Source organism: Podarcis bocagei, assembly GCF_964188305.1.
Source record: "Podarcis bocagei genome assembly, chromosome: 17".
Taxonomy (NCBI): Eukaryota; Metazoa; Chordata; class Lepidosauria; order Squamata; family Lacertidae; genus Podarcis; species Podarcis bocagei.
In genome coordinates, this window is record NC_138143.1 from 41,377,532 (window position 1) to 41,665,889 (window position 288,358).

The window sequence follows — 288,358 nt, forward strand, 5'->3', positions numbered from 1 at the left end:
AGGGGTGAAACATCCTCACCTGGCCCAAAAGATTATGCTGGCACCAAGGGAGCCTTCCTGGTCCACCGCTTAAAAGGCACCCTCTTGTCACATTCATCCCGACTGCTGCAAAAGCACGACACTAAATTAAAGCCGTTCCAAATAAGCTGAGTGAGAGAACATAGTCACAGCTTGCATCCAATTAAATATACAAGGTAATTGTGTGGAATGTGAGGTGGTATTTCTGTATGACAACTGAGCATTCTGATTAAATGAGCATGTTCCCTTTTAATGAAAAAAGGGGGATTCCGCTTCATCAGAAATTGTTGCAGACGGCTGAATAGTTTGCATTTTGTGATGTATGGGTATCGCTGAGACTTCAGGAGTCAGAAAAGGGTTGTGCACAGGACACACAGTGGGCTTGGAGAACGTTCCACCATCAAACACATACATGAGTTCATGCCGCATTGACAGAATTAATTTTATCCTGTTTATGGGTCCCCCCCCAGTTTTATATTTACAGATCATATTTTCATCCTTATACAATAATTAACATAAAAAAGAATTTCCTCCTGTTTTGATGTTTTATAGTGTGCGTTGCTGTTTTTAACGTACTTGCTTGTGAGCCACCCTGGGGTCTATGGATAACTGGTGGTATCGAAAACTGGCTTCATTTGTGAAATACAGTAATATAAAAAACGATTGTTTAGGAGATTTGTAGCCTCCATCCTAATATGGCAAGGGTTGTAGCCAAGAGAGAGAGAGTGTGTTACTAACCAGACAATTTAACCGCTCCTGGATGGTCCTCACAGCTGCCACCAAGTGGAAATCTCTTTTTCCTAGCTGTCTCTTCCAAGCAGCCCTCTGTATAGAACCATAAAAATGTAGAGTTGGAAGGGACCCCAAGGGTCATATACTCCAACCCCCTGCGATGCAGGAAAGTCAACATGCTGTCCCGATTTGAAATCATACTGGACCCTGCTTAGCTCTGCAAACATGCTAGCAGTTTTATCGGTGCACCACTAAGAGCGGTTATGACCTTTTGGGGTTTGTGGACCCATTTGCAATCCAGATGCAGTTGTGGACATCACACAAGCACTGTAATAATAGAATACTATTTATAAGACTAATTTCAGCAGGAGGGAGGGACTCTGTGGGCTCCAGGGTCTGTAACTGTGTCTGTGAATAAATTAACTGTGTTATAGTTAACACTTTGCAACTTAGTTCCAAGTAAGTGTTTGTAGGATTACCAGTACTTCCTCACCCATTCAATTCCCTGCCCTGAGTAGTGTACTAAGGCAGCTAAATCTGAGGTAGCAAATTTACATTTTCTTCAGGTTCTGGTAACTAAGAACTAGGTTTCAGTTTCCCAGGCTGACCTTTTCAACCTCCCGGCTTCTAAACAGGAAGCAGTCATTTTATAACCAAGCTGAAAAAAATACAAAGTGGCTGAATAGTTCCATTCCTTAATGCTTAATGTGGAATACAGTGGTACCTCGGGTTAAGAACTTGATTCGTTCCGGGGGTCCGTTCTTAACCTGAAACTGTTCTTAGCCTGAAGCACCACTTTAGCTAATGGGGCCTCCTGCTGCCACCACGAGATTTCTGTTCTCATCCTGAAGCAAAGTTCTTAACCCAAGGTACTATTTCTGGGTTAGCGGAGTCTGTAACCTGAAGCGTATGTAACGTGAGGTACCACTGTACCGTAGTTAGTACTGTACTCTCAAAATCTGCAGTTGGGAGTATTTCTCTTAAGTAGAGATGGTGGCGATTTTTGCAATAATTGAGCTTGCACTCAAATTGAGTCCTCTTTGCTCACTTGCAGACGGTCATTTGTGAGCCAGTCAGGTTTCGTGTAAGTGTTAGCTATATTTATCGGTGCAAATTTCTTTAACTGTAAAATAATAATAACCAAACCAGGTCATTATGACTGCACAACTCATTTCAGTGTCAGACCTGTTTTAATACTGAAATGTGTGTTCTCTTGAATTATGTGTAACTGAGCTGATGACAACAGCCATTAACATTCCTTGTTGCTTTTCTAATCCTGTTTCCTACCATGATTGGGGGAAGGGGGCTAGTAAAGCTGAATTTTGTAGCTCAGGATTGTTGTTTTTTCTAAAAGCCATAAACACAGAAATACATGGACACACGGTTTGCCATGCAGTAGAAGATGTCATTGCCACATCTGTGCCATTTCTTTCACTAACAGCTGATAATAAAAACAATACAACCTATATACATTATCAGGCTAACCAGAAATCCATTCCTAACCATGCCTAAAGGTAAAGGGACCCCTGACCGTTAGGTCCAGTCATGGACGACTCTGGGGTTGCGGCACTCATCTCGCTTTATTGGCCGAGGGAGCCGGCGTACAGCTTCCAGGTCATGTGACCAGCATGACTAAGCCGCTTCTGGCGAACCAGAGCAGCACACGGAAACGCCGTTTACCTTCCCGCCAGAGCGGTACCTATTTATCTACTTGCACTTTGACGTGCTTTCAAACAGCTAGGTTGGCAGGAGCTGGGACTGAACAACGGGAGCTCACCCCATCGCAGGGATTTGAACCGCTGACCTTCTGATCGGCAAGCCCTAGGCTCTGTGGTTTAGACCACAGCTACTCATCAATAAATCCAATTTAAAACAAAAGCACATCAAACTGCAAGTAGATAAATAGGTACCGCTCTGGCGGGAAGGTAAACAGCATTTCGGTGTGCTGCTCTGGTTTGCCAGAAGCGGATTAGTCCTGCTGGCCACATGACCCAGAAGCTGTCTGTGGACAAACGTCGGCTCCCTTGGCCAGTAAAGCGAGATGAGCACCACAACCCCAGAGTTGTCTGCGACTAGACTTAATGGTCAGGGGTCCCTTTACCTTTACTTTTACCTTTACCAGGTAAGATTCCATCCATACTCCTGAAGATGTTTTACACCCAACGCCTGAATGAGTGTAGCCACAAGGCAAAGAAGGTTTAGCATCAGAATTTACTTTCTCCTAGATGAGCTACCTTCCCAGGTTCCCATCTGCCGCTCACTTCCCTCTACAGCACGTCCAGAAACTGCCTTCTTGACCATTGGACCCACTATTGGCTTCATCGTCTCAATCTGCCAGTGCCTGTCTTCACATGCAGAAGTACGCTGTTGCTTTTGCGGCTAGGACCACAGGGTTGCTCCCTGCAAATCTGCTTCATATGGCTACAGAAAAGACCGTCCTTCAGAAAACCACTTCACTGTCAGAATTCAAAGTAAGCGTCCACATTTCCCTCCTTAAACGAATCTGCCTTTCTGCTTCATGGCTCCAGGGTTTCTAACTAAAAGCACTTCATGTCAGTGTCGCTGTACCAGTGAATCCTTATTCTGTCCTCATGGGGGTAACACGATAGTAAAGGATAAGAAACGACATAGGGTGCCGTTCTATAGATCATGCTTCAATGCAAAACTTATGAGTCAACATCTCCAACAGAACTAAACAAAGAAATGCCTTTCGGTTTTCTCAATTCTTCTCCCAGCTTACTCTCTGGTTTCCACAGTGACGAGGATATCCAGGAAATGTTTGTCAGAACAATCTCCTGGAAGAGTTAAGATCAGCCAGCAGGGCAGTGTTATTGTTCCATAGCCTGCTGCAAACAAGTGACAGAGACTTGTCCATATTTGCTTGGTTCATATAAGGGAAGAGAAAAAAAGCACCGACCCTCTCCTCTGCTGTACAACATTAAAAAGTGTCTGGCTGTACCTGATGATAGACAGCTGAATACGGTGGGTTAGTTTTTCCAAGAGAGTAGCTGGTCACTTTTGTTGATACAGGCAACCCTCATTTTGCATGGGGGTTACATTCCAGACCCCCGTGAGCATCAGTGAGGATTGCCTAAATCGTTCCTCCCGCCTGTGTTCTGCCCCACCCCTATTCCACCCTTTTTATGACATTTTAGTGACCAGTTTGTGGGACCAATTTCAATGGTCTGCCCCCATCCCTTGATGGATCCAAATGCCTTCCAGAGAGTGGTAGGGGATGTCTTATCCCATGCTGATGGCCTCTCAGCTGATTTCCTGGAGGTGTATTTGTAGGATTTGTTGTCAGCTGCCAAACTGACTTGCTATCCAATTTAGGTCCTTGTGCACCTTAATGCTATGGTTTTCCCAGTAGTGATGTATGGAAGTGAGAGCTGGACCATCAAGAAGGCTGATCGCCAAAGAATGGATGCTTTTGAATTCTGGTGCTGGAGGAGACTCTTGAGAGTCCCATGGACTGCAAGAAGATCAAACCTCTCCATTCTGGAGGAAATCAGCCCTGAGTGCTCACTGGAAGGACAGATCCTGAAGCTGAAACTCCAATACTCTGGCCATCTCACGAGAAGAGAAGACTCCTTGGGAAAGACCATGATGTTGGGAAAGATGGAGGGCACAAGGAGAAGGGGACGACAGAGGACGAGATGGTGGGACAGTGTTCTTGAAGCTTCCAGCATGAGTCTGACCAAACTGCGGGAGGCAGTGGAAGACAGGAGTGCCTGGCGTGTTCTGGTCCAGGGGGTCACGAAGAGGCGGACACGACTAAACGACTAAACAACAACAACAACAGCACCGTAATGCCAGGAGGGGCTGCATTTGCTCTTCTGCTTCAGGCAGCAAAATGCCTGGGTCCAGCCAGGGGTCCTCTTCTTAGGTGAAGGGCATCTTCTCTAAGCCCCAGTAACTCCCTCCTTCAAAACCCTTGAGAAGGATTTCTAGGTGTCAGGAGGCAATTCCTAACCATTAGCTCTCATCCTAGGCTTTTAGCATAACCGGGAGCTGTGACTTGAAGAAGTATTACGCTCATTCTGAAAAAGGAAACATTGCTTCATTTTACCTCAGTTTTTCTCCATTGGAAGGACATCTGGGGAAAGGGGGTTTCTTCCCCCAGGTTTTCTGGTCCATCCCCCTGGCCTGGGCCTTTTTTTTCTGAAATTGCTAAGCAGCAACAGTTAACAAACCTGGATGTCAGACTAAGCAAGCACATGAGTCCATTATGGTTAGAGGAATTATATTTCAATTGCAGCAATTGTTTCTAAGTTTGCACCTTTACATGTATGTTACCGTATGCAAACTGGTGTTCTCTATTCAGTTATGCATAACTGACATTTAGAGAAAATCTCTCTGAGCTGCCTATCTAGGTGCAGAGACGTTTACTTTGAATTTTACACACCATGATGGAGTGGGCAAGCTCTGTTTTTATCCAGGGCAATAAAACATGCACGCTTTCCAATATATGTTCTCGGAAAACACACGTGACAAGCCAGAAGTAAAACTACTTCTGTACCAAAATAAAAAAATTCCTTCCAGTAGCACCTTAAAGACCAACTAAGTTAGTTCCTGGAATGAGCTTTCGTGTGCATGCACACTTCTTCAGATACACTGAAACAGAAGTTGCCAGACCCTTCTATATAGTGAGAAGGTGGGGAGGGGTGTTACTCAGAAGCTATCTGCCAATCTCCCATTCCCACCACCCTTCTGAGTAATACCCCTCCCCACCTTCTCACTATATAGAAGGGTCTGGCAACTTCTGTTTCAGTGTATCTGAAGAAGTGTGCATGCACACGAAAGCTCATACCAAGAACTAACTTAGTTGGTCTTTAAGGTGCTACTGGAAGGAATTTTTTTATTTTGACTATGGCAGACCAACACGGCTACCTATCTGTAACTACTTCTGTACCAGTTTGAATTCAGAACTACATTTGTGCCTAACATTCTAAACACTAATGTAATTATATTCAGGGTGTGCTGGGCTGAAACCAACAGCTGTTTGAAACCAGAATGAGGGGGGAGGGGGGTTTGCTTCTGAGCTTTTCAGAACAAACTGTTCTGAAAGCTGTAAGGTTATTCTTGCCTCAGCTATCAAACAGAAACATGGACAACCTACCAAAAAATAATAATGCAACAACCTACCGTATTTTTTGCTCTATAAGACTCACTTTTTCCCTCCTAAAAAGGAAGGGGAAATGTGTGTGCGTCTTATGGGGCGAATGCAGGCTGCACAGCTATCCCAGAAGCCAGAACAGCAAGAGGGATCGCTGCGCAGCGCTCCCTCTTGTTCTACCTTCTGGCTTAGCTGCACGAAGCCTCATCAGGGCAAGGGGAGCCTTCAACCCATTGCCCTGAAGAGGCTTCTTGTGGCTATCGCAGAAGCCAGAACAGCGAGAGGGATCACTGTGCAGCGATCCCTCTTGCTGTTCTGGCTTCTGGGATTCAGAATATATATTTTTTCTTGTTTTCCTCCTCCAAAAACTAGGTGGGTCTTATGGTCTGGTGCACCTTATAGAACAAAAAATACGGTAATCTTACCAGAATCTAGTTATCAGTGGACCTGAGAATCCCTATGTGGGCTATACCATTTAAAATACAGGTTGGAGATTGTCCAGCAATGCCCCGAACACAACTGCCCAGCAGACACAACATCCCTTCCCCATACAAAACTGGATTTCAGAGAGAGTGGTTCTAGCCTAGTTGTCATCCTAGTTTTCTAGCAGCAAGGAGATTTGGGGGGTGGCTTTTTGGGTACGGAGAAACATTGTATGTGGGGAAGAAATAAGATCCCCATCATACTGAGAACTAAGACCAAAACTCTGTTTTTTACAATCAGAAAATGTGATGTTTCTCTTGAAGGGAAAATTAACACAAAACATACAGAAGTCAGATATTTCTGCGTTATAATCTATAATACACATTTGGGTTTGCCTACACTGGATACTAGAGTTGTATCCTTACTGAATGCACAGCTGCACAACTGACTCCCACTGACTGTATCCTTTGATTTGCAGTCCATTTGGGCTGCCAGATTTTATGCATCGCTACAGCATATGGATTTGTGTAGGGTTTACTCCTTAGCTTTTTCTTCTCCCAAATATATCCCACAAGGCAGTGGAGCTTTAGGATCAGGTTGATGAGCCCCACCTGCCCCTCACTTCCAGCATGTGCAGAAACTGACTTCTTGACCATTGGATCCACTCTTGGTCTCTCCTGTCCCATCCACCAGAGCCTGTCTTCGCATGCAGGGGAGGTCCCTAACTCACTGAGGGTTTGAGACCCATCAGCTACCCTCACCTGGTTTAGCCAGCCAGTCAAATCTGTTTCTGGGGCATGGTCCCTGAGGAATGCTAACAGCTTCAAGAAGCCACAGGTGAGAGTTGAGTGCAGGATGGGGACCAAAGGTGGACAACCAAGCCCAGAAGGAGCATGATGTGTCTCCCACCAGAGGTACTACCCCGCCAGCACCCCATACACCCCAGGGTGTGATATGAACACAATAAAGTAAATGAATAATGACTTAGCAGGGACCAATATTAACTTAGAGCACTATTGATTGTTTTTATTCAGGCTGCTCTGGAATTAATGTCTCATTGGCCTGGATGGGAGAGACAGTTTTTTGTGAAATCTAGGGCACTGTGGACACCTTGCCAACAAAGGTCCGTATTATTAAAGCTATGCTTTTCCCAGTAGTGATGTATGGAAGTGAGAGCTGGACCATCAAGAAGGCTGATAGCCGAAGAATTGGTGCTTTTGAATTCTGGTGCTGGAGGAGACTCTTGAGAGTCCCATGGACTGCAAGAAGATCAAACCTCTCCATTCTTAAGGAAATCAGACCTGAGTGCTCACTGGAAGGACAGATCCTGAAGCTGAGGCTCCAAGACTTTGGCCACCTCATGAGAAGAGAAGACTCCCTGGAAAAGACCCTGATGTTGGGAAAGATGGAGGGCACAAGGAGAAGGGGACAGCAGAGGACGAGATGGTGGGACAGTGTTCTCGAAGCTACCAGCATGAGTTTGACCAAACTGCGGGAGGCAGTGGAAGACAGAAGTGCCTGGTGTGCTCTGGTCCAGGAGGTCACGAAGGGTCGGACACAACTAAACGACTAAGCAACAACAACAACAACAACAACAACAACAACAACAACAACAACAACAGGGCACTGTGGTGGTCATGTTAGTATCTTAATCAGGGCTGGATTTAGGTTTGATGAGGCCCTAAGCTACTGAAGGTAATGGGGCCCTTTTATATGTCCAGCTGTGCTTTGTCGTCAACAACAAATTGTCGCTGTTTTTTGTGTTGGATATATGCTATATGGTAATTTATGGACCTAATAGGTATCTAAAGCCATTTGCACATGCAGAATGTAGGCAGCCTATGTATAGAAATGAGCAAACCAGTGATATTTTAGGGAGCAGGCTAGCGGGGGGGGGGGGCATTATTTACATCATAGGAGGCTACATAACACAAACACTGTTGCTATATGTAGGTTTTATTTTATTTGTTTTTTATCTTATATTTGGGAAATGTACATCCAGGCTTTTTTTCTTTAATTTTTTTTTGGGGGGGGGGCAAGACAGTGGGGCCCTAAGCTATAGCTTGTTTAGCTTATACGTACTGTGTAAGGAGTTAACAGCCTGGCTGGTAGGAAAAAAAGTCACTACCCTTGAGAAGTCAATAGGCAAGCTGGTTCCACATCTTTCTCCAACCTAAGGTACTAAAGAACAAAAAGGATATTAAATAGTTGATATTTGACCTGGGCAAGGGATGTGTGGAGGAATTATAAATTAAGCTGCCATTGGAAAACCCCTTAATGAGGGGGAGGGGGGGAAGAACAACAAGAGTCATGTTTAAGTTGACAGACTTTATTTTTCACCTTAAGGAACCCAAAATAAGATACGCATCGGTAGCGCTCCGAAAAGCTGCTCATCTGGCAACTGACATTAGGTTTACAATTTAAAGAAATACATATTTACCAGACGTGCGTGGAAAAGGTTTCTTCCAGTGTAAAGAAATGCTACTCTTAAGATTATAGTCCATTTCAACTTTGAGTTCAGTGCTGGGGGGGGGGGAATCTAAATTTTGCTTCTTTTTTACGATCCTTCTTTCTGTTCCTCCCCCTCCCCCAAGACACAGCCATGTGAAAGGAAGGAATCCTGCAGTTTGTAGGTCTTTACATTAAGAGTAAGTATGTGCCTTGATGTACAGGCAGATCAATGTATAGACAGAAGAGCACAGTCAAGAAACATTCAGGCAGTCTGAAATTACTCAGCAAAAAATGTGCAGAATGGCCAAGAGCAATTGAAACCGACAAGTCCTTGGCACTCAAATCACAAGCCCTATACTTCCCTGCTTATCAGTTTTGTTCAACTACTACTTCACTCAAGGTGCTGCTGCTTTCGAACAGCCAGCGACATCTGCATGGCTACAGATAGTGTTTATCTCTGTGTTGCAGAAGTAGCAGTACTAAGAGTAAGTAAACCCTCTGCCCGCTTGTTTTGAACAGTTAAATGAGAAGGGGGCCAAGTACTATTCCTCATTAACTCAATGCCATCCCAACACAGTGTGTTTCCCATAAGTATTTCCATCACGATCCCACGCCTAACCTTAGCTTAGTTTCCTTTGGGGGGAAATGTACAGAAAGTTCGCCTATTAAGTAGGTGGCTGGCCTTTCGACTATAGGAACACCGTGGACAGCCCAAGAGATTCTTGTTGTTTTTCTTTTACTGCCTTTTGAATTTGATAGACAGATTTCAAGACTTCTGCTGGGACCCACTGTTTGCATTTCCCATACCTGTGACAGTTCATCAAAACATGGATTCCTTTAACTGAAGTGCAAATTAACATTGCCAACCATAACACTGATCTTTTGCACTAGCAATGTGAAGGTCCCCAATTTTTCCAATTTTTTTCTGGGTCTTCCATATCTCTAGTCTACACCATGTTACCTATTAACAGGACATCTTTGCAGGATCCTTTCTTAAAGGCAGGCTCTTTAAACACCACATGTGAGAACGGACCCACTTATATACTTTGAGGCTTGCGGGCGGGGGGGGGGGCACACAACTGACCTTTGGCCAAAAATATCATTTTTAAATAAATGATACTTAAAAAAATAATTATTAATGAACCCAGTTTTCAAGGGGAATCCCCCTGAAAACAAGAAAATCCATGTTATAGAAACCCTCTTCCAGCCCAGGCCATCCGCAAGCTTGGAACAATTATTTCAAGTGAGGTTTTTTACCAATTTGTCTTCAACAATACTGCTGTACTCTAGAAATCCCTAACTATGCACACTTACAAGCCAATGGTACAGTACATAAACATAACAAAGTAAAGCCATCCCAGTTTCCTACTGATCAGACTTGTGACATCAGAGACTTAGGAAGATCCTGCAGTTTCAGCTGAACTCTGGGGGGGGGGCAGAAGTATTCCATATTTCCCTGGCAGGTCAGTCCAAACACCAGTGGAAAATAATATATTAAACTTAAGTTTCATAATCACCATATATTTTCTAGTATTTTGCTTTTTTAAAAAAAACAGCTTGACTTGGGTTCTTAGAATTCCTGCATCATGTAATTTAGGATAGCCTTATTTTCTTTAAACTAAAAGGGACAGTTTTGACAGACGTCATTATCCTCTCCAAACTGAAATCCATTCTTTAGTCCTGCTACAGCAGCAATGAGTCAACTGCTAATTTAAGACTTTCTGAGGGAAAAGAAAATGGCTTCAGTCCTGTATACAGTTCAGAAGCTGCTTCAGTCCTATTGACTTTGAACAGCCTAATGTCATACAGGACTGTAGCTATGATCTTCCATAGTCATATCAGCCTAATCCTCATTATTTGCAAAGATAACTTAATTCAAACTTCAGAAGACAACATGGCATGGAAGCAATCGAGCAGTTACTACTGCTCTGGCTTTGTCCCAACAGCATCTTTCTATCTTCAGTTTTAAGAAGTTTTGGGGAACAGAATTGGGACAGTTCTCCCGGGGAGAGGAGAGGAGAGGCAAGGAAACTAGGAAAGATGAGGCCCACTCTATGGGTTGACCAAGGCTATTTAAGGAACGAGGAAAGAGAACCAGGAGCCATTCGATTGGTGTGAGTTGGTTGGGGGGCTTTGAAAAATAGGAAGCTCAAAATCAGTTACAAGGCAGCCAGGTAGGATGAGACTGGCCATATGTATCTGCAAGGTAGTAGCTGCTGAAGTTTGCATCACTGGTATACGGAGCTGGCTGGTAGTAGCAGGTGACATTGGTGGCATTGGGGATGAGGTTTTGCTCTACCAGCACTCTGAGCGCCAGAAGGGAGATGAGGTTCAGTATCTGCCTTCGCTCATGTCCCATGAGGCACACCGTACTCTCGTTGACTACTTCGCGCAAGGTCATTAGGTAGTCATATTTGCTTCTGTCCTCTTCGGCAAAGTGGTTCAGGAGGTATGTCTCCAACTTGCGTTTCTGCTCTAGAATGTCTGGGAAGTCTATGAAGAACCTAGAACACATGTAACGCTCGAGGGTTTTTATCTCCTCTTTGTCCATGGGCTTGAAGTCCCTCACAAGCAGATTGCTGTACTTCAAGAGACCTCCTCCTCGGATCTCCTCGGGGTTCTTGGTGGCTATCAGCCTGTTCTTCAGGTGATCCAAGGCTGCCTCAAAGTCACCATACATGCTTTCCCCAATCACAGTTGGGTGGAAATGCTCACACATTGGGTTCTCTGAGCAATCATAGAAGAAGAGCAGAGAGTCTAGTATTATCTGAAAAGAGTCCACGCTAAATTCAAACTGCCGCCTTATACGATCCACAAACTTGAGCTCTACATTCCTGCCATGCTTGTTGAAGAGAGAGATTAGACTCCATCGGTCAATATCGGTGCACACTTTCACCAGCTTCTCAATATAGGCTTCCTTAAGGGTCATGGGGCTAATTTTTACGGTGTTGACACCTTCAGGCAAGAATTTTAAGAGGGACTGCAAAACCACATCTCTGACCAACTGGAACTCGGTCTCACTTGGGAGACATACTTGAAAGATAAGGTCTAGATCCTTACAACCCAGTCCATTGTCTTTGACCAAGACATGACCTGCCACGGAACCATTCAGACGGACGTCGTGCACCTTAATGTTTGCTTCACTTAGCCTGCGGCGAACAGTTTGGACAATATCCTTCAGAGTTATTTTCAGAGTCGGAAAGTTGCCTCTTCCGTGAATTGGCACCACCTCGGACAGGACCTCATGAAGACGACTGACCTGATCCCAGCTGAGCACACTGCGGGACAAGGAATCAGCATTTGGTCTGTTGTCTGCCATTGTAGATTGATCTTTTAAGTAACTAAAAAAAAAGAAAGGGGGGGGGGAGGAAAAGAACATGTTAATCAGACCATCCAGTTACAGCAACAGGGTACAGCAAATATGAGAGACTGCAGTTGGTTTGGGAAGCCCTTCATGGAAAGAGCTGGGAGCCTGGCAACTTATTCTGTGCACCACCAGACTTGCTGTGGTTCACGGGTTCAGTCCAAGTCACCCAGGTTAGCTCCATTAATACCAATGGAAGGATGGACTGTGTTGACCTTCCTTTGAAGCCAGTTTATCTGCAGTATATTCTAAGCTTTTACATTTTATCTCCCAAGCTTTCTAAATGTTCAAAGCAGCAAATGCTCATTTGTTGTGAGCAATACAAACACCTTCCCTTAAAATACTCTGAATATAGAATAGGGTTGTACCTTAGATTTATGGTCTCATTACCTTTTCTGTCTACCCCCCCCCCAATTATCCCACACCACCACCACCCCTCCCTCCCTCACCACACAAATCCCTATATTCCGGGTTTAGTTACTATGGCTGAGTTCTTTGAAGAAGAAGAGTTTGGATTTGATGTCCCGCCTTTCACTCCCCTTCAGGAGTCTCAAAGCGGCTCACATTCTCCTTTCCCTTCCTCCCCCACAACAAACACTCTGTGAGGTGAGTGGGGCTGAGAGACTTCAAAGAAGTGTGACTGGCCCAAGGTCACCCAGCAGCTGCATGTGGAGGAGCGGAGACGCGAACCCGGTTACCCAGATTACATGACTACCGCTCTTAACCATTACACCACACTGGCTCTCTTTGGAGTTTGAGCATTCTCTACCACACAACTACTGCACGAGGGCAGTTTCTAGAGAGTCCCAGTCAACAATCCAGAGCTCATTCATTTACTAAGATGCAGAAGTTCACATACCACAACATCTTGACAGGAAGAATACCTGACAACACAGAACCTCTCCTCTTTTCTCCCACACCCTATTTTATTATAATTTCTTCCATGTCCAATTACAGTATGGTGGTGGTGTTGTTTTGCTCCAAATGTTGCTTTTAAAACCTTTGAAATATTTTAAAGAGGGAAACTGGTGTTGGGTGCCCTCTCCAAAGGACCTGCTACTTGGGAAAAATATATTTTAGTATCCTTGTTGCCAGTCAGACGATTAGACTCTGACTTGGGCTTGGGCACTGACTGAGGACAAAAATCAATATACATGCTAAACCCTCTCCCCCTTCACAGGTGCAGGCACATGAACACTGGGTGTGCAATGAACATGGACTGCCATTTTACATGCTACTGCTAGTTTGAACAAACCAACACAGCATGTCACAGAGACGAGGCTTCACCAATGTGTACTGTAATGGCAGTGCCAGAGAGATGTTCAGGCAGTGATCCTTTGCGCAAGGTTAGAAGTACTTGGCTAGAAGCACAGGAAAATGCAGTTTTCCAGTACTTGGCAGCTGAACACAGGGGAGGTAGAACAACTGTAACACCCACCTGTGGCTTGCAAGTCTTATTTAAAGGTAAAGGGACCCCTGACCATTAGGTCCAGTCGTGGCTGACTCTGGGGTTGCGGCGCTCATCTCGCTTTACTGGCCGAGGGAGCTGGCATACAGCTTCCGGGTCATGTGGCCAGCATGACTAAGCCGCTTCTGGCGAACCAGAGCAGCGCACGGAAACGCCGTTTACCTTCCCGCTGGAGTGGTACCTATTTATCTACTTGCACTTTTTGGCGTCCTTCAAACTGCTAGGTTGGCAGGAGCAGAGACTGAGCAACGGGAGCTCACCCCGTCGCGGGGATTCGAACCGCCGACCTTCTGATCGGCAAGTCCTGGGCTCTGTGGTTTAACCCACATGGCTAATTGAGGCAGGGGGAAATAAGAGCAAGGAAGAAACCCTAATGTTTTTATGGGTGCTAGGTACACAAATGGGATGCCTTTCCCTGCCTCTTAACCACTCCCCGTCACACCTAGGAATGGCAACAGTTCTCTATATAGCCAGACCCTCAAAAGAGGGCTGGTTAGTGGCAGACGCAAAAGGCTAGCGAGACCCAGAAACAAGATGCAGGGGAAACAGGAGGCAGCCTTCTTAGGAACAAAAGGGGGAAAGCCAAGAGCCTTACGGCCCTGAGATATCAACATATTAGTGTGCAAGCTTGGCCCAATCCGTCATAATTTCTGTTCACAACCAGGCAAGTTTCAGAACTCTTTTCAGGGCATTTTCGAAATTAGAAAAACGAACAGGAATGGAGTGGCAGGTGCTTCCTTAACTGCCGTGGTAAAACAAAACAACAACCCCCCCCCCACACACCTACAAGCTTTCTATCACATGTGGCCTGTGCCCCAGTGGGAAAAGGAATCAAAGTTGGAATGGGCACCCAGAGTCATCTAGTCCACCCCCATATGCAGGAATTTTAACAGACTGGCCCTCATCCAAATTGAAACCATACCAGACCCGGCTTAGTCTTGAATGTGTGCTAACAGTGTTACTGCTGTGGCAACCAAAGGTTAAGTTACATATTTCAACCAGACCTAGTGATAGGACACCCAAGAACAACATGGAAACTTTTTCTGGTGTTTTCAAGGCAGTTTTGCAATGTCTTTGTGATTAAGTTTGTACCTCCAGTAACATTTGGAGCGTCCCAAGTTCCCCACTCTGAACTAAAGACCCATCACGAACTTTTCTTGGTCTCTTCTCCACACCCCTTTTCTATTTAACTTGGTGTGAAGAAGAGAGATATGCAAGGGGGCTGTGCAACAAAAGAACTTGCTTGCGGTTTTTAGCTGACTAAGACACTGTCACTACTGGGGCTTCCTCCCCTTTAAAAAACAGGAAAAAAAACTCCTAACATTATTGCGTGCGTTTACTCAGAAGCATGCCACAGCAATTTCGGTGGCCCTTACTCCCAAGTAGATTGCATTTAGGAAAACAAGCCGCATCTTGAAGAATGTGTGTCACAGCAGAGCAAGGCGTTGGAATAAGAACAGACCGCATACGAGTGCAGGGACGGTCGTGCGGATGGGAAGACCCGCAATTTCCCATGCTTCCTCTATTAAAAACTCCATGCAAGCAGGAAAGCGGAGCGAACCAGATAGCAAAAACCCACGCAACCCCTTCTTTCCCTGATGCGCTAGCTTTCTGTTTGCAGGGAGCGCGCATTAAGAGGGCGCAGCAGTTAGGGGGGGGCGGCGGCGGCTGGCACCCAGTAGTAGCGCTCGCGTCCCTTCAGCCATCCAGGCTTCCTGCCATTTACTTGGCATATAGAGGCTCAAAGGGGGGTCGCACCCCACAAAAAAACACACCCTCTGTTCCCTATGCCAAATGGGCAAAGCTCCTCCGGAGAAGGAGAAGAAGGAGAAGGCGAAAGCGCAGCCTCCCTTCGCCTCCGCGCTCCACTCACCAAAGCGCCGCAGGCTCCTCTCCAAAACGCGCAGCAACAGCAGCGGCGGCGGCCAGAGTTTTCTTGCGGGGGGCGCCCTGCGTGTCTATCTTTATAGAGACCCGCCTTCCATCCGGACCCCGCCCCGCCAGCCGGAGGCGAAGGGAGAAGCTCCCTCCTCGGGTTCCTCCAGCCCAGATCAATTGACTGGGCGTTCCTCTTTCGCTCCGCTGCCAAGCTGGTTTGAAGCCGGAGTAGAGGCTGAGTGAGATCGGAGTAAGCCAAAGCCACCTGCAGGTGTCGTTGGGTTTGGGTTTGTTTTAAGGGAAGGCACACCTCTGAAATGCAGTTCTTTACATAAGCATCCCCATAGGCAGTCCAGTGGCCTGAGGTCTTCCCAGCATCCACGCTTTCCCCCAGGTATAGGATGAGACCGCTTCTGTTTCCTGGAGTCTAAGCAGTGATTGGGTTGCCATGAGAAGCAGAAAACATCGGTGGCTGCCTTTGGGATGGGTCGAGGGGAGTGCATGCTGCAGGAATTTTTGATAATTCATGATTCTGTAAATAAAGAGATACTTTTTAGCTCCAATTTGGGGCTGCCCTAAGGCCAGTCATCCTATGAAATTAACCAGCATCACTTTGTATGACTTAAGACTTACTCAGACACCAGATGGTTTGTACAGGATACTAAGTGCTTTATTAAAGCCGGGAAAAACTCGCAGCTTCTATTTTTAAAGGCATAAATGGCTGATAACGAGAAATGGAGCGGAGGTTTCTGGTCGCACACTCGTGAACATAACTTGTGATTGGTGGTGAATGCACATTAATTGAAAGAGGAGGGGAGCTGACTCCCCAGGAAGAATTAAAGCATGTTAAAATGTGTGTTACTTCAATTGGGAAACCTATCAAGCTTCCACGTTTTACAGCTTTTCCGCTGCTGCAAAATGCTAGACTCTAGAGCAAAAAACAAACCAAACTTATCTGAAAGACGAAAGAAAGAAATACTCTGAACACGTGCAGTTTAGCATTTTAAACTCACTTAAGCCACAGCACATTACAGGTATAAAATGGAGCATGCTTCTGCTACCCTGATGTTAAACACATTTTCATGGGATGAGCACAATTCTGTAGGAAAAGATATGTGTTTAAAATAAAATAAAAGTTCGTTTTTTTAAGCTGGAAATGCTGGCAGGTTCAAAGGTGGTGTTATGTAGTACTGAATTGCTTTGATGTATGTATGAATGAATGACAGTCTGCACATACTCATATTAAAAAGGAGTTCTTTATTTCAAACATGCCAATAAACAAGGTGGTGAGCTTATACAGAAACAGCAGAAATTCAAACAACGAGCGGTTTTGTCATTAATATTTTTATTTTAACCATAACAAGAGAGTTAAAGAATTAAAATGCAAGTCCTTTAAAATTGTTGCTTCAGTTCCTATGTATAGATTGCTCCTCAGTGAAGAAAACGGATAACACCTAAATAAGCAGCAAAGGGGGGAAATTAATCGCTGTTCCTTAACCTGATTTCCAGGTACTCAGCTGTCAAGTTATGTCCTTTTTGTAATTTGGGGAAATGATGAGAGATTTAACATTCTTGACTTCAAGAATGTCAGCTATACATGTGGCCAAATAAAACAATGTGATACTTGAGTTTCGGTGTGATAAGAAATCAAGAACATCTCTTTAAATGTATTTATAGTCCAATCCTATACATGTATGCTTACTCATAAAGGTAAAGGTAAAGGGACCCCTGACCATTAGGTCCAGTCGTGACCGACTCTGGGGTTGCAGCACTCATCTCGCTTTATTGGCCGAGGCAGCCGGCGTACAGCTTCCGGGTCATGTGGACAGCATGACTAAGCCACTTCTGGCGAACCAGAGCAGCGCACGGAAATGCTGTTTACCTTCCCGCTGGAGCGGCACCTATTTATCTACTTGCACTTTGACGTGCTTTCGAACTGCTAGGTGGGCAGGAGCAAGGACCGAGCAACGGGAGCTCACCCTGTCACGGGGATTCAAACCACCAACCTTCTGATTGGCAAGTCCTAGGCTCTGTGGTTTAACCCACAGCGCCACCTGTGTCCCATGCTTACTCATAAGAAAGAGCTATTGTGCTCAAAGGGGCTTAAGTTTGCAACTCTCAGTCTCCATAGGACCTACAGGAGTGCAAGCCTTTACATATCTTCGCAGATGTAAGCCCCACACCTTTCCTTGGTACTTACTCCTAGGTAAATGATATATACAGGATTGTCTTACTCCCTAGAAAGTGTTTTTGGGTTGCGGCATAAAGGAAATAAGACTCTCCACTTTGCAAAAGCTCCCTAGTCCATTAGGAAGAGAAGGGGTGTGGTGGATCTCAACTTCTATAACTAACACACATACAGAAGCAAAGAAAGCTAATGTTGGTCCTAAAACATTGCCTTATAAGTTCTGACTTTAAATTCTCTCCTCTCTTCCCCGGTGATAGCCAGAAGCCCCCCAACCCTCTTGCGCTTTCTTCCCTAGTAGCTCACTCCCCTCTCCTCCCTTCCTGGCTTAACAGGCAGCAAAGGAAGCATACAGTTTATTTATTTCTTTATAATTATAGTTTGCAGTTGCTGGCATCTGTCTGCCTTGAGAGGCAATGGAAGAGTGCGCCATGGCAGGGTGGGTAAAGTCAAACCACTGGAGAATCACAGCGCCTGCTGTGGCTGTAGATGAGAGAGACATGTTTAATTGCAGGTGAGGCAGATGAAGGCAGCCAGTTTCGCTGATATAGATGCGTTTCTTTTTTTCTGCACTCCTCCCAGCGGTCATTTCCAGCGGGTTTAAAGTAAGAGTGTAATTTTATTGTCTCATCTTCATTTTGTAAACCACTTTGAGGGGTTTTGTTTTTAAACAATCAAGCGTGGTATAAAGCTCATGAAATAAGTGAATGAATGAATAAATGCATAAATAAATGCATAAATAAATAAATAAATAAATAAATAGTTAGTTTTAAAGGTACCATGAGACTTGTCTCTACAAACCCATTGCTACCACTGTGCAATTCAGCCTAACATACCTTACAGAGTTGTTGTGCAGACTAAATGAGGAGGGGGAAAACTATGTGCACCACTTTAAGTTCCTTGGAGAGAAAAAAAGGTGGGATAGAAATGCAAATATTAATAACCATAATCAGATTTATTTTTTTATATTTAAAAAAAAATGCTTCCAGGAATTCTGGGGAAATAAAGAGGGCAGTTGGCTGGGTTGCTGCATTGGTTTGTGGCTAACTTCATAACAAAATTGGTGGAGGAGGAAGGATGTGATCCTCTGATGCTGTATCAGGCTAGATCACCTGTTCCAAGGTTGTTGTATGGGGGCACATGGGCTGAGAGCCATTGTTCTAACTGCAGAAGAAGCAATTGCCTGGCAACAGCTTGTCATAAACTTCTGGAGGACAGCTGCCACCTGAACCTTCTTGGTCTGCAGGTAATAGAAGAGTCCTATAGGTGGTAGATGAGCCTTTAAATTTTGAAGGATACTGCTTCCTTGCAGCTTAAAGGACATGGGGCGGGGCAGGGACAGGACCTGACTCCCAAAGCAAGCATCCTTAGGCACATGTTAAAGGTAAAGGTAAAGGGACCCCTGACCATTAGGTCCAGTCGTGGCCGACTCTGAGGTTGCAGCGCTCATCTCGCTTTATTGGCCGAGGGAGCCGGCGTACAGCTTCCGGGTCATGTGGCCAGCATGACTAAGCCGCTTCTGGCAAACCAGAGCAGCGCACGGAAACGCCGTTTACCTTCCCGCCGGAGTGGTACCTATTTATCTACTTGCACTTTGATGTGCTTTCGAACTGCTAGGTTGGCAGGAGCTGGGACCGAGCAACGGGAGCTCACCCCGTCGCGGGGATTTGAACCACCGACCTTCTGATTGGCAAGTCCTAGGCTCTGTGGTTTAACCCACAGCGCCACCCGCGTCCCTTTAGAAACGGTGTAAAAAAGAAGTGGGAAGGGATTAGCTAAACTAGCCCCACAAGCACTACAGTGGGGATGGGGGGTGAGTAGAATTTAGACCAAAAAGTGCTGATCTCTGAGTTATCAGTGTTTCCAAACCTAATTTCTTTTAACAATAGCATCAAGAAAACACTTATTTTCCCCTTTTCTAAATCAGGTTATTGGAACAAAGGATGTGGTTTAGGATTGGATTTTTGTATGGAAGGACTGTGAACTTGTCTGCTGCTGCTGACAAACTCCTGGCCCAAACATATGCCCATTGGCATCCTGTTCCTTAATTCAATGCCCAGCCCTATTCTGGCACTTACCAGCTTACCTCCTTTCGCTACCCCTAATTGCTGTGTAAGTCATCTAACCCAATGAAGTGTTACGGAATATTCAAAAGCTTGCATGTTGTTTTATGATATTTTCGTTTGTTTGATAAGTACAGTGGTACCTTGGGTTAAGAACTTAATTCGTTCTGGAGGTCTGTTCTTAACCTGAAACTGTTCTTAACCTGAGGTACCACTTTAGCTAATGGGGCCTCCCGCTGCTGCCACGCGATTTCTGTTCTCATCCTGAAGCAAAGTTCTTAACCCGAGGTACTATTTCTGGGTTAGCGGAGTCTGTAACCTGAAGCGTCTGTAACCTGAGGTACCACTGTATATCACCGTAATATGGATTTTGGATTCTTTTTCTGATTTACAGGATTCCCCCCCCCCCAATTTGCTACATCATTCTAAGGATGAATTATAAAAGACGACTTCCACGATTTATTTGATTCTTAGATTATAAATTTTTTCACATTAAACAGAAAAGGTAAAACAAACAGGATTCATTTGTTTTATTGGAGTGTGTTTTCCCCACCGCAACTATATCTGCATGCAACCAAGGGCAGGACAAAGCAGTAAAAATGTAAATTCTGTTACAGAAATGACAGCGGTGGGAGAGTGTGGATGAAACCGAGAAAGAGCTCGTTTATTTGGGGAAGGGTTGAGAGCAAACTCAGTAAACCAGACAGCTGGTTACGGATGCAGGTGTTGAGTAAAACGAAAAGGGAGATCAGAGAAAGAAAGAAACAAACACAAAGTAACTGAAAAGCTTTGGGTCTGCAGAAGGAACGCTGCTTTTGAACATAAGACCATGTTGCAATGGTGGAAGCACATGCTGCAGCCACCTACGGTATGTTTTGGAGATGTCTGGAGGCTTCTTTAGCAAGGAAATTGGGTTCCAAAAGTGGCCACAGAAGGAGATCTAAAGGAAGCCCTGCTATTGCTGGGGTAGGGAGTGAGAGAGGAGGCAGATTGTCAGGGTTTTTTAAAGGGCTGGTCATGGAAGGCATACCTGAGAAGAAAAAGCCCATTCCCATTTATAAGGCAAGATGTGTCCTGGAAGACCATGAGCATCACATGAGGCAAGGGGTGAAGACACATGACACCCCTACCCCACCCAACAAGACCTTTCAACAGAATATGATGATTAGATCAACTCCTCCATCTATCCCTTGAATGAAGTCTGTTCTGGGAGTGATGGGGTTGGTGGTGAGACCATTTTCTGTCCCACTGGTGCTCTCTAGAATGGAAGGGATAATGGCCAGACTGCTCATAGAAAGAGACCTTGGTAGTGCCAGATTTAGGGCAGGATGGGTCATTCCCCGGCACAGGGCACTGAACCAAAGGGGTGCAAAACTGAGAAAGTCCATGATTGAGAAGATCCGTTTGGGGGTGCCAAATTTTGGGCTTGCTCATACTACCAAAGAGGGCCAAAGTCCACCCCTCTCCTAGGGTTCGGAGGACAAACTGTAAGGCTTCAAGATGCAATAGTCCAATGTATCTTTGATCCATTTGAGGAATTCAGAGATTATGGTTTCCCCTTCAAAGGTAGGAGGAGGAGCATGCTGGTCACCTCACGGTGGCTTTCTACAGCATCCCCCACCTTTTGAGGCCAGTGGGCACATCTGGAATTTTGAGAGAGTTCTGTGGGCTCTAGTATTCCTGGTTTATATCATAGAAATGCCTGAAGAACTTTGTTAATAGAGATGCTACCTTTCCTTTCCTTTTTTTAAAAAATTGTTCCACTTATTTATACAAAGAGCAACAATCAACAGTCAACAAGCTTACTACCTGAATCCCCAGCAGAAGCACAAAGTGTCCATTAAATTACCCTAGATCAAACTTTTTAGTCCTTTCTTTCAGTTTTTAAATGAAGATTTCATTCCACAAGGTGCCATGTGGCACTGGACGCCTGTAACCATGTTCTATCAATATTGCATATGTAAGAAAGCTATGCCAAATTGATTGAAAGGTAGCGGTTTCATTGTCTCTTCGACTCTCTTGGACAGGGGCTGTCAATTTATCCATTAGTTTTAAGCCCTAAAGTTGTAAGATCCAGATCTCAAACAGGTCTACATTTAGCGTCTTCCAATACCTTGCAATAGTAAGCTTTGCTGCAGTCGGGTGAGTAATGAGATCCTTGTGGGAAAGTTGTTGGACAGTTTCTGAATGGTATGATAGGAGTGTTATTTAGGATCCAAAGGGGTATCTTGTTTTGTGATAAGGGCTGCTTCATGAAAAACTTTTTTTCCCCAAACACAAAGACTTTGGGGCATTGCAACCACATGTGAATAAACGAACCACACATAGCTGATACGTTTTTAGTCATTTTAGTTTTCAAAAAGGGTATATATACAATTGGCGCATGATTTTGAGTGTGTTTTCCTGGATTCTTATGGCGACAGATTTGAAGGGGCCTTTAGCCATATTCTGCTTCATAAAGTATAATCTAATGGCTCACCCAGATCTTATCCCTATTGTGCTTTTAAAGTTGTGAGAGGTGACAGCATTTGAGAGTTCAGTGCTCCATAAATTTGGGAAACAAGACCTTTACCTAGTGAATTATAAATGAGCACAATATTTTCAAAAGGAGTCAATTTATGTTATAATGCCCATTTTGGACTCTTTGTTGACTTAGGAAATGCCGGACCTGGTATATTGCAAACCAATTACAGTGGTACCTTGGTTTGCGAACTCGCCTCGGAAGTCGAACATGCCACATGGCTTCTGTATTGAGTTTTCCATCTTGAGGCTTCCGCACTGAGTTTTCGGTTTTCAAACGTTTCGGAACTCAAATGGTCTTCCGGAATGGATTACGTTTGAAAACCGAGGTACCACTGTACTTGATACTGCAGTTGATTTTAACACAGGTTCTGTAAGACATTGTTGATCTGTATAAAAATATTTAGCCAGAAAATCCCCACTCTGTCCCATTATCCAAATATTTTAATCCTATCTTCATTATTATGGGAAGTTATGGGGTGTTAGGGCAGACCCTCCAAATGTCCCTATCTTCCAGTGACACCCCTGATTTAGAGAAGCCGTCCTGGTTTCTGATTTGATCCCAGAATGCCCCACCTTTCCTTAGGAAATCCCTAAAGAACATCATTGGATAAATGTTGTAGGGTATGGAGTTATCCAACCCCTAAGCCTTCTGAAGGCAATCCTGTATAGGGAAAGTTTTTTTTAATGTTTTACTGTGTTTTTATATATGTTGGAAGCTGCCCAGAGTGACTGGGGCAACCGAGTAAGGTGTGTGGGATATAAATAGTAAAATTATCATTATGGAATGGGACGAAGCTATTTTCATCGGAGAAATGTTGGAGGGTATGTTAGGGGAGGGAGAGTACCTCTTGTGAGGGACATGTCGTGCTTCTTCTGGGGTAATCTGTCCACCTTTGGTACCGACCCCGCACTCAGATCTCACTTGACTGTGGCTCATAGAAACTACAGTGGTACCTCAGGTTAAGAACTTAATTTGTTCCGGAGGTCCTGAAACTGTTCTTAACCTGAAGCACCACTTTAGCTAATGGGACCTCCTGCTGCTGCCTCGCTGCCGGAGCACAATTCCTGTTCTCATCCTGAAGCAAAGTTCTTAACCTGAGGTAATATTTCTGGGTTAGCGGAGTCTGTAACCTGAAGTGTATGTAACCTGAAACATCTGTAACCTGAGGTACCACTGTATTGGCATGCGACAGTAGCCACACCCTGGGAATGGCTTCAAGTAGCTGGCTAAACCATGTACAGTGGTGCCTCGCAAGACGAAAATAATCCGTTCCGCGAGTCTTTTCGTCTTGCGGTTTTTTCGTCTTGCGAAGCAAGCCCATTAGCGGCTTAGCGCTATTAGTGGCTTAGCGGATCAGCTGATAAGCGGCTTAGCGGATTAGCTGATAAGCGGCTTAGCGGATCAGCTGATAAGCGGCTTAGCGGATCAGCGGATCAGCTGATAGGCGGCTTAGTGGATAAGCTGTTAAGCGGCTTAGCGGATCAGCTGATAAGCGGCTTAGCGGATCAGTTGATAAGCGGCTTAGGATCAGCTGATAAGCGGCTTAGCGGCTTGGGAAAAAGGGGGGGAGGAAACCCCCCTGCGCAGGAACTCGCAATACATTGTCGTCTTGCGAAGCAAGCCCATAGGAAATTCGTTTTGCGAAGCACCTCCAAAACGGAAAACCCTTTCGTCTAGCGGGTTTTCCATCTTGCGAGGCATTCATCTTGCGGGGCACCACTGTAATGGTAGCCAATGGGTCTCAAACCCTCAGTGACTTAGGGATTTCCCCTGAATGGGGCGACAGACTCTGGCGCATTGAGCAGATGAGACCAAGAGTGGGTCCAATGGTCAGAAAATGCTGAGAACTACACAACTCTGGAGTCTCTAAGAAGTGAGCAGCCACGACTGCCGTGAGGATCCTTGTGGCCCAAAAGGGGAAATCTCAAGAGTTACCAACCCTAATGCAGTGGCAGACGAAATTATTTGAGTATGTAGAATTGGCAAAAATGGGTTATAAAATTCGAGACCAAAAAGTGACAAAGTTTGAGGAGGAGTGGAGTAAATTTGTTGTGTATATACGAAATAACTGTTGAAGTTTAAAAACTGTAGCAGGGCTAACATAAATCTGGTGATGTGTATAGAATGTAATTAAGAATCTGCATGAAAGGATGTAAATTGGGAAAACTGAAGCAGGGAAGGAGGGAAGTTCGGGCGCAAAACTGCGCAGGGTAAATAAGAAGACAAAAAATGTTGAATGTAAAAGTTTTATTTAATCTTGTTTTGTTTGTGAAAATCAATAAAAAGTATTTTTAAAAAAAGAAAAGAAGAAGTGAGTGGCAGATGGGGCTCATTAACCTGGGAAGGGAGCCCATCTAGGAGAAGGAAAACTCTGATGGTAAACCTCCGCTGCCTTGTGGGGTAACTTCAGGAGAAGAAAGGTCTAAGGAGTAAACCCTACACAAATCCAGAGTGGAGTCCCTAAGACGGTTGGATGGCACCTCTTTCCGGCAACTCCTGCATCCAAGCTGGTGCCAGACCTATTGCTCTGCTTTCCTTTGGACCCCATCAGCAAGGGGTCTGAGCAGCCCAGGACCTCCATACTCACTGCCCAGGCTTGCACCCCGGGGAGGTCACTTTGGTGCGGCTATGCAGCGGCTTGACTTCACCCCCCGAAGCACACTCCATTGACTCTCAAGACAGATGCCAACAATATTGGTTAGAAAATGATCAGTGATAAATGAATAACATCATAGGCAAGATCAGAGGGGCCGATTTTGAAAGCCACTCTTTCCAGACCCTGTGGTTAGAAGTACAGTGGACGCTCAGGTTGCGAACGTGATCCGCGGGGGAGGCATGTTCACAACCCGCAGTGTTCGCAACCCGCAGCGCTGTTTCTGCGCACGCACGGGTTGTGATTCAGCGCTTTGGCGCTTCTGCACATGCGCAAAGCACGATTTAGTGTTTCTGCACATTCGCAAAGCACGATTTAGTGTTTCTGCACATGCGCGAGCACCGAAACCTGGATGTAACCTGTTCCGGTACTTCCAGGTTCAGTGCGGTGCACAACCCGAAAACATGCAACCTGAAGTGTCTGTAACCCAAGGTATGACTGCAAAGGATTAAGTAAATCATCTAAGAACAATTTATTGTTGTGGTTTAGTCGTTTAGTCATGTCCGACTCTTTGTGACCCTATGGAGCAGAGCACGCCAGGCACTCCTGTCTTCCACTGCCTCCCGCAGTTTGGTCAGACTCATGTTTGTAGCTTCCAGAGCACTGTCCCACCATCTCGTCCTCCGTCGTCCCCTTCTCCTTGTGCCCTCCATCTTTCCCAGCATCAGGGTCTTTTCCAGGGAGTCTTCTCTTCTCATGAGGTGGCCAAAGTCTTGGAGCCTCAGTTACAGATAGGTAGCTGTGTTGGTCTGCCATAGTCAAAATAAAAAAAATCCTTCCAGTAGCACCTTAAAGACCAACTAAGTTAGTTCTTGGTATGAGCTTTCGTGTGTATCTGAAGAAGTGTGCATGCACACGAAAGCTCATACCAAGAACTAACTTAGTTGGTCTTTAAGGTGCTACTGGAAGGAATTTTTTTTATTTTGGAGCATCAGCTTCAGGATCTGTCCTTCCAGTGAGCACTCAGGGCTGATTTCCTTCAGGATGGAGAGGTTGGATCTTCTTGCAGTCCATGGGACTCTCAAGAGTCTCCTCCAGCACCAGAATTCAAAAGCATCCATTCTTCGGCCATCAGCCTTCTTTATGGTCCAGCTCTCACTTCCATACATCACTACTGGGAAAACCAGAGCTTTTACTATACGGACCTTTTAGAAGAATTTAGTTTATGAGAAATATCTTTGGTTGCCAGGTGAAAATGCTCCTCTTCAGGCAGACCTTGGGCCGATTAACACCCTGTATCCTTTTAAATGTGTCTGTGGGCAGGAGGGGAGCTTTTGTTTTGTTTTGACTCTTTTTATTATGTGTGTCAGGGGTTTAGGAGCAGAGGCACGGGCAAGGGAGGAAACAGAGAGCGAAGGGGAGGAGGCAGAAGAAAGGATGAGTGATGACGACGACCCGAGATCTCCTAGTCTTTCCAGTGAATCAGAGGATTCACAGAAAGGAGCACCAGTGGCCAGGGCAAGGGGGGAGTCAAGGGGGGCACCCCAGGAAGATAGAGCCAGAAGGGACTCAGGGGGGAGCAGCTGGAAATCGGGACCAGCGTCACCGCCAGGAAGCAGGGAAGAGGAAGGGAGCCAGGGGGCAAGCGCTGGCAGCTCACCACAGGAGGGAGGGCATGAGTCAGGAGTGGCCACACCTCCATCGGGGAGCGAAGAAACGGTTAAGAGGAAGGTGGAAGGTTGGGCGCGCGCGCCAAGTTCAAATGCAGAGGAAGGCGGCGCAGTAAGCAGCCCCAAAAGGGAACCAGGTCCTAAAGCCCGGCGCAAGGAGGCAGGAGGGTCCGGGTCAGCGTCAGAAGAATCCCGGAAGGAAGAAGCCCCGGGGGGTAGAGGGACCCAGAGGAGGACAGTCAGGCGGAAAAGGTGGAGCAAGGCTAGGATATTAAGTTGGTGCACAAGGGGCGGAGATTCAGACGGAGCTTCGCCGATCTAGCTACTAGACGTAGAGTTTGCGCGCAGCAGCGTGAGAATGGAAACTGTAATTCAATAAAGACTTTTACTTAATGATCGCTGGCTAGCGTGATCCTCTGTGAGCTAGGATCTTCAAGCAGCTCTGACAGTAAGCTCCGTCTCTCCATTGTGGGCATCTACAGCCTCGAGGAGGGGAGAGAAACAGGTGCCTACTAGCGAGCTCACGAACGGCAGACGACATGACGGCTGAGCAGCAGATAGAGGACCTCAGAAAAGCAGTGGCACAACTGAACGCCGAGGTTCTCGCATCCAGGAAGAGAGAGGAGGAGGCAGCTGCCGCCTGCAGGGATCTCCAGGTCAGGTTAGACGTGCTGACAAAGCAGACACCCCGGCAGGAGGGAATTGGGTTGGCGAGACGGACAGGCGGGCTGGTCTCTCACTTCGATGGGAACCTGCAACAGTATCCCAACTTTAGAGCCGACGTACTGTGCGCACTGCAACTGCTGCATAAAGACTTTAGAGATGAACAAGAGAGAGTGGGGTTCATCATGTCCCATCTGCATGGGGATGCGAAAGCATGGCTACGTAATTTATGGAGAGATAAGGATCCGGCGCTCCAGAATGCGGATGCCTTTATTAAAGCGATGGATGGGTGCTTTTTATCAAGTATTGACGTGGATCTTGCACGGAAGGAGGTGCATGGGCTGAGACAAGGGAGGGCCAGCGTCAGGCAGTATCATGCCCGCTTTTTCGCCTTGGTCAGTGCCCTGGAATGGGACAGAGATTCGGCTCCTGTAAGAGACCTCTTTTGGGAGGGGCTGCACAACTCGATTAAAGATGAGATCGCGAGGGGGGAGAGACCCCGAACCACCCAGGAGGTCGTTCAGAGGGCACTGGCAGTGGGGGTGCGGCTGGAAGGACGTCCGTGGAGCAAGGACGAAGGGCGTGGAGGGCGCGAACCAGCCGGGGGCCCCTCCTTCCTTCCCAGAGAAGCAGCGCGGGCGCAATCCACGCCTCCGCCAGGAGGAGGAGCCGAACCTATGGAGGTTGGAGGTGCAAGGGCTCAGTCAGCAACCAGAGCCCTAGCACCGGCAGCAGTGAAAGCGAAGCCTCCTAGAGGGAACAGGAAGTGTTACGTCTGTGAGGAACCAGGGCATATGGCAAAAGAGTGTCCCCAGAGGCCCCACAAGCTCACTGCAGCCTCAGCAATGGTGACTGCAGCAACGCAGCAAGGAGGACCACAGCAGGGAAACGACGCAGTCTGGCTGGAGGAAGAGGCACTGGGGCCCAGCCAGACGTGTTAGTGACGCAGTCCCCAGAGATTTTACAGCCCGTGAACCCCCTCCCGCCCAAACCAGTAGTGAGGCTCACAGCATCTCTCCAGCTGCCCACTGGAATCACCATAGACGTGCCAATCACCATTGACTCAGGCAGCAATGCGGACTTTATAGGGCAGGACTTTGTCGACAGGCACGCTGTGCAGTTGCTGCCGGCCACACTGCCCCTGCAGGTTGTCACGGTGGATGGCAGGGAGCTGCTCGGGGGGCAAGTGGTGAAGCAGACGCCACCAATGGTGATGCGACTTGGGAATCACAGGGAAATCATCAGCTTCAACGTCACTCAACTATCTGACACGCCCGTTGTATTGGGCATGAGTTGGCTGGACAAGCACAGCCCAACGATGGCTTGGTACCAGAGGCAGCTGACCTTCGGCTCTTCCTTTTGTGCTGAACACTGCATCGTGCCCAGGCAGGAAGGAGAGGAAGAGGAGTCACAGCTGCTGCTAGGCACGCTGCAAGCGATTCCCCACAAGTACGCTGACTTTTTGGAAGTTTTCTGCGAGAAGGAGGCAGACAGGCTACCCCCTCACAGACCATATGACTGCAAAATTGACCTGCTGCCGGGGGCGGCGCTGCCTAAAGGGAGACTGTATTCCATGTCAGAGGACGAACTGCAAGAACTCAAGGAGTTCATTGATCATAATTTGCAGCGCGGCTTCATCCGGGAGTCCAGAGCAGTGGGGGGCAGTCCCGTATTCTTTGTTAAGAAGCGGGACACGCCCCAAAAGAGACTCGTAGTGGATTACAGGATTTTGAACAGTGTGACTAGGCCATCGGACTTCCCCATGCCCCGAATTGACGACCTCCTCGCAAAGGTACGGAAGGGCAGAGTATTCACCAAGTTGGACCTGCGGGGGGCGTACAACCTCATTCGCATGCGGGAGGGTGATGAGTGGAAGACAGCCATGTTCACGCCACTGGGGACCTACGAATATAGAGTTATGCCTTTTGGATTGCAAAATGGCTCCCACGTTTTTCAAGCATTTATGCATCACGTGTTGGCGGGACTTCTCTACAAGACGTGCGTCTGTTTCTTAGATGACATCCTGATCTTTTCGGAGTCGCAGCAGGAGCATGACAAACACGTCAAGGAAGTGCTGAGCAGGCTAAAGCAACATAGGCTCTACGCCAAGCTGGAGAAGTGCCAATTTGACGTGCCGGAGGTGGATTTTCTGGGCTACAAGCTGTCTGACAAGGGGCTCGCCATGGACAGCGCCAAGGTTCGAGCGGTGTTGGATTGGAAGAGCCCGCGCAACCGGAAGGAGGTCCAACGGTTTGTCGGCTTTGCGAACTTCTATCGCAAGTTTATCAAGGGCTTCGCGATGCAGACGGCGGCCATCACTGACACGCTTAGCTCCAAGAAAAAGAAGTTCATTTGGACAGAGCAGGCGGAGCAGTCCTTCCAGGCACTCAAGCGTCTCTTCGCGTCGGAAGAGCAGCTGCTTCATGTCAACCCCAGCAAGCCGATGAGGGTGGAGACAGACGCTTCGGACAGAGCCGTGGGGGCGGTCCTGCTGCAAAAAGACCCGCAGGGGGTGTGGCGCCCGGGAGCGTTTTACTCCAGGAAGCTCAGCAAGTCCGAGCAGAACTACACCATATGGGACAGGGAGTTGCTGGCCATTCACGCAGCGTTCAAGGCGTGGAGGCACTTTCTGATCGGCGCCAAGCACACGGTGCAGGTTTGCACGGACCACAAGAATCTAGAGCACTGGCGCACGGCACAGTTCCTGAACCAGAGGCAGATACGTTGGGCTGAGTTCTTTGCGAACTTCGACTTCCGAATAGAGTATGTCCCGGGGGACACCAACATCATGGCAGACGCTCTCTCCCGTAAGCCACAGTATCTGGAGGACGCAACACCAGCGGCCGCCATGCACATCTTCGCACCGACAGTGTGGGCGTGCGCCGCGGCGACCGTGGACCTAGAGGCGGTGCGACGAGCGTTGCAGGGGGACTCCTTCGCACAAGCAAAGATGGCAGAGGTGCAAAGGGGCAAGGCAGCGGCCGACGGTTTCCAGCTAAGAGATGGATTGCTCATCCGTAAAGGGGCCATCTACGTGCCGGGAGACGAACTTCGAGCCAAGGTGCTGCAGCAGCTGCACGACGCGCCCACGGCCGGGCACTTTGGCAAGGAGAAGACGGTGGAATTAGTAGCCAGGGATTTCTGGTGGCCTGGAATGAGAGGGGAGGTCGCAGACTACGTGGCGAGGTGTGACACCTGCCAGAGGGCCAAGCCAGTGCACAAACCGCCGGCCGGACTGTTGGAACCGCTGCAAACTCCGGTCAAACCTTGGGAAAGGGTGGCCCTGGACTTTGTCACGGATCTGCCCAGCTCAAGGGGCAAGACGGCAGTGCTGGTGGTGGTGGACCTGTTTTCCAAGATGGCCCATTTCATTCCGTGTGCTAAGGTGGCCACGGCGGAGCAAACCGCCAAACTGTTCATAGACCACGTGTTCAAGGTTCACGGTCTGCCACGGTCTATTCTGTCCGACCGGGGGCGGCAGTTCATCTCGAATTTCTGGCAGAAGCTGATGGGCTTCCTGAACGTCAAGATCAACCTGGCGTCGGCGAGACACCCGCAGACCAACGGGCAAGCGGAGCGGGTCAATGCCATCATGCAGCAGTACCTGAGATGTTATGCAAATCAACAGCCTGCGACGTGGGTGGATTACCTGCCGCTTGCCGAGTTCGCCTACAACAACACGAAGCACGTGTCCACGGGGGTCACGCCGTTCTTCGCCAACAACGGGAGGCACCCCAGAACCTTCCCGGGACTGGAAAGAATGGGGGAGGGGGAGCCGCAGACAGCAGATGCGTTCGCGTCGGAGCTGCAGGAAGTCCACGATCAGCTGAGGCGCCACCTGGAGCTGGCCAAGCACGCATACAAGGTACAAGCAGACAAGCACAGAAGGGTTGGAGAAGAGCTCCACGTGGGAGACTGGGTTTGGTTAGCAGCCCACGCAGTGCCGGCCAGGTCGTTGGCCAAGAAGAAACTAGGGCACAAGCAACTGGGGCCCTACCAAGTCGAAGAGCAGGTCAACCCGGTAGCTTTCAGACTGGCACTTCCGGAGGGTTCCAGAATGCATCCGGTATTCCACAGATCGGTGCTCACTCCCTACAAGGCACCGCACAGGTTCCAGGAACCCGGAACGGCGCCGAGTCCGGCCAGAGACAGAACAGGGCACGCGGGAGTGGCACAGAAGGAGCGCATCAACGAAGTCACGGAGATTTTGGACTCCAGATGGGGGGAAGAGGGGGTAGAATACTTTCTCGCCAAGGAGGGCACCCCGGCCAGTGCGAACAGCTGGGTGCCGGGCTACGCCTTAGACGAACCTCTGCTCAAAGACGAGTTTCATGCCCTCTTCCCACATAGACCTATGCCAGCAGACTTTTTCGACGACTGGCTTTTCACGCCCACGCTTTCGGCCAGCACGTTCCGGGGGTTCGACTCGGACGAGGAACCGACACGAGACGTCCGTTCCCCGGAGGGGTCACCCTCGGGATCCGCCTCAGAACCCTCGTATTGGTGGGACGATAGGCCAGAGGAGCAGTTCCGCAGAAAGTGGCTGGAATGCTCAGGACGAGCAACGCCGCCAGGAGGAAGTGAGGGAGAGACGGACATGGACATTTTCGGGGACGACCCTGGTTTCGAGCACGGCGGCACAGAGATGGAAGCGGAGGTGACCGTCGTCGACGAGAGCAGGGAGGAAGAACCGGAAGACTTCAGATGGAGGCCCGCCACGGGAAGCGACCGATATCCGACGTTCGTCCCTTTGCAACAGCAGCCCCCAGCTCCAGCACCGGAAGGAGGGGAGGGGGGAATGGGGGGCTTCGAGGGGGGGATGGATGTCAGGGGTTTAGGAGCAGAGGCACGGGCAAGGGAGGAAACAGAGAGCGAAGGGGAGGAGGCAGAAGAAAGGATGAGTGATGACGACGACCCGAGATCTCCTAGTCTTTCCAGTGAATCAGAGGATTCACAGAAAGGAGCACCAGTGGCCAGGGCAAGGGGGGAGTCAAGGGGGGCACCCCAGGAAGATAGAGCCAGAAGGGACTCAGGGGGGAGCAGCTGGAAATCGGGACCAGCGTCACCGCCAGGAAGCAGGGAAGAGGAAGGGAGCCAGGGGGGAAGCGCTGGCAGCTCACCACAGGAGGGAGGGCATGAGTCAGGAGTGGCCACACCTCCATCGGGGAGCGAAGAAACGGTTAAGAGGAAGGTGGAAGGTTGGGCGCGCGCGCCAAGTTCAAATGCAGAGGAAGGCGGCGCAGTAAGCAGCCCCGAAAGGGAACCAGGTCCTAAAGCCCGGCGCAAGGAGGCAGGAGGGTCCGGGTCAGCGTCAGAAGAATCCCGGAAGGAAGAAGCCCCGGGGGGTAGAGGGACCCAGAGGAGGACAGTCAGGCGGAAAAGGTGGAGCAAGGCTAGGATATTAAGTTGGTGCACAAGGGGCGGAGACTCAGACGGAGCTTCGCCGATCTAGCTACTAGACGTAGAGTTGCGTGTAGCAGCGTGAGAATGGAAACTGCAATTCAATAAAGACTTTTACTTAATGATCGCTGGCTAGCGTGATCCTCTGTGAGCTAGGATCTTCAAGCAGCTCTGACAATGTGTTTTGTGTTTTTTATTTTGCACTTTTGTGCCCAGAGATCTTCGCATGAAGGGTGTGGCATTACTGAATAAATGCTGCTGCTGCTATTTATCTATTAACTTTGTGTACATAATAACATAACCCAGCTCTGCAGTTTTAGGGTAATTTTTTTTGAGTTTAAAACAGAAGAAAAGGGCGGGAATGAAAGGGAACCCGCAAGCGCTACTTCCTTCCAGATCTATGTACTAATTCCACACAGCCACAAAATGGCGGAAGCGCGCGGGTCTACTATTTCGTAAGTTTAGGGTTGCTGGAGACCGGGCGCCTCATTGGCTGGGAAGTCGCGGGGAGGCGGGGCCGCGGCAGTTTTCCCCGCTGAGGCGGCGCGGCCTAGTCATGGTGCCCGTGCTCCCCGGCCTCTATCTGGGCGGCGGGGGCCTCGGCGGCCTCCCGGATGGCGCGTCGCCGGCCTGGGCGCTGCTGGTGGTGGACTCGGAGCCGCCCGAGGCCGGGGCGGTGTCGGGGGCGGAGGCGGTGCTGCACGTGCCCGCCCTGGACCAGCCCGACAGCGACCTCCTCAGCCACCTCGACGCCTGCGCGGGATTCCTCGGCCGCGCGCGGGAAAGGGGGGCGCGCGCCCTGGTCAGATGGTGAGCGGGGGGGGGGGGCAGGGAGAATTAGGATTGCGGTTGTCGTTATTATTAGAGCGCTGCAGGCCCGCAGGGGAACAAGCAGAATTTATTACTGTTGTTATTATTATTATTATTATTATTATTATTATTATTATTATTATTATTATTATTATTAATATTGTTATTATTGTTATTATTAGAGCGCTGCAGACCTGCAGGGGAACAATCAGAATTTATTATTATTATTGTTATTATTAGAGCATTGCAGACCCGCAGGGGAACAATCAGAATTTATTATTAATATTGTTATTATTGTTATTATTAGAGCGCTGCAGACCCGCAGGGGAACAATCAGAATTTATTATTAATATTGTTATTATTGTTATTATTAGAGCGCTGCAGACCTGCAGGGGAACAATCAGAATTTATTATTAATATTGTCATTATTAGAGCGCTGCAGACCCGCAGGGGAACAATCAGAATTTATTATTATTATTGTTATTATTAGAGCATTGCAGACCCGCAGGGGAACAATCAAAATTTATTATTATTATTGTTATTATTAGAGCATTGCAGACCTGCAGGGGAACAATCAGAATTTATTATTAATATTGTTATTATTGTTATTATTAGAGCGCTGCAGACCCGCAGGGGAACAATCAGAATTTATTATTAATATTGTTATTATTGTTATTATTAGAGCGCTGCAGACCTGCAGGGGAACAATCAGAATTTATTATTAATATTGTCATTATTAGAGCGCTGCAGACCCGCAGGGGAACAATCAGAATTTATTATTATTATTGTTATTATTAGAGCATTGCAGACCCGCAGGGGAACAATCAAAATTTATTATTATTATTGTTATTATTAGAGCATTGCAGACCTGCAGGGGAACAATCAGAATTTATTATTAATATTGTTATTATTAGAGCGCTGCACACGGGCAGGAGAACAACAACAACAATTATTATTATTATTATTATTATTATTATTATTATTATTAGAGCACCACAGACTGGCAGGGGAACAATAAGAATTAATAGAGCATTGCAGACAGGCAGTGGAACAATAAGAATTTATTATCATTTATTAGAGCGCTGCAGACGGGCTGGGGAACAAGCAGAATTATTATTATTATTATTATCACAGCGCTGCAGACTGGCAGCGGAACAATAAGAATTATTGTTGTTATTGTTGTTGCTGTTATAATTATTAGAGCGCACACTGTCAGGAGAACAACAATAACAATTATTATTATTAAGAGTGCTGCAAACTGGCAGTGGAACAATAAGAGTTTATTATCATTTAATAGAGCGCTGCAGACTGGCAGTGGAACAATAAGAATTATTATTATTATTATTAGAGCATTGCAGACTGGCAGTGGAACAATAAGAATTATTGTTGTTGTCATTATTAGAGCGCTGCAGACTGGCAGTGGAACGATGATAATAATAATTCTATTTATTTATTTCAAACAGCATATAATAATTATTATATAAGAAAATGATATAATATAGCAATTATTATAACAAGCAGCGCTAGGGCCCGGTTTCTGCTCCTAATTTGTGTGTGTGTGTGAACCCAGAGACATTTTTGACATTGTTCTGCCACATTTTGTTGTGAAAGGCAACTGCCCATCTTTCCTGTTCAGCCGAGAAATACTTTTACTTCTCTCCCTGATGCTGAGAAATGCTTTTTACTTTTTCTGTGTCTCACGTTCCAACTGAAAAAAATACAGTGGTGCCTTGCAAGACGAAATTAATTCGTTCCGCAAGTTTTGTCGTCTAGCGAATTTTTCGTCTTGCGAATCACGAAATCCCATAGGAATGCATTGAAAATCAATTAATGCGTTCCTATGGTCAAAAAAAGTCCAAACAAAGCCAAATTTGGTACAACAACAGTTTATTAACTGCTCTTTAAAGTCACACATACTGTAAAGAGCAGTTCAAAAATTGAAGGGAAAATAAATTAACTTTATAAACAAAACATGTCTTTGTTTTTAGACAAAGGAAACAAAGTCGCGAGACGTTTTCGTCTTGCGAAGCAAGCCCATAGGGAAATTCGTCTTGCGAGGCAAATCGAAAACGGAAAAACCTTTCGTCTAGCGAGTTTTTTGTCTTGCGAGGCATTCGTCTTGCGAGGTACCACTGTACATAGAAATTATGTGGCCATCCTCACTTGACATCAAGGGCGCTGCCACACAAACAGGTTGGATATTGGCCAGATAGATAGATAGAAAGATATATGTATGTATGTATCTATAAATTAGGGTGGTAATGACAACTGTCCAACAGATATTGAGAGAAATCAAGGGGTGCTTTTTTAGTTTTTATTTTTAGCACAGCCCGCGATCGGATACCTCCATGTCCAGCCAGAAGCCAAAGTACTGGAAAAGACGGGGTTTCTCTGGCCTTTTTTCTAACTCAGGTCTTATTACATGTGACCTAGACATGCTGGTGCTCAAAACACAGATAACATTGAATCTTCAGTTTCTTCTGTCTCTCAGGGCATTAAAAAGAAAAAAAAACACCACCTCCAGGAGAATCCGGAAATCGCCTATACAGGCAATGAGACACGACTGCAATGTGCTTTCTCTTTTCTCTCTTTCTACCCCCACAAATCCTTCCCTAGCATTAACTTTTGGCTGAACTTTCACTGTCTAATTTACCTTGTGCCCCGATGTGCTCCCAAATCTCAGCGTGTCCAACTCTTAGCCTGCACAGAAGACGGAGCAGTCAAATAAATTTTTGTTGCTTCGCTTATTACCTGTGTATATAATTTGCTTTCTGTGTTCTTTTTGATGAAGCTTGCAAAAGCCGCAGCAGGCTCCATCTGGGACAGTCGATTTGCTCTTCTGTGTGAGAGACGCAGGATGCCCGTTTGAAGATGGCCACTACCACCTGCCATTTTTGGCTGTTCTTGTACACTTCTTTTTTAAAAAGTGGCACCCTGCTTTTGATCAGTCTAGCCAACAATCAACAAAACATCATAGCCCTACCCTAAGATGTAGAATGTGTTCCCCACTTTCTCCATCAAGTCCTTCCTTCCTTCCTTCCTTCCTTCCTTCCTTCCTTTCTTTCTTTCTTTCTTTCTTTCTTTCTTTCTGGTTTTGTGTACTGATTATACCGGATGCTGGTGACAAATGACAGGAGATGGCCACTGTTAGAAATGTTTGGCTGTATGGGTGTTGGAGCAGTACCCTTAAGCTCTTTCTTTTGTGTAGGAAGTACGGGGGTGGGGGTGGGGAATCATTGTTCCTCGGTTCAGTATATCTGAAGGAGCGTCTCCACTCCCATTGTTCTGCCCGGACACTGAGGTCCAGCGCTGAGGGCCTTCTGGCGGTTCCCTCACTGCAAGAAGCCAAGTTACAGGGAACCAGGCAGAGGGCCTCCTTGGTGGTGGCACCCACCCTGTGGAACACCCTCCCACCATATGTCAAAGAGAAAAACAACTACCAGACTTTTAGAAGTCATCTGAAGGCAGCCCTCTTTAGGGAAGCTTTTAATGTTTGATGCATTACTGTATTTTAATATTTTGTTGGAAGCTGCCCAGAGTGGCTGGGGAAGCCCAACCAGATAGGCGGGGTATAAAATAATAATAATAATAATAATAATAATAATAATAATAATAATAACAACAACAACAACAACAACAACAATAACAACAATAACAATAATAATAATAATAATAATATTGTTCATACATAATTTCAACCACACTCTTGCTCTCTTGTTAGGACAGGAGCAGGATAATTTTCAGGGAGGTCATGTCTTTCAGGTGGGTGGGGTGGCAGCAGCAGGTAATGAGGGATATTGTGAAACTAGAGTACAAAATACATTGTGCATCAAAGTACACAAAGAGCACCTGGGGAAGGCTTCAGCCTCTGACTCTTGAGTATAGTATTTCCAAGGGAAAAGCTGTTGATACACAAGTATATCTTCCAAAGTTGTCATGAGAAATGTGTGTGCAGTGCTCTATTCCCCTCTGAGTACAAGTGAATTGTAAGAAAGATGTTCTCTAGGGGGAAATGCAGTTTGAAGGGAATGAAGGATCTGGTTATTTTTTTTGGGGGGGGGGTTTCCATTTTTTTGTTGTGTGTGACCATATTTTATTGGGTGTCTCCTTGTTTTGTTTTGTTTTCAGTCAAGCTGGAGTCAGCCGGAGTGTTGCTGTTGTGACTGCCTATTTAATGAAAGCCAATAAACTCCCTTTTGAAGAGGCCTATGCCTTTGTCCAGGCCATCAAACCAGATGCCAAGTGCGTTTTTATTTGATAAAATTTGTTGTCCTTCCTTGTGAAGATTGGAATGTAATCAGAAGGCTTCCCCCCCCCCCTTGTTCCAGAATGAATGAAGGCTTCGAGTGGCAACTGAAACTCTATGAAAAAATGGGCTGTGAAGTCGATGTGACCAGTACTATTTACAAACAGTATCGTTTGCAAAAGGTTACAGAGAAATATCCTGGTAAGGAAATAGAAGTGCTTTTCTAATCTCTTAACATTGGGCTAGAAATGGCTACGTACAAATTCAGCTACTGTATTCACATTGGAACTGAACTTGCGTTATTGAACTCTACTTGAATTGCCCCCCCCCCCTGGTTCTTCCACCTGGAATGGGTAATAACAAAACTCTGTAATAAATAGCACTCTTTTTCAAACATGAGTGGTATTATAGATAAACTAGTAAGCTTGAATTCTTAAAGCATGGATACATGTTACTAACTGCTGTTGGAAATTGCCCCCACCCCTGGTTATGAGCCTTGGTACATTGAATACTTGCCATGTAAGACCAGCTCCACCTCTCATTTTCCCTGCTCATTTCCCAACCTCTAGTTAAAATTCACTTCTGAGAAGAATTAAACGAAGACAAATAGCACAGTGAGAAAGTCAGACAGCACCTTCTTCGCTGTATACTTAGCTTTCCATATTTCTTTAGCTTTTTCTACCTGCTGGTGTTGAATTCTTCAGAGTCTTCAGTAGCTGGAGCTGTTGCTTGACAGGGGAGTGTAATTTGGAGCCACATTCCCAGTGAAGGGGAAATAATTCCCCCAGTTCAGCTTTCTGTCCCATGGATGCAGGAGTCCGCAATCTTAAGTTTGAGTTTGGTAGCTGGGAATTATTTCTAGTAGCCAGTGGGAATATATTTAAAGTATCCCTGAACACATGCAGAGTGTTTTTCTGTTTCCACTATATGAGTGCAATCTGTCCTCCAATTAAAATTGCTGAGCTGTCCCTGCATGTCTCTAAATGAAACACTTCCCCCACCTCTATAGTACAGTGGACTCTCGGGTTGTGAACGTGATCTGTGCAGGATGCACGTTCGCAACCTGCAGCGTTCGCAACCTGCGCCTGCGCATGCGCGGGTTGCGATTCGGCGCTTATGCGCAAAGCGCGATTTAGCGCTTATGCGCATGCGAGACTGCCAAAACCAGGAAGTAACCCATTCCGATACTTCCGGGTTTCAGCAGTCCATAACCCGAAAAAACACAACCTGAAGCGGCTGTAACCCGAGGTATGACTGTACAGCATATACTTAAATAAGGAACACAGACATCCCCTTCCCAAAGTCAAATCTAGGTATTTCAAAATTCCCATCCAGTATCATCTCTATTCTGGGATCTTCACTCCCCCAGTTGGTTCTGAGGAAGTTGGTGCAACAAATCTTTTTCCTCTTGTCTGATGTGGGTCATGGGTTGAGAGAGGCCGGCTAGACCTGCACTCAGCTGCAAAAGGCAGTTGTTGGGAGGAGCCCAGCGGTTTGATATCTTCTTCCGAGGAAACTTGCAGAAGCAGGATCTGTCAGTAGGTAGGCTGCAAAAAGCCTCCAACCTAGCTATACTATGAATAATCGAGCACACCTAAACTTGATCTCATTGGTGCAAGAGCAGAAATCAGTTTTCAGCAATCTTTCCTCCAGAAGAATCCACTCCTGGTTTTCTTTTGGCGCATGCCAGCTTCCTTTCTCTGTAACAGCCCTGTTTTGGCTCCTCTCCCCAACCTTTCTATCACTCAGTCATTTAGAAATTAGGTAAAGTGACTGGAGTTTTTGTAAAAACGTTCTAATTTCAGACTTTACTGATTACTGGTCTGTCTTAAGGTGCTTGTGTGTAAAGGTCTTAAGCTTTAGTGTGACAGTTTTGGGCTACAGTCTCATGTATTCCTTCTCCCTTTTCAAGGCAAGTTGTACAAATGCCTCCTTTTCAGTTTTTTATTTTGTAATCAGACCTTGTGTGTGTACCAAACCTCAAGATGTGCGGAAGCACATTCACATTTTTATGTTCCTATGAATGAGGCCGATATGTGTAATTCTTCCTTTTCTTTTCTTTTCACATTATCAAGCTGCATAAGGGAACAGTTGAGGCAAGTCTCAATGGCATCCTCGGTTTAGAATTTTGTTATTGTTTTCAGGTTGGACTAAATCAAATATGAAGACCCAAAGAATGGGCTTTGCTTGCATTAAGAATAATAAAGTCGTCGCCTCTTCTTCTTCTTCTTCTTCTCCTCCTCCTCCTCCTCCTCCTCCTCCTCCTCCTTCTCCTTCTCCTCTTCCTCTCTCTCTCTCTCTCTCTGTGTGTGTGTGTGTGTGCGTTTGTGTTTGTGTGTAAAGGAATCTTTCTTGGTCTCCTATCTTGCTGTCAGGACGGTGCTTTGTGCTACAGAAGAACTTAGGCACATGCACAGAGTGTTTGTGAAGCATTTTTCACAATGTAAAGGCTAAAAATCAAGCAGTCCATGTTCTGTAAGACATAAAGCTGGTTGGAATTGCAGAAATATGGATCCTCCACTTTCTAGTGCCTCTGCTCAGTGAAGAAAGTGAGGATCCTGTAAGCATATTTTATAAAACACAGTGTTTCAACCGGAATAGTATAATCTGTTAAAACCAATGAAAAGTCAAAAGTCGTGAGCTAGCTTTCGAGTTTCACAAAACTCTCATTCAAGCTGGATGCTAAAAATGCTGATAACATCAAACAAAGTTAAAGGTTTGTGTGAGGGGAAACACTGTTGCAGGTAGGAAGTTTGGTGGAAGGCCCATTTGCAAGATGTGACAGTCTTCAGTGGCGCTCCAGAAGTTCTTCACAAATTTACCTAGATATTTGCTAATAAAAAGATTGCAACATTTCCCCTTCTGCTTGGCAGAGGCTTGTGAGCTGTAATTAATAATAATATTTATTAGTTATTTATATAGTATAATGTATAAATATGACACTTTACAAGGAGGTATCTGCCCCAAGTGGCTTGCTTACAGCCTAGGAATATATTACAGTGGTACCTCGGGTTAAGTACTTAATTCGTTCCGGAGGTCCGTACTTAACCTGAAACTGTTCTTAACCTGAAGCACCACTTTAGCTAATGGGGCCTCCCACTTCTGTCGTGCCGCCGGAGCACAATTTCTGTTCTCATGCTGAAGCAAAGTTCTTAACCTGAAGCACTATTTCTGGGTTAGCGGAGTCTGTAACCTGAAGCGTATGTAACCTGAGGTACCACTGTACTATGTGCTCAGTCTTTTTTTCATCATTAGCATGTCTCTTGGCTCCTGGTGCTTCACATGAGGAGTGGCAGTACAAAGCATGGCACTTTCTCAGGCACAGAAAAAGAGGCACACAGTGGCATGAACCAATAACCCTCCCTATTTGGATGTAGACATGTTCTCATTATAATGAGCAACAAAGACGTAGTTGCAAATGTCTTGCTTTGTATCTGATTCTTTTTTGTGCACGGCCAGCATAAGAACACACCTCAGTTTGGTCTTTCCAACAAGCATTTCTTAAAGTTAGGATCTGCCACCCCAGTTTTGTACATGGACTTAGATACTTGTGCTCAAGGTTAATCTGAGCTTCGGCTCCCTCTTCTGTTTTCCACATGGAACTCAGCTTTGCCTGTAAGTCAGGCATGGCCAAACCTGGCCCTCCAGCTGTTTTGGGACTACAATTCCCATCATCCCTGACCACTGGTCCTGTTAGCTAGGGATGATGGGAGTTGTAGTCCCCAAACAGCTGGAGGGCCAAGCTTGGCCATGCCTGCTGTAAGTCATCTCATTACTGCTCCATGGCAAGAAACTTAAAAGTATCCTACTGTCAATCAAAAGCGATGCTACCTTTTGTTACGGGAAAGCTCTTCCTCTTCTAGCCACATTTGCAACCTTGATCAGTCTCTGTGGGATCCTCCAGGATGGATTGTTCTTGCCCTAGCTAGTAGCTCCCCCTTCCCGTCTCCTCTGCTTGACTCCTTTCTTTTTGTCTGTCTGTGTTCGTTATTTTTCTCAGATCTAGTCAGGAAGTTAAAGGGAGCACACAGGCTTATTCTCCCCTTTTAAGGCACACTTTCTGCTTTTCCCCATTTGGGGTATGGGGTTCGAGGAAAACCTAGGTTGCTTGCTTGGGTATTGCACCCTGTGGGTCTTGAAGGATCTTCGGAATCCTTGCGTACATTGCAGCCTTTTCCCCTGGTTGTCCTCAGATAAAAAGTGGTATCCTGTTATCTGAGAGTCAGGTTGTCTGACCACCCAAAAATTTGTACTTGGCTGCTCCAAAAACCCCAGACTCTTGAATAACACTGAATCTTGGGAGATTCACTCTTCCTTTGGAACAGGTGAATGGCACTTCAACTCTTGCATTTCTCTCTTTCACTTCAGTTTTCCTGATCATGCTCTTCTTTCTGCCCTCGGATGGCCCAAACTTGCGCCATTCACACTTCAAGCTTTCATTTCCCCCCTCCTAGGCCTCCGTTGCAGCCTGCAAGATCCCTAGTGCCCCTTCCCTTCTCCTAAAATGCAAGAGTAATACTTTCCGCTTTCATCTCTCTCCATAGAAACCAGTGTGTTCAGATGTAATGTGTGATCAGGGACACATGTAGGCAGCAGAGGAAAAGGATGGAAACTGAGGTGCAGTAATAGGGGGAAGAACATGCAACATCTGCAACATGTGCTTTTGGGCCCAGGTGGTTGTGCCAAAGGTTTCACAGAAAATGTGGCTTTTTAGGGTGGATTTGAAGAAAGCAAGAGAGTGGGAGTATCACAGGCATTTTGACAGCTCTAGGCCAGGCATAGGCAAACCCAGCCCTCCAGATGTTTTGGGACTACAAGTCCCATCATCCCTAGCTAACAGGACCAGTGATCAGGGATGATGGGAGTTGTAGTCCCAAAACATCTGGAGGGCCGAGTTTGCCTATTCTTGCTCTAGGAATTGGGCAGCAATGGAGAAGGAGTGATCCAAAGGAGCAGAAGACTTGCCCCCCCGGCTCCTTTGGGAGGAAGGGAGGGATATAGATTCAATAAATTAAAACGAGACCTTTGGGCGACTGGGGGTGAAGTGAACAAGCTGTCATGGGTTTGAACGCGTCTGGATAGAAGAGTGGAGATGTAAGGGGCAAGGCTATTGATGGTTTTGAAGGCAGGGATGCAGGATCCAGGTGTGGCTAGGAAGCGGGTGTAGGACTTTCTTAGATTACTGCCAGAGAGAGACAGAACTATATAAATGCCGGCTTTTATAGTTTCAAAAAGAGGGATGGTTCCTGCTTTCCCCCCTAGTATGCTGTGGGGCAAACAGATGATTTGCACCAAGTACTAACTTAATTCATTTGCAAAATAAAAAAATTCCTTCCAGTAGCACCTTAAAGACCAACTAAGTTAGTTCTTGGTATGAGCTTTCGTGTGCATGCACACTTCTTCAGATACACATGTATCTTCAGTGTATCTGAAGAAGTGTGCATGCACACGAAAGCTCATACCAAGAACTAACTTAGTTGGTCTTTAAGGTGCTACTGGAAGGAATTTTTTTATTTTGACTATGGCAGACCAACACGGCTACCTATCTACTACTTAATTCATTTGCAAAGAGCTTCCTGGATAATCTACTTAAGATACATAAGTTCTTAACCCGAGGTACCACTGTATTGCAAATAGGCTTCCACGATGCCCTTTATCATCAGCAGATTTCTCCTACTCCTTTTGTTTAACATCCAGCCTGCTCAAGAGTTCCATGAAATGCAAAAGTTAGTGTACTGCTTTGGGACTTTGACGTGAATATAATAAAGGTATCATGGCACCTTGAACTTCTTGAAGGAAAAGTGGGCTATAAATGAATTACCATATTTTTTGCTCTATAAGACTCACTTTTTCCCTCCTAAAAAGTAAGGAGAAATGTGTGTGGGTCTTATGGAGCGAATGCAGGCTGCGCAGCTATCACAGAAGCCAGAATAGCAAGAGGGATTGTTGCTTTCACTGCGCAGCGATCCCTCTTGCTGTTCTGGCTTCTGAGATTCAGAATCCCCCCCCCCTTGTTTTCCTCCTGCAAAAACTAGGTGCGTCTTGTGGTCTGGTGTGTCTTATAGAGCGAAAAATACGGTAAATAAGTGAAGCAGGTACTGCTGCTTTTGTTTTAAATTTTTTTTAATGGATCAACATAGCTGATAGCATGTTTATGTGAAATTGGTTTTTGCAATGATCTCCTAAAGTGAGAATAAATGCACATCTGAGTATAGGCTTTTTTTAATGAAGGAAGGAGTCCTCTGTAGGCAGTTACAACCACAATAGCTCCTTTATGGTATTTATTGGGACAAAAGCTTTCTTTTTTAAAAAGCAGATTTTATTGTAAAGTCCCCTGAACATTTTGCTTCAGGATAATATATAAATGCAGTAAACCAATACAAGCTTTTAATGTTTAATGATGACTGTCTGCAAGTTTATAAATGCACCGTTGCTTCTTCTTTTCAGAGCTACGAAATCTGCCGCGAGATGTATTTGCAGTTGATCCAAACACTGTACAGCAAACTCCAAACACTGAGGTTCTGTACAGGTGTAGAAAGTGCAGGTATGGGGCTCCACAAATATATTTATTAGATTTATATCCTGCTCTGTCCTGTGACTTACAGCAGTTATTTTCAAATAGTAACACTTCTGTCCCCATGGATCTGGTCTGGGGAGCCGAAAAGGTGTCCCGTCTTGATTTACTTGGTTCACACAAATAAATGTAGTATTTGTGCTGGCTAATAAACGTTGTGATGCAAGGGTCCTCGCCAAGGCTGTGTTTTGGCAAGCTTTTAGTAAAACCATATTTCTGTGGAAGTTTTGAGTAATTTATTGTGTGAAAAAATATATCTCTTCTGACTTGTAGGGCACCTTATTCTGATAGGTAAAACTGACCATGTTCTTGCAAATTGCACAAGGTGTGGTAAACTTGTTTTTGCGAGTGGGTGTCAAATTGAAGAAGATGGGAAGGTGATTTACTATTCTGCTGTACCAAAAAATGGGTGCAGATTAAAAAGTAGAATCAGGCAGAAAGGTCCCCACCTAATCATCTCTGCAATAAGCTAGGTTTCTATGCATTTCCCCCATGAGGAAAGCATCCATCATTCACTTTCTACGTGCAGTTTGAAGTGACCCTGTCCCAATGCAGATTTACCCCTTTGTCTGCTTTTATGACAACTGGCTCAGTGTCCCAGATATACAGCAGCGAATAGATTATATATAAATAATACTTGAAAAATGGAGATGTTGGTCAGAATGTGTAAGGAAAGGGAAAGATTGCCCAGGGCTAAGGCTCTGTAGCAGAGCAAGAAAACAATTTGGTTTTAATTAACCCTCGTGGGCAATATATAATATAAAATAGAAGGAAACAGTGCTATAAACATTTTGGAACTTAATGCGGCAGCAGAGCGAGCTTTCTGAAGGAGCCATGGTGATTTGGTGTCTCATTAGACTGCACAGCCATGAGATCTGCCTTGCTGGAGGTGAGAGTGGAAGTGTCAACTGAGATAACCTGCGGCTCTTAGCAGCTCATGTCCTTTGGCAGTGCTCCCTGGTTACTGCTGAGAGGCAGTGGCATGCCTGCCAATTGCTTGATTTGGGGAGAATTCTGCAGATGGTGGCAGGAGAGACCCAATCCTTCATCCCCCCCCCCCCTTGTAGCAGCCCTTGTTATCTTGCAGGCAAACTGATAGCAGCTACATGAGATTTGGGTGTTGGATGCGTATTACTTAAGTGACCCATTGAACAAAGATCTGGAGCCGATCTGAACGCATTTGATTGCACATGCCAACTTTAGCGTTCTTTGTGTCTGACCCGATTACAAGTTTGCTTGCTGGCCGACTAAGATGTCATCTTGGCCTGTTGTCCTGATCCCCTGGCCTACTTGGCAGTAAGTCAGTGTGCCAAGTCCAAGTTCAAAATCCAAGGGTCAATCAGCACAAGCCACACCCAGAGTCAGAAATCCAAAGTCCAAAGGTCAGGAAAGGAGGTTCAGGGTCAATCCAAGTAGCCAAGCCTGAAGTTCTGCAGTTAGAATACAGTCCAGCATCAAACCCAAACTGCAGTCCTGTGAGGTCCAGGAGCACCCAAGTCAAGGTCCCTCAACATGGGCAATTCAACAGACACAGCACCTCAGCTTTGCTGCCCTATTATACTATACCTGCTGACTGCAGCATCTGGGCTTGATGAGGCATGTGACGCTCACCTGCTCCCAGCCTACTCCATCTGAGGAATCACACACTGCCTCCCAGAACTAGCGAGCCCCACCTGGCCAGCTACGGAGCTGGGCTGTGGGCCCTTGCCTGCCTTAGCCTTTTGCTGCTTCCGACACCTCAGAGCCTGCTGTGTACATGGAGACATCTGGTGATGGGTCCTGTTACTCTGGTTTCTGTTCACTGACCCCCATCCCTTTGCCCTCCTCTGCCCCCCTGTGAGTACTTCCTACACCAACATCTCCTTCCCCATCCCCAGCTTGCCTAGGTGTGTCTCAAGTCCTGGCCACACCTTTCGCTGGAATCATCCTCCTCCTCCCTGTAGTCCTGATAATTCAGAGAACCTCTTGGGACTGGCCTAGCAACATTCCCACACCTGTATAGGCAACGACTATTTCAGGTGTATCCAATTGACGTGTGATCGCTGATGTGCAGTGGAAGAAGGCAGAACAGGGCAGGGCGCTCAGCCGATGTGTGTAGAGGCCGGGAATGGAACCCCTGCGCAAAATGGTTGCTGCCTGAATATGTAATAGGGTTGTGGTATAGGATGTGGTTGCCTTCTGGTGTTGCTGTGCAAAGTGTGTATTCGTTTAAAAATGCAAGCAAAATGAAGATCCAATTCTAAACGATTGTTGTGGGCCTACCCAGTAGTCTTGGCCAGAAATGACCGCCTGGGTTAATTTATTGCAGGTTGCTTGCAAATGCCTTATCCTTTGACCATATTGGAGATACATGGGAATTCCAATTAGGCTTCAGCAGTCAGATCAGGAGAGCTGCCTACGTAACCAAAATAACATCTTTAGAAGAATGGAAGAAGGATTTCATCCTAAATTAATGCATGGATTAAAGAACTTATGAAAGTGGCAATATGAAAACCTGTTAACGTGCGAAAGAATGTGTTTGCTTTATGATTAGGAACTCCCACAATGAATTTTTCTGTTGACTCCATATTATTTACTCACAGTTTCTTCCTCATATCTTATTGATGTGAAAGATAGTTTAGATACAGTATATTTTTGCTTTTGATTATATGTTTCTTTCATTTCATATGCTTTAATGAACAAAGATGACATTGCTTTCAGATACCTTTCCAAGTCATTCTGTTACCTTTGTTTCAGGCGCCTCCTCTTTCGAAGTTCAAGCATCTTGTCTCATGATGAAGGCAAGGGACCTGCTGCTTTTGCTCATAAGAGGCTTTCAAGACCTGCCCCTTTTCACTATGATGACCAGTCTAGGTGTACTTCTTACTTCATTGAGCCTGTGCAGTGGATGGAACCTGCACTCTTAGGAGTGATGGATGGACAGGTGAGGGGAAACAATCCCAGTTTGAATCTTTGGAAATCTTCAGCTGGTTAGCTAAGAAAACGGCAGCAAAGCAAGCAGTGAGCTGAAGGGGAACCTGAGCAAATACCGTGGAACCTCGGTTGTCGAACATTTCGGAAGCTGAACATTTCAGCTTTCAAACGCCGACAACCCGGAAGTGAATGCTTCCGTTTTGGAACACGCCTCGGAAGTTGAAGGGCTTCTGAGGCGCATTTCTCTATTTTCTCAATGGATTTTGCCAACCGGCAATTGCGCCTCAGTTGTCGAATGTTTCAGAAGTCGAACAGTCTTCCGGGACGGATTACATTTGACAGCCACGGTTCCACTGTATTGAAAAGTGCAATGGAGCTGAGAAAATGATGGGCTTGTGGGGGATTTTATAGGACCCAGGGATACTTGTCTGCATGTGTGAGTGTGCATTGTTTGCAATAATTAATAAATAACAACAACAACAACAATTTATTATTTGTACCCCGCCCATCTGACTGGGTTTCCCCAGTCACTCTGGGCAGCTTCCACAAAGACCAAAAATACACTAAGATGTCACACATTAAAAACTTCCCTGAACAGGGCTGCCTTAAGATGTCTTCTGAATGTCAGGTAATTATTTATCTCTTTGACATCTGATGGGAGGGTGTTCCACAGGGCGGGCGCCACTACCGAGAAGGCCCTCTGCCTGGTTCCCTGTAGCTTTGCTTCTCGCAATGAGAGAACTGCCAGAAGGCCCTTGGCGCTGGACCTCAGCGTCAGGGCAGAACGATGGGGGTGGAGAAGCTCCTTCAGGTATATTGGACCGAGGCCGTTTAGGGCTTTCAAGGTCAACACCAACACTTTGAATTGTGCTCGGAAACGTACTGGGAGCCAATGTAGGTCTTTCAAGACCAGTGTTATGTGGTCTCGGCGGCCACTCCCAGTCACCAGTCTATCTGCCGCATTCTGGATTAATTGCAGTTTCCGGATCACCTTCAAAGGTAGCCCCACGTAGAGCGTGTTGCAGTAGTCCAAGCGGGAGATAACTAGAGCATGCACCACTCTGGCAGGACAGTCCACGGGCAGGGAGGGTCTCAGCCTGTGTACCAGATGGAGCAGAGAGAGTTTGGGTAACAGAACTTCAGATGCTGAGTAATGTGGCCAGAGGAGGCCAGATTTTATGTTGATTTGAACAAACCAGTCAAATCTTTAGAAGTTGGAGATCCATAGCGATAGTTAGTTTTGAAGTTTATCTTTTCCTGTAATTGGAGAGAAGATGGAGCATTAAGCGAGTTGTTTGTCTTGTTCTCTTGCAGCTTCTGTGCCCAAAATGTACATCAAAGCTGGGCTCCTTCCATTGGCAAGGTGAGCAATGTTCATGCGGCCATTGGGTGACCCCTGCCTTCCAAATTCACAAGAGTCGTGTGGATGAAGTAAAAGGACTGCTGCCCATGGGTACTGTAAAAAGGTGAACTTTGTTTGTACTTCCGCAGTCCAGTCAGTGGCCTCGTTCCTGTTTAAAGGATTGTGTTTCCAATAGGTTTACAGCAAGTGATACGTACGACAGAACCAGTTGAACTACACGTTGAGTGTTTCCAGGAAAGCCGTTTTGTACTAGAATACCTAGACTTCATGTGTCGTTTAAAAAAAGGAAAAAAGAAAGAGGAGCAGGCCCTAGGGGTAAGCCAGAGCTGGGGGCAAGATTAGGACTGTGGCATGTGGTAATGAGGGCATTAACTATTCTCTCTGCATCACGGTTCTGATGAAAATCTCACCTCCCTACTCTTCCTGTATGCTATGGTCCTGACTTTTATCAGCCTCCCCTGTCCCCATGCCTACGGTTTCTTCAAAACGAAACAAAGATGTGTGCAATGCAATTTGTTGCTTGTCCCTAGCTTGTTCACTTGTTTTGTCAAGAAATTTTCCAAAATGTTCTGCATCCAGTGGGTTTACATAAACAAACCTGCTTGGTTTTAGCGTCCAAAAGACTATTAAGGAAAAGTAATTAGGGAGACACTGCAGCTGTTAGATTGTTATAAAATAGCGTTCTGAAATTTGATAGTTTTGGTCCAAAATATGATTGGATGTTTGGGAATACAGAACAGGAAGAGAACTTGCCATGATGATACAGAAGTGCCAGCCACTGGATGCCGGATGTCTAATTATCACTTTCAACTGGATTGTAACTTGGAAAAGGACTATCAGAAAAACCGCTTTGCAAGTGTCTCTGGTGACTGTTGATTTATCAGCAATAAGTTATATGTTATGATTTCCTACATCATGAGGGTTTCTAACAATCTGTTGTGAAATGGATCCAAATTACAGGTAGCCAGCATTTGCTGAATCACTTGACTGACAAAAATTAGTATTGGTTTCTAGGTCATTTACTGAAAGGGTTTATAATCTTTTCCCAACAAGGTATTACGTGCTGTATGCAAATTGCATTTCGAAATTTAAAAAAATTACTGAAAACTTGGTGTGTGAGTTAATGGTAGGGGAGGGGAATTGGTAGGCTGTTACATTACAGAGATGCTCAGTTGTCGAGGGTAATTAAGAAAACAGCACTTTCTGCATCTCTAAAGCAAGATGACAGATACTAAATATGCTTTTGAAGTATATTTTCAATATCAGGGAGTTTTTAAGGGCTGGGCTGCTCACCTCAACTGATAGGGGACTTGCAACTTGCACATCTTGGAAGTACAAGTATTTGTTGATGTTTAAATAAATGCACATTGCCTAATTTATGTATTTTTCATGCTTTTCCATGGCACATCCCCTTGAGTAAGTTTCAGGTTAATACACTTAAAAGGTTCCAGACATATTTCCATGATTCCTTATTTTGCATATTCTGGTTTTTTTTTTTTAAGCAAAAGCTGAGATTTTAAAACAAAAGCTGAGATTATTGTGAAATAGATTTTAGAATGAAATGTGACACGAATTAGGCCAAGGCATTGGACAGCCATAAAATTGGAAGGGTTGGTAAAACTCTGGGATAGAAGAAGTTAACGCCAACACATGAGGGGGGGAGGAGAGATTTAGTGGATGGGTATGGGGTTTTTGTTTTAGTGTATGGAGGGGGGCAAGAAGATGTTTAGTGAGGCAGATACTAGTTCAGGTAATATATTGGTCCAAAGGTTAGAAGAGGCAAATTCGTAATATTATAGCGGATCTTTCTTGGCTCAGAAATGTACAGTATTTGGGTTAACACAGAACACTTAAGCAAGCTAGAAATGTCTGTGTAGAGTCTGATCTTTGTTTTGCAGTTCCACAGTTAAACCCATTGAGGGTTTTTCCCTGGATAAAATGGGGGCCCCTCCCTCCATCACTAGAAGAGTTGTGTGTAAAATTCTGTAGCTGATGATAAGGGATTAAGATCAGGAGTGAATGTAATTGGATTAATTAAGACTTCGGAAGCAGGAAGAAGTAAAAACTTTGCACCCTGAAACCCAGCACGTGGGAAGTCACACAAAATGTACAGTCGGCTTTATATTTGATATATATTTGAATATGAATTGTAATTTGACACTGAAAAAATGTGGCCGTTATTGGATTTTAGTAATTGGAAATTAATAAAAATTATTTACACAAAAAATAAAGAAGAGTTGTTTGTAACATGAAAGCCCGTTTACAAATTAAGAAACAGAAAAGGAAACATTGAGGTTCGACCTGCGTTGGCAAAGTAGAACTTTGCAAAATGCTGAAGCACACCTCACCCTGGTGTAAGAAACTGCGCTGTCAAAACCAAACTCTGCTACAATCGGTTTTTGCTTTCACTGCTCTTGAGAAGTTCACTGAAGGAAAAGTTCAGGCCCGTGACTTGCGCTGTGGTTATAACACACCTGTGTTGCTCAGGAGAGCTAAAAGGCTTCCAGCTCTTGAACTTTGACCACGGCTATGAAATGACCATAGCCTCTCGGGCTTGCGTGGGATTTTTCAAGGTACTGTTCCCCATGCGTGTCCTCTTGCACAGTGATGTGTATAATAGTGCAAGAATAAATCCACGGTTTGCGCCAGTGGACTGCTATATTCTTCAGACAACGCACAGAGAACTAGAATTTCTTACATTGTTAGAGTAGCGACAAATTGCTGGTCCAATAAAACATTCACTGATTAGTAATCAAATAACATTCAGTATTCACAATAAAGTGCCCTGTAATTGTGCTAGACATCTGGGAATTCTTTTATTCTCTCACCAGGAAATTACTGTGTCCTATATAAATGCACGTTTTATTGCATTTGCTGTATGCTTTCTTGATGTGAGTTTGCTGGCTCATTCTTGAAAGAAGCTTCTTCATTTATGCTGCTCTTATCTCAACCCAGTGCATGCCCTACATTGCCGATTGCAGCTCTGGGCTCCTTTGGGAGAAAGGATGGGATATAAGTTTAATTAATAATACTGTTTATTCAGAAGTAAAGTCTCACCAGGTTCAGTGGGATTTACTCCAAGTAATCATCTTTCTTGAGAGATTTTTGAAAACCAGCTAGCTTCAAGATTTCTCGACTGCAGCTTTTTCAAGGTTTCGTTTAATTTGTTTTTACGAGTTGATGGAAGCAACCGTTTAAAAGCATGTTGGCTTAAATGAAGTCAAATAATAATAGAAAGCTGAATCAGTTGTCAGCAACGATTAGCTTTACGTTTCAAATGCTAATTTATTGTTTTGAGCTGTGTTGAAATGGACTTATGCATTGTTGAATAGAAAGTGACATCTAGAGGTGGTTCGTAGTACTGCACTTTTTGGTTGGGTTGCTAATGGTTCTTAGTAAACGCTACTGTTTACTTTCGTCAAATAGAGCTGCACAAAACATAGCTGCCTATTATGTTCACTTTGTGGTTTTCCCACCCATTCATTATAAATTACTGGACAAATTTCTTAACCTAGGATGATTAATTTACGGTCAGTAGAATAGCCAGGCTGAATCAGGAAAGTATAGCTGTTTAGCCTGCAATTACAACCCTTTGTTGTTTCCTCTTTTTTTTGAAAATGCAGGAAATGTTTCTGCCAACCATGTTGTCCTGTGTTTTCCCCATTCTTTTTCTTGTTATATGTTGGAAGTTCATTTGCTGCAATTTACTCGCTAAAACCGAATATGGCTGCATTGGAATGCATGGAGGCTTTTCTCACACAAGTGGTGTTTTGCCTTCTGCACTTTGACACCTGTGTGACGTTTCCAGAGGTTAAACCTGGGACCATGCCTGTACACTTACTCCGTCATGCAACTTTCCTGCTGCTGCAGCATGCATGCCACTGCTGTGACATGACCCACAATAACTGTTTTGAAAAACTGAAAAATTGCTTTTGACAGTAAAAGACAAAAACGGTGGGTCTTTTATTAAAAGAATAGTAATTGTGCCTACAAAGGTCCGTATAGTTAAAGCCATGGTTTCCCCAGTAGTGATGTATGGAAGCTGGACCATAAAGAAGGCTGATCGCCAAAGAATGGATGCTTTTGAATTATGGTGCTGGAGGAGACTCTGGAGAGTCCCATGGACTGCAAGAAGATCCAACCTCTCCATTCTGAAGGAAATCAGCCCTGAGTGCTCACTGTAAGGACATATCCTGAAGCTGAGGCTCCAAGACTTTGGCCACCTCATGAGAAGAGAAGACTCCCTGGAAAAGACCCTGATGTTGGGAAAGATGGAGGGCACAAACAGAAGGGGATGACAGAGGATGAGATGGTTGGACAGTGTTCTCGAAGCTACCAGCATGAGTTTGACTAAACTGTGGGAGGCAGTGGAAGACAGGAGTGCTTGTCACAAAGAGTCAGACACGACTAAACGACTAAACAACAACAAAACCACAATTGTGCCTACACAGACCTCTGGCCCATAGGCTTAGGTGATTCCCCAGGCCATGCCCTCCCTTCTTAGGTACCTTAGCAAGCTGGGATTGTGTCTTTTTGCCCCGTCACTGGGAACTGAGCTCCCCATCCAACATGCCACTGATTAGAGTGGAGTTCTTGTTATTAAATATACCAAGAAGAAAAGCACAGCAAGAACTCAGGCCAATGTAAGTTTCAGTAGTGGGAATAGTCCCTACTCACAAATAAATAATCAATTTTATCTAAAACTGATCCATTCAAAAGTATGTATTCTGACAAGGATTACAAACTCAAATAGAGATTACAAACTCAAACTCATAAAGATATGCATAACACGATAATTCGTTGCAGAATTAGAAATAAGAATTTATGAGTAGAGACAAGTTCATGTTGGTCCATAGTCAGATTCAATATGAAGATCTTCGTTTCAATCATTGAGCAGAAGTCAGAAGTCAATTATGGATCAGAAACCAGGAAAGGCCCTGTTTCGATGTATTCACCTTCATCAGCTGCAAGTATCAAATATTACATGATAGATTATCACGTCGAATCTGATTATGGACTAACATGAACTTGTCTGTAACGAATTATTGTGTTATCCATAATTGACTTCTGACTTCTGCTCAATGATTGAAACTAAGATCTTCATATTGAATCTGACTATGGACCAACATGAACTTGTCTCTACTCATAGATTCTTATTTCTAATTCTGCAACGAATTATCGTGTTATGCATATCTTTATGAGTTTGAGTTTGTAATCTCTATTTGAATTTGTAATCCGAGTCAGAATACATACATTTTAATGGATCAGTTTTTGTTAAAATTGATTATTTGTGAGTAGGGACTACTCCCACTATTGAAACTCGCATTGGCCTGAGTTCATGGTGTGCTTTTTTCTTGGTATATATACTGATTAGAATGGATCAGCTGTCATGGAGTGATGGCTGGATGATGATGAGTGATTAGAAGGAGAAGACTTGGGAAGAGGAAGTGCCGAAAGCTGAAGAGGTAACAGGACTTAGTGAGCAGGAAGAGTCTGTGGCTTAGAGAAGTCCAAAATCAGAGGCAGAAGCAGAGGTGGGGACAAGAGGCAGAGATGAGTCTGGCTGGGGAAGACGTACAAGTGTCTGCCCCTCCTGCTGCGACAAGCTCCACTCCTCTGGTCTCCCAGGACCAGAAAAGCATGTATGAAGAGGCAGAAGCAGAGGTAGGTGGGTTAGCGGAGGCTCAGATTGCTTAGGAAGAAACCAGAGAAGGAGGAGATGATTAGGCAGCTGTGGGAAAGCAGGGATCTTCAGCCTCCACAATTTCCCCATAGGGGCAAGACCTACTGGGAAGAGCTGCTGTGCTCATTAGGCCTGGCTCCCCTGGTTTCTGCTAATAAAGAGTTAACTTCACATACTCCGTGTGATTTATTGCTGGTTGGCTCCCTGACATCAGCTGAGGAGTGGTGGTGATTTTGTTCCCAATTGCAGCATATGGGTTCAAATCTCCCCGTCCATTGAACCGCAGTGGGGATGAAAAACAGGCCCTTCTCCAGTTTTCAGCTGAACTGCACTGACTGAGGGTTTAGATTAGAAGGACCCGATTTTTATCCTGATATTAGCACATTGTGTTAGAAAATAACCTCCTATTCCCCAGTGGATCTGCACGGGTCACCTGAGGAGGGGTCTTGGCTGAGAAAGTGGCAGTACATGTGTGTAGTTGGGCAGGTGGTTGCACAGGGAAATCAACCACAACATTTCTAGTGCTTTAGCACATTGTGTGTGCAGATGCATAACCCTATCCATTCACTCCTGTCTCTGACCTTCCAGCTGGCAATTCCAGAAACTCATTCCCTCCGTTTTCCAGTAGGATTGATGTGTGAAGATAAACTAATTCCACTAATTTTCTCTACTTACACCTATTTACTGGGGATCAGCTAACAGGCCTCTCATCACCAGCTTCCCCTCCGGTGTCCTGTTGGCTCCCTTCCAATTTTCCGATAGTGACAAATTGCATGTTGGAAGATCAGCAATTTCACATTTAAACTGTTTAGGAGCTCCTACGTGGATGTAATCCAGATCTACTGACTTGTTAATTTTTAGTTTGTCAGTTGACCCTACAGCTTACTCTCTTGTTATATCCATATGTCTCAGATCACCTACCTGTAGGAGGTTCTTCAGTAAAAAGTAGGTTCTTCTGTCGTGGTTTGCTACTTGTCCAAACGTTCCTCTGTGAAGACCAGTGGCAGAAAATTCATTTAGTTCTTTTGTAGTTTTACCTGTCCTCTCTTAACAACGCGGGTGGTGCTGTGCCTCTTGGGCTTGCCGATCAGAAGGTTGGTGGTTTGAATCCCCGCGACGGAGTGAGCACCCGTTGCTCTGTCCCAGCTCTTGCCAACCTAGCAGTTCGAAAGCATGCCAGTGCAAGTAGATAAATAGGTACTGCTGTGGTGGGAAGGCAAATGGCATTTTCATGCACTCTGGTTTCCATCACGGTCCTCCATTGCACCAGAAGCAGTTTAGTCATGCTGGCCACATGACCCGGAAAGCTGTCTGTGGACAAACGCCAGCTCCCTGAAAGCGAGATGAGCGCCGCAACCCCATAGTTGCTTTTGATGGACTTAACTGTCCAGGGGTCCTTTTCCTTTTACCTTACCTCTTAACAACCCTTCCTCACCTTTGTTCTGTAACAGTCTAGAAACAATCCTTGCGACTGATTTCCTGTTTAAGGTGTATTTAAGGAGGGTTGTGTTTTTTGACTTGTCCCACCCCTTCAGCAAAATTCTTGATTTGCATCCCTTATCTTCAGCTTGCATTGTTTTGCCAGGATTTGTGCTCTCCTCATTTGGGCAAGAAGACTTTTTAAGTTCAAGGAAGCTTTCTTGCCTTTTATAGCTTCTTTGACTCTGCATGTGAACCTGAACCACACCGACATCCTCTTGGATGTCATGGTTCCCTTTCTAATCCGTGGAATGCATTCTGTCTGGGCTTATATTATTGAGGTTTTAGAAACTGCCTGAGCACACTGGAGAGATTTAACCTCGACGCTCTCTTTTAACAAATCCTCTTTGTCCTTTAGAAGTTCCCTCTTGAAATCAAATGTGAGAGTGCTGGACTTCCTGGGCAACATTCCACTTGAGACTCATAGGACTGTGGCTGCTTTTTGCGGTCAGTGTAACAACACTTAACATCTTGCACCAGGTTCTAGGTACCACTCAGGATTAAGCTCTTTGTTGGACCAAGGCACAGTCATTTATTGTATCAACAAATTTGGTCTGGACAGAAGCTTGCCCAGTTGATGGGAGGGTAGCTGAAATTGCCCATTATTGCTACAACACACTTTTTTTGGCCACCTCCCTGCTGTCTTCCTACATGTCGGTAATATATGGGCTGTAGTATGCCGCAAAGACAGGCTCTGGCGGATTGAGTGGATTGCACCAATACTGACCAACCAACAATCAAGAAGGTGATCTCTGCATGTGCTGTAGAGGGAAGTGAGGGGCAGATGGGGCTCATCAACCCGGGAAGGCAGCCCTTCTAGGAGAAGGAAAACACTGATTCTGAATCTCCACTGCCTTGTAGGACATCACTGGGAGAAGAAAAAGCTAAGGAGTGAACTCTGCACAAATCTGGAGTCCCTAAGATGGTTGGATGGCATCTTGTATGTCTCCTTCTGGCAACTCCTGCAGCCCAGCTGATGCCATCGTTCTGTTTTCCTTTGGACCACATCAGTGAGGCCAAGAAGGGGGTCTTGTCATTCGGGCAGCCCAGGACTTCCATAAACACTGCCCAGGCTTGTACCCTGGGGAGGTCGCTTTGGTGCTGCTAACACAGCGGTTTGACTTCACCCCCGGAGGCGCACTCCATTGTCTCTTGAGACAGATGGATGTCACTAACAGCATAGTATATCTCCCACACTAAATTACTTTTTGCGTTCAGGTTCTCAGCCACAGTACTTCATTGGAAGAATTGATTTCTCCTAGGTTTTCTGTCTTACTGGATCCTAACTCCTCCTTGACATAAAGAGCATCTCCATTCCCACATTTGTTCTTCCTTTCCCTTTCTGTATAGCCTTTCTATCCAGCGTTAATCTTCTACTGTTTCGCCTTGTTGCACCAGGTTTCCAGTACGTTTGCTATCCCTGTGTTCTCATTCCCCATCAAGGACTCCGATTCTCCCCATTTGTCTTGGAGGCTTCTGGCACTAGCATTTATATAGTGCTTCAATGATCTGCATAGATCCGCTGTTTTACAGGAGGACCGGAAAGTCCCCCCCCCCCAGTCATTCACCCCCACAAGACCTCTTTATCTCCCAAGATCTAGCAGCTAAGCACTGCCTCTAGCCTTGGTAGGGTTTCTGTTGAGATATTGGCATGTTCCATGGGAAGCTTTGGTGTTGATACACCAGCTACTGAATCTCCCCATTTTAATGAAGGATGGATCAGCCTAAATCAGAGGTCACCACCTTTTTGGGGTCCACTGGGGGATGGTGAATGTCACCCCACTGTCCTAGTCAGGTCACTTCCTGGTGAAGTTTGGATTTGCACATCCAATCCTCTCCTGCAGGGATGGCAGATGGATTAAGATGGTCTGTTCCTGGAGACTAAAGGAATCAAATAGATTCCTAAATGCCCTAGGTAAGGGGTGGGGGTGCCAGTAGATGCAACAGGTGACCCTGTTGAAGCCCTTCTTGTATTGTGGAACTGTACGGTACGTCAGGCTATTTCCACTAAATATTGGACCACCGCCATCTCTGTTGTCTTTTCAACACCTACTGAAGACTTTCCTCTTCCATCAAACCTTGTAAGTATGTTTAGATTTTTCCAAGGCTGTCTCTGTATTGGAAATGATTTGATTTATTGCTTCATCGCTTGCTGTTTGCTGCCCCGGGCTGCTTTGGGGAGGAAAGGTGAAATATACATTTAATAAACAAACAAATATAATTTTTTAAAAATAGTCTTGCTCACCTCCCCACACTCCCCCAAAAGACCTTGATGCAATTTGGACTACTTTTGCCCTCTAATCTCCTGGATGTCAATTAAACAGCTTCTGCTCCGCTATGGAAATGAATTTAATTCTGTCCTTATCTTTTGAGAAACATCTAGGTTCTGTGACTAACGTTTCCCTTTTGCAAGGTACATGTTGCCGCTTGGTTGTGGCCATTTTTGAGCCCCTGTCAGGCCTTCAAAGTGCTTTTCCATGCTGCTGTTGCTTCAAGATTAGATTAGTCCAATTCCCTCAGCTGCCTCGCCTGATAAGGCCCTGTGCAAGAGACCTAAGGAGCAGGTGCCAGGTTCTTTGTAAAATCAAAGGTGATTTAACACACTTTCACCAGCTCTGAAATCTTTGCATTGGCTGCCAGTTAACAGGCTTTTAAAATAGCTATGTTAATTGTGCATACCTTTCTGAAGTTTCTCCCTCCAAATAATTTTGAAGTAGATCAACACATCTTGGTAAGAATGAGCCCAGTTCTTCTCTCTTTTTAAAGAGCAGAATTGTTAACATCATCTGCAAATGGACAGTTCCTTTATTTTTTTTGATAAATCGCCCAGTCTCTGAAATTGTGCCAAACATAGCTTGATCATCGTTATGTCAGTTTCATCTAGGATTGCAAACATGCTGACAAGGACATTAAGAGTTGGAGCACATTGTTTTAAGAATCGATAGAGGAGTGCTCAGATGAATTAAGAAATATAAATATAGTATATGTCTGAAATCTCCCCAGAATATTGCCTGCTTGACTTCATCTTGCCTACAATTAGCTGATGGGGTTTTGACTTCTTCCATCTGCACTTAATAATAGGAGCTCCCGTTCTGTTCAATCACTTGTCTCTCTCTTGTCAGTGCAGAGAAGGAGTCGTGAGCTTGTATTATTCTTCCCTGTAGGGTTTTGTGGTCAGGTGAAAGTTATGTATTTTTGTGTATTTATATTGTAAACCACCCTGTGATTCTCAGATGAAGGGTGATATAGACATTTAAAGAATAAAAATTATAAGAACAGGTCAAGAACCTAAGTGAGTAATTTGCTCCAAGGAAGTGAGAGAGTGATCATATAACCTCCCTTGGCAAGCCTTCTTGAAAACACAGATGTGTTGGATTTAGAAGGTTTTAATAATGCATTTGGCTGGCATGCATATATGTGGTATGATAAGGTAAAAGCACATAAAGCGTTTAAAAACCATATTGTAAGAAAAGCACCGTTTAATGTTTGGATAAGATATAAGGATTTGTTAGAAAAGAGAACTCCAAGATGGCTGCCATCAATGGAAGCGAAGGCACAGAAAAAACTCAATATGGAGGCCAAATGGCCGAAATATTGGGAAATTTTGGAGCAAGATGGAGACAGAATAAAATTGCAGAGCTTTGAAAAATTGAAAAACAAAGTGCGAGATTGGCTCCATTATTACCAAATAATGGAGGCTTACAATTTGGACAAAAAAGTTGGTTTCCAGGTGGAAAAATCAAAATTGGAAACAGAATTGTTGGATCCAAAAATTAAGAATTTGTCAAGAATGTATAACCTGCTGTTGAAATGGAATACTCAGGATGAAACGGTGAAATCAGCTATGATTAAATGGGCACAAGATGTTGGACATAACATAATGATGGCTGACTGGGAACAGTTATGGACCACAGGTATGAAATTCAGGGCATGTAATGCATTAAGAGAAAATTTAATGAAAATGATTTATAGGTGGTACATGACACCAGTCAAGCTTGCAAAAATTTACCATTTGCCCGACAATAAATGTTGGAAATGTAAAGAAATCGAAGGTACATTCTTTCACCTTTGGTGGACATGCCCAAGGATTAAGACATTCTGGGAGATGATTTATAACGAAATGAAAAAGATATTTAAATATACTTTTCTGAAGAAACCAGAGGCCTTTCTCCTGGGCATGGTCGGCCAATTGGTGCCAAAGAAGGATAGAACTTTTTTTATGTATGCAACAACAGCAGCAAGAATACTCATCGCAAAGTATTGGAAGACACAAGATTTACCCACCCAGGAAGAATGGCAGATGAAGTTGATGGACTATATGGAACTGGTGGAAATGACTGGCAGAATCCGAGACCAGGGAGAAGAATCGGTGGAAGAAGACTGGAAAAAGTTTAAAGACTATCTACAGAAATACTGTAAAATTAATGAATGTTAGAAAAATGTTGGAATGAAGTTATATGGCTTTAGGGGAAATGTTATAAGGAATTAAGTATAGATAGATTAATAGAGTATTAAAGGGAAAAATAAGGTTAGAATGTGTTAAGATAATTATAGGATAGAAAACAGAGGAAGATGGAAAGGAATTGCTGAAACAATTAATAGAAGTGGAATACAAAAAGGGAGGTGTGAGGAGGTCTTGGAAATAAGTGAATGAAAGATAATATATTGAAATTGGATTGTGCTTTAAATGGTTTTTGTTTTGTTTTGTTAGTTTGTGTGTTAGTGTTTTGTAGTGTTTTTTGTATTGTATTGTTGTATTGTTTTTTTGGTTTTCTGTAGTGTTGTGTTTAAACTGTTGAAAAATTAATACTGTGTCCCCTGCACGCTGCTTCTCTTCTATCCAGATGAGCAGCAACTTCTCAACCTCCTCCAGAACAGCTGGGCGGTTCTTCACGATCCTGGTGACTCCCTTGGCTGCATCAGTCGAAAGGATCTTTTCCCTCATCTTCAGGATGGTCCCGATGGTCGATGGGTTCCTGCCGTACTCCCTGGCGAGGTCTGTCACACGCATTCCACCGTCGTGCTTCCGGATGATCTCCTTCTTCATTTCCAGCGTAACCTTCTCCTTCTTCCCCTTGCCGGCCTCTGCAGCAGCAGTCTTCTTGGGTCCCATGGCAGCACAGCTCCTACCTTCGCAACCCTCCCCCCCCCAAAAAATCAGTGCTTCACATCCAAAAAATTCAAAAGCACCCAGCCACCCACCACACAGAAATTCAAACTCAGAACCAAGTCCTTGAATTCCAAACACCCCAACCCAAAATCCACCCCCCCCAAAAAAAGTTTTAACTTACCGAATGGCTGCAAAAGAAGTTTTGGAAAAGCTTCAAAAATCACCAAAGTATTCAAAAACCTCAACTATTCCCCCAGCCACCCACCACACAGAAATTGCAAACCCCTCCCCAACTGTTCCCCCAGCCCCTCCCCAACTGTTGCAAACCCCTCCCCAACTGTTCCCCCAGCCACCCACCACACAGAAATTCAAATCCAGATTTTTTTAAAAACAGCAGAGTGGCCCAATGGTCACAAAAAATCATAAAAATGCAGAAAAAAACCACACAAGCTTCCAGATTCTTGCAAACCCCTCCTCAACTGTTCCCCCAGCCACCCACCACACAGAAATTCAAACCCAGAATTTTTTTTTAAAAAAACAGAGTGGCCCAATGGTCACAAAAAATCATAAAAATGCAGAAAAAAACACACACAAGCTTCCAGATTCTTGCAAACCCCTCCCCAACACCAAGTCCTTGAATTCCAAACACCCCAACCCAAAATCCAAAACCCCCCAAAAAAGTTTTAAAAGTTTAACTTACAAATGGCTGCAAAAGAAGATTTGGAAAAGCTTCAAAAATCACCAAAGTCTTCAAAAACCTCAAAAAAGGCTACCACACCGCGTGCTATGAGTTGCTCCTCGAAGTCAAGTTGCAACTGCACCTCTTCAAGCAATGCACCCTGGGTATTAACGGTTTTACGAAAAAGGAAACAAACTTGCAAGACGTTTTCGTCTTGCGAAGCAAGCCCATAGGGAAATTCGTCTTGCGAAGCAGCTCAAAAAACGCAAAACCCTTTCGTCTAGCGAGTTTTTCGTCTTGCGAGGCATTCTTCTTGCGGGGCACCACTGTACCCAGAACAAACTTAGTTGGTCTCTAAGGTGCTACTGGACAATTTTTTTATTTATACCTGAAGGAGCATCTCCACCCCCATCTTTCAGCCCAGACACAGGTCCAGCGTTGAGGGCCTTCTGGTGGTTCCCTCACTGTGCGAAGTGAAGCTACAGGGAACCAGGCAGAGGGCCTTCTCGGTGGTGGCGCCCACCCTGTGGAACGCCCTCCCATCAGATGTCAAGGAAATAAACAACTATCTGACTTTTAGAAGACATCTGAAGGCAGCCCTGTTTTTAATGTTTGATCGTGTTTTTAATATTCTGTTGGGAGCCACCCAGAGTGTCTGAAGAAACCCAGTCAGATGGGCGGGGTATAAATAAATATATAAGCAAATTATTATTATTATTATTATTATTATTATTATTATTATTATTATTATTAATCGACAACTGCAAGTACACTAAGTTATTTGTTCTATAAACTTTAAAAGAGTATGACTTGCATAGTTTTTATAGGAGTGTCAAGCTGACTTCTGCAAAATTCTGCAAAATTCTGCTAAATGGGAACTAGTTTCCCACACTCTGTGCATCTTGGGTTGTTGATGCAATCTTCTCACCAGCTCCTTCCAGTGGCTCACAATAGGAATAAAGAAAATACAATGCCTGCAGTAAGACAGATTGCCCACACAACATCCCAGGCATGTTTAAAGCTGGAACAGATTAAAAGGCCTGCGAAATTTAAAAGGCTTCCAAAGGACGTCACAGGAGAGCTCGGGAGGACAGTATTCCATAGAAACCTCTAGAAGAAAAAGCCCTTCCCCTCTCAACTCCCCTTACTCGGCAGGGCTACTCAGAGAAAGATCTGCCTAACTGAATCATTCAAGAAAATTAATTTTCCAACAGCGGTTAAATGAATAATTCTGCACATTGCTTCCTCCCTAGAATGCTGGCACAGACACATTGCATGCTGATGCTGCTTTTAATGGCAGACATCACTTCACAAATGCTATTTGAAGGGTCGTACACTAGACCTGTAGGGACGCGGGTGGCGCTGTGGGTTAAACCACAGAGCCTAGGACTTGCTGATCAGAAGGTTGGCAGTTTTTTTGCACTTGGGCCAAAAGAATGAGAGGCACAAATACAAGATGGGGGACACCTGGCTTGAGAGCAGTACATGTGAAAAGGATCTAGGAGTCTTGGTTGACCACAAACTTGTCATGAGCCAACAGTGTGACGCGGCAGCTAAAAAAGCCAATGCAATTCTGGGCTGCATCAATAGGAGTATAGCATCTAGATCAAGGGAAGTAATAGTGCCACTGTATTCTGCTCTGGTCAGACCTCACCTAGAGTACTGTGTCCAGTTCTGGGCACCACAATTCAAGAAGGACACTGACAAACTGGAACGTGTCCAGAGGAGGGCAACCAAAATGGTCAAAGGCCTGGAAACGATGCCTTATGAGGAACGGCTAAGGGAGCTGGGCATGTTTAGCCTGGAGAAGAGGAGGTTAAGGGGTGATATGATAGCCATGTTCAAATATATAAAAGGATGTCACATAGAGGAGGGAGAAAGGTTGTTTTCTGCTGCTCCAGAGAAGCGGACACGGAGCAATGGATCCAAACTACAAGAAAGAAGATTCCACCTAAACATTAGGAAGAACTTCCTGCCAGTAAGAGCTGTTTGACAGTGGAATTTGCTGCCAAGGAGTGTGGTGGAGTCTCCTCCTTTGGAGGTCTTTAAGCAGAGGCTTGACAACCATATGTCAGGAGTGCTCTGATGGTGTTTCCTGCTTGGCAGGGGGTTGGACTCGATGGCCCTTGTGGTCTCTTCCAACTCTATGATTCTATGAATCCCCGCGACGGGGTGAGCTCCCGTTGCTCAGTCCCAGCTCCTGCCAACCTAGCAGTTCGAAAGCACGTCAAAGTGCAAGTAGATGAATAGGTACCGCTCTGGCGGGAAGGTAAACGGTGTTTCCGTGCGCTGCTCTGGTTCGCCAGAAGTGGCTTCATCATGCTGGCCACATGACCCAGAAGCTGTACGCCGGCTCCCTTGGCCAGTAAAGCGAGATGAGCGCCGCAACCCCAGAGTCGGTCACGACTGGACCTAATGGTCAGGGGTCCCTTTACCTTTATATACTGCCACGGGGACCGGATTGAATCAACCTGAGGGCTGGATTAGGCCCCTGAAATGGACTTTGGACATACCTGGCATAAGAGAACTGAAGGCAAGAGAAAAATCCCCACAGCTAAAGGGTGGAAGGGGCACAAGCAGGATCTCTGCTTTTTCTCGTCAGTTGTTTTCCCAGCGTGAAGAGGAATCAGTATTCCAGATCCAGGGCTGGTGTGCCACTCTCCTCAGCCCCTGGCCTGGTGTTTGTGCCCAGATGAGCAAAAACGTTTTGTATCCAGTTCCCCCATAATGCCTCCTTTTTGCATTTTCCACCTTCAGAGCACCAACTGCACAGGAGGGCCTGCTGTGGGTCTTTCTGTGGTTGCAACAAGGATCCCTCTGTAGGTGGACTTCTGGCCAGGGGTGTAGCTTGTTGGGGCAGGGGCTGCTGGGGCAATGGCAGTGGGCACAATCCTCTGGGGGGCACTGGCAGGGCGGTGTGAAGAGAAATAAACAGCCATGCGCCCTTAGATCCAAGGCTCAAAGTGGATCAGGACTGGCGTCGCATTGGCAGTGAGGGCTGGGTTGGCATGCTCTGCCCAGCCAGCAGGCCTATCCTGGGTGCCATGAAGACGCACTCCGTCGCTGCTTCTGGCTCCACCATGGATCACCCTTTCCATCCATGGAGAAGGAAATTCACAGAAGCCTATTGCCCATCTCAAGGACTATAGGATTGGAAACAGACAGGCTTGCATGAAAAAAACAATCATATGAATGCAAATAAAAATGACAAACTATACTTAGGTGAGTCCCAATGTTTTTTGTTTCCAGCTGCAACTGGGTCTTGTGTAGCTTTTGCCCATATGCAATATACCAGAAGTCGCAGTATAGTATTTGCCTAGCCACAAGATGATTTCTAGCAGCTTCTTGACATTTGTTACTAAATTTTATTGTTGATAATTATTGCTGCGCTTGAAATAAATAATGGAAGCGTACCTCATAAAAGTTACATTTGAAGTTATTGCTGCTAAGTTGGCTAGATGTGCATTTTTAATTATTCAGCATTCTTACAAATGTAAACACCATTTTAAGTATTAATGGGACCATGTATTTTGGAAAGCAGAATACTTCGCTATCACTGTACAAAAGAAATGTAGCTAGCAAAATATAGGTGCTGAGGTAAAGTATTTGCACAGAGGCTGGAAAAGAAACACGGATGAGCAATAAGAGGGCATCTTAACACATCCTTTTGATGTAATTGGCTGTAATAATGCCTAAATAGAATTATATTTTGGAAGTTGTTTTTTGCCTATGCTGCAGAAATGAGGGTGTGGTGTGGTTGAGAGGGTAGGAGGGAGTTAAAGGAAATGGGTGCTTATCTGTCTGGGTAGGTTAATTACTCCTTTTCTGGGACAGTGTATAGGGTGGCCAGTTATTCGTTCCCCAAAAAACAGACAAACATTTACATAAAATTAACAAAAATTTTGCATAAAATTATTTGTTCCCAAAAGAGGCGAAAAACAGACAAACATCTACCTTATTTTTCACTTTATAGGATGCACCGGACCATAGGAGGGGGAGAACAGGAAAATAAAAATCTCCTCCTCTCTGCTCAGCGCCCCTTCAGCGAAGCGGCAGGAGAAACGGAGCCCCTTCCATTTCTCCTCCCACTTTGCTGAAGGGGCGCTGCGCAGAGAGGGAAAACTGTGCAGCGCCTCTCCAGCGAGGTGAAGCCTGGAGAGCAAGAGGGATCGGTGTGCACCCACCCCTCTCGCTCTCCAGGCTTCAGGCGGCTATCTGCAAGCCTTTGGAGCGCAGCGGGAACTCCTGCTGCGCTCTGAAGGCTTGCGGATAGCTGCCTGAAGCCTCCGGAGCGGAGCGGGAGTTCCCGCTGCTCTCCAGGGGCTTCAGACGGCTTCAGCGAAAGCAACGCGAAGCCTCCGGAGCGCGGGGGGAGCTCTCACTCTGTGCTTCGGAGGCTTCATGTTGCTATCGCTGAAGCCAAGGAACCTGCATTTGCTCCATAAGACACACACCCATTTCCCCTTAATTTTTGAAGGGGAAAAAGTGTCTTGTAGAGCGAAAAATATGGTACATAAAAGTCACATAAATTTTGCATAAAATTATTTGTTCCCAAAAAGGCCAAAAACAGACAGACATTTGCATATAATTTGCATAAACTTAACAATATTTGCATAAAATTACATAAATTTTGCATAAAGTGTATGAGTATAAATGCAAATTTAGAAATAGACAGTACAAGGCACTTTAGTGGAAAGTCAATATATGGGAACAAAGGAAGCAGCGAGAAAGGCGGGAAGAAGCTAAGAAAGCTCAAGCAAGAGAAAGCGAGTGAGCGAGAGTGGATGAATGCCAAATCGGACCTAAGGCTTGAGCTGACAGATACTGCACCAAACATCGAAGAACTTGTTCAACACAACAGGCACACCCATCTCACTTCAATATTCATATTATTTTTTGAATGACATTTTAAATTGCTTCTTTTGTGGTGTTTTTTTACTGCGTTAGAATTTGAATCCCATATAATTTCTTCAAAATACTTCAGTGTCTAGCGAGCGCAGCACATTACAATTGCCCACCACGAAGCAGAAAAGCAATGAAGTGGTCTGCGAAGACCCTCGGCAATTTCCAAGTGGTCCTTGGGCAGAGAGGGAGTTTGGGAACCTCTCATAGAAGCAAGGCCTTGATAATGAGCAAGATGCTTCTCAGCCAGATAACCAGACAGCCTCTGAGCCTCCTTGTCCTCTCATCTTCTGCCAGGAGGACAGACATCTTGGCTGGGCCTGAAAAAGCCCTACTTTCACCACCAGGCTGTTCTCCTCCCTTCTGCCTTTCTGCTCACAGAGTTTGTCTCTGCGAAAAGCTGTTGCAGCAGCTCATTACCTGAACAAATAACACGAGAAAGCCATCACTTTTTTATGCCCTGCTTGGGAGGCTTTGACTGGACCTTGTTAGCAACTAATGGGCCTTTGCTCTGATCCACAAAAGACCACAGCACCAAGTCTCAGCACCTTGGCAGACTATTCTCCTTCGCAACAATGCCTGGAAAGCACAAATCAGCCAGGAGCAGCGTAATGGATGCACGTGAGGGTTGTCCCCTTTCACCTGGGCTTTCGTCTCTTCATCCCCTGATAGCCGTGGAAGCTTTCCAGGCAGAAGTTTCGCACGTCTCCTCAAAGGGAGAATGCAAGCGCTTCTCCTGGCTTGCAAAGAGGGGCTTCCAACTTCAGCATCCATGCCCTCTTAGCAAGCACAACAAGCAGTGGTCATCTCTGTGATGGAAATGAATATTGTGTTACGATATAGAAGCAATGCGGCCGCGAGCAGCTGCTAGCATGAAAGCAAAACATAATGGGAATGTTGGGACTGTTCCGTGGGAACCAGAGGGACAGCCTATTCACAGTGCTGAGCTCCGGATTTAGCTCAGAGTGTAATTTGAGCTGTACAGGAAGTACAGGAGGTGGAGTTTGACTCTGCTGTTGGAGTTTGAAGAGAGCAGACGTGTTTCTCTGTAACGCTGCAAAGACAGAAATAAAGGCATGTAAATACATTTCTGTCTATCTCTTTCCCCTGCCTGGGGGCTGGGAAGAGTGGTGTGTTCTTCTCACGCTTGAGGAGGATCGCCGATCGTGACCTAGCCTGGATCCTACTCGGGAATGCAGACAGGGAGGTCAACAGGAGATCAAGCCAGGTGCCTGGAGAGTGGCCAGTTTCTCCTGAGAGGCAAGATTTCCTGACATATTGTACAGTGCAGTGTTCAGGCGGATATATGTAAAATGGCAGACCGTCCAAGTGTCCCCATTTTCCAAGGACAGTCCTGGATTTACAGAAGTCACCCCGGTTCCTGATTTCATCCCAGAAGGTCCTGCTTTTCTTTAGGATGTCTCTATTTTCATTACAGAAATGTTGGAGGGTATGGAGTTATGTGACCCCTGACCCAAGGAGATAAGTAACTAGACAACCTTAAGAAGACATCTGAAGGCAGCTCTGTATAGGGAAGGTTTTTTTAAAATGTTTAATGTTTTATTAGGTTTTTAAATATGTTGGAAGCTGTCCAGAGTGGCTAGGGCAGCCCAGTCAGGTGGGCAGGGTATGATGATGATGGTGATGATGATGATGATGGTGATTGAAGGACAGATCCTGAAGCTGAGGCTCCAGTACTTTGGCCCCCTCATGAGAAGAGAAGACTCCCTGGAAAAGACCCTGATGTTGGGAAAGATGGAGGGCACAAGGAGAAGGGGGTGACAGAGGACGAGATGGTTGGATAGTGTTCTCGAAGCTACCAGCTTGAGTCTGACCAAACTGTGGGAGGCAGTGGAAGACAGGAGTGCCTGGCATGCTCTGTTCCAGGGGGTCACAAAGAGTCGGACACGACTAAACGACTAAACAACAAACAACATTTTCATCAGAGAAATTTTGGAAGATATTAAAGGAAAGAGCACTGAGGTAAGCAATACTCTTGCCTAAGACAGCAGCTTACTGCAAAATGGAGCCAGGATGCGAATTTGATTTCTGCTTCTGGGATTTGGTAACACCCACCATTGTTGTTTATTAAATTTACATACTGCCCTTCACCCAAAGGTCACAGATTGGTTTACAGTCCCAGCCAACCATTGATCTGCCCCATAAAAGGTAATACTGATATTGCTTGTTGGAGGCAATATTTTTGTATTGAAAAGAGGGAAATGTGTTAGAAAAAAATGACCCAACCACTCTTTAACGAGGTTTTTAATCTTATTAAATTTGTATACTGCCCTTCATCCGAAGCTCTCAGGGCGGTTCGCAGCCTAAATATACAAGATAAAAATACAAAACACATAATAAAAAGAACAAAAACAAAACACCACTGACATGCTTTGGTCCCTCTGTGGGAAGACTGTGGCCCTGTCGGTTCTCCATACCTTCTCTCCTGTATATTTCTATTGTGAAAACTTTGAGCCTATATGTCAGGGAACTGCCATCAGCTCAGAGGCGAGAGGCGGAAGGGCAGTTGGGTTACAGGGAGCCCCCGAAGATCGTGAGAAGCAGCTCTTCTTCCGGGGAGGGAGGAAGCCACGCCTCCAGTGGGGAAGGCATGCAGGGCTCAGAGGATGCAAGGGAGACCCATAACACCGAGCCTGAGCAAAGCGGGGGGGGGCAGGTCCCCCTTTGCCCACGCCCTCTCTGTGCAGTCGGTTCACGCACAGAGAGGGGAGTGTTAGGATATTTCCGTTCCACCTTAAAAGGGAGCAGGCTTTGTGAGTCACAGAGTCTGCGTATTTCCTGTTCACAGGAAGTTTATGTTTTCTATTGCTTTCATTTCTCTGTGTCTGAGACACTGAAGCAGGCAGTCATGTTTTTCTTTGTTCTGACCAACGCTGAATAAACTTGTAAATAATACTCTCCTGCGTGCATCTTTCGCTGTGCATTATCTGCTGATAGAAAGTGCATCAGCTCTGGAATGTGGCAAGCTATTTCTGAAGCTCGTGTCGCTAATTGCTGATACTGCGTGTCTACGGGAGATCGATGGACGTCCGGAGACGACGTGGAGTCATGATGGACTTTGTCTCCCTGGCAGTATCCCAACAGGAAGGCGTAGGATGGGGATCAAAAGACTGCTCTGCTGGGGAAAGTTTAAGGACTGCCCACTCCCAGATTCTGCTAGTGACTGAGCAAGACATGGAATTGAGTCGTTCTGCACTGTGAATGTTTTTGCACTGATAATAAAGCCTTGAAAAGACCAGTGGGGGGTCTTGCCTGTTTGCTCTCGAGCAACCACGCCGGCACACACCTAACACTACAGAAGAATAAAAAATTGCAAACAAAGAATTGTGATGCATCGAAATAGCAAATAAGAGGCACTACTAACACTTCCAAGGAAGGGTCAAGCACAAACAGGCAACATTCTCCACCCCAAGCAAAAGCATGAGGTCCTTTATTCTAGGATGGGTTCAGGGATTGTCCCATAGTTGAAGAAATGTCTAAGATACAGTTTCTGTACATGTGTTTTAACATGCTCTATGAAAGGTATGACAACCAGATCTGAAGTCTTCAGCCACTAAAGGTAATAATTAATAAGGCATTCAGCTTAGAACAGATATTTAATGAGAAATGGACTTTCTTTTCTCTTCCATTAATAGGAAATTTTGCACAAGGATCTCACCACTGGTTTTTTCCATATAGTTATAATTATAGTTTGCGACATCCCAGCTGGTTGCTGTGGGAACAGATATAATTTCACCAACAAAATTAATCACCACCATAATTTTCTAGCAGAGAAGAAAAGCTGAGGAAATATCTATTCAGATGTCTTATCAAAAAAGAGGTAAAAGAGAAAAAAATACTCTTTTACTTCAAAAGCTTGCATTAGTTTTCCGTAAAATGTAACAGCCTACAAGACAGTTTCCTACTCCTTGACAGTTTGATAATGAAAAACTGAATGCTGCTGAGATGGAAACACCCTGATATCAGAACATTAGGGTTAAGGATAAATGTTGCAATTTAATGTGATAATTGTCGTTTCTTAATTCCCTACTAACTCCCCGATGAACTGAATAGTTATACGTCTGATTCATTGTCGCTGCGGCTGCTTCCATGCCCAATCATTTCCATGCAATTGGCAGCATTCACTCACTCTAGAGGCTCCTGTGCCCAAATGTTTACATCCCACGATGCACCTCAACAACATGTTGGAGAGTGCAAGTTCGGAGTGTGTGTTCAGAGTAAGAGAGCCCCAGCCAATGCAAGGATAAAGTACATACCCTGACTTGATGCAAACCATCCATTTAAAGCACTTGATCCTCCTCCCAAAGAATCATGGGAACGGTAGTTTGCTAAGGGTCCTGGGAAATCCCAGAATTCTTTGGGGGAAACCATGTGCTTTAAATACCCTTTTAAATGATGGTGTGGATCTGCTGCCAGCATGGGTAGTTTTTTCATGGGGTGTTCAGGTAGGGCTATTGCTTAAGCACCAGAAGAGACCTTTCGTGGTGCAGTGGTTTTCTGTAAGGGCTATGCTGGCAAACAATGATATACCGTATTTTTCGCCCTATAGGTCGCACTTCCCCCCCTCCAAAAATGAAGGGGAAATGTGTGTGCGTCCTATGGGGCGAATGCAGGCTTTCGCTGAAGCCTGGAGAGCGAGAGGGGTCGGTGCGCACCGACCCCTCTCGCTCTCCAGGCTTCAGGAGAGCCCCAGCTCCAGCCCCACAAGCTCGGGGCACAGCGGGGAGGCGGAACGCTATTCTGGACAACAATCATACAAGAAATATGCAAAATACAGTGGTGCCCCGCAAGACGAATGCCTCGCAAGACGAAAAACCCGCTAGACGAAAGGGTTTTCCGTTTTTCGATGCGCTTCACAAGACGAATTCCCCTATGGGCTTGCTTTGCAAGACGAAAACGTCTTGTGAGTCTTGCGATTTTTTTCGCTCCCCCCTTTTTCTAAGCCGCTAATAGCCTTTTAGCCGCTAAGCCGCTAAGCCTTTAATAGCCGCTAAACCGCTAATCCGCTAAGCCGCTAATAGGGTTGCTTCGCAAGACGAAAAAACCGCTAGATGAAGAGACTCGCGAAACGGATTTTTTTCGTCTTGCGAGGCACCACTGTAAATAGGAAGTATTAGAAGTCACCCCAGAACTGGCCCTACTAAACACCATGCAAGATAATAATGCCCACTCACATCATAAAGAGCTCATAACCCACCTACTCTCAGCAGCCAGAAACATCATAGCCAGGCACTGGAGAGACCTGTCAGGAGTAAGCATGTATCAATGCTATCAAATAATGTGGGAAATAGTGTTATTAGAAAAACTAACCAACAAACTGAAACTGACATGGGGACAAATAGAAGAAGACGCCTTCACCCCGGTATGGTTACCCTTTATCACATATGCAGCCCAACAAGACAAAGACAAGAATCCACCAATAGTATATGAATCAATATGGCCAGCATGACTCAAAAACACACACACCTCACTCACACATGAAAACAAAGTTCACCACAGCCAATCACAAATGAACAACCACACCCTAGGCCAATCCCAACCTCTCTCATTACCAAAGGAACACAAGCGAATAGTAAAGAGAACCTGCACAAGCGATGCTGACACAAAACCCCACACATACCGTATTTTTCGCCCCATAGGACGCACCGGCCCATAGGACGCATCAAGTTTTTTTGGGGGGGAAATAAAGGAATTTTTTTTTATTTTCCCCCCAGGCGCTTGCGGGGCAGGCAGCGGGGAGAAGCGCTCTTCTCCCCGCCGCCCGCCTTCAGATCAGGTCCGGGGACAGTGGGGAGACGCGCTCCGCCTCCCAGCTGCTCTGGGGACAGCGTTTGGACAGCGTTCCGCCTCCCTCTGTCCCCCGACCTTGTGGGGCTGGCGCTGGGGCTCTCCTGAAGCCTGGAGAGCGAGAGGGGTCTGTGCGCACTGACCCCCCTCGCTCTCCAGGCTTCAGCGAAAGCCTGCATTCGCCCCATAGGATGCACACACATTTCCCCTTCATTTTTGGAGGGGAAAAAGTGCGTCCTATAGGGCGAAAAATACGGTACATTAAGTAAAATAGGAACATTGCCACCCATCCCCACTCACTATTCCCCCCTCCACCTCTTTCCCCCCTTTCTTCCTAATGTAACACCAATGTCTCAACAAACGAAACTGATCTGTAGAAAATGTAACTTGAAAAAAGAGACGCTGCACATACTTTTGTAAACCAAGAAATCTTTAATAAAAAATACATTTTTAAAAAAAGAGATTTTAAAGACTTACCTCTATTTTGAAAAGTCCAAAGGTCAATTGAAATGGTTTCTGCCTAAAATACATCATATAGCTTCGCAGTGGCTGTGCCGTAAAATTAAGCCATAGTTCAACTCCCAGAGAGAGAATCTGATTAATAGTCAGAGACAACATAACCCATATCCATTATTTATTTTTGTATCAGAAATGGGTTTGGGTTTTGTTTTTTTGTAGCACTCCAAATAATGTACCAATTGAATTGAGTGTCCTAACATCTGAAAAAAGAAAGCTCTTCAGAGTTTGATCGTTCAAAATGGATAGTTAGTTGTTGTTTTTCACGAGTTGCTCTGGACCGGAAACAGTTTCACCTTGGCTAGACAAGCTGTAAATCAAAAATTGCACCTATCAAGTATTTACATGTTTTCATTTTGTATCTCCCATTTAAATGCAAATTCTGCCATTTAAACAGGGTCCGGATGTGCTTTATTACGCTACAATTACAGTTTCCCTCCTCACCAGACCTCACTGTAATAAGGTCGTAGGTCATTTCTCCCTCAAGCCCTCAGCAAATGCAACTGAAATTAAGAAGTCATCATCTGCTGAGTTTGTGAGTGATACACATTTGCAGTAACCACCATGAAGAATGAGGAGACAGGGGGAAAGCCATTGAAATAGTTGACCTCCAGTTCTCACACAACCAAAATAATTATCATAGATACTTTGTATCTCCTTAAATGAAAGTTGCACTCTATTGAGAACTGTGGGAAAATGGAAGGGGCTCATTGTTGCTGGTAGGAGAAATGGCAGTGTGGTGCAATGGGCCCGAAGTTGCAATCTCACACAACCATACGAGGGAGTAAGTTGTGTTGAAGCCAGTGGGACTTCTGAGTGGACTGCATAGGATTGTGTCATGAGTAAGGGGGGGGGGAGAGATTTATACGATCTGAAGAGAAATCAGAGTTGCTTATATTATTGAAGACAAAGTTGATATTGTCAGGAGCTCGTCCTATACTCGAGTAGGACCCTGGCAGAGACACATGCCTGACTGGCATGTTCCCTCCCTCCTGGTTGATCGTTCGGGAGCTTCAAAAGCTTTCTTCTGCCCAAACATCACAGCGACCGATGCCAACAGACACCGGCACACTTAGGGATCCGCAGAGTCTTTGCAGCTTGTGTAACAGACCTCAGCAACTCAGCATTTGGGATAATCTACTTTATTTACATATAAACACACACGGAGCACTGCAACATGGCTCCCTCTCTCTCTAGCATCAGAGAGCAAAGAGAGAAAGAAAAAAGGACAATAGTCCCACTTCATGGAACACAGTAGCACAAACATCCTGTCTCCGTCACTTCCCACTTTGTGGAGTCAAAACATGCGTCATCATGTGACAAACAAAAATCCCATGACTGCAATCACGGAGCAGGAATTCTAACAGATATGTCTCATTAGAAAAACAGCAACGTCACTGACATTTATTAATAACAATAATTACAGAATACCCCCTGGACTTTCTGTGTGAAAAGGAATTGATTCAAGACATTTGGGTTGGAAGATTGGGAAAAGTGCCTAACAGAAAGTAGATCAGTTGGATGTCATTCTAGAGTGAATATTAAAAACAAAACATTTTATGTAGCTGACAGATGGAAAATCAGAAGTCCTTCCTTCCTTCCTTCCTTCCTTCCTTCCTTCCTTCCTTCCTTCCTTCCTTCCTTCCTTCCTTCCCTCCTCTTCTCTCTTCTCTCTTCTCTCTTTTTCTTCTGCTCTGGGCTGCTTTTGGAGTCCAAGGATTACACATACATGAAGGTAGTGGATGGTTGATGAAAGGAACCTAAAAAGGAAGACCTCCCAGCATGAGAGAAGAAAGGAAAGCTGCCAAGTGAGAGCTGGGAGGACCCTATACTTTCTGTGTGAGACAAGGGGACTCTGCATTTCCTTTTTTATTATTTAGATTAGTTTCTTTTATCTTACTGCATCATGAAAGTGCTTCAATAATCTCTTCTTAGTATTTCTGTGCGTGTAAAGGATTGTTCTGTGAGCTACAAATCAAGAAATTATATTTCACTGCCGCCACAAGATCACTAGGTGATCTTGCACATGCCCTATCTACAATGTGGGCAGAATAACTGACCTACCATACAGATTATTATAAAACAATATATGCAAAGCAGCTGGAGTGGCTAAAAGCACTAAACAAATACAAAGTTTCTTTCTTATCCAAAGCTAAGGATGACTTTTATAATTCGACAGGCATGTTGCACAGATGATGACAGCAACTGCTTACAGGAAAAGATACACACCACACAATATATAATGGGTGATGAAATATATTTTGGTCCGAGGGCCACATTCCTTCTGAACAACGTTCTGGGGGCCATTTGCCAGAATGGAGCCAGAGCCAGGGGGGAAAGTGGGCAGTGCAATGAATGTGCATTTTGACATTGCACAGTGGTCTACTTTTTGAATGCACACCCACCCGTCTCTGTCCTCCATGCAGGGAAGCAAGGTGCACTCTTAAGAGTTCAAGAACATATTCCAGACAGGAAAAAAATATTCAAGGGTTGTGGGGCAAACCAGGAAGGCAGGGCAGGAAAGTCTTGAAGGCCAGTTGGAGAGGCATGGAGAGCTCCTTTTGCCACTTAGGCCTGAGATTCCCCACCTCTGGTACATAATATTGTCAGTTTTCATTTCTTAGTGCAGAAAGTATTGATCTGACGTCTAGATATCTTTCCTATTGTACTTAATTCAAGAGGGTTCTGGAAGCTTCTCTGTGTGAAAGAAGCAAGCAGAAGGTTCATAATGTTATTCCTTCAGAGAAGCTAGGTACAGCTGACTTAAACTGGTTCTGCTACCTCTTCAGTCAAGGTCATGCTGACTGTAAGGCCAGAAAGAGCCTGGGTTTCATTTTCTCTTTCTATCTCTCTTCCTTCTGGTGTGGTGTTATGTATATAGTACGCTTAGTGTTAAGGTTTTAGACTTACTATAAGTTATTGTAAATATTGTGAGAGCTGGACCATAAAGAAGGCTGATCGCCGAAGAATTGATGCTTTTGAATTATGGTGTTGGAGGAGACTCTTGAGAGTCCCATGGACTGCAAGAAGATCAAACCTCTCCATTCTGAAGGAAATCAGCCCTGAGTGCTCACTGGAAGGACAGATCGTGAAGCTGAGGCTCCAAGACTTTGGCCACCTCATGAGAAGAGAAGACTCCCTGGAAAAGACCCTGATGTTGGGAAAGATGGAGGGCACAAGGAGAAGGGGACGACAGAGGACAAGATGGTGGGACAGTGTTCTCGAAGCTACCAGCATGAGTTTGACCAAACTGCGGGAGGCAGTGGAAGACAGGAGGGCCTGGCGTGCTCTGGTCCATGGGGTCACAAAGAGTTGGACACAACTAAACGACTAAACAATTGTAAGTTTAAGTCTGCTGCAACTAGATTTCTTATGGATGGTTCCAATCCTGAATATATTGCATTTGTGACCATAATGCTCACTTGCCTTCAGTAGCCGTAAAAGCTCTGCTGGATTAAATATGATTGCCTCTGGTCTATTTATTGGGGATCCTGCAATGTATTTAAGTTTTTGCTCTGCTAACTATACATTGGAAACTGCTCTGGATCAATACTGAGTGGAATTCCATGACAAATATGAACAGTAAGAGTCTCTGAGAGGGAAGAGTCTCTGCATGTTGTCGGTCACCAGAGAGTAGCTTCAGGCCAGCTCCCTTGCTTTAGGAGTCACTAGGGCAGATATGCTGCGTTCTGTGGATTTCATTTGGGGACGATTGCTTTCATAATACTCAACATCCAATTATACATATTTTCAAAGTCAGCAACATCTACATGATACGGGCTTCCAAAATATTGTGAATAAAACGAATATTTCAATAAACGTGTTTGTCTGCTGTCTACCAAGCATTATTTTATAGCAAGTTAATCTGGATAAAATGGCCATGTTCCATATTCTCCTGTCCCATTCAGATACCAAGAGGGAAGCTCTTCACATACAGTTTGCTGTTATACGTACCGTACTTTTCCGTGTACAAGACTTATGTTTTTTAATGGAAAATTAAATTTAAAATCGTGGGTCGTCTTATACATGGGTAGGGCCTAGGGATGACATGGGATTGGTTGATACTGCAAGCCCGAGATGGTCTGCAGCGTGTTATTGGTGTATGTGGCCAGGGGTGGTGTTGATTTGGTGTTGCTGCGGCAATTGGGCGGGCAATAGGCTGCTTTTGCCGGCGAGGGGACAGATGTTGTTTCCTGCTTGGCAGGGGGTTGGACTCGATGGCCCTTGTGGTCTATTCCAACTCTATGATTCTATGTTAGGAGTGCATGAGTGTCAGCGTTGGCCACGCAGCTGAGTGAATTTTGGCAATCCCCCTTAAAAAAGCTCAACAACTCTGTGCAATCTTCCGCTTTCTTAATTTTTAGTCCCCCAAAATATACATGGGGGCGTGTTATACACAGAAAGGTACGGTATTTTAGCAGTCAGAAGTAGGCTCACAACAATTTCAAGATCAGTTGTATTAGTCAAGTCCTTTACATAACGTAACACTATTCTGGGATCATTGTTGGCATACGTCTGTCTTGAGAGTCAGTTTTCCTTCTGCTAAGCTTTTTGAATCCCTGTATGGAACTATTTCCTTCTGTGTCCACCAACTTAGGAGAGAAACAATTCAGCGAATGCTACCAATTTCATTGCCTAATAATGCGATAGAACATTAGGAAACCCCTCGTCTCCTTTTGTTACAGTATCTTTTTATATATTGATGTCCCCTCTTAACTACTGCACTTCCAGCAGTGAATGAGATCGTTACGACACAAAATAAGCACGAACTTCTTGCTAGCCTGTCAAGCACTTTGTTTAATTCTGCATATTTGGAAAAATAACCGGTGGTTAATCAAAAGGAAAATGCAGCGGAGGCTGTTGAACGGTACTCTGACCCCGCAGTCCAATGGTCCCTGATGTATTCATGTCCAGAGACCTGACAAAACATCTGTGGGAAGGCTAAGAATGAAAGCAAGCTGTGGCTTTTTCACGGGGCTCTATTGTCCTTCTGGAGCTGAATGGCTGTTACTGCTGCAAGTGTACTTCCGCTTTCTATGTCCCTGTTCACAATGGGTCCCCAGCATCAACAATGTCTACTCTCAGTTCCATAGGCATGGGAGCAGATGTTGTAGCCTTCCTTTATGTCACTTGACATTAGAGAGCTATGTTGCTCTCCTGCAGCTTGTACAGGGAAGCAGCCCTTCCACTCCAACGGGGATGTATTTGTCAAAAGTTATCAAAGGAATAATCAAACAGAGCGCATCTGAGTCCAAAATAACAGATTCAACTATTGGAAGCCGATAATTAGACCAAGCTTAAGTTTAATGAGTTAATTAAAGCTGCTTGTCTCTGTCACCAGCGTGAATCGGCGGAGGGCTCAGAAATACCAGATAAAGAAGACGTATAAAAGCCCAGTCACACTGCTGGTTGTTTTAATCTCCTGAAATTGGTTCCTCGCTTGATGCGTTCACCGCCAGTTTTGAGAACAATGCAAATCATCACTTTTTCCCAATATAAAATCAGAGCACCGTTGTTCATTGCTGATTAGCTCCATGTTACTAAGGGTGTATGGGGCGTTAGGGGAGGGGTAGTAGCTCTGGTGGGGGACACGTCAAGGGTCTGTCCACCCTTGGTCCCCATCCTGAACTCAGCTCTCTCCCAGAAGCTGTCAGCATGCAACAGTGGCCACACACTGGGGAACAGCTTCAACTGGCCAGCTAAACCAGGTGAGGATAGCCGATGGGTCTCAAACTCTCAGTGAGTTAGGGACTTCCCCTGCATACAAAGACAGGCTCCAGAGGATTGAGTGGACAAGACCAATAGTGGGTCCAGGGGTCAAGAAGGCAACTGCCTGTGTTGCAGAGGGAAGTGAGCGGCAGATGGGGCTCATCAACCTGGGAAGGGAGCCCATCTAGGAGAAGGAAAACTCTGATGGTAAACCTCCACTGCCTTGTGGGGTAACTTCAGGAGAAGAAAAGTCTAAGGAGCAAACCCTACACAAATCCAGAGTGGAGTCCCTAAGACGGTTGGGTGGCACCTTGTATGCCTCCTTCTGGCAACTCCTGCAGCCAAGCTGGTGCCCAAAGTGCTTGTTCTGCTTTCCTTTGGACCTCATACACAAGACCAAGAGTGGGGTCTTGTTTTCTGTGCAGCCCAGGACCTCCATACACACTGCCCGGACTTGCACCCTGGGGAGGTCACTTTGGTGCTGCTAACACAGTGGTTTGACCTCACCCCTGGAGGCACACTCCATTGTCTCTCGAGACAGACGGATGCCAACAGCAACTAAGGCAGTTCCAAGCACAAATAGGAGCAAGCTCTGCCTATAGTCTCACTACACCAGTAGATGCTACGTTGTGCCAATATGGGAACCTTTCTGGTTCAAATAATCCCTCAGCCTGCGACCGGCCTTACAGGCCTTTTCCTCCCGGCTGCTGTACAGACACTTAGACTGGGGTATTGTTTTGGGGGGGGGTTGTGGTGGTGGTGGAATTTGTTGCTGTTATTGATATTATTTTTTATATTTTTAATATTATTTTTTATATTTTTTATATTTTATATTATATTTTGTATTATTTTTTTATATTATTTTTTGTATCTTTATTTTAGACCTTATGACCTTACACGGAGCAATGGATCCAAACTACAAGAAAGAAGATTCCACCTAAACATTAGGAAGAACTTCCTGACAGTAAGAGCTGTTCGACAGTGGAATTTGCTGCCAAGGAGTGTGGTGGAGTCTCCTACTTTGGAGGTCTTTAAGCAGAGGCTTGACAACCATATGTCAGGAGTGCTCTGATGGTGTTTCCTGCTTGGCAGGGGGTTGGACTCGATGGCCCTTGTGGTCTCTTCCAACTCTATGATTCTATGATTCTATTCTATGATTCTATGATTCTATGATTTATTTGGAAATGGTGCAATTTCATTGTGTACTTTTTGATTTATGTTTATTGTTTGTGACTACTTCTGTTGTGTGGGTTTTTTTTTTCATGTTGTAAGCTGCCTTGTGCATGGTTTGAACTATGGAAAGGCAGCATACAAACAAGTGTTGAAATGTAGAATTTAAGGTCTGCAGGGCAAAAGGCTGCCTGTGTTTTTCTTATGAATCAGTAAGTACTAGATCAAACAAAGGTCCGTATAGTAAAAGCTATGGTTTTCCCAGTAGTGATGTATGGAAGTGAAATCTGGACCATAAAGAAAGCTGATCGCCGAAGAATTGATGCTTTTGAATTATGGTCTGGAGGAGACTCTGGAGAGTCCCATGGACTGCAAGAAGATCAAAGCTATCCATTCTGAAGGAAATCAGCCCTGAGTGCTCACTGGAAGGACGGATCCTGAAGCTGAGGCTCCAAGACTTTGGCCACCTCATGAGAAGACAAGACTCCCTGGAAAAGACCCTGATGTTGGGAAAGATGGAGGGCACAAGGAGAAGAGGATGACAGAGGACGAGATGGTTGGATAGTGTTTTCGAAGCTACCAGCATGAGTTTGACTAAACTGTGGGAGGCAGTGGAAGACAGAAGTGCCTGGCGTGTTCTGGTCCAGGGGGTCACGAAGAGTCGGACATGACTAAACGACTAAACAACAACAACAAGAAGTACTGGATGAGGCTTCCTCAACCTCGGCCCTCCAGATGTTTTGAGACTATATTTCCCAGCATCCCTGACCACTGGTCCTGCTAGCTAGGGATCATGGGAGTTGTAGGCCAAAAACATCTGGAGGGCCAAGGTTGAGGAAGCCTGTACTAGATGCATGGATGATGCTGTATAAAACCACAATGTCAAGCTCATGTTGACTATTGCATGGCATCTCTCCATTCTTGCTCTATCCTTCCCCCATTCAAAGTCTCTCTCACCACACCATTCTTCTCACTTTCGACATGGATCCTTTTCGGAGAATGGGGTGGCATCACAACTAAAGCAGAACCTTGTAATGTTCATTAACATGCACAATTCATTCTTCTGCTTTTGAACTCGAGTCCTGCTAGTTATGGAATGTTCATTTTTTGGTTTATTCCCCTTGTTGTTTTTATTCAATATAAGCTTAAAAAATTCCTTAAGAGGTAAAGAAATCTAGCCCTTGCTTGTCTTTGTTACCTGTGGTTGAAATGTTCATCCTCATCTAATATATCTCCTAAGTGTGCCCTTGCATATAAATTACATATTTTGGCAGAGATGCTGATGTAAAAAGGATTACTACAATAGATTGAAAAATAAAACAGATTTATCTCAATTCATCAGCGGTAGGAGTTTAGTCCTCAGTATGGATGGCATGCCAGGCTGTCAGATACTAGAGGTGAAAGACGGTTTAAATAAGAGAAAGTGTAGCTCATGCAATGTAATAATGGCCAATGTATCTCGTGTTGCTAGCAATACAGGCAAATAATTGGCTGGTTAGTTCAGATCAATATGAGAAATTCATCTCTGCCCAAATACAATACCTCTTTTTGGCCCCTCTTCCTCTCTTCGAATTGCTAAGTAAGAATGCTGCAAGGAGAGAAAAGCTACAACTCCACTGTCAAGATCTAATCTCTCCCAGAAACCCTGAGTCCCTGTGGCTCCTTTCATAGCCCACAATCAGCAGTTCCACTGACCTCTGTCTTGCCTTGATTAATTTATCTGCTGTCATCCAGTCCATTACCACTGCCATGCACTGATTTAGTACTCTTCTAGTCTTTTTGGAAATGGATGGGAAAAAGAGTTGGAAGCTGTCCACATATTGGTGGCACTGCACTTCGTACCTCAAGATGAGCTCCTCTAGTGGTGTCATGAAGATATTAAACAGTGTGGGGAACAAGATAGACCCCTGTGGGACATCACAGGTCAATGGCCTAGGTGTAGAACAGTAGACTCCCAGCACCGCTTTCTTGGAGTCCCCTTGCAGAAATGACCAGAACCAGTGTAAAATAGTGCCCCTCATCCTACCCAGGTTTCCCCAAAGAATACCATGGTTGGTGGCATGAACAGCTGCAGAGAGACCCAGCAGAACCAACAGGGACACACTACCAGACTCTAGTTTCTGGTGTCAGTCACCCTCCAAGGCTGATTCTGTACCATAATCAGGCTTGAAGTTGGAAGTGGATCCAGATACCTTATACAGAAGGACTCTCTGGAGGCAAGTCACAAAACTGTGCACTTGAGCACCTTGATCAAGAGTGGAATGTTGGAGAGGGCTTGGACATTGTCTAATATGGTAGGAATCAGAGGTGGCTTTTCTCAATAAAGGTCTTAAACAGCTTCCTTAAGGCTCACTGTGGTATCTAAGGAGGTTCTTTCCTTAACCACCATCATAGACCTTTTCTGGCTGTTTCAAGCACTCAAGAATGGCAAGTGCTAAACACTCATGATTTGCTTCACTTGTTCAAGAATCCTTGGGATGCACCAACTGAAAGATGCCCAAAACAACAAAGTGGGCAATCACCCAACTTACATAACTGATTCTATTCTAACTGTAGCATCAAAGAGAACAGATCTGAGTAATTTTATCCACAGTGCCCAGCAAACTGGTCACAGCAGGCAACTCAACGACCTTTCTTCCTGTCCCAAAGTAAAATGCAGTATTGTACAGTGGTTCCCAACCTCACCTTATGGATGATAGTGGCTGAGGGACTTTGTGGATAACTTGATGATTTTTATACTTAGATGAGCAACTGTAATGCACTGTACTAGATGATACATGATTTTAACTGTATTTTTACAGACCTGTTATGAACCACCTGAATCATCACCATTGTTTTATCTGCATGCCATCATTCCAGAGTTAAAACCATGCTCAGGGCAGCTTACAACATGAAAAGATTTACATAATTACAAATGAAAGTGGTCATAAACTATAAATAAACCATATCAAAAAGTACACAACCAAACTGAACAATTTCCACATAAATAATAATATCTAAAAAGAAAGATATAAAACATTAAAATCAATAACAGCAGCAAAGACCCCTAAACAAGTGGTTCTCAACCTGTGGGTCCCCAGATGTTGTTGGACTGCAACTCCCATCATCCCTGACCACTGGTCATGCTGGCTAGGAATGATGGGAGTTGTAGTCCAACAACATCTGGGGACCCACAGGTTGAGAAGCACTGCCCTAAACAAAACCCCAATCCAAAAGTCTGTTAGGCAACCTCAGTTTTCCTTGCTGGAGTCAGTCAGGGCCCTGCCCGCCTATCCCAGGCAGAAAAAAGGCCAGCAATGAAAGGAGGAGGTCTTACAACCAAGATGGTTTCTGGCTTCTTCAGCAGCCTCAGCTTTTGTAGCTGGAGTCAGTCATGGCCCTGTTCTCTCAGGCCAGGTGGAAAGAGGCTAGCAAGGTAGGGAGCATGTCCCCCAGGACTGACAGCCAAGATGAATGAAGCTCATGAACCACTGGTGATCCATGGACCACAGTTTGGGAACCCCTGATGTAGTAGATCACTTAGTTCCTTCAGCTCTGCTGCACATCTCCATGAGGCTACAATGGTGGTAGACAAGTAAGTTTTCTTTGTCCCAGTTACTACTACAGCATAGGTCCTACCAAGAACTTTAGCCTGTGCTCCATCAGATCTGTCATGAGTCATTAGAATATAAATCTGTCATGTGAATTATATTCTTATTTGCTATGGGCTGTGAATTTTCATTTCAGCCTTCGTGTTCTCTGCTCTGAGATACTCAGATGAAGGGCAGGCCATAAACATTTAAAATAAATAAATACTGACATTGCTCAAGATGTTGATGCTACAGAAGACAGTAGCAGTGTATATTAAAAAATATTATTATTACTCACATGTAAGGTATTCTCTCCATATATTTATAGCAGTATCAAGCTTTATCATTGCCATCCCTTTCAAAGTTCTCTTGGTGCCTTGAGATAGCATTCTCTCTTCAAAATAACTAGCTGCATTTAGGACCGTTATCACCCTCGTAAACGTCTGAACTAAACATTTTCTCGGCAGCAGATATTAACATAGAACACAAGTTCATTAGCAGTCAATAAAACACTTGTTAGTACATATAGATGGGAAATCTTCCCAGAAATAATGGCTGTGTTGACATATCTTCCCTCAGTCTCTAAAGTAATGTTAGTATTTATAAATAAAACATTCTCCAAGTCTGACTTTTAACAGACTCACAGAAGTCCTGTTGAAATCAGTAAGGCCCAGGTAACTGCAGTCTCAGTTATTAATGCTAATAAGCTGAAAGCGTTTGCCAAAGCAAACAATAATATTAATAGAGGTTCTTCTAGGCTATAAAGCTCTGTTAAGGCCTAAGGTCTTCTCAGTCATACATAGCAGCATCAGCACCCTTTCTCTTCCTCTTTAAAATGATGTTTAATGAAGAATAAAGCTATCAGTGGCTATTAGCCGTGATGGCTCTGCTTCCACTGTGGGATGCAGTAGGTCTCTGAATATTGGTTGCTAGGACCCAAAGTGAGAGAGGAGTGAGAGTGGAGGCAGTGAGAGATTTTACTTTCTTGGGCTCCATGATCACTGCAGATGGTGACAGCAGCTACGAAATTAAAAGACGCCTGCTTCTTGGGAGAAAAGCAATGACAAACCTAGATAGCATCTTAAAAAGCAGAGACATCACCTTGCCAACAAAGGTCCGTATAGTTCAAGCTCTGGTTTTCCCAGTCGTGATGTATGGAAGTGAGAGCTGGACCATAAAGAAGGCTGATCGCTGAAGAATGGATGCTTTTGAATTCTGGTGCTGGAGGAGACTCTTGAGAGTCCCATGGACTGCAAGAAGAGCAAACCTCTCCATTCTGAAGGAAATCAGCCCTGAGTGCTCACTGGAAGGACAGATCCTGAAGCTGAGGCTACAAGACTTTGGCCACCTCACGAGAAGAGAAGACTCCCTGGAAAAGACCCTGATGTTGGGAGAGATGGAGGGCACAAGGAGAAGGGACGACAGAGGACGAGATGGTGGGACAGTGTTCTCGAAGCTACCAGCATGAGTTTGACCAAACTGCGGGATGCAGTGGAAGACAGGAGTGCCTGGCGTGCTCTGGTCCAGGGGGTCACGAAGAGGCGGACATGACTAAGAGACTAAGCAACAACAACAACAACAAAGGACCCAAAGGGGAAGGTCCTGTTGTACTCAGATTCCGCTTGCAGGTTTCTCATGGGCTTCTGGTCAGCCACTGCAAGAAAAGGATGCCATACTAGATGGGCTTTGGGACTGATCCAGCAGAGCTGTTCTTCTCTTCTTACGACATTAATATTTTGCAAGTGAGAAGCTCTCTGAAAAGATCATGTTAATAATGCTAATAACTGTTATTAGTAGATGCAGTCAATAAAGTGCTGTTTGTGCTTAGAATTATTATTAATGTTCAGGTTTACAAAGAAGATCTTCCCAAAGGCTGAACAGTATTCATATCCTTTTTTAAAAAAGCTTTTGAGACTTACAGCACAAAAAGTATTCTGAGAGAGTAGTTAGTGTCAGCAGACAACAGACATTTTTATGCAGTATGCAGTTTTGACTAATGTACCCATTTGTGCCAGCAGCTTTCCTTAAAACGATGCAGCTTTGCGTAGTAATTTCACCAGTATATTAATTTTTATGCACGTTTTCCCCTAATACAGTGGTACCTCAGGTTACATACTCTTCAGGTTACAGATGCTTCAGGTTACAGACACTTCAGGTTACAGATTCTGCTAACCCAGAAATAGTGCTTCAGGTTAAGAACTTTGCTTCAGGATGAGAACAGAAATCGTGTTGCAGCGGTGCGAGGCCCCATTAGCTAAAGTGGTGCTTCAGGTTAAGAACAGTTTCAGGTTGAGTACGGACCTCTGGAACGAATTAAGTACTTAATCTGAGGTACCACCGTACTTGCATTTTTGTAAACATAGCTTGTTGGTGAACTGCATCACAAAATTCACGTAAGTGCAAATTTGGAGGGGTGAGTGTGTTCCAGTTCTCATATTGTTTTCAAAAGTGCCAGCTGGATAGTCCTGGTTTCAAATGAGACCTAGATCAAATTTCTTCCCCATCCCTACTTGCAATAAAGGGTAGGTTTTTTGTTTTTGTTTTGCATTGATGTGTTGGTTTTGGCATAGCTCCATGGCATGGCTGGTGTGTGAGTGCAGGGGGTATTGGTGACGTGTTCCAGTCACTGTGTGGTTGTGGTGTCCTGGACTGGTTGGACGCAGAGAAATGGTGGGAGGAACCAGCTGGGGAAGCCGCAGGGGAAGAAGGCTCGGAGCCACAATGAATGGTCAGAGGGAGAAGAGGGAGAAGAATGGGAGGAGTCAGAAGCTGGTGATGTAACAGGGCTTAGTGAGCTGGGAGAGCCTGTGGCAGAGAGAGGGCCAGAATCAGAGGCAGAAGCTGAAGCAAGAGAGGAGGGAGGCCAAGAGGCAGAGATAAGCCCAGCTGTTGAAGAGGCACAGGTGTGTCTCCATCCTGCTGCAACAAGCTCCCCTCCCTCCTTGTCTCCCAGAACCAAGAGAGGCGTGAAAAGTGTGAAGGAGAAGTCAGTTTCGCATAGGCACAGTTTCACATTGCTTGGGAAAACCCCGGAGAGGAGGAGAATTGGGCAGCTGTGGAGAAGTGTGGACTTTCAGGCTCAGTAACTGTTTCATGAGGACAAGACCTACCAGAGATTAGCTGCTGCGTGCATTCTGCTCATGTGCAGATCCTGTTTTTGCTAATAAAGAGTTAACTTCACTTGCTTGGTGTGATTTACTGCTGGCTCACTCCTGTCAGAGGCGATGCTCTTGACACACACCTTTTTTTAATGATGTTGCCCAGGGGTGTGGGTGCCTGATCATTGGAGGATAAGGCTATCGATGGTTACTAGCCATGATGGCTCTGCTCTGACTCCACAGTTACGGGCAGTATGCTTCTGTATAGAAACTGCAGGAGGGGCGAGCACTCTTGCGCCCAGGTCCTGCTTAATGAAGTAGATGCGCCATTGGCCTGATTGAGCAGCTTCTTCTTATTTTTCACAAACTTTTGGTTCCACTTAAAAGTCTCTTTAAGTTTCGTCCCTGAAGAGAAACAATTATTTGAGGATCCAAGACACTTTATTGAGAGTGCCCAACAGGGCCAGCCCTAGATGTCTTGCTGCTGTAGACAGAATGCCACGATGCCCCTTCCCACCCCATCATTGCAACTGTAACCACGATGCAACAGCAATGGTGAGGGCAATGGGGCTGTGTTGGCAGTGCGGGTGAAGCCCTGGAGGGTCTGGCAGCTACATGGTGGGCAAGGAGGCAAGGAGCAGGGGGTGGATTTACCACCTGAAGTAAATGGCTTCACCTCACCTAATACATGGGCTTCCCTAGTGCCCAAACAGGTAGGAGGTCATCTGTCAAACTGATAGTGTTGTAAAATACAGCTACTGACTCACACTTGTGTGCATGAAAGGGTTAACCTGAGCCCTGAACTCAAGTTGCCAGAGTGGGTGTGGCTTGGAAGGCTCTCAGCTGCCCCTGCTTCCCTGCCTTCTCTCTCTGCTTCTTTTCCTGCTTCCTGGAACAAGAAAGGAGCCATGTGGCTTGGGCTCTCAACTCGGCAAATGCTGCAAGTGAACCAAATCTCTCCAAATTGGGAGGTTTTATAGCCTGCACTTTTGCTACTCAAAATATTGTATAATCCTTTTGCAAGGAAACGAAGTTCTTTTCTTTTTAACTCATCTTGAACCTTTTTATCTTAACTTTACTGCCAGCAGATGGAGACTTCTTTGCTGTAACTTCTGGAAATTCTCTGAGTAAAATATTCACTTTTATTTTGGCAAAGCTGTGTCTGTGATTTATTCTAGCCTAAGTATTTTTGTGGGGAACTTTTGTTTAAAGGTGGATGAGGGCAGATGTAAAACTAGCAAAGTTTTAATGTGCTTGGAGGAATCACCATTGTGCTTAACTCTGCTATGAGAAAGTAAGAGATCTGTCTTCCAGACCTCTGTCTCCAACAGATAGACCAGCCTACCCAAAGTTATATGCTGGAATGTTACTTTTCTAAACGTTTCTGAATTTGCTGAGCACTCTTTGAGGTTTACATTTATTCATCTGCCTTGCACATCAGAACATAACACACTGGGTACTTCAGAAAGGCAATATTGAAAGAAATAGCACCTCAGACTGTTAAAAGGTGAAAGGAAAATAGCATTCGAAACCTTGTGGTGGTGCTGCTGTTTTGCTTATTTTAAGGATGTTAAATGAATTTCTTTTAAAAAGGGCTCCCACTGGCTGTTTTTAAAGGGAGATCCAGGTTACCCACAGACATTTAAGAAAGGTTTCTTGGGGATCGGGGAACAGGGTATGTGTGTGTGAATCAGCATGGCTCCTTCTAGGTCTCACCGGTGCTGTTCCTTCTATCATTTTAAAACATGTTACCTCTTAAAAAGGAGAGAGGGATGCTCATATTGAAAAGAGATATTCATACTGACAAGGTCTGAGCGTAGTTACTTCCAGTGAAGCAATGAAACCTGGGCAAAGATTTGTAGTGATGAAATATCATCCATGTGAATAAAATTGTCTGCAATACTTTTCTTCTGTCAAATACTAAATGATATTAGGCACTCTGTGAGGGCAACAGTCATGTTTATTTCTAGCTGATGTATTCACTTACAAAGGAATTACATGTTATGTCGCAAAACTCTCATTTCTTCATGTAAACAGTGTTTGGGGGGGAAAAGTGGTTTGGAAGTTGGGACCCAATTAAACAAAACCAAAGAGGAATAGATTCTTTCAGTAAAAAAAAAATTCCAGAAGGGTAGCTCTGCGTGAGTCTTTTTGCAACAAAGAGTCTTGCTGTGGCACCTTTAAGATTAAAAAGACTAAAATTTATTGAGGCATAAGCTTTTGTGGAAGTGGGCTGTAGATTATGAAAGCTTATGCCACAATAAATTTGTTTTTCTTTTAGGTGTCACAGACTCTGTTGCTTTTCTTTAGCTTTTTAAAAAAGAGTTCTGTATTATGATAATAATCCATAACTTAAAAAAAAACCCAAACAAAAACTTACACAGAAAGCAGATTTAAATTGACTTCAAAAAACGTTGCACTTTCCCCATTCGAGGCAAAGGACAGCTCAGCATGGAAGTTAAGTGGAGGGATGTCCACCATTTGGAGTGAGCCCTGCATAAAATGGCCAGGCTGACTATTTTATGATATAGAAAAGTGATCTCTACAAAATGGCATCAGTTCAGCCATCTTCCTTACAATGTAAATATTGGTTCCTGTTATCCCTAATCAGAGGGTTTAGGAAGAGGTTAAGGCTGAACGGTTGAGAATTGCACAAACTTTTCATCAGCACATAACAGTTGTTTCAAAATTGGTCCTTACGAGGTAGATATTGGCTCCCAGAGAAGATGTACTGGGTGTGCCATTCCCTAAACCTCCCAATAGTTTAGAACAGGGGACAGCAAACTTTTTCAGCAGGGGGCCAGTCCACTGTCCTTCAGCCCTTGTGGGGGGCCGGACTATATATATATATATATATTTGGGGGGGGGGATGATGGAAGAGCGCCACGAGCCCCAATGGCTGCTTACCTGTGTCTTGCGAGTGGCAGGGGCTGGAGGCGGCGGAACGATGAGCGGTGCGCAAAAGGGCTTCAGAGAGGGGCTGCTTAAAATGGTGGCTGCCGCTGGCACCAACAAAGCCCAGTCCCCTTCCTCCTCTAGGCAGGGCAGGGAGAAACCAGGAGGAGGGAGGGAGGAGGCGCTGCCGCCACCGCCGTGTGAAGGAGAGGGAAAGAACACACATGCTGGCGACCCACGCAGCGATTCCCAGACCATCTGCAGGCATAGCTGTCAACCTTCCCTTTTTTTGCGGGAAATTCCCTTATTCCAGCGCCGTTTCCCGCTGCTTCCTGCTTCTATCCCAGATTGTTAGATATCCTGTAGACTGTCCCTGGGACAGGTGAGGCTGCAGATTCCTTATTTTCAAATCTGAACGTTGACAGCTATGTCTGAAGGCCAAACCCAGAAGGCACTTGGGTCTGATCCGGCCCGCAGCCCTTAGTTTGCTGACCCATGGTTTAAAATGAGGTTTCTGAAGAAGCTGCAACTCCTGTAAGACATTTTATTCACCATATCTTTTATTTTTCTGATTTACATAGTGTGACATGGGTTCCTGGACTAAATTAACTAAAAGATCCTCAGTTTCAGTGGTCTTTAAAATGCAGCACCTTTATGGAATGACTCATTAGTGTGTGTGCCATTTGCATCGTTTATAGTTTCTGCTTTGAGTTGCTATGGTAATGAAATGGCAGCTCTCTTCCGAAATAAATACTAATGAAAAACTATCAAAGGCAAATGGCAAGGTTTAAAATGTATCTGCCCTGAGGCAACATAATTTGGATTTTATTTTTTATTTTTTAAAAAATGTATCCCATTTGCAGGTTTCACTAGAATAAAAAGCAACTGGTGAAGTGTTATCACATTTCAAACTATCAGTCTCCTTGGGAATTGTAGGAATGATTCCCCCAACCTGATTCAAAAACCATCCATCACTTTTTGGATGAGAGTGAGAGCAGTAGTGGCAGCTGACAACTTCAGTCTTTTGAACGAGGAATCAGCTGTGAGCAGTTGCAAGGCTGCCATGCGAAATGAAATAAATAACGTGAGACTTTTGGAGACTGGGTTGAAATGTGACCACTATTACATGGAAGCAATGCCTCCTTTGCCATGAAGTCAAATGCACACTTTTTGGGGAAAGTGCAGTGTAACTTTTAAACGCAGCCAGATGGTATTGCAGAAAATATTTCACTTTTTTTGGATTTACTAGCCAAATAGATACAGTAACCAAAACATTCTTATACCAAATATTAGAGGGCAGTGCTGAGGATGTGCGTGGTGCTGTGGTCTAAACCACTGAGCCTCTTGGGCTTGCAGATTGGAAGGTCGGCAGTTCGAATCCCCATGACAGGGTGAGTTCCTGTTGCTCTGTCCCAGCTCCTGCCAACCTAGCAGTTCAAAAGCACACCAGTGCAAGCAGATAAATAGGTACCTCTGCAGCAGGAAGGTAAATGGAGTTTCCATGCGCTCTGTTTTCCATTACAGTGTTCTGTTGCGGTTTAGTCATGCTGGCCACATGACCTGCAAAGCTTTTCTGCGGACAAACGCTGGATCCCTCGGCCTGAAAGCGAGATGAGCGCCACAACCCCATAGTCACCTTTGACTGGACCTAACCATCCAGGGGTCCTTTGCCTTTTTACCTTACCTATACCAAATATTATAGGGCAGTGCTGAGGCTGCCTCAGCCACGGAGGAAAACTGCTTTCCCCCATGGATCTGGTTTATAATTTGATTGACAAGCTGTTGTAGCCCTTGTCTTAGTCTCCAGCAGCATTGGTTCAGCAAGCGTTTTACAAGCTACAACTGTAAAAAAACAAACCCCACTTTGTATTCTCAGTGACTTATAGAAGGCGCCCTGTTATTTTGTATGTATAAGGAACTACTATTTTTTTCAAAATGGAAAAATTGGGGGACAAGGTAATATGGGTAAGTTTAGATGACGGGTCTTGCAAATGTCAGGTCTGCTGAATCAACAGCTAACTTGATGCTCCCGAACAATGTGCTGCTCAGCTCAACACCAAGTCCAGGATAATTTGCCTCTTTTCACCCATGCCCATTTCCTGCTACAGCTGATAAGTGGTTAGTTCCTGTAGTATTAGAAAATCAAAGGCCTGAGATTACTATGTTTATCCTTAATAGATACACAGCTTTTTAGGATGTGCTTGCTTCGTGCCGAACTTTTTAACAGCCCACCAAATCTCTCGGAGTTTACGGTATTATTTTGTAGCTCTGGAAGCTGTGGCTGAAGAGAGGCTAATAAATGTTTTACAAAAAATTGTTCTACATAAATAAATCTTTGAGGAACAAGCAGGTAGGGATGGATGAACCAGCCGCTTTTGCTTTCCCTCTGTTCTTCCAATCTTCTGTTCGCCTCCTTTCTGATTCAGTTTGTAATTCTATTTTTATTTTTAATTTTTATTTCCTCATTAACATTCATAAGGGGTTTAGTGCTTGTTTCTCCTAATGTACAATTTTTGAAGCTGTTTCCCCCTAATTAATGTTTTTCTGTATGTTGCTTTCATTTTCAAGCACACATTCCCTGAATATACATGTTTTCATGCACATCCTTTTGTTTGAGAACTGCTTTGTAAATATCAGAGTAAGTGTGAATTTCAAAGGGTAGCTGCATTCCAGTTTGCATTCTCTTTCTGGAAGTACAAATGAGAGCTGCATTTCTCTCCCATCTCTACTAAGGCAGGCTTTGGATCTGGCAAGACTTGGGCTCTGGTCCAGGGGGTCACGAAGAGTCGGACACGACTAAACGACTAAACAACAGCATCACTTTTTGATTTTTGCCTTTCCTTTTCTCCCCCATGTCTGCGTTCTGTGCTCTTGCATAAAATAATCTGGAATGGGTGGAGCAGTCCAGATGTCAGGGGAGAGAGGTGAACAAACACCTTTCCCAAGAACTTGCTGGGCTCATGTCATCAGGGCAGAAAGGAGGGAAGGATTTCCTCTCTCTCTTTGTAATCCACTTTGATTTTGTTTTAAAATTATTTCATCCCCACTCAGATCAATTACTCTGGCCCAGTCAAACCTCTCCATTCATAGGAGCCAACTCCTAGGGGCCGAGGTCCCTTTGCCCCCCATAGAATATTTTAGGGGGCCGCCCCCCCAAAATTGATGGGCATTGCCATCAGCCACAGATGGGTGTAGTTGTTACTGTCTAGTCGTTTAGTCGTGTCCGCCTCTTCGTGACCCCCTGGACCAGAGCACGCCAGGCCCTCCTGTCTTCCACTGCCTCCAGCAGTTTGGTCCGACTCATGTTTGTAGCTTCGAGAACACTGTCCCACCATCTCGTCCTCTGTCACCCCTTTCTCCTTGTGCCCTCCATCTTTCCCAACATCAGGGTCTTTTCCAGGGAGTCTTCTCTTCTCATGAGGCGGCCAAAGTCTTGGTGCCTCAGCTTCAGGATCTGTCCTTCCAGTGAGCACTCAGGGCTGATTTCCTTAAGAATGGAGAGGTTTGATCTTCTTGCACTCTCAAGAGTCTCCTCCAGCACCAGAATTCAAAAGCATCCATTCTTCGGCGACCAGCCTTCTTTATGGTCCAGCTCTCACTTCCATACATCACTCCTGGGAAAACCATGGCTTTAACTATACGGACCTTTGTTGGCAAGGTGATGTCTCTGCTTTTTAAGACGCTGTCTAGGTTTGTCATTGCTTTTCTCCCAAGGAGCAGGCATCTACAGTGATCATGGAGCCCAAGAAAGTAGGAAGCCAGAAGAGGCTGGCAACCAAGCATCTGAAGTTGATACGCTTGCTTAATTTGTTTGTAAGGTAAGTCCTCCTTTTACTTTTAGAATGTCTTCCTGTGCTGACTTCTTTTTTTAAAAAAGGAATGTTCTCAGTTAAATAAAATAATGATGAACATCTAACAGGCCTGCAGTAGGCAGCCTTCCCGCCTTCCTCCGTTTACAGAAAAGTTCAAGGTTTGGGGAAGCACGAGGCTCCCAGAAAGGCTGCAGAGCACCAGAGAGATTATTTGCAGAATGAAGAAAAAGATACAAATGCACCACGACTCTTAAATGCCGCCTGAAAACTTTTCTACTCCGCAGGCAAGTCATAAGACGTATTTCCATAATAATTTAGCCGATTTCTGATTTTATCTTTTTTAATGCTTTTTATTGCATGGTTTTATATAGTTGTTGTAAACCACTCTGGTTTTCCTTTTTTTATGGATACCATAGAGGTATATAAACGTTTTTCTTTAAAATAAATAAATAAGTGCAACAGAAACCTCACACAACACTGATGAGAATTTCCCTGAAATCTCACCCCCCCCTGGTGATTTTCCATCACAGTTTTTTTTCTCGGTTGATGGGGAATGGTAAAAAAAATAAAATTTAAGCAAGAGAAATGTTTGGCCCTCTGCTATTGATAAGGTCGCACCATTTATCAAATGATAGTGTTGCCTGCACACATTTGCTAGATGCCTCTGAGGCACAGAGAAACGGGTCTCTGTTTATTTCAGTTGCCCCTCCCACCTTGAAGTCACCCCATCCTTTGTGGCAGAGATGCTGTGCACAGGTAGCTTCCCTCTCCATGTTGGAAGGTGGCTGTCAAACCTTCCCCCCCCCCCAAGTTGCTTTCAACAACCCAGAGAGGCTTAGTGTCCTTCATTTTGAAGGTCACATTACTCCACGCTCTGCAGCGCACATGCCCTGCTTCAGTTGCCTGGCAACTGTTGTATTTTCTTGGTCACACTGACAAGAGGTATTTGATATAATAAATAATGTCTAGCATAGCATCACCTTCTTTTTCTGGTTCTTGTCTCTTCCCCTACTGTCATAATTTGTAATTTCCAAAGTGGCTTTTGTGACTGCAAAGGACGGGGCTGAAAACTGAGCCCGGAGAATGCAGGTGTCCCTCATTTCCTGGCTTCATAATAAACCATTTCTCTTTGCATGGCTTGTCAGCACTCTAAATACAGAGCCCTTCTCTCTCTCTCTCTCTCTCTCTCTCTCTCTCTCTCTCTCTCTCTCTCTCTCTCTCTCTCTCTCTCTCATTCTTTCTCTCTCTCTCCAGCCTAGTTGCCATCTGGGATTGAATTCCTGTAACAGCCCCCCCAGAAGAAAGGAGCCATGAATAAGTGTGAGTCATCTCTGTTGTCAAAAAACACAGCTTTGAAAATTCCTGCTATAAATTCCGAGGGCTTTCCCTCTCTTCCGAATTAGCAATCTGCCAAATTATTTACCGTGAGATAGAGTCAGCAAACAGCATCGAATTCCACAGTGAGATGAATAACAATCGTCAAGCCACGGCTGTCGACAATGACTTGCTGTTTCTTGTCACTTCTCCCCACCCCCTTTTAATATAAGAGTCAGGAGAAAAGAGGACAAACTGACGTGATGCAGGTAAACTGTGATTTCTGCCTCTGGAACAGCCATAAAATACAGGGGCATAATTTCCACAAGAGCAGCACAAGCAAATGTTTATTGCAACTCTTGTGTGACTCATTTGCATTTTTCTTCTTCTTGCATTTATGCCTCACCTTTCTTCCAACATGGAGCCCAAAGCTACATACCTGGAGTTCCCAGGTGGGTCACCCATCCAGGCACTGACAAGATCCCACCTGCTTGCCTTAGCAAAGTGATGGCCCCATATGTCTTCAAACCCAGACCCAGAGACACTCTGGCATATTTTGAACATACAGGCAATTGCCAGCGCTGAATCTTGCAGTAGCAGAGACAGGGATGCTAAATAGAATAAAATATTGGGGGGGGGCAAGGTAAGCCCCACACCCCATAATCGATCACATGATGACATCATGGTGGGACAGTGTTCTCAAAGCTACCACCATGAGGGAGGCAGTGGAAGACAGGAGTGCCTGATGTGCTCTGGTCCAGGGGGTCACGAAGATGAGGACACAACTAAACGACTAAACAACAAACTGTTCAGTGCAGGTGGTAGTGCAAGGCTGCAGAGTGCTGGAATCATAGAATTTTAGAGCTAGAAGGGACCTCAAGGATCATCTAGTCCACCCCCTGGAATACAGGAATCTTTTACCCAGCGTGGAGCTCGAAGCCATGATCTTGAGATGAAGAGTCTCATGCCCTACCAACTGAGTTATGTTCCCCAGCAAGAAATGTTGAATGGAAATAAAGACACAGCACCCACGACTTTCTCGCAACCAGATGCTCTCTGCATGCACAGAAATTCTGAAGGGCCCTGTGAATGAGGCAGACAATTGGAATTATTATTATTATTATTATTATTTAAATTTGTATACTGCCCTTCATCTGAAAATCTCAGGGCAGTTCGCAACATAAAAAATGTAAAATGAAAACACACAATACATAGTAAAACAATCAATGTCTAAAACTCCTGGTAGAGGACAAGGATCTAGAGATCACGCTCAGGGTGGCCACATTCTGTGCGTCTGCCATAAAACTTAGGGAACAAGTTGTCCTACCAAAAGGATTAAGGTTTTAAATGACAATTTTAGGTTATATTTTAGTGATCAAGATTTAATATATATTTTTAACTGCCGCTATATCTGAATTGTCTCTGTTATACCCAATTGCAATCCAATGTATTCCTGTTGTGTTTTATGATTTTTCTGATATTGTAAGTGAGCCGGAACCGGTCTGTGACCATAACAATAAAATTCAATAATAAAACAACAACAAAAGCAAAACAAACCAATAGTCTCCGCCCCAAGGAGACATTTTAAAGGCCAGGCTGAAGAGAAACATACCTAAAGATATGTAATGAGGGCACCAGGTTAGCCTCCTTGGGGAGAGCATTCCACAAATGGGGAGCCACCCCAAAAAGGCCCTGTTCTCATGTTGATGCCCTCTTGGCCTCTCATGGAGAACACACACCAGGAAGGGTCTGGGTAGGTTTATATGGACAGAGATGGTCCTTGAGGTATTGTGCTCCTGAGGTATTTAAGGCTTTATGGGTCAAAACCAGCACTTAGAAACTAATTGGTAGCCAGTGCTGTTGGGCCAGGATCTTAAAGCATAGGTGCCAGCGCCAAGGGACTGAGACAGTTGCAGAGTCCTGAATATTTTTCTTTAAGGGGCTGGAACCCCCCTCAATATTCAGAGGATGTCATGCCAACCCCACCCCACCCCTGATCATCTGGAGAAGCTGACACATCTGGATGAAACCATCTTGATTTATACATTGTGCTTCTGACTCTGCCAAGACGCTATTCTTTGAATTCTGGGATGCCTCTTCATATTACATATGGTGTGTGTGTGTGTGTGTGTGTGTGTGTGTGTGTGTGTGTGTGTGCAGAAGGACTGTGAACTCCATGCAGTTCTGGTTCTGGGCAAGGAACAAACTCCTTGGCTAGAAACTCATTTATTCCATGTATTTGTCTTTTGCACTTGGCTCTGGTTGGTGGATCTCAGGGTTCTAGGAAATACCAAACAGATGCTACAAGCTTTAAGTTCAGATAAGAGTGAGGCACTGTTAGTGGGTGGTTCCCTAGACCAGACAGGTGGGAGTCTGCCTGCTCTGGATGGGGTTACACTTCCTCTGAAGGAGGTAGGTTTGCAGCTTGTGGGTCCTCCTGGATGGTTTGCTGTCACTCGAGGCTCAGGTGGCCTCAGTGGCCTGGAGTGCCTTCCATCAGTTTTGGCAGGTGGCCCAGTTACGCCCCTATCTAGACAGTGATAGCCTACCTATTGTTGTCTATGCTCTGGTCAGCTCAAGGTTAGATTACTGCAATGCGTTATACGTAGGGCTGCCTTTGAAGATGGTTCAGAAACTTTAGCTAGTGCAAAATTCAACGGCCAGGTTGCTCACCAGAGCAAGATGGTATATAAAGTAACATAATAATAATAATAATAATAATAATAATAATAATAATAATAATAAATTAATAAATAACTATCGATCCCTGGTCAAGTGTGTGTGTGTGTGTGTGTGTGTGTGTGTGTGTGTGTGTGCATGAGAGAGAGAGAGAGAGAGAGAGAGAGAGAGAGAGAGAGAAAGAGAAAGGACACTTCTTCATATAGTCATACCTTGGATCCAGAACGCCTTGGTACTCGGACATTTTGGCTCCCAAACACCTGGAAGTGAGGTTTGCGAACGTTCTTTGGAACCCGGACATCTGACGGGGCTTCCGCGGCTTCCAATTGGCTGCAGAGGCTTCCTACAGCCAATCAGAAGCCACACTTTGGTTTCTGAATGTTTTGGAAGTTGAGCGGACTTCTGGGACGGATTCCGTTCAGCTTCCAAGATACGACTGCACTGTGAAATGGACTTCATACCATCCAGTGATAATGTAAATATGTGAACACGCCAGATGAAATGGAAGTAAGATGGTGGCAGGATAGCAGAGTGATTGTACTATTAGCTGCTTTGTTAGTTTGTTTTTTAAGCCTTGTCTGTTTATGGAAATGTACGGCATCCCTCTGTATCAGGCTACATTTGTCAGTTTACAGATTTAGAGAAAATAACAGATGGCAGGAACAGTCGCCGCAGCCAGCAGCTCAGAGATATTAGCTGAGAGTCTAAACCTAGCACTGAGCAATCTGCTGCGGTAGCTCAGGCTTAGTTTGGCACTGTTTACGTGCTTTTAACGGTAGTTGTCAAGATCTCTGCCAGTACATCACTGGTAACTAGTTCATTCTGCTACTTCAAAAAACAATGGGTGAGATCCAGTGCAGGGTGAGTGGGCATCTGGTCATGCAACACAGCTTTTGTTCCCTCTACTCCTCCCTGCACTCCGCACCACTCCAAAATCTGCGCCAGAGGAGGTGCGTGTGGTAGCAGGCGCAAATCTGAAGTTGCAGGAGACTTTCTGTTGTGCTGCTGAGCAGACATCATTGGATGCCACCCAATGATTAGTTTTAATAATGGTGCTCTGCCATTTCATAGCCGTCAGGATTTTAAAGCTGGTGGATGTGGACCAGATTCCAAGCAACTGTGTACCAAAGCTGGATGGAAGATGGGGAGATACACTAGGTGGGATAACTTCTGGAACCATATGGGACAGGAATAAGCAGCCTGACAAGAGCTTGTTGGTCTGTGCTCTGATGTGTCTGCTGGGAGAAAAACCATATTGAGAGAAGAGGAAGAAGAGGCAAGATGGTCTTCCTAGGTCCCAGAATGAGAAATTGGTTATGCCTTTTATTGCAGGTTAATGGGACGCGGGTGGCACTGTGGGTTAAACCACAGAGCCTAGGACTTGCCGATCAGAAGGTCGGCGGTTCGAATCCCCATGACAGGGTGAGCTCCCGTTGCTCGGTCCCTGCTCCTGCCCACCTAGCAGATTCCCTCCCCCCCTTTTCAAGATATAAGATGTTGTATCTCAATGACATGGGATGCAGGTGGCGCTGTGGTCTAAATCGCAGAGAATAGGGCTTGCCGATCAGAAGGTCAGCAGTTCAAATCCCTGTGACGGGGTGAGCTCCCGTTGCTCGGTCCCTGCTCCTGCAAGTGCAAGTAGATAAATACATACCGCTCCGGCGGGAAGGTAAATGGCGTTTCCGTGCGCTGCTCTGGTTTGCCAGAAGCGGCTTAGTCATGCTGGCCACATGACCCGGAAGCTGTACACCGGCTCCCTCGGCCAATAAAGCGAGATGAGCGCCACAACCCCAGAATCGGTCACGACTGGACCTAATGATCCCTTTACCTTTACTTTATCTTTTTGACAGGCATGTGGGCGCTGCTACGGTCTTTGATGGTTGCTGTTGAAGGACCGGGAAGGAATTTCCCTGCGTTGGCAGGTTTCGCCTTCCCCGTAGCAAAACATCACAACTTTGGCGAAATCCTTTAATCTATCTTCCCTAAATGGGGTGGGGCATGAAGCGGTGACACTCCCCCCGCTGCCGCGATGGCGATCCCAGGGTTCCCTCTTAAAGGGGTTGTGTTGAGGGGAGTCACTGGCCATAGGCTGAAAGGTTGCCAGTGCTCTCCCCTGTGTTGCGGCAAAATGGGGGGCAGGCTCTCTGCTTAAACATACGTCTTCCAGAGCCAGCCCAATCCCCAGGCAGATTGATTAGCCCTGATGTGCCCCGGACTGGGGCTGGGGACTGGGAGGGATAAACGCCCAATGCCTGAGCCAAGGTCTTCCTACATCTGAAAGTTTAATAAAGTTGTGGCCAATTTTAACCCCATAGCACAAGTCATTATTCCACCTGGGGTCAGGGGGTTTCCGCCTGGGCACCAAGTTCTCCCGGGTCAGGCCTAGGTCTTCTGAATCAGTGAACAGGAAAGTTTATAATGAATCCCTGGCTGTATGTTGGGACTAGGCTATTTAGGGGTCTGGTCAGCAAATAATTTTAATATTTTCAACAGAGCAAGGATTGAACTGACACAATCCACAATCTGAGAAGATGACACTGAATTTTCTTGCCTTAAAAATAATTCAACAGTACTTAGGTAGTTAATATATATGTATTTTTTAAAAAAATCCATTGGTCTGTCAAAGCAACTTTGCAGCTGCAAACCTGAACAACACACGTAGCTGGGAGTAAGTCCTGCTGAATTCAGTATGGTGTGATTCTGAAGTGATGCTCAATTTCAAAACAATGCAAAACGTTTTTTTCACTTTCTAGTATTACAAGCAATGTCTTAGTATTTTTTTTTTTGTAAAATAAACATTAGGAAAATGACCTCTAAGGAAAAAATCCTACTGTCAGGAGAAAGGAAGCAGTAAACCACACTGAACAAGTTGGGCTTAACTCTTTATTAGCAAGAATACGATCTGCACAGACCTGGCGGACTGTCATGCCTAATGAGCACAGCAGCTCATCCACAGTAGATAGTTGCCAAGACCAGAAGTCCACGCCTGCCCACAGCCATCTAAATTCCCTCCTCTCCAAGTTTCCCCCAGTCAATCAGAGATTGTGCCTGCATGAAGCTGATTTATCAGCCTTCTTCATACCTCTCCTGGTTCTGAGAGACAAGGAGGGAGGGGAGCTTGTCACGGCAGGATGAGAAGACACCCGTGCCTCTTCACCAGATGAATTATCTCTGCCTCTTGGCTTCCCTCCTCTCCTGCTTCAGCTTCTGCCTCTGATTAGCCTTTGTATCAATCAAAGACCCAGTTCAGCTTATTAGCTATAACTATACCTCTCCATTCTGAAGGAAATCAGCCCTGAGTGCTCACTGGAAGGACAGATCCTGAAGCTGAGGCTCAAATATTTTGGCCCCCTCATGAGAAGAGAAGACTCCCTGGAAAAGACCCTGATGCTGGGAAAGATGGAGGGCACAAGGAGAAGGGGACGACAGAGAACGAGATGGTGGGACAGTGTTCTAGAAGCTACCAGCATGAGTCTGACCCAACTGCGGGAGGCGGTGGAAGACAGGAGTGCCTGGCGTGCTCTGGTCCAGGGGGTCACGAAGAGGCGGACACGACTAAACGACTAAACAACAAAACCACAATTGTGCCTACACAGACCTCTGGCCCATAGGCTTAGGTGATTCCCCAGGCCATGCCCTCCCTTCTTAGGTACCTTAGCAAGCTGGGATTGTGTCTTTTTGCCCCGTCACTGGGAACTGAGCTCCCCATCCAACATGCCACTGATTAGAATGGAGTTCTTGTTATTAAATATACCAAGAAAAAAAGCACACCAAGAACTCAGGCCAATGTGAGTTTCAATAGTGGGAGTAGTCCCTACTCACAAATAAATAATCAATTTTATCAAAAACTGATCCATTCAAAAGTATGTATTCTGACAAGGATTACAAACTCAAATAGAGATTATAAACTCAAACTCATAAAGATATGTATATGACTAAAGATATGACTAAACAACAACAAGAAGTAGCGTTTGAATCTTGTGGCACTCTTCGGAATCTATGCAGCATTCTTTCACTCCAGGGTTAGAGAGTGTTTTTCCCCTCTTATTCCAGTGACGTGTCAGAGAAGTGGATCCTAAGTCTCCCCTAGCTCACTCCCTGGGCACACAAACATCTTGCCTTCTTCACTATCAGAGTTCCAATGGCTGGTATGCACCACTGATACTTCTTTCCACACTGAGAGTGGACCTCCTTCCCTGCAGAGAAGGAGGTTCCTAATGGCCTATGACTCCTGGGACTCCCTTGTAGGTGTCATGGACTGGCTGGATGTAAAGGAATGGTGGGAGGAACCAGCTAGGGATCGCCCAAGGGAAGAAGGCTGAGAGCCAGGGGATTGGCAGTGGGGTGACAATGAGTGGTCAGAGGGATAAGAATGGGAGGAGGAGGAGGTGTCAGAAGCTGGAGATGCAACAGGGCTTAGTGAGCTGGGGCGGGACGTGGGTGGCGCTGTGGGTAAAACCACAGTGCCTAGGACTTGCCGATCGTATGGTCGGCGGTTCGAATCCCCGCGACGGGGTGAGGTCCCATCTTTCGGTCCCAGCTCCTGCCCACCTAGCAGTTCGAAAGCACCCTTAAGTGCAAGTAGATAAATAGGTACCGCTTTATAGCGGGAAGGTAAACGGCGTTCCGTGTGCTGCGCTGGTGCCGGTTCGCCAGAGCAGCGATGTCACACTGGCCACGTGACCCAGAAGTGTCTGCAGATGGCGCCGGCTCCCGGCCTCTTAAGCGAGATGAGCACGCAACCCTAGAGTCTGACAAGACTGGCCCGTACGGGCAGGGGTACCTTTACCTTTAGTGAGCTGGGAGAGCTTGTGGCAGAGAGTAGTCCAGATTATCAGAAGTTAAGGTCATATCTGAGAAACACAGATAGAGAACAATATGAACACTAAGGGCAAAAGTGCACATTATGCTGTTATATGCATGTTTATTTCATAGCAGCCATAGGAGTGGAGCACCAGGAATGGGACTTTGCCTTTGCACCATGTTCCCAATGAAAAGCGCCCCCAAAGGAAATATTTGCTGCAGCAGCTGGAGTGTGTGGGTGAAATGGCAGACACTTCCAAAAGGTTGTTTTTTTAATGTTAATGTAATCACACATTTTATGTAATGTGTTATTTAGCTCTAAGAGGCAGTTTTAAAAATAACTCTGTGTGTGTGGATTCAATAGTGGCTGAAAATAGGCTTTTGGCTGCAATGTAGCCAATAGTAAACAAAAATGTTTCATGGTGAATACCTAGCCTAGCATCCCACCTTTGTCACCAGTGAAGTGTAGGTGGGTTCCCACAAGGCAAGACACAGCGTTGACAGCAATAACCTTTATTGAACTGGGAAACAGGGGCAAAGCAACAGCTTATATACATTCCCAAAAGCCTGGGCCACTCCCACTCCCAACGTGATTGGCTGTCTAAACTTGCAAGCTGCGAATCATGACTAAGAGCTCAAGGGCCAATGGCAGAGACCCAAATCCTGAAATGTTCCGTGATTGGACATCAAGTATCGAATCAATGAAGGAATGGGTTTCCCAAACCCCAAACTGACTGTGCAGGCAGTTTGAAACTGCACCAAAATCCCCATTTTTCCTTAGCTAAAATGCTTTAACTTGAGCTCTTGAGCCGAAACCCAGCTGTATAAACAAGTGCTCAGAGCCCTCTCCTTTATCAGTTTGTGACGGCAAGGATGGCCTTCACTGTACCAGTACAACAGGGAAGACACGTCTGTGCCTTATCGTATATCCTGACCACTAAAGATGCACAGACCTAGTCTAGGAACAGTGCCAGAGGGTGTTCTTGGAGATGGTGACCTCTTGCTCCAAGATAAGAGTAGGAACAGGAAGATCCTTTTATAGTCAGAAGTACAGGAAGGAATATCCTTTTATGGTCAGCAGTATAGGAAGGAATACCCTTTTATGGTTAAGAGTGCTGGAGCAGAAACATCTGTGATGTCAACCTGTGTGTACAAGCTGACGTGGCTGGATTCCTGGGGAAGGGGGAGAGGGTGCCTGGAGGATATATATACTGCATGTAATCTCTCATTTCTTTGGACTTGCTGTGGACTGACCACGCAAGTGCCCTTCTGCTGTTCCGGAGAGCAGAAATAAAGAACTCTTTCTCTGAACCAACCTCGGTGTCATTTGACTTCCTCCTGTTCGCGAGCAACGCAGACCCAATCGGTGAACTCCAATAAGGCTACATCAGGAGCTCAGAATCCTTAGTCCAGACTCAAGCTCAGGGAAACACAGACCACTGAATACATAACACGTGGAAGCTATAGATTCCCTTGTTTATGTGGAAGATGCCTTCTGCCCATGGTAGAGTTGCTTTACCCCTCATGGTAGAGCAGGATGGGGAAAAAGTGAATCTAAATCCAAATGCATTCTGCTTGCATACACTCTTTTGCACCATGGAGGCCGACACATAACATGGTGTAAAGGGCAAGCAGTTGTGGATATTTCCCTTCCGCTCACCATTCTGTGGATGCAGCCCAGCGTCTTCTAATTGAGAGACAGTATATAATCCTCTTGACATTGGAACTATAAGCATATTCCTAAGAGATGCTGTTTGTTGCAGAAGATGCTCTCTTTGTTGCTCCCATGGTGCAGGAGTGAAGCCAGGATGTCAAAGGTGACTGTAGACAGAGAGTTTTAACAAGGAGCTTGGAGGCTCCAGTCTGAAAGTCTTGAGCTTATTGATTGTCAGAGCTAAACCTTTATTGAAAACAAGTCAAATTTTGATCTATGCAGTCACCCACTGACCTTTATAAATCAAAGAACAAGCTGTATTTGCAGGCTCCAAATGTATTTGTAGTTAAAAGGGGAAAGACAGACTCAGCACTTAATGCAGTCGTCCCAGGGTGATGCTTCACGAAGCAATGAAATAAGAGGCAACATGAAGCCAGAACCGTTAAAAGAGAGGGAAAGGGGAAGTAAAGGGGAAATGGCATAGCCATTTGTAATAATAATAATAATAATAATTTTGTTGTTGTTGTTTAGTCGTTTAGTTGTGTCCGACTCTTCGTGACCCCCTGGACCAGAGCACGCCAGGCACTCCTGTCTTCCACTGCCTCCCGCAGTTTGGTCAAACTCATGCTGGTAGCTGCGAGAACACTGTCCCACCATCTCGCCCTCTGTCGTCCCCTTCTCCTTGTGCCCTCCATCTTTCCCAACATCAGGGTCTTTTCCAGGGAGTCTTCTCTTCTCATGAGGTGGCCAAAGTCTTGGAGCCTCAGCTTCAGGATCTGTCCTTCCAGTGAGCACTCGGGGCTGATTTCCTTAAGAATGGAGAGGTCTGATCTCGCAGTCCATGGGACTCTCAAGAGTCTCCTCCAGCACCAGAATTCAAAAGCATCAATTCTTCGGCGATCAGCCTTCTTGATGGTCCAGCTCTCACTTCCATACATCACTACTGGGAAAACCAGAGCTTGAACTATATGGACCTTTAACTATACTCTAAATAATTTTATTATTTATGGTATACCCCACCTATCTGCCTGGGTTTCCCCAGCCACATTGGGCGGCTTCCAGCACATATAAAAAAACAACAACACACAAAAGTAAATCATTAAAAACTACCTGATACAGGAAGTTGTGACAGTTGCACAGCCCTTGGAACCACTCAGAGATTTTACCAACATCCAGCGGTATATAAAATTTGTTAAAACAAATAACAAAATATATTATATTGGCTTGCGAATTGGTTCATTGCATGGATCATCTACAGCAGATATCCTCAACCTTTACTGGTGAAGGAATTGCATGTTTCAAGGAAGTAAAACATGACTTTCATTTCCCGTGCCAACCATCCTGGTTAGAGTGATTCCAAAGTGCATTCAAACCATAAGCAAAGCAACCGTTGCAGTTACAGATGTCTCCAAAGGGTTTCCGTAACCCATTCTGATCTAGGAATCGCACAAAACCAGCTAGTAGGCCCACCACATTGAAAGAGCATTGGAATTGAGGGACCATTTATATAAAGGAATCAAATGGTGAATAGACCTTTGTCAAAGTATAGGGCTTTTGCCATGTCTTCCACAAGAGAAAGCCCTCTCAGCAGAGTTTAAATCCCATCTTAAGCAGCTTAATTGAAATTCCTATGCTTAATTGAAAGCACAGGAATTAGCCGTTAGGCTGATCACCCACTTTTGTTGGCCCATTTACCTAAGAAACAGGCTACAGACTGAAAAGTAAGTTTAAAACCTATAGCCTGCTCACAGTCAAACATTAATTCTTAGTAGCAACAGCAGTAAAAATAAATGCAGGTAAAATACTTGTGTTTACAGCAAAACAGCCTCAGGCATATGCCTGCTGCTGGAACATGCAGACAGACATCTGCTCCCATGACTGCTTGGAGAGAGAGAAGGAACAGGAAATGCTTATTTGCTCCTTCTGTCCCAGGAGAGGAGAGGAAATGACATCACACAAAGCCTTCTCTACCAATTATGTTTCTATGGTTTGAGTCAGCCTCTCAGTAATACAGCTCTATGGTCTTAACCCCTTCACATGCTAACTAGCAAGAATATGCATTGTTAGATTTGGCAACATATTTTCTACAGTCTATAATGGGGTGCGGTGGGGTGGGGAAGGAAATCCAGCAGGACTTGATTTGCTTGAACAGTTACCTCAAAATGACACATAGTTGTGGTGTTTGGAGAATGTGGCAGCTGGAGGTGGTGGGGATTACTACCCCTTTTGCTCTTGCCAGCTTAGTTAACATTTCCCACATGAAGCTGCGGCAAAAGAGTCCTGCCTCCGGCAGGAAGACTGGAGGGCACCTGTGGGGAAAGCAGTTTCTGTTTCTCCACTTCATAACCATCCAGAGGGGTCATGGGCTGCAGCAAGACCAAGGACCATGACCCTGATCTAACTCAATTGACGAAAATAGTCTGTAAAGTAAACCAAACACTTGTGAGATTCCCTCCCCCCCTTTTCAAGATATAAGATGTTGTATCTCAATGACGCGGGATGCGGGTGGTGCTGTGGTCTAAATCGCAGAGAATAGGGCTTGCCGATCAGAAGGTCAGCGGTTCAAATCCCTGCGAAGGGGTGAGCTCCCGTTGCTCGGTCCCTGCTCCTGCCAACCTAGCAGTTCAAAAGCACGTCAAAGTGCAAGTAGATAAATAGGTACCACTCCGGCGGGAAGGTAAACGGCGTTTCCGTGCGCTGCAATAGTTCTCCAGAAGCGGCTTAGTCCTGCTGGCCACATGTGAGATGAGTGCCGCAACCCCAGAGTCGGCCACGACTGGACCTAATGGTCAGGGGTCCCTTTAACTTTACCTTTATCTCAATGACACTCATTGTCAGAGCTGCTTCCAGATCCTAACTCACAGAGGATCACGCTAGCCAGCGGTCACTTTATAAAAGTCTTTATTGAGTTACAGTTTCCATTCTCAAGCTGCTGCGCGCAACTCTACGTCTTAAGGGTTAGACCGGCGAAGCTCCGTCTGAGTCTCCGCCCCCTGTGCACCAGCTTACTAACCTAGCTTTACTCCACCTTTTCCGCCTGACCGTTCTTCTCTGGGTCCCTCTGCCCCCCGTGGTCTCTTCCTTCCGGGACTCTTCTGACGCGGACCCCCCGGACCCTCCTGTCTCCTTGCGTCGGGCTTTAGGACCTGGCTCCCTTTCCGGGCTGCTTACTGCGCCACCTTCCTGTGCATTTGAACTTGGCGCGCGCGCCCAACCTTCCACTTTCCTCCTGACCGTTTCTTCACTCTCCGATGGAGGTGTGGCCACTCCTGACTCGTGCCCTCCCTCCTGTTGCGAGCTGCCAGCGCTTGATACCTGGCGCCCTTCTTCTCCCCTGCTCTCTGTTGGTGACGCTGGTCCCGATTTCCAACTGCTCCCCTCTGAGCCCTCTCTGGACCTTTCTTCCTGGGGTGTCCCCCTAGGCTCCCCCCTTGCTCTGGCCACTGGCGCTCCTTTCTGTGAATCTTCTGATTCACTGGAAAGACTCGGAGATCTCGGGTCGTCGTCATCACTCATCTTTTCTTCTGCCTCCTCCCCCTCGCTCTCTGTTTCCTCCCTTGCCCTCGCCTCTGCTCCTGAACCCCTGACACTCATGTTGTGAGGAAACTTTAAAGGCATCAGTACAAAATTACAAGAGATTTCTGTTTCTGTCTTCTAACTAATTTGCTGACACTATCCCCACCAGTTAAGATATACAGTGGTACTTTGGGTTACAAACACCTCGGCTTACAAACACTTCAGGTTACAGACTCCGCTAACCCAGAAGTAGTACATCGGGTTCAGAACTTTACCTCAGGATGAGAACAGAAATCGTGCTCTGGCAGCGTGGCGGCAGCAGGAGGCCCCATTAGCTAAAGTGGTACCTCAGGTTAAGAATGGTTTTAGGTTGAGAACGGACCTCCGGAACGAATTAAGTTAGTAACCAGAGGTACCACTGTACCTTAATATCCACTCTTCCCCCCACCCTGCCATGCCCTTAATGTGGTGAGGGAGGTGTTCCTGATTCATGTTTCCTCCAAGCCACTTAATTCAAAGTGAGTGACACAGGTTGACCTCAAAAGTGATTCCTACCTTGCCCATGGGTCACTAAGCCTCGTGTGCCGCCCAGAGTGGCTGGGGAAACCCAGCCAGATGGGCGGGGTACAAATAATAAATTATTATTATTATTATTATTATTATTATTATTATTATTATTATTACGTGTAAGGTCTCTGGAATCACCAGTTGAAAAGTGCTTCATTTGTGCCCCCTCTTCCCTAATTCAAGTGTATCCTTCCAGCGTAAGTCAATTGCTTTATTAATTAATTGAGTTGCAGATTTATGATAATTTTTTTAATTAACTAATTTAGAGTCAAAGTATCAAATCTATGTATTTTTAATGGGTCATGGTGGGGTTCTGCGCCATCTTCTTGTGCTCTTTTACTCTGACACTTACAAGGTCTCAAAGGAGACCGTATTTTTCACTCTATAACACTCACCTGACCATAACACGCACGTAGTTTATAGAGGAGGAAAACAAGAAAAAAAATATTCTAAATGAAACAGGGGATGTATGATTTTTGTGGTTCATGCTGTGGCCACAGACATGTGATCTGACGGTGAGTTTGGGGTAGCCCAATGCAAAAATCCTGAGGATCCATGTGGATCCGTGCTTTGTAACCACGTTTTAAGTGGGGAGGGAAGGAAAAGCACTCAAGGGACAAGGAGCACGCGTGGCGTGGGTGGAGAAGGATGCTGCTAATAATGCAGAAGAGGGGTATAAGGGGAGAAGGAGCACGCGTGGCGTGGGTGGAGAAGGATGCTGCTAATAATGCAGAAGAGGGGTATAAGGGGAGAAGGAGCACGCGTGGGGTGGGTGGAGAAGGATGCTGCTAATAATGCAGAAGAGGGGTATAAGGGGAGAAGGAGCACGCGTGGGGTGGGTGGAGAAGGATGCTGCTAATAATGCAGAAGAGGGGTATAAGGGGAGAAGGAGCACGCGTGGGGTGGGTGGAGAAGGATGCTGCTAATAATGCAGAAGAGGGGTATAAGGGGAGAAGGAGCACGCGTGGGGTGGGTGGAGAAGGATGCTGCTAATAATGCAGAAGAGGGGTATAAGGGGAGAAGGAGCACGCGTGGGGTGGGTGGAGAAGGATGCTGCTAATAATGCAGAAGAGGGGTATAAGGGGAGAAGGCTCCTCTCCTCTCCCACTTTGCTCCTTTAAAACAAGCAGGCTCTGCTTCTCTCCCTCCTCCCCGGCTTAGAGAGCTGAAAAGCTTTGCTGCTGTTTAGCGAGCTGAGTGGGGAGGAGAGAGGGACACAGAGCACAGTTGCTTTAAAGCAGCCAACCAGACAGGAGCCGCTTACACCTGTGTAAGCGGCTCCTCTCCCGCTTTGCTGTTTCAAAGCGAGCCACGGAGGAGGGAAGGAAGGGGAACCATGGATCCTCTGCTCACGACTGCAGGAGATCCCCCCCCCCGCCACCCATAGGTGTGCTCCATAACACGCACAGACATTTCCCCTTACTTTCTAGGAGGAAAAAAGTGAGTGTTATGGTGCAAAAAAACCACAACGGTATATTGAGATACTTCCTTTTACGGTTTCTCTGTTTTTATTTTCACTTTCATTAAGTCACCATCAGATCAACATAAGATTACAAGTTTTATGAGTAATATGCTGTGTACAACTCCCTTCCCCTCACCCCCCAAATGAAAAGAGTGAGAGAGCTATGATTTGGATTAAATGGATGTTTTTGTTCTTAACACCAGCGTTTTCCAAGATGGTTCTTAGGAACAGAAGTCTCAGTGGACTTCAGCAAAAACCCTCTACACTCATCAGGATCCAGGCTTTGCTCCTGAGCGTCTTTCTGTTAATTGCTTAAAGTCTATTCTTAATACATCAAGAGAAGCAGTTGTTTCCTTGGCAAGTTTCGCTAGGCTGTAGTGTTTGATTAATATTTCTGCTTTGATATTAGTAAGCTAGCGAAGAATCTGATCCCTCTTAATCAATGGTCCTCTGGCAGTTACAAGGGTGAGCAGCTGCAGAGCCAAAGAGGGAGTCCGCACCATCGTTTATCTGCTGTCTGTGTCGGAAAATTCCATTTATCAATTGTAAGGACAAAGCATTAATGCAATTACGTTCATCAACTGCAAGCATGGCGTGCGCAAGCAAGAGCGTGCAAGCATTTTCATCAGATGAACAGACCTCTGGCTCAGTGTCTTCAGTGTTGAAGGACTCAACGCCTTCATTGCTGAAAGACCACTAGGCATAAGACAACAATGCTAGTGGCTACAGCAATCATGGAATGGCTCTGGAGGATGGGGAATTCCTGCTTCTGCACATACACTGCATTTGCCATTTTAGTATTATTGTTGTTTAGTCGTGTCCGCCTCTTCACAACCCCCTGGACCAGAGCAGCCAGGCCCTCCTGTCTTCCACTGCCTCCCGCAGTTTGGTCAAACTCACGCTGGTAGCTTCGAGAACACTGTCCCACCATCTCGTCCTCTGTCGTCCCCTTCTCCTTGTGCCCTCCATCTTTCCCAACATCAGGGTCTTTTCCAGGGAGTCTTCTCTTCTCATGAGGTAGCCAAAGTATTGGAGCCTCAGCTTCAGGATCTGTCCTTCCCGTGAGCACTCAGGGCTGATTTCCTTAAGAATGGATGCGTTTGATCTTCCTGCAGTCCATGGGACCCTCAAGAGTCTCCTCCAGCACCAGAATTCAAAAGCATCAATTCTTCAGTGATCAGCCTTCTTTATGGTCCAGCTCTCACTTCCATACATCACTACTGGGAAAACCATAGCTTTAACTATATGGACCTTTGTTGGCAAAGTGATGTCTCTGCTTTTTAAGATGCTGTCTAGGTTTGTCATTGCTTTTCTCCCAAGAAGCAGGCGTCTTTTAATTTCATGACTGCTGTCACCATCTGCAGTGATCATGGAGCCCAAGAAAGTAAAATCTCTCACTGCCTCCATTTCTTCCCCTTCTGTTTGCCAGGAGGTGATGGGCCCAGTGGACATGATCTTTGTTTTTTTGTGTTTTCTTTTTTGATGTTGAGCTTCAGACCATAGTATTATTAGTAGTAGAAATAATAATAATAATAATAATAATAATAATAATAATAATAATAATAATAATAATAATAATAATACATTATTTATACCCTGCACATCTGGGTGGCTCCCAACAGAGTTAAAAGCACAATAAAACGTCTCTATGACATTTAGAAGACATCTGAAGGCAGCCCTGTTTAGGGAAGTTTTTAATGACTGATGTTTTAATATATTAAAAAATTGTCCAGTAGCACCTTAGAGACCAACTAAGTTTGTTCTTGGTATAAGCTTTCATGTGCATGCACACTTCTTCAGATACCCTGCCTTTAATGTATTTTTAATCTTTTGTTGGAAGCCGCCCAGAATGGCTTGGGAAACCCAGTCAGATGGGCGGGGTAGAAATAATAAAATATTATTATTATATTATTATTATCAAACATTAAAAACCTCCCTAAGGGCTGCCTTCAGATGTCTTCTAAAAGTCAGATAGTTGTTTATTTCCTTGACATCTGATGGGAGGGCTTTCCACAGGGTGGATGCCACTACTGAAACGGCCCTCTGCCTGGCTCCCTTTAACCTCCCTTTTACCACCCGTTCATTCAATTTGAAGAGGTCCTTTTGGAGTTCTTTACAAAATCTTTTTGTTCTAATGGCCCTGAACAATTTAATATCATCAGGAAACGTGGCCATAACACTGCTCACTCCTAATTCTAGATCATTTGTGAACGAGTTAAAAAGCTCAGGTCTCAATACTGATCTTTAGGGGACTTCACTTTGTGCATCTCTCCGTTGAAGATCTAGCCATTTATTCCTACAAATTGCTTCCTCCAACTTAACCAATTCTGGATCCATAAGAGGACCTCTCCCCATATTCCTTGACTGCTAAGCTTACACAGGAGTCTTTCTTGAGGTAATTTGTTGAATGCTTTTTGAAAGTCCAAGAACACTATCTCAACCGGATTACCTATATCTTCTAGTTGACACTCCCAAAGAACTCTAATAGGTCCATGAGACTGGGCTTGCTCTGGCAGCAACCATGCTGGCTGTTCTTCAGTAAGACTTGTTCTTCTATATGTTTGGTTATTTTATCTCTTAACAGTTTCCCTGGGACAGATGTTAACCTAACCAGCCTGTAATTTCCAGGATCCCCGAGACCCTTTAAAAAATAAATAAATCGGTGTTACATTGACTACTTTCCAGTCTTCAGGTATGGAAGCTGATCTGAGGAACAAGTTACGTATTGTTCTTAGAAGATCAGCAATTTCAAATTTGACTTATTTGAGAACTCTCGCGTTGATATCACCCAGACAATTTGTCGGTTTTGATTTTTGTCTGTTGGGCCTTCTTCGTTTCTTGACACCACTCTCTGCCTCAGTTCCTCAGGCTCCCGTCCTGCAAAAGTTAGCTCAGGTGCTGAGATCTGTGAAGACAGATGCAAAGAATTCATCCAGCTTCTCTGCAATCTCCTTATCCTCCTGTCTGAGGGTCAGCTGCATCCTGAAGAAGCAGAGTAGTCTAATGTGAGCGATGGCTGAGAGACTGTCTTCTACCTTGCATCCTTTCAGTGAGACCCTTATCAGAGAGACCAGAAAAACTATGTAGGTAGATAAAGGGAAATTTTCTTTTAACTTTCTGTGAGGGTGAGAACCAGGTCAAGCATATATAGCCACCTCTTTTGAAGCAACAGCCTTGGTTTTCAAGCAAAAATAAGATCTCTTCAAGTTACAGTGACCCAATTAAGCAATTATCAAACCAAGTGTTGTTTAATAACATTGCTGCAAGTTGATATAATATTATATCCTATTATGTTATATTAAAATGTAAGGCAAACCCACTCAGTCACCCAAACCAGCCATGCAATTGGACAGGTAAGGGCAATAGAGGGGAAAACGTACAAGCACCCTGGCCAGAAATTAAATAAAAACGCACTGCCACCAAGGCAGAGGCAGGGTAAGGAAAGCGAGGATACGAGGAAGAAAGAAAGACGGAGCCACACTCACACTCAGACCTCGCTGGGGGCACGTGCTGGGCAGGGGAACCAGCTGCAGCTTAAGAAAGGTTAATTCGCACTCAGGCTGCACAAACAAATCAAGCACCAGGAGTGGTGGGGGGGAAATAGAAGGCTAAATGTAGGTTTATACCCGGAAGGCATACCTGGCTGCCTGGGTTTTTAAAGTTAAAAGGCAAGCCAGGAACCAGGCAGCCTCCACACACACAGACCCCGCCCCCGACACCAAACCTCGTGGCTCTTCCCTGTGATAACTGAGATGACTCCTAGCTGATGACTTGCAGAGGGACGACGACGAATGAGGAGGAGGTGGAGCTAGCACCACAGCATTAAGCTGCTACACACGCCCCCCGGAGGCACCTGGTTGGCCACCTCCAGTGGGCGTGGGCGCCAGCCAGGTAGGAGAGGAGGGGGCTAATGCCCCCTACCAGGGGCGGGGCTTGGTCTCCCGCCCACAACCACTCCCCTCTCTTCCAGGGAGGAGAGTCTTTACAGTGACCCAATTAAGCAATTATCAAACCAAGTGTTGTTTAATAACATTGCTGCAAGTTGATATAATATTATATCCTATTATGTTATATTATAAAACTATATTAAATGATATCATATTAGTTTGATACAGATCTCTGAATCTGCTCATTCTTGTGTGTAGTTAAAGGAACACGTTGGATTTAAATGGCACTAACTGCAAGTTAAGAGGGTTAGATAAAGCTGGTACGTTTTATTTGAACTGTATGAAATATGGATCCTACAGGGGTACAGTGGTACCTTGGTTCTCAAACATAATCTGTTCCGGAAGTCCGTTCCAAAACCAAACTGTTCCAACAGCAAGGCGCACTTTCCCAAAGAAAGTAATGCAAAATGGATTAATCCATTCCAAACAGCAATTTAACATGAATTTTACTATCTAGCAAGACTATTGATTCATAAAATGAAAGCAATAATCAATGCACTGTACTATAAAATAGGTAAGACTGTATTGTAGAAGACAAAAATTAAAATTATTTTTTTTCTTACTTGCACTGATGATAGTCATTGTTTGGACGGGGGGCTTTTATCCATTTCCGCAGTCACACAATCAGTCAGTCAGTAGCTGAACTGGATTCCACACAGTCACAAAAACAAATTACAGTGGTACCTCAGGTTACATACGCTTCAGGTTACAGACTCCGCTAACCCAGGAATATTACCTCGGGTTAAGAACTTTGCTTCAGGATGGGAACAGAAATCGTGTAGCGGCAGTGGGAGGCCCCATTGGCTAAAGTGGTGCTTCAGGTTAAGAACAGTTTCAGGTTAAGAACGGACCTCCAGAACGAATTAAGTTCTTAACCCGAGGTACCACTGTAACCAAAAAAGCCTCAAAAATAAAAAAAATGCAAAATAAAGAGCAAAAACAAAAACACGAAACATAAGCGCCAAATATCTCCTCAGAACACTGCAATCGGAAACGGAAGACTTGAATTATAATGGAGAGATGCAAATTAGCAGTGCAACAGTAAAAATGGAAGCTCGGGACTCAAAATGGAGCACGTTCAGCTTTCGAAGCAAAGTTTGCAAACCAGAACACTGACTTTGCAGCGTTCGAGTTCCAAGTTCTTCGGGAATTAAGCTTTTCGGAAACTGAGGTACCACTGTATATACTGAGAAGGTGGAATCAGTAAGTTATACTCCACACATTGGTGGCAGTGGGCGAGATGGTGAAATGTGGTAGGCCAAGTGTTGGGTAGGGGTTCTTGACCAACACCACCTTCTGCCATTTTTCTGGGCATCCTCAAAACTGCCCAAGATTGTGTAGGAGAAGCATGGCATTGCTAAGTCTCCTGGAAAACTCAACAGCTTTTGATACCATTTATAATGGCATTTTTCTTGGTTGTTGTTAGAGGTATCGGTTGGTTACTCAAGAGCAATCAAGCAATATGCTTCAATAGTCTGTTTTAAAGCTTTCTTATTGGTGATAAAAACCTTTAGAATGCAGAGTGCCTCTATTCCGTGTCTTGCTCATTCACTGGCAGAATCTGAGAGTGGGCGGTCCTTAAACCTTCCCCAGCAGAGTAGTCTCTTGACCCCCAGCCGACGCCTCCCCTCTCTGCGCGGAAGCCTACTGCACAAGGAAGGTGTGGGTAACAGGGGACCTCTCTCCTCCCCGCTTTGCTCAGGCAAGGTGTCCTGGCACCGCCTCGCCTCCTCCGAGTCCTGCATCTCCTCCCCACTAGAGGCGTGGCTTCCTTCCTCCGCTGAGGAAGTGCTGCTTCCCACAATCTTTGGGGGCTCTCTGTAATCCATCCGGCTTTTCCCCTCTTGCCCCTGAGCCAATGGCAGTTCCTTGACAGTCGTCTTGGTAAGGTGGGACAGAAAAACAATATTACAGTGTTGCTGGGGAACTACTAATCCACTCTAAGTACTTTGCCTTATGGTGTTCCCCATACCACGAACGTTACATGAAATTGCTGTGATAGGTTAGCCAAAGGTTTGAGCTGACCTATCATCGATATGCAGATGACACATAGCTCTACCTATTATTTCCATCATCATGCAAGCCTAGGGACGTAGTCTAGGTGAGGGGGGAATGAGGCAGAACTTGATCCGGAGCCAGACAAAGTGCAAGGGTTGTTGACCGGGAGTTATGCTTGTCTGAGTGGCAGCATGCAACCTGTTTTGAATGAGGCGATGTTCTTATTTTTTTTCAGGAGGAGTGCAGTTTGGAGGCAGGGCACCCCCTGTACCCAACATTGTCCTTGAATGCCCAGGTGACATTGGTGATTAAAGGTAAAGGTAAAGGGACCCCTGACTAGTAGGTCCAGTCGTGGCTGACTCTGGGGTTGCGGCGCTCATCTCGCTTTGTTGGCCGAGGGAGCCGGCGTACAGCTTCCGGGTCACGTGGCCAGCATGACTAAGCCGCTTCTGGTGAACCAGAGCAGCACACGGAAATGGTGTTTACCTTCCCATCTACTTGCATTTTGACGTGCTTTTGAACTGCTAGGTTGGCAGGAGCAGGAACCGAGCAACGGGAGCTCACCCAGTTGCAGGGATTCGAACCGCCGACCTTCTGATCGGCAAGTCCTAGGCTCTGTGGTTTAACCCACAGCGCCACCCGCGTCCCAGACATTGGTGATTAGGAATACATTTACCAGTTTTGGGTAGTTCACCAACCAGAGAAGGTGAATCTGATCTCAATCACTCATACACTAGCTGCATTCATGTCTTTTGCCATGTTTTCTATCTGGAGCCGCCTTGAAAGGTGGTTAGGAAACTGTAATTAGCAAAAAATGCAGCCACCAAAATGCTGGAGGAGTGAGATGATCAGAGCAGATTACATTAATCCAACACTGATAGCAATTTGGCTGACTATCTGGCCTCCGTGGCATTAACCTTTGAAGGCCCAGGAGGACATTTAAGGTTATCTTAAGGACCATAAATAGGCATCACAGGCCCTGTTCTCTGCTTCATAATTAGAAAATATTGGACTGGCAGACACCAGGGACAGAGCTTTATTGTACATGAGTGGTCGCCCCCTTCTGAGAGCATGAATCCTGCCAAATTTCAGAAGGCTAGCTGCTGTTCACCAGCCACTACAGTTTTAGGGCAGCCAATGCAGTTTTAGAATGGGACTCCCCTTGTGTTTTGTGGCCAGTTGGTGTGAAGCTGGAAGATCAGGGGCTTTTGTGCGAGGCACCAGATGGATCAAGCCTACTGATCATTATCCCTTCTTACTAATTCACAGGAAAATGAATCACTCTGCCAGGCATTGCTATGATCATATCACATATGGCTACAAAGCTGTGGGAAGGAAGCTGATGGGCCTTGGGCTCAGCTGACACTCTCATCAATTATTTCGTACAAGGTAGAGGATGACAAAGAGAAAGGAGAACATTTGAGCTGAATCACCTGTCATGCAGATAATGTCAGCGAGAGAGTTCTGGCTTCTGGGACCACAGTCTAGACTTCCTTAATAAAGTAGGATGCACAATCCCCCGACCTTTGCTCTACTCGTTCAGCTAATGAGTGAACATGGTACCAGTTCCTCTTTCATTGAGACTTTTCCCTATTTCCACATAAATTAAACAGGATTTGTTTAAACTGGTACCATGTTCATTGCTAGAGGCCTCTCGCCTCCTTCCCAAAGCTGGGAACACGCACTTCTCGGACCCTGTCAGAACCCTCATACCTTCTTCCCAAAGCCTAGTGTCTCACCTGGCTTTGGGAAGGCAGTGGAAGGGCTGGAGGGGCTGTCAAATGTTGCTGAGGGCCACCAAAAAAAGGCCTTGAGGCCTTAGGCTGCACGTTGGACCATCCTGATCCATGTGATCTTGCCTACCTAGACAAATACAGTGGTACCTCGGTTTACTTTCTGTTCCGGAAGTCTGTTCTTAAACTGAAACTGTTCTTAAACCAAGGTTCGCTTTCCCTAATGAGGCCTTCCACTGTTCGGGTTCCATTCTTAGACCGAGGTAAAGTTCGCAAACTGGGACACTGCTTCCGGTTTTGTGGCGTTCGTAAACCAAATAGTTCGTAAACAGGGCTGTTCTTAAACCGAGGTACCACTATACAGTGATGCATCGGGGGAGTGTTTTTACAACTAGAGACATGCTGAGGAGGAGGAGGCGGAAGAGAAGGAGGAGGAGGAGGAGGAGGAGGAGGAGGGTTGTCTTGCCAGCAGGTTTAATTTGTTCAGTGACGCAGGAAAGGAACTCCTCTGTAGTAGTGTCCCGACTATAGAAGTACCTGGAAGCACGGATGGGGACCACATTAAGCTTTCAAGTTCTGAGTTCTTCTGAAAAAGCAATTGAATGACCAAAATGGCTCGAAACAACCTCCTTGGGAATTGTAGGTTTTATATTTTCAGTATTATTATATCGATATCCCACTTTTCCTCTAATGTGCTCATGGTAGTGTAATGGTCTCCTCTCCTCATTTCATCCTCACAACAAGCCTATGAGGTCGTTTGGGCTGAGAGATAGTGGCTGGCCCAAGGTCACCTAGTGAGCTTCATGGCAGATTGTGGATTTGAACCCTTGGTCTCCCAAGTCCTGGTCCAGCACTCTACATTCCATTGGCTCTCAGAAACCTTCCTAAGAGGAAGCATACAATTTCATGCAGTATCCTGGACCTGCAATAGCTGGCAAGGACGGGCTACTTCTTTCTTATCATTGCCACCTTCAGGGTTCAGCCGCAAAATGTCTTCTTTACTTTTTTCACATTGCAATCAACCAAGTCATCTTCAGTTTGCTTGCGATCTTTTTACCTCTTCCTAAGGTGTTAGAATGTTTGGAACCTTCTGGATTTACACACACCTGAAGGGGAGAAACACAAGAAGATTTCGGTACCCATCATCTGCAAAGGAAGCAACTCGCCCTGCCCAACTATAAATTAGGGATTGTTACACACACTTTTTCATTTATGAAATGGCTTCCCTGACTGTCATTTTAAACAGAATCATTCCATTTTCTCTACTTATTTTCCACTCTGCTGGAAGCAGACTTGATATCCACCTATCCTTTCATGTACTCCTTTTTACATCCAAAAGCTAGTTAGTTTGAAATGTCAACAAAACTTGATTTTCTCTCTCCCTCATATTGCTTCATTTATCTTCATTTTCTCCTGGCTTTTCAAATGGGCAAGTATTTTTATTTTTCTTGATTCTCTTTAAAATCTCCACCTTTATATTTTTCAATTTAAATTTTGCTTGATGCTAGGCTCTCTATTGGGGACTTTCTCATAGTTCATCATCTGCCCACAACTTGTTGTCCTTGTTTTATTAGGACAAATTCTTCTTTGGTTTTCTGTTTTCTTTCAGGTTCCTTTTCATTTAAAACTTATAGTTTCTACTAACTCAACTTGGTGGGGGGACGACACCTAATTAAGAGTTTTCTATATACACGAAACATTTGAAATCAACAGCAGTGGAGATCACAGGTGAAAATTACTTGTATCGCTTTCTAAAGTTGTAAACTGTAATTAATATTTCAGGAGAGTAAAATCCTTTCATTTTCTTAAAAAAATATATTTCCCAAACCCACTAACATAACACCAAGTTTCTAGATCTAATACTGAGTAATGGAAGGGTGGAAGTTGTTCAAAAAGAATAGATGCAACAGAAAGGGAGGGGAATGTCGCATTCTATGTCAAATGATTGCCAGAAGAAATATGAACAATCTCAGATATGCAGATGACACCACCTTGATGGCAGAAAGTGAGGAGGAATTAAAGAAGCTTTTAATGAGGGTGTAAGAGGAGAGCGCAAAATATGGTCTGAAGCTCAACATCAAAAAAACGAAGATCATGGCCACTGGGCCCATCACCTCCTGGCAAATAGAAGGGGAAGAAATGGAGGCAGTGAGAGATTTTACTTTCTTGGGCTCCATGATCACTGCAGATGGTGACAGCAGCCACGGAATTAAAAGACGCCAGTTTCTTGGGAGAAAAGCAATGACAAACCTAGACAGCATCTCAAAAAGCAGAGACATCACCTTGCCAACAAAGGTCCGTATAGTAAAAGCTATAGTTTTCCCAGTAGTGATGTACGGAAGTGAGAGCTGGACCATAAAGAAGGCTGATTGCCGAAGAATTGATGCTTTTGAATTCTGGTGCTGGAGGAGACTCTTGAGAGTCCCATGGACTGCAAGAAGATCCAACCTCTCCATTCTGAAGGAAATCAGCCCTGAGCGCTCACTGGAAGGACAGATCCTGAAGCTGAGGCTCCAAGACTTTGGCCACCTCATGAGAAGAGAAGACTCCCCGGAAAAGACCCTGATGTTGGGAAAGATGGAGGGCACAAGGAGAAGGGGATGACAGAGGACGAGATGGCGGGACAGTGTTCTCGAAGTTACCAGCATGAGTTTGACCAAACTGGGGGAGGCAGTGGAAGACAGGAGTGCCTGGCGTGCTCTGGTCCAGGGGGTCACGAAGAGGCGGACACAACTAAACGAATAAACAACAACAACACAGAAATTCAGGAGTGTAAAAAAGGCTTCTGGGCAAAAATAAATGGAGAAATAAAATAGCAACATTGCGGTCAGTCTGCTTCAGACTGCTGAGCCAAAGAGACAATGTGGAATGTGTTTTTCTGAATCAAATTGCAGATGCCTGAGGGAACCAAGAGTTAGTCAGTAATTCCCCAGTAAATTTCTGGTATGCCTTGCTGCTTTCTCTTTCAGATGGTGATAGAATGAATAAGGGGTCTGGCTATCTCCAGCTTGATTCTAATAGGGAAGAATTGGCCAATGAGCTGAAAGTACCAGGAAATTGGGAGAAATTACCATGTAATGCTGGAATTTACCCTCTTATGTAAAGCCAAAGGGGAGCACAGTGAAATATGTACCTTGGTTTTCAGGAACACAGATATTTTAAGTTCAAATGATAAGTAGGATTCCATGGCTAGATAGTTTCATGTGGAAAAAGGAGCCCAAGATGAGGGGAAGATTTTCAGGAGAGGATGCAACGAAGTGTCTGTGAGATCTTAAAGAGTAACGAATTTATTATGGCATAAGTTAAAGAGTAACAAATTTATTGTGGTATAACCTTTCAGGGACTGCAGTACAGTCCACTTCACCAAAAGCTTGAATGTTCTATCTATCTATCTATCTATCTATCTATCTATCTATCTATCTATCTATCATCTATCATTTATCATTTATCTATCTCTCTTTGGCCACCTCATGAGAAGAGAAGACTCCCTGGAAAAGACCCTGATGTTGGGAAAGATGGAGGGCACAAGGAGAAGGGGACGACAGAGGACGAGATGGTGGGACAGTGTTCTCGAAGCGACCAGCATGAGTTTGACCAACTGCGGGAGGCAGTGGAAGACAGGAGTGCCTGGCGTGCTCTGGTCCAGGGGGTCACGAAGAGTCGGACACGACTAAACGACTAAACAACAACATCTATCTCTCTAGTATTTTGGGATAGGGGTAGAATTGCAAACAGCAAGATTGGAAGGTGATTAAATGCTGGAAAGTACAGATGGAAATATTAACAGTGGCCATTCAGAAGAAGAAAAAACAGATATCCTGGTACCGTGGTAAGATCACAATCTGTTGTGCTAATATAATCTTATGTCTGCCTCTTTCATTGTAGTTGCACTTAACAATGCTCAAAATACTTAGAGCACTATCCACTGGGTCAAGCACATGCAAGTCGCATTGCTACCGAAGAGAATATTAAGCACACGTTTTACTCTCCCACTGAAAACCCATTGAAAAGGATTTAACTTCATCTGAATTGTGTCTTGTAGTATTCAATATATCTGTTTTAGATAGGCAGCTTAAAGAAAGGACTTCAGTAGAGGAAAGTGTGCCGAGGAAGAAGAATGGGATCTCAAGGACGTCTGCTTTGGTTGAAGGTGCTGTGGAAATACTAAGTTGCAGCCATATTGGAAGGTGTGGGAGTCTGAGACTGGAAAATTCAGTCTCTCTCTCTCTCTCTCTCTCTCTCTCTCTCTCTAAGGTAAAGGGACCCCTGACCATTAGGTCCAGTTGTGGCCGACTCTGGGGTTGCGGCGCTCATCTCGCTTTACTGGCTGAGGGAGCCGGTGTACAGCTTCCAGGTCATGTGACCAGCATGAGTAAGCCGCTTCTGGCGAACCAGAGCAGCGCACGGAAACGCCGTTTACCTTCCCGCCGGAGTGGTACCTATTTATCTACTTGCACTTTGACGTGCTTTCGAACTGCTAGGTTGGCAGGAGCAGGGACCGAGCAACGGGAGCTCACCCCGTCGCCGGGATTCGAACCGCCAACCTTCTGATCGGTAAGCCCTAGGCTCTGTGGCTTAACCCACAGCACCACCCGTGTCCCTCTCTCTCTCTTACCACCAAGTAATATGAAAACATATCTAGTGAACTGTAAAAAGATAAAGGCATCTCAAAGCTGTTTGTTTCCTAGGGTAATCAGTCAATAATAATACTAATATGACACAAAAGGGCATGTGGGTGGAATTTGATCAAAATCCAGCCCAGGCCCTAAGAAACACTGAAGACTTTGCAAACCATGAGGCACACGCATGAAGCTGCTGTACATTTGCAAACGCATGAAGACTTTGCAAACGCATGAAGCTGCTGTACATTTTCAGAGCAACATTAATCATTATAAAGGAAATGAAAAGAAAATAAACCCTCAACTTTCGCTTAGAAATTAAGCATAAAGTAGTCCTTAAGAAAGCTTAAGACCAAGAATTGTTTCCGGGCCCTTTGAATCTGCCCCATTCATCCCTGGTGATTCCCCCCCCCCAAAAAAAACAGTCTGGGCTAATTTCAAATATATAATCTTTGACTTCCCACTTTTTTACCTCACAACTCACAGGATATTGCACTCTTAAGAGAAGACCTGCTTTAATTCTCACTATGCTGTTCTACAGCTTTTGCTATATATAATTAAAATACCTTCAAAACATGTTAATGTAAATTATATAAAGTTCCTGCTTTAATGTTTATGCTTTTGCCTAATAGATACCAAACCCCATATGGAATATTAATATTTCTTCTAATTGATTCCCAGTTACACATTTCTGGCCTACTTAGGAGACCAGTTCCTCACACTTTCAGAATCCCAAAGCCTCCCTAAAGAACATAACCCATGGAGACTTCACCAAATTAAGCAGTTTTCTGAAACCAGCCTCATAAAAATGTGAACTGATATCAGAACAATGATTCTAATTAATTCAAACTTATTGATTTATTATATTCTAAATAATTCAGCAAAAACATGACCGGATGTAATGGGATTTCTCATCTGAATTTCCCTCCCTTTGACGAGTCATTATTTCCCCCCAATATTTATTTGCTATTTTACATTTCCACCACATATGGAAAAAATCCCCCCTTTTTCCCTGACACTTCCAGCATGGTGGTAGTAGTAATTTTTATTCATATATATATATATATATATATGAATAAAATTACTACCATATAACTGGCATACCATCTGCTCACTATTTTATCAGTTTTCTCTCATCCCTGCATTCAAAGAAAATTTATGGTCAGATAACCATAACTTCTCCCCCACATCCATTGGCATATCTTCTCCAGTGTGAACCAGCCTCCTGAATGAAGATTAGATTGGTTGCCCGGCTATTGACTAGGCCCCTGAGCACAGCAATATGGTTTCCCTGACTCCTTTAGGCCACAGAGCGTCCCCCTGCTCCATTGCCATCCACGCTCTTTTTGGAAACGATCTGTATGTAAATGAGTTCCAATTTCTCACCTTGGAACTGCTTTGGAGAGCATTTCAAATCTATTGCTTTTAAACGCAATGATTACATTATTCATTAGCTCCAATTTTCCTTCCTGATGGCAGGCCAGCTCATTAGATGCTTCCCAAAGATTAGAAGCCATAAAGGAACTCGTTGTGAAATAAATTAGAAGCACATAATGCTCACTATTTTATCAGTTTTCTCTCATCCCTGCATTATGTGCCCTATAGGGTTAAGAGCAGTTGACAAAGCTGCCATTCGAAGGTCTTTTGCATCAAGGGGCAAAACAGGAGCCTAGTTTGGGCAAACTGAAGATGAAGACCATGCCCAGTTTGTGCCTTGTGTACTGGGGATATGGGGAAAGCAAACAGGCCACTGAGGTGACCAGTGGTTGACAGATCAGCAACCTCCAGGGGTGCCAACTTGCCCCCCACATTGGGGGGAACATCACATGAAGCTTTGTGCTCTGCCTCTTCCCCACGGCATGTGGGGGACAATGATGAAACTGTCGGGATCTCCGTTCGACCGAGCTGATAAAGCTCATCTTCCGGAATCACCCTTGACGATAATTAATGACCTGAGCCTCTGATAAGGCTCCAGGCACATTCCCCATTCAGCAGAGAATCCAAAGCAGCATGCGGAAGTGATGAGATTTATGGCTAAATGCTATGCTTTATTTCTTACTACGCAGACAGCAAAGTACACCCTCTCTTTGTGAGAGCAGAGAGCAGCTGAAACACCAAAGGAACAGGAAACCACTAACGTCACATCCGTCTCCTGTCTCCCGTGAGACTTCCAAGAGTCTGGAAGGTTTCTGAAATGTAAACAGAGTCCTGTGACTCCAAAAGCACTGCACAGTGGCAAACAGAATCTAACAGACACGCCCAGAGCAATCTCAAATTGGGAGGGCTGGGCCCCCTGATTAAAAATATTGAGGGGGTTGGAGCCCCTAACACTCCCTATAACTGGTGGCACCCACTGAAAGTGATCCAGCGTTATCTGCAGAGTGAGAATCAGGAACATTAACAGCCTTCTGTGCCTTTGGATTCCTGCAATGAGGTGGTGTGATAAATTTTCGAGATGGTGATCTTTGCAATCTGCAGACTGCAGCAAAATGGTCCGACTTGCCACATTTATGACAGATACTCCCTTTGGCAGGACAAGTCTGCTTGTGAGGTTTGAAGCTGGACACTCCCTATCACAGGCTTAATCATCATTGCTGCCATGTCTCTGCCAGCAGCAGTGAAGGCATCTATTTGTTGAGCATGCATCTCTGCCATCTTGTAAGTGCAAGCGGTGCCCAGGTGTTGAGGGAGAAGCAAATATGAACCGCCAACATCACCCTCCTGAGGCATGGGCAAAAAGCATCCTTGGAATTGCTGAGTTTGCACCTCCCTGTTTATATCGCTGAATTCACGGGAAGCAGCTAGGTGTCTCAAACGTGCATGAAACTAATCCATGCACTCTCCCTGCTTCTGCCTGGCCTGATGGAACTTCAAAAATCAATGTCTTTCTTTGGAGAAAAGTACTTTGTCAGTGCCTCCTTTGCTTTCATATAATCATCACCTCCTGCCTCTGGGAGGGTGGTAGAGATGTCATACACTTGTTCTCCAGCACAGTGAAGGAAGAGAGCAGACTTTGCAGACTATTTCCTCAGCAGAGAACAAAACCTCAAGTCTCTGAATCGATTTATCCCAGCGGAGCTGTATGGTTATATAGGAATCATGAGAAGAAAAAAAAAGGGAGATGGCAGAGAGAGCAGCCATAGCAGGTCTAGTTTTCTATTATCAGTCTTATACAAAGCAGGACAAGGAAGCCATAACTCTCTCACACTCCTTTTCCTATCAGCAGGGATGTAGAGGCTTTTGTCTGTGAAGTAGGCCTCAGTCAATGTCCAGAAATCCATGCATCACTCAGCATGAATTCCTAAGTCTTTCTTTGCTATTGTAAGCTATACCCTTGGTGACCAAAACACTTTAGAAGAAACTCAAACATTAGTCATGAGAAAAACCCACCAGAGATCTATGTCCTCAGTTGCCTCAGGTCCTGGTCTCTAGATCTTTGTGTAAGATCGGTACTGAAACTGCTTCAGGCCTTGGTACCTTGGAACACAGACAAAACACAGGTGGTATCCTCTTTCCATCCCCACATGCCTGGGCTGGTACTCTTGGTTCCCCACTGAAGGGATGACTTCCTTTGGCAATTATCCCCTCAGCTGAGACCAAGCCCTGTACTGGGCTCAGATAAGAAACCTCTGACTGGAAATACCCAGTGGCCCACGCCAAGACATGATTGCTTTGGGTGGGGATGCTGATGATATGTAGCTGGGCTGGATTTGCCATCACTGCACAGGAAGGCTGGGTGGGTGATGCAGATAAAACTACAATTCTTCTTGTCTCCAGATGGCTCAGGCCCCCACAGCACCCAGTGGTCTCTCCCCCAGGTTTGATCTTCTTGCAGTCCATGGGACTCTCCAGAGTCTCCTCCAGCACCAGAATTCAAAAGCATCCATTCTTCGGCGATCAGCCTTCTTTATAGTCCAGCTCTCTGGACTAATGGTCCTAAATAATAAAGATAAGTCCTCTCCCTTCCTCATGCTTCTGGCCATGGTAGCTGATGTTATAGGATTCCAGGAGAGTCAGTAAACATGCAGTCCAGTCACCTCTGATGGTAATCATGACTTACTCCCATTCTTTCCCTTTTAATCTAATGTATTAACCTAATGTGTTTAATTCTGCCATAGCTGATATCCAGCTGAGGATGGTTGCAATCCCCTGGAGCATCCATCGCCATGGAGATGTCTGCGAAATGCACTTTCCAGTCCTTTTTTGGTTCGATATAATATATTGAGGAAGCATTTAAAACTACCTGTCCTAGGGCAATGAGTGCTGAGAGAGGGTCTGCTCAATGTCGAACGCACACAAGTCATTTCGAATCAGAGGAGAGTTTTGCACATGTTGTATGCTAATTACTATAAATTGTTCTCTGTAAAATAAAGATCACATGGAAAGTGAGAGTTCTGGTGTAACAGGCCACTCATGCAATGAATACCAAACAGGTTGGAATGGACTGGTGTTCAAAGTAAAGTAAATCATAACTTGTTGACCTACAGGCCCAATGTAATTCTCATTTTAGGGGGGGGAAATATGATGTAGTAGAGCAACCACAGGAAAGCTCTTCCCATGTGTAGAATTGTTTACATGACTTTATCTCTCAGGGATGGAATAATTTGCTCAGAGGCTTAAAGGGTAAATTTCCTAGTTTTATCATTTTGTCTTTTACGAATTCTAGTGTGGAACCTGGATATATTTATGTTGTATTTGGACATTTGTCTCCACATGACGAATGATGTTCAGGTGACTTACAGAACTGGGAATGATAAAGCAATCAACTGAAAATCTACAGTAGTTAACATTTACCTGTGCTCACCTCTTGCCAAAGTTATACTCACATCAGGATTCAACCCTTGTCGCTCAACCCACCAATCTATTTTATTTTCAACCCCTTTCTCAGTGAACTCTGGCATGGAATTTGCTTTGTCTAGGAAAACACACTGTTCCATAGGATATCCACTGAGCCCAGTAACTACTGCACATACGGGGACGCCCCATTTTCTTGTTGTTGAGAGAGCTGGATTTTTTGCAGATCATTGTTTAGTGAGGGATAGAGCACAACGTTCAATGGATTCCACTGTGTTTGAGGATATTTAAATGTAGGTATCTTAGGAAAGAGAAGGGAACGCGGGTGGCACTGTGGTCTAAACCACGGAGCCTCTTGGGCTTGCCGATCAGAAGGTCGGCAGTTCGAATCCTCGCTACAGGGTGAGTTCCTGTTGCTCAGTCCCAGCTCCTGCCAACCTAGCAGTTCGAAAGCACACAGTGCAAGTAGATAAATAGGTACCACTCCGGCAGGAAGGTAAACGGCATTTTTGTGCACTGCTCTGTTGTTGGTGTTCCGTTGCGCCAGAAGCAGCATAGTCATGCTGGTCACATGACCCGGAAAAACTGTTTGCGGACAAACGCCGACTCCCTCGGCCTTTTAGCATTAAAAGTGTTAGATTTACACTGTCACAACTCACCACAAACACCTCCCTTGTTTTCTTACAATGGCAATGGCGCCCACCTGAGAGGTGCTGGAATTGAGTTCTGTCAAGTTCTGGAAGAAAAAAAAAAGCCCTGTTTTTAACCACTTGGCTCTAAATCTAAAATTTACAGTATTATTATTATTTTATTTTATTTTATTTTATTTTATTTTATTTTATTTTATTTTATTTTATTTTATTTTATTTTATTTTATTTTATTTTATTTTTTGAATTTATATACCACCCTATACCTGGAGGTCTCGGGGCGATTCACATAAAAAGATCCCAGTATATAAAATAAAAATAAAAGCAATGACCCAATAATACCCCCCATCCCCGCAAAGGAGCCACATTTTAAAAGGGTATGGGATATGATTCTCTTGAATGTCAGCTGTCTGTCTGTCTTCTGTGTAGTTATATTCCTCACCTACAACCAGGGTGGGGTTCATAAAATACAATTTCACCTAAGTTTGGCAAAGATTATGGAGGAGAGATGATGAATGTCACAGGCATTCTTTGTGGTTCCCACAGCACATCAGAAGGCTCTTTGCATGCAGTGGCTTCTATTGACACAGAAATATATCTATGTGGTTGTTTGGCTAAGCTTGACTTTTTGCTCCCTTTTAGTGAGATCCAGACACCCCCCTGCAAGCCTGAGGTCTAATCAATACTGTGCTAACTGCTCCATTAATTCTCTCTCGCTGCTTTTCTCTCTCATCTTCCCAGGAGTCTATTGACTGTTGTAACTTTAGAGCAGGTAATTGATTTTTTTTGTAGGTAATAACTGCAGAAGATTATCAGTGGTATCTTTCCCTCCGTTTTGCAGGCTCCTGTCAAATTGTGACAGTTCAGTGGTGCTTTCTGATTACCCCGAGCATCACCACCAATGTTTGTCTATTGTTCATTCTATAATGTGGGAAGCTATAAGCAGCACAATTTCTGAACAAAATTAATTGGCAGATTCCCCCCACTTTTCCCAAGACATTGCAGGGTTGGTAGTGCAGTTCCCTAGAGGTGAGATTTTTTTCCATGATCATCCTATAGAGGAGCAGACTCATGAACTGATCATGTTTTGTAGGGCATGGAAAACACTGCTATAAGTTTTTAACTTACCCAGCCAAAGGCATGGGTCAAAGGACTCTGTTGTCTCTAGTGAGTGAGTGAGACTTTGAACATCCTCTTTTATCAACCGGAAACTGGATTTTCCATTTTTGCCATCGGTTTTATCACTTACTGTCAGGGACTGGGCAGAGGAGGAATGTTGGAGACCTGACACTTGCATAGGTGTATCTATGTAAAGAAGTGCATCCCAAGTGTCCATAATCTAACTAAAGGAAAGTGCAACTGGGCTTCCTGTCTTTACTCAGGCCACTGAAACATTTCAGCATTTTCTTCAAAACAATCCACCAAAGTTATGACCTACTGTGATGCTCATCTTTGACATCTTATTAGCTACTTGTTGTTGTTGTTGATTAGTCGTTTAGTTGTGTCCAACTCTTCGTGACCCCATGGACCAGAGCAAGCCAGGCCCTCCTGTCTTCCACTGCCTCCCTCATGCTGGTAGCTTCGAGAACACTGTCCCACCATCTCGTCCTCTGTCATCCCCTTCTCCTTGTGCCCTCCATCTTTCCCAACATCAGGGTCTTTTCCAGGGAGTCTTCTCTTCTCATCAGGTGGCCAAAGTCTTGGAGCCTCAGCTTCAGGATCTGTCCTTCCAGTGAGCACTCAGGGCTGATTTCCTTCAGAATGGAGAGGTTTGATCTTCTTGCAGTCCATGGGACTCTCAAGAGTCTCCTCCAGCACCAGAATTCAAAAGCATCAATTCTTCGGCGATCAGCCTTCTTGATGGTCCAGCTCTCACTTCCATACATCACTAGGAAAACTAGCAAACAGTAACTTCAAGTAACTTTGAACTTTTGCCCAGGAGCTTTAAGCAAAGGAGGATATTGTTAGTTACATTTCTATCCCGGTTCCAGATTTACGGAAGGTGTCCCAGTTCCTGATTTGATCCCAGAATCTTCTGTTTTGGCCACCTTCCAAGAGACTGCAATCTCCTCACAGTTAAAAACTGGCAGGGATCTACCCCTTTTGGGGGGGTTCAGGTCAAAGTTGTTAAGCTTTTTTGAGGAAGGAAAGCCCTGTTTGTGGTGGTTCAGGGCATTTTAGGGGTGCAGTGCAAAGGTGTTGAGGTTTTTTTAGGGGAGCCAAAGTTTTTTAGCTTCTTTGGGGGGAGCCACTCATCTACCAGTGATCTACCACAGACGTCCAGCGATCTACCAGTAGATCACGATCTATTTGTTGAACATGCCTGCCTTAGGACACCCCTATTTTCAATGGGGAAATGTTGGCGGGTATGGTAGGACGTCCCTATTTTCATCAGGGTAATGTTGGCGGGTATAGAGTTGTGCAACCCCCAAGCCAAAGAGATAAGTAACTATACAACCTTTAGAATACATCTGAAGGCAGCCCTGTATTAAGGAAATTTATTATGTTTAATGTTTTATTATATTATATATATTGGAAACTTTCCAGAGTGGCTGGGGCAACCTAGTCAAATAGGTGGGATATAATAATAATAATAATAATAATAATAATAATAATAATAATAATAATAATAATGGAATAGGACACCCCTATTTTCATTGGAGAAATGTTGGAGGGTATGTAGAAGTTCTAAGTACAGGGCAACAACCACTACTAGTACTTCTACTACTACTATGATGACTACGGAATAGGGCCAAATTTCTCTTCCACTTGTCAAAAAAGTCCTACTTCTGCAGAACTTAATTTTCATGAAGCATAAGCTTCCTTCCTGCTTTTTGTCCTGCAGGATCCTGATTAAAGAGATCAATTTGTGTGTGTTTTTGTACAATCGTGTTCTAGAGGCAATCAATCAGACCTTCCCCCTATGTGTGGTAGCTTCTCATGCGCACTGGTGGGATTCAGCTGCAGAAGGCCTTAGAGCAATGTATCAGCCTGTCCCTTTCATACTGTGTGTTGTTTTATTTAAGTGAAGAGCAGCCACAGTCGCTCATAAATAACTGATGTACTGTATCCTCCACTCCATCTGTTCCTGCAGGGTTGATGGAAGGTATGCCCTGGCACATATGCTTTAAAGTTTACCAAAACACACCTTGCATTTTTGTTTGTGCTCTTATATAGAACACCAGCTGTTGCTGGGAAGGAGGCTACCGTGGCTGAAAAGCCAAAATGAACTATTAGGTATCTGTTGCGTTCTAGGGTAGACAACATGGAATACAAACAAAAAGAATTAAGACTAATAAACAGAAGAGCAGGAAAAACAGCAACAACTCTCTGTCCCTTTCCATTTTGCTCTGAGTAATATACATTGACCTTCTACACATTTTCACCTTTTGTTTGTGGGTTCAAGTCCTACATCGTAATTGGTTTCCACATTTGGAGAAATAGCTGGTGGCAGTTGGCCCAGTGGGTAATATCAACAATCATTGGAATGGAGTGTTGCAAGTATTTGAGACCATCTGCTCTTGGTGCTTTTATATGATAAGGCTTGACTCTCCATCCTTTGTAGGCTGATGGCTGGTGTAACACACATTTTAATGCACCTTTCCCCCCTGCAAAGGAGTGTATGGGATAACCAGCAACTTTGGGTGTGATTTTTTAAAATAAAAAATCCTCAAAACATTTCTTTTAATACGTTCATCAGAAGATTACAGGGTGTTGTAAAAAAGTGTGAAAGCAATTCAGCCAGCATATATATATATATATATATATATATATATATATATATATATGCTTTCGTAGATTTTCACGGGTACAGGAATGTAGGTTTTGGTGTCTTCGGGTGTCTTCCCTCTTACACGGGAAGACACCCGAAGACACCAAAACCTACATATATATATATATATATATATATATATATATATATATATATGATATTTATTAAGATTTTCAGAAAAGTTACAGAATAAAAAGAAAAAAGAAAAATACAAAATACAAAATAAAAATAGTTAAAAAAACAGTTCAATCTTTCTATCACATATTTTTCATTTGCTTATTTCCTGGACCTCCTCACGCCTTCCTTTTCTGTATTCCAGTTCCAATTGTTAATTCAGCAAATCCCTCCCCTCTTCATTCATCTTAATCTTCAATTTTTAAATATTATAACATTTTTTTTACCTATTAATAACCAGTTCCTCATATTCCCTTATAGCATTTCAGCAAAAGACCACTTAGTTTCTATCCAACATCATTCTAACATTCATTAATTTTACAATATTTCTGTAAATAGTCTTTGAACTTTTTCCAATCTTCTTCCACCGACTCTTCTTCCTGGTCTCGGATTCTGCCAGTCATTTCTGCCAGTTCCATATAGTCCATCACCTTCATCTGCCATTCTTACAGGGTGGGTAGATCTTGTGTCTTCCCAATTCAGCCAGCATATAAATACATTTTTAACACCCCCCCCCAAAAAACTAAGCAAGCCAATCCCTGAAAACTAAGAAATAGAAAAAGCAGGTCTGACCAAAATCCCTGCTTAAATTTCTGGGCAAAAAGGCAGGATTTGTCTTGGCAGCAAAAAGATTGCCTTGTCAGCACTAGATGCCTTTCTTGAGGAGTGCGTTCCAAAGTTGGGGTGCCACCACACAAAAGGTCATCTCCCTTATGACTATATAACATGCCTTTGGTGAATAAGATGTATGGAGATGGGCATCTACAGAACATCTTAAGACACAGAAATACTGTTGTGGGAAGAGGTGCTTTCTCAGGTATCTGTGTCCCAACCCATTTAGGACTTTATCACCTGCGAAGCAAATGTTGGCCAATGGCATTCTTTCAGTGTTTTACCACATGGGGCAGAGGTACACACATCCCAGAATCTCCTGGAAGGTTCCTGCATGGAGTTGGCTCCAGCAGCAACTCAGCAGGGTGTATTTGCATTTGTGCAGAATGACCTACAATTTGAAATGCTTTCTCCAACAATATATGTATTTCCTACTTGTACAGAGGCCAACTGCACCCTTCATCACAGCATGGAAGCTTCTGGTCATTCATTGAATGGCAGAGGAGTCTTTGATCCACTGAAAGGGGAACAACAACCCCCCCCCCCACGGTGACATTGCTAATACAAATCAAAAAGTCTATCGGAAAACACTCTACACTTCAACAGCTCCATCCCAGATAAAATATACGGGTGCACCGCGACTTTACAAATCGCTCAAAAGCTCTGATTAATTCCATAAAATTAAAATCGAACGTTAACGTTCCCTTTTAAAATATATTTTTAATGACATCATACTAAAAAGGCAAATTAATCACGGTCTCCTTCTGTCCCAGCTAAATTGAATATTTCCAAGATAAAGAATTGCAGCGCCACTTGAATTTTGTAATCAAAACAGCAGGTGCTAAACGGTTATTGATTTTGTGCTCCATTGTTTAACAATTTAATAGTGTAATAGAACAATTTTGCTAGTTATCTAACAGTACATAATGTGTTGCTTTTGGGGGGAGGGGGGTCACTTTCAGATGTTTGAAGAAAGCAAACAACAGCAACAACCCCCCATGAAGAGAGTCAGCTGTCTCCATTCCCTCCTCCTGGTTCCCCACCTCCAAACAATCTCACACGAAATGCAGGTTTAAGGGAAAGCCATTCATTTTTCAGCAGCGAAACCACACGCTGAGGCCACCTGCTCTGTACAAGCTGTTGCTTCTCAATTCAGTCTTCTAGAGTGTCCTCTTTATGTTTAATATTCAGCCACCAAGCACCCTGGTGCTTTACACCTCTTTTTTCTGAATCATGCACATTGCAGAATATGCATTATCCCAAGTGCTGGAAATTCCAGGGATGGGAAATGAATAGCTAGAGACTCATGGCAGGTTTTTTGGTTTTCGTTTTGCAATATTGACTTTCTTGACATAGATAGCGCATAAGTGGACGTAAAGAGAAGGCAGCAAATTTCCTGCCCATCATACTGTTGGGCAAACCCAAGCTGCAATTTTCAGCATCTGAAGAACATCGAAGAAAAGTGAACTCAGGGAAGATACAGCGTATGAAAAATAGTGCTGGGCTGAAGTATTTGGCCGGGGGATTGTCACAAATTTCAGGGGGTGGGTGCATATGAAAACGTTCCGCCAAGACTGGGTTAATATTCAGGGAGAGGCAACTTTCCCAGGGACATCTCTTCTAGGCAGTGTTTTTTTTCCTGGGGGGACGCAGGGGTACGCATACCCCTAAACATTTTGTGAATCTTTGTACTTTTGTCCATTTGCTGTATTTATTTTTCCTGATTTGAACTATAATATGGTGATTTTCTTGGGTTGAAATGTGAGGACCCCTAAATATTTTTTTTTTGGGGGGGGGAAGCACTGCTTCTAGGAGCAGAGGAAGTGATGGGAAGACTTTTTGTGAAGGAAAGGGAAGGCGAAGAAGGAAGAAACAAAAAGAGCTGCCTCCCTCAGCTGTCTTGTATATATCAGGCATGTCCAACCCGTCAATCACAATCTACTGTTTGATTGCTGGTGCCCAGCAGGTCGATCGCAGTATGAAACAAAGACCCCCCCAAAAAGCTCAACAACTCTGGAAGTAGATCGCAGTCTCTTGGGAGTTGGACGTGCCTTTTATATATCATATGTTTTAGTAAGCCTATCAGGACAGCCATATATTCCTTTCATTTGTATGATTCTATGATCATTGTTTTATATTATTTTTATGTACGGTATTTAGAGATTTTATTATTTTATTCTTTTTTAAATAAACCACTCTTTTAACAATCAGGCAGTACATACGCTTTAAGAAACGATAAATAAATAAATAAATATTCATTTATCTCTGTTTGAGTTGCAATTGACGTCCAGGAACTGAACAAACTTATATACATGAATTTAAGTCAACATAATAAAATCCAACAAACACTGCAAGTCACTTTAGAAATCTGCGGGGAAAGTGATTTTTCTTTATTTAAAAAGTATTCCAAATATACTTGTAATTGCTGGCTGGATTCCAAACTGAAATGAAGGGAGTTGACTCATCAACAAAATTTAATATTTTAAATATTTGATTTATAAATAAAATCATGTAATAGACGTCAGACGCGCTTTATCTAATTGCTGGTTCCAGGTGTCTTTACATTACTTTTTTATAATCTATAATGCAAATATGAAAACTGCAGTGGTTGGCCTGTGTTTCTAAAACATTAGTCTTTCTGGTCACAGAGTGATTTTAATTTTTCTCTTCTGCATATGATTGCTGGGTTCATCTGGCTCTATCTTACTAAATTCTGCAAGCAATCATAGCTTTGCTGCTGCTTTTGGATTTTCCTGTTTTATAGTTTGCAATTACACTTGGACTTGATGATGTATTCCAATCTGATATTTGAGTTGCACCCCCTACAATTTTCTCGTAGGCCAATGTTATTACGATGCCCATAGTAATTGTAATGGCGAAATTGAAATTATTATTTTCTTTCCTGAAAACACACTTTCCCACGAGAAAGATAAGGTAAATGCAGAAAGTAAAGTAAACAGCAAAGGTTTTGTAAATGCTGGGGTGTGTTTTTTTTCCCTTATTAAAAAAGTCTTGCCTTAAAGCGTCCTTAAAGGCAATGCAATAATGTCAACAAAGGGACTTTCATCAATCAAACGGGTTGCGCCACATTCTCTGTACAGCAAATGAAAAATATGTATACTGAAGGGTGGAGATACTGTTACTCCTGGATGCATTCATAAATCAGTGGATAATAGTAACCAATTCTGGCTGAAGGTTAGGAGACCAGTGCATTAAAAAGATGTAGATTTAAAATGCAATAAAAATAAAAAAATCAATAATAATACATTTTAATTCTAAGTCATCACGCCACTGCAATAACAATCAGTCATATTTATGAAGGCTCTGTGTGTAATAATCTCCCTGATCCCTATGTAATTGCCAGCTTTGCTGTCTGTACTATCAACAGCTCTCATGGCTTATTGCTTCATACTTTCTTAATAAGTGCTTGCAATCAATAATCTTGCCACTGAGCAAGCAGCAAGCGGCCGGCCAAACACAGGATGTAAATGCTTCAGAAATGATCATTACAGGGGTATGAACAACAAGGTGGATGCGTTAATGGGATAGGCATGTAGCAAAGAGATGTAATTTGGAAAATCTTCTTGTTGGTATAGGTAGATTCTTCACCATACTCAGGGCTGTTTCAGCTAAGGCAAAGTGTTTATCCTTGCAAAGCATACCTTAAATCCTTCTGAGAAGGGCTTCTGATGAGATGGCAATCACCATCTGTTTACAGTCTCAGCCCAAGACTTGCCACTTGCCAAAAGTGGATTTATTTCCGAAGTAAACGCAACTGCTCATTTCTTCACAAGCGCTCTCTAATAATGGATAACCTGCGCCGCTCATGTAAATGGCCGTATTAGTGTCGTTTGGAAATACCGATAGCTAATATTTTTTAAAAGCTCATAGAAGTGGTACTTTTCCCCAGTTTTGTAAAATTTAATGCTACATTCCAGCCCTTTTTTGGGGGCATGGGAATTGCTATTACTCACACGCTCCTTCTCTGATTAAATTTTATACCTTCAGATTGTCACAAGCGAAACATGTCAAGGCAGGTATTTTAAATTGCTTAGCACTTAGGTTTGAGAGCAGTTTCCCTCCCCTGCTCCAGCATGAAGTTCTAAATGAAACGCATTCATGTTTTACAGATATGAGTAACGGAAATCACATACTTGGGACAACTTTAAAAACCATTTTTAACTCCACAGAGAATATGGCTACTTAAATCTAAGTGTACATTTGGACTCTGTGGTAGCATGAGCTATTTTCTACAATCACGACAGGTAGTCTGTGCATCCAGTGGGTTACGAGAAATGTATACACATATATACATTGGTGTGGCGATAACACACAGGGCCCCTGGATGTTTGACGGTCTATTGACCCTGTGCCGCCACTGCGATTGCTTTTTCCGCTGCCACCACCCCGTATCTCACGGGGACACACGGAGTCCAGTCAGTTGTTACCACAAACAAATAATCAAGTTTATTTTTAAATGCAGGAACAAGTTTATGGTTACAGTTAATTTTTCTCTTGTCACTTTCTTAATCTTAGTTCCTAACAACTCCAAACTGATTATTCCAACTATCTATCTGACTCCACCTAACAATTCCTCTCACTCTCTCACAATAAAACTCTACCAACCCACACCTAAACCTCCCTCTTCCTTCTTCAACTCCCAAACCTCAACTCTCAACTCAACTGACTTTCAAAATCTCCCACTCTAACTTTTATTCCCCCCTTGCATTCTCACTGGCCAATCACATCACACCCATTTTAATCCTTTCCTTATGACCCATCCTAGGAGGCAAACACCACAATTGGCTTTAGAGTGAATTTCACAAATGGTGTAATTGTCAGCATGCAGAGGGCCTTCCCGCTGCGAAAACCATCACTTCTGCTCCAACGTAAATCAGGGACCCGGGCTTAGTCAGCCAGGGCACACTATCAGCAGATCGAACTGCGCACACAGAATAGGCGTGAGGCTTGTGGAAGCATACTGCAACTACAGATTTATTAATCATAAATCAGGGCAAAGAAACATGTGGTCTCTCTCTCACTCACTTCGTCTCAGAGAGAACAGCTAAAAGCAAAAGCAATACACAATGGAAGTTCCCAGCATGCTGTGCTGGAATGTAAACAGACATGTGACATGTAACAATCCCATGTCTGTTCCTTAAGGTGGAATGGAAATGTCAACAGTAATATGGTAACTAAGAGGATGTGCTGTCAATCAGAAAGTCCCTGGATCAAACCTCCCCTGTATCATCAACTCCTTAGGTAATAATAATAATAATAATAATAATAATAATAATAATAATAATAAATTTTATTTATATCCCGCCCTCCCCAGCCAAGCCGGGCTCAGGGCGGCTAACAACAATCAAATAAACAATCAAATAATAACACATTCTAAAAATATTTCATTATAAAAATTAGTTAAAATCAAATTGATGGCAACCGATTAAACAAAATTCTGTGCAGGTTGCCAGAGGAGGGAGTCAGGCTGCGCCCTGACCAAAGGCCTGGCGGAACAACTCTGTCTTGCAGGCCCTGCGGAAAGATGTCAGGTCCCGCAGGGCCCTAGTCTCTTGTGACAGAGCATTCCACCAGGTTGGAGCCGCAGCCGAGAAGGCCCTGGCTCTAGTTGAGGCCAGCCTAACCTCTCTGAGGCCTGGGACCTTCAGGGTGTTTTTATTTGCAGACCGTAGGTTTCTCTGTGGGGCATACCAGGAGAGGCGGTCCCGTAGGTACGAGGGTCCTAGGCCGTATCCTAGGTATCCTAAGGAAAACCTTTTCTGGTGGCTACAACACAGTAGGGTTGCCATATTCCACTTGCACAAAGCTGGGTGGCCTAATCTACAAATTATGTGAATTATTTGCTAATTCGTGGAATCACAAAATTGTAGAGTTGGAAGGGACCCTGAGCATCATCTAGTTCAGGTCGATCATGATCTACCGGTCGATCGCGGGGTGTCTGTGGTCAATCATGGTCGATCATGGGATCCTAATCGTTCATCCCCCCCCCTGCAAAGCTCAACAACTCAACAACTCTGGTCAATCCAATGGGTAGATCACTGCCAGTTTATTTATAGTGGGAGGAGGCTTGTGGGTCCAAAACATAAACATTTATTATGCTGCTAATTATATTACTTGGCTTACAAAATGGATGATAGAGTCAGACTCTGAGATACTGTATCTTTTTGAGAGAGATTTGATGAATACTCCATCACATCAAATATTATGGGCAGGGAAAAAAGAGACGAGAGTTAACAAAGTGAAAAATAATGATTTGATATCTAGCTGGCAAAGAATATGAGACCAGTATAAAATGTTAAGACCAAATTTGTCACCTGTGAGATCAATATGAAAAGACACTGACATTGGGAAGAGATTTAAAAATTGGAAGGGATACAAGATGCTTAGATACAAAGGTTTGATAAAACATGATGGGGCATTTAGAAATCAAATAGTTTCAACCAGGAAAGGATTTTGTAGTATGAATATATTCAAATAAGGTGAGCTATAAATAACTGTCTCAGAAGCAACCATAGGTCAATAATCCAACCCTCTGCTCTTATGCTGAACTGGTGTGTGTGTGGGCTGGTGTTGGAATGAGTGGAGAATAGATGTTCTTCTTGCCAGCTGCTGCCAACAAAATGTTGTATGGGGTACAATCCAGGCATGATTGCTGCACCAGCTTCAGGCTGGTAAAGTGATATTGGTTCGTCTCCCCACCTTCTGCCCTGCCTTCTATGACTGGTGTGGGAAATTGCATTCAAATATAACTAGCGAGAGACACGGGACACAGGTGGCGCTGAGGGTTAAACCACAAAGCCTAAGACTTGCCGATCAGAAGGTCAGTGGTTTGAATCCCCGCAACGGGGTGAGCTCCCATTACTCGGTCCCAGCTCCTGCCAACCTAGCAGTTCAAAAGCACGCCAGTGCAAGTAGATAAATAGGTACTGCTCCAGCGGGAAGGTAAACGACGTTTCCGTGCGCTGCTCTGGTTCGCCAGAAGCGGCTTAGTCCTGCTGGCCACATGACCCGGAAGCTGTACGCTGGCTCCCTCGGCCAATAAAGCGAGATGAGTGCCGCAACCCCAGAGTCGGTCACGACGGGACCTAATGGTCAGGGGTCCCTTTACCTTATAGCTAGGGCAGTTAGGGTTAGTTAATGCACGAAGGGCTTAAGAACATAGAACTTTATTCCTAGACTCATCTAGGTCATGCCCCTCACCTGGAAGGAAGTTAAGTTTCCTCTTTTGTTCTCTTTCACCACGTGAACTCACAGAGATAGGACATGCCGGAGCTTGTTCACCACATAGAGCTGTTTCATTATATTTTGTATCCCAAGATTTCTGCGCTTTCTGGATGAGCAGGTGAGCAGATAGCTCAGTTGGCTGTTTCTTGTTCTGATCTAAGGATGCAGTTTCTGCAAGTGTTACAAGAGTTGCAAACCCTAGAAATAATATAAACAAAGGAGTTGTGGTTTCTGTTTGTGACTGGGTGAGGAGCTGGAGGGTATTGGTAGACCTGTCCCTGCTTTGTGATGGGGGTGGGGAAGAGATGGGGGCAGTGGCCAAGAATGGAAACCAAAAGTGCTGGCAAGGTTTTCAGGAAATGGGTAGCGAAAATCACTTTCTCGGAAAATAAACTTAATGCTAGTGCACTGATTGGCAGAAGTTTGTTCCTCTTTAATCAAACTTATTTGATTCTTGGGAATGTGTGGTTTTGATGTTTGCATTGGGCTTTTGCAAAAGGATATCCGTGTCTTGGGGGGGGGGGTGTCGCACTCTGAACCAATTCCCTTGGGTCTCAGGGTTAGCTTTGATGAAAGCATGACCTGAACTGCGTTAGCCGGAGTGTTCAAGCTGTAGGAACACAATGGAGGAATTAGATGGAAATAAGGTATTCAGATAAGGTACATAATTAATTTAATGTGGCATCTGAGCAGGCAAGGGTAAAAATAGTCAGAAAAACATTTTATTATGCACCATGTTTTAGTTAAGCATTCTAGTCTTGGAGGAGGAAAGAGAGCAAATTAATTTTTCTGCAGTATTTGTATCCTATCCTTCTTCCTCCCAAAAATGTGCATTGAATTTTAGATTTCAAACCTCTTGGGGCAGGACCTGAGCCATTGTACACTGTGGAGCTCTGTGGGGGAGCTGATGATGCCGATAACTACAAATTTACAAGTATAATATTGAAAAAAGGTGAGATGTGAATTAGTTATTTATTTAGGTCTTGGCTGTTTTGAAGATTAGCGTAGTTTGTATGTGTTTTTGAACAACATATGACGGATGTAGTCTTGTGGTTAGGAATTTGGAAAAATGTGAATACCATGCACTTGGAGTAAATAACATTACATAGTCTGTTAATTTTTACTTGGCATGTTGATTCACGCTCCTCCCCCAACTGCACTTATATGATATTATTGTTGAGGCATTAAAGCACAGTGGCGAGAGGCTTGAGTTTGCCACCACTTCCTACCCAGATAATCACCCAGCTGACCCGAAGGAAACCCTTTCAGTTGTCACAATAGCACTAGAGATTGTAGCCAACTAATTTTTCATCTTGTTGTTGTTTAGTCGTTTAGTCGTGTCTGACTCTTCGTGACCCCCTGGACCAGAGCACGCCAGGCACTCCTGTCTTCCACTGCCTCCTGCAGTTTGGTCAAACTCATGCTGGTAGCTTTGAGAACACTGTCCCACCATCTTTTTCATCTTACCTTGTACCAAAGTCCCAACGAAGGGTGAGAGAACCAGGATACTCTATGGCAGGGCCGTCTTTAGCAGATGCGGCACCGGGGTGCAAATATCCACCCAGAGCCCCCAAATCACCATAGATAGTGTTGGGGTGGCCGTAGCTGCGCATTGCCAGCCACCGGGGGGGACACAACTCTACCCCATGCCGCTGAGGAAGAGTCATCCCCACAGAGGCTTGGGAGGGAAGCTGCACGTCCACCAGCCATATGCTTGGTGGGGCACAGCTGGTGGGCGTGCAGGGAAAGGGGAGGCCACTGGCAAAGCAGCACAGCTCCCCCACTTGCTGGGGTGCTCCTGAGAGGCTGGTGTCCTGGCGCGACGCACCACTAAGCCCTATGTGAAAGACGGCTCTGCTCCATGGCCTACTAAGATGGTGGTAGATCAGAGCTGGCCCATCCATGAGGCAGTGGCGTAGCGTGGGTTGTCAGCACCCGGGGCAAGGCAAGTAATTTGCGCCCCCTAACCCGTGGATTTGTGCCCCCTGACCCGTGGATTTGCGCCCCCTAACCCTAACCCCCAGATGTTGCGCCCGGTGCGGCCAGCCCCCCCTGCACCCCCCACGCTACGTCACTGCCATGAGGCAAGATGAGGCAACCACCTCAGGTGGCAGAATCCACAGGGGCAGAAGATCCTGAGGTTGATCTTTATCCCCCTTGTTCCTGGTGTACATCTTCACTCAATCCTTCTTCCCTGGTGGTGAGAGAGGTGTCGTTTTGTGGTTTGCATCAAGCGCTCAAATGTCTTGGGGTAGATGATCTCTCTCAGGGCCACTTTGCCACCAACTTGACCCTTAAACACTGTGAGGCGACTGGCAGTGCCCCAAAGCTCAGTGATGTGGATAGTGCTTATGGAAAGATGTTCCAGTCCGTCATTTTCAAAAGGTTCCCCCTTGCTGCAGATACCAGCAGAGAGAGCTGAAGGATGTAGGTTTGAAAGGGAGATCCCACCTGCAAAACAAAGCCAAATGAGGTGGGGTGGGTCTGGCCACACGAAGGCTGCCCATGGGCAGCTAGACCTCTCTCATTCTCCTCAGGCCTTTCTCCATGGTGGCTCTGAGCAACAACAGCTCCAACACCAGAATTCCCAAAACACAATAAAGGAAGACACAATCTGAGAAAAAACTGGTTCAGGTCTTTTTATTCCTGTTTGCATTTTGGTTTCTTCCTCCTCCTCCTCCTCCTCCTCCTCCTCTTCTTTTAAATAAATGAGGCAGAGAATCCTCTGCACAGTAACCGCAAGAATTCCCTTTTGCTTCCTCTGGCTGTGAGCTGAGCGAATCAGAGGTCCTAACACATGTGCCAGTTAACAGGGAATATCTTTCATTCTGTGGTGTTTTCTGTTTCCCTCTCAGGTACTCATGAAAAGCTCATGGAATGTCTCTTCGACAACTTCTGAACATCTGAACTTCTGAATTCTCGTTCACCTCACCTCTGAATAAGCAGAACCAGTAGGTCAGTACATGCTTATGGGGCTGAATAACTGTACAGGTTGACAACGGTACTTTTGTATGTTGTAGTTATTCCACACACACACACCCATGTTGCAAGTCACCTGAGCATGGTTTGAACTGCAGAAAGGCGACATACAAATAAAATTAAGTATGTATGTAGAATAAACCTAGGTACAATAATCCCTAAATAGGGACACACTGAGAAAATTGCACCTCTCTTATAAGATTGTTGTAAGGATTGCAACAGGAAAATATATGCGAAGTGTCCACAGTGTTTCTTCTTACTGTCTCCACACAATCCATAGGCTTTCCCCTTTCATTAACCATACTCAATTAAAACACACAACCAAATTCTTTTGGAACTCAAGAAAGTTTCCACATCAGTTTGTTAACGTAGCTTGATAAGCTGTTGTTCAAAGGGGGAAAGCTAGAGGTCTCAGTGCGTGTGTGGAATCGCTTGAATGTTTTCCAACACATTGGGACACCCTTTTTGTATTCAAGGTCATTCCTTATTTTTTATTTTTTTTGTAGAAGAGGGTCTCATCATGTTGCAGCCAAGAAATCTGACACCGGGCATCAAGGAAATTAATCTATTCATAAGTGAAAGCCTGAATAATATGAAGACAAATAAATTAATTGTAAGGGGAGCAAAAATACAATTCAGTTAATAACAGGAAAGACAACCAATTTATAATTTAATGTGAGTTAAAATAATTACTGGCTTGATATTGACCACAGCTTTTTTTTTATTTAAAAAATGACAACTTTACATCTAAAATTGTGTGACAAGCTGATTAGTTATGGAAAACAAATTGGAGTGTGCATATCCACAGCCCTTTAAATTATTGCCTCTATTCTTATGTCTGCTGGACAACCTTCAGACCTGCATTAGCTAATTAATCCATAGAGTAAAGAACATCTTTTTACAGAATCATCAGTATAACTAACATTATTTATATCAAACTGTAAACAACTATAAATAACAGAGGGGTAACTCTTTGAGGACTCAAGAGCAAGAGCGAAATAATCTCATCTACGTAACTCAAGTAGGGGAGACCGGGGCGCTTTCACATCATGACCAACAAAATGAGAAGCTCGGTGAAATTAAGTGCATCAAAATAAACCAATTAAAAACCACTCTCCGGCATCTTCTTGCCTATCATTTATTAAAAATACACACAACCCAAAGAGAATGTCAAACATTGTGCCCGTGAACACCCATAATGACTGAATTGCAATATTCTGCTGTGGATCTCAAATGTCACATTGGTTAGCGCACATCTTCAGTTGCAACGCAGAAAATAGAAAGGTCAAAGATTCAGCAATGCCCGAAGTGCTTACAGCAAATCTAGTAAGATACATCATTTGATTTCATTTTTTATATCCGGGTGAACACATTAGAAAGGTACTGCAGAACACATCAGTCAGATGCTGCAGAACAAAGTGAAAACCTTGAATTACCAGCCCGAATCTCTGCAATACTCTCTCCTGTGTGACCCTGTAAGTGCCTTTGGCTCCTGTTTCAGACGGTGGGGCAAGCTGGTTATATCCCTCTCTCTGCTTATCTCCTGCACAGAATATTCTCTTGTTTCCATTGTTAGATCAAAACTAATACTTTGGGCTGGGGGGTTGGAAAAGGAATGATTTCCTCTGAGTTGGTTTTTGTTTTTGTTTTTAATCAAAACAAATCCCATTTGCTATATCTGTCTGATAAGGCTTCTGGTTAATGTTTCTTCTTTCGAGATTAATCCTTTGTGTCATGTCACGATGCTGCAAAAGACCGCTGCTGCAGCCCGGGCAGGGAATCTTTTTCAACCTGAGAATACACTCTCCTCAGCAAACTTTGAGGGCCACATGCTTGGGGTGTGGGGGGCCAGGTGCAAAAGTGAGCAGAGCATGTTAAGTATAATTGCTTTAATTGACACTGAGATGAAATTCAGGTAAGGGTAGGTTGCTGATGATAGGTCACCGACTGAATCTGGAGATGGAAAATATGCCTGTTATGTAAGGGGAAAAGCAGAGACGTCACCTTGCCAACAAAGGTCCGTATAGAAAAAGCTCTGGTTTTTCCAGTAGTGATGTATGGAAGTGAGAGCTGGACCATAAAGAAGGCTGATCACTGAAGAATTGATGCTTTTGAATTCTGGTGCTGGAGGAGACTCTGGAGAGTCCCATGGACTGCAAGAAGATCAAACCGATCCATTCTGAAGGAAATCAGCCCAGAGTGCTCACTGGAAGGACAGATCCTGAAGCTGAGGCTCCAAGACTTTGGCCACCTCATGAGAAGAGAAGACTCTCTGGAAAAGACCCTGACATTCGGAAAGATGGAGGGCACAAGGAGAAGGGGACGGCAGAGGACGAGATGGTTGGATAATGTTCTCGAAGCTACCAGCTTGAGTTTGACCAAACTGCGGGAGGCAGTGGAAGACAGGAGTGCCTGGCGTGCTCTGGTCCAGGGGGTCATGAAGAGGTGGACGTGACTAAACAACTAAATAACAACAACAACAACAAAACCCCCACCCATTGCCGAAAGGATCAGTTTGGGTTTTGGGAACACTACTGGACATGGCTAGATATATGCTATGTAGCTAGCTAACTAGTTGTCTACGATTAGATTGGTATCTCTCTTTTCCTATTCTGCTTTCCCCACCAGAGTCCCCAAAGCAGTTCTCATAAAATACAAAACTCTTAAAGACTTACAATTAGAAAACTCTCTCCATGAGGAGAGATTGGGGTTTTCAGAGTCAAGAAGAGAACAGATTGCAAAACAGAACTTTGAAATACGGGACTAAAAATAAACACACTCTACGGCAATGCTCTCTTTGCGGAGCTGTTTGGAACCTGCCCTTGATTCAGATTATAGCAGATTGGCTGCAGAGACTTCACCAGGGATGGGGAACTTGTGGCCTATAATAGTGCTGGAGAGTGGGGGCACCAGGAAATAAACCAAACATTTGTAGCGGGGGCAGAGTATATTTCTAGGTGGCCAAGTTGTGTCCAACATGTTAAGATCTCTGAAAGAATAATACAGTGGTGCCTTGGGTTACAGACACTTCAGGTTACAGACTCCACTAACCCAGAAATAGTACCTCGGCTTAAGAATTTTGCTTCGGCATGAGATCACAAATTGGGTGGCGGCAGCGGGAGGCCCCATTAGCTAAAGTGGTACCTCAGGTTAAGAACAGTTTCAGGTTAAGAACGGACCTCTGGAATGAATTAAGTTCTTAAAAAGTAGAGACATCACCTTGCCAACAAAGGTCCATATAGTTAAAGCTATGTTTTTCCCAGTAGTGATGTATGGAAGTGAGAGCTGGACCATAAAGAAGGCTGATCGCCAAAGAATGGATGCTTTTGAACTCTGGTGCTGGAGGAGACTCTGGAGAGTCCCATGGACTGCAAGAAGATCAAACCGATCCATTCTGAAGGAAATCAGCCCAGAGTGCTCACTGGAAGGACAGATCCTGAAGCTGAGGCTCCAAGACTTTGGCCACCTGATGAGAAGAGAAGACTCTCTGGAAAAGACCCTGATGTTGGGAAAAATGGAGGGCACAAGGAGAAGGGGACGACAGAGGCCGAGATGGTGGGACAGTGTTCTCGAAGCTACCAGCATGAGTTTGACCAAACTGCGGGAGGCAGTGGAAGACAGGAGTGCCTGGCGTGCTCTGGTCCAGGGGGTCACGAAGAGGCAGACACCACTAAACGACTAAACAACAACAACAACCACTGTAGTTGGTTTTCCTACACTGCAGTCCCAGCCTTCCTTCAGCCAGATTGCTGAAATGCTTCTCTCTCTGAATAGCTCGGTTGGTAGAGCATGAGACTCAATCTCAGGCTTGTGGGTTTGAGCCTCATGACGACCTCAACAGCCTAGGTCCAGCAGATCTTTGAGGAAGCACCTAGTTCAGTTTTACTGCTGTAAAGCACAGGAATTGTCTAATCAGACCAAACTATGTTTATTTCTACCTATTGGGATGAATGTGAAACTGTACAACATCATATAGTCTCTAAAAATTGAGATGTATTGTTGGTCCTGAAGGGGATTGTGCTCTCCCTAAAAAGGACAGAATTTGCAGCTTGGAGGGGTCCAAGCTTAAGATGTATGCCAACTGCAACACTACTTAGATTAGTTGGATCAGGCTAGGGTTACCCACATACTAAAGGTAAAGGGACCCCTGACCATTAGGTCCAGTCATGACCAACTCTGGGGTTGTAGCGCTCATCTCGCTTTATTGGCCGAGGGAGCCGGCATACAATTTCCTGGTCATGTGGCCAGCAGGACTAAGCCGCTTCTGGCGAACCAGAGCAGCGCACGGAAATGCCGTTTACCTTCCCGCCGGAGCGGTACCTATTTATCTACTTGCACTTTGACATGCTTTCGAACTGCTAGGTTGGCAGGAGCTGGGACCGAGCAATGAGAGCTCATCCTGTCGTGGGGATTCGAACCGCCGACCTTCTGATCGGCAAGCCCTAGGCTCAGTGGTTTAACCCACAGCGCCACCTGTGTCCCACATACTAGTTACATCCATACTTGACTACTGTTATGTGCCTTATGTGGGGCTGCCTTTGAAGACGGTTCAGAAACTTCAGTTGCTACAAATGCAGCTATGCAACTGCTGGTACAGACCAGCAAATCCTCAGCCACTTGGCTGATAAACTAATAGTCCATATTTTGTAATGAATCCCACTGAATTTACTGCAGCTTATTTCTGAGTGAGCATGCATAGGATCAGGCTGTTCGTAGATTCTGCCTCCGTTCAAGGGGAAAAAATCCCCGACGCTAGCCTGATCAGGCTGCAAATGTGGGGAAGGAAGGACAAACAGGAAGGAGTTAATTAATCCTGCCCCCTTCTGTCTCTTTCAACTCAAAATCACATTTCTCATGCTGTGTTTTCAGCTATTATTTGGGGGATATATACTGAGGATATGGGAATTCACTGACTTTTCTCCCATGGGTGAAAAAGCACACTGTGGAGGGTGATGGAGCTGGAAAATGGCCGAAGGGGAAACAATTAATTACTCTGACTTTGCAACCTGGTCTGGCAGATGCTGGTCAAAAACAGCCACCATAGAAGAAAGAAAATAGAAACTCTGTGTAACAGTAGCTTGAGCCTCAGCCATGGGTCAGAGCTACTTGTGATGTCTGGATGCATAGTTTGGCTGGTTTTGCATCCACCATCTTGCAGGAAAACAGTAAAGAAAAGGAGCCTATGTCTTTATCTGAACGCTGGCAAGAAAGAATGTGGCTCTGGAACCATTAATCTAGCCCTGCCAAAGCATAATCAATATTTTATTGCCCTGTTGTCTTTGTGCAGTCCCAAACTGTGAGTCATGGAAGGCTTTTTCTTTTGGGCCCAAAATAACAAAGAAAGGTCAGAATTGAGATGTTAGCAAAATCTTCATCTGCAGTCTGCTTCACTGCATAATTCTAATAGAGGTTGTGACACAGTTTATATCACCAAGATTACATTTTGCTTTCACGTCCCAGCTGTTTCCTATAGTAAATCCTTGACTGCAGTCAAATCATGCTTATAATACTCTTCCTAGTCAGACTGTAATGCCAGCTATAATTCGAAAAAGGCTTCGCTGACTCACAGTTTGGGTCTGCCTACAGACAACAGTGGCAATAAACCACCAGTTATGCTTTGGCAGGGCCAGATTAACTTGCGACCGTTTGCCCAGGGGACAGTGCCCAGGTGGACAGACACCCAATGAGCCATACACTGAGATGACCTGCATATGCAAGTGCCAATCTCTTGTTGGCATCTGTCTGTCCCAAGAGACAATGGAGTGCGCCTCTGGGAGTGAAGTCAAGCTGCCGTGTTAGCAGTACCAAAGTGACCTCCCCGGGGCGGTCCTGGACTGCCCAGATGACAAGACCAAAGGGAAGCAGAGCAATATGTTTGGCACAAGCCTGGCTGCAGGAGTTGCTGGAAGGAGTAATAATAATAATAATAATAATAATAATAATAATAATAATAATAATAATAATAATAATAATTTATTATTTATACCCTGCCCATCTGGCTGGGATTCCCCAACCACTCTGGGTGGCTTCCAACAGAATATTAAAATACAATAGTCTATTAAGCATTAAAAGCTTCCCTAAACAGGGCTGCCTTCAGATGTCTTCTAAAAGTCTGGTAGTTGTTTTTTCTCTTTGACATCTGGTGGGAAGGCGTTCCACAAGGCGGGTGCCACTACCAAGAAGGCCCTCTGCCTGGTTCCCTGTAACTTGGCTTCTCGCAGCGAGGGAACCACCAAAAGGCCCTCGGCGCCGGACCTCAGTGTCCGGGCTGAACGATGGGGGTGGAGACGCTCCTTCAGGTATACTGGGCTGAGGCCATTTAGGGCTTTCAAGGTCAGCACCAACACTTTGAATTGTGCTTGGAAACGTACTGGGAGCCAGTGTAGGTCTTTCAAGACAGGTGTTATGTGGCCACTCCAGTCACCATACAAGATGCCACCCAACTGTCTTCTCCCAAATACGTCTCACCAGGCAGCACAGGTTTAGGATGAGGGTTTTCCTTCTCCTAGATGGGCCATCTTTCCAGGTTGACGAGTCCCATTTGCCCCTCAATTCCCACTGCTGCATGTACAGAAACCGCCTTCTCGACCATTGGACCCGCTATTGGTCTCTTCTGCTCAATCTGCTGGATCCTGTCTTTGCAGGAGAAGTCCTTAACTCAACGAGGGTTTGAGGCCCATCACCTAATCTCACCAGGTTTAGCCGGCCAGTTGAAGACATTCCCAGGGTGTGGCTGCTGTCACATGCTGAAAACTTCTAGGAGCCACAGGTGAGAGCTGAGCACAGGGTGTGGACCAAAGGTGCACAAACTAGCCCAGAAATAGCATAATGTACCCCCCACCAAAGGTACTAGCCCTTCTCTAAGACTCTCACACCCAGTGCAAATCTACATTTGAGTTATTACAGATTAGGGCACGAGTGGGAAATCTCTGGCTTGGGGGCCAAATGCAACCCTCCAAGCTTTACTGATTGGCTCTCTGGTCTTTAGCCACACCATTCATGGATCTGCTTCAGGCCTTCCTTGAGATTTTCTTTACCTGTCTGGAATGTGCCCTTGAATTCTGATGTTGTCTTTTGTTTGCCTGGTTGGAAGACTGGTTGTGTAGAAACGAGCCAAGTGTAGAATGATAGTATTTTTGTCTCTTGTTCCATCCACTTTGGCTTCTGGCCACCCCCTCCATTGGCATGTGGCTCCCGAAAGCTCGCTTAGAAGGAATGCTTCCTTTAGGCTGAAAAAGGTTCCTCAATTAGAGATTCTAACAACTTGATTTAGAAGGTGGGGAAGCTGCTCTGTTCTTGCCAAGACACTCATTGCCAACCTTTCTCAAATCATCCAGAGATCTTCTGGTAGCTCCCAGTCTACCTTTCCCCCAAGCCCTGCCGCAAATGTCCATTTCCTCTATGAATTCATAGGGAAAAGCCACTTCAAATTAGCCCGAAAAAGAACTTTTCAGGCTTCAGTAGTCAACACATCCATCCCATTCCGCTCCTCTTACTTATTAGCATAATTCCACCCTATAGCATGAATTGAGAAGCACTTCAGTGCGGCTGAATTAAAAGGACAGATGGACTAGCGGCCTTTAAAGTATCTTCACAGATTGAATAGCCAGGAGTAATGCATAGAGAGACTTGACATCTGCACATAGACCCAGACCATAAATCACAGGAACTATCTAGGTTCCTAGCATACAGTCTACGGCAGAATTTATTTCTACAGCATGATGAGTGGGAGAGGTGTGGCTAAGCGTCAGCACTTTCTGAAATCCATCAGGCCTTGCAGCAGAGCATCACATCCTATCTCAGGTTAGCCACCCTACTGATTGGGATTCCAGCTTGCTGGGCTTCATTGGAGGAGCAGAGGCGTAGGAAGGTCAGGTGGTACCCGGTGCAGAAAATTTCTTGTCAACCCCCCCCACACACATTGTGTGGGGTTTTTTTGCCTGCAAAAATGGTTTTACGTTATTTCATATTTTCTTACAAAGGAATGTGGATTCTGGGCCTCTGATAACAAGCTGGCGACTATGGATAGATACTTAAATCTACAGGATGGATTGCGTTTTGGCTTGTGTTATTTTATGTATATTTATTGTTTATTTATTTAATAAAATTTATTCTTTAAAAAACCTGCAAAGTGGTTTACCAAAACAAAAAACAAAAACACCACAGCAGTAAAATCAAGAAAAATTCCATGCAGGGGGCAGGGCGAAGGCAAGGCGAGGTCTAATCTACTCAGCCTAGTCTCATTTTCTTCACATAGGCTAACTTGCCAGGACCCGGGAAGCCCAGTGGAGAGTAGGGCAGTAGGGTGGTTCATAAAAAACTTTTTTTTTTAAAAAAAAATGCCTGCTCCAAAGGTCTTATCTTACTAAACTAGGGAATATATAGCTATATCTGAAATTTCATGCACATCAGTTAAAATCTTGACCCTGCTCCACTCAATTGAAATTTCAGTCTTCACAACATAGGAAAACGGCCAAATAAACAGCTATTTTCGGGGAGGAGGGTCAAGATATTAACTGATATGCATGAAATTTCATGTAATCCCTAGTATAATAAGATAAGACCTCCGGAACAGGCATTTTTTTTTTAAAAAAAGTTTTTTATGAACTACCCTAGTAGGACAGTTCCGTATTTTTTGCTCCATAAGGCGCACCTGACCATAAGGCGGGGGAGGGAATTCAAGAAAAAAAGATATGCGGTTCTTGGGGGCTTTTGCAGGAGGTGGGGGAAGTGAGAGAGCCTCACTCTGTCCCTTCCCCCACCTCCCGCAAAAGCCAGCGATAGCCACGCGAAGCCTCCACAGGGCAGCGGGAAGGGATAGCCTGCGGAGGCTTTGCGGGCCACCCCAGAGCTGCTTGACCCAAAGAGCAGGTCGGGGAGCAGCAGAAAGGCTGAGTGCAGCCTTCCCGCTGCTCTACAGGCTGGCAGTGGGGGAAGCACGGCTTTCCCCCACCGCCAGCCCCACAAGCTTGGGGAGCAGCCGCTGCTCCCCGCCCTGCTCTTTGGGGAAAGCCACTGCCAGCCCCAAAGAGCAGGTCAGGGAGCAGCAGGAAGGCTGTGGGGCTGGCGGTGGGGAAAGCCGAGCTTCCCTCACCGCCAGCCCCAGGGAACAGCGGGCTTAAACATACAGTCACTAGGCCACAAAGATCACAATGTGAGCAAGCAGTGAAATACTGTTCCTCTTGGCTAAGTGCTTTAGCCTTCCTTCATTTGGGCTCAGTGGCGTAGCGTGGGGGGTGCAGGGGGGGCCGGCCGCACCGGGCGCAACATCTGGGGGTTAGGGTTAGGGGGCGCAAATCCATGGGTTAGGGGGTGCAAATTAATTGCCTTGCCCCGGGTGCTGACAACCCATGCTACGCCACTGTTTGGGCTTAGTTAGTGGAGGCTCGTATTTATTATTATAAAGAAGAGGAAAATAGGCAGTTTTAGGAAGCATTAGTGCCAGGCTTAGTCTGATTTTTTTAAAATTTCTATTTGCATCTCCCACATTTTATTTTCTGAAAGATTATTTGCTTTAAATAGGCTGCTTTCTGGGTTGGTTTGGGGTGGAAAAGAAAGAGGCTTTTTTTTGTGTCTCCGGAGTTATTACCTGAAAACATTTCAGCGTATTACATTGGGACGAACTCAACATTGCCCTCTTACGATGGTTCCAACACTGTTGTTCTCCTTCGTCACCCCCAAAGTAATGGGAGATGCTAAAACAAACCATTTCACAACTACGGCTTTGAGCGCAGAGTCAACCTTGCCCTCATTAGACAGCTGAAAGAGAAACCTAAGTGGCTCCTCATCCAGAAATGAATAGGAAGTTGGGAATAAAAGCTCATATTGCAGATGGGTGTTCAGCGTTGTGTTTGGGAAAGTGCACTTCCCACTTTGAAACTAAGTAGTCGTGGACCTCATTAAAACCAGCTTTCAGCCTGAAGTGTGAGGGAGATTCACACTTGTGCGCTCCAAGAGTGCTTTGCTTGGAAACCCTCCAAGTACAAAATCTCTTCCCCCCTTTTCTTCTCCCACTCCTAGGATCAGCTTCTCTGCCATTGTCTTGGTGAAACTTGGCATGCTTTCCCCTTTAGTTCCTCAGAAAGGCTGTCAGTTTTGTCTTTCCTTTCTTTCAAAGTACACACACACAGAGAGAGCTATTTACAATTCTGGTAGCTCTGCCCATATTCAGTTATTTGCTCCATAGTGCTGAGCTGTCAGCAGTAGAAACAGGGAGCACATCTTTAATCAGGAGAGTCAACCCTACAAAGCTGATGTCGGCATATTGGCTGGGCGATGCCATTTGGAGATCTGGTGACACAACAGCAGGTTGTCTGGCTGGTTTAGAAAAATAATCTGGAACATCCAGTCTACTGTGGACAAGATTGCCTTTGTGCTGGAAACCATAGTTACAGAAAGGTCTGTTTGAGAACCTACCATGGTTTGGGGAGGTGATGAAGGAGAACAGGGAAGTGTCCTTTGCGGGCTGTTCCTTTAGTGGGACTGCACTGAGGTAGGATGGCACTGCTGGCTTTTATGCCTCCCTGGCTACCTGGGCATGAGTGCAACCAATGACCTTTCAGCCAGCAAGGCACACCCCCTAGGAGAGGCCACTCATTGGCCAATTCATAATGCAGAAGCTGGCGAGAATTTGAGCCCAGCTACCCAGACAGCTGGGACGCAGGTGGTGCTGTGGGTTAAACCACAGAGCCTAGGACTTGCCAATCAGAAGGTCGGCGGTTCGAATCCCCGCGACGGGGTGAGCGCCCGTTGCTCGGTCCCTGCTCCTGCCAACCTAGCAGTTCAAAAACACATCAAAGTGCAAGTAGATAAATAGGTACCACTCCGGTGGGAAGGTAAAAAGTGTTTCTGTGCGCTGCTCTGGTTCGCCAGAAGCGGCTTAGTCATGATGGCCATATGACCCGGAAGCTGTATGCCGGCTCCCTCGGCCAATAAAGCGAGATGAGCGCCGCAACCCCAGAGTCGGCCTTTACCTTACCCAGACAGCCACGGGGAATTCCCCCAATGGCTGCCTGGCCATGTGCGTTCTGTTTTCACTGCCTGGGGATGGTGACAGAGCACGAGGATCCGCAACAGTCACCCACCCGGAGGAAAGGGGTAAGGGTCCATTACTGGGGTGGTGTTACCAAAGTTGCACAAAGAATGAGCTTCTGCATGCTGGTGTGACATTTAGTTTATCGGCAGCTAAGCGCAGCTTGCCTCATTCTTTTGCCTCACACATCCCTTATAAGCCTCGGTCAAAAGCAGCAGTCAAGCAGGAGCTCAAACCGACGGCTGCAAGTTACAAGAAAGAAGATTCCGATTACAGTGGTACCTCTGCTTGCGAACGGGATACTTTCCCGAGGCCCCTTCGCAACATGAAAAGATCGCAACCTGCAGCAGCGCGTCTGCGCACGCGCGGGTTGCGATTCGCCGCTTCTGCGCACGCGCATGATGTCATTTTGTGCGTCTGCACATGTGCGAGAGGCAAAACCCGGAAGTAACCCTTTCCGGTATTTCTGGGTCGCCACGGGACGTAACCTGAAAGAACGTAACATGAAGCGGACGTAACATGAGGTGTGACTGTAAACATGCGGGGAAACTTTCTGACAGCAAGAGTTGTTTGACAGTGGAACTGTCTCCCTCAGGAGGCTGTGGACTCTCCTTCGTTGGAGGTTTTAAAGCAGAGGATGGTTATCTGTCGTGGATGCTTTAGCTGAGATTCCTGCATTGCAGGGGGCTGGACTAGATGGCATTTGTGGTCCCTTCAGACTACCGTTCTATGATTCTATGATAAGCAGTGGTCACTGGGGCTCTTTGGTTATGAGAAAACAAGTCTGGTGCTCTTTGGGTATAAGGAAACAGAATCCTTTTTCTTTTCTTCCTTTTTCTTCCTTATCTTTCTTTTAGTTTTTTATGTTTTTTAAAAATGTTTGGTATTTGATATTAACTTTTCTATATTGTTTTTTTCTTTGTCTCTCCAGCCCACCCCACCCCGCTTTAATAAAAAATAGCTCTCAAAAGAAAAGAAAAAGTTGGCAAATTCTGGGTCAAGTCACCCCGACTAGTTTTGTGAGAAAACCATTTGTTTTCTGGAACACTGTGGGCATTTCTTTCATTGATGCAGACTTGGACACTGTCTTTAACACAAATCTATTGTTATTTTAAATTACTGTTTTAGGAAAAGCTTTCTTGGGGTCTCTAGACTTAAACAAATATCTACGGTCTTTATATCTTGTCTTTCTACAAAACAGTCTGTATATACTGAACACAAGTGAGTGTTTACTGCTGAACCTATGAAGCCAGTGAATGAATAAGCATTTTGCTGCTTCTGTTTCATCCTTGCTATTCCATCCAGTCAAATTTTCCCGGCTAGTAAAGGTCTTTCATAGTCTGGCCTAAAGGAGGGGCAGACTACATTGGCTATAGATTAGTTTCCAGGAACAATTCAAAGTGTTGGTTTTGACCATTAAAGCCTATATATTGTTGTTGTTTAGTCGTTTAGTCGTGTCCGACTCTTCGTGACCCCCTGGACCAGAGCACGCCAGGCACTCCTGTCTTCCACTGCCTCCCGCAGTTTGGTCAAACTCATGCTGGTCGCTTCGAGGACACTGTCCCACCATCTCGTCCTCTGTGATCCCCTTCTCCTTGTGCCCTCCATCTTTCCCAACATCAGGGTCTTTTCCAAGGAGTCTTCTCTTCTCATGAGGTGGCCAGCTTCATTGGAGCCTCAGCTTCAGGATCTGTCCTTCCAGTGAGCACTCAGGGCTGATTTCCTTCAGAATGGATAGGTTTGATCTTCTTGCAGTCCATGGGACTCTCAAGAGTCTCCTCCAGCACAATAATTCAAAAGCATCAATTCTTTGGCGATCAGCCTTCTTGATGGTCCAGCTCTCACTTCCATACATCACTACTGGGAAAACCAGAGCTTTAACTATACGGACCTTTGTAGGCAAAAAAAGAAGAAGAAGAAAAGCCTATTTAGTTCAGGACTAAAATACCTCAAAGACTGCTTGGATCCTTGGATAGAACTGTTTAATTAAAACAGCAACATAAGGGATGCTTGGACCCCCATTTGGAGCTTGAAGTATGGATACCCCCAACAAAATTTAAAAATTTGGCTGTATAATTTGGAACTAATGTGATTTGGAAATAATGTGATGTGATGTGATGTGAATGGCCTGTTAATAAAAATTATTATATATATAAAAAAAGACTGCTTGGATCCTGCAATCTTCATCAGCATCATTTCTTTATGTGCCCCACCCAATGGAAGTGCAAAATGTAGTCACATGAGAACAGGCCTTTTAAGGGATGTGTGAAAGTTAAAAGACAACTGTGGGGACAACTACCGTATTTTCCCGTGTATAAGACTAGGTTCCCCCCCTAAAAAACAAAGTCAAAATAGGGGTATCTTATACACAGATAGTGCCAATGTTGGATTGGTGATTGGTGAGTCCCCCCAAATAGGGGGCGTCTTATACATGGGGGCGTCTTATAGACTGCCACATCTGCTTCCTAAAGAACCTGCTAGAGGATCTGTCAGACAAAAGCTGTTGCCTCAGAAGCATATTTATCTATTGAAAAATGTTTCATGAAAGTTGCTGGATTCACCCTACAGACTTTATGAAGAGGTGTGTTGGGTGAAGAACTGCTGTGGCCGCAGCTGCTCTTGTGGAATGCGATAAGATATGCTTAGGCACAGGCGGTTTCAAAGATTCACAAGCTAGTGAAGTGCATGCCTTTATTCGCCATGCTAAAGTAGGACTCAACTTTCCTCTCCATATCTGCCAGTCTGTCTGGGATGTCCTCCATTTCATTGTCCCATCAACGGGCCTGGTCTTTTTAGGCGATGACCAGGGAAAGGGACTTCTCTGTGTTGTCTCCCCGCCTCCAACTACCTTTCCTTGGAGTTTTTTCTGTTTCCTTCATTGACAATCTTTGGCCGTCGGCTTAAGACATATCTCTTCATGCAGACTTTTTCAGGAGAAAGGTAGACCTAGATATGGGTCTTCTATGAGTGCCTACTACTTGTCTTCTTGGTTTTGGATTTTATCCTGTGATTCTGGTTTTAATTACTTCCTGTGTAATTAGCTGCCCAGAGTGGCTGGGGAAACCCAGCCAGATGGACGGGGCATGTATGTATGTATGTATGTATGTATGTATAAATAAATAAATAAATATTACGATGTTCTTTAATTTTGTTGTTTGAATACAACTGTGAGATCCTAACAGGATGAAGGGCAATTTAAAAGTTCATTATTGTTATAGAATCATAGAATCATAGAATCATAGAGTTGGAAGAGACCACAAGGGCCATCGAGTCCAACCCCCTGCCAAGCAGGAAACAACAAGTTGTTGTTGTTGTTGTTGTTATAGCCAAGGCTAGCCTAAAAGGACCAGCTTGCCTGATTCAATATGAGGCAGCAGTGTATCTTCATATGTACTGCAATAAGGAATGTACTGCAATTGCAAAAAGGAGCAACCATTTCCAGTCTCATGTGATTTCAAACTATATGATCTAGTTTATGCAAAATATCGATCGCATGGGTTTTAGCTCAATTATTTTCACATTTCCATGTTCTCCTTGATTTTAAGTACAAGGCCTTAATATTGTCAAGGTACTGTATATTGATTCATTTTTCTATGGTATATTACAAACCACATATATAGCTACTGGGTTATCCTTGGGGGGTATTGTTTAAGTTCTTCCTATCCATTTCTTTCTTTTTCATGGCACATGAATCTCTGTAAATCTGTAATAGAAGAATGAATGGGCGAATGAATGACAGCAGACAAATGATTGGCAGCAGGGGAGTGTGATGAAATTGTGGGTCGAATCAGAGTGAGTAACCTGTGAAGAACATCAGCTGAGAAAAACAGGGACAATTGGTAAGAGTTGAAACAGTGGGAGTTAGGTACGCTGTTAATTAAGAGAGTACGGTAATGCTACTTGGGTTGCGTAGAACTATTTACAGGAGACCCCCCCCCCACTTATGCGGGGGTTATGTTCCAGTTACATTCCTGCGCACACATATGTGAAAAGCATGTAAGTGGGGAGACCCTCCAAGCACCCTTTAAATGCCCTCTCTGCCACTCTTTCTCCAATCCAGACCAAAAATACTGTACCAAAAATAGGTAAAAATGTAAAGGACCCCTGGACAGTTAAGTCCGCACAAAGGCAATTATGGGGTTGCAGCACTCATCTCGCTTCAGGCCAAGGGAGCCAGTGTTTGTCCACAGACAGTTTTCCAGGTCACGTGGCCAGCAGGACTAAACTGCTTCTGGCACAACGGGACACCATGACAGAAGCCAGAGCACACAGAAACGACGTTTACCTTCCTGCTGCAGCAGTACCTATTTATCTACTTGCACTGGTGTGCTTTCGAACTGCAAGGTTGGCAGGAGCTGGGACAGAGCAATGGGAGCTCACCCTGTAGCACAGATTTGAACTGCCGACCTTCTGATCAGCAAGCCCAAGAGGCTCAGTGGTTTAGACCAGTGTTTCCCAACCTTGGGCCTCCAGCTGTTTTTGGACTACAACTCCCATCATCCCTAGCTAGCAAGACCAGTGGTCAGGGATGATGGGAATTGTAGTTCAAAAACAGCTGGAGGCCCAAGGTTGGGAAACACTGGTTTAGACCACTGTGCCACCCGCTCCACCAAAATATCCACAGCTGGCATTGAAGCTCTGGGGCCTGAAGGAAGCTGGAGGCCGTGCAGAAAAGCAGTCTAAACAAAGAGCCTGCTTCACAGCCAGTCTCTTCTCTGCCCTCACTGAAGTCCTCTTTGGGCTCTCGGGAGGGTCTCCTCCCAAGTCACAAGTACTCTCTAGTTGTCTCCCTCCTCTTCCTTGTACAAATTAAATTAGTGAATTATTTCCTGGTGCCACGCATATATGCGGTTCCGCACGAGTCCACCACATGTAAGTGGCGCGTCACCTTTACTAAGTGCTTTTTCTGATTATTTATTCCATATATGTGTGTGAGTGTAAGATTATACATACTGATTTTTATTGTCTGAACTGGTCTAGGGGATTCTAGGTTAGAAGATTTCACACCACATGGTGGCATTGAATATAAAGTCCAGTAAGTAAACAAATAATCCTGGTCTCCAGAGGACTCTCCTTCTAATCTATGCAAATTATTAGGCGCTTTGCGTAGGTTGTTTGGGGGAGTATTAAGAACTGCTTGGACTTAATGAACCAGCTGAGTGACTGATCCAGGAACCTCCACAGGGCAGGGCCTTGTAGGGGAGTCACAAATCCAAGCCGGTTTCAAGTGATTATCGACAAACATCAGTAATACCAAAGATTTTTAGGAGGCCTATGGGAAAGTTTAAAGGCATTTGACTGCTTTCAGTGACTGAACACATTTCATCCTTATTTCCATAACTTACTGGTAAATGTCATCATTTACTAGAACAACTTGGAAAACTCTGATCCCTCTAAGTCAGATTTAATTGGGAGTTGCTATATGGGCAATATGCTTAAGTTTAATATAGTATGGAGATTACCGTAGAGGCTTGTAAAATTGTAAATGGTGTAAAGAAAGTGGATAGATCTCTCTCTCTCCTATTGCTGGAAGTTCAAGGTCTCCCAGTGAACATTCAGTACTGACAAAACAGCCCAGTCAGTCAAGTTAACTCATAATTAAACGATGGAATTTGTTTTCTACAATATGTGGTGGTTGCAGTTGTCGGCTTAGATGACTTTGAAAAGGGATTAGAGAAATTCGCAGAAGATAAGGCAATCTGTGGCTAATAGTCACAATAATTAAATTGAGCCTCCAAGTCCAGAAGCAACCAATAATGGAGAGCTACTGTCCTCGTGGGTGGCACTGTGGGTTAAACCACGGAGCCTAGGTCTTGCTGATCAGAAGGTCAGCGGTTCGAATCCCCGCAATGACGGGGTGATCTCCCATTGCTCGGTCCCAGCTCCTGCCAACCTAGCAGTTCGAAAGCACGTCAAAGTGCAAGTAGATCAATAGGTACCGCTCCGGTGGGAAGGTAAACGGCGTTTCCGTGTGCTGCTCTGGTTCGCCAGAAGCGGCTTAGTCATGCTGGCCACATGACCCGGAAGCTGTACGCCGGCTCCCTCAGCCAATAAAGCGAGATGAGTGCCACAACCCCAGAGTTGGTCACGAATGGACCTGATGGTCAGGGGTCCCTTCACCCTTACCTTTACTGTCCTCATGACCTGCCTCTGGGACACCTGGTTGGCCGCTGCTGGCAGCAAAATGTTTGGCAGTAAAGCCCAGTACAGTGGCAGTGGAAACAGGCGAGCATTCCAAAAGCCACATGGTGTCAGGGACTGGGCAGAGGAGGAATGGTGGAGGCTGCCTCTCCATCCTGACCCTTCCAGGGAGGAGGAAGACAGTATAGATTTACAACAGTGGTTTGCGGGAGGCAGATGAGGGGGAAAATTGGGAAATAATGGGCAAGGAGGAGGCAGAACTGGAGCAGCAGCTGGCTGACACGGTGTCATCAGAAAGCATCCCAGACCCTCCGTCTCCCAGACCCCGGCGAGCCTTAAAAGTAGGAGAGCAAAGAGCTTGAAGATCACGTAGCAGCACCCGTAGAAGTGATGATGAGGAAGTGGGAGAGACGGGGCGTGGAGATTCACTCGGGACAACGCCATTATCCAAGAGGCTGGGTTCTATATCCTCTCTCTGTAAAGTTTGAAAAGGACAGTAAGAAACTTACCCTTGCCTTTATACTTTCCTGGGCAACCAGCCAGGAACCGCTGACAGCATCCTGACACATGGAGAGGCCAGTCTGGGAGTCACAAGAGACATATCATCAGAAAGAGGGGGTCAGTCTGCATGATGGGAAATTGACTTAGCTTTGCTCCTCTAACCCTCCATCAATTGTCGCAGCACCAACCCCCTCCTTTTACCTCTCAGCTTGGGACCACACTTGCTGTCTGCAACTGGAAGGAAAGGGAAGGAATTGCAATTTTAACCCATTTTGTGTTACAGTTTTCATTTTCTTTGTTGAGGGCAAGCTTGCCCATTTGGGAAGAGCAGATTTCATCAATGGATCCCCATCACATCCATTGTATCTACTGGAAAGAGCTCTACAGTTGAGGGAGTAAGGACGATGGGCCCTTTTCCCACCCTGAGGAAAGGAAGGATTCTGAGTTTAGGAAGAAGTATTCCTTATCTTTTTTTTCCTAGGGGAAAACATAGGACAGATTTGAAAACTGGCATCATTCCTTGGTATATCAGAAGTAGTGATGTCAGCGATGGTCAGACATGGGCTGGAGAAATAAATGTTTGGTAAATGTTGGTAGAAACTGGCTTTGCGGAAAGCACTCTCCATCTCTCCCTCAATCAAATTTGGCAGTCTTTTATCCATACAAAAGTTGTAGTCACTCCTCATATATTTAAGGGAAAATTCATTATATGAGGATTGAATAATATTAATATCTTATTGTATGCAAACCTCCCTGTTTACTGGAGGATACACAGCTGAATGCACGAAGCTGAACTACAAAAATATATCCATTTCCTTTGATCGTGGTGCTGCATTATTTATAGGGATAAGAAATGTCATGGAGATTTCTGTGAACGCAGCACAGAACTGGAACTAAAGCAAAACATACATTTGTGGAAATGAGTTGCTTTGCTTTCCCACAGCAGAGTTTTTTGCTTCTGAAAAGTAATTTTGCTGTTTTCATGTGCCATGTTGCATATCATAGTAGCTTAAAATAAACCGTGTATCACAGAATTCATCCATTTCAGCCTGACATGTGGCTATGGCAATGGGTCCCCCTATACCAGACTCAACCCATCAAGCAGAATGTGCTCCGCAAGAAGCATATTTTTTTTCATATTATACCTTTCAAGTGGCGAAAGCAGAAATATTTCATTAATAATATTTACCACCGGTACTGCGCTTTCATGTATTCGATGTGCTTCATATGCAACAATCCTGTGAAGTAGGTTCATCTTATTATCATCATGCCCATATTGCAGATGGAGTGGAGTGAATACTGAGGCTAAGAAGCGAGTGCCTTGCCCTTGTTCAAGGCCACCAACATGAGTTCATGGTGGAAACAATATTCAAAGGAAGGACTTCATGCTTCATAGCTTAAGCTCTTGGCTCCACAACAGCTTTCTATCTTATAATGTGATATCTGTTTCAGAGTAAACCTTTCATTCCGAAACCTTCTCTTGTTTTGTCATTACTTTGCTTTTCCTCCTTAGCCAATTGTATTTTCTTTCCCGACATTTTCCTGGATTTTCCTTCCTTTTCAATAAGTACAGTGGATGCTCGGGTTGCGAACATGATCCATGCGGGAGGCACATTCGCAACCCGCAGCACCCACAACCCGCAGCACCACGTGTGCGCATGCGTGGGTTGTGATTCAGCACTTCTGCGCATGCACAAAGCGTGATTTAGTGTTTGTGCATATGCGTGAGTGCGAAACCCAGAAGTAACCCGTCCTGGTACTTCTGGGTTTCGGCGCGTCCGTAACCCGAAAATGTGCAACCTGAAGCGTCCGTAACCCGAGGTATGACTGTATTTTTATTTGTGAAGCATTACTGAAGGAGACAAGGGATGCGGGTGGCGCTGTGGGTTAAACCACAGAGCCTAGGACTTGCTGATCAGAAGGTCGGCGGTTCGAATCCCCTTGACGGGGTGAGCTCCCGTTGCTCAGTCCCTGCTCCTGCCAACCTAGCAGTTCGAAAGCACGTCAAAGTGCAAGTAGATAAATAGGTACCACTCCAATGGGAAGGTAAACGGCGTTTCCTTGCACTGCTCTGGTTCGCAAGAAGCGGCTTAGTCATGCTGGCCACATGACCCGGAAGCTGTACACCGGCTCCCTCGGCCAATAAAGCGAGATGAGCGCCGCAACCCCAGAGTCGGTCACGACTGGACCTAACGGGCAGGGGTCCCCTTTACCTTTACCTTTACTGAAGGAGATGTTCCCATCACTGACACATATAAAAGGCAGTGTCGGGATTGTGGGTGCTTTCAGACAGGGGACAATTGTGAAATTGGTGCTGCTCATGCACACATTTTGTTTATTTTTGCAGCATCTACATGATGTCACAGCATCAAGATGCGAGCCCACACTTTTTTCAACATTTCCCTTACCACAGAAAATCTAGCAAGTGAAAATTACCTGTTATACAGCTGGTGTCACAGCTGGTGTAGAAGCTTGTTAAGTACATTTTGGGGTGTGCGAATGGTTTGTTGTGCGCGATGACATTTTGGTGAGTGGTCTTTATCGCCACATGTTTTATTCCATTTGTTCTTTACCTAAGCACAAGCTAGTCTGTTTGTTTGCAGCAGCCCCCAATACCAGAGGGAAGAAACTGATTGCCAATGATTGGCATATGCCTGGTTGGGATTAACTATTCTCTGAAGATCTCATGAGGTAAATGTATGGGGTTAAATGGCGAATATACATGGGACTTCTTTTTTAAAAAAATAAATAAAAAAAATACAGAGGTCTTACCCAAGATCTCTTTATCAGTCTTCCACTCTTGTGTAAGACATTAATACTACTACTACTACTACTACTACTAATAATAATAATAATACCAAAATAAATGGATACTGCCCTCCCACAAATCACAGGCCTCCATTTTGCCCATTGTGAAACATGGTAGCTGGCTGGATGTGGTTGGCGAAATTTGCTCTTGCACTCTTATACACTTGAATACTTCATCAGACTTTTTAAAACAGATGTACTCGCACAGTACAGAAACATCTGCATTCATGTCTAAAATGGATAAAGGTAGTGGATTGATTCTTAATTAATTGATGTACATTGTTGTTAAAGTTCTGTGCCTTTTCCATATATCTGGATCTGCAATCTACACTTTATTTTTTATTTTGACACTTTCTATACAACCGTGTCCATGGAGTTTTCTTGGCAGGGATACTGGAGTGGCTTGACAGTTCCTGCTCGATGTGGATCACGTTTGGTCAAAACTCTCCACTATGACCATAAACAATAAACTCTCCATAAAGAAGGCTGATCACCGAAAAATTGATGCTTTTGAATTCTGGTGCTGGAGGAGACTCTTGAGAGTCCCATGAACTGCAAGAGGATCCAACCTCTCCATTCTGAAGGAAATCAGCCCTGAGTGCTCACTGGAAGGACAGATCCTGAAGCTGAGGCTCCAAGACTTTGGCCACCTCACGAGAAGAGAAGACTCCCTGGAAAAGACCCTGATGTTGGGAAAGATGGAGGGCACAAGGAGAAGGGGACGACAGAGGACGAGATGGTGGGACAGTGTTCTCGAAGCTACCAGCATGAGTTTGACCAAACTGCGGGAGGCAGTGGAAGACAGGAGTGCCTGGTGTGCTCTGGTCCAGAAGAGTCGGACATGACTAAACGACTAAACAACATACAACCGTGATGAACAAGTAACTTGATGCAATAAGGATAAAAATCAGTTTAAACAACTTCACTATGTACACATTAGTGGATTAAAAATGCAGGAAGGTTGTAGTCACCCATTGTGAATGCATGATCTTCACCCCATGTACATTACCTGTTTGGTCTGCTTACGTTTGCAACTGCCCTGAATTCATGAAGCTGTCATCTACACCTGTGCAATGGCTGTCTCAAATGTCTGCACTTAACTGATGTCAGGAACTGGCTGGATGAGCAAGAATGGTGGGAGCTGCCCACCCAAGAGCCCCCCAGGGAAGGCAGAGAAGAAAAGGACTTAGGTCCTGGATCCTGGTGGTGGACATCTGGTCACACCTCAGAGAAGGGGACGAGCTAGAAGCAGGAAGCTTGAGGGATCACGAAGAGGCAGAAGCAGGGCAGGGTGATGGGGTTTCCAGTTTGGATGCAGGCTCCAACAGAGACGACAGAGGGGAGACAGACCCTTCACCTCCCCTGCAGCCCCATCATGACAGCTTCTCTGCTGATGGCTCTCTGGCTCCACTTACTCCTAAAACACAAAGGATGTTACATGTTGCTGAACAAGGGACTAGGCAGGCACAGGACGAGGCTCCTGGGTCTCCCCATAGCAGAAGATTACAGAGGAGGAGCCCCGACTCAGAAGGCTAGAGAGTGACGGAGGGACCGCACTCCAGTTTGAGCAACTTCTTCATGAGGGGAGTTTGCCTTTATGAGCCTCCTTGTATTTTCCCCTTTCCTTAATAAAGAAACTAACTGCAGGTTAGCCTCGCGTCTCCCTCTCTGACCTGTGAACGACCTGGTCTTCCTGTCAGCCCCTTGACAATGGCACAGTGAACGCGGCTTGCATTTTCAAATCGGATGGGAGCTGGTTTGAAGGAAAGCACATCAAATAGGAATCTTTCTTAAGAAGATGCAGGATATACATAGATTGTGGCTAAGGTCATGTGTGCGCGGCTTCAAACACCAGTGGTGGGAGCACACTGGACCTAGAGTAATTGGTAGTAAGTACACAGCCCTTACGCATGGAAGGTGAAACTGAAGTCCAAAATCCCATCACTGTGTTGATCAGTTTGATATTTTATTTGACAGCCCATTAGTTTCCTTGACCTCAAAAGATAGGATTCAGCACCATATTCACTTTTTTATGTGCCCATGTTTCTTGGGATCAAAAATAGAGCTGTATGCTTTGTGGGGATTTTTTTTGGGGGGGGGAGTCTACACAATGAAGATAACTTATCTGCCAAAGAGGAACCGAAAATTTCACACAAAACCATGATTAATCACACTTACAGCAAATGGCTGGCAGACTATCAGGACTGAAGTCACTGGCACAAATTATGGCTGCAAAGGGAGATTTAGCCAGACTTAGCCTATTTCTGGATCTATCCCAGAGTTTCAACAAATTAGTAACAATGAAATGGCGCAGACACTGATTAAGGTAAGATCTCCAATTTGCAATGATGAACCCCTTGGGGGAATGCGATAAATAAATAAATACACACACACACACACGGAAACTGGCTCAATAAGGCATTTTAAAGTGTGATTTGTGAAAATGATCTTAAGCCCCTCATGCCTTTAATATGGGCCTGAGCGGAAGATATGGAACAGAGAGCTGCCAGTCCAAGTTCACTCAGTGAACTTTGTGGCTCAGCTGGGGAACTGAGACCAGAAATGAAACATAACAAGGCCGTCTGAGATATTATTAATTTACTATATTAGCCTCATGATTAATCTGACCCTGTATAGGACTTCCCTGTTCAGTCTTATGTCCCTCATGCCATTAATCTGCACCTGGGTGAAGTGCACATGCAACGCTATTTTTTGCGCAGGAGTGATGATGCCATCCGCCGGAAAGGTACTTGGTGGCTTCCATGAACTGACCGATCACATCGCAGGAAGCTCGGATCCAGAACAGGACAGGTAGCTATCCTGCCCGCCTTATAAATCCTGGCTACGGCCATGGTTCATTGCCTATAAATTTGGAGAGGAGGAATATTTGGAACCATGAAGTTTTAGGTGCTCCACTACTTCCACCTGTTAAATTTGCAGTTCTCAGTTTTGTTTTGATTTTAAGCAGAAGGGAAACTGCTGGTCTAGCTGGACTCAGCTGGTAGCCGTCGTTGCTAGCTCAGTTACATTAGGTTTCAGCCTGAAGCCTTACCCTGTGCTTGAAAAGGCACAGTACAAAAGGCAAAAAGGAAGCGGAGGGAGGTGGAAAGCACTCTTCTATGGATTTTTCAAATTTTATCGTGCTGCCAGCACAGCTGGTGGGCCTCTTAGTTCATTTTGTAGTATGTGAGTTGTTGAGCAAAGTGTCTGGGAGCCTTATGGAGTCTATCCCTACCACCAAAATACACCCAGCAATCGCCAGTCCAAATGCTACCCTATCATCTGCCACCGGACTAGCCTAGATAAGGTCAAAGAGGGCACAACATCAGCAGCCCAAGGCTTTATTGCACGGGCTCCTTGAGGAGGTGAGGGGAAAACTGAGGACACAACAGCAAAGCACAGAATGTGAAGGGGGTGACACTGAGAAAATCACTTTTTTTTACTGAACAGGGAGAGCATTGTTTTGGAAAACATGGTAGCTGTAATAGAAAATGATGCAGCTTCGTCCAAGGAGGAGGAATCAAAAATTAATGAACTCCTTAGGTGACACAGTAGCCCTGCTGGGCACAATAGTGACTATAATGCAGGGTCTCTCGGTCATCATTCAATCTCAGGGGGAAACCGAATCATGCTTCTGTCACCATTACAACTCCTGATGTTCTGCCGAACAGCAACAAAGTGCTGTTTGGGCAACATTAGCAGTAAAGGAGGCTGCAGGTGTTGGGAAGGTGGGTTCTGGGAATCCACCTGGGGATTGTGCAAAGCTGGCCTCCAATGCAAAGGTCACAGTCATTCCTGGAAGAAATTGTTCTCCTTTAGAGCATAAATTTGCTGTTAAAGACCCAGGTGCTAGGATAATAATAATAATAATAATAATAATAATAATAATAATAATAATTTATTTGTACCCCGCCCATCTGGCTGGGTTTCCCCAGCCACTCTGGGCGGCTTCCACAGAAACAGGGCTGCCTTAAGATGTCTTCTGAATGTCAGGTAGTTATTTATCCCTTTGACATCTGATGGGAGGGCATTCCACAGGGCGGGCGCCACTACCGATGTAGTAAATGAGGGCACAGTGCTGTGACTCCAGGCAGCCCAACACAGAGTGCAAAACCTAATCCTGCTGCAATAATACATTGTCAGTAGCTGCTCCCAAACTCGCAAAGTCTTCATCCAGCAGACAAATATATGATTGCTGAAAACTCAGAGGAGTCCCTCATTGCTTAACATTTTGCAAGCACACTCAACACTAATTCACTCCGAGGATGTTTCCATCTGTGTATTTTAATATTCTTTTGGAAGCTGCCCAGAGTGGCTGGGGAGGCCCAGCCAGATGGGCGGGGTATAAATTATTATTATTATTATTATTATTATTATTATTATTATTATTATTATCTGCAGCCTTGGATTCAAACAGACATGAAACATTGCTTTTGACCTCTCTCTCCAGATTGCTGCTTTACTTCCGCTTTACTTCACACCCACTTTCAACTCTGAAATTTGGCATTTGTCCTTCTCACTATCTGCGAGTTGAGTTGAGTTGAGTTGAGTTGAGGGAGGGACACAACCCATTTATCATCTGGCACAGAGTCCACTTACCTTTGTTCTCTTAATGGCCCATCACCCAGGCAATTACCTCATCAAGAAGCTAGCCTGGTTTACTCTCAGCACCCTTAATAAACTACAGTTCCCATGATTCTTTGGGGGAAGCCATAGCTGTTCAAAGTGGTATGATACTGCTTTAAATACAGGGCTTTTTTCAGCTAGAACTTGCCGGAACTCAGTTCCGGCACCTCTCAGGTGGGTGCCATTGCCATTATAAGAAAAGAAGGGCAGCGTTCATGGGGAGTTCCCTTCTGAGAGCCTAGGGACCTATTGCCAGAGTGTAAACAAATGGTTTGACTCAAGGCAGCTTCCTGTTTTCTTGGGGCACAGTGTGCGACAGACGCCTCTCCTCTTTTTTCCAAGTGCTCTTCTTGTCTGTGATGAAGTGCTTGGGAATTATGCCAGGCATTCTCAACTTTGCCTCTCTGTACTCACAACTTTAGGAACACCACCATGTAAGGTGTATAATTTTGAGTTGCCTCAAGTCTTGCGCTACTTGGTGCAGTCAACCACTTTTGCACCCATTTTTCTCGCTGCCAACTTATCCCTCTTTTCCCCTTTTTCCCCCGGAAGCTCAGAATAGTCCTCAGAACTTTTTATGCCAAGCTGATACATAACCCCCTACTCCACCCCCTGTAGCTGTTGTTGGTTTGGCTAACGCTGAAAGCGTGTGCTAGTATGAAAATGGCATCAACGCTGAACTTTTGCTGTGGGAAAAGTTTATCCTCTGGCACAGAAGATGGGTGAACAGCAGGTGGTTTCTTCTTACACCTCCAATATTTGGACTGGCATGTATTTCTGGCAGGGGGTGCGATCTCTCTCTCCCCCCCTACCCCAGCTTTTCTGTCACCTGGACAGAAAATGTCTCCAGTTACAGGCATTGGGGGGGGGGGAGAATGGGTTGCCCTGGAACTAAGAGTAAAAACTGATACTTGCCGAAGGGGATTAGTGATTTAAGGAAATTATTTCTTATGTACATACTTGCCTCCAACTTTAGCTGGTATGACACTGGCACCATTACTCAGTGAAATCCGGAGGCCAACAATTATTCCACTCTCCAATAAAAACTTAAGCCGTATAGGTGGGCACCAGCTGTTTGTAACGAATCATCTCTGAATGAAAAGAGAATAGGTTAATGGCCGTGCGCCCAGGGACACATGGCAGACTGTCCTTTCCTTCTGTTTCAGATACTCCATAGCATCCTGTGAAAAGATTCTCCTGGCAATATTGGATGTGTGTTTCAAGTCCCAGTTCATTAACAAGCATTAAGTATGTGCAAGTTTGAAGGACATCAGTAATCACCATTGAATTCTGGTCAGAATGTACGCCCCATGTCTTAGGCTGCGGTTCTATACACAGTTAGATGCAGAATGCCCCGTTGAATGGCCCATGTCTGCTCAGAAGTTCGTCCCATTGAACTGAAAGGGGCTTTTTCCCAGTGGGCTGGATTAGATAACTTTTGAGATTCCTTTCACCTCTTAGAGCCAGTGTGGTGTAGTGGTTAAGAGTGGTGGACTCGTAATCTGGTGAATCGGGTTCGATTCCCTGCTCCTCCACATGCAGCTGCTGGGTGACCTTGGGCCAGTCACACTTCTCTGAAGTCTCTTAGCCCCACTCATCTCACAGAGTGTTTGTTGTGGGGGAGGAAGGGAAAAGGAGATTGTTAGCCGCTTTGAGACTCCTTGGGGCAGTGATAAAGCGGGATATCAAATCCAAACTCTTCTTCTTACACTACATACCCTCCAACATTTCTCTGATGAAAACAGGGATGTTCTATTCCATAATGATAATTTTACTATTTATACCCCACACATCTTACTGGGTTGCCCCAGTCTCCCTGGGCAGCTTCCAACATATATAAAAAGCATAATAAAACATTCAACATTTTTTAAAAAACCTTCCCTATACAGGGTGGCCTTCAAACGGCTTGGGGGTTGGATAACTCCATACCCTCCAACATTTCTCCTATTAAAATAGGGACATCCTAAGGAAAAGCAGGACATTCTGGGATCAAATCAGAAACCGGGATGGCTTCTCTAAGACAGGGACATCCCTGGAAAATAGGGACACTTAGCGGGTCTGCTGCTATGATTCTATGATATGTGCATGTCAGTGTGAATGTTTAGGCTTCTGCACCAGTAGATCTCAGTTGCTTAATTCAGGTCGCCTACTAATGGAATTTTAACTTTATTCAGTCCTAGCTCCTGCCATTAAGGAAGCTTCACGGCCCAGAAGTCAGTCCCAATTGTATTTTTGGTGTGCCGTTGGCTGCCTCTTAACAAACACAGCAAAGCAAATCTTTAGATTGTTTTTAATTTTGTTTTTTACATTCCCCCCACCCCAGTGATTGGCAGTGATTCTTTGGAAACTGTGGGAAACCTAAATGCAAAGACAATGTTGCAATTGCTATTGCTGCGGAACTTGAGGCACAGAATGAAATTGGTAGAATGAAAGATCTTCCAATGTTCATAAAATTCAGAGCACATCATATTATTTAAAATGGACCCCATGTCACTTGTACACCCACACAGGGTGGCAAGGGTCAAATATGAATTAAAATGGAAGCCAACACTCTCAGGTTTTTGATGTAAAATAAATGAAAACAAAACACGTTTCTTATACTTCAGAAAAAAAGAGTGGGTTGACAGTCATATTGCAGAAAGTTTTTATTTCATCTAGATGACCACCATATGGCTTCATCAATCAGCAGTGGAGGAGATTCACAGCATCAGCAATAATTAATAGTGGTACGTTTAACACCAAGCTAGTGTAAATGGTTCAGTTGCCTGGGACAAAGACGCCATGGTCCGTGGCCTGGGATAGTGTCACATTTTGAAATACAAAGGCACAATAGCACTTCCCACTCCCAATTTCAATATTCACCAATTTCCCCGAGTGATCAGTTACAGCCTGCAGTGGTACTGAGAGAAAACAATTGCCGTTAACTTTTTCCTGCTTCCTGTCCCTTGGGTATAACAATGGGGATACGGCCTTCATTGCATGCCTCAATGCACTTTGGGAAGCCCATCTTTGCAAAGCCATCTACTATCAGCGGGGGAAGAAGAAGAAGAAGAAGAAGAAGAAGAAGAAGAAGAAGAAGATACATCAGGGATTGTATAACAATAACTAGGAAATTAGAAACAATCTGAAGACTATGGACACGTATTAAGTACATCTAACAAGGCATTACATGTATTGCTTATTGAATTAAACATTGTCGTTCTTAAGAGTCCTGGCTTGCGTAGTCCAGAAGGAGAATTTGCATATTTGGGGTTTGCAAGTGTAGTACTGTACTGTTGCTTGCATTTGTTTTTGTTTAGTTGTTTACTTGAGCCTGACTCTTCGTGACCCCCTGGACCAGAGCACGCCAGGCACTCCTGTCTTCCACTGCCTCCCGCAGTTTGGTCAAACTCATGCTGGTAGCTTCGAGAACACTGTCCCACCATCTCGTCCTCTGTCGTCCCCTTCTCCTTGTGCCCTCCATCTTTCCCAACATCAGGGTCTTTTCCAGGGAGTCTTCTCTTCTCTTCTCTGTCACCATCTGCAGTGATCATGGAGCCCAAGAAAGTCAAATCTCTCACTGCCTCCATTTCTTCCCCTTCTATTTGCCAGGAGGTGACGGGACCAGTGGCCATGATCTTAGTTTTTTTGATGTTGAGCTTCAGACCATGTTTTGTGCTCTCCTCTTTCACCCTCATTAAAAGGTTCTTTAATTCCTCCTCACTTTCTGCCATCAAGGTTGTGTCATCTGCATATCTGAGGTTGTTGATATTTCTTCTGGCGATCTTAATTCCAGCTTGGGATTCATCTAGCCCAGCCTTTCGCATGATGAATTCTGTCTATATGTTAAATAAACAGGGAGACAATATACAGCCTTGTCGTACTCCTTTTTTGCTTGCATAGCCATACTCAAAATACTTCTATTTCACAGGGAGCTGTTATCCAAGGTGGTCCCTATCACAGTTAGTGATAACCACCCCTCTCTTTTGTGCTCTATTGGTTCCGTTTTATGAAGTACAACTCCCCCCCCCCCTCTGTCTATTCAAAGTACAAATGTATGAAATGGAACTGAAAACTTGAGCGTGATTTGACACAGAAATCAATTTCTGATGTTATTTGTGAACCTGTGAGGAAAGGTAATATTGCAATATCTAAACAATCATACATGCAACTTAACCAATTCTTAGATGATGTAGTTCTAGTGACTTTGCTACACCTTACTTTTATGAATTGCAAAGCACCTATAAAGGCTTGTGGGGGAGGGGGGAATAATACATATAATGCAACTCAATGGAAGGAAATAGGGTGTTTAAGCATGAAAATGGACTCCCCCCCCCTACCCTTCTATTTTCTTCTTTTCAAGATTGTTGGCACCAATTCCTGCAACCTCATTTATCTACATAGTTAGAACTGGTACTTTCCCTTCAAATTGGGTTGCTGCTATTGCCATTATTATCTATAGTAGGAGTCTTGGAAATAACTCCGTTAATTATAGTCCCATTAGTTTGTTCGACATAACTAGTAAAATCTGTGCTAAACGCCTGTTGGGGAAACGGGAAAATTGGTTGGAGGAAAAAGCCATTCTTGTCGCAGAAGAGGTGGATTTCTGTTGCAACCATTCAACTTTAGATAAATATCTTGCAGGACTAGCTAAGCATATTTCTGTGGCTGATTTGAAAGAAGCTTTGGACTCTACCCTTCATGAACATGTGGAGAAAGCGACAATCAGTGGGTATTAATTCATAACCATTAAGCTCCTTACTACAGATGTTTTCTGGGAAAATGATACGTGCCAGAACTGGATTACATGGCCAGATTCCAAAGAGTGTTCCTTATGGGGGCTGTATAGCAGGGCTGTCTTCTTGCTCTCTTAACTTTTTAATTCATTTTTTAATGACAGAGTGGCCTTCTTATAAAGCAGTCAACATTTCCCAGTGAAAGTAGGCCACAGTAAAGTATCTCGCCTTTCATATGCTGATGGTGCTATTTTAATTTGCAAGTTGGAAGGCGTAGGTTGTAAAGATGGTTTAGTTTGTGTTGCCACATTGAGTAACTGCAAATTAATTATGATAAAACTAAAAGTTCTTCAGTAAACACGAGGAAGTGTGTAATGGGAATCCAAGTTTCTTCATTTTGGTATTTAGGAATTGTACTCCATCAGTCATGTAACTGCTGCACTCAAAAACTGAAGGACGGCTCTATCAGCAGAAAGAACATTTAATGGCCTCCTTAGTTTTTCATGAAACGAAGGATAAAATTCATATACTTCTAGCCCAATAACTATATGAATCAAGAATTATTTCTCAGATATTGTATGGTGCCTCATTATCAGCAGTAATACACCTAGAGCCTTCAGAAAAAGTGCAAAACCAATTGCTATGTGGGTATTATTGGTACCAACCTCATTCAAACTAGCAGCCATTTATACTGACTTCAAGGTTATGGCTGTAAAAAAACGAGGCAATTAGACAAACCCTCTAGTTAAGTAAAGATGATCTTCAATCTGGACTCTTCATATACAATATCCTCCTTTGAAGAGACGGGTTATGGCCCATGGAGACATAAAAAGGCAGTTGATCATTTTAAACGTGGGTCTGTCAACATGGTTGTCGTTGTTGTTATTTTCTGGCTATCACGAAGCCAGATTTCCCACCTTGCAACGACACTGAGAAACAGAAAAGAGTCGCAGAGATAAGTGGATGTAAATCTAAATCATTCTGTCTTCCCCCCACCTCTGCGGCACCCAGTTATGTAAGGCATCTAATTGATGTAAAAGCTTTTTCTAAGTCCCAACTGAAAATTTTATCCCTTGTGGAATGGAACAGCCAAATTAATGGCATCCCTAGACAAATGTGAGCCTGCGCTTGTAATCCACAGACCATTGACGATCTTACTGACTTCATGTGAGGTATATGAAGATATTTGTATTAAATACATCCATCTATTGCTACCTTCTAAAATGGGATTATCCTCCTGAAATAAATTGCTGTCCCTTCTAAAAGGCACTAAGTATGTTACATTTAGAATGCACAATTCTAGGGCATACAAAAATAAATGAAAACGCCTGTGGATTACGATACTGATCCTGGCTCCCCCCGTCCCCCCCCCCAGCAACATAATTTGATATTTTTCCTTTGTAATATTTTATAAACTCTTATTAACGTGTAACATTGTTTCTGTAATAGATGGCCACATTTGTATAATGACAAGTGGCAACGTTGCAAAAAACAAAATTTGAATCCACGGAATGAATCTCGGGTTAAAAGCTTTTTGCAGTTTCTGTTGTTTTAAATCGACCTACATGAAGCCTGAGTTACATAATAATAATAATAATAATAATAATAATAATAATAATAATAACTTTATTGTCATTGCCCCCTTCGGGGACAACGAAATTACTTGACTGCTCCATAAAAACACTAATTAAACAATACATAACTCAAGGAGAGGGTGGTAACTCTCGGCTGTTTCTCAGTCGAAACCACCATTACCATCCTGGCTGAGGAATAGAGATGTACCCATCATTTTCTTGCCTGGAGCTAAGAGCAGAAGTTGGGGTGGGGTGGGGTGGGTGCCTGATTTAGACTGCAGAAGTCTGAAGACGGTTTGGAAACTTTAGCTAGTGCAGAATTCAGTGGCCAGGTTGTTCACCAGGGCTAGATGGTTTGAGCATATTACACCGAACTTGGCCTGACTGCATTGGCTACCAATAAGTTTCCGTGCCCAATTCTAAGTGCTGGTTTTGACCTATAAATCCTTAAGCGGCTCAGGACCACAATTCCTCAAGGACCACCTCTCTCCATATGAACCTACCTGGACCCCAAGATCACCTTCTGAGGCCCTTTTTTGTGTGCCTCCTCCACAAGATGTCAGGAGGGTGGCAACACGAGAACGGGGCCTTCTCTGTAGTGGCTCCCCGTCTGGGGAATGCTCTCCCCAGGGAAGTTTGCCTGGCGCCTTCATTATACACCTTTAGGCGCCAGGCAAAAACTTTCCTCTTTAACCAGGCCTTTGCTTGACTGACATCCAATGCCTTTTTAATATGTGATTTTGAGGGGCAGGCATTATTGAGTTTTTATTTTTATTATGTATTTTGTGATTTTATCTTGTGAACCGCCTTGTGAACCGCAGGTATAGGGTGGTTACAAATTTAATAAATGATAATAAAACAGCGTGTGGCACTGTGGTCTAAACCACTGAGCCTAGGACTTGCCGATCAGAAGGTTGGCGGTTCGAATCCCCGCAATGACGGGGTGAGCTCCCGTTGCTCGGTCCCTGCTCCTGCCAACCTAGCAGTTCAAAAGCACGTCAAAGTGCAAGTAGATAAATAGGTACCGCTCCGGTGGGAAGGTAAACAGTGTTTCCGTGCGCTGCTCTGGTTCGCCAGAAGCAGCTTAATCATGCTGGCCACATGACCCGGAAGCTGTCTGCGGACAAACGTCGGCTCCTTTGGCCAGTAAAGTGAGATGAGTGCGCAACCCCAGAGTCATTTGCAACTGGACTTAACTGTCAGGGGTCCCTTTACCTTTACGTTTAATAAAACAATAAGAAAGCATTCCCCCCAGTGTACCACATCCCCTATTTGGAAAACTACTGGAGACCCGGCTTACAGTCCTCCCTTGTCACATCTCGTTTGGCCATAAGATTAAGAACCCACTGAAGCAACTGAATGATTATATATCTGCTAATGAGATCCAGTAATTTTATGAGACAAATGTGACATAGTCGACTGCCTTTACTTCATCAAACTACTCTATCCTCTGGAAGCTCTAAGCTACAGATGGGCTCAGCTAAATTAAACTATTAGGCCTGGCTTATTCTTAGTGACTTATCATCACTGCATCAATACAGATAATGACTCTACCCCCTGCAGCCCATGCGCCGTTTGAGCTATAAAGCATAATTATGATCTTTCACAACAAACTGTCAAATGCTTATTTTAAAAGGCTCGTTTTTCATATTGGAAATGTGCTCTTAGTAATATGTTAAAATATTCCTGCTTTCGTACGGAGCAAATGTCTCTCCGCCTGAGGGTTCCGTGCAGCTTTGAGGAAACTGAATTATAGCGGCAAAAATCCAGCAGACATACACCTGCTCAGCTTCCGTTGTGATATACTGGGCATGCACACACACATATACCTCTGGCAACTGTTGCTGCACTGTACTGCGTCCAGTTCTGGGCACCACAATTCAAGAAGGACACTGACAAACTGGAACATGTCCATAGGAGGGCAACCAAAATGGTCAAAGGCCTGGAAACGATGCCTAATGAGGAACGGCTAAGGGAGCTGGGCATGTTTAGCCTGGAGAAGAGGAGGTTAAGGGGTGATATGATAGCCATGTTCAAATATATAAAAGGATGTGACATAGAGGAGGGAGAAAGGTTGTTTTCTGCTGCTCCAGAGAAGCGGACACGGAGCAATGGATCCAAACTACAAGAAAGAAGATTCCACCTAAACATTAGGAAGAACTTCCTGACAGTAAGAGCTGTTTGACAGTGGAATTTGCTGCCAAGGAGTGTGGTGGAGTCTCCTCCTTTGGAGGTCTTTAAGCAGAGGCTTGACAACCATATGTCAGGAGTGCTCTGATGGTGTTTCCTGCTTGGCAGGGGGTTGGACTCGATGGCCCTTGTGGTCTCTTCCAACTCTAGGATTCTATGATTCTATGCATGGAATGAGGTCTTCTCGTGCAACAGGACTTTCCTCCCAGTCCCCCCCCCATGTGTGGGAGAGAGGGGGATGGCCCACTGTGTGAGTAGACCTCACCCCCTGTGCACATAGTCCGCTCTGTTGAATTCCACCCTCCGTTGTTAACATGCCCTCCAACGTTTGTCCGATGAAAACAGGGACATCCTATTCTACATCAGGAAGCTTCTTCCATCCTTGATCTCGCTGAACACATAGACGTCACGTACGCTTCTACAGCAGTCACCTTGAGCCAATTACAACCTCTCTGCCGAATCTACTTCACAGGATTGTAGCAAAGAAAACATGTACAAGGCTAGGGATAACGTACAACACCTTCAACAGATAAATGGAATGAAATAAAATGTTAGTGGTAAGCTGCCTTGAGTCCTTGTCAGGGAAAAAGGTGGGATATGGAGGTACTAGTACTAGTAATAGAAACTGAGATAATGCTTAGGAACATGTTGTTGTTTAGTCGTTTAGTCGTGTCTGACTCTTCGTGACCCCCTGGACCAGAGCACGCCAGGCACTCCTGTCTTCCACTGCCTCCCACAGTTTGGTCAAACTCATGCTGGTAGCTTCGAGAACACTGTCCAACCATCTCGTCCTCTGTCGTCCCCTTCTCCTTGCGCCCTTCATCTTTCCCAGCATCAGGGTCTTTTCCAGGGAGTCTTCTGTTCTCATGAGGTGGCCAAAGTCTTGGAGCCTCAGCTTCAGGATCTGTCCTTCCAGTGAGCGCTCAGGGCTGATTTCCTTCAGAATGGATAGGTTTGATCTTCTTGCAGTCCATGGGACTCTCAAGAGTCTCCTCCAACACCATAATTCAAAAGCATCAATTCTTCGGCGATCAGCCTTCTTGATGGTCCAGCTCTCACTTTCATACATCACTACAGGGAAAACCATGGCTTTAACTATACGGACCTTTGTTGGCAAGGTGATGTCTCTGCTTTTTAAGGTGATGTCTCTGCTTAAGAACATACCAGAGAGTAAATCTTATTGAACTCAGTGGGACTTACTTCTGAGTAAAAATGCTTAGGATTGCAGTGTAAGGCTGCACAGTCTTTGCCCAGTTACCTGGGAGTCAGCTCCATTGAATACCATGGGACTTACTTTTAAGTAGACGGTGTAAGGCTCCATTTACAATAAATGAATCAACACTCCATGTGTTTCCTTAAAAAAAATGGCTGGCTGCTGAAGCATTGCAATTAAAGAATTTAAAGTGGATTGATGACCTTTTCCTTCAAAGTTATAGGAAGGGCTTCGTATGGCAGCGTCACCATTTCCTTCATTTGGTGCAGGTATTTTACTGTCAGGATAAACAGGACTCTGTTTTTGCACCCCCCCACACAACTTTTGTTTTCTGAGACATGGAGGGGAGGAAAAACGAAAACCGGGACATTCCGGGATCAAATCAGAAACTAGAACAGCTTCTGTATTTCCAGGACTGTCCCTGGAAAATAGGGACACCTGGAGGGTGTGGTGTTATATCTGTGAGCTGTTTCTGGTTTTATAAATGTGAATAAAGTCAGGTTGGACTGAATTTTAATTTGTAAGCAGTATGCAACATGGATCAGGTGAAAAGTACTGTTGGGGCTGAGCTACCTACCATTATTGAGCTACTTTAAGCCTCAAGGAGAAATCCTGTGCTCTCTGGTCTGTGTGTTTGTGCATGTGTTGCTTTCTCAGTGTAGCAGATAAAAGCTTCTCTGCTATCACTGTTCCCCTGGCAGTGGGGCCGGAGTTTAGGAGTCTGGGTGGCATTCCATGAAAAGCTGTGGATCTGCAGGATCCTATCTCCTCTGGCACAGCCCCAGAATGGGCACTGAGCCTTGCCAGCCTTGGGACTGGTACATTAAAGTCCTTCCCATGGAAGCAGTGATGTAGCATGGGTTGCCAGTGCCCGGGGCCCCGCAGAGGGTGGGAGGGAAACAGGTGGAGTACACATGTGCATTCAACTGCCTAATGGCGTCCACGTCACCCTGGAGATCACAGCTGCAGAGATAAGAAAAGAAGATTTGCTCTGTTATCTGGAGAGGTCACTTCCTGGTTCACATGGAGAAGCCATTTTCAATGGAGACCAGTGACAGAAGCACACAACTGTAGCGAGGAAGCACTGGGTATTGAAATTTTGCACCCCTAACAACTTTGCGCCAGGGGCAACCACCCCTGTGCCCCACTACACCACTGCATTGAAGCCAAAAGCAGGGGGGAAATAAAAAAGCTGGAAGGAAAGGAAAATAAATCTGCCATCCCACCTTATGCCCAGTTAGCAGGGCTTCTTTCGCACCACCTCCATAGGATTTATCCGTTAATGGCATTGACTGGGGCATTGCAGAGTACTAAAAGATGTGCCCATAACACAGACTAGCCTCTGGATGAATCAAGATGCCAGGTGGCTGAGTCTCATTGGCACTGCCCTTTGCCAATGTAAGCAAAGCTTTCTCTTTTTTTTTTTTTTAAAAAAAAGTATGGTTAAAAATGGAGGAAGGGAGAAGAAAAGGCCCGTGGCTTTGACTGTCTGGGACACCTCATAAGAAAACCACCCACCCCAGTTCTTTGCGACTCCTGAGCAAAGGTTTGCCCACCTGCACCTTCATGAAATGTTGTAATGAATAAAATAGTGTTCAGGTGGCAGGTCCAATTTCACTGAATATTTTCATTCTACTCTTCCTGAAACCACACTGCCTTGTGCAAGAAGCCCAGGCTGGTATATTTCATCATCTCTGTTGCTTTCTTGAATGCAGCATTTTAATCAATGGCACACAGTTGACTGAATAATCAATTTTTCATTACTACTGATGACTCTTTTAGATAGTTCATGAGAGAATAGGGCATTCATAATTAAGCATAATCAACTCTGATGCTGTGTTTGTAAGAAGAGATTTATTGTGTTGTCAGCTACATGCTGTGACATTCCTGGAAGAATCTTGAATTTTAGCAATGCTAGGAAACTAAAATACGTGTCTCTCAGCTGTGCCATTTGGACCGCCTCAGTGTCGTTATTATATAGAATGGTGAAACTGTAGAAAAATTGGAAAGCAAGAGAGAGAGAGATCACCTGGGGTCTTTGAGTAGTTCAGTTTTGGAAGAGGTGAGCTGAGAAACTTGTGTTTGGATTAGGGAAACTATCTGCATGACACTAAGAGCAATATTCCAGACACGAAAGTCTGGAATATTTTTAAAATGTTAAAAACAACTGCAGAAAAGTCTGAACTGTATCAAGAGTGAGGCAAAGTTATTAAGCCTTCCCCCTGTACTGTTTCCCCAATCTAAATTGTCCCCTGAAGTTGCTATGGCCTCATGAGGGAAAACATGTAGAGTTTGGTAGCAAATATATACAGACATTCACCATGCTGTGGTCAAGGCATGCTTAGAGTCCAACAAGAGTCCAAGACTCGCTCTCGGCTTCTCTCAGTCTTCCGCTGCTTCTTGAACCTTCTTCTCTGTTCTTCTCCGTTTCTGGAACAATTGATTCTCTCTCACACAAGAGAGAATATCCAACAGTTTTAATAGTCTCACATTTGTGTGAGGCTTATTATCGTTACCTTTGATCAGCCTCCCCTGAAGGTCAGTGCCATCACAAGTGGTGACTGTGGGAATATCCTACTGTGCTGTCAGAAGGTCGGCAGTTCAAATCCCCGTGACAGGGTGAGCTCCCGTTGCTCTGTCCCAGCTCCTGCCAACCTAGCAACTCAAAATAGTGGAAGTAATAATGCCACTGTATTCTGCTCTGGTCAGACCTCACCTGGAGTACTGTGTCCAGTTCTGGGCACCACAGTTCAAGAAGGACACTGACAAACTGGAACGTGTCCAGAGGAGGGCAACCAAAATGGTCCACGGCCTGGAAACGATGCCTTATGAGGAACGGCTAAGGGAGCTGGGCATGTTTAGCCTGGAGAAGAGGAGGTTAAGGGGTGATATGATAGCCATGTTCAAATATATAAAAGGATGTCACATAGAGGAGGGAGAAAGGTTGTTTTCTGCTGCTCCAGAGAAGCGGACACGGAGCAATGGATCCAAACTACAAGAAAGAAGATTCCACCTAAACATTAGGAAGAACTTCCTGACAGTAAGAGCTGTTCGACAGTGGAATTTGCTGCCCAGGAGTGTGGTGGAGTCTCCTACTTTGGAGGTCTTTAAGCAGAGGCTTGACAACCATATGTCAGGAGTGCTCTGATGGTGTTTCCTGCTTGGCAGGGGGTTGGACTCGATGGCCCTTGTGGTCTCTTCCAACTCTATGATTCTATGATTCTATGAAAATCATGCCAGTGCAAGTAGATAAATAGGTACCACTGCAGTGGGAAGGTAAACGACATTTCTGTGCACTCTGGCTTTTGTCACAGTGTCCTGTTGCGCCAGAAGCGGTTTAGTCATGCTGGCCACATGACCCAGAAAGCTGTCTTTGGACAAACGTTGGCTCCCTCGGCCTGAAAGCGAGATGAGTGCCACAACCCCATAGTCACCTTTGACTGCACTTAACCTTCTAGGGGTCCTTTGCCTTTTTACCTTTTTACATTCCAAGTTAGTGATCAGCAACCTTTTTCAACCATGAGCCGATCCACCGTTCCTCAGACCATGTGGTGGGCTAGACTAAATAACCCAGAGAAGCATTTTAAATAAAAGGACACATTCTACTCATGTAAAAACACGCTGATTCCTGGACCGTCCACAGGCCGGATTGAGAAGGCGAATGGGCTGCATCCGTCCCACGGGCCTTAGGTTGCCTACCTCTGCTCCAAGTGGTTACATGAATCTCGACAACATGGACCAAACCCAGGATGAGTTGGCTTTGCAGCTACTTGAGGGGTTTTCTGCAGCTGACACTTGCCTCCACCTTGAACTGAGTTTGCTCACTGTACCTTCATATACACTCCACAATTGTCAATGGTAAACGCAACTGTGCTTGTGGCGTAGGTCTATCTGCCTATCTTTCTTAAAAGCACCCGCTCTTACGAGCGATGCACACTGAAAGATATGTATGCCTATTATACTTTCAAAACAGAGTGAAGATAATAACAATGGGGAGCTGTATCCCAAATGATCCCATTATAAGGAACAGTAAATGTTAATATATGCCATGTGCAGTGCAGACGCTCATAAAAATAAGTAACAAGAAAGCACTTCATATACTATTGAAATATTATACACGATGGATGTTATTAGAACAAAAGTATGTATATCTGTGGAACAATTTATAGTCTTGTCAGCACAGGACTATACTTCACGGGAATGAAAGGCATAAGGATAAAAGGCATAATCTAGACCTTTTTTCTGCAAATGGCACATTTATTCATACCAGCTGAATAACTGGCAGTGCTGCATTCTTTGAGCTGTAGAAATGGCTCTTGTGTTGACAGCATGCAATCTCAAGCCAAGAACTGGTCAAGGAATTAATAACTGCTGGAGTTCATAATTACCTAGTCCAGAATATGAGACTGTCCAGCTCATAATGTTCAAGGTTGTACTATGAACTGAGCGCCATTTCCCCCGGGAGTTCTTACGCAGCTTTGCAAGCAGAATGAGATTGTTCAAATGTGTCATGCTGCTTTGCAGGTTGTAAGTGCAAAAGTCACGTTAGCTTCTTATTTTTGTTGAAACTCTTATGGAGCATCATCGATTGCATGGAACTACGTGTGACAAAGCTTTGTAAGCACGTGAACAAAATGTTTTTTAATGTTAGCCCCTCATTGTTTGCTGTGAACTGTGTGACCGGACAGGCTTTTGTTTGTGGTGTATCTTCTCACTATTTGAGTAATTCCTAACAATTGTTTTTTATTAACATTTTTTGTGTGTGGTGTGTGTGTGAGAGAGAGTGTGAGTGTGTGTGTGCGAGAGAGAGAGAGAGAGAGAGAGAGAGAGAGAGAGAGAGAGAGAGAGAGAGAAAGAAGAGAGAGAGAGAGAGAGAGTGCGAGAGAGAGAGAGAGAGAGAGAGAGAGAGAGAGAGAGAGAGAGACCCTGCTTTAAAATACTGTTACACAGCACCCAAATCTCTGAGTGGTGTGAGATTACAGGGGTTATTCAGGGTTTATGTTTCCTTTGGAAATGAGGCACAGCAGAGGCTGCGGTGTCTTTATGATATATGGTTTATTTTCACCTATATACAGTACAACCTGCGCCTACGATGGAGAACATTTCCCAGCATTACACTACAAGAGGGTCTCTTGCTTTTCTCATAGGTGCAGCAGCCTTGGATACGAAACAGAAATCAGCCATGCTTTCTGTCTCCTTTCTACAGTCTGTCACAGTTTTGCTAGTACATCACTGCCAACTGTAATCCCAAAAACTAACACTGGCCTTTAGTTTTACCAACTAAAACCAGGGCCCATTTGGCTGTCTGGCACTGAATCTCGCTGTGGTCCATCTGTTTACTTTTCATCATGTTAACAACTCAGACATTATCAAGTGATTGCCTCATGAGGAAGCTGCCCTGTGTTATTCCAACCCTTGCTAGATCCAAGAGTTCAGGGTGGGGTTTGCTTAAATTCAGATTTAGGGTAGTCTGACGCCCTCCACAAACTCACAACAATACTGTTACATGCCCCCCAAAACTCTAAGCAGTGTGAGATTCCAGGGGTGCCAGGCACACTTACCAGGGTCTGTGTTTCCATTTGGACAGTGAGGCACAGCAGAGACTGTGGTGTCTTTATTATATACGGTTAATTTATGCATATATATATGCAACCTGAGCCTACTGTGGAAGTTTTCAAAGCATTACGCTCGAAGCAGGTTCTGTGTGTCCCATGGCTGCAGTGTTGGATTCAAAACTACTAGAAACTACCGTATTTTTCGCTCTATAACACGCACCCGACCATAACACGCACATAGTTTTTAGAGGAGGAAAATCCGTAGGCATGCCACCCGTAGGCATTTCCTCCATAACACGCACAGACATTTCCCCTTACTTTCTAGGAGGAAAAAAGTGAGTGTTATGGTGCAAAAAATACGGTAGCTTTCCTTTAGCTGACATCCTCCACTGTAATTCTGCCCCTCCTGAAACTCCAGTTTTTTGTCTCCTGTTTGTTTCAGTGTGGGGGTGGAGGTGGGGGGGGGTGAAATTCCAAATGGCTCTCAGCCATTGCTGAAGCAATTCCCAAGGATACTACAATAATGGCATATGCATATTGTACCGTACAGCTGCACTGACATTATAAATTGGGAGAGAATTCTCAGAAGTTTTTTGTCTAGATCAAGACAAGGAGAATTGGCTTTCAGTCAAAATTGTCTTTGACAGGGTTGAGTGTCTCCGAAACGCAGTCTGAAAGGAAGATATAACTATACACCAAGGCTGTAACATTTTCAGTTCGGCTCACCGGAGAGTGAGGCTGTTGCTTTCAATAGGCTGAAGCTGAAGATAGATGTAAATTTAAAGAAAGCTTGGAGCATTTCTTCAGATACTTGTGTCAAGGTGAACTGTCAGACGTTCAGCAAACCAAATGCTGGCTGAAACCCTTCAGTGTTCCTATCCTCTACCCAGTGCTTTTTTCGGGGGGGGGGACACAGGGGGACATGTACCCCTAAACATTTTTGTGTTGCCCTGTCTGACAGACCGACATGCCAGCTGTCTCTGCAGTAGCAGCGCGGACTGCAGCTCCGTCATTCTCCCCGCCTGTGTCCGGGGAGGGGAGTCTGGGATGGCCATGGTGGAGATGACGGCATTGCTCCTTCTCCTCTTGCAGGGCTACAGCCAGATGGCAAGCACTCCCCCCTCCTTGCTCAAGCTGACTCCTGCAGCGCCATCGCCTCAAGTCCCTCATCTGTGGGTTGGCGGGGAAGGAAAGGGGCGAGGGGGAGGGGGAGCAGCCAAAATGAGAGTAAGGTAAAGGTAAAGGTAAAGGGACCCCTGACCATTAGGTCCAGTCGTGGCCGACTCTGGGGTTGTGGTGCTCATCTCGCTTTATTGGCCGAGGGAGCCGGCGTACAGCTTCTGGGTCATGTGGCCAGCATGACTAAGCCGCTTCTGGCGAACTAGAGCAGCGCACAAAAACGCCATTTACCTTCCCGCCGGAGTGGTACCTATTTATCTACTTGCACTTTGACGTGCTTTCGAACTGCTAGGTTGGCAGGAGCAGGGACCGAGCAACGGGAGCTTACCCCGTCGCGGGGATTCGAACTGCCGACCTTCCGATCGGCAAGCCCTAGGCCAGGGGTCTGCAACCTTTAAGACAAAAAGAGCCACTTGGACCCGTTTCCGAAGAAAAAACAACTGGGAGCCGCAAAACTCGTTATTATAAAAATAACTTTTTTGTCACTTTTTATTATTATTTCTTTGTTTGACCCCTCAGAATTACTCCTCCTCATAGAAATAAACGTTAAATTAACAAGTTACCTTTTGTGTGTTCTTCACTCCCCTTCAAAACAGTGACCAGCGTACATGCCCCCTTTCAATGCAGTGACCAGCGTACATGCCCCTTACCATGTAGTGGGCGGGAAGGTGACGTTGGAACGGTGCGTGACTAACGCACGCACCGCCCCCATGCGACGTCACAGCCAGTACAGCGCCCGCCACAGTGGGGAGTGTCGGGGCGCACAATGCGCCTCCTCCCCTCACTAGTATCCGCCCCGGAGCCAGGGCAAAGGTGTAAAAGAGCCACATGCGGCTCCGGAGCCGCGGGTTGCAGACCCCTGTCCTAGGCTCTGTGGTTTAACTCACAGCGCCACCTGCGTCCCTAAAATGAGAGTACCCCCCAAACACTTTTTTAGAAAAAAGCACTGCCTCTACCTGATATCTCTTCTTCCCCCCACTTTTGCTGCAGCCCCCTCTTCATTTGACACCCACTGCAGAAAATTTGGGCACCTGGTATTGGGGTGCCTTTGAGGAAGCAGTGGCAGTGATGGAACCAAGTGGGGAGGGAGGAGGCAAGTCTGAAGAGCTTCAGCTATCACTTGATTTCCTGGTACATCTGATTGTTTTATTTGAAGTGGGAATCAGAGCAAGGATAAGAATGAGTTCTTTTTTAAAAAATAAAAATAAAAATCTTATATTTTTGTGCTACCCTCTGCATACAGTGGGCTACGTAACTACATCATTCCTGGTCTTCTTTTAAATCCTTTAGAAGATTTTAATTTTTATTTAATCTACATAGCTTTTATGTGCACCTGCCATAGTGAACTTGCCGTGTGAGTCATGAGCACTAATCACCAGTGTGTGCAAACCAAATTGTGTAGAATATGCTCACACACCTTAGCAGCTAAATTCACACAAATGGCTCACTAGGCATACCCTGTTCCAGAAACAATAAATAAAATAAAATAAGCCCCATAAGCATTTGTGCAAGTACGCATTCAGTTCCAACATGGAATTGTTTATGTATTATTTATAGTATTCATAAGCTGTAAAAGGCACCAAATATGATATACAACAATAAAACCAATAATTCATCTAAGTGTGCCTGAGCAATCCTGCAGGGTGATGTACAATGGGGGACATTGCAATTCCACAGGTGCAAGCAGTTATCCCAGACCTGCTTTCTATCACATTCTATCTGCTTTACTTCCAACCAAGGGAAAAATATTACCAGTGGCTGGATGAAGCAACTCCTGCACAAACTAGTCTGGGGAGCTAAAAATAAATATCCTATTGGGAGCAAAGGACAGCATCTGCAGTTGAATGCACATTAGATGCATGTCTCATTGAAAGCAATGGACAGCATCTACATTTGTATGCACTTCCAATTTATGCTTGCGGTTTCTAAAAGCAAGGATATCAGAGATGCCCCGTGGAGTTTCCATAGAAATCAGAGGCTGTTGGGTGGAAAGCAGAAAGCACCGCGGAAATAAGACGGCTAGCTTGTGCACATCACAATTTCAATGAACAACAACACCACTGAAAGCAATGGCAATAAAACAAATAAAACATTATATTCAACAATATCTTTATCAGCAACTGCTGGCCAAGTCCTTTTGAAATTAAAAGCAATTATAAAAAGATGGCAGTAGCCAAGTTTAACAAAAGAGGCCAAGCTAATTTCGTTTGCCTTTGCTGAGAAGGTTGCCTGATGGAGAAAGCCCCGTTCCTTACATTTAGAACCACAGATTCATAGATTTGTAGAGTCCAACCTTCCGGCAATGCAGGAATCGCAACTAAAGCATCCATGACAGATGGCCACCTGACCTCTGCTTAAAAACCTCCAAGGAAGGAGAGTCCACCACCTTTCAAGGAAGTCCATTCCACTGTTTATGGTTCTTTCCATCAGAAAGTTCTTCCTGGTGTTTAGTTGAAATCTTCTTTCTTGTAACTTGAAGCCCTTGGTTTAGGTCCTGCCCTCTGGATCCAGGAGAAAAGAAACTTGCTCCATCTTCCATGTGACAGCCCTTTAGATATTTGAAGGCACGTGAGGTTTGGTGTTTATAGGGTTAACCTCTATGTGTTCTGCATCTGGGGAGGAGCTTCCTACATCCAGGAGCTGAGTTCTTTGTCTGTGGAGTTACTTTCACTTCTCAACTGAGAAGAAGCAGAGACACACGCAATGGCTGCTATCTCTGACGGTGTTTGTTATTTTATCTGTCTGATGTAAATAAAAGCTGTTTAGTTTAGAAACAAACAGTGTATGAAGAAGAATAAGAATCATAGAATCCTAGAGTTGGAAGAGACCCCAAGGGCCATCGAGTCCAACCCCCTGCCAAGCAGGAAACACCATCAGAGCACTCCTGACATATGGTTGTCAAGCCTCTGCTTAAAGACCTCCAAAGTAGGAGACTCCACCACACTCCTTGGCAGCAAATTCCACTGTCAAACAGCTCTTACTGTCAGGAAGTTCTTCCTAATGTTTAGGTGGAATCTTCTTTCTTGTAGTTTGGATCCATTGCTCCGTGTCCGCTTCTCTGGAGCAGCAGAAAACAACCTTTCTCCCTCCTCTATGTGACATCCTTTTATATATTGGAACATGGCTATCATATCACCCCTTAACCTCCTCTTCTCCAGGCTAAACATGCCCGGCTCCCTTAGCCGTTCCTCATAAGGCATCGTTTCCAGGCCTTTGACCATTTTGGTTGCCCTCCTCTGGACACGTTCCAGTTTGTCAGTGTCCTTCTTGAACTGTGGTGCCCAGAACTGGACACAGTACTCCAGGTGAGGTCTGACCAGAGCAGAATACAGTGGCACTATTACTTCCCTTGATCTAGATGTTATACTAAGAAGAGTTTGGATTTGATATCCCGCTTTATCTCTACCCGAAGGAGTCTCAAAGCAGCTAACAATCTCCTTTCCCTTCCTCCCCCGCAACAAACACTCTGTGTGGTGAGTGGGTCTGAGAGACTTCAAAGACGTGTGACTAGCCCAAGGTCACCCAGCAGCTGCATGTGGAGGAGCGGAGACACGAACCCAGTTCCCCAGATTACAAGTCTACCACTCTTAACCACTACACCACACTGGCTCTCTCTTCACTCACACATCAAGCACGCACTGCTTCTCTGCTACTGGCTGGAAATTCTGGAGCAGTGGAAATGTACTGGACCCAGACAGCTTATCAAACAAGGCAGCTATCATATCTTCTCTCAGTCTCCTCTTTGCCTGGAAAAGAGGCACAGGACAAGTGATGTCATGAATGAGCCAGCTCCCAGTGAAGGTTTGCAGCCAGCTCTCAGGGAAGGTTTACAGCCAGCTCCCAGTGTAGGTTTGCAGACCATTGAAGAAAGCAGCCAGGAACAGAGAGGGTTAACTGCCATACAGGATGAGCATCGGCTGGTGCCAACTCCCCTTCCCCTTGGAATGCCTGTTGATAAGGGAATGGCTGAGAGCGGGCGGGAACCCAGCCAATGCTCTCAGGAAGTGCAAACTGGCGGGAACAGAGAAGGAAGAAATGGCCCTACTATAAAAAGCAGGTGACGGAGAGCATCAATTAACCCATTCAAACACAGTTAGTGGCTGCTAGAGCAATTAATATAGTTTCTAAAGATAGTCTAAGCATAATCAGATGCAGCTGGTGGGTATTTCTCTGCCGTCAAAGCAATGATTGGAACTCTAAGATGTTCTTGACTCAGGAGTGCTTGTCAGGCTTTATCAATGTGAACAAGTGAATACACAAGGGGGGGAAATCAGAGACAAGTATGCTACTCCTGCTATTTCAGTCGACTTCCAAATCATGGAAGGAGATGGTGTGAAGTGGGGAGCTTTGAGAATCTGCGGAGGCTCCCAGTATGCTGTGGAACGCTCGAAAAATCAAAATGCTCAGGGAAGGATCCCCACTCCACAGACTTCATATTGCACAGGTGATATGAGGCAAGGTGAGGCAATTGTCTTGGATGGCAGGATCCACAGGGGCAGCAGATCCAGCCTGCAAAGAATGCATTTCCCACTGGTGCTGCTTCTGCTTCTACAATAGCAGCAACAGCTGTGGTGCACTCCTTGGAGATCTGCTACCTCCTCAGCAGCTCCCCTCCCAATGCCCCCTTTGGTCCATGTCGCCTTGGGGCGAAAAGGAGGCGCTGGTGGTCTCCTCCCACCCTTGTTCCCAGTGTAGATTGTTATTCCTCCCTTGTTCCTGATGTCGATCTTCACTCACCCCTTCTTCTCTGGTGGGGAGGGAGATTTTTGTGGTTTGCCTCAGGTGACAAAATGTCTTGGGCCGGCCCTGTTGTAAGGTGTCTGAAATGGTAACGAAAGGGAGGTGTGGAGCTAGGCCCTTGCACCACAGTGTTTTGGATCTTTGGGTGACATGAGTACAGATTTCCTAGCAGCCTATATTTGTATTCCTTTCGCTGAATAGGAATACTACATCTTGAGAGCCAGTGTGGTGTAGTGGTTAAGAGCGGTAGACTCATAATCTGGTGAACTGGGTTTGCTTCCCCACTCCTCCACATCATACAATGGTACCTTGGGTTACGAACTTAATTCGTTCCAGAGGTCCGTTCTTAACCCGAAACCATTCTTAACCTGAGGTTCCACTTTAGCTAATGGGGCCTCCTGCTGCTGCCGCACCACCAGTGTGTGATTTCCGTTCTCATCCTGGGGCAAAGTTCACAACCTGGAGCAACAACTTCTGGGTTAGCGGAGTTCATAACCCAAAGCGTTTGTAACCCGAAGTGTTTGTAACCTGAAGCATTTGTAACCTGAGGTACCACTGTATTTGGAAGAGGTTTATTTTGTCCACCACCGGCAAGGCACAGCAAGAGAAAATGTCAGCTTCCTGCACCCATTCCCTGTGCATACTCAGATGCATGTCTCACTGAATTTAAGTAAATATGATGATGAGGATGATGATGATGATGATGATGTTTGTTAGATTTCTATCCCATCCTTCTGCCCAAAGGAGCCCAGGGCAATAAGCATAAAAATGTTAGAACAGTACAATTAAAACAACAACAACAACAAAACATTTGAAACATTTGAAAACATTTTAAAGCCACCTGAAGCATTAAAAACACTTAGAGCATCTAAAAACATTTAAAAGCAATTGCGCGCGCGCACACACACACACACACACCATTTATTAATTACACAGGTGTCATGGCTAGTGCCTTTGAACCACCAAATGTCTGGGTAAACAGGACTGTTTTTAAATTAAATCTCCGGGAAGTCAATAGTGAGGGAGACAGACACACCTCAACAGGGAGGGAGTTCCACAAAAAGGGAACTACCACTGAGAAGGCCCTGTCTCAGGTCAATGCCAACCAGACCTCCCCTGCCAGTTGGAGGGCCTGAGATGATTGAAATAGACATAGGTTTCACACATAACCCTTTGCACATTTTCTTGGACTACGTTCAATTTCAGTCGCCTCAAATTATTAGATTCTAAGTCATTTTCCGTTCCTTCCACTGGGTCAGTCAGATGCGGATCATTTCTTACTTTAGAATATTAATGCTTTGGACATTCATGATATATTGACCCATAAAATGGTGGAGGTTGAAAGTGCCCGGAGGGGAGGATGGTAATAGAATGAACTGAAAACAAAAGTCAACAATCCTGGAATTAAATAGCACAGAGGTGTATGAATCAAAAGCAGGCGCAGGACAGAACAAAGCCAAGAGCTTGCTGGCAGGGGAGGAAAACAGAAGCAATGGAAGAATGTCTGCACCTACTCAGAGCTATTCTCAAAGCAATAAAACCACAGTCCCTAACTAGATGAGCGGCTGTAAGGAAAGGAAGCCAACAAGGGCACTAGCAAGGCAACACTCTCTTGAGTTATGCTCCCATTCTTTTCCTTCCTTATTCCATATGTCATCTACCTGTCACAGTGGCCTTTCACTCAGTCATTACTTCTAGGTCTGTTTCCTCCTCACACACAAACAAACCTTTCAGGACACATCCCCATGTTATTTAGGTATCAATTAATTCATTAATAGTAGGGTTGCCATATTTCAATAGTGTTTTTTGTTGTTGAACTCTTTCAACAAAATAAATAAAAATAAAATTTAGTTTTTGAACTATTTTTAATGAAATTCAACAGAATCTACACTACTGACATGGACTGGTAGTGTCCGGATTTCCCCGAACATTTCAGTCATTTCTGCCCAGATGCTGTTTGCGAGGGCTGACTACCGGCTGTGTCGGGGAAATTGTGGATGTATAGCAACCCTAATTAATAGCGAAGATAATGTCTGCTTCAGCAAGCATTAGCAGACCTTCCAAGTGTCCCCATTTTACAAGAATTGTCTCAGATTTACAGAACCCATCCTGGTTTCTGATTTGATCTCAGAATGTCCTGCTGTTCCTTAGGACATCCCTATTTTCATCAGAGGATATGGAGTTATGTGACCGCCCAAACCAAGGAGATAAGTAACTATAGAACCTTTAGAAGACATCTGAAGGCAGCCCTATATAGGGAAGGTTTTTTAAATATTTAATGTTTTGTTACGTTTTTACATATCTTGGAAGCAACCCAAAGTGGCTGGGGCAACTCAGTCAGAAGAGCAGGGTATAATGATGATGATGATGATGATGATGATGATGATGATGATGATTAAATAGGACACCCCTATTTTCATCAGAGAACCTTTTAATGAGGGTGAAAGAGGAGAGCGCAAAATATGGTCTGAAGCTCAACATCAAAAAAACGAAGATCATGGCCACTGGGCCCATCACCTCCTGGCAAACAGAAGGGGAAGAAATGGAGGCAGTGAGAGATTTTACTTTCTTGGGCTCCATGATCACTGCAGATGGTGACAGCAGTAATGAAATCAAAAGATGCCTGCTTCTTGGGAGAAAAGCAATGACAAACCTAGACAGCATCTTAAAAAGTAGAGACGTCACCTTGCCAACAAAGGTCCATATAGTTAAAGCTCTGGTCTTCCCAGTAGTGATGTATGGAAGTGAGAGCTGGACCATAAAGAAGGCTGATTGCCAAAGAATTGATGCTTTTGAATTATGGTGCTGGAGGAGACTCTGGAGAGTCCCATGGACTGCAAGAAGATCCAACTGACCCATTCTGAAGGAAATCAGCCCTGAGTGCTCACTGGAAGGACAGATCCTGAAGCTGAGGCTCCAGTACTTTGGCCACTCATGAGAAGAGAAGACTCCCTGGAAAAGACCCTGATGTTGGGAAAGATGGAGGGCACAAGGAGAAGGGGACGACAGAGGACGAGATGGTGGGACAGTGTTCTTGAAGCTACAAACATGAGTCTGACCAAACTGCGGGAGGCAGTGGAAGACAGGAGGGCCTGGCGTGCTCTGCTCCAGGGGGTCACGAAGAGTTGGACACAACTAAATGACTAAACAACAACATTTTCATCAGAGAAATGTTGGAGCACATGCATTAGGCAGAGTGTGGTCTAGTTCTCTGGGGCAAACTAGATGTGACAGATGAGGGCAGCCACTGTTTTTCTTTCTACTCTTCTGTCCATTCTCCAGTCTTTGTGTTCAACCCGGTTGCTTCTCTTTCTACTTTTGCAGCTTATTTTTTCCAGCAACAGCGTAACTGTCCATGAACTGCAAAGGCAAACTTACATTCTGTTGACACCAAGCCTCTCTCCAGCCATGTGCCTAGTGCTACTTAGCTTCAGAATATTTTGTTACAATAGTAATGGTTTATATAGATTTTCTTGGAGTGATGGGGGTTCATAGGGCATTGCTCTTTAAACTGTAATCAATCTCAATAGGAAAATTGATTACATGTGTTGTTACTGCCAATAGTTGCCTTATAGCATCCTTCCATATCATGGAAGCATTGTGGCTATGATGTGTTAATCCATGCATTCATGTAATGCTCCAGGAATAAAACGGAAGTAATGCAACAGTGGTTTTTAACAGTCAGGAAGACCCCTCTTACTCTGAAATCAAGTTTTATTTCCTGTAATGACTGTTTATTGGACCTTTGGCTCATTATCTCCATTCACTGCAAAGAATAGGGATGACTGCATATGCCCTTATGTCAGAGGTCACCATAATTCTTCAAAGCAAGAAAAGAGCAATTATTAAAAAGGAAGGAAAAATTATTTTTATAAAGCATCTGACCCAAAAATACAGAATTAAATATTGTTACAAGTTTAGGGGGGTAGGCTACATGCTTGATCTCCCTTCTAATACCTGGATCCTGCATGGATTCAATTCCTGCACTAGCAAGGCTTGTTTCCTAATGAGGTAATAGCTTCCTAAGTATGGGCTATTAAGAAACCACAGGAAGTAGCTCTGTGCCACACGGCAAACGGGTGGCCCCCCCTCCCTTATTAAGACAAAGACCAGAGTTGATAATCGAGTTATTTGAGGTAGAAGCTTGCAGGCTGGGAGCTGTAGGCTGGGAGCAGAGCTATGCCCGATTTCTCTTGTAATCCAAGGCTGTGGCTATGGGGAAAACAAGGCCCCATTGAAGTGTTAATGCTGTGAGCCCATCCATTGTACGCTCAGTTTGTACATATGTGTAAATAAACCATACATCATAAAGACACCACAGGCTCTGCTGTCCCTCATTCAAAGGTAAGCAAAACTTGAGGGTAAACGCCTGGAACTCCAGGAATCTCCTGCCACTCTGAGATTGGGCTGGCATGCAACAAAATTTTGTTTAACCTCTTTTCTGTTAATATTCAGGTTCAACTGCACAGGTGCTGTTACCTCAAATGCTTTTCAACATCCTTCATGTGGATGAAAAGATTGGAGAGCTTTTTAAAAATTATACACAGCTTTAATTGGCTCTTCCACACAGCGACAACGATGCACAAACCACTTTTACTATGACCCCACAGACGTTTGCAGAACTTTGTGGACACAACCATTAAGCAAGCAGTAGGTGAGCTGAATCGCTGCTCACTAGTCGTAACGGAGGGACAGTAGTACCTTGTTAGTTGAGGCTTCCCACCTCTTGACTTTAACCCAACAAGATGCCATGAATTGCTCAAACAAGTATCACAGCTGCAAAAAAACAAAAAACAAAACAAAACACCTTGTGCCTAAGAGGCTGAAAAATGGTGTGACAATGCCCAGTATATAACCTTTGGCTTGGCAAACACAAGGCAGTTCCTTAAACATATGGACCAAAGCTTTTATTATCGTTAATAGCAATAAACACTGTTTTGAATTTTGCTGTTCTGCTTGTTATGAAACTCTGAATCAGGTTTCGCCTACCTAAAAAATAATGGGTAAAAAGCATCTTAAGAAAATACGTTTAGTCCTTAATGTTCTGGAATATCACTCCAGCCTTTGGGACGTCACCCCCATTAGCATTTGGGAAAGAGATACACAGACATAAAGGAGCAGCTTGTGCTGTGAATTTAGGCATACACAGGAGAAGCGCAAGACAGGGAGATAATAGTTTTTGCCAGAATTGGATGAAACAGAGATGCAACAGTTTCTCTTTGGGGATTTGATGGAATATATTAGGGATTGTGTTGTTCGCTTTTGGAGTCGTCTATTTGCATAATTCAAATGTGCTCCACCGGTATACTTGTAAATAAACACGTATTTCAAATGCACCGCAGAAATCCAGAGTTCTCTCTCATCCAAGAGAAGAAAAAAAAAAACCCCAGTAGAGCTGTCCCTGAAGTTCTCACCACTCAGGGAAGTGAAGAATGAGTAATAATACATAAGTCAAAAGCATTAGCATTATCAGTGTAACTCTGTCAATTTGCCAAGCGCTTGGCAATTCTTAGCTCATTTATCCTGACAATAACCCTCTAGGGGTGAAATCCAGAGCAGATTCTTCTCACACTACATTTTGCACTTGTCTACAGATATTGAGTACAAAGCAACCCCCTTAATCCCCATGTACCCTGGACAAAATCTACTGTCCTCAGCACACCCAGCCTAAGGAGGACAAATGGCTGGTGGTTTAATTCTTTGTTGACAAAGCACAAATTTACAGAAGCTTCCGAGGAGCGCTAAACGCGCAGACGCATGCTTCTGGTGGTTTGGCATCTGGAGTATCTCCCTGTTGGCAACAAAAAACATTGTGATATACACAGAACAAAATAAAAAGGTCATTTATATAAAGCACAGTTTAGGGTCCTGAATCAGCAGTCAAATAGTGGACCTTATTCTGATTGTCCCAGCTAGAAACCTTGCAACCTTTGCAGTCCTCTGCTTCTCTTGATCTGCCAGGAGAAACGAGACTATGGCAGTGGTTGGGCGACCTGGGATGGTCAATAAAAGAGGCGTGATAATCTCGTTCCTCAGGTATTTGTAAAGAGTGTGCGTGAGGAGGGCATGTGCCACTGATTCAGTGCTGCCATCTCCGCAGGGACATAAGCATTTTTCGTGTGGAATCTGTTGGAATTGTCCTTCAATATTGTCCTTCAATATGTCCTTCAATATGTCAGGAGTGCTCTGATGGTGTTTCCTGCTTGGCAGGGGGTTGGACTCGATGGCCCTTGTGGTCTCTTCCAACTCTATGATTCTATGATTCTAAGTACAGCCGAGGGCAGTACATTCAGTCTTGCGAGGGTGAAGGCACGCCTATATTTTGGAATTGCTAGATTATACAGATAGGGTGCCAGAGAGTCAAAGTGGAAGGATGGAAAATGGTCATAGCGTGGGCAAAATTTCCTTATTGTGGCCAAGTTGTACTGACGCTCAATATCATTTAAGCATTGGCTAATTAGACTGTTTGCTTTGCTATAACCCACAGTGAGTAGCTGTTGTGGGGATAAATGACAAGAGTGAAGTTTTTGATTGACAATTTTAGACCAGGCACTCTTGAGACAGTCTTGTTGCACTAGGGATATTAGACCGGGGGGGGGGGGGATCTGAGTTTAGGCAGAGCCAGAAGTTGAATGTCCTGCGCCAGATCCATATTTCTACAGAGGGGAGATTGGTCTCTAGGCGCAATGATGCATTTGGGACACATTTTTTTTTGGGGGGGGGGAATTGCCTTAAGAACTTTGATTGGACAGCTTCTGTGGATCCATGGTAGGTGCCAGTCCAAAACTAAAAATATTAGTTTTACATAAAAGTTGTACACCATTAGCGTAACATTGTCAAACCTTAAAAATGTGGTTTTTTTCAAACCTTGAGACCTCCTTCCTTCCCTCCATGGGTTCCAATTCTAATCCCCTCCCCTGCATCTTTTACTGTAATCTTTCTATTATATAAGGATAGTATCCAAAATCCATGTTACTTTACAAGTGTCATTGTATTCCTGCCAATGATTTTAACTGCTTACAGTGGTCTCTCAAATATGTTAGGAAATTATTCCAGTCTTTTAAGGATACTTGGTCTTCCTGATTTCTGATCTTTCGCGTCAGTCTAGCCATTTCTGTGTATTCCATCAGCTTGGTCTGCAACTCTTCTCTGGTTGATACTTCTTCTTCTTTCCATCTCTGGGCAAGAAGCATCCTTGCTGCTGTCGTTGCACACATAAACAGTCTTGTACTTTCTTTTGGTACTTCCGCACCTCACCAACAGGCAAACCTAAGCACCCTTGACTGACGGTGCCAGTGCGAGTAAGCTGTGACTTCTGCATGGAAGTTGTCACTGTGCTTGCCTCTTCAAGACCCTCCAGGTCCTGAAGACAGTGAGGGAGGGGGAAAAGAGGATTCCACCAGTCCTCTCCCTTCAGGCTCCATCTCTTCCTTAGCTCCTGGCGCATTCTGCCCTTCGGCTCCAGCTCCAGCCCCACTTCCTGCATCTCCTACCCTGTTTCCAACTGTTCAGACCCCTCTCCACCCTCCAACTCTGGCTTCCGCCTCACAGTAGGCACAAAACTCCATAAATCGCTACCCACCCCATCCCCTCTGTCCCCACTACCTTGCCCACCACATCCTCAGAGTCCTGCAGTCCCTGAAATCTAGCAGGTTTTGCGGCAGATCCCTCATTAAAAGTTAGACTCCTAATCAGGCAGGTACTTGTGATCCGCTCTGTATAGATATGGCACTCAGTGTCAGAGGATTAAATATATCTAATCAATGCTAAGACTTGCTCCAAATCCCTGTTATTTTAGGCTGTGTTGACATATTTGGAATCCTTTGTGTCTCTCTAAATCCTACACTCTGCAGTGTTAGACCAAATATACCCAAATCAGCGATTTGGCCCCAATTAATTCAAGTCTGACTGTGCCTGAAAACTAACTGCATTTATTTTTAATTTTCTCACATGCATAGCCCAGCTTGTACCCATCATCAAACTCAATCTGTTGTACATAAAGTTTGCAGACAGCCACCCACTCATCCAGAGACTGACCACATGCAAACACGCCAAAAGAAGATGGAGGACCGTAACTCAAAAGTCAATTTAATCTAACAGAACCAGAAATCAGCCGGTTTTCTCCCTTATCAAACATGACATGGGCTGAAATAGTTTCCTACTGCAAGTGTTCCCTAAGCTCTAATAATAATAATAATAATAATAATAATAATATTAATAATAATAACAATAATAATAATATATTTTTATTTATACCCGCCCTCCCCGGCCAGAGCTGGGCTCAGGGCAGCTAACACCAATACAATTTCAGTAAAAACATAATAAGAAAAAAGAAAAAGAAATAAACAATTTAAAATACAGGTTAAAATGCAATTTAAAATGCAGTCTCATTTGAAAAGTCAAAACCATAAGGGGAGGGAAACATAATGGTCAGACTGAGTGTCCAAATAAAAAGTTCACAAACAACCCAAAATAGAAGGTGTCAAAAGTAAGGGGGGAAATGCTATTATGGTAGCAGCAGGATTCTTTTATGACCTGGTGAGCTTCATGCCCAGTACAAGATTCCACAGCGCTGCAAAGAAAACATTAAAATACAGGCACTATGCTAGAGATTCCTAAACTTGCCTTGTAACCCTCAGAGGACTTAGTAAAAAGGAATTGATAATGGGCACTCTAGCATAGTTATTGCCTTCCAAAGCCAAACATGTGGCTGGATATCAACAGTCACAGCTTGACAACCCCTCCAATGCGAAATAATTCAAGAAAGGTAATGCCTCTAGTTATCTGCTCCCACTCCCATTCCAGTTGCCATTTCTCACTTATGGAGGTAACCATCCGCTTTGCGAAGGCAAACCTCGCACCAGACGTGCAACAGTATGTCCAGGAGTGTTACGCCTGCTTTGCCTGACCTTGGCTTTCTTGGCTAGAAAACAGGGTTTTCCCCCTGACCTTTTGTCCTCTCACAATTTGTTTGCTAGACATAACGCTTGGCTGGAAAATGACCGGGGACGCAGACATAATCAAGTATCGGGGGGAACATTTTAGAGAAACACCTGCTGACACGTGAGAGACCTGTGACACCTGCTGAGAGCCAGTGTGGTGTACTGGTTAAGAGTGGTGGTTTCGTAATCTGGTGAACCGGGTTCGGGTCTTCGCTCCTCCACATGCAGCTGCTGGGTGATCTTGGGCCAGTCACACTTCTCTGAAGTCTCTCAGCCCCACTCACCTCACAGAGTGTTTGTTGTGGGGAGGAAGGGAAAGGAGAATGTTAGGCGTTTGAGACTCCTTTGGGTAGTGATAAAGCAGGATATCAAATCCAAATCCAAACACATGTATTTGCTCATGCTGGAAATGTGCGTAGATGGAAATACGTTAAGTTCAGGGTGGTTTCACTACTGTTTCCAATTGTTGACCTGCTAATAAAAGGAGCCTCGGCAGAGCTAGCCGGCAGCTTGCTTGGAGCATGCTTGCCAGCGTGCTTCTGCACAGCTCACCTGCATCCAACCTCCTGTCGTCTCCGTTATTCCTACACTCATTGAGCACATCCATCCCTCAGAAGCTTGAGCACACCTAGATGTTGTGAGGACTAAATGGGGAGCATGAGATCCATGTACACCACCTTGAGATCCTTGGAAGATAAAGGTGGTGTAGTGGTTGGGAGTTACTCGTGCGTAATCCTGCTCCGTTTGAGCATCGGATTGCCTGGTTAAACCCTCCGGACTGCACAGCCCATCTCAGCGTGGCTGCCCTTAGTCACTCGTAGAATCTGTCTGTGGGCGTTTCTCAAAGCGCTGCCAACATAAGAGTTGTTTGACGCCCAATCGTTTCCGCCTCTCACTGCATGGGAGTCTCCTGCGCAGGGTGGGCGTGGGCAGCGGGATGCTTGGGCTCTCCTCGCCAACTTCCAACGAAGAGTCCTGGAGCCCCTGCACCTCCCTGTCCCCTTGCTCTCCTGGATCCCTGGTGTTACACTCATTCTCTTCCCCTTCTTCCCGGCTGAGTCTCCCTCTAGCGCTTGGACCTTCCCCTGCAGAATCAGAGACCCTCTCCTTCTCCCGTGCCTCTGGTGGCAGTTCCCTGACATCCGGTATACAAATGTAAATCATCACCATCACCATCAAGGTTATGATGGCCCTTGCTACCCAATTCCTTTCCTTAATGTGCAAAATGGGGGGACGGGGGACGGACAACAACGACACACATAATTAGTGGATGACAGTAACAGAAAAAGACATGTAGGCTTCCACTCTCTTAAAAAAATGACTCACACATCTCAAGCAATCTCCTCCACAATAAAAACTCTCTTGGAGGGGCCTAGAGTGTTTAGATAGGGAAACAAAAAGATACCTAACAATTTGACACCATGAGGGGACTACAAGCCCTGGAAAACAGGAATCACAGTTTCTGCTAACCAGCATTTATGTTTGGCTTATTATTTAAAAAACAAAAAACAGAATCACCACTGCAAAAAACTAAAACTGACCGGCCATATTAAAATGGATATTTTATAGTGCAGTACAGGTTATAATAAAAATTGTTCCTCTGGTGGATCAGTTCTAATTTTTTAGATAATTTCAAAGGGTTAACCCTTCCCTAGGTACTGAGTCACTACTCCTGAGCCTCAGTGAGATGGGGATGAAGCACGTGGGAGATTATTGCTCCCCTCTGCTCCTTTCCCCCCCAAAAACAACATACAGTGGTACCTCGGGTTAAGTACTTAATTTGTTCTGGAGGTCCGTACTTAACCTGAAACTGTTCTTAACCTGAAGCACCACTTTAGCTAATGGGGCCTCCCGCTGCCGCCGCGCCACCGGAGCACGATTTCTGTTCTCATCCTGAAGCAAAGTTCTTAACCTGAAGCATTATTTCTGGGTTAGCAAAGTCTGTAACCTGAAGCATATGTAACCTGAAGCGTATGTAACCTGAGGTACCACTGTACAGCAGTTCACAGTATAGGAAGCGGGAAACGATTTTTCCTCACAGCGTGTCGGGAAATCCAGACAACTGACAGACACAGTTCCAAACATTCAGGGACTATTATTTACTTCTGGTGGTAGGACAGGTATAAAAAGCAGAGTGTGGGATATGACAGTGTTCTGAACATGGAGCATGTGAATTGTGACTGTCTAAAGGCCAGCCTGATTTCTTGCGCTGCCCACATTGTCCTTGTCAGTGAGCTGGCTGTTCCTTTTGTACCTGTGCTTCCTCAAAGACAGCATTCCAGGGCTCTTTGTCTCTGCCCTTCAACTGCACATGTCTCACTATGCCACACTGGCAAAATAATTTTAACCGCAGCATGTAGAGACAGCGCCACCCGATTATTACGTTCCACCCGGAGTTGGTATGAAATCTTATAACCTTGTAAACAGCATGGGTGTCATGATGATTGATACGGAGTGAGGCTGCATACTGCAAAAGTTGGCAGTTTGTTGCGGTGAGGTGTAATTGTGCTCTGCCCCACCTGAGCATTTTGGTCTTCCTTACTGGCAGTCACCACGTGTTTTGACTACTTCGGTTCGCATGCCAAGTATTTCTCAGTGTCTCTTACCGCTCTGCCTAGAAGTAAACCAAATGAGTGAGTTAATCTCTGGTGCCTATAAAAGGAAGACTTTTGCATTATCCTTTCCAAATGCATTTAGTACAAAAGAGCCAGCTGAAACGAAAGACGGGTCAGAGAGAGCGAGCTCCTGCCAAACAGTTTATTGTGAAGTCATCTCTTTTTGTGGCTCATGCCTATTAACGCTTCACGCAAGGCGGGCTTAACATGCCAGTGAAAATGGGCGAAATCTTGGGGACTGACAACAACATCAGTTAGCGCAGGGGTGGCTAGCCTGTGGATCCCCATATGCTGTCAAATTCGAACTCCTGGCAGATTCAGCCAGCATGGCCAATGTTCAGGGGCGAGTGGAATTCTTGAAAAACATCTGGAAGGTCAGAGGTTAGCTAACCCTGAATTAGTGTCTTGGTGACTACCAGCAACGTCAACGATAACGCTGGTTGTTGTTTATATTTTATATGGAAATTATAATGAAATTATGGGCATTCATTAGTTTCCCCACCACCAACAATTTTTTAAAAAAATGCAGTAGTAAAATCCCCCCAACAACCTTGCCTTAGCAAGCCTCTCTCCTTAACCATCTGAAACATAAATTAGCTCCACTCTACTGATTAAAAATATTGCTTACAGTGATTTGCTAGAAATAAAGTATTCTGAAATTTAAATTAGGTTAAGTATTTGTAGCAGAATGCCATCATAATTTTCCAAAGCAATAAAATCAGTTATCAGAATTAATGATACATGAAATTCATTTTATGATTTTACTTACATTAACTTCCTCCACTCCTCATCTGTTTTCAAATCAAGTTCCATAACTTTCTAATATACCTTTACACTGCCTAGTGACCCTGTATGTGTTAAAGGACAGTGATATTAAGTGTGGCTTTTGAACATTAACTTGTTAAATGTTTTCTTGATGGAGTTATGGGGAATGCAAAAGAAGGCTGCAGAAAATGATGTGGAATCTCACTAGGCCTTTGGCTCTGCACATGGCAAACAAGCAACTTTTTCTGATGCTATAAAACAGGGTTCCCCAATGTGGTCCCCTATAGTATAACTCCCATCAGCCCTATCCAGTATTGCCAATGACCAGGGATGTTGTGGTCCTAAACAACTTGAGGGAGTCAGGTCAGCATTACACTACTGTGAGTCTATGATTCTATGATTCTGACTAGCCTGGATAGCTCAATCGGTTAGAGCATGGTGCTGCTAATGCCAAGGTTGCAGGTTTGATCCCCGTATGGGACAGCTGCATATTCCTGCATTGCAGAGTCATGGACTAGCCTACCTTCCAACATTTATCTGATGAAAATAGGGACGTCCATATTGATAATTTTACTATTTATACCCCACACAGCTTACTAGGCTGCTCCAGCCTCTCTGGGCAGCTTCCAACACACATAAAAACATAATAAAACATTAAACATTAAAAATAACAACACCTTCCTGATACAGGATTGTCTTCAGATGGCCTGGGGGTCGGATAACTCCGTACCTTTCCCTTTACCACAACCTTTCCCTTTATCTTCCCTTTCCCTTTCCCTTTACCACAACCTCCAACATTTCTGCAATGAAAGGAGGGACGCCCTAATGAAAAGCAGGACATTCTGGGATCAAATCAGAAACAGGGGAGGCTTCTCTAAATCAGGGACGTCCCTGGAAAATAGGGACACTTGGAGGGTCTGGACTAGATGACTGGCGTGGTCTCTTCCAACTCTACAATTATATGATTACGGTTACTGAGGATTGTTCTTCTGGCTAACCAGAAGGAGGAGTGTGGGGAAAAAGAAGTAGGAGCCGGGCTGCTCCAGGTAGATACTGAGCTCTTGTCCAAAGGTGCTGTATTCTGCCTCAGCTCTTAAACTCTTTCTCCCAACTCTCAGGGAATCAATTGCTCAAGCATCCCTCTTCACAATCCCTTTGTTGTAATAGCATGCTCACAGCGTTTGATCATGGGCCAGTTTTGGGTGACTGTGGCAGAGGCTTGGCTGGGCACTGTTTCATGTAGTTCTGGGGAGATTAGGCAGCCATTCTTGTTTTTGCAACATTCACAGCCGTAGCTGCATCAGAAACGCCGGCGGTTGTGAGATACCAAGCTGAATGAAGATAACGTTCCCTGTTTTGAGGCACCGGTGTGCTCTGAGCATCCATCCCTCCTCACTCGCATCACTCAGATGTGCAAATAGAAATCTTATAAAAGGCTTAATAGCATGCATCTGGAGGCCTAATATAACACATAATAGGAGAACTAAAAATGTTGTGATATAGGCAGGTCTTCATATATAGTGAAAAGTTTACATATTAAAAGACGTCTAAATCATAACAGCCACATCCTCAACACCAACTCCCAGCAAATTGTAGGGCAGTGTGTGGAAGATGACCGCACCATAGGTAGGCATGGAAGGAGCTAGTCCACTCATGGCAATCAGGAGAGGCCCCGCCCCCTCGGGTGTCTCTCTATCTCAGGATCTGCCAGGCAGAAAAGCACCACTATATAGGATTGCTAGATCAGGAGACCCTGAGATTTCAGAGCCCAAAGCTAAGACCTAGGGGTGGCCCACTATGAGGGCAGTGAAGCCCCCAGTGAAGTCATATGACGGGCCCCAGAGATGGACATTTATTGGGAGAAGGGAGCAAAGTAGGGCAAGTGTCTATGCTATAATTTACAGCCAGCTTCTGCCAGGCTGAAGCTTGCAAGCTGGACACACAGCCTTCTTAATATCCCCCTGTTTTAATTAAAGGCATTCTCACCCAATGAAGATTCAAGCCCTCCACATACCACCCAGAACAGGGCAAGCAAACCTGGAGGTCTGGCAACCCTACCACTATGCGAGCCGTTGTGAGAACTTATCAATGGGGAGTCTTGTGGAATCCCTCCATACACGTAAACAAATATCCCTTGTAAATGCATAGAACAAAGGCATTTGCAACGCAGCATCTGACTAGCTTCTTGGCTGGAGATATGCATGGAAAATACCCGAGTATCCTTGGGGAAAGGGTTCAAGATCCACTGAAGAGATGGGAGGAGACTGCACTCTACATTAGCTCGCTGCACGGGGTACATGGCTGGTTCCTGTTCCTGTGCTGCAATTGGAAGGACAATAACTGTCTTTGCTCCCTAACAGAGACTGGTCTCTAAAGAGAAGAGACAGTGATTTCTCTCTCCATCACAACACTGTGCTGGGAGGAACAGAACACCACAGCAGATGTGAAATAATAACATTGCAGTCGTACCTTGGAAGTTGAACAGAATCCATTCCAGAATTCCGTTTGACTTCCAAAACATTCAATAACCAAGGTGCGGCTTCCGATTGGCTGCAGGAAGCTCCTGTAGCTAATTGGAAAATGCGACAGATGCTTGAGTTCCAAAGAACGTTCGCAAACCGGAAGAATCAAATCTGGGTTTGTGGCGTTTGGGAGTCAAAATGTTCTGTTTCTCAAGGCGTTTGACTTCCAAGGTACGACTGTACTGGAATTTTTAAAGACTATACCTGAATATGCTAAAGCAACCTGAGTAAAGTCCTGCTAAAAAGCCAAGTTTCCAGCCTCACTTTCTCCTGCTTAGATTGCAGGTACCCATAACCTACAATGTGGTTCCCTACCTATGTAGGTGATGAAATTCATAGAAAATATGGGGGGGGGGGAATCTGGTCAATTCCTGACCAAAATAAGATGATGTTCAACATCTCACACATATATAGACACATACATGCACACATGGCCTCATTCTCCTTCTCACACAGCTGGAGATAGCAGGATCCTAGCACATGGCTCTGGCTGTGTGTTTTTGTTCCAAAATGCTAGGAAACTTAGAAATCCATTTTGAAAGAGGCTAGTTCTCTAGTTAGGGAGGGAAATTGCAAGGCTAGGATTCTTATTAAAATTACTTTGATTCATTCCTTTGTCATTCCTTTACCATGCTATTCTTATCCCATCCTCCATCTGTATTATATTGCTGTAGCGCATTCTACTTTATGTTGCCATTTCATTCTTCAAAGTTCGTAATATTTTCTATATGAAAATAGTACTGCTCTCTGAATGAAGCATTGCGTTGTCCATAAAGCTACTGATTCATTTCAATCACTTCATTTCAAGCTGTCGTGCGGTTGCTCAGGCCTCTTCCCAAGCTCTCAGAATGGGGGCGGGGGGGCTGCTCCAACCCAAGATGAGGTGACTGACAGTGCATGCCAAAAACTCACCCCCCTCCAAAAATCTTTACTAAAATGAATAATGAACTAGGGATGTATTTGTTGTTGTTTAGTCGTTTAGTCGTGTCTGACTCTTCATGACCCCCTGGACCAGAGCACACCAGGCACTCCTGTCTTCCACTGCCTCCCGCAGTTCGATCAAACTCATGCTGGTAGCTTCGAGAACACTGTCCCACCATCTCGTCCTCTGTCGTCCCCTTCTCCTTATGCCCTCCATCTTTCCCAACATCAGGGTCTTTTCCAGCGAGTCTTCTCTTCTCATGAGGTGGCCAAAATATTGGAGCCTCATTCTCTTGGGGGCCCCCAAAAAATTTAAAGGAAAAAACCTGGATGTACATATCCAAAATATAATATAAAAAACAAATAAAATAAAACCTACATACAGTAACAATGTTTTGTGTTGTGTAAGCTCCTATGGTGTAAGTAATGGGCCTCGCCTGCTATCCAGCACCCTAAAATATCACTGGTTTGCTCCTTTCTATATATAGGGTGCCTACATTCTGCATGGAATGGTTGCATGCCAACATGTGCAAATGGCTTTAGATACTTACTAGGTCCATATATTACCATATAGCATATATTCAACACAAAAAACAGCAAGAATTTGTTGTTGACAAAGGACAGGTGGACATATAAAGGGCCCCATTACCTTCAGTAGCTTAGGGCTCATAAAACCTGAATCCGGCCCTGTGTATACACCCCACAGTATGCTTTATGTGCCCCCCAAATGATACACCTACATCTTCGCGAGAATGTCATCTATGAGATGGCCTAGCATTGCATGTGGCCCAATACTTTGTGTGCTGTCAAGTGTAATGGCCCATTGTAACAACCTTATTATATATTAGTGAACTGTGAATGTGCACTCCAAACAAAGCCTTGAGCCACCTGGAATCATACGTCATTCCAGGAGAGTATTGTCCAGAAGATTTGTACTTTTCAGAAGAATTACTCAGTGCCCCCCCCCCCGGAAATCTGCCTTCTTTAAGTGAACGAACAGAAAAATGCAGTGACAAATTTGTGTCTGCTGAGTTGACCACTAGTTGGTTATAACTTGCATTTTGTGTGTTTATTTGGAAAATAATCACTATGACTTTAACTCTAGGTAAAAAAGGTAAAGGACCCCTGGACGGTTAAGTCCAGTCAAAGGCACTATGTGGTTGTGGTGCTCATCTCGCTTTCAGTCAACAGAAAACATTCCAGGTCATGTGGCCAGCATGACTCCACTGCTTAACCATAACAGAAATGCCGTTTACCTTCATGCCACAGTGGTACCTATTTATCTACTCACACTGGCATGCTTTCATACTGCTAGGTTGGCAGGAGCTGGAACATAACAGGAGCTCACCCATCGTGGGGATTCAAACCACTGACCTTTTGATTAGCAGGGCCAATAGGCTCAGTAGTTTAGACCACAGCGCCACTGGCATCCCTATGTTACATCGGTACTCTATTTTTCATTGGTAAGCAGTGCTTTTTTCTAGGGGGACACATACCCCTAAACATTTTGTAAATCTTCATACTTCTGTCCATTCACTGTATTTATTTTCCCCGATTTGAACTATAAAAGGGTGGTTTTCTTGAGTCAAAATGCAAGTACCCCTAAACATTTTTTTAGGGGGAAAAAGCACTGCCAGTAAGCATAATTAAACAACAGATGAAGAAGAAGAAGAAGGAGAGGAGGAGGAGGAGTTTGGATTTGATATCCTGCTGTATCACTACCCTAAGGAGTCTCAAAGCAGCTAACAATCTCTTTTTCCCTTCCTCCCCCACAACAAACACTCTGTGTGGTGAGTGGGGCTGAGAGACTTCAGAGAAGTGACTAGCCCAAGGTCACCCAGCAGCTGCAGATGGAGGAGCGGGGAAGCGAACCCGGTTCACCAGATTACGAGTCCACTGCTCTTAACCACTACACCACTTCTTTCTTTATGCTTGTAAAGGTAAAGGGACCCCTGACCGTTGGGTCCAGTCGTGTCCGACTCTGGGGTTGCGGCGCTCATCTCGTTTTACTGGCCGAGGGAGCCGGCGTACAGCTTCCGGGTCATGTGGCCAGCATGACTAAGCTGCATCTGGCGAACCAGAGCAGCGCACGGAAACACCATTTACCTTCCCGCCGGAGCGGTACCTATTTATCTACTTGCACTTTGATGTGCTTTCAAACTGCTAGGTTGGCAGGAGCAGGGACCGAGCAACGGGAGCTCACCCTGTCACGGGGATTCGAACCGCCGACCTTCTGATCGGCAAGTCCTAGGCTCTGTGGTTTAACCCACAGCACCATTTTTATTCAGTGCCCCCCAATTGCATCCAAGGCTACTACCGCCTCCCTGGATCATTCCAGTACTACCCAGGAGGCAACATTGCCCACTTTGTTAAACACTGTCCTAAATGGCCCAGCACCTGACCCCCCTTTGTTTCTCTGCACTTAGCTAGCCTGTCCAGGTTGGTTTTTATACGCTAACCCAGGAATTTCCTGTCTGGCACAATTCTGCAGCCTGCATTTCCCTTCATATCCCAAATAATATCTAAATACTCCTGTTTATTAATTTCTACCAGTCACTAACAGACTCCAGTACCCTAGATGTATGACAATATATATGATTCACGGTCACATTAATTGGACCAATAATTGTTTAGCTGCAGTGCTAACAGAAATACAGCTTCTATTTCTCTCTTAAGTACTTTATGAGCAAGCTACTTGTTTATTTACTCTTAGCAAAGGGCTTGGAGTTAGGAGGTTGAAAACATGGGTGTATTTCATGGCAAAGTGTGCTTCTTCTGTTCAAATGATTTTAATGTATAAGGGCAACTGTTATTTGCAATTCATCACATTAGAAGCTTAATTAATTGTGAGATGATCATGTAATGAATTTCTAATCTATCACTTGTTCGTAGCAGCAGAGAGATAACTAACTCACTCTCTTCTGCTTTTGACAGTATAAAGTGGAATTGATTTGTATGCCAGTTTTAATGATATATGCATTTTTATTCACACATTACCAAGGACTGTGCAATTTTTGTACACATTACTTGGCGTTGCAAAATTCAGAGATGTTTGTTTCAGTTTGTGTCTTGCTTTGGAAAAAGCAAAATGGGTAGATTCACATTTAAATGTGAACTGGGTCAAATTTCTACTCCATCCATATGTAGAGGTAGTTGTTTCAGTTGCTATTTGTTTTTGAGACACGGGAGTGATTTGCAACCTTGCTGACTAGAGGAGAGGAATTTTAAAGGTTCTATTTCTTAAGAGGAGGGGGTTACCTTGAACCAAAGAATAGTACAGTGGTACCTCGGCTTAAGAACTTAATTCTTTCCGGAGGTCCGTTCTTAACCTGAAACTGTTCTTAACCTGAGGTAGAACATTAGCTAATGGGGCCTCCCGCCACCGCCGAACAATTTCTGTTCTCATCCTGAAGCAAGTTCTTAACCCGAGGTACTATTTCTGGGTTAGCGGAGTCTGTAACCTGAAGCGTCTGTAACCTGAAGCGCCTGTAACCTGAGGTACCACTGTACAGTCATACCTTGGATCTCGAATGCCTTGGCTCCAGAACAAATCGGCTCCCAAATGATCAAAACCTGGAAGTGAGTGTTCCGGTTTTTGAACGTTTGATGGGGATTCTGCAGCCAGGGCCAGATTTAGATGAAGAGAGGCCCTTGGCTACTCCACTTGTGAGGCCCCTCCCCATCCCCCACCCTCATGACTAGAAGGAAATGGAAGAGTGTTACAAACAAAATTGAGTGAAGACAAGGATGATGACAGGCATTTAAAATTCTGCAATTCACAATTTCTCCTCTAAAGGACATAATATATTATTGTTAAATACCATGGTGATTTTTAAAAATGCATAAAATTAACACTGATTTTTTTTTTTTTTGCAATAACTGAACTTTGTAAACCTTTTGTGGACTAAGCATTATTTTTAGGAAAATGAAGTTGTAATGTTATTCTTTAAAAAAAAACCAGCCAGGGCGAAGGCCTGGCCAGGGCAGTCGTCCTCTTATATACCTGCTGGGATTGACAAGGCATCTGACCCTCACCTGAATCTCATAACTCTCCTGACAGGTGATTTGGTCTGCAGCCACTTAGTGGAAATAAAGGATGAGATTGCCCACCAGATACCAGGCGCTCTACTATTCAAATTAGGCCCCAGTGTTTTTGTTACAATCCCCTCTCAATGAAGTAATCAATTTTAATCCAGAATTTAAATTCTCAAAACTTTCTTATTTGCTAATTTGAGCAAGTAAACTACTGCTCTCACTTCATTACAAACAGTATTTCTACCTGCAACACACTTGAGCAAACCTGCTCCTCTTCCTTTTACAGATATTTCATTGCCGTTTGCAACTGTAGCTGCCTCCGATTAGTCATCATTTAACTCTTGGGGGAAATAATTAGCATCACGCGACATGTGCATGGAAGTTGCCGAACCAATTAACCAACTAGAAGGATTACTGCTAATAGCACCAGTTTCCCTATAACTTGATATTGCTGGATACCTTTGATGAACTGCAAAAGCCCTGGGTTCCAGTTTGAAGAACGGTTGCACAGAAACAACAACAGATGCTGCTGCTGCTGTTGATTCCCTTACGGGGAGAGAGATAGTGCCTTTCGGGATAGTGCTTTGTTCTTTGTTCACAGTGATCCATGCGACGGTCATCTCCAGGCTTGACTACTGTAATTCGCTCTATGTGGGGCTGCCCTTGAAGCTGTCCCAGAAACTCCAGCGGGTGCAGAATGCTGCAGCGAGGCTTCTCATGGGGTCTCTGCTATGGAAGCATATTCACCCAGTGCTTTTCAAGCTGCACTGGCTCCTGGTAGAGTACAGGTTCAGGCGGCAAACAGATTGAGATTGAATCCTGACAAGACAGAAGTACTGTTTCTGGGGGACAGGAGGCGGGCAGGTGTGGGGGATTCCCTGGTCCTGAATGGGGTAACTGTGCCCCTGAAGGACCAGGTGCGCAGCCTGGGAGTCATTTTGGACTCACAGCTGTCCATGGAGACACAGGTTAAATCCGTGTCCAGGGCAGCTGTGTACCAGCTCCATCTGGTACGTAGGCTGAGACCCTATCTGCCCGCGGACTGCCTCGCCAGAGTGGTGCATGCTCTGGTTATCTCCCGCTTGGACTACTGCAATGCGCTCTACGTGGGGCTACCTTTGAAGGTGACCCGGAAACTACAACTAATCCAGAATGCAGCACCCAGACTGGTGACTGGGAACAGCCGCCGAGACCATATAACACCGGTCTTGAAAGACCTACATTGGCTCCCAGTACGTTTCCGAGCACAATTCAAAGTGTTGGTGCTGACCTTTAAAGCCCTAAACGGCCTCGGTCCCGTATACCTGAAGGAGCGTCTCCACCCCCATCATTCTGCCCAGACACTGAGGTCCAGCACCGATGGCCTTCTGGCGGTTCCCTCACTGCGAGAAGCCAAGTTACAGGGAACCAGGCAGAGGGCCTTCTCGGTAGTGGCACCCACCTTGTGGAACGCCCTCCCACCAGATGTCAAAGAGAACAACAACTACCAGACTTTTAGAAGACGTCTGAAGGCAGCCCTGTTTAGGGAAGCTTTTAATGTTTGATGTATCATAGTATTTTAATATTCTTTTGGAAGCCACCCAGAGTGGCTGGGGAAGCCCAGCCAGATGGGCGGGGTATAAATAATAAATTATTATTATTATTATATTATTATTATTTAAGGTGCTGCTTTTGACCTTTAAAGCCCTTCACGGCCTAGGACCCTTGTACCTAGGGGACCGCCTCTCCCGGTCTGCCCCACGGAGAGCCTCAAGGTCCATAAATAGCAACAACCTAGTGGTCCCGGGCCCTAAGGAAGTTAGATTGGCTTCAACGAGAGCCAGGGCCTTTTCAACTCTGGCTCCGGTCTGGTGGAACGCTCTGCCTCATGAGACCAGGGCCCTACAGGATCTGATTTCTGTCCGCAGGGCCTATAAGACAGGGTTGTTCCGCCTGGCCTTTGGCTTGGAGCCAATCTGATTCCCTCCCTCCCTCTCTTTCTTTTTTCTTTTCCTTCTCCTCCTGCGATGAGGCTACATTTTAATATTTTAATGTTTCAGTATTTTAATGTTGTATTTTAATTTTGTTTTTTAAGTTGTACTCATTCAACTTTTATTATTGCTTGTAAGCCACTCTGAGCCCGGCCTTGGCTGGGGAGGGTGGGGTATAAATAAATATTATTATTATTATTATTATTATTATTATTATTATTATTATTATTATTATTATTAGCAGGGCTATTGACTGGCCAGAGAATGATGCTTGTCTTGGCTGTGCGCTAACAGAATCAGGTACAGAGCAAGGCATTATAGCATATACACATTTTGAGTTGTCACGTGTCAAGCTGATAAGCCTATGTCTTGTATAGGAGGGTATCTTGTGTAGACTTGTAGAGCACTGTTCTCTTCCTTTGTCATGCTGCACTAGCCATTGCTGGAAACAATCACGCGCAGAGCAAGGCATTAGGAGTCAAGATGCTACAGGAGCCCACTTAGAAAGAGAGTGGGGCAGAGCACATCGGTAACAATGTACAAATGCCACTATTAACTTTTCTGAAACTCTTATTTTTGATGAAAGACACCAGGAGGGGACCACAGAATAACAGAAGGGCAGAACAGAAAGAGAGTGTAGGTTAAATAATGAAGATTACAAAAAGCACAGGCACTAAATGAATAGCTAGGGCCAATGTGACAGAGCAACGGGAGCTCACTCCGTAGCAGGATTCAAACCGCCAACCTTCCAAACTGGCAAGTCCTAGGTTCAGTGGTTTAGACCACAGCACCACCCTTTTATTATGGAATAGGCCACCCCTATTTTTACCAGGTCCGTATAGTAAAAGCTATGGTTTTCCCAGTAGTGATGCTTTTGAATTATGGTGCTGGAGGAGACTCTTGAGAGTCCCATGGACTGCATGAAAATCAAACCTATTCATTCTTAAGGAAATTAGCCCTGAGTGCTCACTGGAAGGACAGATCGTGAAGCTGAGACTCCAAGACTTTGGCCACCTCATGAGAAGAGAAGACTCCCTGGAAAAGCCCCTGATGTTGGGAAAGATGGAGGGTGCAAGGAGAAGGGGACAAAGGAGGACGAGATGGTGGGACAGTGTTCTCAAAGCTACCAGCCTGAGTTTGACCAAACTGCGGGAGGCAGTGGAAGACAGGAGTGCCTGGCATGCTCTGGTCCGGGGGGTCACGAAGAGTCAGACATGACTAAATGACTAAACAACAACAATTTTCACCAGAGAAATGTTGGGAGGGTACACATTGGGCATGGGGGAGGTGGGTGTGATTTGTGGGAAATGGCCTCGCAAGCCAAATTGGGAGCACGGCTAGAGAATCTTTCATGTCTGGTTTACATTATGTCTAAGCAAATGATTTAAAAATCATTTCTGATTTTCTTTACATTACACTTATTTTTCTAATTGTTTTTAATGAGTTGATGTGGGGAATCCACTCCTTCCTAATTTTTATGGTTATGTTACAGTTAGGAATGCTGTATTTTTTAATTTGCTCCATTTTCTTGGATGTTTTAAATTGTTTCAATCATTGCTAGCCAGCCTGAACACATTATTTGGAGCCATGTGAAAGGATGTAGAGCACATACATCAGACCTTCTTCAGATGGTTCATATTTCCTATTACTATGGTTTTATTCATTCCCATTTAAAAAATAATTATGAACACAATTTAAACTATGGACGAAAATTAGCGGAACAAAAATTAAAGTAACCTATTATAATATTTTAAATTAATCTGTAACGTGCTTAACTCCTCCAGCACCATATTTCTATACTACCAATTTAGAATCAGCCGCGATATGACAAGGATTTTTATTGTAGATTAAAAACGAGAGTTTAGTTAATAAGAAGCACTGTGCCAAAACACGTACATCAGTTCCTGAAAGTTTTCTTCCCCTACAAAAGGGGCCTTCAGCACACCATTATTTTTGAAACAGCACAATTAGTAAGTAAATTCAGATACAGAATTGGTTCACATTTCAGAAGGGAGATCACATATTCTACTGGGAGTCAATATTTGCTGTGGATATAGAGTTCTCCAATGGGGGGGGGAGTAAGTAAAGGTGGCATAAAGGGGAAAGTTGTTGATTTTAGAAATGAAATGAAGTTACTGTAATTGCTGGAGAGGCAGGCTGTAAGGCTGCTTAGTTAAAAACTCTTTCCCATCTCTGTCCCTTGATCTTGTGAGAGTACAGAGCTTTACTAAAATGCACAAAAAAGCACACACAAAATTCAAGCTTAGTTCCTGGGAATTTTGTGGAACCCAACCTCAGTTAACTGCTAGCTGTAGAAATTAGTCTGTTGACTAAGGCTATTCCACTAAATGCTTAATTTGACATAATGACGTGGGCTTGCTGTACTCTCTGAGTTTCAATTGCCAGGGAAGAGATGTGTGCTTGGAACAATATAATGAAACATAAGGCGTTTTATCACTTCCCAATGATACTTAACGGGTTGCTGATAGCCGTTAGCAAATTAAGAATTGGAATGGATGTGCACATAGGATAACATCATTAGAGACCTCCATTGATTTTCTCTGAATAGTTTCAGTATTGTGTATTTCCTGTTTCCAAGTGCTAATAGGTTTTGGTGGGTGAATGTCAGAATCTGCACTCATATACGGACATGAAACATCAGTGAATCACAGAACCAACCCCCACCCCACTCCACCCCAAAAAAGCATCCCCAGAAGCAAGGTTTTACAATCCTTTCAAAAGGGGACATGAGCAATTCATTAGTAGAATATCCTGCAGTTTTGATCTAATTCATTACTCCTAGCAGGTTTGAGGCAACTTTGAAGATCAGGGGAAATTGTGCTTTTGGAGAGCATGCTTTGACCTTTCTCCCTGTATTTTTCCCAACTCTAAAGCCACTCTCTCAAATATGGCATTAGTTCTGCAGGGGGAAGAAGGCAAAGATGCTGTACCCATCTTTCCCCCTTCATGGTGTCATGGACTGGTTGGACGCAGAGGAATGGTGGGAGGAACCAGCTGGGGAACCCTAGGGGAGAAGGCTCAGAGCCTGAGGAGTGGTCGTAAGATGACGATGAGTGGTCAGAGGGAGAAGACTGGTTCGGTTTAATTTCACAGTTATGCAAAACTACAGATGTAGTAGCACACAGCAATGGATATGTTAGGGGCATAGCTGTCAACGTTTCCCTTTTTTAAAGCTATGGTTAGGGGACCTGTAAGTTAAGAGGTTTATCTGCACAACAACTGGCCATTGTGCACCTTTACCAGGCCTCATGGAGAATATGCATGTAATTTGACCATGAGAAGGGAATTGCGCACAGTCTCTAGCAGGTCTTGGAGAAAGTGCCTATCTCAGCAGAATTTTGCACATTCTCTAAGTAATATGCACATTTGTTGGGCTGATTTGACCCATCACCCTAACCTGTTGTCATAATGTCTTGTCCCAATTCCAAGAGGTCTGATTCTTCTCATTTTGGAATTTGCCTGATTATGGGGTGGGGTATACTTTGGGCAAATCCAGAAACAGGAAGTTCACAGTGAGCCCTCTGATTCCCAGCATCCTTTTATCTCTGTGACAGCCTTGTGATAGACTAGGATAAGTTTTATATATATATATATAGCTCTGTTCTAGTAACAAGAAGCCGAAAGCACCAGCCTGAAGATGACGAGTGAGACCTCGTCGAAACGTCGCCTAGACACCCCAACTCTTACACGGGAAGACACCCGAAGACACCAAAACCTACATATATATATATATATATACACACACACATGAGCAGCAGAGTAGTTTTACAATCAATCCTTCAGAACTCCGGGACCCTTCAGAACTCTCAGGACCCTCACAAACTGCACAGCCCAGTATTCTTTGGGGGAAACCACTGAAGTTTAAAGTTGTATGATACTACTTTAAGTTTATACTGCAGTTGGAGCCTACTCCAACGGGTGGCGCTGTGGGTTAAACCACAGAGCCTAGGACTCGCTGATCAGAAGGTCGGTGGTTCGAATCCCTGCAATGGGGTGAGCTCCCGTTGCTCCGTCTCTGCTCCTGCCAACCTAGCAGTTCGAAAGCACGTCAAAGTGCAAGTAGATAAATAGGTACCGCTCTGGCGGGAAGGTAAATGGCGTTTTCATGCGCTGCTCTGGTTTGCCAGAAGCGGCTTAGTCATGCTGGCCACATGACCCGGAAGCTGTACGCTGGATCCCTCGGCCAATAAAGCGAGATGAACGCCACAACCCCAGAGTCGGTCACGACTGGACCTAATGGTCAGGGGTCCCTTTACCTTTAAGGCAGCAGCCTACTAAGGCAGAAGACAGGAGTGCCTGGAGTGCTCTGGTCGATGGGGTCACGAAGAGTCGGACACAACTAAACAAACACAAGGCAGCAGCTCCAGGCTGCATTCTGCTTTATGGTACCACACATCTTCAGCTTTTTTTGATGCAGAGCCCTGATGAGGAGACACCGGCAGCTCAGTCTTCGTTGCTCATTCCGTCGCAGGCCTTTCTGGCATAATAGCCTCGGGACATTCTTTTCCTTTGATTGATAACTGCCATTGATGGAGGAGCTTGCGAGGACTCCCAGATTTCTCTCCGAGGGCATTTGCCTGAATTGGCTTATATCTAGTTCTGGTTGTGTCTTGTCTCAAGACTTGTGAAACAAAGGTATGGGCCTAGCTTACAAGAAGGAACCTCAAGTAGTTTGTGGTCTTCCTTCTCACTTTATGTATGGGGTGAATGGGAGAAGACGCAGAGAGAACATCACAAAATGCAACATGGGGCATACTGCCACTTGCCAGCTAACAGAGCGGAAGTAGAATGAACCAGAAAGACGCCCCAGTTCTTGTTGGATGTTTCCCCCTCTGGGAACCTCCCAAGCAAGGGAACTTAGTGGCCAGTTTCATGCTTTGGTGCTGAACTGGCAAGCATATCCATGTAGAAGTTTATGCACAAATAAGGGTCCTTTCTTCCACAAACCTTCATCAAAAACCATCCCATCTCTTTCAGAATGGGTTCATTTTCAGGCACACATAAAAATGAATGTAAGAACCAGGGCTATTTTTCTCGAAAAAGAGGTGCTGGAACTCACCACAAACACCTCCCTTGTTCTCTTATACAGTGGAACCTCGGTTTTCGATCCTCTCGGAAGTCAAACGTTTCGACTTTCAAATGCCGAAAACCCGGAATTAACTGCTCTGGTTTTCGAACGATTTTTGGAAGCTGAACGTGCCACTCGGCTTCCGTTTTCATTTCCCTATTGTACTGAGGCTTCCGTATTGAGTTTTTAGTTGTCGAACAGTCTTCTGGAACTGATTATGTTCAAAAACCGAGGTTCCACTGTAATGGCAATGGGGCACACCTGAGAGGTGCCGGCACTGAGTTCCAGCTGAAAAAAGCCCTGGTAAGAACCAAATACCTGTAAAAAGGTGTGATAATGTGCTCCCTAACATAACAATCCAGCATATACAATTATTGCAGTCAGGCATACAGAATTATCCTGAAAATTATAACTCATGCAGCTATTACAACAGTGCATGAAATAGACCTGAACAATGAAGTCTCAGTAATCAACAGTTTAAATAGAACACATTTTTCAAGTTCATGTGTTGTTACTTTCTAATTCCTTGTGAAAAGCTCGTTTTTGTTGGATTCTAATTTCAGCTGTTGCTGCCAAGCTGAAGTCCTCCCACAGTTCTGGTTATTAAATGTAGTTTCTCCTGCTGAAACCTCAGCCTCCAAAAGGTACTTCCTGTAAAAGCGTGCTATTTCAAGTTCCAAAAGATTCTTCCTATAAAAGGTATTATTTTTGCTTAATATCAACAATCTAATAACAATAATCAGACAGAAAAAGATTAGCATTTACCATCCAAAGCCAAGCAGACGTCTATAATGACCAACCTATCTGAACAATTTTTCCTTCACAACACCAGCTTTTCACAACATTACCTGTGGACAGTATGATCACAGCTTCAAGTTAAACTGAAATTATGTCAGCTGCCAAGTCTTCTGTCTCTCTGTCTTTTTTAGAGAAAATGTAAGTTGAGTGGGTAATGTGATAACAACCATCCATTGAGGCCTCATGGAGAATGTGCACATAATCTGTCTATGAAGAGGGAATTGTGCACATTTCCCAGACAATATATGCAATCGCTAACAGGGGAATGTGCAAAATATCGACGGAATTGTGTACATTCTCCAGCCGTTAGGCATAGCCTTCATCAGCAAATAACTGATTTTCCCCGTACTATTCAATAAGAAAACTCTCTGAAGAATTCCTCTGAGAAATCAGTCCATAGGAGGATTATACAGGGAGCAATATTGTACATAATGAACAATATTTTCCACCTGTCTCTGGCCGCAAATGGCCATTTACAGGCATTCTGGCATATTTCCCATCTAAATATGCTGCAGGCACGGTTTCGAATCTCAAAGCTGTAAATGCCTTCATTATCACATCAAATGATAATTCAAGACTATTTCATCTTTTGTTATAACTACATGAATTATGTTTTTCAGGCTAATTCTACGTGCCTCTCTGTAACAATGACATATGCTGGATTATTATGTTTGAGAGTCCAATATAACATCATTTTATATGTATTGGGGTACTGTGTTTGTGTTAAGAGTATAAAGGTAAATGTACCCCTGACCAATAGGTCCAGTCGTGGCCGACTCTGGGGTTGCGGTGCTCATCTCGCTTTACTGGCCGAAGGAGCCGTCGTACAGCTTCCGGGTCATGTGGCCAGCAGGACTAAGCCACTTCTGGCGAACCAGAGAAGCGCATGGAAACGCCGTTTACCTTCCCACTGGAGCAGTACCTATTTATCTACTTGCATTTTGACATGCTTTCGAACTGCTAGGTTGGCAGAAGCAGGGACCGAGCAACGGGAGCTCACCCCGTTGCGGGGATTCGAACCGCTGACCTTCTGATCGGCAAGTCCTAGGCTCTGTGGTTTAACCCACAGCGCCACCCACGTCCTGTGTATATGTGTGCCTAAAAATGCTCAACCTTTATAAAGGATGGGATTGATTTTGATGGAGGTTTATAGATTAACTATTTGAGATAGCACATGACCTCTCACGAATGGCCTACTGATTCCATTATTTCCAGTTGAGATCCCCCTTCTTGACTTGGTGGCTCATAGCTTGCTTTGTATGTGAGATATGTATGCAACAAATTCTGCCACATGCTGTCCCTGGGCAGGAAATTCCCCAGATTTCTAGTGGGAAAGAAAACAAGATGGAGTGCTACCTAGATTTCTCTCTCATCTTCTTCCATTTGCTTCAAGATCTCCATCCTGCAAATCCATGGGTAGGAAATGCCTTTGGGAAGAGCTCTAAAGCATCTTCTCAATTTTCAGGATAAATGGGCCAGGTCTAAAGGAGATTGCAGCAGACCATCCCCCATCCCACCTTCAATCCCAACATTATTTACCCATTTTGGAGAGGATGGTTTTCTTAGAAGTTTTGTTTTCTCCACTTAAGCTGAAATGAAAGCATGAGGACTAAGGCCTAGAATTCTGTTCCAGGTTCCTTAGTTCCCATTTTGATTGCCACTTCCTCCTTCCATGGATGAATATTATAAAACAAAAATGCCTCAAGAGTTCACGAAGAAGAGAAGGAAGCACTGTTGCCAAGGGAGCAGTGATTATTGGGTCTATCTGGTTTTTTAAAAACTCAGAGGAGGAATTTCAGAACTATATGTAACATGAAGTATGATCGCCAGAGAAGAAGAAGAAGAGAAAGTGCTATTTCTGGATTTGTACCTACAGGGATGGCAAAGAGTAGGGATGACTACCAAGAAAATTTGGAGGGGAAATTTTGCTTAATTTCTAGTGGTTACCTCGGAGCAAGCCGCATGACACACATACAAATACTGAGCTAGCAGAGTTTGGGGAAATGATGTCTCACCAAAGGCTTCGTTATGTGAAGCCTCAAAATGACTGTGCCAGGGCTTGACCTCTCCGTAGCTATGTTCCCCTGGGAGAGTTATTTGCAATAGGTAATTGTAGCCTATTCTGCCATCTCACGTGTTTATGGAATCGTGGTTGGCCTCTGAGGATGAGGGAAGAACTGTACCTTCAGGCTGGACCACAGTAGAAGCGGGTACTGAAAGCTCCCCCTCAAGTGAGGCAATTAGTGTATTATCTGAATCAGAGTTCCCAAGCCCACACTGGGGCCCTGAACTGGAAATCTGAATATCACCATTAAGCCAAAACAGAATATTCAGTCATTATGGTCAGCTTGATGGAGGTGGGTGGTTAGAGGGCACAGCTAGGGAACTGGAGAAGGGAAGGAAAAGGGCTACAGCCAGTAAAGCTTCCATGTTCCTTCTTATGGGCTACTTGTTCCTCTAACCACCAGAAGAATATGGAGTCTAGCATTCAGAGACCAGTGGGAAATCGGCTCTGACTATATTACAGTAGCAGGGACCAGGCACAGGGCAGTGACCATCTTGGGATGTTCAGGATTCTCTTAAATTGTGCCAGGAAACATCCAGAATAAATACAATTTATTTATATGACTCAGAGCTTCACCTAATCTTGCTGCCTTGTCCTACCCCTGTCCTGGCAAATGTAGCGCCACCATTGCTTGGAGGAGGTAGCTGTCCCTCTGCTGGGGCAGAGTTGGCACCTGGGTTTGGTATAGAGTCTACTTCCTGTGTCCATGACTATGATCAGTTATGGGTTTACCTTCCTTTGATCAATCTTTCTCCTGTGCAATTATTTCATTGGAGCAAAAGGACACATACTATTTCAGCCTTTCTCTTTATGCTGCTTTTGTTTGTTTGTTAAAGAACTTATTCACCAGTTTTCTGTCCATTCAATGAAATTTGCAATAAATTATCACTTTGCCATATTATGCACAAGTTACAGAAAGTCCATGGCATGTTCTTCCTACGTTAAAAAAAAATGTAGTCAAGCAGATGGGGCACGTTATAGTCTTAAAAGAAAAATATGAAAATTGTTATCAACCTTCAAGACCTTGCTCTTCTGCTTAGCCACGTGTATTACTTACATTTTAATTTAATTTGCATAAGTTCCCTGTATGCAGAGTCCCTGTTTAGTACATTTATGAGATTTCCTTTGAACTTGGTGCTTTCCTTACTAAAAGGGGATATATTATTCAGTCATTTTGACTACGCCATTCATCAAGCTACTAGGTTGCATGTAATCTTGACTGCATAAATAATTTATTGCTTACTGTAGCTCGCTATATAGAATACATTGTGCAAATTCCACTTAAAATAATCAAGAGATTAATTACTTGATTGAACTTTACTTATTAAGCTAAAACAATTCTTTAAAAGATTTGAGAAGACTTGGCGTACTACCATAAGTTTAGCTACCATTGGATGGGAATTAATTTTATCAGAAGATGGAACCAGATCTAACCAAAATATATCTATTACTGGGGTATTTCAAAATGTCATTTTCCTCTTAGAAACAATTGTCAAAGTATCCATTATTGAAAAAATATGACTCCTAACACAATGATTTCAGGTGGTATTAAAGGATGCCAAGCAGGAAGGAAGGATAACTCATATTATTCTCTGGCTCAGAATAAAATGCTAGTCAGAGAAGAACTTCTGGGACTATAACACTCACTTTTCTCTTTGCATTGTGAGCTGCTAAAAATTGAGTTCCTAAGCCATTATTAGCCATCACCTAATTTCTATCTGCTGAACCTGTATCAGAGACATGTGACGACTATGTGTTGTTTTGCTTGGCCATAAATTGAAGACCTGGACCCCAAAGTTTTGAATGAAACTATTTTCTCTGAACATCAAAATACAAAATGTATAATTAGGATAGCATTAAGATCTGGCAGGGAACTTTGATTACATATGCAAAAAAGGCTGTTACAAATAATATCTACAATACAGCCGATGTTATACAAACATAATATAAAAATAATTCTATGCACAGGCACTCATTCTTTTGGGATCATGTGTGCCGAGATATTAAATTGTGTGGTGTCAAAGGAGTGAAGAAAGTCGTGCTGAGCTGAAACTTCATTTAATTTTCCTGAAGATATCATATCCACATGAAAAAGAGATGTGATTTTCTCTTGATTTTTTAATGGGTAATTTAAAAAAAAACTTCACCTGGGGAGGGGCAGCAATACCACTGTTTAAGGTGGTCAAGGGGCGGAAGTGGTGAGCTTAAAACAAAAACGGTTAAACAAGATCCCAAACTGCTCACACCGTCAAGAAACCCTCTCTGCCTCTTCCCATCAGTCGTACTTGTTAGACTTTTGAATAATGCATTATGTCTTAATTGCGGTCCAAAGACCCACAAAACAATTTCAAAACAAGAGACAGTTAAAATGACCAGACCCGACAGACAGATGGAAGAAACCAAGGCAGTCATTTTGTTTCCTATAACCTCTGAAAGAAACTTTGCCATGGCCAGTGTAGTATCATTTGACCTGTCTTCCAAAAGATATTTAATATGGGAGGCTTCGGATTTTCCAGGCAATTTTGCCAGTAAGGGTTTGACCAGTTGATCCCTTGCTTGCTCATATTGCCCACAATGCAGTAGGATATGCTTCCTACAATCGATGTCCTGGGAACATAAACAGAGCCTATTCTGATAGGGGATGCCATTTAGAACTTCTGAGGGAAATCCATTTAGTCTAGCTTTGGTAAATAAATGCCAATAGGTAGGTACAGACAAATTCCTAAGGTATGAAGAAGAAGAAGAAGAAGAAGAAGAAGAAGAAGAAGAAGAAGAAGAGGAGTTTGGATTTGATATCCCGCTTTATCACTACCCGAAGGAGTCTCAAAGCGGCTCACAATCTCCTTTCCCTTCCTCTCACACAACAAACCCTCTGTGAGGTGAGTGGGGCTGAGAGACTTCAGAGAAGTGGGACTGGCCCAAGGTCACCCAGCAGCTGCAGGTGGAGGAGCGGGGAATCAAACCCGGTTCCCCAGATTACGAGACTACCGCTCTTAACCACTACACCACACTGGCTCTGAAAGTCAGGGTATCTGAGGGTATCTGAAAGTCGTACGCATATTGGATTCCAGCTGCGACCGGGCTACAAATTACCGTATTTTTTGCTCTATAAGGCTCACTTTTTCCCTCCCAAAAAGTAAGGGGAAATGTGTGTGCGTCTTATGGAGCGAATACAGACTGCGCAGCTATCCCAGAAGCCAGATCCCTCTTGCTGTTCTGGCTTCTGAGATTCAGAATATTATTTTTTTCTTGTTTTCCTCCTCCAAAAACTAGGTGCGTCTTATGGTCTGGTGCGTCTTATGGAGCGAAAAATACGGTACATAAGACTGGGCTCGCAGGTCGCTATGTGAGATGCCCCAAAGCCTTTGCCTCAGGGATTCAAGGGCAGTGTCATAACCCAGATGATATAAGAGGGATGATGGCAGTCCAATTGAGGTGGCTTTTCTGGCCATAGTTTTCAGCCATGACATCACATGACTCCTAAGTCCCTCCAGGAAGTGTGGCTTGAAAACACCTTTCCACACTTCCTAGAGTGGCTTGAGAGTGACATGACACATGTTCCTCCCTTCTGGAAGCATGGCTGTCCATTTCCCAGACAAACTTCCTGGAGTGGCTTGGGAACATTGTGGCATCATTTTGCATCCTAACACTTGGAAACTATTGGAGTAAGTGCAGGTAGCGGGAAGAAGCAGAGAAAACCTTGTGTGGCTTGGAAGCAGCAATGGGACTCTTGCTGTCGAGTTTTAAAAAGAGCTCCAAGTCCGTCGGTGGAAGAAGATTGGAAAAAATTCAAAGTATATTTACAGAAATATTGTAAAATTAATGAATGTTAGAAGGATGTTGGAATGAAGCTATATGGCTTTAGCAGAAATGTTATAAAGAATTAAGTAAAAATAGATTGTTAATGGGCCAAAGTGGAAAATTTAAGGTTAGATTGTGTTAAGATAAATTATAGAACAAAAATTGAGAAAGATGGAAAGGATTTGCTGAAATAGCTAATTGAACTAGAATACAAAAAAGGGAGGTGTGAGGAGGTCGATGAAACAAGTAAATGAAAGGTAAAGATACGGCAATACTGGATGTATTTTTAAATGTTTTGTTGTTGTTGTTGTTTTGCTGTATTGTTTTTTTGTTTTTCTTCTTATTTCTGATGTATTGTAAGGTATTGTTTTGTTTTGTTTAACTTTTTATTGTTTCTTTCTTCTTTTTTCTGTAACTTTCAAACCTCTAATAAATATCATTAAAAAAAAAAGAGAGCTCCAAGTCCTTGGCTGCCTTGCATAGCTAAAGTAAATGGCAACTCAATTCTCCCCATATGCGAATGTAGCTGTGTGTGTTTTGAAAATTCCTCATGAAAATTCCTCACATTTGTCAAAATTTTGCCAGCAGTTTCCCCTAATGTAACACATTTTTGTATGTTGTTTTCACTAACGCCTTCATGTTTATGCATACTTTACCCTAAAATGTGCATTTTTGTAAAGTTTATTGTCGGTTGGAGCACCGCATTGCAAAATTCAGATAACTGTGAATTTAGAAGAATAGCTGTGTTTCAGTTCTTATAATGTTTTGGAAAGTGATTTGGCTTTAAATGCATACCAAATCAAAATTGTCTCCTCTTCTTTTTTAAGAAAACCCGGTTCTTGTTTCCATAATTGATAAGATGCTTTACTGTTATCAGAGTTTCTAGGCCTCAGATATGTTCTGTATTAAAATAAGAAATGAAGTTCCATTAATAAGTAAGCAGTTCTTAATGGGCACCTCTGACTCTCAACAGCACCGTCCAATTGCACAGAGTTATTAGGAATTGTGGATATTTATTCCTGCCATTATACATTTTCTGCTGTTTGAATGGTTAGAGTTCTTTTTAAAAAAAACAAAACAAAAAATGGCACACTTTAGTTTCTTTGAATTATGCCCTTAGGTTAATTTTCAGCTCACATTCCACTTACTCTGCAACTTTGCATTTTTGACATTGACCTTTGATAAGCAGTAACCTATCAAGCTATATTTTAATACACAGTGATTTCCCTTGTCTTCTTTGGCAACAGCATTCTTAAAATGTGTGGAAGAACAAGTGATGCATGACCTTCTAAGGCTGTCTACCCTTCCCCTAGCCGTGTTTCTCTTAGCATGCATGGAACATTCCTACAAAGGAGAGGAATAAACCTGCTGTCTTCAGCTAATATATGACCCAGCCATACTTGAAACACTTTTAAGTACCATTTTAGACTTTTGTTTGAAAGTATTGCTGTTATTGTGTTGGGTTGCCCCATATGCCTGGAATTTCCTGGACACAGCCGGAATACTGCAGTCAGAAGCAGTGTTTGGGTAGAAATTTCATTTTTTTAAAAAAATCATTTCAAAAAAAGCTCAACAATTTTTGTGTCCAGATTTTCCCTTTTTGAAATACAGCAACCCTATTATAGTGGAGTAGGAGAACTGAAAAAAGAATCATATTTGGAAAAGAATGCACCCCTTTGGTTTCAGATAGTATTTAGTAATGCATTTAGCATTAACCCTAGAAGTGTATACTTGATTCTGACCAAACTAAGCCTCGTGATACATATTTTGCTCTAGGAGACTTAGTTTGGTCAGAATCGAATATACACTTCCAGAGTTAACGCTAAATAAATTACTTCTGGTACGTGAGCCACCATAGCTGCTAGAGGGCCGTGAAAAGTGTGTCCTGAGATTTTTAGTCTTGTCTACCCATGTACTAGGGACGCGGGTGGCGCTGTGGGTTAAACCACAGAGCCTAGGGCTTGCCAATCAGAAGGTTGGCAGTTCGAATCCCCGTGACAGGGTGAGCTCCCGTTGCTCGGTCCCTGCTCCTGCCAACCTTGCAGTTCGAAAGCACGTAAAAAGTGCAAGTAGATCAATAGGTACCGTTCCAGCAGGAAGGTAAACGGCGTTTCCGTGTACTGCTCTGGTTCACCAGAAGCGGCTTAGTCATGCTGGCCACATGACCCAGAAGCTGAACGCCGGCTCCCTCGGCCAATAAAGCGAGATGAGTGCCGCAACCCCAGAGTCGTCCGCGACTGGACCTAATGATCAGGGGTCCCTTTACCTTTACCTTTACCCATGTACTCTCTGAAACCAAAGGAACACATTGGTTGCTGGATGTGAAATATATAGGCATTATTTTCAGCTCTCCTACCCCACTATTATATTTGCTGTATCTTATTAATGTGGTTCATCTTGTTTTTGTAAATTGCTCTGGAAGCACCACTGAAGGACAGAATAATAGGAGCCAACTCCTAGGGGCTGAGGGGTCTTGGGCCCCCACTACAAAATTATTTGAGGAGGCTGTGTCCCGCCCCCCCAAAAAAGATGATGTGTATTGCCATTCAAATGGTGTGTGTATGCACTGCATCATGAGACTGATTATGTGGGTCGGAGTTTACCGCCCCCCCTGCAATATTTTATTCAATTTGGTACCCCTGAACAGAAGACAAACCTTTTAATTATATGCATATAATTAAACTATAACCTTGTGCGCTGTCTACTCAGAAGGAAACATCATTGACCTTAGTTGGACTTACTTTCATGCAAATCTGTACAGGATTTCAGTCTAAGTTAGTATTTGCTGTAGCAAAGAAAGAATATCTCCTTTCTCTCCTGAACTGTTATTTTATGCACATGAAGTCTTAATCAAATCAATTAGACCTTCAATCTGGTTACAGCCCTAATCTAATATCTTATTATCACGGCAAGGGTATTTTTTTCTGAAACTGAAACACCATGGAAGGTATTGTACAAATGGATAATAAAGAGGCTGTTCTTGCGCTCAATAATTTGCTTCTGTTAACACAAAAATATCGCACCATTATTTTGACAAGATTTAATCTTTCACATCAAATACTGGTGTCCGATGGGAGTTCTGTCTTGCGATTTCAAAGGATCTGAATATTTCAAAAGTTCTGTTTTTTAAAACAACAGCAGCAACTGTCCTCCTTAATGCTGAATAGGTGCACAACGTTTATTTTCCAAGGACTCTAATGAATGTGAATTCTTGTATTTGTTAGGTATAGCTCTATTTGTATTTCTGTAGCTTCTGTCCATTGATTGGATTTTGTATTATCCTGTATTGATTCCTTCCTTTAAAAAAAATAAAAATCTATTTTCCAGAGTTGCCAGGGATACAGTTCCGGTTCTGTTACAAGAAGGGCTGTTCTCGCAGTGAATAGGAATGCAAAAGGGCTTCAGTGCTCACACTTTCTGCTGCTGATTAGAGATGGGCTCAATTCCAAGCGCACCATTCCTGCCTTTGAATCCGTGCCATTTGCAGCCGCTCACATCCAAAAGCAGTGCTTCAGAGAGGCTATTAAAATGTTCAGGGTGTGTTGATTATGATTGCAGTCAGTAACAGCCGTGCAAAGTGTTGAGGAATTAATTGCCTTCTCTCTTGGACAAGGTGGAACATACTAGTTGATGAAGACTATTAAAACTAATTAAGTAGATGCTCAACTACACCAACTGCTATTAAATCTGTTTGTTACAAGGAATGTGTAATGACAGGGACGCCAAACCCGCCACCAGATGCATCACCGTTGTGAGTCACTGTACACAATGCAACACAGCCAACACATACTCCTTTTCCCCCAACACCATTTACCTCAGGGAATGCAAACAGAAACCATTTGCGCCCTGCTCCCTTCTGGTGTAGTGGTTAGAGTATTGGTTTGGGACTCTGGGCACAGCTGTCAACGTTTCCCTTTTTTAAAGGGAAATTCCCTTATTCTGAATAGGATTCCTCACAAGAAAAGGGGGAAAGTTGACAGCTATGACTCTGGGAGACGAGAGTTCAAATCCCCGGCCAGCCATGAAGCCGCTTCCTCTCAGCCTCACCTACCTCACGGGGCTGTTGTGAGGATAAAAAAAAATGGAGACATGGAGAGCCATGTGTGCTCTGTGAAGGAAAAGCAGGATATCAATGTAATAAATAATAGGTAAAACAATAACTACTATTGGGGGAAGCTAAACCAGAGCTTTCCAAGGATTAGGGGTGAGGGGGACACCAATGCTATTTATGATCTAAGCCAAGCATAGGCAAACTCAGCCCTCCAGATGTTTTGGGACTACAACTCCCATCATCCCTAGCTAGCCGGACCGGTGGTCAGGGATGATGGGAATTGCAGTCTCAAAACATCTGGAGGGCCGAGTTTGCCTATGCCTGATCTAAGCATATGCTCTCCTTGTAGGTCATTTTGGAGCACAACCATATAGAATCATAGAATTCTAGAGTTGGAAGGGACCACAGGGGTCATCTAGTCCAACCCCCTGCAATGCAGGAAATTTTGCCCAACGTGGGGCTCGAACCCACAGCCCTGAGATTAAGAGTCTCATCTGTGCCTTTCCTTCCTGCACAATTAAGAAAAAGTTATGTCAGAGGGAAATGCACTGGCCTTGAGATATGTACAGTGGTACCTCGGGTTAAGAACTTAATTTGTTGTGGAGGTCCGTTCTTAACCTGAAATAGTTCTTAACCTGAGGTACCACTTTAGCTAATGGGGCCTCCTGCTGCCGCCACGCCACCGGAGCACGATTTCTGTTCTCAACCTGAAGCATTAAGGAGGTTTTTCTTTCCGTGCTTCAAGAACACGTTCTTCCCACTCCTGCCCTCACCTGCAAGAGCAAGGTCTTTTTTCATAGGTATCACACACATTCAGAATGCCATGCTGTGCCCTGCAATGTTTCCCTCCAGATTTCCTCCTTTTTATCCCCCACCTGTTTCTCCCCTTCTTTCTGCCCCCCGTACCCGTGTTTTGAATATGCCACTGCAGTTTCTTGCAGCTTACACCTCCCCCCTCTCTTTTCCTCTAGTGCTCCCTTCCCTCCTTTTCCACATGGGGTCATATCTCAAGCTTTTTCTTCTTCTCATTACAGATTTATGAGCATCTTGGATGCATTCCATCCACAGGGTACATCTCTCCATTGTTGTGGCAATCACTTTGTCTTAGTACATTTTATATCATAATCTCATGAGCCTTGAGTTATCGGCTGCTGCAATGAAAGGGTATTTGTTTCCCTCTGTCAATTAGTTGTGCCTTGAGGCCCATAGCCTCCTTACGAGAACGACACCTCTGGTCTTTTCCTTGTTTTTCAGAGCTGCTCCGAACATCTCTTCTACATTTGCCCCCAATTCCCTATTGTTTAATGAGGAAAACACAACAATTATCAAAGGAGAGAGAAATTCTGTTTGGTGAAATTCTCATGAATAGTCTTCAAGGCTTTTTATGCTTTTATCTGGCTTTTATTTTAGGTGGATGGGGGTTTTGGTGGGGGTGATGTTGTCATTTTCATTCTAAATATCCTTCCTTTTGTGGCCCTGCAATCTGCTGTCCTCTCTGGAGGTGACGCTTCCTGAAAATCCAGCTTGGGGCATTTCTGTAGGCACAGGAAAACAGGAAAGCTGTCAACTGGGTTCCCAACAGCTGTTCAGTGTTGGTGGCTTTTAAAGTGAAACCCTTCATCTTAGAAAAAAAAATCCACACCAATTTTTTTAAAAGGAAGAAGGGTGAACTTCCCTTAAAACCAAATTTGGATGGAAGGATGGAAGACTGAAGAAATCCCAACTAAAGAATCATGGCAAGAAAAATTGACGGACTATGCAGAACTGGCAAAATTGACATATAAGCGACAGGACCAGGATAACTGTGACTTTAAGGATGAATGGGAACCTTTCACAAAGTATCTGAAGACGCAACAAAGCGAACTGGACTCCTTGGCAGGTTTTGAATAAACATTCACAACTTTTTTTTTATTGATAATAATTAGCTAAATAGTTTGAGGATCTATACAACTTTGTAACAAGCAGAAAATAGCATTAGTGGAGAAACCAAAGACTGGAACTGAGGGAAGTCGGGGGTGGGGTGGGGTGGGTGGGTTTTGTGGGGGGAGGGGGAGGGGGAGGGAGAAAAATGGCGGGGGAAATAAGGATATGTTTTTGGATAATATGTTTTGTTATAACTTTGAATAAACAAAAACAAAAACAAATTTGGCAAGTGCATTGATTTAAGCCCAGAAGGCAGATACGGTGTTGGGGGAAAGTTGGGCAATTGCAGAGGAAATGATATTACCTCCTTCTTGAAGGTTTTCCTGCAACTCGTAGGACTTGTGTTGTCTGGAGAAACCAGAATTCCCAACTGGAAGACAAGCCAGGATGCCCATTCTACTCCTAAAGAAAAACCTCCTTCCAAAGTAGGCTAACAAAGAAAAAGTTGCCTCATCAGATCTCCATGTGAAAAGAGTTATGGACATTTCTGTAAGAAGTGTGGGAAAATTCAGAGCTGGAAGAGAAAGTTTCTAACAAACTCGTTGGAGAAAAGGCAGCCTTCTGCTATTGTATAAGGAACAAATAAAGATCATCTGCTGAACCTGAACATGGAAGTCTTAATAGAAACTGACCAACCCCCTCTTCTCATTCCTGAAAAGGTACTAACCCCAAAGGTATAAGTAGTGTCTAACATGCCAAAGTTCATGTTTCGAAACTCTTCCTGAGCCATCTTGTAAGACGGATACCATTTCAGATCATTACTCATCTCACCCAGTTATTTGGAACCCATTTTTTCGATTTCTAATTAAGAAAATTATATAATACAGTCTTCACAGAGAAAAGAACATAGCATTAAGTTTATGGCGCCATTTTACATGTTCTTAAAACATTGGCAGTCCATATACGTTCTCCACAGACAGATTTGTGACATGGGTGTAGCCAAGGGGACAGGGGGCAGCTGCCACTTTCCAAATCAAATAAAGAAAGAATAGAATCATAGAATCATAGAATCATAGAATCCTAGAATCCTAGAGTTGGAAGAGACCACAAGGGCCATCGAGTCCAACCCCCTGCCAAGCAGGAAACACCATCAGAGCACTCCTGACATATGGTTGTCAAGCCTCTACTTAACTAAATGACCAACTGAGTTACAGATAGCTTGGTTCTGCCCCCTCCCCCCAAAATCTTGACTACGCTCATGATTTGTGAGGCTGGTGGGAGAGCTTTACTTTCTTTCCCCCTTACATATGAAAAGAAGGGAGACCAGGTTTAATCAAAGGTATATTCCTTTATAACCCTTTTTGCAACTCTTCTAAGCCCAGCTAGTCGTTCTGAACTACAGTGGTGCCTCGTAAGACGAAATTAATTCGTTCCGCGAGTTTTTTCGTCTAGCAAATTTTTTGTCTTGCGAAGCACGAAATCCCATAGGAATGCACTGAAATTCAATTAATGCGTTCCTATGGTCAAAAAAAGTCCAAACAAAGCCAAATTTGGTACAACAAGAGTTTATTAAGTGCTCTTTAAAGTCACACATACTGTAAAGAGCATTTCAGAAACATAAGGAACAATAAATTAAGTTTCTAAACATGACAGAAAAACATTTGAAAATCAACAAAGTGTGTACACAAAGTGTGTCTAAGACTCTGGGGGACAACTCGAAGAAGATTCCTCTTCCACTCTTTGCTTCTTGCTGAAGAACCTGTCCATGGTCTGCTGCTTCATCTGCCTTTTCAGCACCTCCCTGAAAGGCGACATGACCGTCGTATCAAAAGTGTTCGCAAGGTCATGTGCCACGTGCTTGTCAGGGTGGTGCCGCTGTGCAAAAGCCTGCACATCCTTCCACTTCAGGCAAATGTCCCTCAGTTCTTTGGAGGACAGCCGTACCTCAGTTGCTTCCTCCTCTTCCAGCGAGGCCTGCTCCTGCGCAGCCTCTGCCTGCAATTCGACCAGCTCCTGGGTGGTCAGCTCGTGGTCGTGCTCCTCTACCAGCTTGCTGATGTCCTCCTCTGTGACCTCCAGGCCCATGGTCCTCCCCAAGGCAACAATGTCCTGCAACACTGTTGACTCTGGTGCATCAGAGTCACTTGGTGCCACACAGTCCGGCCACAGGCTGCACCAAGCGCAATTCAAATTTCTCTGGCTGGCAGCCTCTCCATGCCTGACCACGCTGTGGATTCCAGATCTTGTCTTGAACCTGTCAAACCAGCCTCTGCTTGCCTTGAAGACTTCTGGCTCGCCTGAGGTTCCTGGCTGTTCCTGGACGAGGTCTGCATGCAAGGCCTTGGCCTTCTCACAAATGACGGCCTCAGTCACTGTGTCCCCTGCACGCTGCTTCTCTTCTAACCAGATGAGCAGCAACTTCTCCACCTCCTCCAGAACAGCTGGGCGGTTCTTCACAATCCTGGTGACTCCCTTGGCTGCATCAGTCGCAAGGATCTTCTCCCTCATCTTCAGGATGGTCCTGATGGTCGATGGATTCCTCCCATACTCCCTGGCGAGGTCTGTCACACGCATTCCACCGTCGTGCTTCCGGATGATCTCCTTCTTCATTTCCAGCGTAACCTTCGCCTTCTTCCCCTCGCCGGCCTCTGCAGCAGCAGTCTTCTTGGGTCCCATGGCAGCACAGCTCCTAGCTTCGCAACCCCCCCCCAAAAAAATCAGTGCTTCACATCCAAAAAATTCAAAAGCACCCAGCCACCCACCACACAGAAATTCAAATCCAGAAATTTTTTGAAAAAACAGCAGAGTGGCCCAATGGTCACAGAAAATCATAAAAATTCAGAAAAAACCACACAAGCTTCCAGATTCTTGCAACCCCTCCCCAACTGTTCCCCCAGCCACCCACCACACAGAAATTCAAACCCAGATTTTTTTTTAAAAAACCAAAACAGAGTGGCCCAATGGTCACAAAAAATCATAAAAATGCAGAAAAAAACACACAAGCTTCCAGATTCTTGCAAACCCCTCCCCAACACCAAGTCCTTGAATTCCAAACACCCCAACCCAAAATCCAACCCCCCCAAAAAAGTTTTAAAAGTTTAACTTACAAATGGCTGCAAAAGAAGTTTTGGAAAAGCTTCAAAAATCACCAAAGTCTTCAAAAACCTCAAAAAAGGCTACCACACCGCGTGCTATGAGTTGCTACTCGAAGTCAAGTCGCAACTGCACCTCTTCAAGCAATGCACCCTGGGTATTAAGGGTTTTAAGAAAAAGGAAACAAACTTGCAATACATTTTCGTCTTGCGAAGCAGCTCAAAAAACGCAAAACCCTTTCGTCTAGCGAGTTTTTCGTCTTGCAAGGAATTCGTCTTGCAGGGCACCACTGTAGCTATATCTCAAATATTATTGAGCCATATCTCAAGAGGCAGCTTCACCTGGTATTTCTAGTGATCAATAGACATTATTTGGAACCCTTTGAGACAAACAAATGTCTCAACAGTGCTGATTTAACTGTTATTTCTTTAAGCAAATGGGAAGAATGTGCAGATAGGTTCATTATCTAGCTCAGGCATAGACAAACTCCGGCCCTCCAGATGTTTTGGACTACAATCCCCATCATCCCTAGCTAACAGGACCAGTGGTCACGGATGATGGGAATCGTAGTCCCAAACATCTGGAAGGCTGGCGTTTGCCTATGCCTGATCTAGCTTTAAGGCAGTCCTCCACTAATACCAATGAAATGATTTCCATGCGCACAATGTGACCTTTTATCAACGTCCTCGTCCTGGGCATGCCCTGCACCCTCCCCAAATGTGCTGCCCTAGAAGAGATTTAGGGGGCATGCAGAAGGAGGAGAGAGGAATAATATTCTGCTGTTCCTTGTGTGGACAACAAAAAATGTAGTGCTACATTGGATTCCACCTGCAGTAACTAAATGGAGCCAGACTTGGTTGTATCAGGTTGTAACCAGGTGGTTTTTGTTTCTGTTCTGTTCTTGTTTAAGAGAGACAATAACGTATTTGTCTAGCATCCTGACTAGTGTGTTCTCTAAGCTTCCATGACAACCTCGTTTCCTTATTGCTTCAAATTTATGGATCCACTCTCTCCCCCCAAACCGAATCCACTAAGTTGTTTATGATGAAGTATTTGGCCCCTCTACTCATAGCAGGAATGCACAACGGTGCCTCAATCCATCCTGATATTTGTTCCCACTTTCATCTAGTATTTTCCATTCCTCTGGTTTATTTTTCTGAAGTCTCTTTTTCCTTTCAGCAAATATATGGGTGCTTAAAAAAAAAGTATATCACAGTGCCACAACAGACATACATATCTCAGCCATGAACAGTTATTTACAAATCAATTACCTTACCTGTGTGTTCACTTCCAAGGTTAATGAATTTCTAGAAGAATTGCCCTGTTAGTCTTTTGCAGAAAATACAGTTAAGAGTCCTGTGGCACCTTAAAGACAAAGTTAAGGAAGTGTCTAATGACCCATCACAAGGGCATCTATGGCTGCCGTTCTAACCATGTCTACTCAGAATTCAATGAGGATTATGCCAAGGTAAATGGGGTTAGGATTGCAGTCCACCCTACTATCTTTCATGGTGACGTATAAATTTGTCATGGTGTCTCATTTTCCTCACTCAGATATCTGGAAGGGACAGGCTAGCACCCGGCTGATGTTCTGCCCCTTGTGTCCTGGATCATATGAGTCAGTGTAATGCAACTTAATCACATATGCCTTTCTCATTACAACATTTCATTTAATAAATGCATATATAATACTGAAAATGGGACGCTGGTGGCTCTGTGGGTTAAACCACAGAGCCTAGGACTTGCCGATCAGAAGGTCGGCGGTTCGAATCCCTGTGACAGGGTGAGCTCCCGTTGCTCGGTCCCTGCTCCTGCCAACCTAGCAGTTTGAAAGCATGTCAAAGTGCAAGTAGATAAGTAGGTAAATGGGAAGGTAAACGGCGTTTCCGTGTGCTGCTCTGGTTCGCCAGAAGCGGCTTAGTCATGCTGGCCACATGACCCGGAAGCTGTATGCCGGTTCCCTCAGCCAGTAAAGATAGATGAGCGCCGCAACCCTAGAGTCGGCCACGACTGGACCTAATGACCAGAGGTCCCTTTACCTTTACCTTTAATACTGAAAATAGTTAAATGTGTGGTGGAATGTAACACTCAATATGACTTATGTTTTAAATGGCTTTTGGAACAAAGATTTAGGGGATGGGCGGTCAAAAATGAGCAGTCAAGTCCAAATGGCTGTCCTCACATTAACAGAAGGGGTTCAGATAAAGGACAGAGGAGCACAGGTAAAGTTTCCAGGTCCTGGAAGAAATCATTTTTCCCCATGTGAACAAACATAATGAACAATGGATTCTGTTCACAGTAGGAAATTGATTATGGCTGCAACTCTATCCCCACTTACCTGGGAGTAAGTCAGATTGAATTTAGTGAGACTTACTTTTGAGTAGACACATATAAGCTTCATCCCTCAACAAACAACTCACACAAAATCAACAAAACACTTCAGAAAAAAAGAAGAGCAATGAGGCAAAGTGGCCACCACACTTCAATGAATATGTAAACAGCATCTATTGCAAAGCAATTTACACATCAATTGAAGTATAATGTGTTCATGTTAAAAACCAAAACTATTTTTTTAAAAAATCCTTTTACTGTACATACCACATTTTTCACTCTGTAAGACGCACCAGACCATAAGGAGGAGGAAAACAAGAAAAAAAATATTCTGAATCTCAGAAGATAGAACAGCAAGAGGGATTGCTACGCAGCGAAAGCAGCGATCCTTCTTGCTGTTCTGGCTTCTGTGATAGCTGCGCAGCCTGCATTCGCTCCATAAGACGCACACACATTTCCCCTTACCTTTTAGGAGGGAAAACGTGAGTCTTATAGAGCAAAAAATACAGTATATATCAATATGACATACCTTTATGGTTGGGAAGTAGTTGACTTTCCTCCCAGACAAAGAAATTGAGGGATTATAAATAAGAATCTTTCATAGGGGAAGGCATAGATCCATGTGAAACAGGTTTCAATACACTTCCCAAATCATTGTGATTGGAGCGCCATGGGGAAATAATTCCTTCCCCTCTCAAGCTCTGGGCATTTCCTAGTCAGCTGAGACTACAGGCCTGGATGTGAAGCTTAATGGTACAACTTGAGAAGATCCCCAGTTAACTGTGTGGTCTGACATGGAAATATGATAACTTTCCTCAAATCACCCCAGTTCATCTCATAATTTGGGGTACACAGAGAGCTGATGGACACCCCTGTTATTTGTTATTCAACTCTGGTTATCAGTAACCAAGCAATACAATTCTACACACATTCTCTCTTAACCTAAAAGCAGTTCCTATTAATACTTGATCTGTTTATGTAAATCCTACTCAGGGGGTTTTTTCCTATAATTTTGTGCTGCTTTAAAATTCACAGCTTGATCTCAGAAGCATGAACACTATAATCATTTTGATTTATATTTGCAGTTATTTAAATTATACAGCTTTCACCCACCATAAATCCTTGAGAAAGATCTCCCTGAAAGAGCAGTTGTGATATATTGTTGCAATCCTTTGCACGCTCACTTTGGCCTCATTGAATTCAGTTGGATTTACTTCTGAGTAGATATACTATAATTGGGCTGCACGATGGATTGATCAGCTAATTAGCAAGATCCAGAGCTGTGTTTTGCCAATACTATCGGTTGGGGAATTGATTGATCCAGGGCCTGGTACTATGATCTGTGTGTGGTTGAACCAACTGAGAACAGTGACCACACTGCTATTGAATTCGACATACATGGAAGTAGAAGTCCAACACAGTCACCCCTGACTTTAAGAGGAAACTGTTCAAAAACGAGTGGACTGGTTAAAGGGAAACTGAAAGGGAAATGTGAAGTCAAGTAGCTTCCAAATGCTTGGACGTGATTCAGAACCGCAGTCATAGAAGCTTAGAAGGAATGTAGGAATATGTACCACCAAGTCAAAGAGGGTGCCAGCATGGGAACAAACTGCACATTGGGCAGTAGCCGACTAGGTTTCATTGAGTGTAGAGCTACCGCAACTAATGCATGTGACTCATGTTCATTAATTTAAGTGGATCTACTCTGAGTAAAACCTAGTTGAATACAAGCCACGAGAAGAAATTCAACGTAGTGCTAAGGAGATCATTCCATCAACACAAGCTTTTCTGCTTGTCTGATGGAACGATCTCCCTTCTCCTTCCCCTGTGTGCTGCTCTGGGGGTTCTGTTATTATTCTGCCTCCCAGAATAATTTGGGGTGGGCATGGGAGCACGTGATGGTGGGGAGCCCCATTCAGTGGCGGAGCATATGCCCGCGCTCCCAAGGGGGGGTGGGGCATGGAGGGTGCCCTCCCAGGTGCAGGATAGCCGCTTGGGTGCACGGAGCGGCACATGCGCCCTGCAGCTGGGGGCGGAGCAAGCCGCCGATGGTGGACATTCGGCGAGCCGCCGGCCCGCAACTCCCAAGCCTCCCCCAGCTGTCAAAATGAAGGGGGAAGGGGGAAATACAACCGGCAAAGCGGGGCAGCTTCCCCTTCCCCTGACACCTCGGAGTAGGCTTGGGAGTAATGGGTGGGCGGCGTGCCAAATGTCACCATCCTCAGCAAAGACACCCGGGGCGGTCCGCCCTCACCACACACCCCTTCATCTGCCTCTGGCCCCATTATGCTAGGCGGTCTTGTACGGGACCAGTTAGTCAAATCCAGTCCTTTAGGTTTCTTCATTGCTTCCTCTCTTTTTCTATTATTCAGGTATGCAGGGGGGACAATTTCTTTCAGGAATGAAGTACATGGGAATGAATCCCACCCAATTATTATTATTATTATTATTATTATTATTATTATTATTATTATTATTTATACTCCGCCCATCTGGGCGGCTTCCAACAAAACACTAAAGTACAATAACCTATTAAACATTAAAAGCTTCCCTAAATAGGGCTGCCTTTAGATGTCCTCTAGTTATTTTTCTCTTTGACATCTGGTGGGAGGGCGTTCCACAGGGCGGGTGCCACTACTGAGAAGGCCCTCTGCCTTGGTTCCCTGTAATTTGGCTTCTTGCAGTGAGGGAACCGCCAGAAGGCCCTCGGCGCTGGACCTCAGTGTCCGGGCAGAATGATGGGGGTGGAGATGCTCCTTCAGGTATACTGGACCGAGGCCGTTTAGGACCGACCCTAGCATGATCAGAAAAAATTACCTACCTCACACAGCTAAAATGCTTAGGGGGTGAACTCCTCGTTGTCATCAATGGTAAGATGTGTGAAGCATTTCAATCACATGCAAAGAGGCAGCTAGACAACTGAGTGAAAGGTGTGCTAAAGAAGGATAAAGATGTTACAGAGAAGCTGGAAGATGTTTTGCATCTCTCTTCATAGTGGGTAAAGTTAAAGGGACCCCTGACAATTAGGCCCAGTCACGGACGACTCTGGGTTTGCGGTGCTCATCTCGCTTTATTGGCCGAGGGAGGCGGCGTACAGCTTCCGGGTCATGTGGCCAGCATGACTAAGCCGCTTCTGGCGAACCAGAGCACTGCACGGAAACGCCGTTTACCTTCCCGCCGGAGCGGTACCGATTTATCTACTTGCACTTTGACGTGCTTTCGAACTGCTAGGTTGGCAGGAGCTGGGACTGAGCAACGGGAGCTCACCGCGTCACGGGGATTCGAACCGCTGACCTTCTGATCGGCAAACCCTAGGCTCTGTGGTTTAGACCACAGTGCCACCCGCATCCCTTTTCATAGTGGATAGTGTAGGCCAAATACCCATCCCGGACTTGAACTTTTAATATTGGGAGGCTGAAAACCGGAGTCAAACTGAAGAGACAGGAAATGAAGTTGCAGGGCAGAGCAACTGCAACCCCTTACCTAATTTCATGTGTGTGGAGTGGGGGAGCCCAGAAGTAAAGACGGAAGTAGTGGTGCAGACTTAGGGTAAAAAGCCTAAAGCAATGGCTAAAAGGTAAAGGACCCCTGGACATTTAAGTCCAGTTGAATTTGACTATGGGGTATGGCACTCATTTCCGCTTTCAGGCCAAGGGAGCCAGTGTTTGTCCACAGACAGCTTTCTGGGTTGAAATATACTCAGACTGCTGCATTTTGGATCCTATTGTTCTAGGACCAAACAGACTGCTGCATTTTGGATCCTATTTAACTCAGTACATAACATGGGTGTCAGGGCTGCCTCAGGTCTCAGCTCACAAAAGACCAACGCCAGGTTCTTCTTATATACAAGGATGTTTATTGCAGTTCATTATTGGTTCCACAACCGAGGCGCGCAGCCCCGCGTCTCTTAGCCTAGACGTTTTAAGTCCCCTCTGAATCGGTCCCGCCTCTACACCAGTTTAAGAGGCTTGTGCTAGTCCACCTCTTCCTGTCTTTCCTTTTCCGCAGGGTCTTTCTGCCCCCCTGGGTTCCTTCCCTCCTGCTCTCTCCTGAAGCGGATTCCTCAGATGCCTGTCCCCCCCTCCTTCGTGCTTTGGGGCCAGGCTCCTCCTCCGGGCTCTCTCCATTTCCGCGCGCCTCCACATTTGAACTTGGCGCGCGTTCGCTACCCCTGACCTTCCTCTTGACAGCTACACTACTCCCTGTACTACTCTCCGCCTCTTCCGGCAGGACGTCCTGCCCCGATCTCCTTCCCCTGTCTCCTTCCTGCTCCGCTCCGTGTGTCACACTGGGAACCCCCCTCTCTTCCCTTCGTTCCTGCTGGGAAGCCGGCCCCGATCTCCCACTCCCACTCGGGGTTTCCCTGCTGCTTCCCTGCTCCTGGCAGGTCCCCCCTGTGACCCCCCTTGGCCTGACTAGGGGCGTCCCCTTCTGGGAATCCTCCGATTCACTTGAGAGACTCATGGAAGACCTCAAGTCATTGTCATCCTCTTCCTCACAGTCCTGGGATTCTTCCCCATCGCTCTCCGTCTCCCCCCTCACCTGTGCCTCTGTCCCTGAACCCCTGACAATGGGTCATGTGGCCAGCATGACGAAACCGCTTCTGGTGAATGGAACACCGTGACAAATGCCAGAACACAAGGAAATGCCGTTTACCTTCCCACCGCAGTGGTACCTATTTATCTACTCACGCTGGTATGCTTTCGAACTGCTAGGTTGGCAAGAGCTGGGACAGAGCAATGGGAGCTCACTCCGTCACAGGGATTCGAACTGCGGACCTTGCGATTGGCAAGCCCAAGCGGCTCAGTGGTTTAGACCACAGCGCCAACTGCATTTACCTTTTACCAAAGCAATGGAGAGAGATGGAGGAGGATAGAAAGGAGCTCCCTTCCTGGAAGTGATCTGGTCAGAGGTCTGGAAAGAATGATCTGTCCATTTCCTGGTACTCCACTGGACGGGGAGGGAGAGGGGTGATGATCCATTCCCTTCCACCAAAAAAAGGCAGACACAGCCAGATGGGCAGGGTACTACTACTACTAATAATAATAATAATGAAACTTTTTAAAATAAAAAAATCTTTTAAAAACACTCTCAACTAGTGATCTCAGGAAACCAAGAATATTGCATTTCAGCAATCAAATGCTTGGTTAAAACAGGAAGATTTTAAAAATTCCCCTGGAAGATAATAAAGAGGGAGACAGCAACAGCTCACCAGGCAGCACATTCCACAAACGGGGAACTGCCACTGAAAAGGCCATGTCACAGATCAATGCCAACTGGGGAGCTTGTGGTGGCAGCACCACCAACAACATGGCAAAACCTGTTATTCCTAGGTTCCGAGATGGTTGATATTGGAGAAGTTGCTTTTTTAAGGACTTGGGTCCCAAGCAAATCCAGTGTGAAAAGAGCTTTTAAGGTCTTGACTTGCAAGGTGTGCTCCGTACATCAGTTCTAAGAGTGATGGGGTGATTCCCCCCCTCCACTAGCCTAGACTTCACCCCCACCCCCCAATTTTCACTTATCCATATAACCCTTGGGACTGAACCTGTACATGAGATGAGGCGTTATTATACAATGTCTGTGCTGTTAATAATATGAAACAATTCAAACTACAGTGGAACCTCGGTTCCCAAATGCCTCCGTTGTCAAAGACCCAGAAGTAAATGCTTCTGTTTTTGAACGTTTTTCAGAACCTGAATGTGCAACGCGGCTTCCACTGAGTGCAAGAAGCTCTTGCAACCAATGGGAAGCCGCGGCTCGGTTTTTGAATGTCTCAGATGCCAAATGGGCTTTGAGAACGGATTTCTTTTGAGAACCGAGGTACCACTGTACATGAATGTGTGTGGAGTGGGGAGACAATGCAATGAAAGAGTTTCCTCTGTTCGGTGCCCACCTGAAGCAGAATCAACCATAGGATTGGAGCCCTTACTCAACCAAGCTGGGAGAATGGCCCTGGGAGGACTACTTCCAGGTCACCTCCTCCCTGTAAGAGTGAGCCACAGTTGAACTGAAGGGCATGGAAGCCATGTGGTTGTGGTGGGTTGGATCCTCACACAGAAGAACGACCCAAAGGACTGGAGTTCTTAGTCCATCGAGCTAAGAAGACGGGGAGACACTATGCTGAGAGGGTGACATCTGGGTTGCCTCTCTGAAAATGTGTGTCACTGCTGGTGTTGCGCCATGAGGAGATGTGAGGCTAATTGCACACTTCGTATCACACTTTTGGAGAACAAGTGATTTCCCCAGAAAGAGGAACACAGAAGTATTTTTATGGATAGCTGTATCAAGCAAGATCTTATTGACGCAATGTGATTTTTCCTCACTCCTTTGGGGGGGGGGCTGTTTTGGAAGGTTGGTCACATTAATGATACTGAGTGGGAATGGGAGTGATGCTGACACTATTTTCTTCTCTCAACAGGTCTGCTGAAGATTTTTTTTTAAAATGTGTTTTTTTGAACCTTCTTGATTTCTTCTTGACTCCAAGAAGTGAATAATGAAGTTAACGAACTAATGAACTAACAAGAACTAATGTCTGAGTAAATGATGAGCTGAATGAACTAATTACTTCTGGATCTAAAGCTATGACTATGAGACTGTTGTTACCGGACAGAACAGAACTTTTTTCTTTGATCTTGATTGTGATTAATTGATTATATATAAGTGATGAATTAGATGACTGATGAACTAATGAACTGACACTATCACTGGCATTGAGAAAAAAACGTTGTTTTGTGCTGTACATTTATGAAGTATAGTTCGGGAAATCCTTACACCACAAACATAACATGTTGTGACTTTTTGAAAATTGGCACTTTTTTGGCTAATTTGATTAACTACGGCATTTTTCATTACTTCTACTAAAATGCAGTAGTTGATCAAATTAGCAAAAAAAAAAAATGGAGTGGAAAAACAGTGCCAATTTTTAGTAACAGTAGAAGTTTATTTTTTATTTTTTTAAAATCTGCCTTTTCTTATCTTTATTCATGTTGGCTTCAGTTCTTTGGTGATATGATTAAATATTGGAATTTTATAAAATCCTTAGATATTACAGACCCTTCAGCAAGAGCTATGAATGGCATTTTAGAAAAAAAAGAGAGCGCCAGATATCTGCAAAGTTGCTATTTGTTAGTGATTGGAAAAGAAAGGGAAATCTCTATCAGTGCAAATACCATGCAAACACATTTCATTGTTGAATTACATTTACTTTAAAAATCCAACTGTTTTAATTAGATCAGTTAATGGATATTGTTGTTTTTTGGCATTGTTACTTTGTTGACGTTTTGTTTATTTTTTAAATAGATGTTTTAGTAGCTGTTTTATTGTTTCATTGAATTACTGTAACTCCTTCCACCCTCCGGGACACCAGAATGGAAGGTGGGTAGGAAATGCAGCTCATAAAAAAATAAAAATAACAAATAATCTGTTTAGGTGAACCTGATTGCATTAAGAGAAGGAAAATAGGATATAATATTTAGAAGAGATTAATACAATCGATTATATAAAGTAGGAAAGAAAATTAAAGCATCAGTTATGCTCATTCATGTGGAAAAGGCTTTCCAATGGTGTAGAATGACCTTTTAATTCATTTATTTCAAATATTAGAATTTTTATGGGCTTGCTGTAAATTTTGGAAAAGGGATTAAATAATTTTCCTTTATATAATAATGCTAATTAATAGACTGCTAACTTTACTGTTTACTCAGTCCACAGAGAAGGATGTCCTCTGTTACCATACCTTTTTTCCAATAAATATTTAAAACAATCTCTTATGGCACTAAGGGACAACCCTAAGGTAAATACTATTTTGGGGATATGCTAATGACAAAGCGAATGAAAGGATCACTAATTTTTGAGGTTGGCTGTAGGGTTTGGAGGACCTGAAGGATAGAAAATCAATGTGGATACATTCTTTTCTCCTCATCAATATAGTTTTACATACCGTTGAGAATGAAAGACCTGAATATAAAGGTAAAGGGTCCCCTGACCATTAGGTCCAGTCGTGGCCGACTCTGGGGTTGCAGTGTTCATCTCGCTTTATTGGCCGAGGGAGCCGGCGTACAGCTTCCGGGTCATGTGGCCAGCATGACTAAGCCGCTTCTGGCGAACCAGAGCAGCACACGGAAACACCATTTACCTTCCCACCGGAGCGGTACCTATTTATCTACTTGCACTTTGACATGCTTTCGAACTGCTAGGTTGGCAGGAGCAGGGACTGAGCAACGGGAGCTCACCCCGTCGCGGGGATTCGAACTGCCGACCTTCTGATCGGCAAGCCCTAGGCTCTGTGCTTTAACCCACCGCGCCACCCGTGACCTGAATATAGATATCCACAAATGGGAAAAGATACTGAGGAAGGGGCTTGCAGAAGAATTGCGGAAATATAAATATGCAACTTCTGTCTTCTTAATGGAAAACTCAATCAAATTATCAACACAAGAAATAGTATATGACCCCTTTCAGGTTATCCAGAATGTAGCAAGTGTGTGTTGGCTCTGTGTGTGAGCTGGATAATGAGAGGAATTAGTGTGATTCCCTCCTGAGCAAGATATGTTGGCAAATTCTCAGGGAAGTAGGAGCAGAAATTACAGATGTTCACTTACTCTTCGCATGTCTGGATCGGAAATTGTCCCGGAGAATACTATCAGTACTTGCTGCTACTGTTTTCAGCCTGCAAATGAAATTTAATTAATGACGTGCCCCATCATTTGCACTATGTTTCCTCTGCATCAAAACGAACAGCCTTTGTGTTGAAATGAGTAGTGTGGAATAACGTCACGATATTGTAATTAATCACGTAAAACTCTACTACAGCGGACAGTGAGAATGATGTGGGTTTTGTTGGAAGCTGACTTCAGCAGAAAAGAAACAGGGCTGCGTGGTCAGAACAAAAAATTATGCCTTCCGACATTGCTCCTGCCAAATCAAAGTGTGATGTCAATATCTGCCCCCTCCATTGCTATTAGGTGCTCCACAAAGCCTTATTATTTTGTTTCTGTGCTTCTCTGTGCCATACACTGCCCTATATTTTTCCTGTATTTTGCTATCTTTCTCTAGGTCTATGGGCATTGCAGGAAGTGAGGCTTCCAAACTGTTGCCTGAGGAGCACTGAAGAATATGGATGGAAAGATCTGTCCATTTTGGTTCACTTGCTTTCTCGTTTTTACAATCTTCAATTGTAAAATAGAGGCCATTATTTGTGGCGTGACACCCCTTTTGCTTGTATTTATTTTTGATTCAGATTTGTCATGGCCAATGGCTAGTACAATAAAGGTGTGGTTTTTTTGGATTAGACTAGAATCTTCAGTTCAGTTGTTCACAATTTAAATCAATCTTCAAGAAAAGTAATCTGCATTTTAGTGTGTATTTTTACTCATAAGCACATTTTTGTACGCAGTTTTGACTAGTGGGACACATTTCTGTAAGAATGTTTCCCTAAAATAATGCATTTGGGTGTGTTATCTTCACTAAATATATTTACTTTTATGGACACTTTACCCTAAAACAAGCATTTTTGTAAACAACTGGTTGGTTGGAGAAGAGCACCATAAATTTCAGATAGGTGTCCATTTTGAATGATAGCTGTGTTGTGGGAAGTGTAAACTGGTAGATTCACCTTTAAATGAGAACTTAATCAAATTATCCAACCACCACCCCCATCCCTACTGAAGAGCTCTTTACAAAAAAAGGCATTCTTTTTTAAAAAAGTTAGAAACTTCAGTTGTTGTTGTTGTTTTAAAAAAAATCACACTATATTGCTCTGCTTTAACAAACAAAAAGAAAGCCCAGAGCTCTTCAAAATTCCTCAGGCGGTGTTTTAGACAGCCTTACATTATAATGTCTATTACATTACCGGCAAGGAATGGCTTCAACGATAATAAGATTTTGTGATCCAATATTTCTTTAGTCTCTAAAATCTATTTATTAATTTGTTTGAAAGGGGTAGTGCACAAGAACAAAGAATATGTTTTTACACGATTGCAGCAAAACACTTAGTGTGTACTAAATACGGGAGCTGAAGTAAAATCCTTGTAATAAATGAATGGCATGGCAAATTGTGGAACTTGGCAGTATTAGGCGAAATTGCATGGGGCTTATGGGTTAAACAAGAAATCCATAAAATGAAAATGCACGTATTTTTTCTTAGGCAAACAACAGGTGATATGTTTCCATGGGAACTGATTATTCTTTAAGCCTTCCTTAAGTCTTCTGAACAGGGTAGAAACAGGCCTCCCTTTCTCCCTGCCCCAGCTTGATGTTGTCAGCTAGCAGTCTCCCTGTGAAAGGAGACAGTAAAAACAGTGGAACTGGGATAGTCTAAGCAAGAGAAGCAAAGATGAACTTTGGGCTCCGTTGGCTAATGGCCTTTTGGGGAGTTGTCTCTCTTTCTCTGGAGATCTGATGTGGATGGATGGGTGAGGTGGACTTTGGCTACTTGTTGGCATGTTTAAAGTCTCCCTCCACATCTGCTCAAGTTGTCTATTCTAAGTAGGAATGTATGAAGTGCGTGGGGAGAGGTAGTATCTTTGGTGGGGCACACATTGTGCTCCTTCTAGGGTAGTTTGTCCACCTTGGAGTTCGGGACTTTTTCTGCGTGCAAAGTGGGCTCCAGTGGATTGAGTTGTTGTTGTTTGGTCGTTTAGTTGTGTCCGACTCTTCGTGACCCCCTGGACCAGAGCACGCCAGGCCCTCCTGTCTTCCACTGCCTCCCGCAGTTTGGTCAAACTCATGCTTGTAGCTTCGAGAACACTATCCAACCATCTCGTCCTCTGTCATCCCCTTCTCCTTCTGCCCTCCATCTTTCCCAACATCAGGGTCTTTTCCAGGGAGTCTTCTCTTCTCATGAGGTGGCCAAAGTATTGGAGCCTCAGCTTCAGGATCTGTCCTTCCAGTGAGCATTCAGGGCTGATTTCCTTCAGAATGGAGAGGTTGGATCTTTTTGCAGTCCATGGGACTCTCAAGAGTCTCCTCCAGCACCAGAATTCAAAAGCATCAATTCTTTGTCGATCAGCCTTCTTTATGGTCCAGCTCTCACTTCCATACATCACTGAGACCAATAGTAAGTCTGATGCAGTGGCGGAGGAAGCCGCTCGGGTGCCTGGGGCAGGGAGGGCCACCCATAGGGGCGGAGCACACTGTGGGGCCTCCAGTGTCTGCCTGCCACCTCCCATTCCTACAGCTGGGGGGAGGCAGCGGGCGGACTGTTTGGGCAGCGCGGAGCCTGATCACGCTGAAGCCACAGTGTCTCTCCCAGGAAAGATGTGTGGCTTGGGCGCACTGCAGGCCCCGCAGTGAGTGCCACCCAGCATTTTGTCACCCCCCTCAGTGGTGACACCCAGGACGGTCCACACACCCCTTCCTCTGCCCTTGGATTGATGGTCAAGAAGGTTGCTTTTGCATGTGCTGTAGAGGGAAGTGAGGGGCAGGTGGGGCTCAGCAACCTGGGAAGATAGTCTGCCTAGGAGAAGGAAAACCCTCATTCTTAACCTGTGCTGCCTTGCAGGACATCTTTGACACAAATCTAGAATGGAGTCTCTAAGATGGTTAGATGGCGCCTTGGTATGCCTGTTAGTTTCTGTTTTGCCCCTGAGCAGCTGCTTAGAGTCACAAGGCTCTGTTTACATTCCAGAGACAGTCCAGACTCTTGGAAGTCTCACGGGAGAGGAGACGGATGTGACGTTAGTGGGTTTCCTTTGTTCCTTTGTTAATTTGTTCTGGTTGCTCTCTGCTTTCATAGAGAGAGGATGCTTTTTTGTCTGCGTAGTTAGGATAATAAAACTCTTTGCAATGTAGTCCAAACTTCTCGTCTCTTTCCTGTGCTGGAAACTCTGCTGAATGGAACATGCCTTGGAGCCTTATCAAAGGCTCAGGTCGTTAAACATGTCGGGAGGCGATTCCGAAGGACTCGGGGGAAGAAAATGAGCTTTTCAGCTGGGCCGAGCAGAGATCCCGACATTCCAGCAACTCCTGCAGCCAAGTACATTGCTCTGCTTTCCTTTGGACCACAAATTGGGTCCCCCCAGTGTTGCGGTGAGACCTGGCAACCAAACCCTGCGTTGTGGGTGGGTAAGCTTGGTTAGCCACAACACCCAATTGGTAGGTCCCTCATTGCTGGGTTTAATCAGGCCAATGGGACGCAGGCTAAATGGATCAAGGGACCCATATATACCCATGCACGTGACCCAGAGCTTCCTCTTTCAGTGTGTGCATTGGAACACCCGCCCGCCTCTCCCTACTTTTAGGGCTGGTGTGCTTGACCTTGCTATGCCGTCGTGCGTCATCTGTCATTGGGACAGGGGCACGGCAGGAATTTTCCCCATTTGCTGATTGGCAGGTGCCATTTGGGTTTTGTCTGCCACATAGCAAATCATCACAACTTCTAAGGTTGAGGATAGGCTCTGATTCAGATGATAGGGACGGGAGAACGCTCTCGCCATCCCTATGTGAAGGGTATTCCATTAAAAGAATCCAGGGACTCGATGGTTTGGTCAACCCCTGAGAGGGGGTTGTGCCCGTGCCTGAGTCTAGGGGGGCATTTGGGTGGTGGAGTTAGCCCATGCTCAGCTTTCCGCTTATCCAGATGTTTACCCTTGGCTGACCTATGCTGGTGCCCTGGGTCAGGGCTACCTGCCACGGTCTAGGGAGCTAGTCGAACCAGAATCTATGCAACCACTCACTTGCTGTAATCAATAAAGTTGTGGCCTAAATTCTGCCAAAAACTGAACCGAAATTTGAGTCTTGTCTGAATTTATTTAAGGGGGAGGTTTACAGAACAGGCTACAGGGAGGCCGAGAGGGGGTTCTTGTTATATGAACCCAGAACCTCCATAAACACTTCTCAGGCTTACACCTTGGGGAGAGGTTCAGGTGATAGGGAGGGGAGAACAGCACTTTGGTGCTGCTATTGACTTCAACCCCAGAGGCACCCTCCATTCTCTCTTGAGACAGACAGATGCCAGCAATATTCTTAATAAATCCAAATATTAAAAAAAATGCCACAAGTCTCCAGTGAACCCATTTGAAAGGAAATTAAACTCAATTGAGCACTAAGCCTGAAATATACTTGGAGTCGAGAGTGGATTTCATGCTCTTTATTCAGCTCATAGTGGTGAGGAGGAATGGAAGTTCCCCCACAGTATCTGCTTTATATACATTATTTACACAATGGGCTGCATGTGATTGGCTAATTCTGGGATTCTCCTGTAGGCCAATCAGGTTGTGGATTCAATTCCATCTGGAGCTGGATTGGGTGACTCCTGCAGACCAATCATACTGCTGCATTGTTCTAGGACCAATCAGACTGCTGCATTCTGAATCCTATTGTTCTAGGACCAATCAGACTGCTGCATTTTGGATCCTATTCAACTCAGTACATAACAGAGCCCCTGGAACTGCTCAGTGCTCAGAGCTGTGGGGTGAACACACAACTATGCATGCTCTAAGACAGGTGTGCAGGAACCTTTGACTCTCCAGCTGTTGCTTAACTACAACTCCCATCATCCTCGACGATTGGTTGTGCTTGCTGGGCCTGATGGGAATGTAGTTCAGCAACATCAAGAGGGCCAAAGCTTCTCCACACCTGCTCTAAGAGTACAGAGATTACATTTTCATTTTTATACAATTGGGGTTTGGGGTTTTGCGGCTCCCCATGAGAACTCCTCCCCTTTGGTTCTGAGAACACAGTACTTGAAACAAGCTGAATGGTGTACAAATGTTCTTTTAGCATAACTACTCTGTCCCTTCTGCTTTCTGACAGAAAACAAACTATATTTTAACCATTGTATTATCTTCTTGCATAATTAAACAGGAAAGGGTTATTTCCCCCTGGAAACATAATTAGTTCAGAAATTCTGTCTTGATCTAGCTAATAGGTTTTAATTAACATTCAAGCTGGCGGTACAATGAGTGTATTAATTGGTATCAAGCACTACTGAATAGCCGAGGCCAGATCAGTTTTTCATACTGACTACTAAAGATCCACTGCAGCTGCAGCTAAAGCCCAAAATGGGAGCCAGTGCAGAGCTCAAAATATGATGTCACTTTGTTTGCATTGAATGAAGACTGAAATTAATCATTATGCAATTAATAGTATACAGTATACCAACAGTCTGAGAGACTTCCTTGGTCAACCAACAAGCGGATTAAATGAAATATATGCAAGCAGCCTCGAAGTCCAACAATGTAGAAGTGGCCACTTACGCTGGCATGACCAAATCTGTCGGGGGCTACAGAGTGGTTTTCCAACTAGCCTAGATGATAAATGGTTGGATTTCTGGCCCATGTCAGTTCATTTGTAAGTCTATTCCATCCCATTCTGTGATTTTTATTTTTATTTTGTAAATGCATGAACATTTGCATTCTGGGGTATGCATTTTGCCCTAGAATATGCATTTTGTATTGTTTTTGTGTGCATTTTTACTTAAAACACTTTTTTAAAAATGCCACAAAATTCAGAAAAGTGTGAAAACCAAAAGATAACTGTTCTGATCAACACATAGCTCATAGAATTGTAGAGTTGTAGGGGAACATAACCCTCTGCAATGCAGGAATCTTTTGCCTAACATGGGGCTCGAATCCACAGCCCTGGGATCCAACGTCTCATGCTCTACCAACTGAGCTATCAAGCTGGCTCACTTACAGTTGTGGAACAAATGAAATCCTCAAGCATTCCCAACACAGACTGTGTCCCCCACAACACACACACACACCCCTCAACTGCTGATACTACCATCTCCGCCACTAAAATAATAATAATCATCATCATCTGTCAGGGAACTGCCATTGGCGCAGAGGCGAGAGGGGAAAAGCCAGATGGATTACAGAGAGCCCCCAAAGATTGTGGGAAGCAGCACTTCCTCAGCGGAGGAAGGAAGCCACGCCTCTAGTGGGGAGGAGATGCAGGGCTCGGAGGAGGCAAGGTGGTGCCAGGACACCTTGCCTGAGCAAAGCGGGGAGGAGAGAGGTCCCCCTTTACCCACGCCTTCCTTGCGCAGTAGATTTCCACGCAGAGAGGGGAGGCGTAGGCTGGGCGTCAAGAAACTACTCTGCTGGGGAAGGTTTAAGGACCACCCACTCTCAGATTCTGCCAGTGAATGAGCAAGACACGGAATAGAGGCGCTCTGCATTCTAACGGTTTTTATCACCAATAAGAAACCTTTCAAAACAGACTATTGAAGCATATTGCCTGATTGCTCTCGAGCAACCAACCAATACTTCTAACATCATCCAACAATTTTTGAAGGAAAACATTGCTATTCCAGGTTTACACTGATTTTCGCTGTGGCAAGTGCAGAAAAAATACAGACCAAATATTTATAGAATTTGTGAGCACACCACAGGGGTCTAAGGTACATAAAAAATGTGTGGAGGCCTGGCTTGACAGAATCCAGCAAATATTTGCCTTCTGCTAAGAACAGACTCAGCCATTTAGAAGCCTGGTAATGGCTGTGGTATGAATTAACTCAGCAGGCAAGCAGAGCTCTTTGTAGGTCTGCTCTCATGAGGTGGCCAGCCTGGTTCTGATCTATATCTCTTCAGACAACTCCTCTGTAGAAAAAACAACAACTCAGGCATATGGGAAGGTGGATGTCAGAGGAGAAAGTCTTGAGCAGCCTTTCTCAAACTTAGGTCCCCAGATCTATGAACTGGGCCAGTTGTCCAACCGCCTGCAATGCAGGCATGGTAAAATACAGGGCAGGGAGGGGGCCATGTCAAAGCTGGACTAGATGACCCCCTGGGTCCCCGTCCAACTCTGCAATTCCTTGAATGGGTTAGTCAGTGGCTTGGTGACTCTCTCATCCCCTGGCCCACCCTTCCCTGGTTGATGTTAGGCATTAAAATGTTTAGTGGAATAACAGAGTCATAGAATTGTCATGCTGGGAGGGTTATCTACCTAGAAAGCATCTTAAAAAGCAGAGGCATCACCTTGCCAACAAAGGTCCGTATAGTTAAAGCTATGGTTTTCCCAGTAGTGATGTATGGAAGTGAGAGCTGGACTATAAAGAAGGCTGATCGCCAAATAATTGATGCTTTTGAATTCTGGTGCTGGAGGAGACTCTTGAGAGTCCCCTGGACTGCAAGAAGATCAAACCTCTCCATTCTGAAGGAAATCAGCCCTGAGTGCTCACTGGAAGGACAGATCCTGAAGCTGAGGCTCCAAGACTTTGGCCACCTCATGAGAAGAGAAGAGTCCCTGGAAAAGACCCTGATGTTGGGAAAGATGGAGGGCACAAGGAGAAGGGGACGACAGAGGACGAGATGGTTGGACAGTGTTCTCGAAGCTACCAGCATGAGTTTGACCAAACTGCTGGAGGCAGTGGAAGACAGGAGTGCCTGGCGTGCTCTGGTCCATGGGGTCACAAAGAGTCAGACACGACTAAACGACCAAACAACAACAACAACAAGGGTTATCTAGTCCAACCACTTGCAACACAGAAGCTAAACTTGACGCCAGTAAAATTAGCTAAAATGTACAGAAAAAAAGAAAGAAAATGTTGGAAATGTAAAAAGGCACATGGGTACTATTTCCATATGTGGTGGACCTGTGATAAGGTAAAAAAAAAAATTGGGGAATTAATTTATAATGAACTCAAAAAAAATATTTAGATATACTTTCCCCAAAAGACCAGAAGCAAGTCTATTAGGCTTAATAGGAACAGAAATTAAAATGGGAGACCAAAATCTGTTCATGTATGCTACAGCTGCCGCGAGAACCCTTCTGGCCCAAAGATGGAAAGTACAAGATATACCAACTATCCAGGAGTGGCAGGTGAAGTTGACAGAATATGCAGAACTTGCCAAATTGTCTGGGAGGATCCGGGACCAGGGAGATCAAAGATACCAAAATAACTGGAGTAAATTTATCGAATATTTAAAGAAGAATTGTAAAGATGTTAAGACACTAGCAGGATTGACATAATACCTACAATGTATAATAGTACTATTATGAGAATGATGTGCGTGATAGATAGAGGTTAAATATACCAATTATGGGGAGGGGAGTCGCGACTCGGCAGAGTCAAAGGGAATGTATGGTGTTATTATAATTGGTTGGAAAAGAATATGTAAGGAAAACAATAAAAATTTACTTTAAAAAAAAAGTAGAAGCTAAACTTGACCCTATTTCCTTGCTGAAGGAGCACACTTGTCCCTGGATATGACCACACAGAGACTCTGAGATTAGGAAAACAATAAAGCTACGCTTATTGCAAAAAGTGCACACAGTGGTACCTCGGGTTACAGGCGCTTCAGGTTACAGACTCCGCTAACTCAGAAATAGTACCTCAGGTTAAGAACTTTGCTTCAGGATGAGAACAGAAATCGTGTGGCGGCGGTGGGAAGCCCCATTAGCTAAAGTGGCACCTCAGGTTAAGAACAGTTTCAGGTTAAGAACGGACCTCCAGAACGACTTAAGTTCCTAACCCAAGGACTTGATAGGAAAGAACCCTGGTTGTATCCACCTAGGTGGCAATACCTTGAGTCAGGCTTGTTCCTGCATCTCAGCAGTAGGGAGGCAAAAGATTCTCCTCTTCCATGGTGAGGATGGGGAAGGAGGAAGGAGTCCTAGGAGTATCAGTTTAGCAACCGAGGGAAGGTCAGCTCAGGGTAGATCAAAAAGGGCAGTCCAGGGAGCTTGGACAGTCCACCAGCAAGGTTCAATTGCATCCCAACACTTGAACATTTGCATCCACCCTGGTGTTGGAATTGTGCTTTTATCTGGATAAACATTTTACTTTTGACAAAAAAACCACAATAATTTCTGTATACCTTTTTCTGAATTCCAATAAAATCTGTTTTTTTTAAAAAAGAAAGAAAATGAATAGTTCTCTTTCCCCTCTCTAAATCAGCTTTAAAAGTGCCTGGCCCAAAAGCCCATTGACATATTTGTCTGCAATGTGGCACATTTCCCACCATGGTAATCACTCTCATCTCTGCAATTTTCAGACCAATTCCCACAAATTACTAGTGGAGGTTAAGCCATTCCTTTTCTTGCCCACCCCAAAAAGTGCAAGGGATGCTCTTGCAGGAAAACCATTGAAGCTACATTTCAAAAATGCTCTAGGAATCATGCCCTCCGGAGTGACTTTGCCTGCAAATGCCATCACAGTCATACTTCCACTTCCATATCCCTCTGCTTACATAAACTTCAGGATACATAAGCAGCAAACCCAGAAGTATATTTTCGTTTTTTTGCTGCATGCGCATGCGCAAAAGCACTCTACCACCCCGCCCGCTTGTGCAGAAGCGGTCCCTCCAGTTGCAGAAACCTCAGGATCCAACCAGAGCTCCGGAATGGATCCCGTCCGCAACCGGAGGTACCACTGTATACCCCGAAGTTTGTTTGTTTTTTAGACTGTTCTTTTGGGCGGGGTGGGGGTGGGGAATAAAAGTTTAAAGAGGCCTAGCACAAAAGCCTGTTGACCTATCTACAATTTTGCAGCTTTCTTATCTGGGGGCTCATCTCTCATGCCTGCAATTTTCAACCAATTGCTCAGGAAAAACCCACACCCCAAACTTTACAGGCTGCCCTTGCAGGAAATTCACTGCAGGTGCCCGTTCTGAAATTTGGCAGAATTCATGCCCTCTGAAAGAGTGACCTTGCCTGCACATTTCATGCACTTCTGCTACAGAATTAACTATAATAAAAAGTTACAGTCATTTCATTTTTTAAACACAATAATGTTAAAGATTCCCAACCTTCAAATCTCTGGAACTATGTGCTTGTAGTTTGGTAGTTGTCATTAGTTCTGGAGGAATTACAATGCCAGCAAATTCCACCCACTTGTGTAAAAGGGTGGACGGGTTATAGTTGCTTTTTAATTTATTCAGCAGTGAATTGCTGGGGGTGGGTGGGCAAAGTGGACTTGGATAGATGCTGAACTGACTCAACCTATGAAGCACTTTTTACTGGGACAGACTATTTCCAGAAGTGCTGAATGTGCTCTGTGCACGTTCCTAGTTCCTTGAGTTTTGTATATCTGCAACGTAGCTGCCTTTCCAAGATGGCAACACTTACGTATTACTGCATTTTTAATATATTGCTTTCCTTTTATATAGTACTTAATTCCGTACCTATGGGACTGAATAATATATTACATCGATTATTTATGAATGCCATGGTTAATTTTAATAAATAGATGAAAAGACCAACTAGTTTCATATTTAATGGTTCACCTCCTGAAAACATTTTTAAAGTGTTTTTGTTTACAGAAAGTGTTAACATTTTATATGATTGTCTGAAATTTATGGCTCATAGGCTCTGAAATCGTTAGCATTTTATTAGCAATGTGTAAAATGCATAACGTGCTGATTATGAAGGGTTAGCAAATCATTGTGGTTAATGAGACTGAACAAGTCAGATGAGGATATTCAGCAAAATTCTGCCTCCTTTGGGCTTTTTAAAAACAACTTGGAGACTGGTCTTGCCTCCTCCCCGAAAGACGTACACCAATCTCATAGATTCTAGGACACAAAACGTCAGGAGAGGACTTTGACTCCAGTAAGTTTCCTTTTAGGATACACGGAAGTAAATTGCTCTTCCTTTCCCACTCTTTCCAAATGAAATGTAAAAGGAAGAATTAAGCATCATCCCTGTGAGGAAAATCCATGAGCTGTTCGGTACTCTCAGTTCCTGTTGTGCACGCACCCTTTGTACATAACAAAGATAAATCTGCTGTCTGGTGAATTTGCCATTTCTAATTTGTATGTAATCAAGGTTATTATGTGGCTACAGGATGACCTACTTTAGTGTTGATTTATGTTTCCAGTGATGCATCTCAGCAAATTTCCAAATTGGACTGATCGGGAATTCTATGCAAAGGATACTCCCGAGTCTGAGTGACATGGTTCTATGTACAAGAGCAACGCGTCTGGTTGATTATAGTACACAGGGGCTGCCCCTTCTACTTCCCGGTTTCTTACTAAACTTGATGTACAGACTGGACTTAATGAAGCGCTTCGTACTTTATCAGTCATGGCTATCAATATTTCTGAGAAATCCAGGTACTACTCTGTGTGATTAATGGTTTCACATAAAAGTTTAATAAAGGCCTGCATTGGTTACATGAGATGCTCAGCGAGGAAATTTCCTCTGGAAGTTCAAATACAAAGCTAAACCTGAAAATAATGTCTAATGTGAGGAGAGGTGGTATCTGGGGATGGCTATAATGGGAGAGTATTTGCAACAATCCTTGTAAAGTTACAAAAATAAATAAATAATAAATAACAAGGCAGCTCTGTTGATCCATAAGCATAGCTGTCAACCTTTCCCTTTTTTAAAGGGAAATTCTCTTATTCCGAATAGGATTCCTCACAAGAAAAGGGAAAAGTTGACAGCTATGTCCATAAGGGGAACTTCTGGGGCAGGTCAGAAGGCTATGGGAGTCCTCTTGGCTGCCTCATATAGTTACTGTCAGGCAGCAGAGGAACCAACCCCCATGGCAGGTTGCCAGGAATGGACAAGACAAGGGAAAGTCCTTTCCATCTGCTTTTATTCAATATTCACAGAGAGAGGCTTGGGAATGTGGCCTCTGGGAATAATGGCGTTGCTCCGAGTGAATCTCCATCCCCTCACATTTCCTCATCAGCCATAACTACGGGTGCTGGTGCGTGCCTTCTGCCTTTGAGCTCTTTGCTCTCCTACCTTCAAGGCCTGCCGTGTTCTGGGAGAGGGTGGGTCTTGAATGATCTCTAAAGACACTAAGTCCATCAGCTATTGCACCCCTGGTCGTCGTCTTCTTCTTCTTCTTCTTCTTCTCCTTCTCCTCCTCCTCCTCCTCCTCCTCCTCCTCCTCCTCCTCCTCCTTCTTCTTCCTCCTCCTCCTCCTCCTCCTCCATTATTTCCCAGCTTTCCCCCTCATCTGCCTCTGAGCTGTGACCTCCCTCAAACCCCTGTTGTAATTCTGAACTGTCTCATTCTTCTCTGGAAGGGTCAGACTGGGAATGCGGTCTCCACCATTCCTCCTCTGCCCAGTCCCTGACAGTTACATGCCCACTCCCATCTCCCAAAATTCTCCTTCCTCTCACCCATTTTTGTGGGCAGGTTTTTCCCGCTGCCCCTGCAGTAATGGGTAATGATAGAATAAAACATTGTCCCCAATTGTTATGGTTTGGAGATAATACTCCTCCCTTTAGCTCTGTCCTGGTGGTTATTTTCATTTTCCTATCCACTTGTATGTTTAACATGTTCATCGATAAATGGCCTATTCTCCTGGATCTACAAAGTGAGTTGCCCTGACTTATATTAAATAAGAACTTGGCAGCCCCCTTGGCAAATAGCTGAAAACCAATTGTCTGAAAATATTGGCTCAGTACTACTTTGAAGACTGTTCAGAAACTGCAGTTTGTTCAGAGTACAGCTGCTAGATTGCTGGCTGGGCCTGTGCGTTATGATCTTATTACACTGGTGCTTCGCCAAATGCACTAGCTTCTGGTTCATTTCTGGGCTAAGTTCAAAGTGTTTGTTTGACCCGTAAATCCCTTCATGACATGTGAGAGCATGGATTCAGAAGGCCTGGCTGTCTCCACATGGGCCTGTCCATCAGAAATAGGCCAGAAGGGTGCCTCAACGGTGGAGATACATTTGGGGAATGGTTTCCTCCAAGGAGCCTCACTCGGCATCCACACTGATATTATTCTGGCGACCATTTTATTTTCTGTTTCAACTACCACATTTTTCGCTCTATAGGACGCACTTTTCCCCCTCCAAAAATTAAGGGGAAATGTGTGTGCGTCCTATGGAGCGAATGCAGCCTCCTTGGCTTCAGCGATAGCAACGCGAAGCCTCCGAAGTGCAGAGGGAAAGCTCCCTCCGCACTCCGGAGGCTTCGAGTTGCTTTCGCTGAAGCCTTGGGAGTGCAGCGCGAGTTCCTGCTGCGCTCCACAGGCTTCAGGTTCCTTTCGCTGAAGCCAGGAGAGCAAGACTCTCCTGGCTTCAGCAGAGAGGGAGAGCTGTGCAGCGCCCCTTCAGCGAAACGGGAGGAGAAATGGAAGGGGCTCTTTTTCTCCTGCCGCTTCGCTGAAGGGGCGCTGAGCAGAGAGGGGGAGATTTTTTTTCTCTTGTTCTCCCCCTCTAAAACAAGGTGCGTCCTATGGTCCGGTGTGTTCTATAGAGCGAAAAATACGGTAACTTGGTTGGTTTTATCTTGTTTTTATGCCCCGCCTAGAGTGGCTGGGCCAACCCAGCCAGATGGGTGGTGTATAAATGATAACATTATTATTATCAATTCCTATTACGCTGCTTTTGCTTTTATAAAGCAGAAAACTGAAGTTGGGGGTGGGGGGGTCCCAAAGTGTCATTCCTAAAGGCCAGAAGAGATCTTTTGCACTCTTCTGCCCATTCCATGGACCCACCCCAAGGGTTTCTGTCCTACTGGAAACAATGAGAAGGAAATGATCTGGAGAGATTTGGACAAGTTCCTGAGCTGGTCTAAATCTCTCCTTTGTTTGGATCACCCAGATCCCATCTATTTCCTAACTTGCCCCCAGCCTATCCAGACACACAACCTTTTTGGTCCTCTCATCATTACAACTCAAACGTTGGTTGGTCAGGTCCTGTCAGGAGTGGAACATCGTCTCCTCCCCTGGTAGCCTCAGAGGCAAGAAGAACAAACAGTTCGTATTTTATGGCTTCTGATTCAGTCATCTGGTTGCAAGACAAAAGTTCCATGTTTCCATGCATAGGAGACGTTGGCTACTCTGAGCCCCTCCTCTTCCATCTTCCACAGCATCCTGGAAACCTACAGGCAGTTACAGGAGATACATCCCTCCACATTCTCTGTTCTTGAATGCAGAGGGACCACCAAGCCCTTGGACTAGGAAGGTCTCCCATACTTTCCAGGGAGGTCTCTGCTGTCTGCTTCCCCCTCCTCCACTATCTGGGCATGTTTAGCCTGGAGAAGAGGAGGTTAAGGGGTGATATGATAGCCATGTTCAAATATATAAAAGGATGTCACATAGAGGAGGGAGAAAGGTTGTTTTCTGCTGCTCCAGAGAAGCGGACACGGAGCAATTGATCCAAACTACAAGAAAGAAGATTCCACCTAAACATTAGGAAGAACTTCCTGACAGTAAGAGCTGTTCAACAGTGGAATTTGCTGCCAAGGAGTGTGGTGGATTCTCCTTCTTTGGAGGTCTTTAAGCAGAGGCTTGACAACCATATGTCAGGAGTGCTCTGATGGTGTTTCCTGCTTGGCAGGGGGTTGGACTCGATGGCCCTTGTGGTCTCTTCCAACTCTATGATTCTATGATTCTATGATCTTGTAACTATCCATTTCCTTATTCAGCTGGACATCATCCCTGTCTCCCTTTTCTCCTGAAACTGCTGGGTGTATTTCCAGGAGCAATAGGTCTGAATCATTGGTGTAGCTTGGTGTACGTTTTGATTTGTTTCATTACATTTTGAAATTCTGCAACTTGTCTTGGGAATTTGATTGAAGGGCAGTGTTTAAATGTTTATCATAAACAAACAAACAAACAAACAAACAAACAAACATTTTGCCCCACCTATGCTCCACTGGTTACATGCTTGTAAGTCCAGTTGTGCTGAAGAACAAGCTACTGTTAACACACACACCCTCTGCAAAAAAAGGGTTAGGATGATTGACTATAAATAGGTCTCTGATCCTTATTAAATTAATTATTTAGAGTAATCTTTTTGGAGCTTTTGATATATTAAGAAGGTTCTGAAAGTTACTTGAGCAAAAAACAAATTGCTAATTTTTAATAAATGTACTTGCAGAAATGGCAGGCGGCAGATGCTGTCGTAGAAGAGACATTCATTTCTCATTCTTTTGCTCAGGAAGGAATGCCTCTACTAAGATCGTTCTGTTGTTGTGACACACTGTGCAGCCAACTAAAAAACAAACCATTTTTCTTCAGAATGATTCATATGCAGATTTATGCAGATATGATCAAATAGTGAAACGGTTAATTCTGTTAACACTGTAACTGACTTAGATTTCTTTTAGCCAGGTGACATAAAGTATACAAAGATAGCTGAAGGGGAAAAAACACATTGAAATGAAAAGGCTTCAGAGCTCATTCATACTGTGAGTTGGTTTAATAAACAGAACTGTCTCAATTAAGGGGAGCTTTGGAATGGAGCAATGAAGGTCCAGTGTTTCATCAGCCAGCAGCCAAAACCACATCTGGGTTGCATGCTGCTATGTCATGCGATGGACTTCAAACTCAGAACTCGTTTTCTGAGATCCAGTTTTTGAGATAATGGGGAGGGGAGAGATTCTAAATAATTCCATGATTTTGTAGCCATAATTTTTCCAGGTGGAGCAATGGGTACTAGAACCATCCATCCTCCTTATAGAAGCTGTAACTTTGAAATACTCAGCAATACACTATCTGGACAGCTATAACAGAATGGAAATACCACAAGTTCACATATGGACGACCTTTTTAATCAAAAGACACCACTCCAAAGTCAACCTGGAAAACAAATTTAGGACAGAAGAGTGAATTACTAGGTCTGGGAATAAACAAAATAGAGATACATAAGTGGGGCTTATGGATACAGTACAAAAATGAATGAAAATAGGCTGAGCAACTACAGAGAACATGGAGGCAAAGGGCATGGCTGGCCCATGGTGCAGAACAAGTTTTTGCCTTCTTGCATGGGACAGATCTCCTCTCCTCTCCTTCAGAATAAACATACCAGCTACAATCCTGGAATCATTTTCACAGATACTACTGCCAGGGTAGGTATCTGTTGCATTCAAATATTTTCATTTTGCTTTTAATTCTGTTGCATTTCTTCCTTATTTTTGGTCAGTTTTGCATTTGTAAAGACTGTTTAGACTGTTATTTCTGTCATTCACCCTGATAAGAATGCCTTCCACCCCTTCATCTAAATCCTTTGTACCACCACCACCACCTTTGCATTGATTCTGCCAGCCGGCATGAATAATAGGAATAGTGATGGGAAGTCTAGGAGGACCATGTGCTTTCCATCCCCAATATAAGGGCCGGCTGGCCACAATAGGTAGAGCAATGTATGAAGAGGGAAGGGAAGGAACTCTGAGAGCAAGAGAGCAATCTGAGGCACCAAGCGGTTGAAGACGGAACCTGTGTAGCAGGCACTCCGAGACGGTTCGGGGACCTGAGATCTGGAAAGGCCTTCGTCAACCCTGAGGATACCATAGCAGCTAAGGGATTTCCACAATTACTTTTTGCCCTGCTCTTTCTAGGCACAGATCCACGCTTTAAAGCTCTGTGTGAAAGCCGCCTTCTTCTTCTTCTTCTTCTTCTTCTTCTTCTTCTTCTTCTTCTTCTTCTTCTTCTTCTTCCTCCTCCTCCTCCTCCTCCTCCTCCTCCTCCTCCTCCTCCTCCAGAGCTTTCCCTGCAAAAACCCCTTCTTTAAAGCTGAAGCGGAACAAACAACAATTCAGCTCGTCCACAGATTGGCATTTGCTCTGATGCAGCTTTAAATACAGTGGTACCTCAGGTTACAATCACTTCGAGTTACAGACTCCACTAACCCAGTACCTCGGGTTAAGAACTTTACCTCAGGATGAGAACAGAAATGGCACAACGATGGCAGCGGGAGGCCCCATTAGCTCAAGTGGTACCTCAGGTTAAGAATGGTTTCAGGTTAAGAATGGACCTCCAGAACAAATAAAGTTCATAACCAGAGGTACCACTGTAGTGGGTTTTCATAGGGAAAGCTCTGCAGCAAAAGGGTGTGTGTGTGTGTGTGTGTGTGTGTGTGTGTGCTTGGGCACGGAGCTTTAAAGTGTGGACCGTGCCCAGTATGCACAGAGGAAAAGTAATTGCCAATAAGCCCCTAGACACCGCACACAAACTTTGAGCTAATGTTAACCTGGCCAGCAGTTAGGGCAAAGAGGTGGAATTGCCAATGCAATTCTGGGCCTCATCAATAGGAGTATAGCATCTAGATCAAGGGAAGTAATAGTGCCACTGTATTCTGCTCTGGTCAGACCTCACCTGGAGTACTGTGTCCAGTTCTGGGCACCACAGTTCAAGAAGGACACTGACAAACTGGAACGTGTCCAGAGGAGGGCAACCAAAATGGTCAAAGGCCTGGAAACGATGCCTTATGAGGAACGGCTAAGGGAGCTGGGCATGTTTAGCCTGGAGAAGAGGAGGTTAAGGGGTGATATGATAGCCATGTTCAAATATATAAAAGGATGTCACATAGAGGAGGGAGAAAGGTTGTTTTCTGCTGCTCCAGAGATGCGGACACGGAGCAATGGATCCAACCTACAATAAAGAAGATTCCACCTAAACATTAGGAAGAACTTCCTGCCAGTAAGAGCTGTTTGACAGTGGAATTTGCTGCCAAGGAGTGTGGTGGAGTCTCCTACTTTGGAGGTCTTTAAGCAGAGGCTTGACAACCATATGTCAGGAGTGCTCTGATGGTGTTTCCTGCTTGGCAGGGGGTTGGACTCGATGGCCCTTGTGGTCTCTTCCAACTCTATGATTCTATGATTCTATGATTTCAACAACTGCGTCTCCAGCCCACAGAGTGTTACCCCTGCTGTGTTTATTGTATTGCATATCTCCACTGTAAATAGTCGATAAAGCCAGTTTAATTCAATTACATGTGTTTTGCCTCTTTATTGTGCTCATCACAAGTGCTCAGTAAGTGACTGGAGGTCAGGTAACAAATGCCAAGCTACAGAAACACTGAAAAGGCAAATTAACATTTACTTTTGTGTAATGCCAGATTTTCCTTCGGGGGCTTACTGTCCTATGACTGCCTAATTTTTACAGCTGGTAAAGACAGCAATATTATTTATGTAGTCGTAATATGAAGAGTTAATCTTTCAATACTTGTGGCAAGAGGCAGCTTCCCTCATTTGGTATTGATTATAAGATCATTAATCATGACAGATCCTTTAGGTGATATTTGTGAGCCTGTCAGATATTCCCAGTACTTGAATAATTTCTAGAAGGCACCCAAATGATATAGACCTCTCAAACGGCATGGCATTTTCAGGGAGAAACTGTCTTTTATTTCTCAAAGAAGGAAAAGAGAATTGTTAACCAATTTTGAATACATTCATTCTCTGCCACAAAAGAGCACAAATTGTTTCTGCATTCGCTAATTACCAGCTAGATGACCAGTGAGGCCATCCATCTGGATACTGAGGTGGTTATGAATCCCAGTCCTCATTTAGGGGCTGAGTCACACATGCACGCTCATCAGTAAATGACTGCAATGTCAAGCGACACCTTACGTGTCTGAGTGACCCACGGCCAGCCCACCCATGAGACAAAGGGAGGAAATCGCCTCAGGCAGCAGGATTCGCAGGGGCAGCAGATACAGCCTCCAAGATATGCATCACCTGCTGCTACATGTCAAATCAGAGCAAATGGAGAGTGCCCAGGGATTTTTGCAGTTCAGAGTGGGTGTGAAAGATTGCAATAATAATAATAATAATAATAATAATAATAATAATAATAATAATAATAATAATTCATTATTTATACCCCAACCATCTGGCTGGGTTTCCCCAGCCACTCTGGGCATCTCCCGATGGAATATTTAAAAAAACGGTAAAACATCAAACATTAAAGACTTCCCTAAACAGGGCTGCCTTCAGATGTCTTCTAAAAGTCAGATACAGTGGTACCTCGGGTTAAGAACTTAATTCGTTCCGGAGGTCCGTTCTTAACCTGAATCTGTTCTTAACCTGAAGCACCATTTTAGCTAATGGGGCCTCCCGCTGCCGTGACATTTCTGTTCTCATCCTGAAGCAAAGTTCTTAACCCGAGGTACTATTTTTGGGTTAGCGGAGTCTGTAACCTGAAGTGTCTGTAACCCGAGGTACCACTGTAGTTGTTTGTTTCCTTGACATCTGATGGGAGGGTGTTCCACAGGGAGGGCGCCACTACCAAGAAGGCCCTCTGCCTGGCTTCTCACAGTGAGGGAACTGCCAGAAGGCCCTCGGTGCTGGACCTCAGTGTCCGGGCTTAACGATGGGGGTGGAGACACTCCTTCAGATATACTGGACCGAGGCCGTTTAGGGCTTTAAAGGTCAGCACCAACGCTTTGAACTGTGCTCGGAAGCGTACTGGGAGCCAATGTAGCTCTTTCAGGACTGGTGTTATATGGTCTCGGCGGCCCTTGGACAATTGAAAAAATACACATACACACACACACACAAAAACACACACACCAGCTCTAGTAGGTGTTTGGTCAGGACTGTTGCCCGTGGAAACCATGGGGGGGGGGCTACTTTTAAAGGCAAGCCTCCTTAGTGGCTAGCTAGCCAGCATCCCTGGCTCTCTGACTCACCTTTTTTCCTGACAAGAGTGGGGCAGGTTGTCCCCAACCTTCAAGCAGCAAGGTGGGGGAGCTACACTTCTATATATGACAAAGACGTATAATTTCAGAAAGTAAGCCAGTGTACAGGGTGTTCCATCCAATATCTTTAATAGTAATAAAATATTTCTAAAGCTGCATTGCCAATGATATATAATATTTGCAAATTAAATGTGTATCATGAGGAGAACTCATTTATTAGCAGCTCGAGTTCAGCAACTAATTTGTCTAGTAGTGCATTACTTTGACACCAGCAATTTAAGCCATTTTGTTTATAGGGAAGGGTGGCACCTTGCAGGAACTGTTACAAGACAATTAATTAAGCCATGCCAATGGCTACAAATGCCTTGACATGACTAATTTAAATAATTCTGCTGAGTGCAAAGCTACGCCACTACTGTATAATCAGTATTACAATTTTTCTTCTCCTGAAGATGCCCAGACCTTCCTCTGGAAAGCAATTTATAGAATGTGTGGATGGGTGTAAAGATTCTTTTGAACCCTTAGATAGTTTTTGTCATATATCAACACGGGACAAACATGACTGAACAAAGTTTATGTCACACGTGCTTGTAAAAACACGATACTAAGAAACATGGCTGTGGTCAAAGATAGGAAAAAAGCTTTTATGAATTATGGTATAAGAAACTGGAGCAATGCCTCACATCAGTGATTGCATCACATATCATTAATTTCGGAGGAAGGTGCTGCATTTACTTTAATTGTCAACATCAGCACTTTGAAATGTACCTGGAAACTTAGCTGAAACCAGTGAAGCTTTTCCAATGAAGGTCTGTTGAATGTTGACATCCGTCTGTCTCGATCCGAATATAGTGCCACTGTATTCTGCTCTGGTCAGACCTCACCTGGAGTACTGTGTCCAGTTCTGGGCACCACAATTCAAGAAGGACACTGACAAACTGGAACGTGTCCAGAGGAGGGCAACCAAAATGGTCAAAGGCCTGGAAACGATGCCTTATGAGGAACGGCTAAGGGAGCTGGGCATGTTTAGCCTGGAGAAGAGGAGGTTAAGGCGTGATATGATAGCCATATTCAAATATATAAAAGGATGTGACATAGAGGAGGGAGAAAGGTTGTTTTCTGCTGCTCCAGAGAAGCGGAAACGGAGCAATGGATCCAAACTACAAGAAAGAAGATTCCACCTAAACATGAGGAAGAACTTCCTGACAGTAAGAGCTGTTCGACAGTGGGATTTGCTGCCAAGGAGTGTGGTGGAGTCTCCTCTTTTGGAGGTCTTTAAGCAGAGGCTTGACAACCATATGTCAGGAGTGCTCTGATGGTGTTTCCTGCTTGGCAGGGGGTTGGACTCGATGGCCCTTGGGGTCTCTTCCAACTCTATGATTCTAGGATTCTATGATCCACAATAGACTTCACCTCTGGGGGGTGAATTCGAACCACTGTTTTTACCAGCACTGAAGTGATCTCCTCAGGTTAGATAAACTAACAGGAAGGATTTGAAACCGGCAAGACCAGAAATTCACGGAATACTGGAGTAAATTTACGGACTATTTGAAAGGTAATTGTGAAGAACAGATGACGTTTGTAGGGTTGCAAGAAGTTTTGTGAGGAGTATTATTAGAAGTATTGTAAAAATGGAGAAGGGGGAGGATGATTTGTTAAGAGATGTAAAGGCAATATAAAGTTAAGAAATGCATAAGAAATGGTTAAAATGGTGGATCGTCAGAGGTGCTGATGGAAGTCTAAAAAGATTGTATAAGTGATAAGTTTTGTGGTGCATCTTATACTTTATATGTTAAAATTAATAAAAAATATTATAAAAAAGAAGTGATCTCCTCAGGATGGAAGCCTAAGCCGTGTGTATGGAGCTCCTGGGTTGCGCAGGCAACAAGACCCCCTTCTCGGCCTTGCTGATGTGGTCCAAAGGACATCAGAGCAATACATTTGGCATCAACTTGGCTTCAGGAGTTATTATTGTTATTTATTATTCATTTCATTTCTATACCGCTTTTATATTTTTAAGAAAAATCTCAAAGCGGTTTACAGAATATTAAAACATCAATAAAACAATCTGAAGAAAGTCAAATATGGAGTATGCAGTCAAAGCAACACAATTAAGAGAAAGCTAAAATATTATCTTAGAGATTTCAAAATAAAACATTACAAAGGAGGTCAACTACAGAATACATATTTAACACAAACAAAGTGAACAAAAAAAAATCTTACACATTTTTAAAAAAACCATATACATTGCTAAGCCAAGTCAAATATAAAATGCACGTTTAAAACAGCATAATTAACAAGAAACTAAAATATACATTTTTTTTTAAAAAAATGTTCAGTAGCACCTTAGAGGCCAACTAAGTTTGTTCGAGGGGGAGGAGTCCGAAGGAAAGATGAGCGATGACGACGACCCGAGATCTCTGAGTCTTTCCAGTGAATCGGAAGATTCACAGAAAGGAGCGCCAGTGGCCAGAGCGAGGGGGGGAGATCAAGGGGCACCCCAGGAAAAAGGGACAAAAGGGGGTTCAGAGAGCAGCAGTTGGAAATCGGGGCCAACGTCCCCAACAGAGCGCAGTGGGGAGGAAGGGCGCCAGGTATCGGGATCCGGCGGCTCGCCGCAGGGGGGAGGGCATGAGTCAGGAGTGGCCACACCTCCATCGGGGAGTGAAGGAACGGTCAAGCGGAAAGTGGGAGGTTGGGCGCGCGCGCCAAGTTCAAATGCACAGGAAGGTGGCAGAGTAAGCAGCCCGGAAAGGGAGCCAGGTCCTAAAGCCCGGCGCAAGGAGACAGAAGGGTCCGGGGGGTCAGTGTCAGAAGAGTCCCGGAAGGAAGAGACCACGGGGGGCAGAGGGACCCAGAGAAGGAGGGGAAGGCGGAAAAGGTGGAGTAAGGCGAGGTTATTAAGTTGGTGTACAGGAGGCGGGGACTCAGACGGAGCTTCGCCGGTCTAGCTGATAAGACGTAGGGCTGCCTGCGGCAGTTTGAAATTGGAAACTGTAACTCAATAAAGACTTTTATAAAGTGAACGCTGGCTAGCGTGATCCTCTGTGAGCTAGGATCTGGAAGCAGCCCTGACAATATATATATATATATACACACATATATAATTTTTTTATATATTTCTACTGTGTCAGACCAACATGGCTACCTCCCTGAATCAAGACAATAAAATATAATCTTAAGCATGACACTGCTGTTTGGAAGGCACAAAAAGATGGGGCAAAAGAATCCAATAGTTTGGGTTTGTAGCGATGTCCCTCTAGTCTCACCAGGAGCCTCTTCAGTGGGGCTGGTGAGTGTGGGCCCTGCCCCCTAGGCCAGGCGGAAAGGGCCTTGCAGGGAGCGGCCTTCACGACCCAGTTTCTGGAAGGAGGCGTGCAAAATGCCATCGAACTGCCTTCGGGTATAGTGAAGCTAAGGGCATAACTGAATATAACAGTGAAAACCTATGTACAATGCCAGGTCTTCCACTGAATGACGATAAAACGGCAGGACAGGACAGGACAATTTGGAGAGCAGCATGGGAAAGTGAAAAGTTGGATCCTCCCCTTTGCTTAGCCTTCATTTCCAAAATTACTTTTTAGCTGTTTTTCTCCAGATAAGGCATTATGACCCCTAGTGAGGGAAAGGGCTTAAAATAAGTGGGCCAGTACAGGTAAATAAGGGACGCGGGTGGCGCTGTGGGTTAAACCATAGAGCCTAGGACTTGCTGATCAGAAGGTCGGTGGTTCAAATCCCCGCGACGGGATGAGCTCCCGTTGCTCAGTCCCAGCTCCTGCCAACCTAGCAGTTCGAAAGCACACAGTGCAAGTAGATAAATAGGTACTGCTCTGGTGGGAAGGTAAACAGCGTTTCCATGCGCTGGTCTGGCTCGCCAGAAGCGGCTTAGTCATGCTGGCCACATGACCCGGAAGCTGTACGCCGGCTCCCTCGGCCAATAAAGCAAGATGAGCACTGCAACCCCAGAGTCGGTCACGACTGGACCCAATGGTCAGGGGTCCTTTTACCTTTACAGGTAAATAAGGATTCAGCTCCCTCTTCCAAACCACCCATGCTGCAGATTAAATTTGGCACACATACACCAAATTGTGTTTTATAGAGAATAGGAAGGAAGCAGGTTGGGTCCTGCTGGTGAGCCAGAAAATACGACCTGAGGGTCCTGACTGGTTCTGTTCAGCTATTGATCCTCATTTGGATTTTCTGTTGAGCAACACATTCAACCAGTTAACCCCACAAGCTGTGAGGTGGGGGGAAGTGGTTAGAAAATGGATTTTATGGCAACACATACAGAACTACATAACCACTGCAATAATAACAGACACAGAGAGATCTTAGGTTAAAAGTTCTCCACAATATTTTCTGCTCTTTTGGGGGGACATTTAAAGGATCCACCCTCAAACTGAATATTTTATCCAAGTTGTGCAGGAGTTCATTGCCACAGCTCACTGTAGAAAGGGCCTCCCAAGCACAAGGGGGGGGGGAGAACCTTCACAGACATTTATACTTCCTGCGGAGAACTGTTGCTGGTGAAGGAAGAGCTGATAGACGGAGGCAGCAATCCATGATGAAAGAAAGGCAGATGGTTATTGCATTCCTGGAATTCAGAGGTCAGCCTCAGGAAATAAGAAATCCACAACGTTCTGGAAGCTTTTGGAGAACATGACCTATTTTTATGTTACCAACAGAATCAGGAAAAAGAAAAGAAAAAGAGGAAACCTCTGCAAGAGGATCACTTATCCTGGGAAATTCAGAACGAGTTTCTCAAATTGAGTGGAAAGCATGTGTTGAAGCCTCTACTTTCTGAAAGAACAGAAGCAATATACTTTCCCCCTAATACGTGATGATACTTCTGATATTTCACACATGGAGCAAAATGTTCTTGCTTTCCATTATGACCACAGAAATGTGGGTAGAGTGTGTGAGAATCTTTTTTTACTTTAGCAAAAGGTCGGCAACAAAAGTACATTAACAGCCTTGTTGCGACTACAACATCGTGATGGGATCCAACTGGCTGCAGAGACAAGTGATTTGACAATGCCACAGATAGGGTGCGGAAGAGATAATCAGGTCTGTGCTCAAGAGTACAACCCAGCTTCTATCTTTTCACCTTGTGGGGTGCATTCATTCAACCTTATTGATGTACATGCTGTGGCACGCTCTCCTGAAGATATGACCTATTGTTGTATATGTTCTCTTTTCCAGAAGCCCAAAAAGATGGAATGTGTTAACCGAAAAACGCGATGTTTACTGCATCATTTGAGAGATATGCGAATAGGAATGTATGAACCTGCCTCAATCCATTCCGATATTAATTTGCACTTTCACCTGTTATTTTCTGTTCCCCTGCCATTTGTTTATTTTCCACAAGTCTATGTTCTGTTTTTGTCATTCACTGATGTGGAAATATATGTGTTTTTAAAGTAGCACACAATAAGCAAGCATACTGTATCTCGGCCATCAATTGATATTTGCAAATCAATTTCTTTCCCTGCATGTTTTCTTTTGGAGTTAATGAAGTGGCTAATGGCTCATCACAAAGCCATCTGTGGCTGAAAACCTAATCATGTCTACTCAGAAGTAAGTCCCATTGAATTCAGTGGGGTTTACTCCCAGGTACGGGAGGTTAGGGTTGTAGTTACTCTTGCCACCTTGATTTCACAGTTCAGTATAAACTTGTCATTCCCACTTGTCATATTATTTTCCTACAAGCATCAGAAAGGGACAGTTTCATTATAAGCCAATAAATTTTGAGGGGGCTGGGGTGGAGGAACAGAAATATTAATTTAATGTTGCTTTTGAAACTAGGAGTATGAGTGGTCAAAAATGGGCAGTCAAATGAATGTGTTCTTTCCCACTTTGACAAGTGGGACTTTAACTGAGGAACAGAGATACAATCCACAGGTAACAAAAGAAATAACTTCTATGTGAAAATAACAATAATGAGTTATACATGTCATTGGTTTCTAAAATTCACAATAGGAAGCTGTTTAAGGCTGAAATCTTAACCCAGCACCTAAATTCAAGGGGTTTTACCTCTAAACAGACAAGTTTAGGATTAGTCATAGTGCATATTAGCTGCCTTTGGCAACAGACAGAAAGAAGAGAAACCTACATACATAAATAAAATTGTAAATAGCATATAGTGTGAAAAACGTTAGGTATCTATTAAAGTATAATATGTGCATGGTTGTTTTTTTAAGTTCATTGTCAAGAACTAAGGTGGATAGTTTTTGCAGCAACAATTCATGCCACGTAATGGTCAAAAAAATTTGAATTATGGTGCTGGATGAGACTCTTGAGAGTCCCATGGGCTGCAAGAAGATCAAACCTCTCCATTCTGAAGGTAATGAGCCCTGAGTGCTCACTGGAAGGACAGATCCTGAAGCTGAGGCCCCAATACTTTGGCCACCTCGTGAGAAGAGAAGACTCCCTGGAAAAGACCCTGATGTTAGGAAAGATGGAGGGCACAAGGAGAAGGGGACGACAGAGGACGAGATGGTGGGACAGTGTTCTCGAAGCTACCAGCATGAGTTTGACCAAACTGCGGGAGGCAGTGGAAGACAGGAGGGCCTGGCGTGCTCTGGTCCAGGGGGTCACGAAGAGGCGGACACGACTAAACGACTAAACAACAACAACAATGGTCAAATGGGTGGAAATCTGTTTGATTGCCTGTTCTCAACAAATTTCTCCAACATCCTTATATGTGATTGACTGTAAGATTACACACCATTTGCTAGTGGCCAGTGAAATTGATGCTCCGAGAGAAATACTTTCAGTATCAGTAAAGAATCCAGAGCATGAACAATACTCAGAGTAATGATAGATGAATCTGTCAACTTCAGTTTCTCTTAGTTTTTCATTTTTCCAGTTTTATGTTTGGTTTGCCACCTTTCTCCATTGTTTTGTGATTTTAAAAAAAGAAACACAAAAATTCACCAGTAATTCTGTGTGCATTTATTTATTTTTGCTTTTATATCCCTCCTTTCCTCTGAAGAGTTGTACGCATGTTTTTCTCCTCCATTTTATCTTCACAACAACTCTGTGAGGTAGGTTAGACTGAGAGATGGTGAACTTCACCGGGAGAATCCACGACCAGAAAGAAGAGGAACACCAAGAAGACTGGAAGAAATTTAAAGACTATTTGAATAAATATTGTAATATTAAAGATATGTAACCACTTGAAAGAAACAATTAGGCCTAGGATTAAAATGGAATTAAATTTATAAATAAGAAAACGTACAATAAAGAAAGCTATGTAATATGATTAGGAATGTGATATGGTCTTTTGAAACACTGATATTGGAAACTGCTACATATAATTACTAAGAAATTCGGATGGAAGACATTCGAGGAAGTCAAATACTATGTCTATGAAGATGGATGGCACTTAATTTTAATTAATTAAGTGGCAATATGTTGTATGTATCTTTTTTCTTTTTTCTCTTTTTCTCCTATTTTTTGTTTGTCTTTATTATTGTTAATCTTTTCTAATCTTTTCTTTTTTATTATGTTTATTTACTGAAAATAATAAATATTATTTGGGGGGGGGGGAGATAGTGAACTTCATGGCCGAGTGAGGATTCGAATCCTGGCCGAGTTCTAGTACAACACTGTAACCACCACACACCACTGTTGTCATGGAGCACGTATTCCTTCACTTGAGTACCACTTTTGGGACATCAGAATTTAAAAGGCTGCAATTCTGGGGTTGTGAAGTAAACCAAACCCCTAAAAGTTATCCATGCAAGCAGTGTCGGATGCTACATTTGGAAAATGGGAAGGAGTGCTTGAATTATTGAATGCCATGAGCAGGCTGCAGCTTGAAAGTGCATGTTTAATCTAAGGTACAAATAATTGACAAAAATTACTTTAAGTTTAGAAATATAACATTTGAAAAGTACAAAATAAGGTATGAAACAAGGTAATAATTTGCTGGTATTTTTTATTACAAAGAACGCAGGGTAAGGGAGATGTGAGGAAGTCCAGTTAGTTATATAAAAAATGTTATGAACAGTTGTGGGGTTTTTTTGTTTTGTTTTTTCTTTTCTATATTGTTTGTTGGTATACTTGTATTTGTTTTTCTGTTTGTTATCTTTTTGGTGAAGGGATTTTGTGTGTTTACTTTTTACTTTGTGTTTGAAAACTTAATAAATATTTTACAAAAAAAATAAAAATGAAAGTGCATTCCCTGAAGTGCACCCCACAGATCTTCTCTTCCCTTTTCCTAAGTGTTGCAGAACGGGAAAGGGCATTCAGCAAACTGTCCCATAGAGAGAGAATTACGTTCAGTCAGCCTTGAGCGAAGAGGGGTTGAACAGCTTGACACTGATATTAACTGAACAAGAATTTGCTCAGGTTATTGATTACTCAGAGGTCATCCGAGACGTCGTGAATGAAAAGGCAAGATGATGGCACTCAACCTTTTGAGACGTGTTCAACTTAATTCCACAAAATTCATTCAGTTTATGGAGCCATTCTACCTACTGCTACCACTTGGAAGTTGTGTTTCATAAAAATGTGAATATTGTTGAATATTGTGGTTCTTATTCAAATTTTGTATCCACAAAAACAGCAAGTTTTGTAATTATTTGAGCAAGAAAAAAAGGGCATGGCAAGTGTCTTTCTGGTGCCGTGCTTCAGTAAACGTTTTGCTGCTCCCCTTTAATGTTGCTTCAGCATTGCTGAAATTTTATTTAATAATTTGGAGTGTTGGAATATTGTTATATGTTTATGGTGTGTGAACTATTTATCATTGCTGTAAGCCTCCCTGTGAAGACAGGAACCTTGAGAGGCAGGATAAAAAGCTAATCAATCAATCAATCAATCAATCAATCAATCTCTCCTCATTATGAACTATGGACTGTGTAGCTATATATGTACTATGTACATATAGCACTATGTACTGTGATATTGGTAAGCTGGAATTCTAGAACAATACACATCTTTCCAATAAGTTCAGGGATGGAGGCTTGTGGGTACCCTTTTGCCTGCAAGAAGGTGCCCCCAGTTTCAGGAAAACCCAAAGCCCTCAATCCACAATAGCTTTCATTGCTTTTTGCTTGTTCTGGCCCTGCTAATGCTGGCTTCTGTTTGGGTAGCCTTCCTAGGCTGAACAACCCTCCTCCTCTTAGACACAGTTAGATGGCAGGACTGGAGACACCCACCGTCTCTCGAGTGTGGTAGGTGCTTTGTTCTTGAGGGAAGAGGTTGATGGCACTAGTGGAGGAAGGAGGTGTGATGGGTGCGGTCCGCCCCAGGTGCCATCCCTGAGGGGGGTGACATCACCGTGGCGCTCCCCTGGGCCACTCGCCGCAGGTGGCACCACCCACTCCAGGTGTCAGAGCAACAAGCTCCACCTCTGGTGGATGGAGCCCACTGGTACTAATTGGTGAGCAGCTGGCGACACTGAGTTTTTCCCATTCTTCCACCCACCAGTCACGTGCTTGGTGGCGATGGCTCATGGTGGCTTGTCTGCACCCAACTCTATTGCAGTGAGAGGGTTTCTTGGTGGTGGGACGCTACAGAGAATAATTCTCCATTCTCCTGATGTTCCATCCATTCTTTTCTAGGAGGTGTTTGCCATAAGGGCTTTTGGAAAGCTGGGAGGAAGTCTCTGATCTTCCTTTGCCCCACCTGCTCCCCCCTTCTTGAGAGCCAGTGTGGTGTAGTGGTTAAGAGCGGTAGTCTCGTAATCTGGTGAACTGGGTTCGATTCCCCGCTCCTCCACATGCAGCTGCTGGGTGACCTTGGGCTAGTCACACTTCTTTGACGTCTCTCAGCCCCACTCACCTCATAGAGCGTTTGTTGTGGGGGAGGAAGGGAAAGGAGAATGTGAGCCGCTTTGAGACTCCTGAAGGGGAGTGATAAAGCGGGATATCAAATCCAAACAACTCCTCTTCTTCTTCTTCTTCTTCTTCTTCTTCTTCTTCTTCTTCTTCTTCCATCAGACAAGCAGAAATGCTTGTGTTGATGGAATGATCTCCTTAGCACTACATTGAAACTCCTGAAGGGGAGTGAAAGGCGGGATATCAAACCCAAACTCCTTCTGAAATTTCGTTTGCCCATGAGGGCCATTGAAAAGTTGGAGGAAGTAGGTGGGTCATGGTTGGACCCCAGCTTTTGCTCCCTTACCTGCAAACCAAGCTCCATCTAGCCAAGAGTAGGGTTGGGAGATAAATTTGATTCCGTTTGCATTTAAATGCAAGCCTACCTAATTTGCTCTTTCGGAAACAATACATGAATGAAAATTCACCCATCCTTTGCAATCTGCACTTACTGGATTTTGCCATGCAATTCACGCAAGCCAAATGAGTACAGAAATGCATAGATTAGTGAAAATAGCATACAAAATGCATTATATGAGGCGACATGGCTTTGCAGAGATTTGTATGTTATGGGAAAATTGCATACAAAAATGTCTATAATAGGAGAACTTTGCAAAAAATGCTGATGAATTTTCATGAATGCTTTTTTTAAAAAAAGGAAACTGATGTGGAAATGTGGAGAACTGAATTTAAAACTGGTATAACAGGTAAAAAAAAAGTTATTGATGCCTCTAGGGTTTTAACTTTCATACTTTTTGCCCAATTTCAGCTCCAGGAAGTTAAAAATGAGATCTGCATTGAAATAATGTGTGGGAGCATCATGGAAAATGATACAAATTAGAGGGTGCAAAATTTGTATAGCATGCATAGAATAAATTTTATTTTTCAGATTTTGCTGGAGGAAAAAATAGGTCCTAAAGTCCTGAAGTCTGGTCCTTCAACAGCATTTTGTACCCTGCTCCCCATTTAGGGGGCTACAATCCTGTGCATACTTGCCTGGGAGAAGGTCCCATTAAACCCAATAAAGTTTACTGTTGAGTAAAGGTAAAGGGACCCTGACCATTAGGTCCAGTCGTGGCCGACTCTGGGGCTGCGGCGCTCATCTCGCTTTATTGGCCGAGGGAGCCGGCGTACAGCTTCCGGGTCATGTGGCCAGCATGACTAAGCCGCTTCTGGCAAACCAGAGCAGTGCACGCAAACGCTGTTTACCTCCCTGCCGGAGCGGTACCTATTTATCTACTTTGTGCTTTTGAACTGCTAGGTTGGCAGGAGCAGGGACCAAGCAACGGGAGCTCACCCCGTCGTGGGGATTCAAACCGCCGGCCTTCTGATCAGCAAGTCCTAGGCTCTGTGGTTTAACCCACAGCGCCACCCGCATCCCTTACTGTTGAGTAGACATGCATAATATTGCACTCTTGTCCTGCTATCAAAAACTATGCAACAATCCGACAATGCATTATTGGGGTATAATTACTTGGGTGAAATATCACCCACTACCCCCCCCTTTTCTACCAGTGGCCAACATTCATTCTAACCTACTGCTGCTTTTTTGCTCCATTTTCACTGCATGTAAACTAATTGTAGAGTCAATGCCTGGGCATTTCAGAATAATTTTTTTAAGAATCACGACAACTGCATAATTCTTTTCATGGGAAAATTGTATTTTCCTTATTTGGGAGCAGTAATGAAAATGTATGTGTATGCACACACACATACATATATAAATATAATGAAAATTAGCATGTCCAGCTGTCTGACAGGGTAAATATCAAAGGTTTTCCCCCCAGCAAGGATAAACTAGCCAGGGGAAATCTGAACTTGCAACGTATATAATTGTTTGCAGTTTACATTCAAGTTTACATGAATAAGTCCCGTCCCCACTGCAAGAATTTTTTCATTGGTCTGGAGAACCTTGGCCATTGGTCTGTCTGAGATAATATGTGCCAGAATAGTGGGGGAAGGGATTGTGGGAGATTTAAATCTCTGTGTCAAGGCTGCCTTCTCAGGTCCAGCTCAGGACTTTATGGCCACCATGGCAACCATGGGTCATACCATTTATTTCTGGGAGGCCACATTTAATGGCATGAAAAACCAAGTTGCAGATGATTACGTAACACATTTATTTACACTGAAGTCAAATTTGAAGTTGAGCCATGGCGTGTACTGGATATTAAAAAATCTTAGCTAGATTTCTGTATTTCTATCCCTTTCTGATGACTGTAGAACAGGAGCTATAGTATACCTGAAGGAGCGTCTCCACCCCCATCGTTCTGCCCGGACACTGAGGTCCAGCGCCGAGGGCCTTCTGGCGGTTCCCTCATTACGAGAAGCGAAGCTACAGGGAACCAGGCAGAGGGCCTTTTCGGTGGTGGCGCCCGCCCTGTGGAATGCCCTCCCATTGGATGTCAAGGTGATGGACAACTACCTGACATTCAGAAGACATCTTAAGGCGGCCCTATTCAGGGAAGCTTTTAATGTATGATATTTTAGTGTTTTTTAGTTTCTGTGGAAGCCGCCCAGAGTGGCTGGGGAAACCCAGCCAGATGGGCGGGGTACAAATAATAAATTATTATTATTATTATTATTATTAATTAGTTCATCAGAATGTCATTGCTTAGTAACAATTTTGCTCCATTTGGCAGAATTCAAGGATGGGATCAAGCCACATGGAAGACTCCCAGCATTTATCGGATGTCATTGCTCTCTTAAAAGCTGCTTACACCATCTGCGCAATGAGGCCTATGAGGTTCAGAGAAGAGTGCACATGAACCATTAGGGAAAACTTTATAACTTGTTTTAAGGTGTTTCATTGTTTGGCCAGTTTTACAATGTAAACCCCATGGGTAACATTTTTACATGTTGGTTAACATGACAGACTGGTACACAGGTAACCTGTCCTCCCAGAGGACCCAAACCACCCAAAGAAAAAATAGCTACACATATTCTGCTGCAGGCAGTGACCTGAGCCCAGGACCAGCCCAATGTTGGGAATTTTATGCAGCCGATGCTGCTAGTGTGATAAGTATAAATCACATGAGATGTCTGAGAAGAGTGTGGGAATGGAAGACTGTCTTATCTCTTCCGTCTGAGCGTGTTTTCGTACTGTACTTTCACTTTTGCAGTATGCAACAGGTTGTTCTGCCAGAGCTTGGAGATCACAGACATGATTATGGATTGTACAGAATGTAAATAATGTTTAGATCTAAGGGACGCGGGTGGCGCTGTGGGTTAAACCACAGAGCCTAGGACTTGCCGATCAGAAGGCTGGCGGTTCGAATCCCTGTGACGGGGTGAGCTCCCGTTGCTCGGTCCCTGCTCCTGCCAACCTAGCAGTTCGACAGGATGTCAAAGTGCAAGTAGATAAATAGGTACCGCTCCGGTGGGAAGGTAAATGGCGTTTCCGTGCGCTGCTCTGGTTCGCCAGAAGCGGCTTAGTCTTGCTGGCCACATAACCCAGAAGCTGTATGCTGGCTCCCTCGGCCAATAAAGAGAGATGAGCGCCACAACCCCAGAGTTGGCCACGACTGAACCTAATGGTCAGGGGTCCCTTTACCTTTACCTTTAATGTTTAGACCTACGGATGTTTCTTTCTACTTGCTGTATGATGCTAGAAGACTTGTGTACACTTTTCATATGAAAAGTGTCGCAGAGTGGCACTCTGGAGATGAAGGGACATCACATTCCAGAGACGTGCCAACCGGGAGACGCTCAGAGGTCCTGGGGGGTCGCCGTCTCCCCAAGAGCATTTTTTCCAACACCCAATACATTCTGGCACCTGAGGCACATAACAGAATGGCATCTCCCTCCCCACCAAGGAAGAAGGGGTGAGGGAAGATCGACATCAGGAGGAAGGGGTGCGGAATGAAGATCTATATCTGGATTAGGCCTGAGCAGCCTCCCTCTGCTGCCAGCCCCCAACATGCTGAGGGAAGAACGAGTTGCATTGGGCCTGGCCCTACAAGGTGCCAGGGTGACATTGTCACTGCCCCTGCTGAGGGAGCTGAGGCAATTTCACCCTGGTGCCTCGTGAACCTGGGTCTGATGAAGTTCATTCCTGCCTCCACTTTTCAACATCGCAATGTATCACTGATGGTGTTTGGCTGGTGATACATTGTGATGTTGAAAAGCTGATATCGCCCGGCCCTAATCAGGATCTGCTGCTCCCGTGGATCCTGCTGACTGAGCCAGTCGCCTCACCTGGCCTCATGAGTGGACCAGCCCTCCCTGTTCCTCAACCCTGTGATCTGTTTTAGAATGGTCCCAATGAATGATCACCCTTTGATCATAAAAGGAAATGCGTTTCATAGCTTAAAGCCCATCTTGAGGTGTCTGAAAAAGATTTCAATACATCAGAATAGAAGATGCACACAAGGGGGGAAATTGCTGTTAGCAGCTTAATGGTAGTATAAATTTCAGATTCTCCCTAACGAAAAGGAGTCTAAAAAGTGTGGGAGGTGGTGATGAATTGGCTTATTTGACTGAGTTGTGGCATAGTAACTGGGAAGGTGTGGAAGAGACATTTTTCTGCCCTCCATCTCTGTCACAGAACATTAGAAAGGTAAGTAGGAGTGAGTAACCGTTCACAGCTTGTCCATGGGAAGTATATCTTATGTATCCAGAATTAGATTATACTTATTTAAGAATAATGAATTAGAAAAATGTTTCTTGAGGTACTAATGAAAAGTTTTCAATGAAATAGTGATACTGTAATTCTGCAAGGACTGAAGTATTTTCAACACCATTCATCAAGTCTCCATAGCAACACTCCAGTGACCTCACAGAACCTTATGGAAAACCCTTCATACATTTTTATGTTAGTGCTTGTCTTTCAATTCAAGTGGGTAATTCCCATTTTTCATTCCTCTGAAGTGGATGATAGTTTGATGGGTGAAATGCTGGAAATGATTAGACCAAAGAACGGAGCAAATCATGAGAGGGAATGTCTGCATTATTAAAACGGCACCACAAATCGCCACATTAGTATTATTACCCTGACTGACTGGCAGCTATGGGGAACTGAAACAAAGGCATCATTGTGTTTAAAGTACAAACATTTCACGGTTTCGGGTGACTGCAACCACAGATCCAAAAAATTAAGAACAGGGATATGCTTTCATTTTGCATCGGCCAAGCAGTAATTATTAGCTGCTTGCAAATTATTAGAGGATAACAATTTTCGATAAAACCTCCCCACAAAACCTGCATAAGAAATTATTAAATGTAACACCTTCACGAGCAGATGTATTTTAAACAATTTAGAAAAAGCCCATCTAGTACTTTGGAGTGAAGAATTAGTCTCAAATTATCTTTGAGGCTGTTGACTCGATTTACATTTATTACTATAGCAACTGTGCAAGCTCTACCAGAGCAGTCAGAGATATGAATGATGTCACAGGATTGAGTGAGCAATGCTGCTCACAGTAGCACATAAACAAGGAGAGCACAGGAAGTAGAGCTGCAATAATAGAAGGACCTATACCCCCTTTATTTATTTCAGCGGTTTCTTTCATCATTGTATTACAAATTATCCACAACTTGCTGTACATACGCATTAGGGAGCAGTTGTGCACGGAAGTCTCTGGGTCAAGGTCACAATGGATGAACAAACTCAGAAGCTGTTGTTTTTAAACAACATAGTTCACCCATAAAGTCAGAATGCCTAAGCACAGAATGATCAGCTCCCCCTTTTCTGATCCTTTTGCTGTACCTGCACAGGTTCTCTGATATTAGCACATTAATGGATGTTTTGCAGACAAATGTCAAATGCAGTCTATAACAATGCTGAACAGACGAATAGCATGCAAAACCTTCATAAAGCTTGTCAGGTACAGCTCGCCATTTGGAAATCAGTTTCAATCTGTTTTTTTCTGGTTTAGTACCTGTCCCGTGGAAATCAAACTGCCACAGATTGCAAAGCTTGTAAGGCTTCAAATTCCAAATAGTTGGGTTCATGTTTTCGCTTGGAGAAGAAGCATGAAGTCCTGCTCTCTGAAAATACCTTGTTTTATAGAAGGTAGCCCCCTTCCTTGTTTGTTTTATCTGAAACACATTTTTCTAGATGATGCAAAACTATTCACAATAGTGGAATTAGGTTTTGTATGTCCTGCCTTTGTTGTTGTTGTTGTTGTTGTTTAGTCATTTAGTCGTGTCCGACTCTTTGCGACCCCCTGGACCAGAGCACGCCAGGCACTCCTGTCTTCCACTCCCTCCCGCAGTTTGGTCAAACTCATGCTGGTAGCTTCAGGAACACTGTCCTGCCATCTTGTCCTCTGTCGTCCCCTTCTCCTTGTGCCCTCCATCTTTCCCAACATCAGGGTATTTTCCAGGGAGTCTTCTCTTCTCATGAGGTGGCCAAAGTCTTGGAGCCTCAGCTTCACAATCTGTCCTTCCAGTGAGCACTCATTGGCCAGACTGTACCCAGCTTCGAGGGACCTACCAATCGGGTGTTGTGGCTAACCAATTGTACCCACCCACAACACAGGGTGTCAGTTGTGCAGGTCTCACCGCAATACCCTCTTTAAGGGAGGACCCGATTTCTGCGCTACTGTCTGGGTAGCCATGTACATGTTGCCACCAAAGGAGATGTGAGGGCAAAAGAGGACGCACATTGGCATAGAATTTTATTTAGTTGTGCAGATGTGCATTTGAAAACAATAACCATCATTTAAATTTCGCAGGAAGCAAGCCAAGGCAAGTCAGCCGCTGAGCTACTTACACTGTTACTGCACAAATTGAAACCTCAAAGTCCCCAGGCAAATGATGTTGCTTCTGTTTCCTTTCCAGGGACATTGGCTGGAAAACGAAATGGCTGCTCCTTTGTGGTTTTCTGCCCGGGTCATTTCCGACTGGGGGGCATTTGAGGTTTCGATTCACAGTGTGGTTACTGGGCCAGTGGGAGAAGCTGAGCTGCCAGCTTGCCTTTGACCTATTGAGTGGAAAAAAGACCGACCACCCGCTTGCCACCTCATCCCATCTTCTGTGTCTCAGCCCAGACATACGGAAAAAGAGGACACTCTCCTGGACAGCCCTTGACATAACAGGCTGTCTGGTATGAAAGAGGACTCCTGTCCCTCCTGGTTTCTATCTACTTGTGAGAAATTATCCTATTAAAATGTCCCGATTCTTCACAGCCCAAGAAAGGCAGCGGTCAAAGAGACAGGATAAATGATTCCACTAGTGCTAAAGCTCTCTCAGAACACCATAAATCTATACCAAAGAGTGTGGTTTTTTCCAGTTGAACATTCTCTTTCTGATTAAATGTCCCAAGTCACAGGTACTTGAGGAACAAAATGTTTGAATTAAAGGTAGCTCTTATCAAGGAAATCTCTGAGAGAGAACAAAAAAGGACAAATAAGCACCGGACCAGTTGCGATATTTACATTATTCCACTGAGTTGTGAAATCCACTGTGCGCTGCAGAAGACGCGCCACCATAATTAGATTTGGAATTAAAGAATTTGACAGAGTATTCCTGCGGTCCCAATACGCAAGGGGGGCTTTTGTTTATTTTAACAAAATGTATATGCTGCTTGATTTTAAGAAGTGGCTTACAAAAATATGAAACACGGCCTTAAAGTCCCCAATAAAAACAGGTGTTTAAAAACATTTACAAATGGTTTTAATCGGCAGTAGCTAAAAAGAGATAAAACACATGAGATAAAACACATGAAACGTCTACATAGCTGGTACGAAAAGATGGTGGTGGTGATTTCAAGCCAGCCCTGAAAAGAATACAGTCGAGGTTCCTGTGTAGTGTCAATAGGCAGGGAGTAGCAAATATCATGGAATAACTATCATGTGACACATATAACAGCTTAGGGCTACTTACCTGGGTTATTTTGAAGCCCCTGAGAAGAGGGTCTGGGTCATGAATCAGTCAGTAACCTCCTGGGGTGGTCCTAAGGCAGAGATAGACGTCTCAGAGTAAGAGCTTCTGTCCTTGAGAAACCTGGCGTACAATGAAGAAGGAAAGAGAACCGATTTACCTTGACAGTATTGTAGTAATTTTCCCGGGGAGAAGTATCACCGGTGCTTTTGAAAATGATGCAATCAATATGTGCTTTTCTTGATTGCCCCATTAAAGCCTGTTCAGTTGCACTCAACTGTGATGTGGGTTTTAGCACCCAATAACTAACAAAAGCTATACCGGTTCAGCAAAATCCTGCTTCAGGTTCCTTTGGGGAAGATAGGTCAGGCTATCTAGGATCTTTTGAGGTGACTTTGTCCATGGAGGTGCAACATCAGGCAAAATAATACATTTTTCCTTAGAAGAGAATGTGGGTTCACCAGGACACAATATTTAGGGTAGGTTTGTTTGTTTTTTAAGCCTCTTATTGATGGATTCTTTCCAATCCCCATCTCTGCTCAGTTAGGGATTAGGCTCCAGAAACCAATATATTCTTGAAAGGGCAGGATAATAATTCAAGGTGGGTTTTTCCCCTGATCATAATTCTGATTTTAGACAGCAGAAATCAGGCCTCTTCCCCACTGCACTCAACTGGACACCACAGCAATGTGGTGGTGGCAACAAAGATCTAGAAGTCAGAGGCAGTTTTAGGGTCTACTGCTACTACTAATAATAATATAATAATACCTTTATTGTCATTGTACAACCTGTGTACAATGAAATTAAACAAGCCTCCCCCCCAAACACCCAGTCTTGTTGCACTCTGTGTGCTTATCGAACAATACACCAACTCGCAAGTCAATTTCATTATGTTATTTTAAATTCAACAGCCTAACAACCCATGGATAGAAGCTATTTTTTAGCCTGTTGGTATGGTACGGCTGATTATACTTCTATATCTCCTGCCTGAGGGTAGAAGATTAAAGAGGTGATGGCCGGGGTGTAAGTCATCCCTGAGAATTTTTCTTGCTCTCCTAAGGCAACGATCCCTTGCGATGTCAGCTAGTGGACTCAAGGGACAGCCCATGATATCATGGGCTGTATTCACCACCCTCTGTAGAGACTTTCTGTCCATGGCTGTCAAGCCAGCATGTTGTTGTTGTTTAGTTATGTAGTCGTGTCCGACTCTTCGTGACTCTCTGGACCAGAGCACGCCAGGCACTCCTGTCTTCCACTGCCTCCTTCATGCTGGTAGCTTCGAGAACACTGTCCCACCATCTCGTCCTCTGTCGTCCCCTTCTCCTTGTGCCCTCCATTATTCCCAACATCAGGGTCTTTTCCAGGGAGCCTTCTCTTCTCCTGAGGTGGCCAAAGTCTTGGAGCCTCAGCTTCAGGATCTGTCCTTCCAGTGAGCACTCAGGGCTGATTTCCTTCAGAATGGAGAGGTTTGATCTTCTTGCAGTCCATGAGACTCTCAAGAGTCAAACCAGCATACCACACTATAATACAATATGAAAGGATACTTTCTATTGTGGACCGGTAAAAGGAGTTCATCAATTGTTGTTTAACGTTATTCTTTCGCTAGGCCCTGAGGAAATGGAGTCTCTGTTGGGCCAGTGTGGCCACACTGAACACCACACTGCAGGGGGCACCCCAAAAATGCTGTAGAGTGGAGCACGAGAGATGCCCCCCCCCCCAATTTTTTTAGCGCCACACAGTATTGAGTACTGTTCAGAGTTTGCAGTTGCATTGAGCAGTTTCTCTGGAGTGTCTCCTGATTCTTTACCTTGACACGAGCCAGCGCTCTGCTTTCACCGCTGAAAACAGTCCTATACATATATATCTTGTTAGCCTTGCCGCTTTATTATTCCACTGCATCATTTAGTTAAAATGTTTAACGCAGCCCAGCACGACAGAATGCTAAAATGAAATGTCAGCCGCATACCGTAATAAAATACTTGATACACAATCTGCTTGTGTCCCTTTGTGATAACCTTTCCCCTCCGAAGCTCGCACAGCAATTTCAATGGCTGGAATAAAGACACCAATTATCATTTACTCGCCAGAACTAAGTGGCATTGACTCTGTGGTATCTGCAGTATCGGTGCCACTGAATCAAACAACTGCAAAGCTATTTTGCACATGTTCATCAGTATTTGTTTTCCTGGGAGCCCTCAGAAACATGGAGGCTGCCATTTAGCTGTCATTTGCTGAAGAAGAGGAATTTCAGAGGAGCGTTGTTAAAGCTGGAATAGATTTTCAGGAGCTGTTTTATTCAGGAGTTGTTTGTTCACAGATTTCCGGGCTGGATTTGCGACAGACATTCCAGCTCTACGGGTCTTATTTTATTCTGTTTTGCCCCACTCTAGTCTATTATTTATGGATTTGAACTGTAATTGGATTGGTTTGTATTATATGAGCATTTAAACTCTTGATGGTCTCTTTGGGGGCTATAGGGCTATTTTATTTGTTTCATAAATTCTATACACTGCTAGAAAGAAAGAAAGAAAGAAAGAAAGAAAGAAAGAAAGAAAGAAAGAAAGAAAGATTCTAAGTGGTTTGGGAAAAGAATAAGAAACAAAACGATCACTTAAAACAACTATTAAAAACATTAAAAAAATAAAATCAGCAACAAACTAAAAACAGATTAAAATACAAATCAACATCCCCCATATCTGTGTAGACTTGTCTTAACAAACTGGTTTTTGACAGGCACCCAAAAGAGAAAACTGAAGGCACCTACTTCAGGAAGTTCCAAAGTTCAGGTGCTGCCACCATAAAAGAATAATTTCTGACAAAAACAGAAACGGGTTTTATGTAGCACCTGTCACAGTGCAAGTTCTACAGACCGAAGCTGTTAAGTGGGTGTTATAAGAATTCTAAGGTCTCAAATATAATTGTAATGTTCATAAATGTGCATGGCAAACACATCCACAAGTATATAAACCACGTGTCTGAAATAGCATAGGAGAACAGTCCTGAAGCCATTTTGACTCTCCCAAATGGACCTCAAATATTTTGCTGCAAGGAGAAAGGAAATGGGGAAAGCCTCCGCATTGTCTTTTGCTTACAAATCCTGTCTTAAGGGTGCATTTGCTTATGAATAGGGTGAGCCTGTGACCTGGATTCGGGAACTAAAGTATTACCCATCACCAAAGAATGTCCAGACTGCTCAGGTAATGCAATCAGTGACCATTATCAGGTATCCTGGCAAGAAGGAAATCTGCTGTAGACCGCCTCCTTCTGTGATGTATCTAGGACGTTTCAGGGGGGTGGTCTTGAGCTACAGGGTGGGCGATTTCAAAAGTCTACATAAGGGCTTGTGCACCATTGTTCCGGACTTCTCCTCCCTCCTGCGTGCGGTGAGTGGGAACCCAGTCGCAACTGTTCCTTGCTAGGAATATTCTCTGCAATATTCTCTGGTTGGCCTCTGTTATTTTCTCGTACTGATAGGACTTTATACGGGCTCTTGGGTACCCCATGAGGGAAAAGGAGCAGTTTTTTCTTATAACATGGGCATATATGAGGTAAAGGTGATTTCACAAGGCAACTGGTCCCAATTTGTTCAAGGCATAATATACTAACAATAGCACCTTAAAATTGACAGCCACTGCTGATCTCTGAGAAGAGGGGTTGCGTGCTGACAGGGTCTCAGTGCTGACAGCAATTGCGCTTCAGCATTTTGAACACACTGCAGCCTCTGGATCAAGTGCAGGGAAGCCCCACATAGAGCTCATGTGGTTAACTCGCTATACCTGACCTGATCTGAGGAAGGGGGAATGGTAACTGAGGATGTGAAAATTGGCAGCTAGCCCTTCTGAAACTGGGAATTACAATTCACAAAACTTCCTGGATCCTGTGATTTGCAACACACACAGGCAGACGCTAGAATTGGTCAGTTTGTTTTTGTTTTCAAGGTACGATAAAGGGGACATCTCAGGAAGACAAACACACAGCCAAGCTGGAGATCTTACAAAGAGGTGAATCCGCATGTAAATTCATATCCTCGGGGATTTTGTACTGATATGGGGAAAGGATTGTGTATTGTCCTGTTTTATTTTGTTCCTTTGCTCCACGAGGAAGCTGCTTGTGTGCTAGCAAACTATCTCTGCTTTGCTTATCATCAAAGAACCTTCTAAATCTTTTACTAAGCTTTTTATTTTGTTCGTAAAACTGTTGTGGTCCCTAATTATTCTAATCACTCCATGCCTAGAAGTCATAAACTATGTTACCGGGACAGGCTGCGGGGAGACCTGGGGAATTGTTTTAGGCAGATTGTTAAAAGGCAGCCTTGTGGGAGAAGTTTTTGGACTGGGGAGGGGGGGGCAAGCAGAGGCACACACTTCTTATTAAATTAAGGTGACCAGATTCCCCCCCCCTCCAATGAATCCAGGGACACTTTTCAACTTCAGTAGGAATGATAGGATTTTGTCAGGGGACTGATTTGTAAATCCAGGGACTGTCCCTGGGAAACAGGGACGACTGGTAACCTTATATTAAAATTCACTAGTTTCCAATTCAACATGCTTGTCATTATCATAGCTGTCAACTTACAGATTTGAAAATAAGGGACCAGCAGCCTCGAAAATAAGGGACCAGCAGCCAAAATAAGGGATTTTCAGGGCACAGGTATGTTCAACTTTTGAGCCCCTCCAAGCCAAAGGCAGAAAGCCCAGCCAGCAGCCAAACGAAGCCTCAAGTGGTGGTTGCCACAGCGCAGCAACCCGGCAAAGGGGATGCAGCAAGGAAAACCACCGTCGCCTCTCCACTGGGAAGCGTTGAGCAAAGGCAAGTCCCCAGGCAAGGCGGCCAATTTGATCGGCACAAGGCATGCAAGCTCCACCCCCAGTCGTTCTTAGACTCCTTATTGGGTGAGCAACGCAGCCAAGCAACACAGCTGGAGTCTCCCTCCTCCCTGGCCGGCAGGGAGGGAGGGAGAGGAGCTGCTTCCTTTGAAACCCGGGAAATTTAAGGGACATCATCAGTAAGGGACAGCAGCGGGACACGGCGCTGGGATAAGGGTCTGTCTCGCCAAATAAGGGACGGTTGACAGCTATGGTCATTATCCATAAAGCCCAAAATTGCATGGACCAGGTTATCCGAAAGACTGCCTCTTCCTTCCTGTACTTGCCCTTCAGTTGCACTCATATTCTAAGGCCCATATCTGCATGTAGAATCGTGTGTGTGTGTGTGTGTGTGACCTATGGGAGGGAGTGTTACAACTGTGAAAGTCCCTCCCAAGGATGGCATGATTGGTCTCTTCACTGTTATCCTTTAGGTTAGTGGCTCCCAGCCATGCTAGTATGGCGATCGACAAAACCAAACATACTGGATTGTCACATAAGTTATGGACCTTAAATCTTCTGCAAGCTGTCACATTTCTGCATCTTAACTGTGAGTTTGTGTATTTTATAACCATTACTTGAGGCATCCAAGCAAAAAAATTACTTAATGCCCCCATTAATGTAAAATTTGGTAAAATATTCATAGTACTTACAAAGTTATTTACAGTTTGGTTTATGGGAATGTAAGAACACCAACAATCTAATTGCAGAGCATTGCTTCATAAGCTATAAATATTTATTCTAAAAATATACAGTTATACAAGCAGTGTTAAGTATAATGAACTATGGATGTTTTTCATACTTTAATTCATGATAAAGTCTATTTTGGCAAATAGCAGTGGGAGGGAGGGGTTTGCGTTTTGCCAACAAGTACGTAAATGTGGGGTTTGATGGTTGTCGGGAAAAGCCTCAGATCGTTACTGATACATAGCCTGCTACTGTATTTCATTCCGATACCAGTCACTGCTGAAACACTTGTCTTGAAAAGATACGACGGCGGCACTTCTATTGCTTTGTCAGCTAGCTAAAGTTATTCAGTGGCAGGGCTGGCCCACCTATGAGACAAGGTGAGGCAACCGCCTCAGGTGGCAGGATCCGCAGAAGCAGCAGTTCCAGACTCCATTGCTCACTGCTGCCGCTGTGGCATGCTCTTTAGAGACCGGATCTGCCGCCTCCTCAGCAGCCCAGCACACCACTCAACTGCCCCAAATTAAGTGGGACATCATAATCACATAATCTGTTTGACGTCTGTGATGTCCAGCCAGGACTGTCTTAAGCATATGCAGCGCCGGGGTGCAAAGATCCACCCCTTCCAGGTTGCCAAGTCCCAGGCGTGCAGGAGGGCAGAGCCGGCCAGCCACATCAGTGTCTCGCTGGCTCAGTCACCCCCGAACTCACGGCGCAGAGCCGCCTGCAGCAGAAGAGCCCACTGCGGCGCTCCGACCGACGGGCAGGCTCTTCCCTGGACTCAGCTCCTGGGCCCCGGACTCTCGGCCTGGTGCCCCTGATAGCCTGGCACCCGGGTGCCCCGCAACCCTAGCGCCTATGGGTAAGACGGCCCTGTGTCCGACTTCTGCCACCTCGCTTCCTCCGCCTGTTCCAGGGCGGCCTCTGCCATAGGCTCCTCCACCACCAGCTGCTTGCACAGAGACTTTTGAGCAAGTAGCACAGCTCTCCTCTGACGCATAGGCTCCTCAAAACAGCTCCATGTATGGGCACTCAAGCTATCACAGGATCTACCTCCAACGGGCAGTTCCCAAGTGTTAAAATCTAAGGCTTGAGCTTGACTGACATTCAGCTATAAGTGTCAACACAGCATTATGATACAAAACAGAAACATATAAGGGGTTCTCATGGTAGCAATCAACGGTTAAAAGTAATAATTGTTTTGGTTTTACTTGACCCACTTGCACAGGCTTCGGGGCACACTTTTGGCTTGCAACCCACAGGTTAGGACAGTAGCGTAGCATGGGTTGCCAGGGCCCGGGGTGTTAGAGAGGGAAATGGATGGAGCACAGCATCTGCATCACCCAGGAGATTGCAGCCACAGAGATAAGAAAAGAAGAGTTGTTTTGTTGTCTGGAGAGGTCACTTCCTGGTTCGCGTGGAGATGCCATTTTCAATGGAGCCCATTGATGGAAGTGTGCGGCTGTATTAAGGCAGCACTGGGTGTTGCCATTTTACGCCCCTAACAATTTTGCGCCTGGGGCAATCGCCCCTGTGTCTCCCCCATGCCATTCCACGCCACTGGGTTAGGAAACACTGCTTTAAGTGAGTTGTTAAGACTTTGTTTTGTTTTTCCTGGCTTTTAATGTGTCTTAATTTGATCTAGTTATGGTTTTCTTTATCAGTTTATCTTGCATTTAATTTTATTTTATTGTTGCGTCAGCTGTCTCGGGGCTCTTTTTAACAGCTAAAGAGCAGTGCGGAAATGTGTTATAAATAAATAATTGCACTGCTGTTCCTTCTAGATGGCATCGGCTGCATTATGGCATATAACTAATAGTGAAGGGGTTGGTCTGTGCAGGAAAATGCACTTCCAATACTGTATCACTTTGCAGAGAACACAGTGACTCCTGAGAGTACAGGAGCCGGCTAACCCTCATCAAGATGATGGAGATGATCTGCTCCAATGCTTCTCCATTAATTAACATCCATCATTAATGCTCAAGCCAAGCCAAAGCAGAGAAACAATAACAGAACAGAATGTCCCTTAACTCAACTCTCCTCTTTGCTTCTTAAAGCTTCTTAAATTATTATGTGCTGTTCAATAACTTTGTTGCTGTTGCTGTTTTAAAAATGAATCCCCATCTGGTGGCTTACAATCTCTCTAGCTGCATATCCCAAAACTATTTTTCAAAGATGCTATTTGAATGGTGCCTGTTTAGAATATAAACTTGGCTCCAAGTATAATATTTACCTTGTAAAATTAAGTTGGATTGAGCAGCCACTGAGGAAGAGATGAAGAAGGAGAAGAAGGTGGTGTTTAATTATGGATGATCTACACCCTTTGTAAAAGTTATAAAAGCTTTCAATGAAACAAAACATATATTTCATGGGGTCACATGTACCGTTCCAGAAATTACCACAGGTGAGGAAGCCCTTTTGTAAAGAAAACCCTGCGGTGGTGAATGTGCAGGGTGCATGTTGCAGATGCTTTTCTTTAAGAAAAAAGATGTATACAACCCCCCACTTCCCCACTATCCTTAAGGATAAATTCTTCAAAGTTCTTTCTCTTCCTGTGATAGAGGCAGAGAAAGCAATACCTCTTTCACAGGGAGCAAAGAGCTTCACGAAAATGGTCAGCAGCAAGATTTTGTTGTACAAAGCAATAAAAGAAATAAAAACATTACAGCGCCAGCATAATATCGATCTCCCGATGCAATAATAATGTGAGGATAATTCACATTAGCCAAGTGTGATTCATGACATGCTAACTCCTTACCAAAGCATGCCTGAGAAAATGTCCCAGTGATTCCCACAAACTTGTGTTCTGAATGGGCAGGGGGATGGGATGGTATCATCCTGTTCCTGCCCCTTCCAGCCAGGAAGCCAGGAGTCTTGCTCTCCTGGCTCCAGCAAAAGGAACCCGAAGCCTTCAGAGCGCAGCGCAAGTTCCCGCTGTGCTCCAAAGGCTTCAGGCAGCTATTCCTGAAGCCTGGAGAGCGAGAAGGATCAGTGCGCACCGACCCCTCTCACTCTCCAGGCTTCAGCAAAAGCAATGCGTAGCCTCCAGAGCGCTCCCTCTGCGCTTTGGAGGGTTTGCGTTGCTATTGCTGAAGCCAAGGAGCCTGCATTCGCTCCATAGGACGCACACACATTTCCCCTTAATTTTTGGAGGGGGGAAAGTGTGTCCTATAGAGCGAAAAATACGATACATTTCCCTGGCTTGTGCCCCGGAGAAGTCACTTCAGTGTTGCTAATGCCACAAAAACACACCAGGAGGCAGAAGCTACAAGGTACCAGTTTCTCTACAGTGGTTTCACTTCACCTCAACAGGCGCACTCCATTGTCTCTTGAGACAGGCGGATGTCAACAAGGTCACCAAATGGTGAAAGCTGCTAGCAAGTAGTGTATTTGTCTGGGTCATCAGCAGGGCTGGGAAAGACTTTACATAATTACTGCTGCCCCTCCAACATTGCTGGGACCAACACAGGAAAGCAGAAGGAGCTGAGCTGCTCCACCTACATCTGGATGAGGTGAGCGCCTTCCCGGGACATCCAGAACATCTGGTCCATAAGGCCATTTCCAGGTGGGCAGGATGTTTCCCCAAAGCGTGGTGTAGTCAGCGAACTGCTGCTCATTGGTGTATGGCAGGAAAAGACCAAATTATCAGTGCTGAAATAGCTGATCTTGGTATGCAATCCTGGCTCTTCTGTACACATTGACGGGCAACCCTGAGTAAAAGAAAAGCTTAATAATGGCAAAATGCAAACAATTCTGACAAATACACCCATGTCCCACAATTTAAGATGTTTCCTTCCTTCCTTCCTTCCTTCCTTCCTTCCTTAATCTATAAAAATAGGTTTTAGTCAGCACTTTACATTGATTTTTAATGTGAAACAACAAATAATCTTCTCAATTTAAAGACAGACAGATTTATTATGACAATTATTATGAAGCTCAACAGAGAAAATAGTTTTGCGTTTAGGTACAGAAAAAGTGAAAGCATAAAATCAAATGGCTTGGCAGCAGCACATGGAAAAAGGATCTCTGCTTCTTAGAGGATCACAAGTTGAACATGAGCCAGCAGTGTAATGCAGTTGCAAAAAAAAAAAAAAAAGCAAAAGAGCTATTAAGTCTTAGGTTGCATTAACAGATGCATGTTGGCCAGACTGCAGGAAGTAATTGTTCCAGTAGGTTTTGTGCTAATCATACCACACCTGGAGTACTGTGTCCAGTTCTGCACATCATATTTTTAAAATGCATGGCAGTCAGGTTGATGAGGGATTTGGAGACTAAGTCCCATGAGGAATTGTTGAAAGAGCTGGATCTGTTTAGTCTGGCAAAGGAAAGATTCAGGGGTGATGTTAGAA

At 44.5% G+C, this 288,358-nt stretch overlaps 2 protein-coding genes and 1 long non-coding RNA gene across 3 annotated transcripts; 1 reads left to right on the plus strand and 2 right to left on the minus strand.

The window, feature by feature from the left end:
* Nucleotides 1-9,695: 9,695 nt before the first annotated feature.
* TENT5C (terminal nucleotidyltransferase 5C) lies at nucleotides 9,696-15,628 on the minus strand. The gene is made up of 2 exons (XM_081177287.1): nucleotides 15,446-15,628; nucleotides 9,696-12,081 (listed from the first exon to the last, which is right to left on the minus strand). The coding sequence occupies exon 2, from the start codon at nucleotides 12,057-12,059 to the stop codon at nucleotides 10,896-10,898; it is 1,164 nt and encodes a 387-aa protein (XP_081033413.1). The 5' UTR covers nucleotides 12,060-12,081; nucleotides 15,446-15,628; the 3' UTR covers nucleotides 9,696-10,895.
* Nucleotides 15,629-32,851: 17,223 nt separating this feature from the next.
* DUSP12 (dual specificity phosphatase 12) lies at nucleotides 32,852-50,116 on the plus strand. Its single transcript, XM_081176888.1, has 6 exons — nucleotides 32,852-33,358; nucleotides 37,487-37,600; nucleotides 37,687-37,805; nucleotides 44,052-44,148; nucleotides 46,915-47,101; nucleotides 48,406-50,116. Exons 1-6 carry the CDS (start codon nucleotides 33,105-33,107, stop codon nucleotides 48,559-48,561), a joined length of 927 nt encoding a protein of 308 aa, XP_081033014.1. The 5' UTR covers nucleotides 32,852-33,104; the 3' UTR covers nucleotides 48,562-50,116.
* On the minus strand, nucleotides 37,824-233,241 carry LOC308577048. Its single transcript, XR_014003384.1, has 4 exons — nucleotides 233,064-233,241; nucleotides 231,480-231,568; nucleotides 230,875-230,930; nucleotides 37,824-39,838 (listed from the first exon to the last, which is right to left on the minus strand). It is a non-coding gene; the product is annotated as an uncharacterized lncRNA (long non-coding RNA).
* Between the last annotated feature and the right edge of the window lie 55,117 nt (nucleotides 233,242-288,358).

Excerpts from the sequence above, each read along its gene's own strand:
- TENT5C (XM_081177287.1), bottom strand. The coding sequence starts at position 12,059 with ATGGCAGACAACAGACCAAATGCTGATTCCTTGTCCCGCAGTGTGCTC.
- DUSP12 (XM_081176888.1), top strand. The coding sequence starts at position 33,105 with ATGGTGCCCGTGCTCCCCGGCCTCTATCTGGGCGGCGGGGGCCTCGGC. Across the intron at positions 44,149-46,914 it reads TACAGGTGTAGAAAGTGCAG|GCGCCTCCTCTTTCGAAGTT; the intron begins GTATGGGGCTCC and ends CCTTTGTTTCAG. Across the intron at positions 47,102-48,405 it reads TAGGAGTGATGGATGGACAG|CTTCTGTGCCCAAAATGTAC; the intron begins GTGAGGGGAAAC and ends GTTCTCTTGCAG.